Raw genomic sequence first — 288,358 nt, 5'->3', positions numbered from 1 at the left:
GGATATTGTCGGTTCCGCTGGATGTTTTATTTTTTGCTTTTTTAAGCAATACTGTAGTGGTGATGAAACTATGAAAAATCTTTGGCGAATCTTGTTCCATTAAAGGATAGTGAGCTCTCATGTCATTAGAGAAAGAAGTGATTGTGACGTTGTTCTGTCTGTTAGTTTGTATAGAATTTTTTATTTCGTTGGCGTAATTGTCTGCGTTAATCTTGATTTCAGTAAGTAAATTTGTAAATCGTGGTGAATTTATGGTTTCAAATTGTTTACCTATGATGTTGAGTTTGGAGGTTTCTTTTGTGATTATGAATTGATCATCATTTAGTTCAGTTAATTCTTCAGACTGTTTGAGCTCATCAGTAAGTAGTGGACTATTCTTGTTTAATCGTAGATTTGAAATTGTAGGTGCTTCTCTGTGTCTAAAAAACTTGTTGATTGTTGGAAAGAATGTGTTGGAATCCCTGAAGTTGACGCTTTTACCTTTGGCTTCCCAATATGCTGTTGTGGACTTCTGAAATTCTTTGTGAAGTTGATTATTAATCTCAGTTATTTGTTTTTTAATTTTTCTGACATTTTGTGAGTTCCTGTAGTTATAGAATTTTATAGTGTTGCGAAGTAATGTGATTAATTGGTTTTTAATTGAATGCAGTTTTTTGATCCTATTATTAACCCTTCCTTACCCACGCTATGAGCGTGGCGCCGCCTTTTTTAAATTTTATTTTTTTTCTCGTAACTACTTAAATTCGTAGTTTTGAAAAAAATTTAATTCTTTCTTTGATCTATTAAAAATTTTTTAATGCTATTTACATGCATAAAAACCCTTGGAAAATATTTTTACATTCTAAAATTCGAGACCGAGTTTGAGAAAGCGGCGCTCTGCCGCCCATCGTGGGTAAGTCTCCCGATCTATTTCAAACTGCGCTGTTGCCAAGTTTCTTTGCCGCCAGCATTTTAGCCTGTTTTACCACACGTTCAACACAACTGGTATAGAGAAGTGATTTTTCAGGTTAGTTTTAATTTTAATTATATTATTTACAAATTAATTGTTATTAAATAATAATTAATACTATTTATAAAAAATAATTTTGTTTTATAACTTTGTGAGTATTAGAATTTTCATTATTTCAATTCACAATACCTATTTAGTATGTAAGTTGAAAGTGACATCATGAACCATAATAATAAATATTATTGTTAAAATTTTTTTTTACTAAATTAAATTATAAAAGTATTCATTAGATAATTTATATGATGTATGGAGTATTTTCATAACGAACATTATTTATTTTAGAAAAAATGCTAACAAGAAGCCGTGCAAGATAGTCAACTACCAATGAACGCGCTATCCCAGAAGATCCCGGTGATTCTGATGACAGTGTTTATTCTGATGAAGAACCTGAGATTAGATCGTCACAGTTGAATAATTCTAGTGACGATGATCCTAGTGATGAAGACGATGATGACCATGAGTATGTTCAAGATGCAAATAATAATATAACTAGCAGCACAAAGATTCAATCCAAGCAAAATTTTTTTTTGGCTAAAGATAAGGAAACAAAATGGTTTATTGAACCTCTTGTAGGAGGGAAATCTAAAAAAAAGAATGTTCTCACTCAAGCTCCGGGAGTGAAAAGACTCGGTCGCGCAGCAAAAACACCTTTGGTTGCATGGAAACTCTTTTTCACTGACGAAATTTTGGAAAGTATTATGATCAATACAAATCAAAAATTACGAAAACGTCAGGTTAAATATAAACGTCCTAACGAATGTCCTTTGACGAACATGGAAGAAATTCAAGCTCTTCTTGGATTATTATACTTGGCTGGAGGTCTTAAACTGTCACACACTTAAGCCAATGATTTATGGTCAATGGACGGTACTGCCCCTGATTATTTCAAATCAGTAATGAGTAAGAATCGATTTACTCAATTATTAAGCGCACTTCGTTTCGATGATTCCGAGACACGTCAAGAACGAGCACAAACCGATAAGTTAGCTCCGATCAGAGAAGTTGTCGATCATATGAATAATAAATTTTTGACGCTGTATTGTGTGCATGAAAATGTAACGATAGATGAAATGATGTTTGCATTTAAAGGACGTTGTAGTTTTCGGCAGTATTTACCCATGAAACCTCATTCGTACGGAATCAAAACTTTTGCTCTTGTTGATTCATCTAATTACTATACTTCATGCATTGAAATTTACACCGGAAAGCAACCTCCTGGGCCTCACTTTATTGATAACTCTCCGAAAGCTGTAGTGCAACGTATTGCTGCATCAGTTTTAAAAACTGGGAGAAATTTGACAATTGAAAATTGGTTTAGCTCTGTTCCTTTAATTGACGAACTTCAAGAATTATACGCGACGACTGTGGTAGCAACGTTGAAAAAAAATAAAAAAGAAATTCCTTCTGAATTTATAACGACAAAAAATCGTCCGATATTTTCATCATTGATTGGATACAATGATGGAAAAATTTTGACATCTTATGTCCCAAAAAAAAACAAGTGCGTGCTAGTCATTTCATCAATGCATGAAACTTGTGAAATTGATGACAGCACTGGTTCTAAACAAAAACCAGAGATCATCACATATTACAATGATACCAAAGGTGGAGTAGATACGGTGGATCAACTGCGAGGAAACTATACGGTTGCACGCTGTTCAAATCGGTGGCCGCTCACAGTATTCTATTCAATGATGGATCTTGTTGGAATAAATTCCCAAATAATTTATTTTGAAAATAGACAGACTGAATTGTCTCGTAAAAAATTTTTAATTAATATTGCCAAAGAATTAACAAAGCCTCTGATGGTCAAACGTTTAAAAATTCCGACCATTTCAAATTTTTTACGTACTACTATAGGACAAATTCTCAATATCAAAAATAAAAATGTTCCTATTGTTGTCGATAAATCAAGATCTCTATGTGCATACTGCCAAAAAAAAAAAAAACCGCAAGACTACCGTCGTTTGTAGCTATTGCGAAAATTTTATATGTGGAGAGCATACGCGTTCAATGTGTGTTAAATGTTATGAAGAAAATGATTCAATAGAAGATAGAATTTATTCATGCACGGATAGAAGGATTTCTTAGCATTTAGGAAGATTTCTTTGTATTTAAGAAATCATTTCTTAAACATCATTTCTTAGCATTTAAAAAACATTTCTTAGTATTTAAGAAATATTTCTTTGTATTTGAGAAATATTTTTTAAATACTAAGAAATGATGTTTAAGAAATGATTTCTTATATACAAAGAAATATTTTTTAAATACTAAGAAATCCTTCTATCAGTGTGATTGCATTTTCATCAATCACACTTGTTTTGCAAGCTCCAATTGAATTCAAATGTGATAATTTTGCAAAGAGTTGAATGAATCAATAATTTTATTGTTGTTATTTATACTAAATTTATAATTAGAAAAGTAGTTTCATGTGTGATTGTTCAATCGAATTGAGATTGAAATTAATTATAATTTTATTGTTGTTTAAGTAATGACTTAATATGTGATTGAAAAAAATTTGCAATAATTCAATCGAAATTTTCAATTAATTAATAATTTTATATTTGTGAATGACACTAGTTTCTTATGTTAAAAACGTATTTCACGTGTGATAATAATAATAAGAAAATATTATTATATAAACTAGAAATATAATACTATTCATAGAATAATACAATATTTATATATATATGTATATAAATATAAATAATAAATATAATTGAAAATGTTAATTTTTCGATTTTTGATAATAAATAATCTGGTTCAGTAATTATTAAATACTGTATAATAGTCGTGGTTGAACGTTTGGCAACAGCGCGTTCAATTTAACACGGCGGCGCGACGCTAACCACGTGGGTGAATTCGGCTGGCAAAAGAACGTGGGTAACGAAGGGTTAATATATTTCCATTGTCCTGGTTTCTTTTCAGGATCATTTTTAACTTCCCGCTAAGAAAATTGTAAATTTTCGAAAATTCGGGAAGTTATTGGTTTCGGTCCGATTTGCGAAAATCGAATTTTCATCATATGTCGACGTTTTGAGGTCCTAGGAAGCTCTTTTGACTAATTTCACGATGATGTCCGAGTGTATGTATGTATGCATGTACGTACGTACGTATGTAAATACCTGTATCTTTTGAACGGATGAACCGATTTTGAACTTTAAGGTGTCATTCGACGCGGCTTGTCAATATCTTGAAGCTGAAAGAAAATTGAGCTTGATCGGTAGGGCTCGTTCAGAGATATTCCAAAAATAAAATTTTTTCAAAAATCTTTTTTTGGATAACTTTTAATGTGCTCGATGGATTGATTTCAAAATGGACTGGGCTCTAGAGCTTTATAAGCCGCGTCGAATGCCACCTCAACCATCAAAATCGGTTCATTCGTTCAAGAGACACCGTTGTCGAAAGAATTAAAAAAAAAATTTTTTTATTTTTTCTGAAATATCTCAAAAACGACTGGATAAATCGAATTCAAAATTTGATCAGCTTTAGAACTTGATAAAACGCGTCGATTGCCACCTCAACCGTCTCAATCGGTTTATTCGTTTGAGAGATATCGTTGGAAAAAAAAAATGGTAAAAAACTATTTTTTTCAAAACGAACGGCATCCAAAAGTATTTTCGAGCTCGAAGAGCTCGGAAATGTATTCACGACAAAGTTTTCGAGCTCAAGGAGACAGCTCAACCGATAGACAGATTTTTTGGAATGGTTTCATCAATAGCCCGCAATATTGTTTTTTCTAAATCTTCTATGTATTTGTCAATTTCGTCAATTGTCAGGTTTCTATTGAAAGGAATATCTAATGTGTAATTATTTAAGATAGAATTTTGGAATTTCCTCCAGTTTGCCTTTTTATAGTTGTAGGTAGGGTTTGGTGGTCCGTTGAGATTAATTCCGTCGAATATAGTGCTTGTATTAATCTCAAAGGTTAAAGCTGAATGATCACTATCATAAGGTAGAACTTTCAATTTACCTTGTTGTTTATTGAGCATTTCAATTCTAGCATCCGCTAGGCAGTAGTCAAGATAAGAGCCCGCTGATGAGAAGGTTGGTTCAGCTACAGGGTATAAGACAGTTCTATAACATAGAGACTTGTCTTCGTACCATTGAAACATTTGTCTTTCACGACAATTGATGATATTACTTCCCCAATCAGGATGATTGGCATTGAAGTCTCCAACCAAAATATAATAAGTGTTTGGTTTTGTGAGTTTGAAATCTGTAAAAATATGGTTAAGCTCATTAATAAATGTTTGTTTATTACTATTTGGTGCGTAAATGCTGATGAAAGTTAATATTTTATTTGGCTGTGTTGTTAATTTAGCCACAGTATATTCTATTGCTTTATTGCGGTGCGAGTTCGGATATGTGATTGCAGTGTAGGAGATCCGATTGTGAATGACAATTGCTGTACCTCCTCCATTTTTATCATTAGGGCGATCTGTTCTGATTATGTTATAGTTTCTGAAATTAAAAATTTTTTAGAATTTAATTTAGTTTCTGATATCATTGCAATATCGATGTTGTTGTTTTCCAAGAAAATTTCTAAGTTTGCTCTTCTTTTTGTAGCTCTGATTCAATTCACGTTGATGGCGCAAATTTTGATGATATTTTTAGTATTGTTATAGATGTTTGCTATAATTATTCAAAATTGTAGAGGCTTTGAATGTTTTGGGTATTTGAATCAATTCTTTTGAAAACTTCTTCAAACTGTTTGTTAATATGGGACATGATGAAGTTTTTGAAACTGTTTAATATTTCATTAAGACCTTGGAGATTTGGTTGTGAGGTTGGACCATCTTGTGCTCGTTGATCTGGGGTTGTAGTATTTGGGTGATGCTGAAGGTGAGCATCAGTACCTCTTCTAGTAGTGTTAGCATATGAGATGTTAGGATTTACTAACCTACTGATTCTGTTAATTTTATTGGCTTTGTGTTGTCTTCTTATTGATGTAGCTGATTTCTTTTGCCCATTTGCAAATTTCATGTATTGACATCCAGCATATGAAGCAGGGTGTCCATGTTCACCACAGTTGGAGCATTTAGTAAGTTCCGGTTTGCTACCTTTGGCAACTGGGCAGTCTTCGTCCTTCTCGAGATTTTGAGCACATCTTACGCAGCGAGGTTCGTAATTACAGTTGCTGCTTGCGTGTCCAACTTGTTGGCATCGAGCACATTGGAAAATTTTTTTTCTCCTCAGTCTTTCCCATTTGATTGGTTGGTTCAGCAGTCTTTTTTGCCTGGTAAGTTTAGCAGTCTTACTCTCGTTTGAGCATTGAACTAAAAAATGATAAAAACTTTTATCAGTTTTTTTAAACTCTAATTCCCTAGCGGATCCGAATTACGGTAAATACAGTGATTTACCGTAATTTACGGTGCCTAGCAGAATTACCGTAAATTACGGTGATTTACCGTAAATTACGGTAATCTGCGGTAAATTACGGTAATCTACGGCAAATTACGGTAAATTGTCGTAATTTACGGTAATTCTGCCAGGCGCCGTAAATTACGGTAAATTACGGCAATTTACTGTAATTTGCCGTAGATTACCGTAACTTACCGTAGATTACCGTAATTTACGGTAATTCTGCTAGGCACCGTAAATTACGGTAAAATACGGTAAATCACTGTATTTACCGTAATTCGGATCCGCTAGGGAATTACTTTAGTAATTATAATATCAGGTATCTGGAGATCATTAATTGCATCTATCACATTATCAACTTCAAAACCACCACGCATTCCTTTCAATACTAGTGTCTTTGGTTTCTCGTCTCTTGCGGAAACGTCCACTAATGGTTCGTTGGTAAAAGTTTCTCCTACGTGTTTAATCCAGAAGGCTCGTTTGTCAACATTATTGTCGGAAAATGTTTTCAGTAGTGTTTTATTTGTATGCCTTTAGTGTGTCTTGGAGGCGGCTTGATGTTCCGTTTGGTGCTAACAGGTAGCGTTGCCTGCTGAGAGTTATCGATCGATGATCTACGTGAGCCTCTGGGTCTGGTGATGTTGGGCTTATCGGTAGGTCTGCGGATAACTTTATCTTGGATGGGAAATGAGTCGCCATCTATAGTAATATCCTCGGAGTTTGAAATAGAATCAAATCTATTTGAAGTGCTTGTCCCGGCATTTTTATTTGAAGCAGGTTGCCTGCTATATTTTTTTGGGTGTTTAAACTCACCATCAATGGCTTCATTGTTTGTTGTTGATCTCTCTCTAGAGAGAGAGCGAGACCGAGTTAAGTTCGGCGCAGTATTTTTCCAAAGAAAGCTTCGACGCAATAGATTTGTGTTGCATATTTGATCCAGTTCTTTTAAAGATTTTCGAAAATTTTTACCGTAGAGATTTTCGTCGGAAGTATTTTGAAATTTTCTTTTAGTATGCACAATTTTTGGAGAATTGTCGGCCGAATTTGCCTCGGAGTTTATAGGTTTCTCGGCCATGGCCGGGAAGCTAGTTTTATTTTTTACTATCCACTCTGTTTTATTAATTTTGGAATAACTTAATGACAAAAGTTTATTCACTACCACTTAAAAGCTAATTTTGAGTTAAATTAGTGTTACTGGTTTTAGAAAATTATTGTTTTTAATCACATATCAATCACTAACTCACAGGAGCAAAAAGGCAATACGTGCGCTCTCTACGAATGTCAGAGCGGAACTGAGCTCCAAATGCGTTTCGTTTTAAAAGGAGTTTTATTTATAAAGATTTAACAGTTACAAGCATAAATAAGTAATAAATATCCTTAGAACAACTTAAACACTAACATAAAGATAATTTTCGATTTGACATCCGGATGATGCTCTTATCTAAAAACCTTAATTATATTATGTGTAATTATTCCTATCTTTATGAGATCTGTTATTGTTAATAATTATCTTTCCGCTTACAATAATAAAAATTTTCTTGAATGGTAAAAAAAAAAAATAAATTTTAAAAATTCAAATAAAAACCATTTTTACATTCACTTTCCTTTAATGGTCTAGGTGAGGTGGCCGGGATAAGGGATCAGGGAAGGGATATTGGGAAGAGGTCAGGATATTTCATTATATACATATTTACAGATTATGGTGCTCAAGGCACTATCAGTCAGTTTCAATCTAGAATAAGGTGAGGTCCATCGTTTTGTGTCACATTGCGATTGTTCGTTGTTCTTAGCCGTTGCTGTTGCATCTGTTGTTGGATTTGTTTTTATCTGGCTCTCCTTCTTAGTTCATCCATATGCTTGGCCTCGCCTTGAAGCCACCAGTATTTTTCTGTTAATCTATCAAGTGATTCTTGGTCTCTCTCCGGTAATGCCATAGAGTATACCCAATTATTGGCTGGAATATTTTCAGTATCCGTGAAAATTGCCTTTCTCGCGCAATGCCGTTTAATGTGGTATATTATTGGTACGTTGCGATCATCTTGAATATATCACAACTTATCCAGATTTGTGAATAACTCTGGGAGCGAGTAATTGCTTTTGGCCATTCGCATCACTTGTATACTATTTTCAACTTTCAGATTTTTTATAATATCATTGTCTATCTCGTACAGAGTACTGAAGTAATTTCTTGTTAATTTTAGACAAAAAGTATCGAATCTGGGGATGTTTGCCATATCATAAATTATTTTGTTGCTCAGCATCCGAGAGTAGTCGGATTCTGCTGAACAATATCTTCCCAGACAGACTCTTATGCAAGACCTCTCGAATTTTCGGTAATGTTCCATAACTGATGGTCCAACATTCCACCAGATAGGAGCCGCATATGACATAATCGGTCTCACTAGCAGTTGGTAACAGATTAATTTGGCTGCTGATTCGATGTTCCTATTAAAAAAAATCTTGCTATTCGCTCTGAACGCTTTTTTTCTACTTTTTTTAGCTGTGCTGCATGATGCTTATTCATTCGCAAAAGATGATCGAAGTGGACTCCAAGATATTTGACGACTTCTTTATTTGGAATTTCGAACTCTTCCCCTGTGTCTCTGTCTGTTATTGTAATTTAAAAAGTTTTCATGTGTTTAACAGTAAACGACGTGATCTCATTTACCGTTTTCCTGAATAGGATGGTTTCACATTTGTGAGGATTTATTTTGAGGTTCCAGTCTTTGTAATAATGGTAAGTTTGGTTTACTATCTTGGTAAGTTTTTCTCTTGTATGATCGGAATTTTTGAGTCAGCTACGTATACTGTTTCATCATCAGCATACGCACCTGAGTGTGTGTTGTTGCCAGAATTTAGACCAAAGAGGTTTAGAATTTTGCTGCCATATATTATAAATAGTGCTGGGGAAGTCACTGTACCTTGTTGTAGTGCTTCACGAATGAGGAAGATAAGAGATGAGATGTTTGTGCCATCCCAGGTGATGAAAGTCTTACCATGAATCATATCACATATTAATAAGATTAGTGTGGTTGGAAATTTAAGAAGTGCTAGAATATAAATTAGCCCCTTTAGCCAAACGGAATCGAACGCTTTTTCCAGGTCGAGAAGAACAGTGCTGACCAGCTTGCCGTTAAGGAGGTGTTTATTGATGTCTGAAGAGAATTTATTGATTACACGAACTGTTGAATGTTCCGTTCGGAATCCAAACTGGTTGTCTGGGATTATTTTATTTGCATCAGTGTGGTTTATTAGTTGATTTTTTATGAGTTTTTCAAAAATTTTACTGATATTTATGGTGAGGCTGATCGGCCTATAGCTTGCTGGATCTGAAGTGTCCTTTTCTTTCTTTTTTATTGGGATCACCTTGGCTCTTTTCCACCTGGTAGGGTAATAGGAATGATTAAAACAGTTATTGAAAATGACTGTATAATCTTTAATTATGTTATTTGGCAGATGTTTTAAGACAATCATTGGAATATTGTCCAGCCCACTAGAAGTCTTGTTTTTAGCTTTTTTAAGGAGGAGTGTCACTTGGATATATGTGGTTAAAAAATTTTGTTTCTCTTGATTTAGTACTGGGTAATGTGCTGGATTTCTATTGGAGAATTCAGTGTGTGTTATATTGTTGTTCCTGTTATATTGTAGCTTTGCTTTGGTGTCCTCAGCCACAGTGTCTGCCAAAAACTTGGTTATAGTACCTTGATTTCCTCGCAGATTTGAATCACGGTGGAAACACCGTGGAAGTGTAAACACCGTGGATCCACCGTGGTTACACGGTGGGTTGACCACTGTGTATACACGGTGTTCCCACTGTGATTACGCGGTGCATTCACCGTGATTCCACGGTGGTTTTTTGCTATTTCACCACCGTGGTTCCACGATGTATCCACCGCGTAATCACAGTGGGAACACCGTGTATACACAGTGGGCAACCCACCGTGGAATCACGGTGGATTCACCGCGTAATCACAGTGGTAAAATGGAACAAACCCACCGTGTTTCCACCGTGATTCAAAAATGCGAGGGTTAGTATATCTCGGTGAATTGATAGACTCAAAATATTTACCAACTGCTTCCAGTTTTGCTATTGGTTGAGTGATGACATATTTCTCTTCTCTTTCTTCATACTGAGCGTTTAAGAGGATTTCGTCAGTTAATATTGTATTGTTGTCTTTTTATTTTGGGTGTATCAATGTACGGTGGTTCCTTATATCTGAAATATCTATTTATTTGTGGAAAAAATTTTGCAGAGTCTTTGTAATTAATATTTTTGGCTAATACTTTCCAGTATGCTGTTTCTGCTTTCCTAAATTCGGTTACTAATTGTTTATTTATGATCTTGATGAGTGCTTTAATTTGATTTCTGTTAACGAAGTTACTAAATTGCTCAGCTACTAGAGTTGACTTGTATGTGTGAAGTTTTTTGATTTTATGGTTTATGTATTTTTGGCATCCTCTTTTCGTGTCTGTTGTTATTCTAGGTACATTTGCTTTAATAGCATTTATAATATTCTCTTCTAAGTTAAGAATGTTTTCGTCGATTTCTTCAATTGACAAGTTTCTGTCGTATGAAATTTGGTCAGTGTAGTTATCACTAATGTATTGAGTAAATTTTTTCCAATTTGTTTTTTTGTAGCTGTATCTGATAGTTGGTAGAGGAGGTTCGACAAAGCCCATGAATATTTCGTTACAATCTATGGTGAAGGAGATGGCATTATGGTCACTGTCGTAGGGAGAGTAGTTAACTTATTGTTAGTTAGTCCTGTGAGTTCGATACGATTATCTGCTATGCAGTGGTCCAGGAATGATCTAGCACTGGGGAATGTTGGCTTATCTGGTGTATATATCGTTGTTTTGTTTAAGATGCCCAGATCATCTTCCCATGAACTAAGTAGGACACCTCTTTCATTCGAATGCTGGTCACCCCAGACTGTGTTCCTGGCATTAATATCTCCAGCCATGATAAAATAAACATTATTGCTTCGTAACTTGAAATCTGCGTATATTTTATTGAGTTCTGTGATAAATGTTCTATTATTATTGCAAGAAGCGTACAGGCTGAAAATTAGTAGGGTTTTATTGGTGTTGACGCGTATTTTTATTGCTGTGTAATCAATAGTTTTGTTATTTAGTGAGTTTGGATATGGAATTGTTATGTAACTTATCTTTTTACTTATGAGTATTGCTGTCCCTCCGCTATTTTTTGAATTTGGCCGATCCGTTCGTATAAATGCAAAGTTTTGAAACGCCGGTCTGTGTCTATTATTTAGTTTCGTCTCGGAGATCAGAGCTATGTCAATTTGGTGAGAGTTTACGAAATTTTCCAGGTCAAGTCTCTTTTTATTTGTTCCTAATGAATTAACATTTATTGCACATATTTTGATTGATCTATTTATGAATTCCGGTTGGTTCATATCGTTATGTTGTAGTTGTACATTGTTAGCCATTTTATTCATCATATGTTGATAGTAAATATTCTATATTTCTGGAATTTTTTGTAATTTTTCTATTGATTTCTTCAAACTGCTCTTTTAATATATTCATTATACTATTTTTAAATTGATTTAATGTATCTTCGATTGAGTTAAATTTGCTATTATGGTTGTTATGTTTATCACTAAAGTTATATGCCATACCTGATGTGTTTCTTCGCGCCTGCTGTTCATTTTCGCCCTCAATTATGCTTTGGTTTGCCCTATATATAGGTGGGAACTGTTGATTTCTGTTGTTTGTAATATCAGCAAAAGAAATACCTGGGTTTATCATTTTACTGATTCTATTAATTTTGTTTATCTTCATATTTTTCCGTACTTCGGTTGATTGTTTTTTCAAATTTTGTGCCATGGAAAGATAGGGGCATCCGTAATACGATGCTGTATGTCCATTACCTCCACAATTAATACATTTTAGCATTTCCTTGCTGCTATCTTTTAATACTTCACATGTATTGCCCTCTTTGATAGGTCCATGGTCCTTACCGCACTTTACGCATCTAAATTTTAGGTGACAATTGTTACTAGAGTGTCCAACTCTCTGACACCTTCTGCATTGAAAAACCGATTTTTTTCTAATTTTCTCCCATCTTATGGGCTGATGTAGCATGAACTTTATTCTGGTGAGTTCCGCCGGTTTGCTGCCGGGAGCGAGTTGTACTATAAAGTGGTACTTGCTCTGATCTGTTTTGTCGTACAGTAATTTTGTGACTCTTTCGATCTTAATGTTAGTAAGCTGTCTGCCCTCTATATAAGATTTGACATCATTTTCGTGATACTCATCTTTTATTCCTTTTAATACTAGGGAGATTTTTTTCTCGTCTTTAGGGGTGTATGTGTAGTATTGAATCGCGTTTGTCTGAAAAATTTTACAGATCTGATGATAGGTCTCGATGTTTAGTGTCACGACCGTTATGTATTGCTTGCCAGTTTTTCTGACCCAGAATCCATCTTCTGGAATTTTGGAGTCGATAATTAGCTTAATTAAGTTTTTAATAGTCATATCATAAACATGTATAGGTGGGGGTCTATTCTTAGGCTTGATTGTTCTTTGGGTGGATATGTTTTGGGTATCATTTTTATTACTTGTGTCCGCTTTGGAGCTAATAGCTTGGCTTTGACTAGAATTTTCTGGCGTGATGGCGCTTCTGTCATCATCTGTGTGACTCAGGTCCATTAGGGCCTCGTAATTGTTGGATGTGTGGATGCCTGCACTGTCGACTGTATTCTTGTTTTCTGCTACTCTTTTGGATGTTCTCCGTGGCGTTTTGAAACCTTGCCCCTCTACTGAGTCTTCGTGGGAGCCGGTGTCGACATCTTTGATTGATTCTGTAGAACCTGCATGAGATCTTGCTTTCTGCAGATTTGGCGTATATTTCTTTTTATTAGTTTCGAAAAATTTTTCAAAATTCGTCGTGTTAGTGAGTCTGTCCAATTCTCTCGCCTTTTTTTTCCAGTTCATGGGTGATAGATCCTCAGTGGATCTACTGTCAATTCGTCTTTTATTATTCATGATATTAGTTTGTTCTAAGTAATTGATTAATTTTAAGGTTACCTGTAGGCTGGGGTATCCCCCAGTCCCACGCAATTATTTTAACTAATGAAAAAGCACTAATACTGATTTTAATTGTATTAAAATTAAAAAAAGGATTATCACTATCGATATTGAATAATAACTTGTCACTGTTTCGCATATAAAGAACACTTTATCGGGCTATCTATATTTTTCTCAATTTATCTATAAATTGTCTTATTGAGAAGGTTATTTGCATGTTTGCATGTTTAGGTTTCCACTATATAAAAATGGTGTATTACCGTACCATTTAAATATAGTGGAAACCTAAACATGCAAACCTCTCAATAAGACAATTTATAGATAAATTGAGAAAAATATAGATAGCCCGAACTGGGAATCGAACCCAGACCAATTCGGTATCGCGCCGAGTGCTCTACCAGTTGAGCTATCCGGCACTATACTATATTCCGTTCAATTTGATCTATAACTTATTGAGCCACCCCGTCCATCGTACGGTAATACACTATTTAAATATAGTGGAAACCTAAACATGCAAACTTCTCAATAAGACAATTTATAGATAAATTGAGAAAAATATAGATAGCCCGAACTGGGAATCGAACCCAGACCAATTCGGTATCGCGCCGAGTGCTCTACCAGTTGAGCTATCCGGCACTATACTATATTCCGTTCAATTTGATCTATAACTTATTGAGCCACCCCGTCCATCGTACGGTAATACACTATTTAAATATAGTGGAAACCTAAACATGCAAACTTCTCAATAAGACAATTTATAGATAAATTGAGAAAAATATAGATAGCCCGAACTGGGAATCGAGTACTTATTGTACTCTTATGTTCAATTTCTATACGAAAGAGAGAAAATCACGATGCGTTCGCGCTCAAGTCTCGCATAGAACTGAGTTCCAAATGCGTGTGGTGGCCGAGCGGGCTAAAGTACATGACTTAAGCTGCTCTCAATCGAAAGGTCGGCAGTTCGAGTCCCATCATACGTTGAAAAAAATTAAAATTCCTTCTTTACCGAGGGTAACAAAATGGCATTTAATCCTCCAGAGGAATTACAAGTCGTACAAAGAGATAATAGATAATTTTTTTAAACAAGAAAAATCATTTATTGAAAAATCAAGATTAGGATTATTGTTGCTATTATAATATTATTATTAATTTTATTATTATTATCTTTGAATCAATAAATATAGAATCTCAATATTGCCCCTAAATCTCGATGAAAACTAAGCAGATCCAGGATTAAATGATTAAGAAATCACAGTAATATTACCGCAACTCACAGCGATATTATTGTGATTTCACGAAGAATCTATAGTAAGACTGCTGTGAAATCACTATATGATGACGGTATTATTACCGAGAAAGCATGACTGAAACATTGCAGATCCAGGATAAACTGATAGTGAAATCACTGTAAATGCACAGTAATACCACTGTCAACTTACAGCTATACTACTGTAAATTAACTGCAATGCTATTGTGAGTCTACTATGAATCGATGGTGAAATCATCATAAAATTACCATCGAATGGTAATAAAATCACAGTAAGCAAATGGCACAAAATCACAGTGATTTCACTGTCATTTCACCATGGGTTCACTATCTTTCTACTATGATCTCACCGAAATTTCACCGTGATTTCGAAGTAATTCTGAATCCGCGAGGGTAAATATTAGTGAAGAAAATTGTGCTTATATACTTTTTCAAGTGTTCCAATATAATCAAGGTTAACTATCCATATGTATTATTTATTGATATAAATTATTATATTATTATTTAATCTAATTTCTACTAAATATTATTAAATTATTAATTTAAAATATTTATTATTGATTATTTAATATTTAAAAAATAAATATAAACATTATAAAAATATATTCAAATATACGTAAGATATAACCTGTAAAAAACGTAACGTTGTACAATTAAGGAAAAATAAATAAATAAATAAATATTTAAAAAATAAATCAATAAATTTAACACAAAATTTGTGATAAAAATTACAATCGAATATTAAATTAAAATAATAAATATTTGAAATTAGTAATCTAATAATATTTTGTATAAAATACATTGTAATGAGTGTACTTATTACATTAATTATATCGTGGTCTCAATGCAATAAGTATCCCACTCATGTACAAAACTTCAGGTGTTTTGTAAACCTGTCTAACTATGCTCAGTATCTCCAGGTGAGGGTAAACCCCGACTGGACCACGCAGTGAAAAATAAAAATTAAGAGAGAGATAATTCGCTATAACTTATACTTATGAAAGGAAATGTCTTTAAATAATTAATAAGTAATTTATAGAAGAAAATGAGTCTGGCATTTATTTAAGACGGGTCGTCTTACAAAAATTTGTTAATGACGGTGAACAATAAATTAAAAATGGATGATGAACATGACTCGACAATTTCGACTTTGAAAATAATTATACTGACTCTACTATTCTGATACTATAAGTGACTCTATTAACAATGTTTATCAACGATTCTATTAACAATATTTCACAATGACTCTATTAACAAATTTTCAATGACTCTATTAACAATTTGTCACAATGACTCTATTAACAAATTTTCACAATGACTCTATTAACAATTTTACTCAAGAAAAACTCCACTCACTTCAACACTTTCCTCCAACAACGGTCCCAAGACCACCGCCGATCTCTCCAACCAAGACTCCAATCGATTGCGCTGATCCTCGTCTCTCAGAACCCAATCCTCAGTCAACTAGGTACCAAGTCCACTTCCAAGATCCAATCCTCCAAAAATCCACAATAATTTACGATAACCAGGATAAGCTTCCACTCACCAGTGGGTTTATAGGCTCTTGGCAATGGCGTGTGTATGAATAAATTTTACTGGATGTTGAATGTAAAAGTTTTATAAAATATATGTGTATGCGTGCGGGAAATGCGTCCGTCTCCGATGAACGCCAAAAACCAAGAGGACGTCTCTCGAAAATCGCCGAGCCTCGTACCCCTCACTCGCAGGTTGGCCAACGTCTACAAAAACAAAACTGCCCCAAAACTCGACAGCAGTGACCCCAGCGATGAGTGGATTGTTTGTTTATCAGCCGTTGTTGTAGGAGGAGGTCGCTCTCGTTTTGGCGCGAGTCGAATTTGAATTTGAATTTAAAAAACATAAATTTCACCCCGTTACAACATATATAATATATATTGATTATTCTCTAAATTAAATATTTTTTATAAATAATTAAATATTAAATAATAATGAAAATTAAATATTTAGTTAAATTATTAATTTTTAATATTAATTTCTCTACAATAAAATTTACTTATCAACCTAAGATTCTATTATTGTAGATTTTATGACTATTAATGGTACTATTCAATTTCTATTCCAGTTCTTAAAATGGATAAAACAAATGCGGAAATTTGTAAGGACTGTCACAATTGGAAGATGCTATGGCAGTAATATGAACATAATTTAAAAATGACATTCGAACAATATTATAAAATTTATGTTACACTTAATGGAAGAAAATAAATATTTATTTATTTAACTTTTCAAATTTTAACTAATTTTCATTAAATGTGTTGACGATCTTTTCCTAGTTCTTTCATTATTTTATTGTAATTAATTATTTGTATTATACTGTATATTTTCAGATTCTGAATGATTTTTATAACTAAATAAATAACCAGTTATTTTAAAGTTACGTCTATGGTTTCTAATTTTTTTCAAGTGTCAACATTTTTTAGAGCTTTTTTTTTGGACAAAAATACAAATATATTTTTAATTTATACTAAATTCCATTTCTACTTTTATGCTGAATGTGTGATGCAATAATTATTTGAATCTTCTGATTATAAGAATATTATTCCAGGATATGACAACAATCAATAACGACTTTTATTTAAAGTCAACTATGATTTTTAATATTAGAAATATTATTATAAAAATTTCATTGATTGTACTTCAATGGAACAATCATTATTTTTATTTTAAAAATATTTATATTATTAATTAATGACACTAAACACTTAAAGTGTGTATTGATGCCTAAACACTTTAAGTGCCTTATTATCTAAAACACTTTATGTGTGTTAAAATTAAACGTTTAAAGTGTTTACTACACTTTAAACATTAAAAAGTATTTAGTAAGTGACTACAAGTATTTAAACGCTTAAAGTGTTTTAAAACAAAACACTTGGATTTGCAGTGATATCAGCACTAATACAGTATTCACACTCTAAAACCAAGTGTGTAGTCGAAATTAACACACTTGCCAAATAACATTGAAACGCCATAAGCAATCTATAGATATTTAATACACCGTGAAACGTGTTTTAAATGACTACAAAAAACTATAGTTTTGCTTATGGCCTTAAACATAGAACACATTTAATGTGTGTTAAAATAATACACTTGTAACACACTTGGATTTAGAGTGCAGGAGCTTTGGACGAGTTTTTCTTATGAACAAACGAATATTTTCAATAAATTAAAGCGCACTTCGCTAAATAAGACAAGAGTGCGTTAATGTGCAGTAGAGTGTTTCTCAAAAAGATTTTTCGGAGTTTGTTACGTCCAAGCGACATAACATATATCCCAGTCCCTTGTTTTGAGTCAAGACACTTAAGTCCTTTACTCGGGTAACGGGGACCACGTTATTTGGTGCCGAGCATGAATAATAGGGATAATAGGAGGAGTATATGTGCGTTCTTGAAGTTAGCAATAAAAATGTCAGGACTTACAGATGCGGTTTGTTTATTGCCGACAGTTATTCAGAATGTACACAAGTCGATGATAATTACAATAATCGGTGGTGGCTGGACAAGACATTCGGACACCTCCCGGATTTGACTGCTTCTGATTGGCAGCAAGTAGTTGGAGGTGAATTACGTTTTGCAGGTGTTTCTGGTTTACTTCGACAATTTCACTGGTCACTATCACTTGAACTAATTTACCGTCGTGCTCGAATGAAAGATTATTCGGATTCTCAAAAATGTAGTTGCGAGATTCACGACGCGACAAATTCCCCGATGATTTTCGTTAAGTTAAGATCAAATATTGAGATTAATCTTGAATGAATTTATGAGATGCACGCTAGCCAAATTTTATTCGTAAATTTAGAACCGCACTGATTACCGAGAAAAGTGGTAAGAAATTATTAGTAATTTGTTGCAAAAACGGAATAAATCGATTAAGTCGAAATTTTAATGAGTTATTGCAATTTGAAGGTTGGAAAAAATATATTCAAAATTGAAAACGCCAGCCCAACGAACGAACGAGCTAGCTAGCGAGCTGACGAGCTAACGAGCTGGCGAGCTGAGCTTTTCGTAACAACCGATGGGTCTTTTTATACTCTCGAGACTGGATACTGGCGAGGGAGAATTTTTGGACTGTTGGGGCACGGGAGGGTTATTTTTCTGAATTGCGTAGGGGGCATGGGTGGTTCTATTTTTGAGAGAACCAATATGCCTTGACTTAGTTACAGGTGGGTGGTAAATCTAGCACCTTGGTAAGGGAGATAGATGCATAATTCCCTTAAAATTGAGAGAGATACAAATTGTGATAAGGAGGGAAGTAGGTGGGCCCTAGGTATGTACTTACTAGAAATTTGGAAGAGGCGGGATAAGGCATTACGTGATAGGGTAATGAGGAAGTAATATCCTAGGCGGAATAGGGGAACGTATAAGCCAGTTTCATAGAATAAGATAGGTAGCTAGGCCAGGCAAGTAGGGGGCTATTGATAAGCTCCTTGTTGAATTCTTATTTTGTGAACACAAAGACTCTCGACTGCTAGAGCTAGTAACAATGACTACTCTGGACATCATAATTTACAAGAGATTCTTTATTATAATCTCGGTTTTATATTCATATTTACACAGCTGCTTCTGGTTGGTAACGTCTTTCTTTCGGAGAATCGGTACCGAGGTAATATTAAGATTTATTATCTTGCCGTTGAAACGCGGAGTAGCCGTTATCTCTAACTAGAACAAGGCAAGGTGGATAGAAAAGAATAGTATGTACTAGGTTTAAATTTTTATAAAAACCGGATGTGAGTAAGTTTCGGTAAATATGGGGTGGTCGAGTGATGACTCACTGCGGGTAAAAGAACGCAGCTGAGGAATTTGGCCTCGATAATAATTTTTATTTTATATTTAAATTCCGAGAACTACCGACGATCGCCTCGTACATTTATGCCTGTTTAGCCGAATTGAATAATCTTCCATATTGAGCACTTGCGAGATAAGACGAAAAAACCGAGTTTACTGACAATGAAATGTTCGCAAAGAGCACTGTTTTCATTCGTTATGATAGCCATTACAAAATTTCCTGAGCACCTTAGAACGTAACAAGTTAATACGATCACCTCTTAAAATAGTTTCAATTACAACAGAAAAAATTCCCTTAAAGTTTAAGCTCTTAATTCTAACGGGAAGAGTTACCGCAAAATTTTTTTTGTGATTTTTTTAAGAAATATTTTTTTTTATGTTATTTGACTTTGTGTCTTTTTCAAAAATACATAATGCATTCAATTGATATCTGAGATCAGTATATCTATGCCACTAATCATATTATGTCTTAGTTTAACATTTAATAAATATCATCAATAAATTAAATTTCTTTAAATATTTGCTTAAATAAGTTGGTCACCTTTAAGTTTATTATTTTTTAAGCAATAAATAATAAACAAAAAGTTGATAGCTTTGTGTCTCTCGCAGATTTGAATCACAATGGAAACACGGTGGGTTTGTTCCATTTTACCACTGTGATTACGCGGTGTATCCACCGTGATTCCACGGTGGCTTTACCACCGTGTATACACGGTGTTTTCACTGTGATTACGCGGTGAATACAGCGTGGAACCACGGTGGTAAAATAGCACAAAGCCACCGTGGAATCACTGTGGATCCACGGTGTTTCCACCGTGATTCAAATCTGCGAGGGAACAAGGAATCTATCACTGATTTAATTATACATTTTAACTTTAATAAGAGTGAGGATTTCAAAGCCCAAATAGATGATCAATGGTACCAAATTCACACTTTAAAGTGGAAAGAAACCAAGGATACCAAAAAATTTTGGTATGAAGTTTGAGAATTTAAGGATGCTCAAGGCCAAGTAAGATTCAAAAAACTAGCTTGTTTTGCAATATCACTTCTAATATTACCTCACTCAAATGCTGATGTTGAGAAGCTTTTTAGCAATATGAATATAATTAAAAATAAGAAGCGTAATAAGATGGACCTGCCAATGTTGACATCACTTTTAACAGTGCGAGCTGGCTTAGAATTAGCTGGTAAATGCTGTAATAACTATGATATTCCAGACGAAGTAATCAATCAAATCGGTACCAAAGACATTTATCAACCTCAAGATGAAACTCAAAATTTTATCGACAGTTCTTCTGACGAAGAGCATAATTTTAATGATTAACTTATAATATTGTAGAGTAAATATAATTTTATCGTTAGTTATAACATATTATTATTTTATTTTTGTTCTAATAGACTTTATCATTCATATTATTTATATTAGTATGAGAAATTTTATTTTATGCCCGTATCCATTATGATTAAAAAGTATGTTATCATAAAAGCACTTATGAAAAATAGAGAATTGTTTATTACTTTCTTTTATTTGAATTATTTTTATTTCTTATTTCAGCTTCCAGGGAGCGCTAGTAGTTTTCTGGTGGTCTCAGAGTCGACACTAGTGGTCTCTTGAAAAGAAATCCGGTAATACTGTAAGTTATAGATCAAATTGCCCAAATAGACTAGATCAAATAGACTAAATAGACCAAAAAGCAAAAAAAAACGAGCTACAAGTCTCGAGACAACGGAACTGTTCTCTTTTTTTATGACGTTTCACAAGAGACAAAATTAAACATAACATGACTGACGGTATTTATCAGATAGAAGTTTGCTCGTACCCTCGCAGATTTAAATCACGGTGGAAACACCGTGTTGTTGTAATTAAAAATTTTAATATCCAATTAATTACATTATCACTCAAAGTGAATCAACAATAGTTAAACAATTTACTTTTTCATAATGTTTGTAGGAAATAATATCTCGGTAAATAAAAAACATCATCAAGTATGAATTCTAACCTATCACTGTCATAATTGTGTTCGATCTACATATAATTTTATATATTCCAGAGTATGACATCAGACAATGTTGTTATCCCTATCAAAAAAATCCATATGAGAATCCCCCGTAGATTCCTATAAGGGTTCGACGAAATCCACAACATGCCAAATCCACATGGGAAATCTAGTATGGATTCCCATGTGGATTTTTACTTTGCTTTCTCATTGAAATCTGCAATATGTCAAAGTCCATATCGAAACTTTGTATTGATTAGAAATATATCTAATAGACTCATTTCAGAAAACTTTACGTAAAACGTCACGTTATTGATACAAATATCATAAACAGTGTATGTGTTTTCATAAACTTTCTTGGAGTACAATGCCTTTGTACGATTCCTAATTCAGTGTTTTATGAAAATTATTCGTGATTTCTATAAAGATGTAATACTTCTTGAGTCAATTAATAAATCAATAAGTATTAAGTTAATAATTTACTTATTACAAATACTGATATAAAAAGCATTAATTACTCAATTTTTTGTTGAAAGATTTTCTGCTAATAGAATTCCAATCTGTTCATTCAGTCATATACGCGTATTAATAGAATAGACATAAAAATCCAGATAGCCCGGATTCTATAGAAATTACTTAGATAGAACACCAAATTCCTAGATAAATTTTCCACAAACAAATTCATTTATACAAGTACCTTTGCCAATTTCCAACACTAGTATCCAGGTACTCACAATTTCTCAGATCGGGAATCCAGATACCTATGATTTCCTACATTGATCCTTATATAAATCTATACACTCCTATATTAATTCCTATGAATTCCCATGCGATCCCTCAAGGGTTTTTGATAGGGTAGTCAAAAGTACAAGGAACTTTTGTCTTTAAAACCTTTGATACCCAAAGATTGTAATGCTTTTTGTGATAATTTGAAATACATCCGTGAAAAATAAATATATGTTTTTCTATAACAGGTAATATTATCTACAAGCAGTGTTGAAATATAATATTGTATATTTTTTAGATTTTACAATTTTGTTTGAAAGTTTTTATTTGAAATCATTAGAAGTATTCTTGAAACTAGCTAATATTAGTATCACATACTAATATTAGCTATAATTTAAAAAATCATATTTCTCACGACAAATTTGAAAAAAATACAGTATTGTCATAATCAATATATAATAACACTAATAAGTTTAATAATAATATTGTTACTTGGTTAAGAATAATTGAAAAGTTGATTATATATTCCTGAATAAAATGATCCAAAAAGCCCCTTTATGTCTATGCTTTTATATCAATTAAGAATACAGCAAACACGTATGCTACATTTTTCAGCAATTTTTTGGTGCAGCAAACACGTACCTCACAAAATGAGCAAAAAAATAATAATGAAATATATTTAATATTACAGTTGTCTTGAAAATTTATAGGAAGTTTGATAACTTTTTAGATTTGTAAAAAGAATTAATAAAAAAAAAGCTAGAAGTTCATTATAAAACGTTTTTTGTCTCTCCTGAAAAGAAGTAGTTTTTGAGATACGAAGTTGCGTCAGAAAACCCTCGATATATGGGTATTGTATAATAATAATCGTATGAGAACCTATGCAAAAATATCGCACAGATTTTTTAGTTAGGTTCTTATCGTTATTTTGTAATTATAAAAAAATGTAAGATCAACGGTTGTATGATGATATATAAGTATTTCATAGTTATAATTGTATAAGTATCAATACAGGAATATCACAAGAATTTTTCGACTTATTTAAAAGATTATTTGAGACTTTAGGGTTGACAGTTAAATTTATAAGTATTTTATAGGTATAATTGTATAAGGATTTATACAAAAATATTAGGCGCTGTTATCATTAGAATTCTTAAAGTATTTTGTGAGGTTCTATGAGGTTTTAGAGTTGACAGTGATATATGCATGAATAAGTATTTTATCATCCAGTTTGGCTATCCTTTTTTTTTTTATTTCTAATTCTTCTTCAGATAATTCTGACAATAGTGCCACAGGAGGTTTTTTTTTTCCTGATTCCACTGCTTTAGATAACTCCTTCTCAGAATCTAAAGTGAAACATCATTATTAATTATGTAGTACGCTTATTATCTACAATCTGGAACGATATAAAGGTAAATGTTAATAAGTATAAAAAGATTCAATTGCAACCGAAACTGCTGTTCCTGCAGTACAACAAGAATTATAGTTCTATACGGTTCAATAAGTTATTTGACATCGAGCATAAGTTCTATGAGTTTTTATCAGTTCCCATGAGATTCTGTAAGTTATCACAAAGCTTTATGGTTTTTTGTGAGATTTTATTGGATTTATACTTTTGCTCACTGTCAATTATTTTGGCCGTAAAAAAAGTATTGAATTTATAAGTTGTTTTAAACATTTGATTAAATTAATGGAACTGTAAAAAGCATTATAATACTCAACACTCAATTGAAATAGTATTTTTATAATTTTCTATGTATTCAATAAATTTATTTACTTCAAACTTCAAAGAAACAATTTTCCTTTCTCCTAGGTAAAGACTTATATAGAAAGATATTGTCTTTAACCTCTCTGATTTCGGTATAATTTGAGTATAAATCGTGCTTGAAATAGATATTTTTTCAGTATCATTTAAGTATGAAAAGTTCAAAAACATACCCAAAACATTAGACGATTTGAGTATAATCTGGGTATGAATTGGGTATAATTCTTAAAATATACCGAAATATTTATCAATTTCTACTATACCGGAAATGAACCCAAAAGAAATTCAAATTTTCAGTTTAAACAAATTCACTAGTATAGGGATTCAAACTATTTTGTAGACGTTGGACCTTTCAAACAATTTATAAATTTAAAAGTAATGTGGTCGCAAATTGCGAGTGATTTTTTTTAATAATTTTTTTCGATAATCAATTTTTTGATCAAAGAATTGAAGATTATCGGTAAAAAAAACATTATAAAATCGAAAAAATGAACAAAAACCGAGAAACTACCAATTATGGTGATTTTTTGGCAAATCGAGAAATTTAAAGCTTCGGGACATTAAGAAAGAAAAATCGCAGCGCTTTGAAATTTTCACGGTTTTTTCAGGACACTTTGAGGTTGAAAAAAAAAAACGTCGATATCCTTTGTTCATCCGTTATAACCAAAGTTATAGCAAGATTTCCGAATATCCTTAAATATGCGAATTTTGACCTATTTTTTTAATAAACATTATCACTTCAAAAAAAATTTTTCTATCAAAAGCCACTAATTTTGCATTATAGAGAATCTTTTCCAGTTTTCAAAACTCTACTTCCATTCTCTGTACAATCAATACGTCCAGAGTTATTGATTATCAAAGCCAAAATGGACTTTTTTGCTTTGATCAATGATAACTCGGCGCCAAATCGTCGTAGAGACTTTTTTAGACCGCCAAATTAAAGGGCTTAAAATTTCCTAAAAGAATCATGAGGTCGGATTATCCAAAAAAAATTATTGAAGCCCATAGACTTGTTGGAAGACAAGCAAAAATTTTGAAATTTTTTTTTCGTCGGTTTTCTTAAAGTTACTCTGGAACCGTGCATGATAAAAAAATTCGAGGTCCAGATCTGAAAACTAGAAACTTGAGGCTACAATTAGCATTTTTTTTGTTTTTTTCTACGACCATTTTTCACTGAGTTACAGCATGTTGAAAATTACCCAAAAATTTCGAATTTTTTTTCAATCCCTTAATTTTTGTGACCAGTGTAAAATGAATTTATTTTGAATTTAATGCTGTTTGAAATAAATATTTTTATGCTGACTAATTTTTGATACAAAATTATAAAAAATTCATAAATTCATCATTGAAAAACTATAATATGAAACACAGTAATTTTTATTTTCATTTCAACTTATAGCAATCGTTTATCAAAACTTTACTCCCGATTTATAAAATTTCAAGATTTATTCTGATATGCCTGTCAAACATAACGTATTTCATACTTGGTGATTATTAAAAATCAAAGACTTCAAAAATCATTATGCTACCTTATAATTTTTTCTGCGTACCTGTTACTTTCTACCAATTTTTCATTAAAATTATCATAATTTATGATTTTTTAAAAAGATTTAATAGAAATTGACAATAAGACAGTATAGTTTAGTTTATATCAAGCTTCATTCCTCTCCCTGTAAGGGCATTCTCAGAGAGCACCCCCTCTTTTTTAAAAATATACAATGACTTTCAACTGTCATAACCGTATTAAAATTTTATTAACTGATTAAATGAAAATCATTCATTGAAAAAAGGACAACGTCGAAGTAATTCCGCTGAAATATAGAATTTGAAAATAACTACTTACAGCTGTTATCAATTAGGAGTTAAACAAAATTTGATGAATGAATTTTAGTCTACAAAATTTGAAAATTCAAATTATAGAATTGACATGAAGATTTTGTTGAAATTTATTTAACAAATTTTGTTCAACTCCCAATTGATATCAATTGTAAGTAATTTTTTTTGAATTCTATATCTCGGCGAAATACCTTCTGCGTTGTCCTTTTTTCAATAAATCCTTTATTTTTTTTTAATTAATTCATAAATTTTTGATACGTTTATGAGAATTGGAAGTCATTGAAAACTTTTAAAAAGTGGGAGGTACTGTCTGAGAATGGCCTTAAGGGAGGGGGGGAGGGTAGTTTTTAAAAATTTTTTTTCATTTTTTTTCTGAATGAACAATATGTCAAGAATATTGTGTACAAATTTTGAGTCAATCCGAGTAAAACTAACGGAGTTACAGCGTTTCAAACGACCGGCCGTGACACCTGATTTTTAGACCTGCCCCTACATACCCCAGTAGAAATCAGCTGCAATTTTCTTTTCTTTTTCTGAATCCTTTTTTCCGTCTATTGTCTTTTAAAGGATGTAAGCTGATGTCTCGATGTAAGTATAGAAATTCATGTTTTTTTATTGATGGTTTATTTCAAATTTTCACGTATAAAAAACTTTAAATCGATTTTCTCGAAAACGTCATTTTTAAAGTTCGTGGACATGATAACTCAAAATGTACTGAACCGATCCTTTTGAAAATTTGAACATTACTGCTTCTCATAAATCAACAGGTAACCACTGAGAGTTTTTTTTTTTTTTTCATTTTTTTATATTTTTTAATAACAAATTAACCGCGATTTTTTGAGCTAAAATCGCGTTTTTCACTTCCAAGTCCTGTAAAAAATCGAAAACAAAAAATAAATAAATAAACTCTTCGTGGTTACCACACAAAATACATCACCTTTAAAATGCATATCAATTTTTTTTTCTGATGTTCCTGTAAGGAGTTATGATGTTCACCGCAAAACAACTTTTTTTGAAGGCACCTCGAGAGATTCAACGTCACCGGCTTATTTTTCAATATTTTCCAATGAAAATTTTTTCTGATATAGTTTATAAGTTGTACAATAATATGTTATTAAGTTAAATAAAATTATATTACTCATTTTGCCGAGAAAAAATCATAAAAATATACTTTTTTTTCACCTTTAAAACCCTACCCCCCCCCCCCCCCCCTGAAATAGTTAGTTAAAACTAAATAAAATTGGTTATAAATTCATATTTCATAGTTTGAATTGTTATAGATATAGTAAATAAATGTTTACAATTAAAATTAATGAAATTATTTCTAAGTTGGAAGATTCAGACTACTCATGTTTCACAAAACAGGTTATATTACTTCGATTGGAGAAGGTACTTTGAAAGTAGGAGGAAGCGAAAGTGACGTCGCTACCAAGAATGGACAGAAGCAGACAAGCAACCAAAAGTATCTATAGTTTACATAGTTTCACGCATGTCGTAAGCAACAAATACTGAATTTATTTTTCAATCATTCAGCGTGTATGTCATGTTTATAAATTTTGACTTCTTAAATGCTATCTACTTGTTAAAGAAAAACGATTATGAAAAATGGTGAAAAAGTGCAAGTGATGGTCTAAAAAGTGTTTTGTCATATATTTTAAAACAACCACATATAAAAATTGTAACGCACATAAAATATTAATTGAACATCAATTGTCAAAGCCAAATTATTCGCTTACAGTATATTGGTGATTCAGAAAAGTCAGTGTACACAACATAATAGTGAATAGGTTATAAAATCGGATATCTCTCAATTTCTTTCAATGGAAGTATTTCTATAATTCAAATTAAAAACTGCAGTAATAAGCTTAAAAAAATGACTCGAAAGTTGAGCAAATTTATTATTCTTTTTGATAATACAAATCTTTTATATTTTCCTGGTCATTTTTTATCTGGAAGAGTACTCATTGAACTGGATGACGAAACATGGTAAGTTTGTTCATTTTAACGGTACTCTTAAATAAATGATAACTAACTGTTCATTGAAAGTACAAGGATGAATTAGAATTATACATAATCATTGTCACCTTCAAAGATCTAATACCATGAGACCTAATCCAACATTATAGTTTAATTTTGTTGACGAATGTTGTTTCAGTAATTAGAAATGGATACTGAAAAATTTTAGGAGTGGTGCGAACGGTATTTATATGATATTTACCTGTACAATCGAGAGTCTAATCTACTAGCTTTGTATGTTGAAGTGATATATATATTAGAGTAGTCCAAAAAAAAAAGTTTTTTTTCCTATCATCTCAAAAGTTTCTCTAAGGTATAAAAAAAATTCTCGCCAAAGGCAAGCTTGATATTCCAATTCTACGACGCGCGCAATAATTTTCTGTTTTTCCATATAAATATCATATGGAAAAATGTTTTTTTTTCGTTTTCGTCAGTTAAAACTACGAAAAAAATTTCTATGAATCTGAAATAATTTTTAGCTTTCTGGAAGCAATTTTTTGGTGACTGCAAGATTTATTCATAAAGGCCCTAAGGATATAAGTATGGTGAATCGGCCCCGGAAAGATATTTGAATGATACTTAGAGGATATGTAGGTACTAATAAAATACTAAGATCCTGAAAGTTTTAGATGTCTAACTAAATCCGTTTCCAAGAAAATAAATATTATGTAAAAAATAGAAAAATTTTTTTTTCTCAGGATTGGCTTGACCGATTGGTCTAAAAATTTAGTATGTTTTGGGAGCTCATAATAGCTTTCAAAAAAAATAATTAACAGTTTTATAGCTTCATAAGATCCTTGAAAAGAAAATTGTTTTTTTCTAAATTGTTTTTTCTAACTATGATACAATTTTGGCACAATTATGAGACTATTTTTTTTCAAACATTCCATATGTACTCCCCTATAGCACATAATTATTTCAGATTTTTAACAAAGGTACGCCCTCGTTAAAAAAAATAAAAACCATTTTTCAGCTCAATTAGTGCATCTATTCAAAAAGTTTAGGCTATATTTTTTTAATTTAATGCATATTCAGATGGTTTGTAGCTATCAGAAATAAGATTTTGTATTTAAAACAATGACAAAAATTTTTTCATCAATGTAAAAAATTTAAATAGTTAAAAATAATTTATTATATATTAATTTTAATAAATATTTTTTAAAAAAAATTTTTGTTTCACAGCTTGATGATCAGAGCATTTTTTAATTATTTTTTCGTTGGCACTATGAATTTTTCCAAAAACGATTCAATTTGTTTGAAAAGATTCTCAAAATCGTCGCTAGGTGGCGTCTTGCAAAAAGACAAATGATAAACAATAGATAATTGCCGAGTTCGTGGTTTTTTTTTATACATCTCCAATCGACATTTTCCACTGTGTTTAGGTTTCCACTATATTTTTCCCGGCCCCGTAGACCTAAAAAACAAAACCAATAAATTAAAAAAAATTTTGTCTCGAACTTTTTCTTATGATTCCGCAAAAACCGTGGCTTAAAAAAACATTTTGCTGGAAGATCTTCAAACTAGAGATTTCAAGCTTCAATTTGCTTTTTTTATTTTTTCAATACGAATATTTTTTACGAAAATACAGCCTTCCAGAGTCACTAAAAAATTTATAAAATTTTTTTGTTCCTTTAATTTTTTGGATAAGTGTATATTAGACGGCCAAAAAAATCGACTATTTTTTTAACTTCCCGCCAAGAAAATCGACGATTTTCGAAAAATTGGGAAGTTATTGTTTTCACCCCGATTCGCGAAAATAGAAATTTCATCAGAAGTCGACGTTTTGAGGTCCTAGGAAGCTATTCTGACTATTTTCAGAATGACGTCCGAGTGTATGTATGTGTGTGTGTGTGTGTGTGTGTGTGTGTGTGTGTGTGTGTGTGTGTGTGTGTGTGTGTGTGTGTGTGTGTGTGTGTGTGTGTATGTGTGTATGCATGTGTGTGACCGGTCTATAACTTGTTAACTAATGAACCGATTTAGATGGTTGAGGCGGCAATCGAAAGAGCTTGTTGACCATCAACTTTTCTGAAAATTTCAGATCATTTGATCAAGTAGACTCGATAATATTGGCGAATTACGAAAAAAAAAATTTTTTTTTTCTTAGTTTTTTATTGATTTCTTAGAAACGACTTATACGATCAACTCCAAAATTTTATCAGCTCTAGAACTCAATAAAATACGCCGATTGCCACCTCAACTATCAAAATCTATCAAATATCGTGGGAGAAAGAAATGCTAAAATCGGTTTTTTTCGAAAACAATGGCACACAAAAGTATTTTCGAGCTCGAAGAGCTCGAAAATTTATTCACAACAATGTTTCCAAGCTCGAGGAGCTCGAAAACAGCGGGAAGTTTTGGGGCTGGCCCGCAGGGTCAACCGATAGACAGATTTTTTTTTTCGATACTACATTTTTTGCTAAATTCACTCCTTCGAAAATTATTCAAGGTTGAAGTAGAGTCGAAACGAGTTCAATAACCTGATTAACTTTCAAAGGAGTGAATTTAGCAAAAATTGTTAAGAGACCTTTTTTGTAAAGCATTAAATTTCCTTCAAGAACATGTATCTTGAGTAAAAAAAATTTTACTATTTCTAGTAGTTACAAAAATCCAAAATAGAAAGAAAGAATTTAAAAAACAAATCAATGTTTAAGGCACGGTTACAAGGAAACGGCTCATTTTACGTCAATTTACTAAGAGAGAGTTTTAGTAGGGAATTCAACTTCTTTCAAGAATATACATTGCTTAAATTTTTTAGATAGATGATTTACGAGTTTTGGGTAAAAAATGAAATTTCTGTCAAAAAACTAATGGTCGTCACGATACACCTCTTAATATCAATATTAAGGGCTCAAACTTATACAATGATTTTTTTTAGTCATCAGGAATATTATTTCACGGTATCGAAAAAAAAATCTGTCTATCGGTTGACCCTGCGGGCCAGCCCTGAAACTTCCCGCTTTTTTCGAGCTCCTTGATCTCTAAAACATTTGTTGTGAATAAATTTTCGAGCTCGAAGATACCTTTGTTTCTCTTTTCTGTGAGCTTTTCAAGCTCAACAGGGTTACGTTTTAAGTTAAAGTTTAAAAATTTAAAATCTAAAATAATAAATGAATGAGCATCTTTTATATTTGTGCACAACTATGTTCAATAATTAGCTCAAACATAAGTATTTACGTGATACGTTGTATCTATATCGTGTAAGTATATCCTGATACGAGCGAACATCACGATTCTAAGGCAATCACTTCCGATGACTTATATAAAGAAGACATATTAGTTTTGAGTAATTTTGTTGAGTAATTATTATGTTATTCAATGAAAAAAGCAGATATTGATTGAACATTTATTATTCCGTTGACGATATCTCTCGAACGGATTATCTGATTGGGACGTTTTTGGCAGCAATCGAATGATTTGATCGAGTTCTGGAGCTGATTAGATTTTTTAATTGATCTATTCGATAGTTTCCGAAATATTCACGAAAAACGAAAAAAACGATTTTTTTTCATTCTTTCGTCGACGATATCTCTCAAACGGATTATCCGATTAAAACGGCTGAGGTGGCAATTGGCGCGTTTTATTGAGGTCTAGAGCTGATAAAATGTTAGGAATGATTGGTTTAGTCGTTTCGACGATATTTGCAAAAAACCAAACCGTTTTCTACTGTTTCTTTTGTCGACGATATCTTTTGAACGTATTATCTGATTGAGACGTTTTTGGTGGCAATCGAAAGCTTTTATCGAGTTCTAGAGCTGATTAGATTTTGGAATTGATCAATCCAACAGTTTTCACAATATCAAAAAAAAAACGAAAAAAAAAATTTTTTTTTTTTCGTATTTCTTAAATATCTCAGAGTTTATTTGACTAAATGGTCTAAAATTTTTTTGAAAATCTGAGTTCAGAAGATATCTTTTGAATGCCGCAAGAACCATCTAAATCGGTTTATTCATCAAAAAGATATGAGAGGTTTACATCCACACACACACACACACACACACACAGAGACATCGCTCTGAAAATGTCAGAATAGCATCCTAGCACCTTTAAATGTCGACATATGATAAAAACCCGGTTTTTGAAAATCGCGGTGAAACCAATAACTTCCTGAATTTTTTGAAAATCGTCGATTTTCTCAGCGGGAAGTTAAAAAAAAAAAAAAGTCCATTTTTTGGCCTAGTCTAATGTATATATCGTCTATAGATGCAAAAATATTTTGAGCATTCCCTCATAAAAGTAAAAAACGGTTTTTTAACGGTTTAAATACTCTCACTATTTACTAACAGTTTTTTAACCGTGTACAAACGGTTTATTCACAGTAGTAATGTGTGAAAAATAAACGGTTTTCGGATCAAAGCAGTACCGAAATCGAAAGATTTACACTGTAAAAAATTCGGAGTGAATTGGGAGTGAAATAAAATCCGAATTCACTCCGGATTCACTCCGCCACTCGGAGTTCCGGAGTTTTAAAAAAAATCACTCCGCATGGGAGTTTTTTTTTAGCGAAGTGATCTCGGAGTGACGCGGATTTTATTTCACTCCCAATTCACCCCAGTCCGGAGTTTTTATTCTTAAATAAATTAATGTTAATTTATATGAAATTGCTAAACAATGTGTGTGTGTGTGTGTGTGTGTGTGTGTGTGTGTGTGTGTGTGTGTGTGTGTGTGTGTGTGTGCCCGCGTGTGTGTGTGTGCGAACGTGTGTACAAATGTGTGCGTGTGTGCAAATGTGTTCGTGTGTACAAATGTGTGCGTGTGTGCAAATGTGTGCGTGCGTGTGTGTGCGAGTGCGCGTGTGTGCCTAAATATGTATGTGTGTATGTGTGTGCATATCAGCTGATCAATAACGTAATACGCGAATTTTTACTTCGATTTTATTATGTGGAGTTATGTTTTATTAATAATATTTTCAAAACTCCGTTCCGGAGTGAATTTCACTCCGGAGGGATTAAATTATTAAGAAATTATCTACTCCGCGAAAACTCCCCTGCGGAGTGAATTTCACTCCGAGGGGAGTGGATAATTAAAAATTCATTCACCCCCCATTCACTCCGGATTTAATCCGCATTCACTCCGCGAATTTTTTACAGTGCAATAATGATTATTCCTTTGAAATTGAACTTTTTTTTAAACTGTTTTAAAATCGTTATTAAACAATTATAATACTTCATCCAATCCGTTCTTAAACGGTAAAAAACCAATGAAGAAACAGTTAATGAATAATTACTCAATTGAAAAAATTTCTGTTAATAACTAGAGTATAAGTAATACCTTACGGTAAATTACCAGTTAAAAAACAGTTGAGATAAATAGAAGGTCGATTGTTTTCCGATTGAATATATTAGATTTTTTTCTATATCACGATAATCAGAAATTTTTTAGCCTAGTGGAGATACAAAAATGTCGTTTAATTTTTTTTTACATCGCAGAATGGTGAAAAATATGGTAGAAGTATTATTAAAATTTCTGTCTTATTATTTAGATACTTTCCTAATTTCTCATAAATAGTAAGATTAATGATTTCAACCAATATCCTGTATTAGTAAAATAGGTGCTTTATAATATGGAATAGAAATAAATTGATTATCTGGATTCCTTCTCTAAAGAAAAAGATAATACTTTGGGATTGGAGGAAAGAAAACTTGTGATAATCATCAAAGTTTACAAAGTATTCTTGAACGGATCACTTTTGATTCGTGAATATTTACACATTCAGGGTAGTAAGCTATAACGGACCTTTTTTTTTTTAGTTTGGAAAGACTCGGCCGTTTTAAAACACACTTCATATTGTTATTAACTTGTTTTACAATCGTTTATAGATAGCTTTTGTATAGTATTTTTACAGTTAAATAATAGTTTATAAGCAGCTTTCCATGCGTTAAAAAACTATTTCCACATGTAAATTAGACCAAGTAAAGATTCGGTATTAACTGTTTATTAACTCTATTTTATACGATTTAATTTACAGTTTTTATCTAGTTGTTTAACAGTTGATTCTTAGTTAACTTTAATACCGTTATATGACGGTTCTAAAAGCGCACATGACAACTCTTTATCAACTTTCTTTATGAAAATAAAACAACAATATTCTCTTAGAAATTCTAAAAAATTTATCATTTTTTTTTAAATACTCTATATCGTTGTTGGGATATTTTCAATAACAAAAAAAAAGAGAAAATGAGACAACAGTTATGAAAGAGTTCAAATATCTCTATTTTCCCAAGGATTTTCCGATTGTACAATTATCAATATTAGCAAGTTTTAAAACATCCCGGGAAAAAAAGTTCTTATATGCCCCGGAAAAAATGATTTTACCTAATCATATATGAAGTTATATATAATCATGCATGATTATATATGGGGTCATATATAATTATATATAATTATATATGACCCCATACATAATTAGATCTGATCATACCTGGCTGTTATAAGCCCATATATAAGTCTATATATAATCAGATCTGATTATATATAATAAGTCTATATATAATTAGATCTGATCAGATCTGATTATATATAAGTCTATGTATAATTAGATATGATCATACCTGGCTGTTATGACCCCATATATAATCATACATAAGTCTATATATGATCAGATCTATTTATATATAAGTCTATATATAGTTAGATCTGATCATACCTGGCTGTTATCCCGGGAAAAAATGATTTTGCCTAATCATATATGATTATATATGTTCATATATATGATCATACCTGGCTGTTATGACCCCATATATAATCAGACATAAGTCTATATATGTCCAAAAAAAACATTTAATAAATGAAAATTAAATTATTAATTTAACAAATCATATACTGCAAAGATATCTTGAATTTTCATATGTATAATTCAATTTATTTCAGAAACAACAGATTTTACAGCCTTGGCTTACAGGACCTTTTTTGTAGCGAATTTCATTTCCTACAAATTTGTCATTTACTTTTTACGGTAACTACAATATTTTCTACGAAAAACTCAAAAAATACGCAAAAATCGCTAAAAATCGACTTTTACATTTTTTAACTCTGACCCCGTTCCTGTCACATAAATTTTACTGTAGGAACTTTTGAAGTATAAAGGTTCCCCTACAAGTTCTGCCTATGGACAGTAAAATAACGTGAAATGCAGCAGAGCTATAGATAATTAAAAAAAAAAACCTCCACTTTACATGCTAAATGAATGGGAAAATTTCAAATTCAATTAGCGAGTTGTTAAAATTAAAATTAAGGGCTCAAATTTTGTGGAAAATTTTTTTTTTATGTCTAGAACAATATTCCGTCAATGGACCAAAAAAAAAAAAATAGTCGTTTCAAATGAGCCACCCTAGTCTATATATAATTAGATATAATCATACCTGGCTGTTATAACTCCATATATAACCATATATGAGTCTATATATGATCAGATCTGATCATCTATAAGTCTATATATAATTAGATATAATCATACCTAGCTGTTATAATCCCATATATGATCATATATAAGTCTATACATGATTAGATCTGATCAGACATGATTGATACAAACCCATATATAATTAGATATAGGCCTATATATAATTAGATCTGATCAGACGTGACTGATATAAACCTATATGTAGTTATATATGTCTATGATTAAATCTGATCAGATTTCATTGATATGAAACCTATAAATATTTAAATATATATATATATATATATATATATATACATATATTAAATAATATGACAATTTTTTAATATCAATGTTATTAAATTTTTATTCTGTTAACTATCAATCAAATTTAAATCCCCAATACTTAAAAAATGTTCAAAGGATTCGGCAGTAATTTAAAAGTATAAAGTATCAATTTGAATATTTGAGTTAAGTAATGCCATAAACGTTTCTTAATTGTAAGTGTATAACAGACTAGCGGATCAGACTACAAACCATCGATAACCAAAGTTAAGCAGCATCGGCGTTGGAAATTAATTGGATGGGTGACCTCGTAGTAAAATAATTGTCGATGGTTAATAATTTTTTTTTTTTTTTTTATTTAATTTTAACCGACATTGATATTGATGAAGACAATAAATCCTAATTAAACTACTTAATTAATAATTTACAGATATTCTAAATGAGATTCTAAAAATGACTATATTCGTTCATGCATGATTATATATAATCATATATGATCATGTATAAACAGATCAAGTTATGTATGATCAGACCTGGCCAATTTTTGGATCTGATCATATATAGACAATTATGCATGATCATATATGATTAGGCAAAATCATTTTTTCCCGGGTGATCACATATAAATCATATAAAGTTTTATAACGAAGTTGGTCCGATAAAAACTTACATGACTTTACAAAATCTTATATAATCATATAGATTCCTATAATAACGTATAAAGTCTTATACAGTAGAACCTCGATAAGTTAAAATTCAAGGGAAACGTTAAAACATTTGAGTTATCGATTTTTTTATTTATCAAGAGTTTAAGTTAGAGAGGTTATTAAAATAAAATTTTTAACTTAACGAGGTTTATCGATTTTGGTAACTTGAGTAAAAGAAGATACATTTAATTCAATAGAAGTGACATTTATTGATTTATTTCTTTAAGTAAATTCAATTTTTTAAGAAAAACTCAGTAATTTTTTTTCGTTTCATGCATTTTTTATTTTCTACATCAATTATTCATTCAATGTTATGTAAAGAAGAGAAAATCTCGTCGTTAATGTCTTCACAACGCTCAATGAATGCTCGTAAATCATTGACAGCTTTCCTGGCGCCACTGATTGAGATTGGTGGATCTGGTGTTAGATCATTTGGATCTGCATTTTCATCATCTTCAACTTCGGCAGTGTTTAAAAATGCGTCAATTATTTCTTGGTCCGTCAATGTCCCCGCTGTAGCAACTTCATCATCACACGTAACGTAATCGTCAAAACTTATTTGAAACGCAGTTATGTATTTATTCCCAACGAGATCATCTTCTTGATTTTTAACGGTTTCCTCCAATGATGACCTGGGAAAAAATCATCAGATCTGATCAGGCTTGGTCAAACATGATTATGCTTGCTCAAGCATGATCATGCCTGAATATTCGCCAGCCATGAGCGTGCGTGATTATGCTTGGCCGGGTATGATTATGCTTTCTCATGCATGATCACGCATACTCACGGCTGGCGAATATTCAGGCATGATCATGCTTGAGCAAGCATAATCATGTTTAACCAAGCATGATCAGTCCTGATCAAGCACAATCTCTAGAATTATTGAAAAAAAAAAATTAAAATAATGATAATTCAATTTTAAATTAATTTATTTTGTTAGAATTGATGGACAGTTAATGTTTACTGGCTGAAAAGCACGATTGAAATTTTACCCGTGACGGGTCTCGAACCCACGACCGTCGTATTATGAAGCACAACCGCTGTCCACTAGACTAACCTGTCTCGTTCAGGTTACGACGATTCTTAACATCTTTTAAAAACTCAGGATTTTTTTTTCTTATTGGCTATCGTCCCGACTGGACTACGTGCCAGAAAAAGTCGGGTTTGTAAAAAATAAAATATTATTTTAATTCAATGTCGATTTGGTTGTTAGATTTTTTTGTAATAACGAATTAAACGAATTCTAGTTATAAATTACAAGCAAATTTAACAATTACCCGGGAAAAAATGTTTTTATAAAATTTTATAAAATAATATAAAATTTTACACAATTTTATAAAATTTTGTAAGATTTTATAAGATTTTACAGCAAAATTTCATAAAAATTCATACAATTTTATAAAATTTTATAATATTTTATACAATTTTATAAAATCTTATAAAATTTTATGAAATCTTCTAAAATTTTATCAAGTAAGATCTGAGTAAGGAACGTAATAAATAAATGTAATTTTATAAAATTGTATGACATTTTATAAAATTGTATAAAATATAACAAAATTTTATAAAGTTTTACACAATTGTATAAAATTATATAAAATTTTATACAATTTTATAAGACTGTACAGCGAAATTTCATAGAATTTTATATAATTTTATCAAATTTCATAGAATTTTATAAAATTTTATAAAATTTTATATGGTAAGATCTTAAAAGGGAAGTCATAATTAGATAAAATTTTATATAATTGTACGAAATTTTATAAGATTTTATGAAATTGTATAAACTTTTATACAATTTCATAAAATTATATAAATTTTTATACAATCTTATAAAATTTTATAAAGTAAGATCTTAGTGAGGGAAGTAATAATTGAATGAAATTTGGTATAATTGTATGAAATTTTATAAAGTTTTATCCGATTTCATAAAATTATATAAAATTTTATACAATCTTATACAATTTTATATAATTTTATGAAGTAAGTCCTTAGAAGAGAAGTAATATGTAGATGAAATTTTATAAAATTTTATAAAGTTGTATACGATTTCATAAAATTATATGCGATCTTATAAAATCTTATACAAATTTATACAATTTTATAAAATTTTATAATATTTCATAAAACTTTAGAGAACTTGATGCCACTATTGCATCTAGTGTAGGGTAGCATTTTGTAAAATTTGATAAAATTTCACACAATTTTATAAAGTTTATTACAAATTATTATAAAAATTGTTAGAAATTCGACGTAAATAGATAAAATTTTCAATGGCCATAAAAAAAAATTTCATTTTTGTGGGCAAAATATGGTGATAAACAAATATGAAAATTATATTATAAAAAATATAATTGACTACCTAAATATATGCAGGGTACCCCCAGAAAAATGTAGAAAAAAAAAATTCCGAATATTGAATAAGTTTGATTTTATTAAAATTTTTTGTAAGTTATTTCCATTAAGAAAAATTATATTTCACACAATTATTGGATGCAAAGGAAGATAAAAAAGTTTTTAATAGTTTTTATCATAATACAAAAGTCTTTAACATTTTTCGACCGGCACTTGATTCTTGAAAAAGTTTAACGAAAAAAATTCAAAATAATGCTCAATTATATTTACAAAAGTAATTTTGGGATGGTTATAATAGATTTAAAAAAAAAAATTTTTTTTATAATATTTTAGAAGTACCTCGTTTTGCCTACCCCCGCCACCCCTTTCTCTTACATATTTATATATATTTTACATAATGTGATAATTTTGAATTTAATGTTTTTAAACTTTTATTTTGTCAACTAGCAATTCAAATTAAATCGTCATTACTCAAGAAAAAGTTCAAAGGTTTCGTCATTAATTCACAAATAAAAATCATGAAAAATCAATAAATTTAATTAATTTTAAAATTTTATGTCCATTAAACAGTCGATAGTTGAATTATTCAAATCTTTTTTTTATATATAATTATAAATTAATACTATGAAATATGGCTGATAAGAATTCATGAGTAATCATAAATACAGCCACGAATGTTTCTAAGCTACAAGTGACCAATAGACGAGCGGAGCAGACTACGATTCTTCAATGACAAAAGTTAAGCAGCATCGAGGTTGGCCATTAATTGGATGGATGACCCGTCCCGGAAAAAAAAAAATCATTTTATAAAACTTTATAAAATTTTATAAAATTTTACAAAATTTTATAAAACTTTATACTGAAAATGGCCTGGTAAAATTTTATGGAATTTTACAAAGTTTTATAAAATTTTATAAATTTTTATAAGACTTCATAAAATTTTATAAAACTTTATAAAATTTGATAAAATTTTACCAGGCCATTTTCAGTATAAAATTTTATAAAATGTTAGTACTAAAATTTTGTAAAATTTTATAAAATTGTACAAAATTTTATAAAAACATTTTTTCCCGGGTTAAATAATCTTAAATATGAATTGAAAAAATAACAAATGCAATTGTATTGATTATCATTTTCAATTTCGCAAGAATCTATTAATTCAAGTCTTCAATTAATTAGAAGAAAAATTTTTTACTTAAATCTATTTTAATTATTTGTTGGACAAAAAAGATTAATTTTATTTATTAATTAGATCAAAATTTTAACTACTAACGTCAAGACAAAAATAAATGTTATGCTCCTAGTTGTCTATGTCTTTATATGACCCTGTATCTTGCTACAGACACTGGTCCAAAGATTTATATTTCAAGTCTTGCGCAAGACTTGTTAGAAAACTTTGTGTAATGTTATACTCCAAGAATTGTACAAGAATCTTGAACATATCTTGCCCAAGATCTATTGATCAAGTTAACTTCGGCAAATCTTGCACCAGAAGCTATCTGCAGATGCTTGGGCATATCTTGCGCCAGATCTGCTCAAGGCGTGTCATATTACACTGTCTATCTCACTCCTGTCTCTCTCACTTTATCCCCTCTATTGGCACACGTTACCAAAGCTCAGCGGTACTCAATTGAAATTATAATTTGACGAAAAAACTTTTTTAATACGTAGTTTATTTTTTAAATAATAAGTGCCGTAAGTAATCTCAAGATCGATTTGCATATTTATAAGCTCATAATCAAATTATCCATAACATCGATAATATTGGTCTTTTAAATATATAGTCGAGTGCATTGAATAAAAAAATTATTTTAATTACTAGTTAGGGGTATAACACTTTCACGAAATTACTGAACGTTAGTGTTTAATTCTTCAACTAACGTTAAAATAGAAATAATGTTTGTCTGCGTGTCAAAAAAAAAAAAAACTGACTGAATGTTGTAAGTATAAAAGTTTTATTTGAACTAATTTTCATTAACGATATAGTATGATTTATTAAATTTAAAAATAATAAATCTTTAATTAATGAACCTAAATTTCTATTTTTTAAACAGTAATTGAGATTTAAAGATAGTTTTCTTTTTTAAATTAATTGAAAATTTAAATATTTTTGTTTATTTTACACTCAATAATAAATTTTATTAACTAATCGAAAAGTACGCCTTGCAAAAAAGTATTTTATTAACAAATTTATAATTCAATCAATGCAAAAATATTGAATCTCTTCGTTTAAAAACTATATTTAGTTTTCAATATATATATAATTTCAATTGAGTACTGCTGAGCTTTGGTAACGTGTACCAATAGAGGGGATAAAGTGAGAGAGACAGGAGTGAGATAGACAGTGTAATATGACACGCCTTGAGCAGATCTGGCGCAAGATCTGCCCAAGCATCTGCAGATAGCTTCTGGTGCAAGATTTGCCGAAGTTAACTTGATCAATAGATCTTGGGCAAGATATGTTCAAGATTCTTGTACAATTCTTGGAGTATAACATTACACAAAGTTTTCTAACAAGTCTTGCGCAAGACTTGAAATATAAATCTTTGGACCAGTGTCTGTAGCAAGATACAGGGTCATATAAAGACATAGACAACTAGGAGATCTGAGACCAGGCTTGCGCCAGACTTTTACAAGACTGTTATATGGGTAAAGCACCCTAATATATATATATATTAGACTGTGCCAAATGAAATCGATATTTTTTTTTGGTCCCATACGAAAAGTAGGTTGTCTCACTAAAAAAAAAAATCCTGAAAAAATTTCAGCTCGATATGTCTATTTTTCAGTTAGAGCTCGCGTAAATAAGAATTTTCTAATAAAATTGTTTTTTAACCCAACTTAATATTTTACAACTCATTAAATATAACTGATTAAAAAATGGCCAATGTGCCATTTTGTAGGGAATTTAATTCTCTACAAAAGGAACTTTTGATCGAATGAAAAACATCAGCCAATTTTCTTCTGCAGCCATTTGATCCTAATTTTTAACTTCCCGCTAAGAAAATTGTAAATTTTCAAAAATTCGGGAAGTTATTGGTTTTGGTCCGATTTACGAAAATCGAATTTCCATCAGATGTCGACGTTTCGAGGTCTTAGGAAGCTATCTTGACTAATTTCACGATGATGTCCGAGTGTACGTATGTGTGTACGTACGTACGTATGTATGTATGTAAATATTCATAACTCTTGAACGGATGAACCGATTTTGATCGTTGAGGTGTCATTCAACGCGCCTTGTTAATGTCTTGAAGCCGTAAAAATTCGAACTTAATCGGTAGAGTGCGTTCAGAGATATTTCAAAAATAAAATTTTTTCGAAAATGTTTTATTTGGATAACTTTTAATTTGCTCGATGGATTGATTTCAAAATTAAATCAGCTCTAAAACTTTATAAGCCGCGTCGAATGCCACCTCAACCATCAAAATCGGTTCATTCGTTCAAGAGAAACCGTTGACGAAAGAATTCAAAAAAAAATTTTTCCTTGGTTTTTTTGAAATTTCTCAAAAACGACTCGATAAATCGAATCCAAAATTTGATCAGCTTCAGAACTTGATAAAACGCGTCGATTGCCACCTCAACCATCAAAATCGGTTAATTCGTTCGCGAGATATCGTGGGAGAAGAAAATGCTAAAAAATGGTTTTTTACAAAACAATGGCATAAAAAAAGTATTTCTGAGCTCGAAGAGCTCGAAAATGTATTCACAATAATGTTTTCGAGCTCAACGAGCTCGAAAACTGCGGGAAGTTTTGGGGCTGGCCCGCAGGGTCAACTGACAGACCGATTTTTTTTCAAAATTTACATTTATATTTACTATTAAACGCTTAGAAAACTATGTTGCTATGTATAAAACTTATTGAATTCAATTTCTTTAGGAACCTTTATGATCTCAAGGAATAGTTTTCATACTTAAAGTAATAAAACTAACATTAAACTATTGATATTAACGATATTTCTAACAAGACTTTTTCTTCGTTTTGACATTTTTTGCATTCAATCTTTCTAGTAATTTTTTTCTGCATTAGAATATCGTTCGTAATTGTGATTTTGAGATTCTCATACTGCTGATCAAAAATTATTACTTTATTGATAAAAATATACATTGTTTATCACAATAAAATACTTATAAAAATTTAAATAAAGGAAAAAGTGATGTTCTAATTGTGCAGAAAAGTTTTTATCGATTCTGTTACTAGTTATTAAGAGATAATGATTTGTCAAGAGAACCTATTGCAAACAATCTGAAAGTTGCCTACAACGGGCAGCAACAACTTGTAGTAGACATTATTTAATTTATCAATTAATTGATTAATTAACTAATTAATTAATTAGTTTGGAGCAAGTACAATTTATATTCGCAATAGGGTCTCCTGACATATCATAAACTCTTAAAAACTCGTAACAGAATTGAAAGAAAATTTTCTGCACATTAGAACATCAATTTTTTCTTTAATTGAATTTTTATGGGTATTTTATTATTATAAACAATGTATATTTTTATCAATAAAGTAATAATTTTTGATAAGCAGTATGAGAATTTTAAAATTACAATTATGGACGATATTCTAATGCAGATAAAAATTATTAGAAAGATTAAATGCGAAAAATGTCAAAACGAAGAAAAAGTCTTGTTAGAAATATCGATAATATCAATAGTTTAATGTTAGTTTTATTACTTTAAGTATAAAAACTATTCCTTGGGATCATAAAGGTTCCTAGAGAAATTGAATTCAATAAGTTTCATACATAGCAACATAGTTTTCTAAGCGTTTAATAGTAAATATAAATGTAAATTTTGAAAAAAAATTAGGATCAAATGGCTGCAGAAAAAAATTGGCTGATGTTTTTCATTCGATCAAAAGTTTCTTTTGTAGAGAATTGAATTCCCTACAAAATGTAGGCACCTTGGCCATTTTTTAATCAGTTATATTTAATGAGTTGTAAAATATTAAGTTGCGTTAAAAAACAATTTTATTAGAAAATTCTTATTTACGCGAGCGCTAACTGAAAAATAGAAATATCGAGCGGAAATTTTTTCAGGATTTTTTTTTTTTAGTGAGACAACCTAATTTTCGTATGGAACCGAAGAAAAAAAAATATCGATTTCATTTGGCACAGTCTAATATATATATATATATGGGGCATTCCACGCCAAATCGACCACTTTTGACCCCGACCCCTTTCGATTTGGCTGAAAATTTTTTTTCCTTTTATACCCGATTAAAATCATTTTTCAGAAAATTTTCAAATTTTTTTACCCAACCCAAAAAAAGTTATGAGTTTTTCAAAAATAAGGCTTTTATTTTATCAAATAGCTATAACTTCTTCAAGAATTGACTAATCGGGACGTTTTTTTTTTCAAAATTTTTGTCATTGAATGTACTTTAAAAAAAAAAATACAAAAAAATTTTATGATGATAAACTCTATGAAATTTTCAGTTTTTTTGAAAAAAACCGTGATTTTCTTGAAGTACGTCATGTTTTATTTTTTTTTTTATTTTCTCAAAAAAAACTTCATTTAATGCTGCAATTTTTCCCGCCAATCCTAGAGTGGGCCGACTATTCCTTCTATTTTTTTTTATCAATTGAAAAAAAAATTTTTGCCCAGTTGGGCTTATTTTGGAGGATTACCACTATCAATGAATTTTTTCGTCTCAATTCTTCAAAGCCGGATGTCATCTATAAATCCTCAAAAATTTCCAGACTGATGTTTAGCAAAATAAGCCCAACTGGGCAAAAATTTTTTTTTCAATTGATAAAAAAAAATAGAAGAAATAGTCGGCCCACTCTAGGATTGGCGGGAAAAATTGCAGCATTAAATAAAGTTTTTTTTGAGAAAATAAAAAAAAAAATAAAACATGACGTACTTCAAGAAAATCACGGTTTTTTTCAAAAAAACTGAAAATTTCATAGAGTTTATCATCATAAAATTTTTTTGTATTTTTTTATTTAAAGTACATTCAATGACAAAAATTTTGAAAAAAAAAACGTCCCGATTAGTCAATTCTTGAAGAAGTTATAGCTATTTGATAAAATAAAAGCCTTATTTTTGAAAAACTCATAACTTTTTTTGGGTTGGGTAAAAAAATTTGAAAATTTTCTGGGAAATGATTTTAATCGGGTATAAAAGGAAAAAAAATTTTCAGCCAAATCGAAAGGGGTCGGGGTCAAAAGTGGTCGATTTGGCGTGGAATGCCCCATATATATCTAATGAATTCTATTGTAATTTATGTTCAAAACCAAATTCATCATTAGGTGCATTATTTACGCAGGTCGTATTAATTTCATTTTTTGGGTTAAATAATGCCATGAACTTTCCTTAATTATAAGTGTATAGCAGACTAGAGGACCAGACTACCATCAGGCGATTACCAGAGTTAATCAGCATTGACGTGGGTCATTAATTGGACGGGTGACCCCTTAGTATAATAATAGTTAACCGCTAGTATTTTTGTTTTTTTTTTTCAATTTAAATTTAACCGACCTTTATATTAATGAAGACAATATATCCTAATTAAATTACTTAATTAATAATTTACAGATATTTTCAATGACATTTTAAAAATGACTATATTCGTTCATTCATGATTATATCTAATCATATATGATTATATGTGATCAGATCTGGCCAATTTTCAGATCTGATTATATATGGACTCATATATTATTATATATAATTATACAAAATCATTTTTTATCGGGTAGTCGCAATTGAAAAATTTACAATTGATACAGTGCTTTTATTGGATTCTTTAGCCTTTAATTTAACAGTATTAATTAATTTTCTTGCAGTTATGCATGTTTTGTCAGGGGTATGTGTATGTGTTGGTATATTTTTTGGATCAACGATTGTAGCAAAGTGATAATATGAAATTATAACCTCAAAATATATAATAGTATACATACATATAAAATTGTTAATACAGGTAAAGATTGTGTAAATATTGTAAATATGTGCATAAAAAATAAATAATTGTAAACAAATATATATTACCAGTTATATCATCGGTTGTTTTTTTAATTGTACATGTGCAATGTGATTTGTTGTAATAATTGATAAACCTCCACGTAATACTAGATTTATAGGCATTATGTTTTGAGTATATGAAACCATTGTCTACTAATAATTTTTTCCCTTTTTGGCTGTTAATAAATTGATGAGGCATTTTGAAAAGAATTGAATATTTGATAAATAAACTCCAATAGATTGAGATAATTGTTGCATTAATTGAAAAAGCTAACCGCACGCGGTTAGTGAAAAGTAATTATTGATGTATTGAACCAGGTGGGGCAACGATCGGGCTCAGTGTGGCAGTAAATAAATTCAAATTTAAACATTAATGAGTATATGCTTCCCAGACAGCATTCAAGTCAGAATGACTGCTTTACGACGTATTTTTGAAGGAGTCTTCAAGAAGTCTTATAATGACTTCTTAAAGGTGTCATTTTTAAGAACTCTTAATTAAAAGTTTTTGAAGACTCCATAAATAAGACGTCAGTTTTGTGACGTCTTAATGTATTCTTATTTTAACTTTTTTGAAGTCAAAATGAAGTCAAAATTAGGAACTCCTTAGGACGTCATGGTAAGTTCACTCTGAAGTCATATTTGCGGAGTCAGAAAAAAGAACTCTTTTTAAAGCGTCTTACTGAGTTCGCTAGGTGACGCATTCGACATCTTGAGAACTTCTTAAAGACTTCTTTAACATGTTTTTAAGACGTCCAAATCATAAATAGGAACTCATTCAGAACTCATCAAGACGTCATTTTGCTATCTGGGTTACCTTACATCAATACGTACACATTATATTGTATAAAGTAGTTTTAAATTTAGATTTTTCTAGTCATGATATTAATTAGATATCATTTTCTAAGAAATTAATCTATGGTGAAGATAACTTCAGTTATCGTTGTAGTTATTGTTTTTTAGGTTATTTTATTGTAAGTTATTATTTCTCAGGTTGTTATGTCGTTGGTTATTCCAATCAGATATTTTGTCACCATGATAACATTACATGGAACCATTTTAAGATCATTTAAGCAAAATGTTTTTAGTGTTACAACTATTGCGCAATCATGAAAAATACCGCGAGCCAATAATTTTCAAAACTTTTTTTTTTCTTTTCAAAGAGTCCATGGGTCAAGGAAAAATTTCTTCGACTAAGTAATGGTGTTTACAGTACAACCATATCCCTCCGAGTTACAGCATGTTGAAAATCACTTAAAAATTTGGAATTCTCCAAATTTCCCTTAATTATTGTGACTAGTGTATTTACTGAACAATGAGATGTAACGTTGCGCAGGGGCTTTAATTGGTCACTTTCTACTTGTCTGAAATCATTTTATTTTATTTTTTGTTCCTTAATATACTATAAGACATACTTCTAAACTCTTACCTAAAGCTCGAGTGGTTCAGAATATAGAAAATATTTTTGTCAGTGTTTCAGGACTGCATTTTCATGTGATTGGTGAAGGTGTCGTTCGAGTGAGAAGTCAACGAGCTGAGCGGGTATACGATAAAGAAAACTACATTGATTTTCGTATGAGGCTTTTAGGTGACCCAGGTAAAATTTAAACTTGTTTTATACATTAAGGGTATCCCATCGTGTAATAATCATCAACACGTTATTGGTCAAGACATTAAGGGTATTTTTATAGCTAAACTTGTGCCCGGAACAGTGTGATATTGGCAGGGAGTCTAGTATATGGTGGGGACAACTGAATCGATCGCAGCACTCGCTGTGGGTACAATTTTGTTGAATCATGCTCTCGTTGAAAATAAACACGTGAAAATTAAGTTTAAAAATAGTTCATAATAGTTATTGTGTCGTTAATGTTTGCCTTTGCTCATCGTTTGAGGTTAAAACAATATTTTATAATTTATTGATTCAAATTCGGTTTGGATAATGATTTTCATCATTACCTAAAAATTATTTTTTAACCCTTCGCTACTCGCGTTATACGGCGATTCCCCGCACAACATACTCAACCTAATAAAGTTGGCGTGAATACGAGTGAGTCACTAGAGAAAGCGCGTGTAACGAAAGGTTAAAAAAACATTAGAAATTAGTACTTTCTTAGTTACGATTCACAAGCAAATTATCATAAATTAAAATAAAATTATTTACTTCAATTTTGTTAAAAAACTCAATTTACTATTCTACTATTTTGTTAAACTTTTATCATTGTAGTTGTCATGTATTATTTGTTTTGATTTTATCGGTTAACCTTTTTTTATTCTAAAATAATAGTACTTATTAAAATTTTTTATACTTAATTTCTTTATCGAAATATATTTAATTTAATTTTCTCTATCAAAAATACAATTGCACTTTTTTATTTATATCATAATAAACTTTTATATTTTGATTTTAAAACGAATTTTTATTTTTTACATTGATTTTATACATCTTTTATAAGGGTGCCACAACTTGTGCCTAACGGAGGTTACACAAAACGCACACTTGCATCAAAAGTAATAGTGTGTAGCGAGACGTATGAATAAACAAACGACAGATAAAAGTAACGTTCGAATAAGCGTAGGAATGAATAACGTGATGGATATATAATGTCTGTTGTGATTAAAAGAATCTCTGAATAAAAATCCCTTCAATAAACCGAAGGTTTAGTTAAAGTGAGATTTGTAATAGCATAAGAACGGAAAACGAAACATTTGTATAAACGCAGGAACGGATAATGAGCCGTTTGAATAGACGCGAATAACGGATAGCGAGAGGTTAGTATAAACGTAGGAACGAATAACGTGAGATGTATACAACGTGCGGAACAGTTAATGTGAGGTTTGTAGAAACGGAGGAATGGATAATGAAACGTTTGAATAAACGCGGGTAACGGATAACGATAGGTTAGTATAAACAGAGGAACGAATAACGTGAGATGTATACAATGTGCGGAACGGTTAACGTGAGGTTTGTTAAAAGTGACGTGTGTTTAAAAATTTATTTGACAATACCGACCGTTAAATTGACTGGATTCAGTTGATGTAGTAGATTCCCATGATAATTAAAAATTATGGAACTAGTTCTTAAAGGTTTAAAAATCTAACCAATCGTAATAAGGGCATGTATTATTTATTGGGTTAAATTTATAAATTTATTTATAATTCAAATGATGGTGATTTAATTTTTTAAATATTCAAATTTTATTGTAGTTTTATTGATACCCAGTGAACACTTCAACGTAACAGGGATGTCACATTTATAGAATGAAAACTTCCGGTTACGTAAAATCGTAAGTCACATGTACATCACATCTTCATAACATGTATATTACAATTTCACACTCATTTAGGTAACATTGTTACGTAACACAATGAACGTAAATGTGATGTTAATGTGACGTACATGTTACATTGGTGATATAACGGTGATGGTATTTGAATATCATATTTACATAACGTAGAAGTCATGAAAAAATACAAATTTTACGTTAAGGTTATATAACAGTGACCTCTAAGTGACGTCATTTTCTATTAAATTATACAAAGCACTTTTATGCGCTAGAAATTATGAATGCTATATTAAAAAAAAATTCATAAAGAAAAAACATAAGAAATATCAATATGTGATTTATTGGCTGAAAAACATACATACTTTTTTTATATGAAAGTACATTTTTTTAAATAAATATTTAAAAATCTCCAAGTGCTTACTTTTATTTATTTTTCTCGATACTGAAATATTATTTGTATTTTTTGAGTGTCGTCCCATACGGGTCGATACCAGACAAAAATGTATCCGTTGGACTGGTTACCTCGAATGTGCATTCGATTGGGGGATAAAAGGTGGATCATATGTATCCTTGGAGGAACAATTTGCGCGCCCATAAATTTCTTAGCGGTGGTTTCTTGAACTACCAAATATTTATTGTGCAGCAACTACATGTTCGCACGTTAGACACTTTATTAATTTTTCCGCCTGCTTGTAAATAATTATTTTATAAATATTTTTATTAATTATTGTTATTTATTTGTATTTAATTTAATAAAAAAGAATAAAATAACATTAAAAATTATAAAAACCAAATAAAATGTCTAATAATCAAAGAAATATATTACAACAATAAAAATAATTATTTCAATTATTTACAAGCAAATGAAAATACAGATGGAAATTTATATAAATACAAAAAAAAGTTTACTTCACCGATTCGACATGAACCTCAGCACGTTTCAATGACAAATATTATTTTTTACATAAATTAAATGTAAAATTATTAATTATAGCAAGTACATAATTTTTACGCATAAGCCTTCTTATTGCAATGCCGTCAAATACGTACATCATTTTAAAGTAAAATTTTTTACATAAATGTGATGAAATTTTTCGATGTAAAATAAATATAACTATTTTTTATGCTAGAGTGCTGTAACACTATGAACATATCCGAAACATTACATTGTGATGTAAATGTGACCATAAAATAGAATCACCAAGATTATGTCACTTATAAGTCGATTTTGTTACGTGATTTTGAGGTAATATGTAGAATGTAAAGCTAACGTTAGTATGTGATATAAATGTAACGTCACATTTAGGTCACCAATGTGATATCACTCGGTCAGTAACATGCATGTAATCTTAATGTCACATTTACGTCACAAATTTGACGTCCCTCGCAGATTTGAATCACGGTGGAAACACCGTGAAAGTGTAAACACCGTGGATCCACTGTGGTTACACGGTGGGTTTGTTCCATTTCACAACCGGGTATACACAGTGTATCCACTGTGATTACGCGGTGTATCCACCGTGATTTCACGGTGACTTGACCACTGTGTATACACGGTGTTTCCACTGTAATTACGCGGTGTACCCACCGTGATTCCACGGTGGCTTTGTGCGATTTCACCACCGTGGTTCCACGGTGTATCCACCGCGTAATCACAATGAAAACACCGTGTATACACGGTGGCATAGCCACCGTGGCATCACGGTGGATACACCGCGTAATCACAGTGGTACAATGGAACAAACCCACCGTGTTTCCACCGTGATTCAGTTCTGCGAGGGGTACCATTTACATTCCAATTTATATCATCAGAATGTAAAGTTTACGTTGAATTTGTGACGTTACATGTTCTCTAGATGTGATATCACTGTTATGTTGGTGCGTTCACTGGGTATGGCTTAAAGTTAAAAAAATCATATTTAATATTAATTAAATAACAAAGTATTGACCGTAGAAATTATTATGAAAAATGAGACTAAACATAGAAACTAATTAATGTAATAGTAAAAATGCAAACAAAAAAAAATGTAATGAATCTTTTTTTTCTATGCACACTTTTTTGGCTTTGAGAAGCTTCTTAAAACCAAAAGGGAGTATGAAAATCTGCCAATTTGGAATAAGTACTGCGATATAAATAATATAGCTATATATATTCAGTGTTATTCAGTCATATTTAGGGACAGAATTATTAAAAGATTAATGTATTCGAAGAAAACAAATACGATCGTCTTTTTTCTCACGTAATTTAGATGTTATTCGAATGATACAAATGAATCTATTTATTTCAATACTGGGCAATGAAAAAAAGTTTAGACTATGAAAAGGCACAAATTCAAGTCAAGACCTATCTAATGGTACCAATTTCAATAACATTAACTAATTTTGTCACATAGATATGGCGGAAACAAAATTTTCCTTATTCTCTTAATAATATAGATACCTTCACCAAAGTTCCTTTAAATAATAAGAATTATACGCTGGGTCGTCTCTCTATACGTTAGAGAGAAATAGAGAGAAAAACGGTACTACCACTCTCAACTCACACTCACTTCGGTATTACCAATACCTAACTCTCAAATTATCCACTTCGCAAAAGATACAAATGAAAACCACCTCTCAACAATAAATGATTATTTATAGTAATAAAATAACCCGTTTATAAATTTAATGAATGGTAATTTTAATAGATTTAGATAAATTAAACCAAATACTCTTAAGTAATACAAATGATGATAAAAATTCAAATAATAATTTAACTCAAATATTTTTCATAAATGTTTTAAATACGAAAATAATAATTTCAATAATTATTATTTGTACTTAACTAATCTAATTCGGGAATTTTTTATCCGAATTATGACGTCAGTACTTGAGGAATCGTTCCTTCCAAGTATAATAAATCCAAAAATATTTGCCGCGTCTCAACTATACCACCAGCTGATTTAATATATATATATATTAGAGTGAATCATTTCCGCAAAAATTTTTAACTTCCCACTAAGAAAATCGACGATTTTCGGAAAATTGAGAAGTAATTGTTTTCACCCCTATTTTCGAAAGTCGAGTTTTCATAAGATGTCGACGTTTTGAGGTCCTAGGAAGCTATTCTGACTATTTTCAGAATGACGTCCGAGTGTATGTATGTGTGTGTGTGTGTGTGTGTGTGTGTGTGTGTGTGTGTGTGTGTGTGTGTGTGTGTGTGTGTGTGTGTGTGTGTGTGTGTGTACACTCTTTGTATCTTTTTAACTAATGAATCGATTTGGATGGTTGAGAAAGCAATCGAAAGAGCTTGTTGGCCCTCAACTTTCCTGAAAATTTCAGATCATTTGATCAAGTCGACTCGAAAATATTGGCGAATTACGAAAAAAAAGAAATTTTTTTTTTTAATTTTTTAGTGATTTCGAAGAAACGACTTGAACGATCGACTTCAAAATCTAATTAGCTCTAGAACTTTATAAGCCGCGTCGAATGCCACCTCAACCATCTCAATCGGTTAATTTGTTCGAGAGATATTGTTGGCAAAAGAAATGATAAAAAAACGGTTTTTTTCGATTATCTTTGAAGTGACTCATCCGATCAATTTCAAAATCTAATCAGCTCTAGAACTCAATAAAACGCGCCGATTGCCACCTCAAACGTCAAAATCAGTTGATTGGTTCAAAAGATATCGGCGCTGAAAAGTTAAAAAAATAACATTTTATGTTATTTTTTCCGGACAAATCAAAATATAATGTGCTAATATGTGTCTGAAATCATACCAACTCTTATTCAATATAGTCTTTTCAATCATCAGATAATGTCATGTAACTTGTTCCTTAGTTTTAAACATATTGTCAGCAAAAAATTGAAAAAACTCAGTCTTTAATGTTTTTCTCGGATATTCCATATATTGTTGCTCTGGCCTAAGTCAAAACTCATTCAAATCTTGATTTTGATCACTGACATTGATTTCTCTCCAATACATGTACTTCAGAAAACATAATTGAAAATAAAAATTTAAAAGCCGCTTTCTCATTAATGATTTTTGATTATTAACTTTTAAACTCTAGCATAAAACGTTACTTGTTAGATCTTGAAAGCTCGTAAAAAAATGATTGCATGTAATAGCATTTTCGAGCTCGAAGAGCTTGAAAATACATTCACAGTGATGTTTTCAAGCTCCTTGAGCTCGAAAACAGCGGAAAGTTTTGGGGCTGGCCCGCCGGGGCCAACCGACGCCCAGATTTTTTTTTTTAGTTCTCAAGTAAAATCTCAATCTACATCGAACAAAAAAAATTCTCACAAAATATGAGCTCTTAAATACAATGCTAAGTACTTGCCATTTGATTTCAAAGATTTTCCATTTAAAATACACGTAAATTAAATTACTTTTTTTTTAACTTTCCAATACTCAGCTGCGTTTCATGATATCAAGGCGGTTTTGGTCGCAAATTGTAGGGCATTTGGTGTTCTTCAAAAGTGCCCATAGTTACTTAGCTGTAATTCCAGCTGTTTCATTTGTGTACGTTGCGGAACTCATTTTTCCTATGAAATTAACCTTTATTGGCTTGCAGAACATAAGCCAATGAAAGTACATCAAAAATGTTAATAAAATCTTATAGGAAATTTTATTTCCTTTAAAAAAAGTTATGATTCAAGTCGCTGAAGTCCATAGTTTCCGAGTTATAATCATTTTAATAATTTGAAAAATAAAATGTCAATTACACTGATCCAAAAAATTAAAGGAACAAGAAAATTTTATAAATTTTTTAGTGATTTTTAGAAGGCTGTATTTCGTGAAAAATGATCGTATCGAAAAAATTAAAAAAGCAAATTGAAGCTTGAAATCTCTACTTCAAAGATCTTCCAGCAAAATATTTTTTTGAGCCACGGTTTTTGCGGAATCATAAGAAAAAGGTCGAGAGAAAATTTTTCTAAATTTTTTGGTTTTGATTTTTAGGTCTACGGGGCCGGGAAAATTTTTTTCAAAAACATTGAATTCATGGCTCGTTTAGGAAATTTATTCAGCTACAATTTGCTTTTTTTGTTACTCTGTACGACAATTTGCTGCTGAGATATCAGCCTTCAAATGAAAAAGGATCCTTTTGTCTTTGATTATTGATATCTCAGCAAGTAATGGTCATACAGTAAATTAAAGGGCAGTTTAATAAACTTGAATAAATTCCCTACAAGCTCCATTTTCGATTTTTTCAAAAAAAAATTTTTTTTCATCCTTGATATCCGATTGAAAAACCCACAAAAAATGGCCATTTTCTGGTTTTTTAGTCAACTTATCGCTACTCTGCAAATATTGATAAAAAAAATTATGTTGCCAGGTAATTTTACAGCTTAATGTATCCCCAAAAACCCTGGAAATTTTCAGATTGATCCATTGAACCGTTTGTCCAGACCGATTGCTCAAAGTTTTACAAAACAATTAAAGGAACAAGTTTTGTTCCTTAATGTGTGTAATCATTGCCAAAATGAAAAAATTAATTTTTTTTGGATTTTCTTTCATTTTTGCGTTAGTTATCCAGTACATGTAAGATAAAGAGGACAAAAAAAAATTTTTACCGAAAAACGAAAAAAAAAATAACCCCCCGAATAAAACGTAAAAAAAAAATGAAAAAAAATTCTTATTTGGTCTCGTTTTTTGGAAAATTTTTTTTTTTTTTCCTCTTTACTAATCTAAAACAAATTTCCAGATCTTTTTACTTTTCCAGCAAAACTATCAGACTCATCAAACAATGTCATGGGATCTTTTTTATAGACAATTTCATTCCCTACAAATTATTTTTAATGAAGTTTTTTGAAATTCCGCATTGTTTTCTAGTTATTTTCATTTTAATGCCAAGCTCGTAAAAATAATAGTTATCTCATTGATTCTGAGAACTTAACAGAGAACTGCGACCGGATGGTCGTTGAAGACAATTCGTTGCCACTGTAGTGACGTTGCTGCGTTGTTAAGAAGATCTCGAAGTTCAGGATTGTTCTTCTCAGCGCTTACCAGCTCGTGCGCAGTATTGGCCGTCGAAATAGCTTCAACGCCCGACAGCGTGTCTGCAACAATATTCTCGTGTTTAGAAATGTGTCTAAAATCACTCGTGAATTGGGAAATAAAGTCTAGGCGACGAAATTGCCACGGTGATGCTCATTCAGTACGTTGCTGAAAAGTAAAGAGCAATGGTTTATGGTCGGTGTAAATTGCAACTTGTTTACCTTCAAAAATATGACGGAAGTATCTGAAAGCTTCATAGATGGTGTGAAGTTCACGATCGTACGTCGATAATTTTTGAATGGATGGCTGTAGTTTTTTGCTGAAGAAAGCAAGTGGTTGCTATTCTTCGTCAACTAGTTGTTGCAGAACTGCACCAATAGCAATGTTTGATTGCACATGCAATCTGAATGGAAAAATGAATATACGTTGAGCTCTTAGTAGAATTGAGATTTCGAGCTGCTCTTCTGGAAGGATTTTTTTTTATACCTAAGACTAACTTTTGAGACCATAAGATAAAAAATTTTTTTTGTGAAACACCCTAATATATATCTATGATATAACGCAGTTTTGGGGACACGATTGCGTCTACAATTCTCATCAGATTTTAATGAAATTTTCTACACTTATTCTACGGGTGATTATCACGATTAAGTTCGAAGATAGGCAAAATCGGTCGATTAGTTCAAAAGTTATGGCTGTTTTAAATTTTAACGATTTTTTGGAAAAATCAGTATTTATTAACTGCTAAAGTTGAATAACTTCGAATTCGAAACTCTCAGACGATTTCTGTAGAAAGTAACTTAAGGTTTGTTTAATAAGTTTAAATTTTTAACCTTAAACGGTATATTCTGACTCCTTTTTTCAATAATTTGATAGCCCTGAATGTTTGGACAGAATCGAAAAAATTGAAAAATATGGTTTTTATTCCTGATAACTTCTGCATTTCTTAGTATAATCCAATTCTATCAGTTATATTTTACTGTGATCTTTTAATTATTAAGGTTCGTATAACTCTAAAACTAAATATTTTAGATAACACCGACCGACATCATTTTCCTTGTTCAAGTTCTGATTATTTTTTTCCACTAATTTGGTAGTGCTGATCACGAAATTATACCTCATTTTATCGTATCACATCAGGTTTTTAAAAAAGTTAAGACATTGGCTATTTTAAATTTTTTGATTAAAATAAATTAAATTTCAGATTTTGGCGCTCTTTTCTCGAATCGTACGACCTCTCGTGAGGAAATATATTAGTCGCAACAACGACACACCCATTTGAAACAGGTTATATACAAATAAACCTCTACAGTTACTTTGTTTCTAAACTTTTTACTGAAATTAGTGTGTTTATTTAAAAAAATTTCTTACGTTTTACTTTTAGTGTTCAATAAATTTTACATATGATTTGTTGTTGAAAAACTTTTAAAACAACAGAATGTCTTCAAGAAAGTGTCATAATAATGCGGATACATTTTGTTATATTTATGGAAACTTTATGACTTTAAAACAAAAACAGAAAATCACTGAATTTGTTGAAAATTCGTATAATGCTTATTTTGGCTTCAAAATACAACTAAAACCGTGGACTCCGCAAGTAGTTTGTACTATTTGTGTTGAACAATTACGACAGTGGACATACCGCAAAAGACAATCTTTACCTTTCGGTAGATCTATGATATGGAGAGAGCAGACAAATCATATTGATGATTGTTATTTTTGCTGTACAAATGTGAAAGGTTTCAATGCTGAAAATAAAAATAAACTAGTCTACGCAAATGTATCTTCAGTTACACGGCCGATTCCACATGGTCCAGACATGCCAGTGCCTCTTCCAAGCTCAATATCTGATCTTAGTTCAACATTATCAGAACAAAATTTACAGCGTCAAGAGTCGACGGAAGTTTATGAACCAATTTTAAATCAACCACAGAAATTTACTCAAGGTGAATTGAATGATTTAGTTAGAGATCTAAATCTTTCTAAAGAATCTGCTCAACTTCTTGGATCTAGACTTCATGCAAAACATCTGTTAGCTCCAAATACATATTTGGCATGGTATAGAAAACGCGAAGAATAATTTGTACCTTTTTTTAGTCAAGAAGAATCATTAGTTTATTGTAAGAATATCCCCGATCTCATTGAAAAGTTAGGAGCAAAATATAATTCTGGAGATTGGAGACTTTTTATAGATTCTTCGAAGCGGAGTCTAAAAGGTGTTCTTTTACACAACACTAATCAGTATGCTTCTGTTCCAGTCGCACATTCTGTTCATTTGAAAGAGACTTATCAAAATTTAGAAATATTGTTAGATAAAATTGGATATGAAAAACACGGTTGGCAGCTTTGTGGAGATCTAAAAATTATAACCATGATATTAGGCCAGCAGTCAGGATATACAAAATTTCCATGCTTCTTGTGCGAGTGGGACAGTAGAGCACGAGACAAGCACTACGTACAAAAACAATGGAATCCTCGTAAAAATCTCAAAGTAGGAACAAAAAACGTTATACGAAAAAATGTAATTAGTCCTGAAAAAATTTTACTACCTCCGCTTCATATCAAACTCGGTATGATGAAACAGTTCGTTAAAGTATTGGATAAAAACAATGCTAGTTTTGAATACCTGTGTAAAAAATTTCCAAGATTATCTGATGCAAAAATTAAAGAAGGAGTGTTCGATGGACCGCAAATCAGATCTTTGATGGCTGATGAAAAATTTGATGCCACAATGAATAACACTGAATCAGATGCTTGGCTGGCGTTTAAAGATGTTGTTAACAATTTTCTAGGAAATAATAAACATCCCGACTATAAAAATAAGGTTGCAAACTTATTGGATAAGTATAAAAAATTGGGGTGTAATATGAGCATAAAACTCCACTTTCTAGATTCACATGTGGACTTTTTTCCTGATAATCTTGGTGATTACAGTGAAGAGCAGGGAGAAAGGTTTCATCAGGACATAAAAACTATGGAGACAAGGTACCAAGGTCGATGTAATGTGAATATGATGGCTGATTACTGCTGGTCACTGACACGTGATATTACTGAAGATACTCACAAAAAAACTACACCCAGACGTAATTTTGTCGCGAAACGTAAAAGATGTCACTCTAAATAGTCCTGTAGCATTGTTTAGACTCAATGTTTTCTTTGTAAATGTTCAAATATATGTTTTTGTAATATGATTATTAATTTTTTCTTTAAATTTTGAAAAAAATGCTTTTTCCTTCTTTTAAAAAAATCTGATGTGATAGGGCAAATATGTAGGTGTTTTTGTGTTTAAAATAGTATAAATTGGTGATATTTGTGGCTCAAATACAAACAACTTTCAAAAAATTTTCATTTGTCGGCCGGTGTGATTTTTGATTCTTAACTTATAAAGTCTAGCATAAAACGTTACTTGTTGGATCTTGAAAAGCTCATAAAAAAATGAGTGCATGTAATAGCATTTTCGAGCTCGAAGAGCTCGAAAATATATTCACAGTGATGTTTTCAAGCTCCTTGAGCTCGAAAACAGCGAGAAGTTTTGGGGCTGGCCCGCAGGGCAAACTGATGCCCAGATTTTTTATCAAAATTTATAAATTTAAGTAGTATAAATACAATTACCAAAATACGTATACAGAAAAAAAAGGTTTTTCGACGCAAGAAAAGTTTTATATTATTAAATGGAGAATCCTGTCTGAAAATTAGCTAAATAGAACACCTTCAGGGGGTTATCCACGAATTATGAAAATGTTGAAAGTTATTGACCTACTAATTTCATTGTTCTCTATTTTTTTCTTTGGTTCATGAGAGAAATGGTTAAATTTTCTATATCAATCCCTTGCTGGAAATTTTGACTTAAAATGCAGATTTTCCAACGAATTTACACAATTTTGAATTGACTTAAAATATGTAGCTACTACTTTTATCTAATTTTAGTACTTTATTTGAACTCAATTATTACTATTCGACCAATAAATGACTTTTTGAATAACCGAAAATACACTGGACAGTCTTAAACAGTAAAATCGAGGAAAATTCGGATGATCAATAACATCTTCAAGTTGAATTTTGAAAGAAATGTTTGCAAACCACATGTTTTTTATGTATCGGGTTTCTTTTTTTATTCATTATGATCTAAACTGATCATGTAAAAAATCGAGAAGCCTTGATATTTATATATTTAGAGGTCTCTCGAAGACGACCAAAACTCAGTACACGGAAGCATTAAAGATTTCGGAGTGACGGTTAAATATTCATATTGCAAGCTGAACCTTTATCATGGCCATGATTCTATAGATAGAAACTATTACTGCTTCGAAGAATACGAGTTAATTCAGAAAAAAAATATTCCAATTTTAATTATCTTTGAAACTGTTAAAATTCTTGAGTGACCCCTTAAAAATTTTCAATAGAGCTAATTCTTGGAACCAACAAACTTTAATAGGAGACTCAAAAACAATACAATCATTCAAACCGTCGATAACTAGAACATTGGAATAACCAGGTTAACGCTAAATTTTAATATGATGTATACATAGTACAATTGTTATGATCTATTTTGCTCGATTCAATGATACTGTAATTATTCTTTTGATACAGGAGAAAGTGCATCATTTCTATCTCCTGGCATACATAGTTTTCCCTTTAAACTAGGTTTGCCACTTGGACTACCGTCAACTTTTCTTGGAAAACATGGATGGGTTCAATACTACTGCAAAGCTGCTCTACGTGAACCTGGTGGCTTAACCCATAAGAACCAACAAGTTTTTATCGTAATGAATCCTATAGATCTAAATCTTGAACCACCAATACTAGCAGTAAGTATATATCATTGTATATTTTAATTTGGACTTGCACTACTGTACAGAAAATATAATATGGCAATAAACGGAAACTCCTCCTCGTGTTAAATTCGTTTACATTGATTTATAAGAGTGGAGAAAAATATGGGAATACTCAAAAGGGTGGGAAAATATTCCTCGTAAAAATAGTAAGCATTTAAAAGTAACTGGTCATCAGTTGAATTTGTAACATTAATCAATCGTTTGATCGGAAAATAACGCAAATATCACTATAACTTTACACTTTCCCTCCGAAAGACTATATAGACATAAATTTTTCTCGTTGTTTACTAAGTTGTGCCAAAAAATTAAATAATGAATGAAGACGGTAATAATACTAGTCCAATCTCCATAATTTTGGGTCATCTTTTCGGTAAACATCAACAGTTTAGAGGTCTCTCTTCATCTTACAGGATACTTTTTCGTTACAAATATTGGATTTATGCACTTGATAAAAAATGTCTGCTAATGGAATGTATTCGTCGTTCCAGTCTCTTGACGAGCAGTTGCGATAAACTAATTCTTAAGAGATCGAATCTAAGGTTCCAATTCTTATTCATTTACTTCTTCTGCAATTGTCATTTACTTTCTTAGTATTACCGTAGTCCCATTCGGTGCTCATAATCTTTCATTTAGCAATTATACTTACAGACCCTAGTAACACGTGTTTGAGCAAGATTCTGGAGTAAGTATCTTGAGCAAGACCTCTAGCTGCTAGTGTCTTTTTCGCAAGGTCGTGTATCAAGAAACCTATGTCAAGATTCGTGTATTTCTCGCTCATGGTATCGTACGCAAGAATATTAAAGATATCTTGAACACGGTGCAATGAAAAAGTGTCTGACACATTCCTTGCACCAGTAACTTACAGTAGGTACTTACGCATAGCTTGCTCAAGATCTACTCAAGGCTCAAGGCTCAAGATTGACCTTGAGCCTTGAGTAGATCTTGAGCAAGCCATCTGCAACTGTTTTTAACTATAGTCTTCCTTCAGAATTAAGTTATATATATATATAATCTGGCACGAATTTTTTGTGTAAGGCTTACACTCGGCATGCAATTTAAATCTAGTAACAAGTATCTGCAGCAAGTCACATACGTAGAAAAAGATACTAACACCTATCGATCTTGAGAGCAGACTTGCTCATTAATTGAAAAAAAAAACGTTTTATGGAGAATAGATCAATGATTTTAATGTTATAGTCCCCTGAGTAGACACCATCTTTGCTTTGGCTCAAAAAATCAACATATTCAAAAACTCGAGAAAATAGTTTATCGCTCAGAGACGAGACTGGTAAATAAAAGCAAAGTCCACAACTTGAAAGCGACATAAATGGGAGGGATCTCTTTTAGGGTAATAAGGTGAGGCCACGTCTGTATATTTCATCTTGAAGTGGCCTGTCAACCGGTATCGGGAACTGATGCCATAGGTGGACTTTCGCAAGCCCTCTTCATCCAGAGTCTCTTTGTTTCCTGAGATGGAGAAATTTTTAGATACTACATATCGAAGAGATGACTTCAGCATTCTCACTTTAGGTTAACGTTCACCCTTAGTCACTTAACTAAATTTATTGACTAAAGGCCTTGTCTGGAGGGCCAGGTAGAGGCATCGCAACGCTTATATACCTGTAAAGGTGAGGTCATGACCCCAGTAAAGGCGATGAGCATCGGCCCTGTTACACCAATTTTTCCGATATTATAGTCATATTCCGCACGTTCCTTACTGATTACGATAGTTGTTATTATATATCGATAAAATTATAATAATCTTAATTATGAATAAAACAATATTTATTTGATGAGTTGCATTTAAAATAACAAAGCTTTCATTTGCCACTGCGTTTTAAAGTGTAATAGTAATTTAATAAGACTTCATCTTTTTGGTTCTTATTGATAGAAGCATGATTTATAAGCTACTAGTTGATAAAGCTTTACGGCGTAATAGTTGGCCATTTTTTTTACAAAAATCATGTTGAATACATTTTGTATACTATAGGCATCATTTTAAAGTGACTCATATGTATTATTTTGTGTTTGTGTCTGTTGTACCTAGCAACCAGCTCGATTAGAAGTAGAACAACGTGTTGGAGTTTCTTGTGTATCAAGTGGACCAATATTCTGCAGAGTAAGCCTTGACCGTGGTGGTTACGTACCTGGAGAAACTATTGGAATTTCAGCAACTGTTAGCAATCGAAGCAAGGTATGTGTACCTTCTTAAAAATTATGATGAGGGAGTAATGCAACTATGTTAAAATTCTAATTATTAAAAAATCCCTACTCGATATTATTTATTTATTAAAAGATTATAATCGATTTAGATACAATGATTACATTTATCACGAGTTCGTAACAAAAGCCATGGATATAATAATTATTTCACACGAGCTTAATTTGGTCAATTTTTTAATGAGTAAGTTATTTGTGAAAGAAGGAGAGCTATTTTACAAATTTTAATAACGATTAATAACTTGTTATTATACGCAGAAATTTTTTTATCAAAATTTATTCAAAAACTGTATTGTACTGTGAGGACATCTATTATACACCTTAATTCTTACTATGTACATTGTAAAATCTAGTATTCGTAGAGTACATTTGTAAAGTATAGTACTCGATAGTATAAATATGAAATGCCATTCATACTAACAACATAGTACAAAGTTCGTTTTTGGCTAAATGTTCTCACATAACAGTACCAAACTTTTAAAGTTATATTTGACTGAATAATTTTCTGCATGCATTAATAACATAGATCCAAACGACTTTGAATATTGGAACTTATTAAACAAATAAAATGAAAACTTTTTCACCAGCTGGAAAATATTAAAATTTTAAGCGCTATAGTTAACGTATTGTTTAAGAAAAATCATTTTAAAGATTGTATATCTTTTTCGAAGTATTTTAAATTATTTTTACGGTAAAAATTACTCTACAGCGTAAGAGTTTAACATGGAAATACGAAGAATTTGGAACTTTATTTTGTTTTTGGTCTACTATTAGCCCTGAGAAGACTTTTACTTTAATTGAAGTAAAAACTAAGTCACGTCATGTTATGACTCATGTCGGTTGTGTGATACGGAAGAAGGTATACGGAAAAAAAAACTTTAAAAAGTAGTGTTTGAAATTTTAACCTGGAACCTGAGTGTGAATATGGAGAATTTCAACATTCCGAATAATAACCTTTATAATAAGTGTCGTCAATTTTTTAAGTATCCGTTATGATTTTTAAAGTTCAAATAGTAATTTTTCTTGCATAGACAATAAATTTCCATACTTATCCTGTAATGATTCACGTTTTAATTATAACTGAAAAAATTACTATTTAGAATGATAGTATTTACTGACCACTTTATCATTATATTACTTGTCGTTCTCAATATATATAGTTTATTTTTTTCCATGTAGTAAAACTTGTGATAAATAAATTATTACTAATTTTATAGATGTCTGGATGGATGGAATTTTGTAATTGATTTCAAAGTAATTTCCCGGTAAGCTAGACTTGAAATCAGTAACCCGCAAAAAACCAATTATCTATGGTCATACATAGATCATATATGGTCATATAGATCATTCATGGGACATATATGACGATACATGGGAATATATAGTTTTCGATTGTTATTGTATATGAGCATATATAACTATATATATGTAGCGTTGCTACTAGGTGATGCGATCGATAAAATTCGGCAGTTTACGTCGAACATCGATTTTTCATATATCCCTTTCTACCTCATTCGTAGAAACAATAAGTGATAGACCGCTGGACAGCATAGACGCATCCAAGCATTTATCTTTACTGTATACTTACAATTACTGTGTTACTTTCGTAATTTGAATGAAACATTTGTTTAATATAATTAGCTGGTTTTAATAATTTATATTATTACCTCAACCACTAAATTGGTGACCCCGATGTGATTATCCTATCACGCATCTGATGTCTTCCGCATCCACATTTGGCGCGTACCGCTGTCTTTACAGGTCGAAGTGCGTCACTCCCAAAACCGGAGACATGTACGCCCACTTGTGTGAAATCTCAGACTCAGACAATTCTCGCTCCTGGTTCGTTCTTTCCTTCGCGGGTTGAGGCTAGCATTTTCTCCTAGAAGAGAAGTTGTCGGAACGGTCATGGATGCGAACATCAAAGATCTCAACGTTGTTTCCAAGAAGGGGAGCCCTGTGGTGGTTCGACTTCACTCCGCGAGATGGCATATACAACTCGCGCCTCTTGCAGTATCCCATCCCTATGCCTGTTTCAATATATAACATTTTCAGCATGTAACTTCCAACACGGCGTCTTAGGTGGGGTATACGATAGACACACCTAACTGAGGAGTCTCAGCTATCGTATACTTAGACGAAACGCCTCTCTCCCCACAAATACCTTTTTCTATCTCTCCTCTTCTCATTATCTCTCACAACGTTTCACTCTTTGGTAGTTGGTGACTTAGGCAGTGATTATTGAAATCTAATCCTAAAGTATCGTCGCTAAATTGGTGACCCCGACGTGATCTCTTTTATAAAGAAGCGCCGAACACGAGTATTACACAGTTTATAAAATTTCGTGAGTTCTCGCATAATTTTTGCCGCGAATATTTTGTCGCGCTACCGATTAATCGGCGAGACCGTGATTTTTCTTTCACAGTTATTTTTGTGTGAATTTGTTTTTTAATTAGTGCAGTGAATTTTCTTATTATAGTGCAGTTTGTCATCTTTTATCACCACTGGTGCATTGATGGGCATCTTATGGACGTTATGCCACTTCAGTGTTGATTCGAGAAACCTTTAGTGCGAATCGAATAGTGATAAAAGTTTTTGCGCGCTGAAAATAAAATTACCTATTTCGTGCAGTGTCGCGTTAAATTTTCCGGTAGCTACCTCATCGGAAGTAGTATCAAGGGTTAAGCCGGAGAGTCAGTTGAACATTCCTGAGTGACGAGTCATCGCTGGATACGTAGTAAAATTAAAATAAAGTAATTTTAAGTGCAGGTGATATTATTCTTTGAAATATTATTTTTATATTTTATATTTCAAAATGTACGCATCCACCGCAGAGGAACTCGCTGCTTTGCGTAAGCAACTTGCACTGTTAACTGCCGAGTATAGCGAAATGCTTGCTGAGGAGCAACTTCCAAATACACAATCCAGATCATACCAACACCATAGTCCTCGGAAAGTTAAAAAATGCGACTATTACTGGTATCATTTCACATTTGGCGAAAATGCGCGCGCATGCGCGCCCGGGTGTAAATGGCAGGGAAACGCCAACGAGAATCACTAGCGGCGGAGAGTGATTCTCAATCGATTTCACGCCGATTATTTATTAAAGATCGAGTCACTGGAACCAAGTTTCTCGTGGACACTGGCTCTGATTTATCAGTTTTTCCTCGCAGCTTGATGAAATCGCAAACAACTCCCATAGGTTATCAGCTCTATGCCGCAAACGGCACGATTATCGAAACCTATGGTCTATCATTGCAAACGCTGAATCTCGGACTGCGTCGAGATTTCACGTGGAATTTTATTGTTGCTGATGTCACCAAACCGATATTTGGGGCTGATTTTTTGAGTCATTTTGACTTGCTAGTCGACCTTAAACGCAAATGCTTACGCGACGGCATTACAGGTTTGACATCATCCGGTTATTTCCACGCAACAACAGCATTGAACAAAATCAAGGCTGTGGATGGTGATTCCGTTTATATGAAACTGCTACGTGAGTTCGCCGATATCACACGACCTGATCCGTCCGACAAGAATTGCTCAAGAGGAGTTTCGTAAAATGATTGAACAAGGCATTCGTCGGCCATCGCGGAGTGCTTGGTCTTCGCCATTACACATGGTCCAGAAAAAGGACAATGGATGGAGACCATGTGACGATTATCGTCCATTAAACGACCGTACTCTTATCGATAAATATGCGCTTCGATATATGGATGATTTTGCCGCGTATTTACATGGGAAACGAATCTTTTCTGTCGTTGATTTTACCAAAGCTTTCCTCCAACTTCGAGTAGCTCCAGAAGATGTCGAGAAAACAGCTATTATCACTCCGTTTGGCTTATTCGAGATTTCGTACATGACTTTTAGACTCAAAAATGCAGCACAGACGTTCCAGAGATTTATCGACGAAATCACCCGTGATCTGGATTTCGTATTTCCATATATCGACGATATACTAATCGCATCCAAAGACGAAGAGGAGCATTTAAAACACCTCAAGATATTATTTCAACGTCTTCGTGATAACGGACTAGTGATAAACGTTCCGAAGTGCCAGCTAGGCAAAACCGAAGTTAAATTCCTCGGTTATTTAATAAACAAACACGGCATTAAACCATTGCCGGAAAAAGTTGAGGCTATCGTGAATCTCCAGCCTCCTAAAATCGTTCAAGCACTTCGTGGATTCCTCAGCACAATTAATTTCTACAGAAAGTTTATCAAGAACGCTGTAGAAATTTTAGCGCTGTTAAATAAAGTACTGGAAGGACCGAAAATCAAAGGATCGCATCCTGTCAACTGGGCAGCTGATATGCAAAACGCTTTTAATGCCGCTAAACGATCTCTCGCTGATGCAACACTCCTCGTGCACCCAAGAACCGACGTGGATTGGGCAGTTTTTACCGATGCATCAGAAATCGGGATCGGTGCCGTCCTCCAGCAACGCGTAAATAACGACTGGCAGCCGCTGGCTTTTTTTAGCTGGATATTACAGCCGTCGATCCAAAAATTGTCGACTTATGATCGAGAACTACACGCGATCTACGAAGCCGTGAGACATTTTCGGCATATTTTCTAGGGTTGACACGTAACGATCTACACAGATCACAAACCGCTCCAACACGCACTTAAACAGCGTATGGAGAGAGCTTCACCATGGCAATTCTGCCGTTTGGATTTCATCGGTCAATTCACGACTGACATGAGACATATGTCGGGCAACGACAATATTGTCGCTGACACATTGTCACGAGTCGAAGCAGTGTCTACTGCTATCAAATTGGAAGAACTTGCCGATGCACAGAAGCAGGATCTCGAGCTTCGACAACTGCTGCGACTGACAACCGCGTTGCAGCTTCGACGAATCAATTTCGACGACGGTTTAGCATTGTACTGTGATATTGCGTCAGGTACGGTGCGACCATACGTTCTAGGACCGCTGAGAAAGAAAGTGTTCGATTCACTACACACGCTCACTCACCCTGGAATCAAAGGATCATTGAAAATGATCTCTAAACGATACGTCTGGCCGTCGATTAATAAAGATTGCCGAGAATGGGCGAAATCTTGCATCGATTGCCAGAAGAATAAAATTCAGAGACACGTGTCATCGCCGATCGCCAGTTTTGAACCTCCAACTGAACGATTTGAGCACATTCATATCAACCTAGTGTCTTTAAAAACATCAAGAGGCTTCAACCAGTGTTTAACGATCATTGACCGATTCACGAGGTTTCCTGAGGCTGTCCCGTTATCCAACGGAACTGCAGAGACGATAGCACACGCACTATCGCTGCACTGGATTTCACGCCACGGAGTACCGAAACGCATAACTTCGAACCAAGGTCCGCAATTCGAATCGTCATTATTCCAGTCGTTATTAAAAATGTACGGAATAAAACTTCTACACACTACGCCGTATCATCCGCAAGCCAACGGTCTCGTCGAACGTTTACACCGTCAGTTAAAGTCAGCACTTTTGTGTCATCAAGAGTCATGGTATGACGCATTACCAGCCGTTTCGCTCGGCTTACGCGCTGCCTGGAAAGACGACATACAGCCGACAACGGCTGAATTAGTATACGGTGAGCCTATCCGATTGCCCGGTGAGTTACTTACACCCAATAACAAAACTACGCCTCATGACATTGTCAATACTCTAAAACGTCATTTTAATTCAGTGGCACCGGCCGACATGTCGCGTCATGGCAAGCATTCTGTTTTCTGTTTCAGGAACCTTAGTACTTGCAGCCACGAACTGCTATGGCATGACCAGGTTGGACTACCTTTCTCATCGCCGTACGAGGGTCCATATCGTGTAATAACTCGACACGATAAATACTTCATCATCGATTTTCGCTAACGACAAATCGCCATTTCTGTGGACAGATTGAAGTCGGTTTACGAGGCGAATCCAATCGACACGGCGACGATAACAACAAATTCCCAGCGACACAACAACACAGCAACCGAGACCCAAAAACGCCGAGTCCGGTTTAATATTTAAAAATTTACGCGATTTAATTTTTTTTTACAAAGTGATGATTAACCACTTTATTATATTCATTTATTTAATTATTTATTTATTCATATCATTTGTAAATATTCTATTACTTTAATTATCGTGTATTAAATTAAAAAAAAAAAAAAAAAACAAAGGGAGTTCTGTAGCGTTGCTACTAGGTGATGCGATCAATAAAATTCGGCAGTTTACGTCGAGCATCGATTTTTCATGTATCCGTCTCTACCTCATTCGTAGAGACAATAAGTAATAGACCGCTGGACTGCACACACGCATCCAAGCATTTTTCTTTACTGTATACTTACAATTACTGTGTTACTTTCGTTATTTGAATAAAACATTTGCTTAATATAATTGGCCGTTTTTAATACTTTATATTATTACCTCAACCACTTAATAAAGGTATATATAATAATATATGGTCATACATAAAAGTGAACATGAAAATTTTATGTATTTCGAATTCTATGTATGACCATATGTAACTTTTTTCGGACATATATAACAATTCATGGGAGTATATAGTTTTCGATTGTTATTCTATATGAATATATATAAATATATGGGGCATTCCACGCCAAATCGACCACTTTTGAACCCGACCTCTTTAGATATGGCTGAAAATTTTTTTCTTTTTCTATTCCATCAAAAACGTTTCTCATAATTTTTTCAAATTTTTTCACCCAACCGAAAAAAAGTTATAAATTTTTGAAAAAAATGGCTTTTTTTATTTTAAATAGCTATAACTTTTCCAAAATTCGACTGATTGGGACAATTTTCAGAAAAAATCAAAAATTTTTCGATGTTTACCATTTTTGATTTTTAATTTTTTTTTTTTTATATAAAACTTTGACATTTTCTGCAGATCCTCAAATTTTTTCAGAGTGATGTTTTTTCAATTTATATTTTTTTTTTCCAATTGAAAAAAAAAATTTTTATAACTAGCCTTATTTCTCATAACACCATGCTTAAAATTTTTGAGAGTGCTCAGAAAACTTTCAAATTTGGAAAAAAAAATTAAAACAATAAAGAGTATAGCCGGATTAATATGGGAATTCTGCCCCCATGGATTTTTTGACTCAAAGTTAGGGGGTCGATTTGGTGTCGAATGAAAATAATTCACCTCAATTTTTAGCTCTTTTACTCAAACGGTATTCGAGAATTTCAAAAAAACCTGTTTTTTCGAAATTATTTTTATTTTTACAGTAAAATTCGGAATTAATAAATGATGGTTTTTTTCCTAATTCTTACGAGTCCAAAACATAGAAAAATCATATGATCGTGATTCTCAAACGGAAAGCCGATTTTTAACGGAGAAAGGAAAATTACAATCTTTTTTTTTTTAGCCTTTTTGAAATATGTCACTTACCAAAAGTTGTTAGAAAATGTCTTTCATACTCCTTTATACTCAGGAATTTTTTTGAATTTTTTGAAGTGGTGGATCAATAAAAAAAAAATTAAAAACTCATTTTTTTCTTAAAATCTTGCGTTTTAACAAACTTAAATTTTTTTTTTAGTTCAAATAAATACGTAAAAAATTTTTTTTATTATAATTTATTTTTCTCTGTATCAAAGTTTAAAATATTTCCCAATAGTATAAAAAAATATACAAGTATTAGGGTGTCGCAAAAAAAACAAATATATTTTTTTTCAACGTCTTATGGGCTCAAAAGTGACTTTATATTATAAGAAAAATCCTTACCGAATTTCAGCCAGATATCTTTAAAATTGAGATATCACAAAGGGTAGTCCCCTTTCCCATTTAAAATACGCGTGAAAATTTTTCATTTTAGTTTTTTGTTATTAAGACTATTGGGAGATATTTTAAACTTTGATACAGAAAAAAATAAATTATAATAAAAAAAATTTTTTACGTATTTATTTGAACTAAAAAAAAAAATTTAAGTTCGTTAAAACGCAAGATTTTAAGAAAAAAATGAGTTTTTAATTTTTTTTTAATTGGTCCACCACTTCAAAAAATTCAAAAAAATTCCTGAGTATAGAGGAGTATGAAAGACATTTTCTAACAACTTTTGGTGAGTGACATATTTCAAAAAGGCTAAAAAAAAAAAATTATAATTTTCTTTTCTCCGTTAAAAATCGGCTTTCCGTTTGAGAATCACGATCATATGATTTTTCTATGTTTTGGACTCGTAAGAATTAGGAAAAAAACCATCATTGATTAATACCGAATTTTACTATAAAAATAAAAATAATTTCGAAAAAACAGGTTTTTTTGAAATTCTCGAATACCGTTTGAGTAAAAGAGCTAAAAATTGAGGTGAATTATTTTCATTCGACACCAAATCGACCCCCTAAGTTTGAGTCAAAAAATCCATGGGGGCGAAATTCCCATATTAATCCGGCTGTGCCCTTTAAATGGTAATCCCCGAAATAATTTGAATTTTGTTCGAAAAATCAAGTTTAAAAATAGAAGAACTTTCTGAATAATTTCTTTGTATTTTTTTCTGAAAACTGCATTTAAAAACGAAAAAAATGAAAAAAAAGGTTTCGTTTGGTCCATTTTCGGACAGATGCCGGCAATTAAAAAAAAAAAATCTTTTAACCATAAAACAATGAATGTAGAAGGAACTATTTAAATTTATTGTTTTTATTTTTTTTTCCAAATTTGAAAGCTGTCTGAGCACTCTCAAAAATTTTAAGCATGGTTTTATGGGAAATAAGGTTGGTTATAAAAATTTTTTTTTTTCAATTGAAAAAAACATCACTTTGACAAAATTTGAGGATCTGCAGAAAATTTCAAAGTTTTGTATAAAAAAAAAAAATCAAAAATGGCAAACATCGAAAAATTTTTGATTTTTCCTAAAAATCTACAAAAAAACAATGAAGATAGGTTGCAATAATTTTTTTGTATTTTTTTTCGTAAAGTACATTTAAAAACAAAAATTTTGAAAAAAACAACGTTCCAATTAGTAGAATTTTGGAAAAGTTATAGCTATTTAAAATAAAAAAAGGTATTTTTTTCAAAAATTTATAACTTTTTTTCGGTTGGTTGAAAAAATTTGAAAAAAATATGAGAAACGTTTTTGATGGGGTAGAAAAAGAGGAAAAATTTTCAGCCATATCTAAAGGGGTCGGGTTCAAAAGTGGTCGATTTGGCGTGGAATGCCCCACATATAAGTTATAGCGGTTCAAATAAATCGACTATTTTTGTTTTTAAACCCGCAGTGAAATATCTTCCTAGTCATGAAAAAAGGAGCCTGTGAAAACGGGAGCACTTAATATCAATTTTGAAAGGTCGCTCATCGTAAATTTCTATTTTACGTTTAAATCACATGGAAAAAAAAATTTTTTAACTTTGGAATCTTACAACTCATTTTGGAATTAACATGTCGGGGTGAAAGATACATTCTTTTGAAGAAAATTGAACGCTCTAAATAAATTGTTTCTTATGTTTTTTTTCTAAGTCTACTCCTTTAAAAGTTATTCGAGTTTAAAGTTCAACATGTAATTAATTTAACCTTTTTTTCTTAATTTTTCTTCAATATTTCATAATTGTGATTGAAAAAAAAATTTATCTTAAAATATTAAATCATTAAGTTTAACGTCGTTGTCAAAGTAGATCTTTATTGTTCTGCTATGAGGAATAAATGACTTTTCAATTTAAAAAATCTGAAATTAATTCCCTCCTTGAAGTTTAAAAAAATTTGAATTGTATGTACATAACTTTTCGTAATATTATTATTTCAATAAATAAAAAAAGGTTGTTCCTAAATAAGTGTCGTCTTTTCATCAAAATGTCATTGTTGGGTTATTAATATTTAATTGTTGTTAGTAGCATTTCATTGTTCATAGTTTTGATAGCCGAAGTGAAAATCGTAAATTTTATAAATTGAAAATAATTGTGCTAAACTTAAAACTATTATCTATACCATTGAAAAATTCTAAAATAATTTTTTTCGAAGATGAGTTTTATTATTATACCCCAATTTAAGAAAAAAAGGTTAAATTGATTATATGTTGAACTTTAAACTCGAATAACTTTTAAAGGAGTAGACTTGGAGAAAAAACATGAGAGACAATTTATTTAGAGCGTTCAATTTTCTTCAAAAATATGTGTCTCTCACCCTGACATGTTAATTCCAAAATGAGTTGTAAAATTCCAAAAAAGAAAATTTTTTTTTCGATGTTATTTAAACGTAAAATAGAAATTTACGATGAGCGACCTTTCAAATTCCTAATAGTTCCTATTTATGGTTTGGACGTTTTATCAACATCTTAAAGTAGCCTTTAAGAAGTTCTCAAGATGTCGAATGAGCCACCTAGTGAACTCATTAAGACGTCTTTAAAAAGAGTTCTCAAAGAGTTTTTTTTTCTGACTTCACAAATAAGACTTCAGTTTGAATTTACCATGACGTCTTTAAGGAGCTCCTAATTATGACTTCATAAAGAAGTTGAAAAAAGAATACATTTAGACGTCCCAAAACGGACGTCTTCTTTATGGAGTCTTCAAGAACTCTTAATTAAGAGTTCTTAAAAATGATACCTTTAAGAAGTCATTATAAGACTTCTTGAGGACGCCTTCAAAAGGACGTCCTAAAGCAGTCATTCCGACTTGAATGCTGTCAGGACACTTATTATACATACCAAATGAATATACTCTATAACATCACTGAACATAATTTATAACAGGGCTATTGCTGCTACTCTGGTCGTCCTTATCAAGGGCGCCACAGGAAGTGATAACAGCCTCCCAGAGCCGGATCTTAGATCATCAGGGTCAGTGTAATTTAGTTTAATTGTGAGAGAAGGAAGAGGAAGGATAATTTATAAATAAATTATTATAAAAACACTTTAACACTTAAACCTTTTTTATTTATTTAACCTTGTAAACCTTGTTCCTTTTAAATCTTTTTATCTCATAAACCTTATAAACTTTTATAAGCCTTATAACTTTTATAAACCTAATGACTTTTATAAACCTTATGACTTTTAAAAACCTCATAACTTTTATAAACCTTATAACTTTTTATTATATAAACCGAATAAACCATATTTACCTTGTAACCTATTTATTATACCTTTTTGACCTTTTATTTGTTAAACCTGCATTCTTTTACTTAAACCTAAATTATTTATTAACCCGCATTTTATTTTATTTATAACTAATTCATTCAACGAAATTGACCAATTACCTTTGGTATCTTTACACACACATGACCTTTATCAACTACTATTATTTGGCCAACTACCTTTGGCATTACTTTATTTTAAAACCTTAATTAAAAATTTAAACAATAATTCTTCCCGCCAATAATTAATTTATTACACACACACATTCACTCGGTCCCCTGGACTTATTTTACACACTCACACTGATTTTAAAATGAATGGCGTCCTGCCATCGACTATTTTCCCGCCACAAATTTCACAATTTAATTAATTCATTAAAATATTTTATTTAAAAAAAAACTTTATTTAATTAATTAATTATTTATTTTCATTCATTTTTCTCAATTAATCCTGAATTTTTTTACGAATTTTATTGTTCACTCCGTTCACTCAACTTCAACGCCTCCGTCACCTTTTCTCAACTCTACTCAGTAACTTTTATCCTCAAGTTCACCCAAGTACTTTTTTCACAATAATCAATTTTTTATTTTAATATTTAATTCTCAGTTTTGATTTTAATTATTTAGATCCCTTAATTAATTTAATCTATTTAATTATTTTAATTATCTTTAATTGTAAAATGAGCAAATAAACTTAGAGGGTTTAGGCATGAAGGAATTTAAACAATTAAAAATTACACACAATCAATAGGTAAATAATTTAGGTCTTTATTTATACCTTATACACTTAAACTGTGAGAACTTAATGTTAGAGAGCGAATGCAACTAGATTTATACGCGATAGAGAATGGAAACGATATTAAATTCATGTATATAAAATCCGACACGTGGTCGGTAGCGGATCAGAACGCGTTAATTAATTTATGAGCAATTGAACGCGAGCAACAAATGTTATATGTACTCAATAATTAGTAGCCTTGAGCTAATTATTGAGGATTTTTTAGGGTAAGTTAAGCGGAATTATCACACAAGGATAATTTATATTGAGCGAAGCAGTTAGATGGATATCTGTATTTGTACTGATGAATCCACGATGTAGATTAAGATCATAAAAGCGTTGAAGAGCCGACGTTACCGCTCGGTGGTGACGTGGCAGCAAAGCTGCATAAAACGAATTTTCCCATTGGCTTAAAAGCGCGCCAGCAGGAAGTAGTTAACAGCCAATTTCTCTGATTGGCTGCCGAGCACGCTGATATAAGACGAATTCTCTGATTGGTTGGCTTGTAGCGGGTTCTCATACCGTCTTGACATGGTTATGAGCAATAAATTGCATGTGTTGGGCCCAGATAGCGAGTGACTCGGCACTATTCTGACCTTGAAGTCATTAGCGAGTTCGGCTGCTCCCGGACGTAGCGAAACTACACGAAGCTTTTCAAAATGATTAAGCTCGTGACTAATTATTGATTTATTTTAATTAATTAACTACCGGTGGCCTTGACTGTGTAACTTTTATCAATTCTTAACCAGACAATTTATTATTTTATTTTGAATTATTTATTTAATTAATCAATTAATTTTACCGACTAGATTTGATGACTAGAATAGATAATTTCCGGTGCGAGGGTTACACGACCCACCTGGAATTTTCTATAGTATTTCCGGCAACCTGCCTGGAGTTGATCAATTAATTAATTTTATATAATTTAATTCTGGTTAATTATTAATTTTTAATTACCGAATTTATCTATTTAATTACAAACGACTATTTTAGACGCGACGATACCGGACGTACGACTAAGTACTTAATAAATTTTTCCGGCTTCCTGCCTGGAATAAAATTTATATAAATACCTTTACAACAGTTAAATTCTCCTCCAACTTGTCCTCGTCTCGGTGATTGTCCAGTATTTTTTCCGTCTGGTCCAGATGATCTTCAAATTTATTTAGCATGCTTACTGCATGAGCTTACGGACTACGTGCTGATGATCAACGATGATATTGCGCGTATACATGCCTGGTCTGTGGTTAACCGCCTGCGGCTCAACATAAGTAAGACTAAGGCTATCATCTTGGGTTCAGCCCCGTATGTCAATATGCTAGATCAGTCCAGCATCGTGTTTGGTTGTGAAGGAGTCGAAATTTCTCTGGTCTCCTCGGTCAGAAACCTAGGTGTGTACATCGACTACAAATTGACGTTTAAAGAGCATGTCAAGCATGTGTCTGGTAAAATCCACTCTGCACTCTACCAACTATATAGCTTGAGAAGCTATACTGATGTCACTGCCCGCAAGTCTCTAGTAAATGCACTGATACTTCCCCATACCGACTACTGCACTGAAGTGTTACATGGTATTGGTGCTGTTCCTGACATCAAGCTTCAAAGACTTGCTAATAAAGGTGTTCGGTATATTCTGGGGCTGCCTTGGGATTCCCCCATCTCCCAGGCCAGAACGGAATTGGGATGGCTTTCAGTTGGTAAAGCCAGGGCTCGAGCAATTATCATCCTGGCCCGGAAGGCCATTCTGCAGGGTTCACCTTCCTATCTGGCTGAGCTACTTGCCATATATACTGCTCCCAGGCTACTGCGTAATCAATCAACCGCTATCACCTTGGTTATACCTAATTATCGCATGAAGTCTTACAAGAATGCTTTCGCTGTTGCAGCTCCATATTACTGAAATAGCCTTCCTGATTCGCTAAAACTCATAAATGATACGCAGGCGTTCAAAAGTGCTTAAAAGTGCTTAAAAGTCATTGGCCGCTTATCTGTGATAAATCTTGGGCAACTGGTTACACTTTATAATTTATTATTTTGCTAATTTCAATCATTTAATTATCTGTTCTTTTTTATTTTTATCACCTTATATTTGTATTCTTTTTAGCTTATATTTGTATTTTTTTTTTTTTTAGTTTTATTATCTCTTTTTTCACAGCTTATACGTACATGTAATGCTATTATAATAATCATAATTATGCGACTTCGGTTGCAATGCTCTGTACAATGTAAAATATTTTGCTCAACGCAAATATAAGGGCCCTGAAAACAAACCCCGGTGCCAATGAAATTGTCATAACGGGTTTCCCAGATATTGATTGCTTCTCTGATCATCGCAGATGGGTTCACGCTGTCTTTGCAGCTCTGGGGTTGCAAATAACTAATGATAATATTCTGGACACCAGAATACTTGACAAAAATAATGCTGCAGCCAGTGATACTGTTCCTACGCCTGCTTCAAGCAGTGGTAATGCTCGTTAAACTCGAAGACGTCTCACCATAGCAGTGAAGCTTGCCTCTCCAGCTACTATGATCGAGATAATAAATGCTAAGAAGAAATTTGGCGCTCTTAAGTGGTCTATGATTAAACCTAACTTGGCTTCACTCTTCAATGAGGGTATGGCCAATCTTAAAGATGACTTTAATATCTACGTCAATGAGATACTTTCGAGTAAAACCTTTAGGTTGCTTGGAGAAGCTAAAAAGTTGCTGAAATCGCTTGGGTATAAATATATTTGAACCAAACATGATTCCGTGATGGTCAAAAAGGAGGATGGTGCGCTAATCCAAATCATCTCTAGTCAAGCTGATCTGCCACGCTTCAAACAACAACCCAACACTGCAGAATAGGTGGTGGCGACATCTTTAAGACCGCTGCAAGATAATATCCCACGAAGTCAATTGCGATAATGGTACAACTACTCTTAGGGCTTGCTGCCTTAATGCAAATTCTTTGAGAGCGCATATGGATGTTATATTGCAATTTTTAGACTCAAACCCACTACAACATCTCATCGTCATTACTGAAACTTGGCTGGCTGAAACAATACCTGATACAATTGTTAAAATACCAAACTACAACGTTGTTCGTAATGATCGGAATACACATGGAGGCGGAGTCGCTATATACTTTCATGATTCTTTAAGGGGTCTACCCTCTTTAGACGGGCAAAGATAAGGCTATTTTCACGAATTTTTTTGACCGGTATACGTCATAAATATGGACATAAAAAGTGTTAGGCCTAAAAAATACACTATTTGATTACACAAGAAAATTTTTTTTATATTTATTTTAATCAGTTTTTATACATAAAAATGAGGGAGAAGACTGGTCCAAAAAAAAAGATGAGTGTGCGCTGTTGATGAAATATCTGGAATGGATGATCTGAAAAAAAAAAAAAAAATAGTTTTAGATTCAGTAAGTAAATGGCTATAGCGCATATCATACGATTTTTTTTTTTTCAAAAATGACAAAATGGCAGCCATTTTTCGAAAAAGTACGAAAAATCACGTTTTTTCCGTCGTTCTTTGCCAAAAATAAATAGTTAAACTCAAAATTTCAAAAATCGTATAATATGCGCCATAGCTATAGTTATCAAGAACATGTGGTTAAATTTTGGTAAGGTTCGGTTGAATAGTTTCGGAGATTTTATCAACAAGCCGTCCAAAAACGTCATTCCGAGAAAAACGCGTTTAAAGTTTTCTGTAACGAAAAATCGTGAAAAAATCTTACTTACGTCTAATCAGCGATGCCTGCACCATACATTATGCCTTCATCTTCTTTATAGTGCACATTTTCATCCAAATGAAAATTTTCAGTATGGATAGTATATTATAATATTATACATTTGTCAGTATACCTGAAAAAGGTTGCAGCTGCTAATGAATACAAAGGCAGGTAGGCCGTACCGCTCCGAAAACGTCGTCCAAAAGTACAGTTAGACTGCTCGGATCTTTATAAATTTTCAGTATGATACTTTTAAATATGTATACTTTCAAAAAATACAAAAAAAAAAATTCGATTTTTTCAAAATTCTAAAGAGGGTAGACCCCTTAAACTTATCTGTCATCCATAAACCCCCGATCATTTGGACAGGTCAACCTGGTGTTCCAGAGTACATCATATGTAAACTACACTAATGGAAAAAATTAAAGGATCAAAAAAAAATTCTAAATTTTTAGGCGATTTTCAACAGGCTCTAACTTTGAGAGAAATGGTCGTACAAGAAAAGAAAAAAAAGAAAATTGTAGCTCCAAGTATCTACTTTTTGGATTAGAACTTCAAATTTTTTTAGCGTCAGCAGTTTTTGAGTAATCTTAGAAAAACCAACGACAAAAAAATTTTCAAATTTAAAAAATTTTTTTTTTTTGGTCTCCGGGCGTGGAAAAAATTATTTTTGCTTAACCACTATGAGGATCGGATACCTTCATTATTCAGCTTTAATTTCTTTTTTTATGGACCTTGATACGTCCACTTCTCGCCGAGATATCGGTCTTCAAATGGAAAAGGATCCTTTTGTCTTTGATTATCGATATCTCAGAAACCAATGATCGCACAGAAAGTTAATGGTGGGTTTTAAAAACTTGAATAAATTCCCTTCAATGATTAGCCATTGCTTTTTCGAAAAAAAAATTTTTTCCTATCGTCACATGAATTTAAAAATGCAACAAAAAAAGAGCTTTTTGTGGTTTTTTGGAAAATCAAGCGTTGAAACGAAAATATTGTGGAAATCGATAATGTTGACTGTGCATTTTACAGTTCAATATGTCCACAAAAACCCTGCAGAAAGCCAGATTAATCCAACCAGCCGTTTTTTTGTTTCACGCTATCGAATTTTTAAAAAAATTAAAGGATCACGTTTTTTGCTCTGAAAAGCTCATAATCTTTAACAAGATGAAAACAAACATTTTTTCGGAGCTTTTTCCACAATTTTATTGCAGACAGTGCTTAAATTTCCAAAAAATAAAAAACTTTTTTTTCGAAACAAAATTTTCAAAAAGAAAAATTTTCAAAAAAATTTTTTTTTGGAATAACTTTAGGAAATTTACAAAACCAACACCCAATAATTTTTAGCACGTTTACGTTGCTGCATTTCGTGATTTTAGTGTACTTGTAAGGAGAGCAGCTTCAGTTCTGGTTGCGGCCGTCTATCGCCCACCTCATGCCCCGTTCACAGCAAATTCTGATCTGGCTTCTACACTTGCTGCAGCAATGGATGGATTTAGCCACAAAATCATTCTAGGAGACTTCAATGCTGATCAGCTCCAACTGAGTTTTGATGCTCAATACGTCAAATCATTCATCAGTAGCAGCTCACTCAAATTGGTTGATCATGGGGTTACTCATGTTACGAAGCAATCTGAAACGTGGCTCGACTTGTGCATTGTTGACAGTCAAAATCATATCACAAACTGGGGCAAATCGGACAGGCCTCTTGGAGCGGGACATTACCTGATATACATTGAAATGCAGCTGGCTGGACAAATCACAACAAGCAAGAAAATTGTCACTCGACATCTAAACGGCTTATCGTCGCCGGCAGCTTTATCTGTACTTTTTTGTCAGGACTTTATGCAGATACTTTTGTCTGAGCATACAGTTAGCCAGTCAGCGGACTCATTTACCTGCAGATTTATTTCCCACGTTGACAATTTTTCTCCTTGTCGCCAAGTCATCATTGATTGTTCAAAAATGACACCATGGATAACGCCTGAGCTACATGCGTCTGTACTCAAGGTTCGGAAAATATAAAAACTTTTTCAACGAAACAGATCCTATAGAGATCTGTTGCTTTATCGGTATGAGCGGAATCTGCACAGAGAGAAGCTTCTTGATGCCAGGATTTGCTACTATAAAAACAAGCTGAATGGTTTATCTGCAGGTGCTATGTGGAAAGAACTTAGTAAGCTTAAACTTCTCAAAGATAACAGCCCCAAACCACTAGCTGTTGATCCTGCTGAGTTTTGAAGGCTTTTGTTAACGTCTCCAGGCGTGTGGTTTCGGACGAATCTCAACCTGCTGTCAAGATTGGTGAGCAACCAGAGTTTGTCCTAGGCGAAGTTACTTCTGTCACAGTAAAACGGGCCATTATGTCCATCAAATCTGATGCGGTTAGTGCAGATAGTGTTTCGAAGAAGATGGTCGTGGAATCTCTACCTGCAATACTTGAACCCATTACTGAATTGTTAAACAAGTCTTTAAGGGACTCTACTTTCCCTGACAACTGGAAAAAAGCTATTATCGTTCCTATAAATAAAGTCCAAACACCTTCTAAATTCACTGACTATCGGCCTATCGCTCTTTTACCATTTCTTGGCAAAGTACTTGAAAGGATAGTCTTCCATCAAGTTACAGAGTACCTAATCGACTATGAACTACTCGACCCGCTTCAGTGTGGCTTCAGGAAGGGACGCAGCACTCATACTGCTTTATTAAGGCTTATCAACGATGTTCGCTTTAACATGGACAAACGCATGGTCACCTTCTTGGTGCTGTTTGATTTCTCAAAAGCTTTCGACACAGTCGATCCACTGCTACTCATTAGTAAGCTTACCATGATCGGTTTTTCTGCGCCAGCTGCTACGTGGGTTACCTCATACCTTACCGGGCGTTTTCAGGCAGTCAAGGACACTGATGGGAATCTAACAGACTGGAAGTACACCGACATAGGCGTCCCTCAAGGCTCTATACTAGGGCCATTACTCTTCTCACTATTTATAAATGATATCGGAATGTGCATTCGGTTCTGTAAGCGCTTGCTGTATGCAGATGATTTGCAAATATATCTTGCCTGTTACCCATATGAGCTCGAGAGCTGCGTGCAGAAGCTGAATTCTAACATTGCTAGCATTAAAAACTGGGCAGTCAAAAATCGGTTACAACTTCACCTAGGAAAGACAAAGGCTATCTTGATGGGCACAAGGTCCTTTATCAACGCTATTGATACCTCACAAATCGGCTTGGGCTGTGATAGAATTGATATTCCTATTGTTTCCAGCGTCCGAAACCTTGGTGTCATTATTGAATCCAAGTTGACCTTCGAGGATCATGTCAAGCTTGTAACCAGTAAAGTGAACTCATCCCTGTATAAGCTATACAATTTGCGTCACATTACTGATGTGAATATGCGCAAAACATTAGTAAATGCACTTATACAGCCGCACATCAACTACTGTTCAGCAGTAATATATGGTCTGGGCTCTGTACTTGACGGTAAGCTACAACATCTTGCAAATGAAGGTATTCGCTTCGTGCTGGGCCTACCCTGGGATGCCCACATAACGCAGGCCAGAAAAGACCTAAACTGGCTTACTGTCCGCAAAGCTAGAGCACGAAGTATGATGAACATCACCTGGACGGTAATTTATGAGCATACTCCTTCGTATTGTCACGATATTTAAATATCGCGGCAGCTTCGCATTAGGTCGGGTGGGGCAACAGATGGCAGCACACGCTGCTCACACGTCTCAAATATTATTATTATTATTTTATGTACTATTTTGTTTTAATTATTGTATCTTTACTATCTGCTTGATTCCTTAGGTGTAAATTGCGTCTGAATCAGGAAAATTTACTGATTTTTATAAACATATAAATGGATTTTATTGGCGCTGGGATAAATAATTGCGCATTTTATTTATATGCTTATGATTATTTTGGTTGGTTGACGCATGCGCCTAAACGCAACAATTGGAATCGGTAAATTTATTTATTATAAATAAATTTACTAGTTTTATGAATAAATCAATGCGAGATTTATCTGTAAATCATATCAATAATTGGCTCTGAAATGTGCGGGTGGCCATTTAATGTCGGGAATGGGCCAAATTACACGAAAACAAGTCATGCATTATGTTGGTGCGTTGTAAAAATTAGCGGCAGGTATATTTCTCCATTGGTTAGAGTGAGATAGATCGCAAAATGGCGTCGGCCGAAGTGCCAGCGTGAAAAACACGTGCTGCCGTGGTCAGACGTGGATAATCTTTTGTACGAGCAGGGTGTGTGCCTGTTGCCTGTGTTATGCATTTGAGACGCCATTTGGCAATTGTTAAATAAATATAAAGTAGTTGTTGGTCATTTGGGCAGTAAAATCGTTTTTGTTGTTTTCAATAAGTATTGGAAAATTGATAATTGCAACCAATGGAGCCTGTACGAGTTCTATATATTGATGATGACTGTAAGTACCTTTGTGCTTTATACATTGGCGTATAATTTGTTCCCGCGTTGGTGGCCATTTGTATATCTCACGAGTGTGAGTGAGAGAGGGCGCAGTATTTAACAGTAACGTTTATACATATAACTGATTGCGTACTTGTTTGTCCCAGCAGTAAATTTTGCAAAACTTAAATATCCCATAATTATTATTTTTTATTATTGAATAATTAAATGGTGACCGTTCATATGGTTTAGCGGTAAATATCTAAGAATCTTTACATTTATTATTCACCATCATTTTGAGTGTTATTGGTAATGTTTATTTTGTTTGCGGTAGATATTTACGAATTATTTAACTATTATCTGTGAGCACTTGTGATTTATGGCGATAATAGTATTTGTGATCAATTATTATTTGCGATAAATATCTACATTTGTGTAATTATTATTTGCGTTAAATATTTTACAATTATTCAAACCTTCTCAGTGATCATTTATTATTTTACGTTAAATATTTTACACTTATTTAAATATTTTCATTGACCATTTATTATTTTGCGTTAAATATTCAATATTATTATCAGTGATCAATTATTATTTGCGGTAAATATTTACATTTGTGTAATTATTATTTGTGATTATTTCTTATTATTTTGCGTTGATTATTTATAACTATTTAATTATTATTTGTGAACACTGGTGATTTATTGCGGAAATACTATTTGTGAGTATTCATTATTTTTGCTGTAAATATTTACTATTATTATCAGCGATCATTTATTATTTGCGGTAAATATTTACAATTGTTTAAAGTATTAAATGATTTAGGCGTATTATCTAATTATAAATTGTGGTTAAATTATATTAAGCGTGCACAACATTATTATTTATAATTATTTATATTTATTTGCTATCACGTGCGAGTGATATCAAGTCGTACAATTATTAGAACTATTATTTTGCGTTACTTGACCATTGGTGAAGCGTTTATTTTGAAGTAAATTATTATTACTTGCATTATTGTTTTGTTAATACTCGATGGGAATAATATTATAATTTAAAATATATTGGGTTGATAAATGGCTACCAACCCGGGATTTATTTAATTTATATTGTTTATTTACTGTATGCTTTCTCTTTTTTGCTATCCTTTTCCTACATCTGAAACTGCTCTCTGATTTTTTTATTTCATTTTTCATTTTCATTTTTAATTCATTATTGAGTAAATCTTGTTCGTGGGGGGTACACGAACTGGCGCTCAATCCGGTTTTCTGACCCAACCTGAGCAGAGCTGTGTGTCCAGTGGGGATTGTGGACAGCTCCAAAGGATATTTATTTTTGTTTATTATTTTATTTTCAGTTTTTTTACCATCGGTGAGCCATAACGGCTATTTTGAACACACCACACTTCGCCGTGGGTTGTGGAAAATAGTAGGGAACGTTATAGTATCTTGCTGAACTTATATCTGTATACACAGCTGCTCGTACACTGCGTAATCAAAGTGCTGCAATTACCTCGACGGTTCCAAATCACCGGATAAGCTCATATAATGCAGCATTTGCGGTAACAGCACCGTACTTCTGGAACAGCCTGCTGGATGATATTAAACTTGTACGTGATTCTGCTACCTTCAAGACAAAACTGATCACTTGGCTTTTGAATTCAGACGATGACTATTCGGTGACTTGAGTTACCGATTAGCCAGTGTGTTATTTATCACACAGGCAAATCTTATTATCTTATCAATATTTGAAACTGCAGTATATTTATCTATTAATCTACATGTATTAACTCACTTATCTCTATTATCTCTAGTATTGTAGTAAAATTCTTTAACATGCTATAATGTAAAAAAATGGTCTTCTTATTATTAATACTGCAAAGCTATTGCTTTGCTTCTAATGTAAATTTTTTGTTTAACCATATGAACAATAAACAACCAATCTAATCTAATCTAATCTCTCTCTGTGGTTGGAGCTGTGGAAGCTTGGCTTGCTCAAGGACACTAGTCCTAAGCCCCTCGCCGTTGATCTCACTGTACTTAATATGACTTTCGCGGCCATATCCCAGTCATCTACAGTGCATCACTTTACAGAACCAGCAACCAAATCAGGCTTGCAACCTGAGCTACAATTTAAAAAGACTAATGCAGATGAAGTTCGTAAAATCTTAACCTCTGTAAGCACTGATGCAGTTGGAGCCGATGGAATATCTAGGAAGATGTTGTTGGCTATCTTACCTACGGTCCTGGGTCACATAAAGTGTATCTTCAATGCGTCTTTAAGTGGCAATACCTTTCCTGATGCTTAGAAAAGGGCTATAATAGTGTCAATCAACAAGGTCTCGACACCCTCAACACCTAATGACTATTGGCCGATTGTTTTGCTACCTATTTTGGGTAAGGTATTGGAAAGGGTTGTCTTTAATCAGATATCGCTGTACCTTGATGAATATAATCTACTTGATCCACTTCAATGCGGCTTCCGCACTGGACATAGCACTCAAACAGCCTTGCTAAAACTGCTTAATGACGTGGGATACAATATGGATAAGCGTATGGTTACAATTCTGGTTCTCTTCGATTTTTCCAAGGCCTTTGACACAGTTGTTCCTAGACTGCTAATACGCAAGCTCATAACAATTGGATTTTCTTCGTCTGCTGCTTGCTAGATTATGTCCTATGTCTCTGGTAGAGAGCAAGCTGTAAAGCCCGATGGTGGTGAACTTACTGACTGGTTTCGTACTAATATTGGTGTTCCGCAGGGTTCTATTGACACCTTTGCTTTCAAACTTGGCTGTGACGGTATCAATGTTGGGTTCGTTTCATCGGTGCGTAACCTGGGAGTCATCCTCAATTCCAAACTGTGACTGCCAAGATTAACTCTGCGCTTTATGATTTCTATGGCTTGCGTACTTCCACTGATAGGAATACTCGCAAGAACCTGGTAAATGCCTTAGTTCTGCCACACGTCAACTACTGTTCAGCTGTCCTGCATGGCATTGGGTCGGTCTTGGACACCGAACTCCAGAGATTGGTTAACAAGGGTGTTAGATTTATTCTGGGACTTCTGTGGGACTCTCCTATCACTCAAGCTAGAGTTGATCTCGGCTGGCTATCAGTTGGACAAGCAAGATCTCGTTCCTCAATCATTGGGGTTAGGAATGCTTATCTATACCGTCGCCCACCATATCTGACTGATTTGCTACTTGCTCATGTTCCTGCTAGACCACTATGTAGCCAAATTTCAGCATCTACTCTTGTTGTACCCAATCATCGAACTGATGCCTACAGAGCTGCCTTTTCCATTGCTGGTCCTTATCTGTGGATCGATCTTCTTGACTCTCTGAAACTTACTCAGAGCACATCGGCATTCAAGACTGCTCTACATAACTGGCTTTTACAGCAAGAAGCCGGTGGATAGATTGTGATAAACTCGTTAAATCTCAATTTGAAAATTGAAATCGCTAAGTGATGTCTTAACAAATTCTTTGTTAACTTGTATTATATACACACACTGTATTAACTGCTTTATATTTTTGATTGTTTCTTATTTGTTGCTAAATTTTTGTACTATTTTGTTCAACCCAATGAACAATAAACTGTTATCTAATCTAATCTAATCTTTCTTTCTTTCTCATATACCCTCGTTCTCTCCTTCACCTGTTATTCAGACCCAATAAGTAATTTTGAAAAGAAACACCAGCTACCCTCCTGGTATCTGTTAACAAGTTTAGAAAATTATCGCGTGGTTCCACACAATAGAAACCGAGTCCAAGATGATTAATTCCTTGATATAATTTAACTGCGTCTGATAATGGCATCTTATGGTGGCGTCTACTTTGCGTTTGAATTTTAGTCACTAACTTGGACGTCTTGACGGTCCGGTCGTTCCGGTGATAAATCCGTTTTCGTTCCGTTTCCCCTTTATAATGACTTACGGAATAAATTCTAATCGGGGACTGACTGACGAGCCTCCAATTTTCACTCCCCGGTCGAGTAGTCGCATCCTAATCGGAATAACCCTGGGTGGTATTGCAACTGTATCGACAGTATAAATAATAGATTTTATTTAAATTAAAATTTTACGCGGTAAATCCAATTTACCCCTTTACAAGTTAATGCATGAAATCTTATACTTAGAAATGTACTATCTGATTTAGTTAAAAAAATGTTTAATTTGAATCATGTGTGAATTTTACATTTCAACCTTATTTGCAAGAATAATTTTTGTAAAATATCATATGATGTTATGGGAAAGGAGATTAAAATGCATTTATTGAATAAATAAATACGAACATAGTTCAAGATATTTAGCCCAGCCTTTCAAAACTTTCAGGTTACAATGAAATCCACCAAAGCATCATTGACAGAAACAATTCAATATTTATGCAGAGGTAAAATTCTAGCCAGTGAAACAAGAGAACTTGCTAGCGTATCTCGAGGAAAAATTCGACCAGGTGAAGGTGAAGAATGGTTGAATGAACAAATGTACGTGCCGCCTTTACCACCAACGAATCTTCGAGGATGTCATTTGATTAATATACTCTATCATGTTTATGTAAGTATTGATAGAATATTGGGCATTCGAGTAAGAGTAGCTAGTCTACAGGAGTGTGATGTATTGAGTGAGTTTGAAGCGAGTGTGCTAGTAATAAATACTTGATTCGGTGCGTTATAATCCCTAGAAAATATATCCTTGAGACAAAATGTCCTTGGACAAAATATCCGTGGAGTTATAAATTTCATTCGTCAGATTTATTCTACGAAAAATCTCTCAAGCAATGAAATATCGATAATCATTGACTGAAATTCAAAAAAAAAATTTGGAAATTCTGAAAGTACACGCCTCGAACGCTCATGCTATATTTTGAGAAGTTGAATATTTAAAAAATTCGACTCACCTATATTTGTTAAATTATCATTTCAACTTCCCGCTATGAAAATCGACGATTTTCTAAAAATTCGGGAAGTTGTTGTTTTCACCTCGATTCACGAAAATTGAATTTTCATTAGATATCGACGTTTTGAGGTCCTAGAAAGCTATTCTGACTTTTTTCAGAATGATGTCCGAGTGTCTGTATGCGTGTATGTGTGTATGTGTGTGTATGTCTGTATTGGTGTGTGTAAACTTTATATAAATTTCTAATGAAGTCACTGATTCAGATGGTTCTTGCGGCATCAAAAGAGCTGAATAACCCTTAACTTTTCTGAAAATTTCAGATTATTCAATCAAATAGACTCTGAGAAAGTTAAAAAATACGAAAAAAAAAAACAAATTTTTTTGAAATTTCTCAGAAATGACCTAATGAATCGATTTCAAAATTTAATCAGCTCTAGATTTTAATAATACGCACCGATTGCCGCCACAGACATCTCAATCGGTTGATTTGTTAGAGAGTAATCGTTGGAGACAGAAATGGTAAAAAACGGTTTTTTCGAAACATCTTAAAAATGACTGAGCCGATCGATTTCAAATTATAATCAGTTCTAGAACTCAATAAAATGCATCAATCACGACTTCAAATGTATCAAACCGATCAACTACATAGGTATCATTTTGTTACAGTTTGTTATAAGTCCAAAAGGTCTGGATAAAGAGATAAAGCTTCAAATACCAATCATATTAGCAACTTATCCACTTCGACAAGAGGGGGGCTTGGTCTCAAGTGCTTCATCCAAGAGAGGAGCTCATTATCCTTCTACATTACCAATTTTCAGGCCTTGGCTTGATGATAAGGCTCTTGAAGTCGAAGAATAATTTATTAATATACTGGCCTATTGAATATTAACATACTAATATTTTTCAACTGGCATTAGTCTCATGAAACTCAAGTAAAACTTTTAGTCCAGTCGATGCGCACGAAAAAATGGTCAAAGATCATTTTTTCGGTGGGTAAAGATCGATTTTGAAAAATTTTTTTTTCAAAATACTAGAAAAAATATAAGGAAAAAAGTTACCATAAATTTGGAGGGTGATCTTTTTTTTTTTATAAAAAAATTAGATGTAAAATGAAATATCTCTAAAAGTATTGAGAAGTTATCGAGACAAACTGGTATCATTGTTTTTGGGATTTAATAACGAACAAAATGAATTTTGAACGAAGTCTCTACGACGAATAGTTGCTGAGATAAAAATTATTAAAGCGCGAAAAACGAAAAAGCGCGTCATTTCGTTCGCGCGCGGATAAACAAAAGAGTGTAACTCGGCAGCAAATCGATATTTTAACAATTTTTTTTTATTATTCTCTTAGTAAATCATATATCAACCATAAAAAAATTTGGTAACTTCCAAAAAAATTTTTTCGAATTTTAAATTTAAAAAAAGTAAAAATCACTTTTTGTTAAATAAAAAATAGAAAAAATGAAAAATAAATAAAATGACCTAATGGATAATTTTGTTTAAACCATTACCCAAATAATTACGGGTAATGACAGTTAAAAAAAATTTTTTTTTCATAAAAAAACCGGTTTTGAAAATTTTTTAAATTTATCAACAATTAAAAAAAAAAAAAAAGTTTTTTTTTGATACGACAGAAATTCATCTCGCGAAATTCTGAATCGAGTGGTATATACGAATTTTTGTCGATTTTTCGAAATTTTTCCTTTATAATTTTCAATACAAGGACTTATAAAAATTTCTTGCTACGGGACTTTAAAAAAATAGGACTTCGGATATCTTCGGGAATTGCTAGAGAGAGAAAGTAGTCGTTATCCGTTAGAAAACGACACTACGTCTTATGCCTACTTTCTCTCTCTAGCAATTCCCGAAGATATCCGAAGTCCTATTTTTTTAAAGTCCCGTAGCAAGAAATTTTTCTAAGTCCTTGTATTGAAAATTATAAAGGAAAAATTTCGAAAAATCGACAAAAATTCGTATATACCATTCGATTCAGAATTTCGCGAGATGAATTTCTGTCGTATCAAAAAAAAACTTTTTTTTTTTTTTTAATTGTTGATAAATTTAAAAAATTTTCAAAACCGGTTTTTTTATGAAAAAAAAATTTTTTTTAACTGTCATTACCCGTAATTATTTGGGTAATGGTTTAAACAAAATTATCCATTAGGTCATTTTATTTATTTTTCATTTTTTCTATTTTTTATTTAACAAAAAGTGATTTTTACTTTTTTTAAATTTAAAATTCGAAAAAATTTTTTTGGAAGTTACCAAATTTTTTTATGGTTGATATATGATTTACTAAGAGAATAATAAAAAAAAATTGTTAAAATATCGATTTGCTGCCGAGTTACACTCTTTTGTTTATCCGCGCGCGAACGAAATGACGCGCTTTTTCGTTTTTCGCGCTTTAATAATTTTTATCTCAGCAACTATTCGTCGTAGAGACTTCGTTCAAAATTCATTTTGTTCGTTATTAAATCCCAAAAACAATGATACCAGTTTGTCTCGATAACTTCTCAATACTTTTAGAGATATTTCATTTTACATCTAATTTTTTTATAAAAAAAAAAAGATCACCCTCCAAATTTATGGTAACTTTTTTCCTTATATTTTTTCTAGTATTTTGAAAAAAAAATTTTTCAAAATCGATCTTTACCCACCGAAAAAATGATCTTTGACCATTTTTTCGTGCGCATCGACTGGACTATTTGTGTTTATTCATACCATTAGCTATTATCAAATGTAATAAAACATCATCAGTTTTCGAAACAAAAATTTTTCAGAAAATATATTACAATTTGATGCATCAAAATCAGATTAACATTGGGATAGCATGTAATATTATCATCAAGGCAAAATAACCAACACACTAAGTATCCCAAAAAATGAACGCTTATACTTTTTTTTTTTAGTTAGAACTTTGTTAGTACGTTGTTATTAACATATAGTTATGTCAATTTCTTTTTTTGTTTTTTATTCTGTAGTTTATTCCATTACGTTATTGTCGTTATGATAATATTACAAAGCACTACCTTTGGATTGGAAGTAATTTGGAACTTTTCAAATATTAATTGTGTAGCCATTTAAAGAAATTATTAGAGATTGATATGATGAGAATAAAAAATTTCGTTTTTTTGTTTTTGTAAATTTCACTACCGATTAAAAATAAGTCAAAAACAACATTTCAATGATTTATGTATTTCAATAAATTAACGCCAACAAACACTACATCAAATTTTTTTAGCAACAAAAAAATTCTAGCTATTTACAATTATATTGTTAATCTAAAAATTTGTCTTCAACTTGTGATAGATCGAATTTTATCGACTAGTTGTACCGGCTCTTAGTGTGTGCTGTAATTCACACAGATTACCTGGGAAAAAATTATCAGACTTGATCATACATGATCATGCGTTAATCTCATGCATGATGATGCCTGAATATTGGCCAGCCATGATCGGGCCTGAGCAAGCACAATTTCTAAAATTAATTTAAAAAAATGAAAATAATGATAATTCGATTTTAAATTGACTCATTTTGTTAGTATTATTGTATAATTAATGTTTACTGACTGAAAAGTACTTTTGAAAATTGACCCGTGACGGGTCTCAAACCCACGACCGTCATGTTATGAAGCACGTCCAGTGACCACTAGGCTGACCCATTTTATTCAGTTTACGACGATTCTTGACATCTTTTGAATACATAGGGTTGTAAAAAAAAAAAATATTATTTGAATCCAATCTTGACTTGGTTATTAAATTTTTTTTGAAACAATGGGGAGTTTAAAACCTGTTAGCTCATATGCTCTATCCCGAGGTCAACCGATTTAAAGTTTGATTTGTTAACCTCTGTGCCGAATCAACTATTTAAGATTGGAAGTTATTTGTGTTTATTTGAATACCAATGAACCAATAAATAATTAATTCTGTAATTGGTATTGTATTCAATTATATAGAACTTCAAATAATTATATATAATAATATTTAACTATGTATACATTTTTTTTCCGGGCATAAATTAATAACGTATATTATTTGGTGCGAATTACCGTAATCCGGTAGTGTACGGTAAATGATAGACTTTGCGGTAACGCTACTTCAATTTTAGATAGTTTCCGAAAGATTCTAATTCAAAATATAATACGGAATTCCCGGGTAAAAGAAATTGTATATGAGTATATAGAATTGTATATAGTTTAATATAATTAAAAAGGCCATTCGGCAGCCGAAATAGAAGTAGATTTCTTAATGATTGCTTATTTCAACCTCTCAAATGAAAATACCGACAAATCCTGATAAAGTACGATAAGAAATACAGTATAGAGAATAAAATTAGGGAAAAATATGTAAAATAGCTGTATTATTATTACCATCGTATTATTGTCATCTTTGATATTATTCGTGTTATTGATATATCATATGATTTATATACTCTCAATAAAACAAAATTGAATACAACCACTTGAATGAAAATCATTTTATTTTAAAAGTGTTACACAGCAATAATATAAATTCGAACAGTTTCATGAATCAACTGAAAAGTAGAAGTACTAATGCAATAGCTAAATTTTAAAAATTTCAATGAATAAATCGTTAAATCAATGAGTTGTATAGTGAAAATTAAAGGCGATCGAGCAAGTTTTCAGATGGAACAACCAAGAATAAGACATCTCTTTTCATATAAAAGTTACATCTAGTTAAATCGGTACAATAATTTTTTTTTTGAAAAATTAAAAAAATTCCATATTTTACATATATATATTGAGACAATGTGAATTGTCTTCGTCGTCCTCAGCCTTGCGGTTCCCGTTTTTATCTGTCTTGATGCCGTCTGATATTGTACGTCATAGTGCCGTGGTCACATGGCGAGTCTTTACGTCGACGCATGTCCGTGAGGGTGAAGTGGGGACAAAGTTCACCGGCAGGTCCGAGACCCGAAATTATTGGTGAGACACTTCGATCCTGGATCAACTTGCGTTTAGACGTTCTCTATATTAATTATCCCGTATCAATTCAGGCAATTTACTTGCAATATTCGCATATTCTATATACATTCTGTAAACCTTATATTCATATCTGGCAATTAATTTGCAATGTATATTTTTTATTGTTTATTAGTTAGTGATTATAAATCAAATTAAGTCTATTGAAAATACTATACGTTACTGGCGATATACTCGCGATGGTGATATTAAAATTACGTAATAAAGTTAATGTGTAAGCGAAGTTATTCCACGTGGATATCCAACGGTCGAAACAGGGCCAATTTCATTGTATTCTGCGGAAACCTTACTGTAAGTAGTTAAATTTTGTTACGATTGGCAATAAACTTGCATAATTCTCATAGTAAATCCTTTACATTATACCTCGTCTTTCGTCCTATCTATATCCTAAAATACTGGTCAGAGTATTAAATAAACCACAAGTATTGTTAGTTAAGTCATACATAATAATTAGAAATCTATAAGAAAAATCTATAATTTATAATAAGCCGTGAGGTAAGTTGATAAGTTTTTATACATACGTTCCCTCGCAGATTTGAATCACGGTGGAAACACGGTGGGTTTGTTCCATTTTACCACTGTGATTACGCGGTGTATCCACCGTGATTCCACGGTGGCTTGACCACTGTGTATACACGGTGTTTCCACTGTGATTACGCGGTGGATACACCGTGGAACCACGGTGGTGAAATAGCACAAAGCCACCGTGGAATCATGGTGGATACACCGCGTAATCACGGTGGAAACACCGTGTATACACAGTGGTCAAGCCACTGTGGAATCACGGTGGGTACACCGCGTAATCACAGTGGATACACTGTGTATACCCGGTGGTGAAATGGAACAAACCCACTGTGTAACCACGGTGGATCCACGGTGTTTACACTTATACGGTGTTTTCACCGTGATTCAAATTTGCGAGGGTTGCCGATTTTGGACAAGTGCGGGTTCTTTGCAAGGATCCTAGCCCATTGCTCTGTCCCAGTAGTTAAAAATTTCGTAGAGGCCAGCCTAAACCAGGGTTCAACCCGCGAATCCTGGTGGCTGCTGGTAAGAATCGCAAAGAGAAAAGGCGATTTGTCTCAATATATATATATATTAGGGTGCTTCATTTCGGAGCCAGATTTTTTTTATAAATGCATGTGGAAAAAACCATATTTCAACACAAAAAAAAAAAATTTTCGCGCATGAAAAAAATTCTATGTCGATTACAGACCTAGCTCATTGAAAAATTAGATTTTCCCATTTAAATAACATAGGAAATTTTTTTTTTTAGCTTCAAGTATTTTTAACCTCGTTAACAAATCAATAGATCAAATGGACTAAAACAAATTTTTGTAGGAAATTGAACGCTCTACAAAAAGGTCTATTATCATTTTTCGATAAATCCATCTGTTTCAAAGTTATTAGAGCTCGAAGTAAAGTTGGAGATCGATTTACTTGTCCAGTGAAACTATCAGACTTATCACAAAATATTATGGAATCTTTTTTGTTGCCAATTTCATTCTCTACAAATTAATATCAGTAAAGTTTTTTCAAATTCCGCATTGTTTTCTAGTTATTTTCATTTTAATTTCAAGCTCTTAAAAAAGTGGTTCTGATCGATTTCGACTCGACATTGAAATGAAAATAACTAGAAAACAATGCGGAATTTAAAAAAACTTTGCTGATAATAATTTGTAGAGAATGAAATTATCAACAAAAAATACCTCACAAAATTTTGTGATAAGTCTGATAGTTTCACCGGAAAAGTAAAAAGGTCTCCAACTTTACTTCGAGCTCTAATAACTTTTGAATAGATGGATTTATCGAAAAATGATGAGACCTTTTTTGTAGAGCGTTCAATTTCCTACAAAAATATGTATTAGTCCATTTGATCTATTGATTTGTTAACGAGGTTAAAAATACTTGAAGCTAAAAAGAAATTTTTTTCCATATTATTTAAATGGGAAAATCGAATTTTTCAATGAGCTAGGTCTGTAATCGACATAGAATTTTTTTTCTTGCGCGAAATTTTTTTTTTGTGTTGAACTATGGTTTTTTCCACATGCACTTGAAAAAAAAAAATTTGGCTCCGAAATGAAGCATCCTAATATATAAATATGTTGTGACGTTTTTTTTCGTATGGGGGTCAAATCAAAGTGAACATCACAAACAGCAACGAGTGTTATTGTATTTACGAGCATGGTAACTCAAGACTTATAATTGAGCTTACAGTAATTTATGATTTTGATACAGATTTTTGATTCAAGTTATAGTTTAAGAATTTAATATGGAGTAACGTCTGGTTACAGATATGGGTTTTTGTAAGAAAAATTATAGTAAAGAATTAGAATCAGAATTATGGAAATTGAATATGGAATATGGGTCGCGATTAAAGTTTAGGAAATGATAAAGTTTGGGTTTTGGATTTGGTATTTTGAGTATGTGGACGAGTCAGTGTTACCGTGGAGCGGGACTTTAATTAGTCACCCTGTATCTATCCCTCTGAGACTTCTTGGTTGATTGCAGAGGTCTAGCTGAAATGCTAGCGCTCAAGTGTATAAGAAATTTGACGGATGCAGAATGGGATCAGTTTTGGAGTTTTGGTTTGGCAGGCCTCAACAGTAATTTTGTGACCGTTGCTGTTGTGGGAGCCATTTGGTCATTTTTAATTATTAGTCTGACAGGCTTCAGAGGACAAGTCATGACCACTTGTACCACTGAGGAAGTCATGGGTCACTTAGTTTTAAGTTTTATGATCCCAGCTGAAGTCTGTTCCAGGAGAGCAACTGCCAAGGATATCCATACTCAGAATGAGTTTAGTGAGTACGTTTGGTGGCGACTTGAGCCTACAGTTACCGATAAAGTAAAGATTGAGTTTGATTTATGAATTAAGGGTATAGAGGTCAGTATTTGATAACGATAAGATTTAGTCTGGGGATTTGAATTTTGAGGATGGAGAGAAAAAAAAAAGAAGTCGAAGGGAGACCTTCGAAAAGTACGGACGTGAGCATTTGACTCTAGTCGCTTGAAGCGAGTAGACGTGTGCAGTAATGATGCTATAGTTCAAGGCATTGCGGAAAGTTACAGATTAAGATTATTGCAACAGAAGTATTATTTAAACAGTGTAAAACGTTACTTGATATTTATTCATCAGTAATCAGGTATGAAATAATTATTATAATTAATTAATCGAGTTTGAGCCGAAGTCTTGAGGTATTATGCTACTATTTTGATTAAAGAAAATGTTTAACATCTGAGAGAATTATGAGAATATTGTTACATTTTAGAGTCATGCTCACGATTTATTGTTACTATTGTTTTTATTAATAATTATAAGAAATGTGTTCAGTTATTAAACAAATTATTGACTAATTAACATCAAAGTGAGACCCGTGTATGTTAGTTTTACGATTTTGTTAAAGGAAAACGTTCTAGAGTATCGAATTTATAATTATATTTAGGGTATTTGGATACAGCCTGGTTTAGGTATGTATTCACTATAGATACACTCTGGTTCCACTCTATTCTACAAAGTTTTATTTTGATGCAAGATCAATCATTAATAACTCGAGAACTTGAATAAATTGCAGTAACGTTATATGAATTTCGTACAATTTACGGTGTTTTAGAAGAAAGATATAATGCAATCGGGTTGAGAAAAAATGATATTCTTAGAACTTAATGTAAGTTTACTCGAATTTCAAAAAAATAGATAGAATATCATCATTTTTTGCATCAAATTAAAGTATTGTAGAAACAAAAGCAAAAGTAGGGGAGATAAAGTATCTAGTATGTTGACTCAATTACATATATTTTTTAATCAAGTGCGTAAAAGTTATCGCAAATACAAATGATATATTCACAAGTACGCCATGTACTTGAGTAGATGATTCCCTTCAAATACGTGTGGCCTTTCAATCAAAGTCGTGGCGTATTTGGCTCAACTCATACCTAGTTGACTCAAAGGTTTCTTTTTTATCAGTGCCCATTTAAATAAATTTTATCATATTGAAAAGTGTATTCAGACAGATTGTCAATAACTCCATAGAAGTAAACCTCTTTGCTCATTTACATCAGCAATTCTCAATAATCAAGAATCATAACCGAGCATCAAGCCACTTGACAACAATTTATTTTGAACCGAATCTTTATCAACTAAAATTTGATCTCCAGCTCAGCCGAATCTTGTATCCTGGCAATCATTACATTGAATAAACCAACTGTAAGTTCAATTATTTGTTCATTTATCAAGTGATAAGACACATCCATTCACCTCGTACATCATATTTCCGTATATTGACATACTCGACACTAAATAGCGAAGTCCTCGCTACCTGAGTAGATGGCTTAAGTGTCTTGACTCGCAATTAAGAGACTGAATAACTTATGTTCGTCAGTCTGGACGTAGCATTGAAGATTTTAACCCCCCCCCCCCCCCCTGAAAAAAAAGTTAAAGTTCAGCTCTTACCACGAACTGTTTTTTTTTCAGAATTTTGTAGTTTTCTTAAAAAATTATATCTATGTTCCTATTCACGGTAAATTGCTAGGCAAAATAAGGTCGACTAATAAGCGAAGACCATTCTTCTCAATTATTAATATCAATAACTGTTTAGAAGCGGTGATTTCACTTTAATGTGCCATAACGATGTCCTAAATTCACGGTGAACTGTCAGTAAAACGATTATCTATTAGTCTTTGCAATACGGTTTTCTGACACCAAAGATTAATCCAATTGTGTAAAGAACATCAGTGATTACTCGTCAGATTTACTTTTTTTGTCTGCAGAAGCTTAATATATTGACTGTTAAGTCACAAAATATTTCCGAGGAACGTAAAGAAGAAATTTTGCACAGATTTATTTATTATTCACCATCGAAATTCAGAACATTGATAAATTTATAATCGGTAATATCCGAAAAAATCATAATTAATCGACCGTATTTCAACTGTGACTTTAAAATCTCAAGGGTAATTGTTAGTGAGTATAACGTCTATTTAGATCATGAATTAAATCTCCGATAAACTGTAGACTCTACGTAACGTAAGAAAGAACAACATTCTAATGTAGATAATTTAATATTAGTACATTAGTACACATAAAAACAAATGTGAAATCAACACTTATGAATTTTATATACTTAAAACGGTTATGAATAATTTTTGATTTCTTCCATGATTTTTTCTGTAATTATTGATGGGGTACTTCCAATAATAATAACAGTTTTATGACGACTTCGGCAACCCTGGAAAGAAACAAAAAATTTTAATTTAACTTTGAATAGTGGAAAAAGTTTTTATTTCATGTCGTTTTAGAAAATAATAAAAAAAAAAAATAGTCAAAATGTTAAATTTAAGGTAAAACTGAGGCTTATCAAACCATTTTTAAAATAGACTCAGTCAAAATTTTCCATACGTTTTAGATCTTTGACCATACGTTTGTTCGGCCGTAATTTTATTGGAAAGTACTAAAATCTCGATTAAAAACAGCAACTTTTCAAATTTTGAGATGTTCAATTGGATTTATCTCGAAAACTACTCGCTCTACGGTAATGGCTAACATAACTTTTTTGTCGAAAATCCAATCCCCCATGAAAAAATCCTGTACGGAAGGAATAAACAACAAGGTGTTCGATCAAGAGTCAACTATTCGCGCTCCTCGCTCTCCTCCAGTCACTCGCAACCAGACGGCAGCACCAAGCAGCTGATCAAACCACCCGCGAACTCAATCGCCAATCGAAAATTTACCTCCTGAACTATTAGTTCACCGCATTGAATAAAGAGCTGCGACATAAAACGCAATGATTCGCTACCTAAATCGATATGACGACCTCTATCGAGCTACTCAGGATACATCGCTAAGAAATTTCTAACGGATTTTTTGATTGGTTCAATATCACGCGAATATTTATAACGAATTTTGTTATTCGTCAAATATCACGCCACTGTCATTGGAATCTTTTAAAAGAATGTAGATATAAATCGTATAATTATAATAAATGCCAAAAGCGAGGTCATTTAGCTGTCATGTGTAAAGCCAGATTATGAGAAGACTCAAATAAATATTATAACAGTAATAACGTAAATTTTAGAAAGACAAAATTTATAAATAGTTCTGAAAACAAGACGAGTCATAATTTTATTAGTGAAGGGAATTATAAAAAATTTGACGATGAAATAAATCAATTATTTTCTTTCAATGAGGATAACATTGTTTATAGAAAAGAAAAAAAGATTACTATTATTGATGACGATTTTAGTGTGGAATTTGATAATCTGTTTAATAGAGATGTAAAAGTACAGACTAAAAATATTATTAACGATGAACGTATGATAAAAATAAATATTATTGATGAGCCAATTTATAATATAAGACCTTTGACGGTCAAATTAGTTGTTGAAGATGATTTAATGGAGTTTGAAGTTGATACAGGTTTCTCTATATCAACAATTTTGACAGAAAGTTATAAGCACCCTCGCAGATTAGAATCACGGTGGAAACATGGTGGGTTTGTTCCATTTTACCACTGTGATTACGCGGTGTATCTACCGTGATTCCACCGTGGCTTGACCACTGTGTATACACGGTGTTTCCACTGTGATTACGCGGTGGATACACCGTGGAACCACGGTGGTGAAATAGCATAAAGCCACCGTGGAATCACGGTGGATACACCGCGTAATCACAGTGGAAACACGGTGGATACACCGCGTAATCACAGTGGAAACACGGTGGATACACCGCGTAATCACAGTGGAAACACGGTGATACCCAGTGGTGAAATGGAACAAACCCACCGCGTAACCACGGTGGATCCACGGTGTTTACACTTCCACGGTGTTTCCACCGTGATTCAAATTTGCAAGGGCAGCAAAGTAAATTAAGGAATGTAACAATGCAACAGACAAAACGAAGATCAAATCATATCAAGGTACGGTTATGACACCTGTGGGAGTATTAGAGGTGGAGGTAGCCTACCAAGGGAAACGTAAGAAGATGAAATTATTTGTTTTCGGGGGAAATAGTGAACCCATAGTGGGGCGTGAATGGACACAGGAATTCGGATTGATTAAGGTAAATAACAATTATGAGATTAATGGAATATATTATATTAAGGATCGGAAGACAACTATCATCGAATTGTTGAAGGAATTTAAAGATGCATTTTCGGGAAATTTTGGCAAAAATATTAAAATTAAGGTAAAATTGAAGTTAAAGGCAGAAGTTAAACCTATTTTTCAGAGAGTTAGGCCGGTAGCTTAAGCTTTGAGGGATAAGATTGATGTTGAAATTAATAGACTGGTGAGTGATGGAATCTTGAAACCTGTTAAACACAGTGAACGAGGTACACCAATCGTGGTGGTTTTTAAGAAAAGTGGGTGACCACGAATATGGGGAGACTATAAGGTAACATTGAATCCACATTTGGAAAAAAATCTGTAGAAAAGATTAAGATACCTATTGAAATAAACAATAATGATAATCGTCAAATATTAAGATGTTCTAAAAGAATTGTTAAGCCACGGTTAATGATGAATTTATAATTTAATTAAAGTATTTTTGATAAATAAAAAAGGGAGGATTGTAATGTATGTATGATGATAATGGATGGCGCTGTGATCAGATAGTATGTAAGTATATATTGCGATGAACCTGTAAATAGTTTGGAAAATAAAATTAATTGAAAAATATATATATATTAGGCTGTATCAAAAAAATTGACTATTTTTTTTTCTTCATTGTAAGGAAAATATTCTTGGAAACGACAAAAAAAAAAAACTGTGAAAGTTTGAGCTCTTAATATTAACATTAGACTGGAAGTAGGGTTTTGAAAACTGCTAAACATTCTCTATGAGTCACAATTAGTGGCTTGTAACCAGGAAATTTAAGTTACACTTTCTCTATTGTATTATTTAAATTTGCCTCGTTAGCCATAGTACGACTGCACACTCGGCTTCAGAATTCACAGTAGTTCGTATCCAGTTCTTGTCAACTACTTAAGTCAAGATCCTGAGATAGGCTTCAAGAGCGCAAGCCCAAACTATAGAGGGCGTTTCACCAGTGCCTAAGAATCAGGAACAATCGGCCTCTTCCTCTTTCATCGACCAGACACCATCCTGGGAGGACTTTCCGTTTCATCAGGCCTGGTAGGCCTTAATTTCTGTCACCACCTGGAGACGTCATATTTGGGTTGCTGTGCAACTTACGAAATATCACGAAAACATCGGCCGTATCATTGTTACCTTGGATACGTGAGCTGGACGAGTCTTGGTCGGCGTGAGAGCCCTCATTTACCTAGCTTACGGTAAATATTGTATCAAGTGCATTGGATGTTCATGTCGTTATGGAGGAATGGGTCAAGTCGAACAGGAAGGATGGACACCTCACCTTGAATTTGGGATCACAAGTGTGCAGTAAGATTATATAAGTGTGTTGTACGTGAGGCAAACCATTAATTAAAATATTGTCATTGTAATCAATTTTCCAGGTAAATTTATACTAGTGAGATGTGTGAGAGTAAGTCAGCCACGAGGGCATGAGTTCGAGTACGCCATTTTGGGCACATGTTATATTGAGTAAAGTAGAGTCCGCTTGATATTGTCGGGATTGACTTTTTAATGTTATAGAGTGACGCAGATTCTATTTAATGCTTGAATTTAATAAAATCAATGGTTGATTCACTGCTCATATTATAACCACTGAGTTAATCAAATTTCTTATCCTTTAATTAATTATTCCTGATGACCAGGAAACGGGTAGATACCCGACCCTGACAGTTTCATTGTATATAAGTTAACCTAGTCAGTCGACTCAGTACGAAGAGGCTGGGCTGACTGTTAATAATAAAAAAATCTCTTGGCGGCGCCTAACATGTAATCCTTGCCAGTCGCCATTGTGATCGTGACTTGGAGGTGTGGGTTACCTTAGCACATCAAAAAGTCCACGGTTATAGGCTTATGATGAAAAATTTTTCTTCTTTATCATCTTGACAATTAATTTTCTCAACATCGAAAGTATTGCAAAGATGATAAAGAAGAAAATTAAAAAAAAAAATTTCGAAAAAATCAATTCCTTTAAAAAAAAATCGGTCTATAAGTTGACCCTGCGGGCCAGCCCCAAAAATTCCCGCTGTTTTCAAGCTTGTTGAGCTCGAAAACATTATTGTGAATACATTTTCGAGCTCTTCGAGCTCGCAAATACTTTTGTATGCCATTGTTTTGTAAAAAACCATTTTTTTGAATTCTTTCGTCAACGGTTTCTCTTGAACGAATGAACCGATTTTGATGGTTGAGGTGGCATTCGACGTGGATTATAGAGTTTTAGAGCTGATTAGATTTTGGAATCAATCCATCGAGCAAATTGAAAGTTATCCGAATAAAACATTTTCGAAAAAATTTTCTATTTGAAATATCTCTGAACGTACCCTACCGATTAAGTTCAAATTTTTACAGCTTCAAGACATTAACAAGCCGCGTCGAATGACACCTCAAAGATCAAAATCGGTTCATCCGTTCAAGAGTTATGAATATTTACATAAATACATACGTACGTACACACATACATACACTCGGATATCATCGTGAAATTAGTCAGGATAGCTTCCTAGAACCTCAAAACGTCCAAATCTGATAGAAATTCGGTTTTTGCAAATCGGACCGAAACCAATAACTTCCCAAATTTTTGACAATTTTCAATTTTCTTAGCGGGAAGTTAAAAAAAAAAATCTGAAAAACGAATGTTTTAACTTCCCGCTAAGAGAATTTAAAATTTTCATAAATTCGGGAAGTTATTAGTTTCGGTCCGATTTGCAAAAACCGAATTTCTATGAGATTTTGACGTTTTGAGGTTCTAGGAAGCTATCCTGACTAATTTCACGATGATGTCCGAATGTATGTATGTGTGTATGTTAGGGTGGGCCGAAAATCCGCTTTTTTCGAATTTTCATTATTAATACCAAAAATGTTTTTCTTTGTACAAAAAAAAAATTTTTCGTGAAAAAAAAAAATTTAGGTCGATATCTTAGGCTCGCCAAATCCCGCTAAAGTTAGAAATTGTTTAAAATTTTTTTTCCAACTTATTTTGATCGAAAATTTAATTCTCTACAAAAAAAGTCTTATAATAAAATTACGTAAAGTTGATAGTTACTGAGATAATTGCAATTTTGTTCTAAAAAATATAATTTATCAAGATATTATAAATTTTTCAGGGTAAAATATGAATTTTATCGTCTAATTTTCATGGAAAATCAAAGGCCCTAGGGGTATAAGCATGGTGAATTTGCCCCCGAAAGGTATCGGCTTGATACTGCGGGGATTTTTAGGTACTAATAAGATATTAAGATCCTGAGAGTTTCAGCTTTTGAAACCAATCGGTCTTCGAGAAAAAGCCAAATATGTAAAAATCAGATAAAATGAATATTCTCAGAGACTATTTTATCGATTGACTTATACTCGGGATATGTTTTGGGGGTCGATAGTAGCTCCTTGGAAAAAAATTGGGAGCTTGATCGGTCGACAACAACCTCGAAAAAAATGACTTTTTAGTTTTAATTTCGACTTTTCACGATGTTACGGTTCTGGTACAATGATGAAATAATTTTTTTTGGATTCCTCATCTAATTTCCTGTAGACTTAAGTGCTTTTAAAATTTTTAAAAAAGGTACGCCATATAGAAAAAAAAATAAAAACCACTTTTTAAGCAAATATTTACTTTATTTACATGTTTAAAGTGTGAATCATTATTTTTCTAGTTTGTATATGTTCTTGAATGTTATTTGCAAAAATAATCTCTGCATCAGCAGTTAAATTTTGTCATATCATATAATATCAACTAAAATATTATAAACATTATACACATATAAAACAAGAAATAGATTTTAGTTTGTAAATTATAAATACATAACAACAAATGAAAGATATACTTGAGGAAAAAAATGTATAATCATATTTTATCAGTCTTCATCACTATCCTCTTCAATCACAGGTGAAATACTGTTTCTATCAAATAATTTGCTAAGTATTTCAGCAGGCCTTAAAATGTTTGTTAAATATCTCCCGCGTGATAAATAGTAAACAACAGCAGCAACATGAGAGCAACATCCAATTGTTCTCAGACCATTTGCACACTCACAACTATGCCTCAATATGCTTTTTTGACCAATAGCATTTTTTTTATACTCAATAAAACATCTATAAACCTTTCTATTAATGTGTCTGGATTGAACTTGAATTTTGAGTATATTTGACTGTTCTTTCACATATTGAATAGTGAGATTACCTGTTTCATCAAGCATTTCTGCTGAATAGGAAACAGCTTGTTTCAATTGATAGGAACCAGTGAAAAAAATACGCAGATCATTTTCTGTCATTTCTGGAAAGTCTTCCAGAGTTTCAGATGAAATTGTTTGAAACGGCAATTTTTTTCGCTGCCAGCCATTTTTTTGAACGTCTGTAGAATAAACTCTGATCAAACTTAGAGATTCATCATAGAATCGTTTGTTTATTAAATGATTTCGACAGCATCGATTTCCATCTGGTATGAAGACTCGTCACTTAATGAATGACTGCATTCGGGCTTTTTGAGGAATAATAATCAAGTCACTAGTATTACCGCAAAGACAACAGTATCGATGAGTTAAAATAGTTCTTTTCATACGAATCTCAACGTACTCTGTACAATCGGTAGGAGTAATGTTGACTCTAAAAGAAGGATCATCTGAACTTGACTGAGACAATGTCATGTGTGACAGACTAGACTCCGTTCGTTCTAACATTCCACTAACGATAGATTCAGATCCATCTTCAGCATCAAAAACCACCGGTTCAACTTTTCTTTTTTTATACATCTCTACACGACATTTACCACAAACAATATCACCAGTAAAAAAATCACCATCAAATACTGCAGAAAACTCATCAATTTCTTGTTCTGTTAATAAAGTTTTAGGAGTTCCCGGAACTTTCTTTACTATTTTTGAGCAAATGCAACACTTATCATTGATTATTTTATTTGGAGTCATTTTATTAGCTTAATAAATAAAATGTGAACAGACAATCTCTCAGATTCAGATCATAAACAACACTTTTGTCAGCTGTTGTATATACGACCAAATACGCCAGTGGGCGCGTCGGTCGTGCGGATCTTTTTGCACATAAGACGACTGAGTCGATAACATACCATATTCAATGACTAAAAGCGACAATTTGAAAATAATTTTAATATTACTGCAAAAAAAACTACATAATTAATTAAAAAGTGGTTTTTATTGTTTTTCTATATGGCGTACCTTTTTTAAAAATTTTAAAAGCACTTAAGTCTACAGGAAATTAGATGAGGAATCCAAAAAAAATTATTTCATCATTGTACCAGAACCGTAACATCGTGAAAAGTCGAAATTAAAACTAAAAAGTCATTTTTTTCGAGGTTGTTGTCGACCGATCAAGCTCCTAATTTTTTTCCGAGGAGCTACTATCGACCCCCAAAACATATCCCGAATATAAGTCAATCGATAAAATAGTCTCTGAGAATATTCATTTTATCTGATTTTTACATATTTGGCTTTTTCTTGAAGACCGATTGGTTTCAAAAGCTGAAACTCTCAGGATCTTAATATCTTATTAGTACCTAAAAATCCCCGCAGTATCAAGCCGATACCTTTCGGGGGCAAATTCACCATGCTTATACCCCTAGGGCCGTTCTTACAAAATTGGCCTTCTGGTAAAAACTTGAAATTTATAGTTATTCAGAAACTGGCAGTTTTATGTTTAGATATTCACATTTATCGTTATTTAGTGGCTTTCACCAAGAATCGCTACACTGTAAAAAATCCAGAGTGAATCCGGAGTGAATTGGGAGCGAAATAAAATCCGAATTCACTCCGGATTCACTCCACCGCTCGAAGTTTCGGAGTTTTGAAAAAAATCACTCCGCATGCGGAGTGAATTGGGAGTTTTTTTTAACGGAGTGATCTCGGAGTGACGCGGATTTTATTTCACTCCCAATTCACTCCGGTCCGGAGTTTTAATACTTAAATAAATTTATATTAATTTATATGAAACTGCTAAACAATGTGTCGTGTGTGTGTGCGAGTGTGTGTTTGCGTGCATGTGTGTGTTTGGGTGTGTGCAGGTGTTTGTGTGCGTGTGTGCAGGTGTTTGTGTGCGTGTGTGCAAATGTGTGCATGTGTGAAAATTTGTGCGTGTGTGCAAATGTGTGCGTGTGTGCAAATGTGTACGTGTGTACAAATTTGTGCGTGTGTGCAAATGTGTGCGTGTGTACAAATGTGTACGTGTGTTTGAATGTGTGCGTGTGTGCAAATGTGTGCGTGCGTATGTGTGCGAGTGCGCGTATGTGCCTACAAATGTATGTGTGTATGTGTGTGCATATCAGCTGATCAATAATGTAATACGCGAATTTTTACTTCGATTTTATTATGTGGAGTTATATTTTATTAATAACATTTTCAAAACTCCGCTCTGGAGTGAATTTCACTCCGGAGAAATTAAATTAATAAAAAATTATCTACTCCGCGAAAACTCCCCTGCGGAGTGAATTTCACTCCGAGGGGAGTGAATAATTAAAAATTCATTCACTCCGCATTTACTCCGGATTTAATCCGCATTCACTCCGCGAATTTTTTACAGTGTAGTATCTTTGTGACTATCAACTTTGAATAAATTTTTATTAGGTCTGTTTTATAGAAAATTGAATTTCCTATGTAATTTTTTATGATAAAATTTATTTTTACCCTGAGAAAGTGATAATATCTTTAAAAATTATATTTTTTAGAGCAAAATTGCAATTATCTCAGTAACGATCAACTTTACGTAATTTTATTATAGGACCTTTTTTGTAAAAAATTAAATTTCCGATCAGAATAAGTCGAAAAAAAAATTTTAAATAACTTCTAACTTTAGCAGGATTTGGCGAACCTAAGATATCGACCTCAAATTTTTTTTGTTTTCCGAAAAATTTTTTTTTTTTACAAAGAAAAATATTTTTGGTATTAATAATGAAAATTAAAAAAAAGCGGATTTTTGGCCCACCCTAGTGTACGTACGTACGTACGTATGTATGTATGTAAATATTCATAACTCTTGAACGGATGAACCGATTTTGATCTTTGAGGTGTCATTCGACGCGGCTTATTAATATCTTGTAGCCGTAAAAATTTGAACTTAATCGGTAGAGTGCGTTCAGAGATATTTCAAAAATAAAATTTTTTCAAAAATGTTTTATTTGGATAACTTTTAATTTGCTTAATGGATTGATTCCAAAATCTAATCAGCTCTAAAACTTTATAAGCCGCGTCGAATGCCACCTTAACTATCAAAATCAGTTCATCCGTTCAAGAGAAAACGTTGACGAAAGAAATCGAAAAAAAATTTTTTTTTTGGTTTTTTTGAAATTTCTCAAAAACGACTTGATAAATCAATTTCAAAATTTGATTAGCTTTAGAACTTGATAAAACACGTCGATTGCCGCCTCAACCGTCTTAATCGGTCAATTCGTTCACGAGATATCGTTGATTAAAAAAATAGTGAAAACCGTTTTTTTTCGGATATCTACAAAAAAATTGAATCATTCGATTTCAAAATCTAATTAGCTCTAGAACTTAATGAAACGCGTCTATTGCTGCCTCAACCATCAAAATCGGTTAATTCGTTCGCGAGATATCGTGGGAGAAAAAAATGCTGAAAAATGTTTTTTTTTTTAAACAATGGCATACAAAAGTATTATCGAGCTCGAAGAGCTCGAAAATGTACTCACAAAAACAGCGGGAAGTTTTGGGGCTGGCCCGCAGGGTCAACCGACGCCCAGATTTTTTTTTTAGTTTTTTATTGATTTCTCAGAAACAAGTTGAACGCTCAACTTTAAAATCTAATCAGCTCTAGTACTTGATAAAACGGGTCGATCGGCACCTTAACCATCTTAATCGGTTAATTTGTTCGAGAGATATCGTTGGAGAAAGAAATGGTAAAAAATGGGTTTTTCCAGATATCTTCAAAACAGCAGAACGGATCGATTCCAAAATTATATCAGCTCTAGAATTCAAGCAAACGCGCCGATTGCCACCTCAAACGTCAAAATCGGTTCATTAGTTCAAATGATATCGGCGCTGAAAAGTTAAAAAAATAACATAAAACGTTATTTTTTCCGGATAAATCAAAATAGTATGTACTAAATGTGTCTGAAATCATACCAACTATTCCTCGTTATAGTCTCTTTCGATCATCATAGAATTTCATCTAACTTGTTCTTTAGTTTAAATCATATTATCAGCAAAACATTGAGAAAACCAGTTTTTAATATGTTTCTCGGATATTTCATATATCATTGCTCTAACCTAAGTCAAAACTCACTCAAATCTTGATTTCGATCACTAACATTGATTTCTGCCTCGATACATTTATTTCATTGAACATAATCGAGGATAAAAATTTGAAAACCGCTTCATCATTAATAATTGTCGATTCTTAACTTGTCAAACTTTAGCAAAATACGTAACTTGGTAGAGCTTGAAAAGCTCATAAAAAATAATCCCAGGTAATCGCATTTTCGAGCTCGAAGAGCTCGAAAATATATTCACAGTAATGTTTTCAAGCTCTTTGAGCTCGAAAACAGCGGGAAGTTATGGGGCTGACCCGCAGGGTCAACCGACGCCCAGATTTTTTTCAATTTTTTACAGTAATTAATGTTCTTGATCGAAGAAATAAGGTTTGTCGCTTAAACAAATCTTATGAAATGGAAAAAATGATGGAAAACCGAAGAATCGCTTATTATGCGATTTTTGTCGAAATCGATAATTTCAAAGCTTCGGAACACTAAGAAAGAAAAATCACAGCGATTTGAAATTTTCAGGATTTTTTTGGGACACTTTGAAAGAAAAAAACCAACGGTATCCTTCGTTTTTCCTTATATCCAAAGTTATACCAATATTTCCTAATATCCCTAAATATGCGAATTTTTACCTGTTTTTTAATCAACATCATGACTTCAAAAAAAAATTTTCATCAAAAGCCACTGATTGTATCTCATAAAGAATGTTTAGCAGTTTTCAAAACCCTACTTCCAGTGTCTGTACGACCAACATGTCCCGAGTTATTGATTGTCAAAGTTAAAATGGACTTTTTTTTTTATTAATGATAACTCGGCGCTAAATCGTCGTAGAGACTATTTGAGAGCGGCAAATTAAAGGACATAAAATTTCCTAAAAGAGTCTTGAGGTCGGATTATCAAAAGAAATTATTGAAGCCCATAAACTATTTTTGAAACGAGCAAAAATTTAACAAATTTTTTCGTTTCGGTTTTCTTAAGATTACTTCAAAACCATGCATGATAAAATTTTGAAGTTCAGATCTGGAAACTAGAAACTTGAGGCTTCAATTTGCTTTTTTCATTTGTACTTGACGACTATTTTTCACCGATTTACAGCATGTTGAAAATCACTCAAAAATTTGGGATTTTTTTATGTCCCTTAATTTTTGTGACCAATGTATATTTTTCCCTGCGGGGCTGTCGAGCCTATCTGCGGATCAGCGTTTTTCTTTAACACTTACCTTGGATTACTCGACCCAAAAGTTGTTCAGAATTGTAAAAATATCTACAGAATGTACTTTTTATGATATAGCTATATAAAGCATGTAAGTGATAACAGCTATAATACAAACCTTGTCAAGGGTAATAGAAGATTTTTTCACATCGAGAACAGATGATAAATATTTCACTAGTTCAATATTTGCTTGTCCATCAACAGGAGGAGACGATATCGCAACGCTAATAGCCTCTTCATTAAAATCTGTAAACCATTACCCATATCATTTTTTATATTTTATTCATATACTTCTTCATGTTTATTCACATACTTATTCATATTCTATATACATAAGAGATTTATTACACATGTTTCAATTATATGCATAATTGCCATTTCACAGCATTCAATAAATAAATTTAAATTTATACAAGATCATGTTGAAATTGTTCACTTTCAAGAACTTGAGCAACTCAACAAGGACAACTTTTTTTGTACAGATTCAAATTTTCTACAAAATTGATATTTGCATTTTTACTGCGAGTTTCGCGATTGAGTCAATATCAATTAAAAAACCAAATTATCACTAGAAAACTTAATTTCAGAATCAATACAGAAAAAACAGTTAGACTCACAGTCAAATTACTATGGAAACTTTGAAAGAGCATAAAATCGCCTACGTAATGCCAGAAACGGTGACCTAATAACTTGAGATGCGGCTGATTATTAGAGAATTAAAAAAAATAGTAAGATTCTTAATGCGTTTGAAATGAAAGAAACTACAATATCAAAGTATAAGTACTTAGAAGTCATTAAAGACTTAAGATTTTAGGGAATCCTTTCTTAATACATACATCAATATTTTGCTGTGGAAGTGAAAGAAAAATGTTCATTCAAAATGAATCACCCAAATATATATATATTGTAACGGGTTTTTCACCACCGGGGATCTACCGGAGTGAAGTCCGAATACACTTACGATTATTGGCAACCTTGTTCAAAATTTATAGTTGGGCGCCAGGTGATTTTAATATCACCAAATAAACAATTATCAAAAACGTCGACTCAGGGTGGCGGATCGGGGAAGGGTCAGGCACTTTAGATTACGATAAATAATTGATCAGAATTAAACAAAATTAATTAATCGTATATTGAACACAGAATAATAAATTGATCGGTCTCACAAAAATAATCGGTTACAAACAAAATAATAATTTGCCGTTGTCGGCTTGACTCGATATAAACAAAATTATAAAAAAAAGTCGTAGTTGATCGAAAAACACGATTAGTTCATTGCTCGGAGAAAACACAGTCGGTTGACGAAATTAAAATAAAATCATTTTATTTTTCACACAAAATACTTGACGAATGACGTCTAAGTATTGTAAACGTAAGACTCGACTCGGTACGAATGAGACACGGATATTCCGTAATTCTCAGAATTGCTCGATGAAATAAAATAAAATATAAAATAATATTTTATTTCGGTAACACGTTAAATTGCACGATCATATATTTTTTACGCGTAATTAATTATTTAATTAATTATTATTACGTACGCACTGCACATTTTTTATTAATTATTGCACTCGTACACTTTGGTCAGATTCGCGACGATGCTTCGGCTTGTTCACTTGTTCACGAACTCGGTTATTGTCGGTCGTACTTAATTGTCACGAATTATTGTTCGTTGATCAAACTCGGATTGATCTTACATACCGTAATTCAAATCGTTCATTCATCGGAATCGAAATTGGTCGTTTGGTCGGGTCGAATTGTTCAAATACAAAAAAAAACGTGGCCGTTCAGTACGGCGTCTATCCCGGATCTCCCGTGACAATCAATGCGTCGAGTCGATTGCTTGGTCAAAGTCGAAATTTTGATTCTAGATGTCACTAGAATTCGCTCACTGGATCACTATTTATTTTATTTAAATAATTTCAAACCTCGGGTCGATGTCGAATTTTTTTCTCATGTTACAATATATGTATATATATATATATATATATATACATATATATATATATATATATATATATATATATACATTAGAGTAATTTTTGTTTCTTTATTGTTTCTTAGCCTATATGAAAATTTCGTTTGGCATGCCTTAACAGTAATTTTGTGACCGTTGCTGTTGTGGAAGCCGTTTAGTTATTTTTAATTGTTTAGACTGACAGGCCTCAGAGGACAAGCTACCGACCACTTGTACCGCTGAGGAAGTCATCGCCCAGTGAACACATGACCTTCATATGGCGTCATAGACAGGTCATATAGAGTCATAAAATTTTTACATAGATATGACATAAAAATGACTTTATTGATGACTTTGAGATGATGTCATATAGTGTGACATAATTATGACATAGAACTGACCTAAAATTTGACTTTTATATGACATCATAATGGTGACTTGAATATTACGTAAATATTATGTCCTATCCCTATTATACTGTGACGTCATATTAAAGTCATAAATTTATGTATTATTGACGTAAGAAATAAATCATACAATTAAATAAATTACAAGTCATATTCTGACGTAAAAGTGATACCATAAATACCGTCAAATGCTTACATAAGAAACGGCTCATATTTTTACGTATAATTGATGTACGATGAACGTCATACTTAAGCATTAGCTTCAGGTCTTCCTCTTACATACAACTGAGGTAATATTCATGTCATGACTGCAAAAAAATAAACGGTATTCTTATGTTAATGAACGATATTTTATATTATGTATCAATTTAATAATCGATAGTGTAATTTCATGTAAAATTTATTAATTTTTATTTTTATTTTATAGTGTCCAAATTTTAGTTACCACAAATTATCTTTAAATGCAAACATTAAATATACTTTTAACGTTGAAAGGATTAGGATTATTATATAAATAAAATGTATAAATTAATTTCAAAATCAATTGTTATATTGTAATAAAGGTACAGTAACGAAATAATCACTATTAGCATATGAAAAATATAAACATTTCGACTTTACAACGTCCGTTGTAACAGTTATCAATTCTGGATTAAAACGCTTTTTTACTCAATAAATATTTAAATCTTTAGAGTCACAGGGTTTTACAAATAGCGAATGAACTTTAGAAAAATGTTCGTCTTGTATTGTTATTTGATCATTGGTAACATTTATATGATTAATCATTAATATATAATTATTTGATAATAAACAACAAATTTAATTTTTTTTAAATTCAAGGTAAAACCATTAAACTGTAAAGAATTAATTTTACCATTATCTAATTTTTTAATCAGTGAATATGATGGAACGAAATGATTTTTTACTGGCAAAGCATCTTCTTCATGAACAAGATTAACTATATATAGTATATATAGTGTATAGTATATATACTTGTTCTAAAGTTCATCACAATTTTTAGAATAAATTTGTGTCACCTTGACGTCAACTAAATGACAAGTACGTCAGTTGGAAGTCATATTTTTGTCAGAATTTGGTAGCAACTTTACTCCTCTATGGCATCAGAGTGATGTCAATGTAACGTCAGTTAAGTCATGATGATCTCCATCGGAGGTCATATTTACATAAAAATCTTACGTCAGGAAGTGGGAAATTATGAGTCATATATGACTCACATCTTACGTAAATCACGACGTAGGTGACATCATTCTGACGTCAGTTTAACATAATTGTGTTCACTGGGAGGTCACTTAGTTTATAAGTTTTATGATCCCAGCTGAAGTCTGTTCGAGAAAGTAACTACCAAGGATATCCATACTCAGGTTATCCATATCAGAATCAGGTTAGTGAGTACGTTTAGTAAGGACTTGAGCCTTCAGTTACCGATACAGTTGAGCTCGAGTTTAATTTATGAATTGGAGAACAGAGGTCAGTTATTGATAACAATAAGATTAAATATATGGTTTCGAATTTGAAATAAAAAAGTTGAAGGGAGTCCTTCGAAGAGTATGGACGTGAGCATTCAGCTCTAGTTGCTCGAAGCGAGTAGACGTGTTCAAGAATGGCGCTACAGTTCACAGCATTGCAGAAACTTACAGGTTAAGATTATTGTTACAGAAGTATGATTTAAAACAGTGTAAAGCGTTACTTGATATGTTTTTCATCAATAATAAGATATGAACTAATTATTGTAATTATTAATAATTATTTGAGTTCGAGTTGAAGTTTTGAGGTATTTAGCTACTGTTTTAATTAAAAAAAAGAATTAAGATCTGAGAGAATTATGAGGAAATTAATGTTTAAGTTCTCGTCCATGATCAAAATATTTCAAATAACTTAATCTTGGGAATTTTGGACAATAAGTGAAGATGTTATATTATAAAATCTGCAACGTTGCACTGATTCATTTCGGCTTCATCAGGCGAACTAACAATCAAAAAAATTTTTTTGTTAATATAAATATTTGACATATGAAACAAATATAACTAAAAATAACAATAGTTACTCTTATGGTTAACATCCTTGTCTAGTTCTTACAAAGTCAATGGATGTAATAGAGTAAAACAGCATATTGATAATTTCAATTATTTTTTCAAATTACAATGTTAACAACTTGCTTAGATTTCTCTCAAATACCATTCAAATTAATAAACAAATAAGATAAAATGAAATTCAACAATGTTTGTTTGTCAAGTGTGTTTACAAATGACTTTCAGGTTAGATCATTGTAATTATCATGGTGAGGATAATTAAAATGATATTTACTACTTTATCTACAATCTTTGGCGGAAATACTTAAATGAAGTCCTGCATTTGAGAGACATCACTATACATTTAAACTACAATTATTTGTAACTAAGTAATAAAATGACTCGAATAAATTAACGTTACAATTACCCTGGTAGAAATGATTCCGGGTACCTGACCAGGCTTCATATAATTTGTCCGATTTGAAATAATGGCCCGAAAAATCGCCCCGATTATTAGGCCGACTAGAATGTAGGAATGATCAGGAAAGAATTCAGAAACCTGATTGGGTTTTTTGTAAATGCCCTATTTGTAATTTTAACTAAATTAAAAAAAAAAAAAACGATTTTTTTTTTTTTTTTCGTTCAATCGTTTTCGCGATGCAGCGACTATCAGGTTTGCAGATAATTTAATTTCTAATCGAATGGGGGAATTTTAATTCGGAGAAAAAACACTAAACTTAGGAATGATCGCACACACATTAATGGGATTCGAACCCGTGACCCTACGCACGAAAGACCGACGCTTTAACGACTTGGCTACGCAACCGACGGTGATAACTGAGTTCAGCTGTACTACGTAATCTGTAGGTAATTTGAGGAAAATTTTATTTGTTCTGTTAGTATAGTTTTTTACTTTATTTATTTTTTTTTATAATATAAGTAGATACCATATTTATGATATGTAAAAATTCTATATATTAGACCTATATATTAGAGTTATATAATATTTTGCCCGATTAGTTACCCGATCGGGTGAAACGTTATAGGGGTACAAACAATTAGCCACTTCGGGCACCTAAACGGGCTAGTATGATCGGGCCCATAACATTTTGCCCGATTAGTTGCCCGATCGGGTATAAAGTTATCAGGATACAGATATTTAGCCACTTCGGGTACCCAAGCGGGCTAGTGTAATCGGGCCCATAACATTTTGCCCGATTAGTTGTCCGATCGGGTTAATGGTTTTAGAGATATATATTTTTGAACTTAACAGGCTCCCGACAGGGTATAAGAAATGAGGCTAACAAAATTCTCCCTGACTAGTTACCTAACTGGGTTTTCGATAGTTCGGGCAACGAAATCGTCCCTTGTCTGTAACCTTCTCGGGTACATGTAATCGGACCTTACTTTTACTCCCCGATCGGGTGCTGGTCGACAGTCGGGCGGTTGTCGGGCACTTTCTACCAGGGTATACGAATATAAAACAGTAATTAAATAAGACTCCATTTATCTAAAATTAAATAATCAAACGCGGTTTCTCAAGTTCCAAATGATATCATTATATAAAACACTGAGTCCGTGAGTGTCAGATCTAAAGTTTACGTTATTTGATGTTTGGATATGCACCACATCGCTCACATTCCTTTTGAAAAAGTTGTTTTCGTAATCCAATATTTCAGCTTTATCGAATTGGAAAACATGGCCAGTCTCTAAATGATGTGCCGCTAATGCTGTTCTATTGGTCTTTATGATGTTCTCCGGTTTACAGTCAGTCCTATGTTGCCTAATTCTCATGTTCAGCTTTTGTTTTGTTTTTCGCACATAAACTTTATTACAAGAACAGGGTATCTTGTACGTCAGGCAAGACTTGTCATCATTGCTTACCTTGTTTTCCAGCTGACTGTACAAAAGTTTTACCTTTAATGAGTTGTGATAAACCAATTTGCAATTGGTTGATCTGAACAAGAGCCCAATCTTTGGTGACAAAGTACTAATATATGGAAACCTACAAAATGCCCACTGCATAGTCCCAGCATTGCTTCTGAGATTATTCTTAATTCTTTCCTTTGTTGTTACTTCACATTTTCTGATGACTGAAACCGGGTATCCGTTCAATAACAATAATTTTTTGACCTTATTCACACTTACTTCTACTTTGGTTTGATGACTGACACGTATAGCTCTATTTAAAAAACCTTGAGCTACTCCAAGTTTTTGACACAAAGGATGATTCGACTTAAAGTTTAACATCCTTCCAGAACTATACGGTTTGTTGTACCAGCTAGTGACTAGCTCACCATCAGCTGATCTATGGATTAACACATCTAAATACGGGAGACAGCCATTGTTTTCGATCTCAACTGTGAATTGAATGTTCTTGTCAATAGAGTTAAACTTCTAAAGCGTTGAATTCACCTGTTTATTTGGTAGTGCTGTGAAAAGGTCATCAACATAAGCTTTAAACGTTGGAACTTCAAAGTCGAGCAGATCTAAAGCCTTCGATATTGCATAATCGACTGCAATAATTGCTAACACGGAACTAGCTGGACTTCTCATGGCACAACTTTCTTTCTGGAATAAAACTTGCTATCAAACACAAAATACCCCGAATCAAAATAAAATTCTATCAATTCAATCAGAAGATCTTTATTTAGGTTGACGTGCTCGCTGATTTCTTCCCAGCGTTCTTCAATGATTTTGCTGACCAGGTCCTTATGAACATTAGAAAAGAGCGAAACTACATCAAATGATACCAAAACATAGTGTTCTTCTAAGTTCACAGACTTGATGTTATCTACAAACTGAAACGAATCTTTTACATTATATTTTAAGCTCATCATATAGGATGAGAGAACTTTATGTAAGTACTTGGCTAGTTCATAACCAGGTGATCCAATACTGCTCACTACTGGTCTCAACTTGCAATCAGTCTTATGTGTCCCCTCGCAGATTTGAATCACGGTGGAAACACGGTGGGTTTGTTCCATTCTACCACTGTGATTACGTGGTGTATCCACCGTGATTCCACGGTGGCTTGACCACTGTGTATACACGGTGTTTCCACTGTGATTACGCGGTGGATACACTGTGGAACCACGGTGGTGAAGTAGCACAAAGCCACTGTGGAATCACGGTGGATGCACCGCGTAATCACAGTGGAAACACCGTGTATACACAGTGGTCAAGCCACCGTGGAATCACGGTGGATACACCGCGTAATCACAGTGGATACATTGTGTATACCCGGTGGTGAAATGGAACAAACCCACCGTGTAACCACGGTGGATCCACGGTGTTTACACTTCCACGGTATTTCCACCGTGATTCAAATCTGCGAGGGTCTTGCGAAGTCCATAAATCCTTGGTGGTATGGCACTATATGTACGCAATCTTTTGCCTACCACGGTAACGATCTTATCAGCTTCAACTAATTTCTTAATTAATCTGTTCCCTATGTTCTGAAACTTAGACTTAGGATCCACTTCCACTTTTTGATATGTGTTAGTGTCGTTAACCATAGCGTTCATCTCCTTGATGTATTCCTCTTTCCACATTATCACCGTCGAATTGCCGTTATCTGATCTCATCACTACAAGGTCTTCATGCCCTGATTAAAAACTCCGATTGAATCCGATTGAATCCGATTGAAACTCAATCAGAATGCTATCAGTTTCAATCGGAAACAAATTTTCAATCAGAAATGTTCGGGAGCGTTCGGGGTCTCCGATTGACTTTCAATCGGATTCAATCAGGAAGAATTTTTTTATTTTTTTTTATTTTCTGATTGAATTATTATTATAAAAAGTCCTGTTTTTGTCCATGAAACTAATTGAACACAGACCAATAATTGTAATAAAAAGGTCTGTTTTTAGTCTACACCCGATTTAAAACAGACTAAATATCATCCGAAAATAGTCTGATATTGGCCTGGATAATGACTAGTACGGACAAAAACGGATTAAATTCCTATATTAAATAATTTCGATTTATAAACTTGAATTAAAGAAATAATGTTTGAATTATTCATTTATTTTAAAACAGACCTAATTTTTTGACCTAGGAAAAAACTTATTTTTCAGAATTTTCTAGCTTACAAGCCAATCAACGGATTTTCATGCACGACAGATATTTTTGTAGGAAATTGAACGCTCTACAAAAAAAGTCTCATCATTTTTTGATAAATCTGACTGTTCAAAAGTAATTTGAGCTTTAAGTTAAATTTATAGTGAATTTTGAGATCTTTTTACTTTTCCGGCGAAACTATCAGTCTTATCAGAAAATTTCATAGTAACGTTTTTGTAGGTAATTTCATTTCTTAAAAATTATTAAAAATAAAATTTTTCGAAATTCCGTATTTTTTTCTAGTTATTTTTATTTCAATGTCAAGCTATTAAACAAATAGTTTTCCGATTGATTTTTTATAAATTCTAAAATACATTTTTTGTATTTTAACTTATATGTTTTAAATCAATTTTTTTCCTGGGGGTGTTTAACGCAAGGATTTCCATATGCTCCAACTAGTAAAAAAAAAGTTGCTTGAACCAAGAGAAAAATTTCTCAGGAGAAAAGATAATATACAAAGGACAGGAAATTCACCGGTGCTAGGCAATAGCAATGGGAGTAGTTCGGTGCTCGCCACTAGATAGTGCCTACCACTTTTTGTGTCCCTGGTAAGAAACTTAGTTCAGACGTATTATACATTGGTCACAGAAATTAAGGGATAGAGAAAAAAATCGGAAATTTTTAGGTGATTTTCAACATGCTGTAACTCGGTGAAAAATGGTCGTATAAGAAAATTAAAAAAAGCAAATTGTAGCCTCAAGTTTCTAGTTTTCAGATCTGGACATCAAAATTTTTTATCATGTACGGTTCCGGAGTAATCATAAGAAAACCAACGAAAAAAAAATTTTCCAAATTTTTGCTAGTCTTTCCATACCTCTATGGGCATCAATAAATTTTTTTGAATAATCCGACTGTATGACTTTTCTAGGAAATTTTATGCCCTTTAATTTGGTGGCCTGAAAAAGTCTCTACGACGATTTGGCGCCGAGTTATCAATGATCAAAGCAAAAAAGTCCATTTTGGCTTTGATAATCAATAACTCTGGATGTATTGGTCGTACAGAGAATGGAAGTAGAGTTTTGAAAACTGGAAAACATTCTCTATAAGGCGGAATTAGTGGCATTTAATAGAAAAATTTTTTTTAAAGCGATATTGTTTGGTGAAAAACAGGTCAAAATTCACAAATTTAAGGATATTCGGAAATCTTGCTATAACTTTGGATATAACGGATGAACAAAGGATATCTTCGTCTTTTTTTCAACCTCAAAGTGTCCTGAAAAAACCCTTAAAATTTCAAATCGCTGCGATTTTTCATTCTTAATGCCCCGAAGCTTTAAATTTATCGATTTTGTCAAAAATCACCATAATTGGTAGTTTCTCGGTTTTGTTCATTTTTTCGATTTGAAAATGTTTTTTTTACCGATAAGCTGCATTTCTTCGATCAAAAAGATCGATTATCGAAAAAAATTGAAAAAAAACAAATTTTGAAAAAAAAAATTTTGAAAAAAAAAAAATTTTTTTCAAAATTTGTTTTTTTCAATTTTTTTAGATAATCGATCTTTTTGATCGAAGAAATGAAGGTTATCGTTAAAAAAAACATTTTAAAATTGAAAAAATGAACAAAAACCGAGAAACTACCAATTATGGTGATTTTTGACAAAATCGATAAATTTAAAGCTTCGGGGCATTAAGAATGAAAAATCGCAGCGATTTGAAATTTTAAGGGTTTTTTCAGGACACTTTGAGGTTGAAAAAAAGACGAAGATATCCTTTGTTCATCCGTTATATCCAAAGTTATAGCAAGATTTCCGAATATCCTTAAATTTGTGAATTTTGACCTGTTTTTCACCAAACAATATCGCTTTAAAAAAAATTTTTCTATTAAATGCCACTAATTCCGCCTTATAGAGAATGTTTTCCAGTTTTCAAAACTCTACTTCCATTCTCTGTACGACCAATACATCCAGAGTTATTGATTATCAAAGCCAAAATGGACTTTTTTGCTTTGATCATTGATAACTCGGCGCCAAATCGTCGTAGAGACTTTTTCAGGCCACCAAATTAAAGGGCATAAAATTTCCTAGAAAAGTCATACAGTCGGATTATTCAAAAAAATTTATTGATGCCCATAGAGGTATGGAAAGACTAGCAAAAATTTGGAAAATTTTTTTTTCGTTGGTTTTCTTATGATTACTCCGGAACCGTACATGATAAAAAATTTTGATGTCCAGATCTGAAAACTAGAAACTTGAGGCTACAATTTGCTTTTTTTAATTTTCTTATACGACCATTTTTCACCGAGTTACAGCATGTTTAAAATCACCTAAAAATTTCGGATTTTTTTTTTATCCCTCAATTTCTGTGACCAGTGTATTCCGAAATTGGTAGCATTTATGACACGAGCACTCCTCTGTTCTACGACAGAGTGACGAGTGCCATTTTTGGTGGTAATATAGTATATCTTATATTACTTCATGACACGCAATCTAATTGTTAAAATAGATTTAATGGAGATTTTGAAATATTCTATTTTACTATTTTGAACCGTTTCGAATGATTTTTATTCACTTATCACAAGTTCCATTTTTCGAATTGATTTGAATTGTTTTTGTTGACCAGGGATAATATATAAAATTATATAAAAAATTTTTTTCCCGGGAATAGGTAATTTTTGATTAACTTTCAATCGGAATCATTCGGAAGTTTCCGATTAAATCCGATTGAAATTGATTAAAAGTCAATCGGAGGCATTCGGAAGTTTCCGATTAAATCCGATTGAAACTGATTGAATGTCAATCAGAAATTTCCGATTAAATCTGATAGGACGTTTTCAATCGGATTAAATCGGAGTTTTTAATCAGGGTGGTTCGTGAAAAACTCTTTACTCGCTTTACACTGAGAAAAAAAAATACTATTTTCCAAACAAGAATTTCTTGGTTCAATAAATCCGTTCAAAATATTTCTTTTATTATTGTTAATTATCAATTTCTTGAGAAAAGAGCATCAAATTTATTTTTGTTATTATATGCATTTGATATTATATTGTGGGTAAACAAAAGAATAGCTTTACTTGAATTAAAAAAAAAATTATTTCCTTCAATTTTACGAATTCTTGAGACAAAATTATATATTCTTGAAAATTATCAAGAATATATGTTCTTGTATCAAGTAAATGTTCTTGATAAAAGTATTTTTTTTCTCAGTGTAACGTCCTTAATAATATCCAAAGTCTGTTTAGCAACACACTTGCCTTTTTTATGATTCTTTATGAAATTAGTTATTACATTTACCCCTTTAGCTCTAATGTTGTTTTTTCAATCTGTAAGTACATTATTAGAGAGGTCATCCGCTTTCACTTCACTAATGCATTCTTCCTGACTGTAAACCGGAGAACATCATAAAGACCAATAGAACAGCATTAGCGGCACATCATTTAGAGACTGGCCATGTTTTCCAATTCGATAAAGCTGAAATATTGGATTACGAAAACAACTTTTTCAAAAGGAATGTGAGCGATGTGGTGCATATCCAAACATCAAATAACGTAAACTTTAGATCTGACACTCACGGACTCAGTGTTTTATATAATGATATCATTTGGAACTTGAGAAACCGCGTTTGATTATTTAATTTTAGATAAATGGAGTCTTATTTAATTACTGTTTTATATTCGTATACCCTGGTAGAAAGTGCCCGACAACCGCCCGACTGTCGACCAGCACCCGATCGGGGAGTAAAAGTAAGGTCCGATTACATGTACCCGAGAAGGTTACAGACAAGGGACGATTTCGTTGCCCGAACTATCGAAAACCCAGTTAGGTAACTAGTCAGGGAGAATTTTGTTAGCCTCATTTCTTATACCCTGTCGGGAGCCTGTTAAGTTCAGAAATATATATCTCTAAAACCATTAACCCGATCGGACAACTAATCGGGCAAAATGTTATGGGCCCGATTACACTAGCCCGCTTGGGTACCCGAAGTGGCTAAATATCTGTATCCTGATAACTTTATACCCGATCGGGCAACTAATCGGGCAAAATGTTATGGGCCCGATCATACTAGCCCGTTTAGGTGCCCGAAGTGGCTAATTGTTTGTACCCCTATAACGTTTCACCCGATCGGGTAACTAATCGGGCAAAATATTATATAACTCTAATATATAGGTCTAATATATAGAATTTTTACATATCATAAATATGGTATCTACTTATATTATAAAAAAAAGTAAATAAAGTAAAAAACTATACTAACAGAACAAATAAAATTTTCCTCAAATTACCTACAGATTACGTAGTACAGCTGAACTCAGTTATCACCGTCGGTTGCGTAGCCAAGTCGTTAAAGCGTCGGTCTTTCGTGCGTAGGGTCCCGGGTTCGAATCCCATTAATGTGTGTGCGATCATTCCTAAGTTTAGTGTTTTTTCTCCGAATTAAAATTCCCCCATTCGATTAGAAATTAAATTATCTGCAAACCTGATAGTCGCTGCATCGCGAAAACGATTGAACGAAAAAAAAAAAAAAATCGTTTTTTTTTTTTTTAATTTAGTTAAAATTACAAATAGGGCATTTACAAAAAACCCAATCAGGTTCCTGAATTCTTTCCTGATCATTCCTACATTCTAGTCGGCCTAATAATCGGGGCGATTTTTCGGGCCATTATTTCAAATCGGACAAATTATATGAAGCCTGGTCAGGTACCCGGAATCATTTCTACCAGGGTAATTGTAACGTTAATTTATTCGAGTCATTTTATTACTTAGTTACAAATAATTGTAGTTTAAATGTATAGTGATGTCTCTCAAATGCAGGACTTCATTTAAGTATTTCCGCCAAAGATTGTAGATAAAGTAGTAAATATCATTTTAATTATCCTCACCATGATAATTACAATGATCTAACCTGAAAGTCATTTGTAAACACACTTGACAAACAAACATTGTTGAATTTCATTTTATCTTATTTGTTTATTAATTTGAATGGTATTTGAGAGAAATCTAAGCAAGTTGTTAACATTGTAATTTGAAAAAATAATTGAAATTATCAATATGCTGTTTTACTCTATTACATCCATTGACTTTGTAAGAACTAGACAAGGATGTTAACCATAAGAGTAACTATTGTTATTTTTAGTTATATTTGTTTCATATGTCAAATATTTATATTAACAAAAAAATTTTTTTGATTGTTAGTTCGCCTGATGAAGCCGAAATGAATCAGTGAAACGTTGCAGATTTTATAATATAACATCTTCACTTATTGTCCAAAATTCCCAAGATTAAGTTATTTGAAATATGAGGAAATCGTTACAGTTTAGAATCACGTCCACGATTTATTGTTAATATTATTTTTATAAAATAATTATAAGAAATATGTTCAGTTATTAAACTTATTATTGTATAATTAACAGCAATATTAGACACATGTACGTTGGTTTTACGAGTTTGTTATCGAAAATGTCTAGAGTATCAAATTCATAATTATTGGTCTAGCTTACAAAATATTATTTGATGATCGCTTAGCTCGAGTTAATTAATTAATTTGTTTATAATGTATCGAGACACATCATTGAGATGTCAATTTACTTTCTGTTAAGATTAATTTTGTTGTTATCAGATTCAGTATTTTGTTGTAGAGTAAAACAATTCGTGTGATGCTACAGTATTTTATATATTGTTAAATAAAGAACTTTCGGATTATTTAATAAAATTGCAAATCTGCTGATAATTTACATGAATTTGGGATGGTTTGACTCGGACCGCGCCTTCTCACCATAAACCTACACACTGAGCGACACTGGTTTGAAATTCTTTGAATATAATAAATAGTTACCCGATGAGCAAGTTCTAGTGACATCTAGAATCAAAAATTTCGACTTCAACCGAGGAATCGATCCAATGCATGGATTGTAACGAGAGATCCGGCTGAGACGTCGAACTGAACAGCCGCGTTTCATTATTTTGAACAATTCGACTCCGACCAAACGAACAATTTTGATTCCGACTTTTGAATAATTCGATTTACGCCTTTGATGAACAATCCAAGTTTGAACAACGACCAATCAATCGCAAGTAATAATTTCGACCGACAATAGCCGCCTTCGTTAATAAGTGAACAAGTAGAAGACTCGGCGCGAAAACTGAACAAAGTGTACGACCGAGTTTCGATAAATAAGTGGAGTGCGTTTGTGCAATATTAATTAAATAATAAATTACGCGTAATAATTGTATGACAGTGCAATTCATCGCGGAACCGAAAAAAAATTTTGATTCTATTTTATTTTATTTACTCGAAATTTTCTGAGAATTTAATGCCGTAAGATAGACGGTGGAGTCAGAAACCTTTTTAAAACACCTTACTGATTATACATAGTATATAGATTCTGTTTCGTCGAAAACGGAAGTCCTAAAATAATTTTCATCATAATAATGTACAGAATCTAAATAATTAAACAAGTCCCCATCTAGCGGTGCTTAAATTCACTTCGTCGCCAACTCTGGTCGCACCACGAACGCGCGCGCTCAACAGAGCGTCGGTTTTGCTGTGCATCTTCGTTGCACTCACGCCGTCAGCGTATCTCTGTCACTCGAGTGTCTAACTTTTCCGTTCCGTCGAAACCACGACCCAGCGTCACCGCGTTTTTTCATCAGTTGACCACGAGCCTTACTGTTGAACGCACACATTGTGAGCAGTCCGCATATAGTTATCGATCCAACAATTAAATATTCAATAATTGCTTAAATTAATTGATTATCTGATATAATTTCAATCCATCGGTGAAGGATAAGTATTTTTCGATATTATCCATTTATTATTTGAATTTATTTCATCAATTTTAAACCTTCTTTTGCAAACAATAAGATCGCTGGTTTATTGCGTCGCAATACGAACAAGTCGGAACTTGTTGCACGTGGGTCTCACCCCTTAAAATCTCGGATATTTAGTCGCGTTTGCATTAATTATTCAATTGAATTGTGTTTGAGATTTAATATTAATATTCATATTAATATTAAATAATAATAACGTCAATAATATTGAATATTTAATAATGATTCATTTATATTGATTCCACTCAAGTTACGGGTTTATTCGTTTCGTCTTGAACATTAGTTTATTTGTGCAGTGATTAAATATTAATAATTATTATTTATATTTAATAATCATAAATTAAATAATACTAAGAGTTTAAGACTTGTCCGTGTTTCATTAATATCAACGTGTCTTGCCGTGATCGCATCCATCAAATCTAACTTCACTCATACAATAGCCTCGTCGCTAACATCATCTATCAATACAAATTGATTAGATTCATATTTAACTGCAGTCAAACAATAGCCTCTGTCACAAGCAACAATCTAGCAACAACAATCGATCAGATTGAATTAAATCTTATTCAAATCAACGACTAGTCGCGTCATTTTGTCTCTAGACAATTTATTGAAATTTCAACATCTCTTGAGTGCATTTTGTGATCTCATTACTTTGAATAATTCAAGTCATATAACCGATCCGATCAATCGGTGACATCGCCTCAGTGCATATCATAAATAGACACTTACCAACGCAAGTGTTAAGAATCGAAAACTTTACAATCTAATTACGACGATCCAGCATCGCGTAAGCTTCAACTATATAAAATTTCTCGTACATACCATCACAGCACACATCCACACACACACACATATCTCTACATCTCATTCTTGTGTCAATTGTTCAACGAGTTACTGTCATTATCTAATCTCAATCTTCTTAACCTTTTTCATTGTAACTTCTTCAGAGGGTTTTATGCCGTAGTGCTTTCCCTAATTTGTTTGGGTCAAAATATACTCTTCATTTTTGATATACCCAAACCACGACTTTCATTGAATAATACCTATTTCTCCCATCCATCCTCATAACCACTAAATTTAAATTAGATCATTAACTTAATTTAATTTACAGGTAAATTTAGATTTTAAATACAAAATAAAATATCAAAAATAAAGGGAACATTTTCCTGCAAACAGATTCACTGTATAAACATGTACACGTAATTAATTCCGGAAATTATTTTTACGTTGAGTTTTTCAATTCACTATTGTTTCAAGCTTCATAACTTTTTTTCTGTTAGTTGTACGAAGAAAACACTGATGGGTTTTTTTGTAGAAAATTTAAATTCCTAAAATACCATGTACTTTGATTTATAAAAAAAAATTTGTTAAATACTTTTTATATATAAAAAACAAAAAAAAAATTTTTAACTTCCCGCTAAGAAAATTGAAAATTTTCAAAAATTCGGGAAGTTATTGGTTTCGGTCCGATTTACGAAAATCGAATTTTCATCAGATGTCGACGTTTTGAGGTCCTAGGAAGTTATCCTGACTAATTTCGAGATGATGTCCGAGTGTATGTATGTATGTACGTACGTACGTACGTATGTAAATACCTGTATCTTTTGAACGAATAAACCAATTTTGAACTTTAAGGTGTCATTCGACGTGGCTTGTCAATATCTTGAAGCTGTAAGAAAATTGAGCCTGATCGGCAGGGCTCGTTCAGAGATATTCCAAAAATAAAATTTTTTTAAAAATGTTTTTTTTGGATAACTTTTAATGTGCTCGATGGATTGATTCTAAAATAGACTGGGCTCTAGAGCTTTATAAGCCGCGTTGAATTCCACCTCAACCATCAAAATCGGTTCATTCGTTCAAGAGAAACCGTTGTCGAAAGAATTAAAAAAAAAAATTTTTTTATTTTTTCTGAAATATCTCAAAAACGACTTGATAAATGGAATTCAAAATTTGATCAACTTTAGAACTTGATAAAACGCGTCGATTGCCACCTCAACCGTCTCAATCGGTTTATTCGTTTGAGAGATATCGTTGGAGAAGAAATGATGAAAAACGTTTTTTTTCGAAAACATTAGCACACAAACGTATTTTCGAGCTCGAAGAGCTCGAAAATGTATTCACAATAATGTTTTCGAGGTTTTTGAGCTCGAAAACAGCGGGAAGTTTTGGGGCTGGCCCGCAGGGTCAACTGACAGACCGATTTTTTTACATGTAATTCAAATGAGAAAATTAATATTCGTTGAACCCTTAGCAGGATTGAGCTTTCGAGCTGCTCTTTTGGGAGGATTTTTTGAATACCCAAGACTAACTTTTAAGACCATAAGACTTAAAAAAAAAAAATGTTTATTTTGAAACACCCTAATATATACATATATACTATATATATTGAGACAATGTGAATTGTCTTCGTCGTCCTCAGCCTTGCGGTTCCCATTTTTCTCCATCTCGTTGCCGTCTGAAACTACACAAGTCATAGTGCCGTGGTCACATGGCTAATTTTCACGTCTACGCATGTCCGTAAGGGTGAAGTGGGGACAGAGTCCCGAGACTAGTCTTACGCCCAAAATTATCGGTCAATCACTTCGATCCTGGATCAATTAGCGTATAGACGTCTTTTTTCCGGCAATTTACTTGCAAAACTAATTATAAATCGGGTGATTAAATTGCGATATTCTGTACATTACTGGCAATTCTCTTGCGATTATATTTTATTGTTTAGTTATTAATTATTATAAATAAAGTCTAAGCTAATTAATTATTACTGTACGTTACCGGCGATATACTCGCGTTATAAATAATTATAAAGGCAATACTCAATTCAGTGTATTGAAATTAAGCTGCGCCACGTGGATAATTGCCAGAGATTCAGTGTTCATACCAGGACTATAGTAATATTGTATTTTGCGGAAACGTCGATTGTCACTGAACATTATTATAATTGGCAATAAATCTATATTTTTCTAATTATCATCCTATTTTTATCCTATTATACTGGTAAGATTATTAAATAAATAAAAATAAATATTAATTAAGTTATCAATGATAATTGAATCATCAATACAGAAAATAGTCTATAAATTATAAGCTGTGAGGTGAGTTGATAAGTTTTAACATACGTTGCCGAGTTTGAATAAGTGCAGGTCTTTGCTTTGCAAGAACCTCAACCTACTGCTCTGTCCAGGTAAAATAAAATTTTGGTAGAGACCAGCCTAAGCCAGGGTTCAACCCGCGAATTCGGGTGACTGCTGGTTAAAATCGCGAAGACAAAAAGCGATTCGTCTCAATATACGGATGCCACAACCTGTGCCTAACGGAGGTTATACGAAACGCACACTTGCATCAAAAGCAAATGTGTGTAGCGACATGTATAAATTGTAACGGTGTAAAAGTGCAACATTTAGTGTTAACATCGTAATGCTGTGTGAAGTTGAATTCTCGGCAGGAAAGCCAGAATTAATAAATTAATTAACATCGAGTATAAAGTCATCAGAAGTCATAACAACCTCGCATCTTCAATAGAATGAATTCTCTGCAGGAAAGCCAGAATTTATTGTACAGAAATAAAGTAATAGGTAATCACGTGTTGGGTCAAATAAATTTTCGGCAGGAAAGCCAGAATTTATTATAAATAAATAAATTATTAATTGCGAAAAAGTAATTCTCGACTGCAGAACCAGAATTAACTGTTAAATTAAATGTTAAATTAATTTGTAAAAAAATCAATTCCCGGAAAGGAATCCAGAATTAGTTATTAATTTAATTTAGTATAATAAGGATTTAGCAATTAATTGTAAAATATAAGAAAAACTTTATTAGAATAAATCGTCAAGGAAAAGCTAGGTGAAATTGAATTTGAATAATAAGTGTGTGAGTCAACTGCGAAGAACAGGGCATGAGTTCAAAGTCCAAGTTGGAGTCTAAAGTACAATCATCGGCTTCATGTAAGTTTTCACAGTACAATAAATCCAAAAAGGAAAATTTACGTGAAATTAAAACGTTTCAGATAGAGTTACAATAGAATTCATTAGTGGAAAATTTATAATAATGAGTAAATCTAGTGAACTGGCTTGAAATAAAATAACGTGAGTATGTGTGTGTGTGTGTGTGTGTGTGTGTGTGTGTGTGTGTGTGTGTGTGTGTGTGTGTGTGTGTGTGTGTGTGTGTGTGTGTGTGTGTGTGTGTGTGTGTGCGTGTGTGTGTGTGTGTGTGAGATGAAAACAATTTCCGGTGGAAATGTTTTAAAATAATTGATCCAGGGGATCTGGCAAGTTGCCGTTTTTATTTTAAAAATCAGTTAATGATCCAGGGGATCAGGCCGGTGGCCAATTAATTGTAAAAGTCCAGGGGACTCAATAGTTTTAAAATAAAAGTCCAAAGGGATTCGTTAGTTTGTAAGAATAAAAAGTCCGGTGGACAAATTTTTTTATAAATTAATTATAAGTAAAATAAAAGCCCGGTGGGCATAATTGTTAAGTAATAAATAAAATTTAGTTATTATATTAAATAAAGTTTTGTGTTTAATAAATTTAATCCCTCATCTTTCCTCACTCTTATAAAATTCAACGACCCTGATTTTCAAAAATAACATCTCCGGTTCTGGAAGGCTGAGTATTATCTTCCAGTGGCGCCCTTATTAAGATCAATTAAGAAAGGGACCAAACTTGGCAAGGTTGAGAAATACCCTGTCATAAAATAAACGAACGACAGATAAAAGTTACGTTCGGAGAAACGAAGGAATGAAGAACGTAATGGATGTATAACGTCCGTTCTGATGAACGTAATCTCTGAATAAAGTTCCCTTCGATAAGCCGAACGTTTGGTTAAAGTGAGATTTGTAGAAACGGAAGAACGGAAAACGAGACATTTGTAGAAACGGAGGAACGGAGAATGAGACGTTTGAATAAACGCGGGTAACGGATAACGAGACGTTTGTAGAAACGGAGGAACGAAGAACGGGACATGTGGACAGCGTGTGAAACGGTTAACTTACGTCACTATTAACAAACCTCATGTTAACCGTTTCGCACGCTGTCCTCGTGTCACATTCTTCGTTCCACCGTTTCTACAAACGTCTCGTTCTCCGTTACCCGCGTTCATTCAAACGTTTCATTCTCCGTTCCTCCATTTCTGCAAATGTCTCGTTTTCCGTGCTTCCGATTCTACAAATCTCACTTTAACCAAACGTTCGGTTTATCGAAGGGAACTTTTTTCAGAGATTACGTTCATCAGAACGGACATTATACATCCATCACGTTCTTCATTTCTACGTTTCTCCGAACATAACTTTTATATGTTGTTCGTTTATTCATACGTGCCGTTAGGCACAGGTTGTGGCACCCATATATACTACAATATAAATCTGTGGACTCTGGCTGTACATTTGATTAATTTGTCGAATTTCGTGTTCAATATTCGTCCGAAGACTCCCTGATCACAATCATGCTATTTTTACAATTTTTGTCTTACTGTCTGTGAATGTTCTTTTACAACTCAAGAACAGCTTGACTGATTATAATAAACATCATAGATATCGAAGAGCATGTGATTGCGCAAACGATAACCTACATTGCATGCCTATAAATCGTATGGTAACCGTGGAAAGAATTAACTTTATTAGTCAATAATTTTATTTACCCGGGAAAGAATGTTTTTATAAAATTTTACACTGAAAATGGCCGGGTAAAATTTTATGAAGTTTTATAAAAATTTATAAAGTTTTGTAGAATTTTATAAAATTATACGAAATCGGATAAAATTTCACTGTTAAGTCTTAAAAAAATGTGTAAAATTTTATAAAACCGGGAAATAATGTTTTTATAAAATTTCATACAATTTTATTAAATTTTACAAACCCACCCTAACAGATCTGATTTACTGTAAATGTACAGTATTTTTACCGGAAACCTACCGTAGAATACAGTAAATTACCGTAAAAATTCGGGCGGATTTACCGTGATTTACGGTAATTCACGGTAAATGAGTAAATCACGGTGGGTTCACCGTAAACTACGGCATTTTTACCGCAAATTAAGGTATTTTTGCTGTAAATTTAAATGGGAAACTTACATCGCTGTGCGCCCGTGTAAAAAAAATTTGTTCCAAAAAGATTCCAAAAAAGTTCTGCATGTGGAACTTTTAAACATGAGACAGATTAGAACTTCGAATGGAACTTTTTTGGAATGTTAGTAATTTTGATGGAAAATAAAAAGTTTTTATGAGTGAATTTAGAGTCAAAAAAGAACGTTCTTAGATATTTTTGGAATTTTAAATGGACATTCCAAAAAAGTTCCATAATCTCCACTTTGGTTTTTTTCGAAAACTAAAAAAGACGTTCTAAAAACAGTCAAAAATGGTTCAAAAATCGTTACTTTACAACCTAATATAGAACTAAAGTAGATGTTCCAAAAACATTCCAAAAAAGTTCCAGAATCACCACTTTTGACTTTTTATGGACTAAAAAAGGTGTTCCAAAAACTTTCCAAAATCACTTCTTTTACATCTTTTGTAGACCAAAGACGTTCCAGAAACATACCAAAATAGTTCAAAAATCATTACTTTTTAATTTTTTATAGACCTAAAAAAAACGCCCATAAAAAATTCCAAAAAAGTTCCCAGAACGTCCTTTTTTTATTCTAAATTTGATCATAAAAACTTTCTTTTTACCATCAAAATTACTAACGTCCCAAAAAAGTTCCATTCGAAGTTCTAATCTGTCTCATGTTTAGAAGTTCCATGTGCGGAACTTTTTTGGAATCTTTTTGGAACGAATTTTTTTTACACGGGCGGCACGGGTTAAGATTGAGATAGAGACCTGAAACTTTGAGGATATTTTCTTTTATTTATTTCGAACCACATAAGCTTCTGGGAGCATAAAAATTCAAAAATGTCCAAAATAAGGACCACCCTAATGTATATGACCAGATGAACAAATCTTAGATATAATGTCCAATTTGGTATATCAGGGCAATACCACTTATATAAATTAACAAAGTAAATTTTAATTCAATTAAACTATAAAAGGAACAAAGCAAAAGTTCTCGTAAGACTGATCAGTTTCAATTCTCACATCCAAGTGTCCGTCTCGGGTCAGTTCTCTGGGCCACCAACCTGCATTGACCCCACCTAATTATGCGCAGGGACTAATTTGCGGTCCCATGCTGCGCGAAATCATCCCCTAAATTCTAACGCAGAGACTAGACTGCTGCACTTGACATTCAGAGTCAAAGAGAGAGAGAGAGAGAAACAAATGAAGCGAGAGAGCCACACTCTCATGTCGTACGCTGCTGCCCGGTTACAACTAAATTGTTTAAAATTTTATAAAATTTTTTAAGACTTTGTAACGAGGTAAATTTAATAAATTACAATAATTTAAAATTTAGATTTGAATAAATTTCTCGCGGATGGTCAATGGCCCAATAACCATAAACCCCGTGATCTAATTTATCGACTTGTCACCGGGAGCGCCTATTTCGGAGGCTCGTCCTCCAGAACCAATTAGAATTAATCAAGTGGGGAGACACCCGATAATTGCCGAAAGGTCGCGAACTTAATCTACATTAGTATGTGCACGAGGCAAAAACGACACACAGTTGGACGGACCGGCGTTGCGATTAGACGCAAATCCAAACCATAAATTCAGGTAATTATATACACTCTAGAGAGGTACTTGTAGAACCTTCTAAAAGCAATAATTTAACTAATTTAATAAATCGTGTATCCGGCCGGTAGCCGATACACTACAATTACAACTACTTACTTGTATTGAACTATCCACAGATACCTATATATAATTTGAGCAGAATAAATTTGAGGAGAGGAGAAAATTTATTGGGAAAAGAACGTGTCAACGGAAATCGGCAGAAGCGCTGGAGAGACAAAGGACGCCACGATCAATAGGATAAAGGAAAATTATACAGAGCTAAATAAATCGTCGGCAGGAGGCCACAATTTATTGAACTATAAATTAATTAATAATTAAGAGATTCGTGGGCAGTCGCCATTTTCGGTTGATTAAAATAAATTACGAATTCTCGGCAGGAAGGCCGGAATTCAAAATTTAATTTACACGTGGTCCGTCGGATAAATTCTCGGCAAGAAAGCCAGAATTTATTAACAATTAAAATTAAATTAAAAAGTCAAATTTCTCGGCAGGAGGGCCAGAAATTTTTCAATAATAAAATCTAGTTAATAAGAAAATATAAATAGTAAATTAATAATTTTATTTAATAAGAATATTATACAATTATAAAATCCAAAAAGACTGAAAGAAAGTAAAAGTGCTGTGAATTAGTGATAAAGGGATAAATTAAAATAAGTAATAAAATTTATCAGTAATTTGATGTCAGTCATAATTGTAAAATAAAATTGTTGATGCAAGTTAGCGAAAGATAGCGTCTGTCGCGGGCAGCAGTTTTTCGGTGTCAGTAAATTCTCACTCAACAACTTGATATTCGAAAAACTGAAAGCATAAAATTATGAAAGAAATAAAATTACAGTCGGGAGAATTTTGAGTATAACATAATAAAATTACAGTCGTGGAAATTTTGAGTATAAAAATTTTGAAAGAAATAAAATTACTGTTGTGGAAATTTTAATGATAAAAATTTAAAATAAATAAAATCATAGTTGTGAAAAATCCAAGTAAAAGTTTTGGAATAAGTAAAATTGTATTTGGGAAAGAAATTACAATTTTATAACGTGTGTGTGTGAATAAGAATCAGTCCTGTGGACAATTAAAATTATAACGTGTGTGTGTGTGTGAGCGAAAAGAAAATTTTAAGTATTCCAGGGGAATATATTTTAAATCGGTTAATTAAATAAAAGATCCAGGGGATCAGGCCGGTGGCCATTTTAGATAAAATCCAGGGGACTAAATTTGCGTTTTTATAAAAGATCCAGGGGATCTGGCCGGTGGCCAATATGATAAAAGTCCAGGGGACTCGCGAAATAATTAGGAAAAGTCCGGTGGACAGAATTTGGGTTAGTAATAAGTGTTAAGAATAAAAGTCCGGTGGACGAATATTGTATAAGTAATTATAAGGAATATAAAAGCCAGGTGGGCCAATTTGTTAATTACTGAATAAAAGTAAAATTATAGTGAGATAAAATTGTGTTTCAAATAAATTTAATCCCTCAATCTCCTCACTCTTATAACTTTCGACGACCCTGATTTATAATATTAACATCTCCGGTTCTGGAAGGCCGAGTCTTATCTTCCAGTGGCGCCCTTATTAAGATCAATTAATAAAGGGGCCAAACTTGGCAAGGTTGAGAAATACCCTGTTATACTTTACAGTGAAATTTTATAAAATTTCAAATAATTTTATAAAATTTTATAGAACTCCATAAATTTTTATAAAACTTTATAAAGTTTCATAAAATTTTAACAGGCCATTTTCAATATAAAATTTTATAAAAACATTTTTTCCCGGGTATTTACTTCAATGCATATTTGTAAGTCAGCTGTTTTTACATGAAGAGTGGGGTCAAAGATAAACTACTCTCATTTGTTTTCATAATAAAAATACAGATTTGAACTTTGTTACGCAGATTCCAAATAATATTATGTAACGGGGTAAATTGAATTTACCGCGTTTAAATAAATTCAAAATAAAATCTATTGTTCACACCGTCGATATAGTTGCAATACCACCCAGGGTTATTCGCGTAGGTTGCGACTAGTCGACCGGGGAGTGAAAATTGGAGGCTCGTCTGTCAGTCCCCAATTAGCGTTAAGTAGGAGTGACCGATAACCGAAGACACCCGAAGTCATACGGGGTGTAAGATTTTATAAACGGAAGCCGGAACGGAAAGCGGCACTTGTCACGAGAGCGACCGGACCGTCAAGACGTAGAAAAGTAAACTTGTAAGACAGAATAGACGCCATCAACAGACGCCAATAGATTCATCAGGTAATTATTTAATTGCGACTTGGGTTAACGACTGTGGAACCAAGCGATAATCATTTCCAAATTTTATATAAAATACCAGGTAGATAGCCGGTATTTCCCTGGCAAAATTACTGATTGTATTTGAAAAGCAGGTGGAGGAGAGAACGCGGGTTGGTGTGAGAGAAAGAGAGAGAGAGGACAAGTACCGGACAGGACCAGACAATAAAACACAAAAGAGACGGACAAAAAGGAAAATAACCGAAACCCAGGACGTGACCAGGACAAATAAAACGACGAGGACAAACCTGTGAAAATTGAATTATTGTAAAGGTATTTATATAAATTTATTCCAGGCCGGAAGCCGGAAAAATTTATTAAGTATTCAGTCGTATATCTGGTATCGTCGCGTCGAAATTAATTTGGGAAATTAACATTTATAAATTTGGCTAGAATTAAATTGAATAAATTAATTAAATTAATTGACTCCAGGTAGGTTGCCGGAGCTATTACGTAGTAAAATATTTCCAGGCAGTCGCCGGAAGTGTTCTAGAAATTTCCAGGTAGATCGTGTAACTCACGCACCGGAAATTATCGAGTCTAGTCAATGATCAAGTCCGCAGAACTAATAAATTAATTAATGAAATAATTATAATTGAATAAAATTAAAATAAAGAAAATTAATGTCTCGGGAAAAGAATAGATTCCGTAGTCAAGGTCACCGGTAGTGACAAGTCAAATTATTAATTAAGGAAATTAATTTAAATAAAATAATTAATCAATTAAATAAATCAACTAAGTAAGGAAAATAAATAAAGGAGATAAATGGAAAAGGGAAATTTAAGAATTATATCGTTATAAAAATAATCGAGTACTAGAAAGAAAGAAACGTTGATAAAGTTTGGGAAAAGTTATGGAATCAGAGGAAAATTAAAACAAGTAAAGGAATAAACAATAAATAATTAATTAATTGAATTAATCTCTTTAACCAAAATATTGAATTAATTAATTTATTTATTAAAAAGTTGTGGAGGAATAATTAGTCAATGGCAGGACGCCATTCATTTAAAATCAGTGTGAGTGTAAAATAGTCCAGGGGACTGAGTGAGTGTGTGTGTGTAAAATAGATCAGGATGATCAAGATTTTAGGAATTAGAAAATAAGGTCTCGCGAAGGTTAAGCGATTTTAAATTTAGTGCCAAAGGTAGTTGGCTAATAAGGTCTAAAAGTGTGTGTGTGTGATATGCCAAAGGTAACGGCTATATTTTAATTTTGCGGGTTATTAAAATTGGTTAAATGAATTATTGCGGGTCAAAAAAAAGGTTTATATAAAAGGTTTAAAATAAAGGTTTATATAAAAAGGTTTATGATAAAATAAGGTTTATAAAAAGTTATAAGGTTTATGTAAGGTATATAGTTATAAGGTTTATAAGGTTTAAAAAGGTTTATAAGTTACAAGGTCATAAGATAAAAGAGTTAAAAGGTTTAAATGAATAAAAGGAATAAAAGTGGAAAATTGAAATCATATTAATTTATTTATAAATTATCCTTCCTCATCCTTCTCTTACAATTAAACAAAATTACACCGACCCTGACGATCCAAGATCCGGCTCTGGGAGGCCGCTATTACTTCCAGTGGCGCCCTTAGTAAGGACGACCAGAGTAGCAGCTTAGCCCTGTTATAATTACGAATCTTCTACATCAGTATTTTTTTCTTTTTTGAAAACCACAACAAGTCTTTTACGATGATTTTGCGCGGAGTTATCGCCGACCAAAGCAAAGAACTTATATAGTTATCCAGAGTTAAATATCATTATATAAACTATTTTTTACTCAGGCAACTCCTATCGCGCGTATATAAATTTAAACACCCACCTTTTTTTGCTTTTTAATTTTTAACCATTCATTTGTACATACCTGTTATTTGACTTCGCTTAGCCCCGGGTTTTGCTTGAATTCTTAAAATCACGTTGCCATCTTTATCGACAGATACTGGTCCCACTTGAAGCTGTATCAAAAGTAAATTTAGATTAAGTAAAATACATACCCCGATTAGATTGAATGATTTAAATCAACTTTGTAACTATTTTATCAGATTAAATCATGAGTTTATGGTTAAAAAAAAAAACATTTAACGATTCGATTTCTTAAAGTAAGAATAACTGTCAATCTTTTGAATGTGATCAATATTTCTGGCAGTTTTAAATCATGGTAGGCCCATGATAGAAACACCGTAAACGTGTAAACATCGTGTAATCTCGGTGAATCTTCGGTGGTTACAGAGTAATTTTACCACAGTCAATACACCGAATTTTGACGGTGGTAACACAGTGGTTGCACGGTGTTACCCATCGTGTTCATGCAGTGTATCTGTGTTGATATCACGGCGTATTCATCGTGGCTACATGATGGATTCACGTTAGTAACACGGTGTACTCATCGTGGTTACACAGCGCGTCAACAGTAATCACACAGTGCATTCAGGGCAAAACATATAACTGGTTCCAATATAAATAATCAGATTGCAAAAAATAAAAATACTGACACCTAAATTAAGAACCAATCGTTGAAAAACACTGAGACCAGGTAAATTGCCCAGTCGTTCTTATCAGCTCTGCAACTACTCATCAAAATTCTCGTTAACGTCAAATAATTTTTAATTATAGAAAACTCTTAAAGTTCTATTATACAGGCCAATAGAATCGTCACTGTCGACCCAGTGTGACAATCGACTCGAGGTTGAAAGAGTAGGGATAACGTAACTGATCCCTATGACTCCTCAGGTATTGATCGTCACTTCGATCCGAAACTCTAATCAGTGGACATGCACAATTAAATAAAATTTTGAATTTTACTTGCGTTTATAAAATATAACATCTAACTATCTACTGATACACTCGCACATTTTATTACTCATAATCAAGGATAATAATTTAAGTTCCTTGTTTAATAAAATTTGTATTCAATTTTTTCTTTCTGCCGAAAATAAAAAATTAAGAGTATTGATTAATAAGCATGTGCAACGTGCTCAAGCTATTTGTATTGGAACCATTGCCACCAAAGAGCGACTCAATTATTGTTAAACACACTACTGCGTATAATTGTATGTAATCTAAAATTATTATACTCAGCAACATAGTGTTAATTTATCTATTTTTGAAGTGAAACTTCTTAAGGCACGGTAGGCAAAAATTTTTGTAGCCTCTTATTTTGTAACGTGAATCTTTCAACTCGTATACGTGAAACTTAGATATATATTTGTGTGTATGTGTACCATGGGAAGCGATCGATTAATTTGGGCAATCTACGTCGAACATCGATTTTTCTGGTTTCCGTCTTTACAGAATCAGAAGACACAGAAGTGTCTCGCGCCAAGTACACGTTCAAACACATGTATATGTGTGAAGTGTCATGACGCGAGCCTACTGTGCATCTATACCGTAGACTCAGTGGTATTTAGCCTCTCATTTTAAAAACTTCTTTAAAAAAAAATTTTTTTAGAAAAATCCCTTTTTTAGTCGAAAGATAATTGATTGCTCGTCTTAAAATTATGAAATTTAACCCATTTTAGTTATGAGAATCGATTTAAATAATTAAATTTAGCTAGCACACACACACACACACACACACACACACACACACACACACATACATACACTCGGACATCATTCTGAAAATAGTCAGAATAGCTTCCTAGGACCTCAAAACTTTAACATCTGGTGAAAACTCGACTTTCGAAAATCGGGGTGAAAACAATTACTTCCCAATTTTTCGAAAATCGTCGATTTTCTTAGCGGGAAGTTAAAAAAGTCGGTAATGTTCATTCTTACCATTTCAGAAGGTAAGCAAATTTATACTTTTTTTTTTTTGTTTTATCGTTGACAAGTTTGCAGTTTGTAAAGAATGTCATTATATGATTTTTATTAACTTACTATTTATCTATAGTCTAATCGATTGATAGAATAAATAAACGACAAATTTAAATAGAAAAGAATAAATTTTAAGCTATTATCTAGCGTTAATAAATCAAATTTGAATAAAATAGAAAATATTATAAATAACTTTTCTAATCAAAGGTTATAAAATTATTGAATATAGTATTATAATAAAGTTTAATTTTTTATGCTATTTTAAAAAAAAGAAAACGGAGATAAGTTTTCACTATATAGATATTTATACATATAAATATTAAAATTAAATTCCGTAATTTTCTTGAAGATCATATCAATGAAGATACAAATTTTGATTATTCAGATTTCTTCAATTGAATAAATGCCGAGTCGGGATCGTCAATATCGTGATAAAAAAAAAGAAAAATACGAAAAGAGGTTCGTGGAAATCCTTCTTTAGATCCTGTTGCCCTTCAAAATGATTTCTATCCTGAACTTCATTCACTTGGTAAACTGGATCAAATTTGCGAACATTTTCATGCTCGATTCTTTCCTTCTGAACGACCAATTAGTGGGAGATATATTAAATGCTGCAGAAACGGTAAAATTAATTTATCTTTACCAAAAAATTCAGGTTTGATTCACTCATTATTAACAACGAATCATATCGAATCGAGAGGTTTTATTACAAATATTCGTTCTTATAACGCCGCGTTAGCTATGGTAAGTGCAAAAGCTAAAACTGATAAGCAGTTAGGCACAAACCCACCGTGTAACCACCCTGGATCTACCGTGATTCCACCGTGTTTCTGCTCCCAGGGTGTTTCCAAGCTGTTTCCAGGGTGATTCAAAACCGCCAGGGTATAAAAAGAATTTCAGTTTTGAGCCCATTTCTTGATCCTTTGTCGTATCCTCTGTTATTTCTAGAAGGTGGGCTAGGTTGGCATCCGGGTTTACCTTTCACTATGCTTCAATATGCTCAGTATCGTATATCACTTAGATCAAATGATGATCTTATTCATCTCAGTCAAAAATTATATTTACAGTGGATAGTAGATATGTACATTCGTATTGAAGGAACTCGACTTGAATGGATCCGTCACAACCAAAGAACACTCTGCGTCGAAACTTATAAAGGTCTGTCTGACTATGTAAAAAATAAGGCCGAAAATCATAATGCCAGAGTAGGAAAATTTTATGTACTTCCATCTACATTCATTAACAGCCCTAGGAATACGGAAAGCAAATACCAATACGCTATATCAATAATTGGTAAATACGGAAAACCTGATCTTTTCATAACGTTTACTGCGATCCAGATTGGAAAGAAGTTACTGATAATTTACGACCTGGAGAATCAGCTTGGATGTGTCCTGAATTGATTGTTCGTGTGTTTCATCAGAAATTTAAAGAGCTTATAAATGATATAACCAACAAAAAAATATTTGGTACCGTTGTTGTTATCGTCTATACTATCGAGTTTCAAAAACGTGGGCTTCCTCATGCCCATATTTTGATTTCACTAGAGGATGATAGCAAAATTAAAGACCTAGATCAAGTCAATAAAGTTGTCAGTGCAGAAGTACCTGATAAGAATGTCGATAAAGATCTATTAGATTATGTAGAGAAAATTTTCCAAAAGATTTCTGTGAAAGAACATGTGAAAATCTTAACGGTTTTCCTGTTTGCCGTCAGCGTAATGATAAAAGGACTGCTGAAGTTCAAAGTCGCATAATTGATAACAGATGGGTAGTATCACACAACCATTACCTACTTCTTAAGTATAAAGCTCACATAAATGTTGAAGTTTGTACAACAGTTAAATATGTTAAATATATTTACAAGTATATTTATAAAAAAAATTCGCCTGTATAACAGCAAATATTAGTTCATCTAATCAATTTGATTATGACAAAATAAAAGCTTATTTAGATGCACGTTGGGTAGGATCTTGCGAGGCTTGTTGGAGAATTCTTTCTAGATAATTTCATATTCTTATGAAATGCATTATCAGAATCACACTGTATTTAGATTAGATTGTCATTTACCAAGCGAACAAAAAATATATTTTCAGGAAGGTAGTGAGCAGCAAGCAATAGATTTTCCAAAAACAACAAAATTATTAGAATGATTCAATTTAAATCAAGAAGATGATAAAGCTCATCAATGGTTGTACAGAGAACTACCAGAGCATTATAAATGGGAGGATAATAAGTGGAAACCACGAGCAAGGAGTGCCAAAGTTGTTAGTCGCCTGTACACAGTTAGTCCAAAGCAAATAGAATGTTATTTTCTGCGTCTTTTACTACTTTAGTTAAAAGGTACGAAATCATTGGAAGATCTACAAACTGTGATCGATACGAATTCTGTTGAAAGAGTATTATGCGAGAGCTTTCAACAAGCAGCGATCAATCGTGGAATAGCAGCAAATGATGGACATTGGCAAGAAACTATTGAAGAAGCAATCGACTCATGCATGCCATATCAAATCCGCCATCTTTTTGCAATTATCTGTGGAATTAATGTACCTTCTAATTGTCTTGAACTTTGGACACTGGTTGGTCATGCAATGAGTGAAGATTTTCTGAGAAATTATAAAGAAGACCAAGCTTATAATCTTTCTCTTCTTGAAATTGAAGAAGTATTATTGACTAATAATACTTCTTGCAGAGATCTTAGATTACCAACACCTACTAGAGTAATTATTCATAAATCAACTCAGGTTATTGATGATCAGAAACAGCTTTTCGAAAATTTGCTCAAGAGTGCTACGAATGATCAACGTCAATTCATTAGTGCCGTGATATCCGCTATACAAAATCCTCAAATGTCGAATATCTTCTTCTTAGATGCGCCTGCTGGTTGTGATAAAACGTATGTCGAAGGATGTCTTATAGCTTATGTAAAACATCTCGGAAGTCATTGTATACCTGTCGCAATAACAGGTATAGCAACAAGTTCATTAGAGAGTGGTCGTACAATACACAGTCAATTTAAGCTCCCGATTAACTTAACGCATGAAACGGTTTCAGGCGTTACTCGCAGTTCTGCTTTAGGACAGCCCTCGCAGATTTGAATCACGGTGGAAACACCGTGGAAGTGTGAACACCGTGGATCCACCGTGGTTACACGGTGGGTTTGTTCCATTTCACCACCGGGTATACACAGTGTATCCACTGTGATTACGTCGTGTATCCACCGTGATTCCACGGTGGCTTGACCACTATATAAAAAATGCTGAGCTATTCTTATTATTGATGAAATAAGTTCAGCACTTTCAGAGATATTAGCAATACTTAATCGTTTTTATCGAGATATTTCTGATGTCGATAATAGGGATAAAATTTTTGGTGGTCATGTCGTTCTTATGTGTGGAGATTTTAAACAATGTCTTTCCGTCATTCCTCATGGACTTCGTGCTACAACAGTGGAACACTGGTAAACTTCAATCCAATATGGAAATCAGTCAAAAAGTTCGAGCTACAACAAAATATGAGAGTTAATGAAGGTGGAGAAGAATTTGCAAATTATATTCTTGAACTTGGTAATGGTACACTTATGCAAGCACCGGATATGGGAACAGAGTATATCATTAGCAGACGTTTGTGTGGTATAGCAACGCCAATCAAATTTATATATGAGGGACAGGATCTTTTGAGTGATAGTATTATCGACTCCGCAATTCGGTGTCCACAAACGAGTATTGCTACAGGATGAATTTATAAGTACTTTCAACGATTAATTCAGTTGAACGTGTTTACTATAGCATAAATAAAAGTAATTCGAATAATTTGTCCGATGAATTAAAATTTTCAACTGAGTTTTTAAATAGTATAGAAGTTTCAGGACTTCCAAGGCTTAAATTAATATTAAAAGTTAGTGCTATCGTCATTTTAATGAGAAATATAAATACTGCGAAAGGACTTATTAAAGGAACTCGCCTTTTAGAATAATTTCTTTATTTGTTGTTGTTATTTTAATATATATGAATGATATTTCATTCATATATCCTTAGATTGGTGTTTTATTTTATTTTATAATGAATTCACTGGCATACCAATCCCATTCAAATATTTTATTTGTAATATTTCGCTAGCCCCTCGGTGCTAGCATCTTCAAACTCATGTGATGATGTTTCCATATTTATCCTTTAGTTTCCTTCATTCCATGTTTAATGCCTTGTTTAATGCCTTTAATATATATTAAAATAACAACTACGAATAATTATACAAGGCATTAAACATGGAATGGAGGAAACTAAAGGATAAATATGGAAACATCATCACATGAGTCTGAAGATGCTAGCACCGAAGGGCTAGCGAAATATTACAAATAAAATATTTGAATGGGATTGGTATGCCAGTGAATTCATTATAAAATAAAATAATTTCTTTGTTCAATAACATGATTGAATGTTTAAGTCTCAGAGGTACGAGTCGTGAACTGAATGTTTTGATTCCACGGATTAAACTTTCAGTATCCCAGTCAGTTTTACCATTCGAATTCGAACTTTCACAGTATCCAGTAGCATTAGCTTTTGCATTAACCGTTAATAAAGCACAGGGACAATCTCTCAATAAGGTAGCAATTTTCTAATTAAAAATACTCATTGAAAGGTATTGAAAATTATTTCAATTCTTTTCAGTCTGAATACTTTCTAATTCTTATAATGGAATTCAAAAGTATTGAATAAGAATTCAATCTTTCATCATTTCAATACCTTCCAATTCCAAAGTGGAATTCGAAAGTATTGAATAAGAATTCAATCTTTCATCATTTCAATACCTTCCAATTCCAAAGTGGAATTCGAAAGTATTGAATGGGATTAAATTTCTTATCATTTGAATTTTTTTCAATTTTGATGTGGAATGCAAAAGTATTGAATGGGACTCAATAGTTTATGATTTGAATACTTTTTAACTTCCCGCTAAGAAAATTGTAAATTTTCAAAAAATCGGGAAGTTATTGGTTTCGGTCCGATTTACGAAAATCGAATTTTCACCAGATGTCGACGTTTTGAGGTCCTAGGAAGCTATTCTGACGAATTTCACGATGATGTCCGAGTGTATGTATGTATGTATGTATGTATGTATGTATATCCGTACGTACGTATGAAAATACCTGTATCTTTTGAACGGATGAACCGATTTTGAACTTTAAGGTGTTATTCGACGCGGATTTTCAATATCTTGAAGCCATAAGAAAATTGAGCTTGATCGGTAGGGCTCGTTCAGAGATATTCCAAAAATAAAATTTTTTCAAAAATGTTTTTTTTTGGATAACTTTTAATGTGCTCGATGGATTGATTCCAAAATAGACTGGGCTCTAGAGCTTTATAAGCCGCGTCGAATGCCACCTCAACCATCAAAATCGGTTCATTCGTTCAAGAGAAACTGTTGTCGAAAGAATTAAAAGAAAATTTATTTTTTATTTTTTTTGAAATATCTCAAAAACGACTCGATAAATCGAATTCAAAATTCGATCAGCTTTAGGACTTGATAAAACGCGTCGATTGCCACCTCAACCGCCTCAATCGGTTTATTCGTTTGAGAGATATCGTTGGAGAAAAAATGGTGAAAAACGTTTTTTTTCGAAAACAACAGCACACAAACGTATTTTCGAGCTCGAAGAGCTCGAAAATGTATTCACAATAATGTTTTCAAGGTTCTTGAGCTCGAAAACAGCGGGAAGTTTTGGGGCTGGCCCGCAGGGTTAACTGACAGACCGATTTTTAATTCTAGAGTGGAATTCAAATATATTGATCAGGATTAATTCTTGTATGTCTTGAATACTCTTCAATTCTCAAATACAATTTAAAAGTATTCAATATAATTAAAAATTTTATTATTTATAATTTATTTCCATTTTTGAGAAAAAAAAAACCCGGGAAAAATAATGAGGCCGCGTGATACGTTGTATATGAGCGTGCCAGACCAAATCTGTTGACCGAGACTATAAAAAAAAGTGCACGGCCGAAGATTTGAACAGTACACCTCGCGCTTTCTAAAATAATATTTTACCAGTCGACCCAATGATGTTTTTTGAAAATGAACAATATTTCAGTTTCTATATGTAATTTAAATCTCTTGCGCCTTATATATCTGATGATGAAAAAAATTGTATAACTACGTTATCGAATATTCAACTTCAATGTTCCCTCGTTGATTATTAACTATTAATTAGCGTGGTTCGCGTTGAGATAACCACCCTCATTCATCGTTATCAACTCGTTTTCTCCTATGGAAATTTATGATTTCCAAAAAAATGAAAAATGATTGGTTTCACTCCAGTTTTTGAAAATTGAGTTCTCATCAATTTTTCTCGTTTTAAGTCATGGGAAACTATCCTGATGATTTTAACTAACTTACTAACTGATTTTTTTCAATCCTACACATAACCCGAAATGGGAACTATTTTGTTATTGAAAAAGATTCAGAAAGATTCTAAAATGTGAATTCATTTTAATTTATTTCAATTCAAGTCATAATTGGAAATATGGAACTATTTTGGTATTGAGAAGGATTCAGAAAGATTCAAAAATGTCAATTAATTTGAATTCTTTTCAATCCTAGACGTGATATAAAATATGGAACTATTTTTAGTATTGAGAAGGATTCAGAAAAATTGAAGATTCTCAATTTTTTTCAATCCTTCACGTGACCTAAAATGTGAAACTATTTTGCTATTGAAAAAAATTCGTTAATGTGAATTCATTTTAATATATTTCAATTCAAGTCATAATTGGAAATATGGAACTATTTTGGTATTGAGGGAAATTTAGAAAGATTAAAAACTGTCAATTCATTCGAATTTTTTTCAATCCCACACATGACCCTAAAATTCAAAACTTTCTTGTTATCGACGGGGATTCAGAAAGATTAAAAATATCAATTTATTCGAATCTTTTTCAATTCTTTGGAAGTTCAGAAATTCTTATATTATTTGTAGATTTAATATAATTGAAAAGTATTAATTTTTCATGTCCAGATGAAAACCTTATGAAATAGGATTTATTCAAAAGTATTTAATTCTTATCTATTTCAATACTTTTAAATGAGTATTTTTAATTAGTGAACTTATGTAGAAAAACCTGTTTTTCGCATGGTCAATTGTATATACGAAATTAATGTGGAAATCTTTAATAATATTGTTGGTGATAAGCATAAATCATCTACAACTCTTGATTGTGTTAATTTTAAAGGTAGTATAATAGCTGATCATAAAATTATTGCTAATAGATTAAATCTCTACTTTATTAATAGTGTAGATCAAATTATAAATGATATAAATTTTAATCAACAAGTTTCTGATTCGGTTGATAGTATTATTGTAACTACCCAGTAAACACATTGACGTAAATTTGACGTCAGAGTGACGTTACGCTATGTCATCATTTACGTAAGATATAAGTCACGAATGAGTCAGGTGTGACTCATTATTTCCCACTTTTTTACGTAAGATTATGATGTAAAACTAATGACGTATGCATGATGTAAATGTGATGTCTGTGTGACCTTCTATGACGTCAATATGACATATGGGTGATGTCAAAATTATCAATTCGGAAAAAATATTTTGAAAAAGAAAAAAATAAAATGAAATACCGAATTTTTGATTTGATTATTACTGCGCGAATGCATTGTGAATTCTGAAACAAGATTAGATAACGTTAAATGATGAAAAAATCCTGGGCGTCTGCTGGGTTCGAACACGGCTCCTCTTGGCTGGTAGTCCTGAACGTTGCTCACTGGTCCACATCACGAGAGTTCAGATCTCGAGCTTAATTGATGTATTTAGAGTGAAATGCCGGAAAAGACAGAGTTAATAAGTTTTCGTGATGGATTTTTACAAAATTTAAAAAACTCCATGAACTTATATGAAATTTTATAGAAGCAATATTTGTCGACCTCGATGATAATTGTATAAAATTTCATTAAGTTTCATCAAATTTTTAAATTTTTTGTTGTGATGTGAAATTTAAAAAATCTTATATAAAATTTTGCGAAACATTAAATAATTTCACAAAATCGTATGAAATTCAATCGATTGAAAAATTGTGATACTAAACTTTAAAATCATAATAGCAAAAGAGTTCAAACTGTCGTTACATTTTCTTTGTCATCCTAAATGATATTTTCGATATATCATTTAAACAAATAAAGTTAATTTTTTTATGCTCACGCTAATGTTTTAATCTAAAACGTCTGAATGATCTATTATCGAGTTGATCGATTACTTTGACCCCAAAAATGTTCGACGTTTAGTTGTTATTTTTACACATTTACACATATTTGAAAATTCATTCTATGATTGTTTTATTTCAATAAATAGATGATAAAAATCTATGACTCGGACATTACATCAGCATTGCGTAAAATACTGACTTGTCACTGATGTAAAGATATGATTTAAGAGTGACATCCACATTACGTATAACCATGACTTTGCTACTGACATAAATGTATGATTTTAAAATTACGTCATTATGATATACGGATAATGACTTTATTACTACATAACAATGTGATGTAGATTCTATGTCAAACGTACGTAATACATAAGTCATAACTGTGACATCGTACAAGAGTCATGCTTACATCAATATGATGTCACAAGCTTTACATCATATTAAAGTCATATAGAACGTCAGATTGACATCAAATTCACATCAGAAGTCGTGACATTGCTATGACCTACGTATGACGTCAAAATAAGGTCATGTGTTCACTGGGTACCCTGTTCAAAAAATCTCATAGAATCCAATAGATTCCCATAGAGATTTTATAAGAATGAATGAGTTCTATGAGAAGTGTTATACCCGAGTAGAAATGCCAGTTAGGCTTGCCAAAAGACCAATTTAGACTGAATAAGACTTTCAGAAATACGGCAAGCCTGATTCGGACCTTTTTCTGGCCTCATAATAAAAACCAAAATACGGCAAGCCAAATTCGGACATTATGGTATTTGCATGAGGAAAACCAAAGCTCGAAATGCCAAAAACATTCCAAACTTGGTTGCTATTGGGGGAAGGTGTGGCATGGCATTAGTGAGGAATACTTTTGGAATTCCTGACTGATATTTAATGGTGATGACCAAATGCTTGCCGAAGTCCGGAATTCCAAATCAAGTAGTTAGTAGGAAAGTGAATGGCTGAGTTAACTTCGGCGTATCTTCAGAAATTGATACTGCTGCCTTATGGTGGTTACCGAAGGCTTGCCGAAGTCTGGTATGCCAAATCAGGGTCCGACTAGAATTCCAGTGCGACATGCCAAAGTACCAATTCGGGATGCATGAGGCTTTCCGAAATACAGCAAGCCTAATTTGAACCGTATCCCGTCCTTATGAGGAAAATCGAAACTCGATGTACCAAAACTTTTCCAAACTTGTTTGTAATTAGGAGTTTTCGGCAGGGCGTAAAAGTTCAGTGAATCTTTGAAATTTCTGCCAAATTAGAAATAAATCGGTCACGTAGTTTTTAAATGGCAGTGATCATGGACTTTGAAAAAGTATAGTTTTGAGAATAACGCCATTGAAATTTTAGAAGAAAAAAGTGGAAATTTTTTTTTCTTTTTTTTTTCAATTTAAGGGAGGAGGGGGCGAGAATTCCCCCTGGGGCAAGAAGGCCTCCCTGAAAACTTGATCAAAAAAAAATTTTTATTTTTAACTTAGGGGAGAGTGAGGCAAGGGTTGCTCTGATTGAATTTTTGGAAATATATTCTGAAATATTTAACTATAAGAAAAGAAAAATGAAGAGAAAAATTTAAAAAATCAATTTGTCAAAGGTGCGAGACCCTGACCACCTCTTAAATAAATTCAAATTTTTCCGAAATTTAAGTTTAAACAGGCTCTTTCGAATGCCGCAAGAACCGTCTAGATCGCTTAATTTAATAAAAATTTGAAAAATCCAAAAGTGCACGACTCATAATGCTCATTTATTATAAAATAATAATAAAAAATGGCAAGAAACACGAATAAATTTAAAATATATACAATTTTCATTCATTAAAATTTGTTGTTGTTTTTTTTTTTTTATTATATTAGTATTTTTTTTATAATTATAAAAGAACTTACTCAAAATATCTCGATTAATAACAAAAAAAATATATGTGAATTAAAAAAAAAATTTTTTTAAATTGAATTGAAAAATTTCAGGCTTACCAATTAGCAACAATAAAAATAAAAAAAACAGCTGTACTAAGACGGTAATGCGCAAGCGCCCCTGGTGGAATAAATGTACGTATAGATATATCACCATCCATGTTAATTTGACATGTATACTATAACGCAAAAATTATACGCTAATCTTTGCGCTACAACTTCGTTCTCTGTCCTTAGCCTCCAGTCTCGATACTAATAGGGCGCCAGGTAATTTTTATCACTGGAATCACCAAACCAGTAAGTTACGAAAATTTTAATAATTTTTGATCTGTGGAATTATTTCATAAACCACGCATAAATGAGGTGGATAATTTTTGATCTGTGGAATTATCACCAAAACCACGCATAAAATAAAATTCAAAACTTAAACTAAAATGCTCAAACTTAATAGCAAAACAAGACAGAGACTGGAGCACTAAAAACAGAGTTACGGTATGCCGTGGTGTCGCTCAGTGTGTAGGTTTATGGAGAGAGGGAGTGGTCCGGGTTAAATCATCCCAAACTCGTGTAAATTATTAAATGATTTGCAATTTTTATTTAACAATAAAATAAATCAAATACTAGAACATAATACAAATAATCTTACTCTCTATAACAAAATACTGAATCCGAAAAATACAACGATCCAGTAAATCCGAACAGCAACTTGGCATCTAAATGATGCGCGTCAAAACCTTATAACTAAATTAATTAAAAATAATTAAATAACTGGAGCCAACCGATACTCGAATAGTATTCGGTGAACGGGAACCATAATCTTAAATTTGTTACTCTAGCATACTTGCTGTAGCAAAAATCGTACGACTAACGTACCCGGATCTCATTTTTGACGTTCATTAGGCAATAATTAACTTACTGACTAACATATTCCCTATAATTATTTTATAAAAATAATATTAACATTAGATCGCGAACCTGACTCAAAACTGTAACTACTTTCTCATACTTTTCACAAATCTTATATCTTTTCTTTAACTAAAACCGTAGCATAATACCTCAAGATTCTAACTCAAACTCGATTAATTATTTATAATAATTATCTCATACCTGATTACTGATGAATAAAATATCAAGTAACGTCTCACACTGTTTAAAGAAATACTTCTGTAACGATTACTCCAACCTGTAGCTTTCTGAAGCCTCACTCCTGAACACGTCTGCTCGCTTCGAGCGACCAGAGTCGAATCCCCTACTGTACTCCCCAAACTAAAAACATCATCGTCATTTATACCGGCTCTCTATACTTTACTCTATAACTTCAACTCGATATTGAGTATGGATATCCCAATGTGTGCGCTCTCCTGGACTTGGCTTCGGTGAGATCGCAGACTAAAATTCTTAAATTTAAGTGACCAACGGTTACCCTCAGCAGCACACTGGTCAAAGCTGTCCACTGAGGCCTACCAACAAAACCCAAAACTCCAAAAATGACCAGAAATAGCGGCTTCCACAGCGATACTGGTCACTAAACCATCGCTGAGTCCTGCCAATCATAATAACAATAACCTGATCTCATATTCCTAATCCATAGTCCTTATTTTGTAGCGCTAGCATTTCAGCTAGACCTCTGCACTCCACATGAAAGTCTCATAGGGTCAGGCAAGCATCCTGACATCAGATACAACCGGGTGGCAATTACTTGAGCCCCATTCCACGGTTGCTCCGACTTTTCCACACACTCAATAAACCAAAAACTGAAAATTCCAAAACTCAAACTTTATCCCCCAACCAACTCTAATCTCCATCCATATCCCATAATAAATTTCCCATATAAATTTTCTGTAGCCAAACGTTACTCCATATTTTATTCTTAACTAGAACTCGATCACCAAAAAAAAACTGTAGAAAAATTGTAATTTACTGTAGCTAAACTCTAAATCTCGAGTTACCATGCTCGGTTATGCCCCAAAATCAGTTGGTGCTTGTGACGTCAACTCAATCCAAGCCTCGTCCAAAAAAATAACGTCACAATACATATTTATATATATATATATATATATATATAATTATACAGCCTGTTTTTTATTTTATTAATTGTAATTAAACGGCACTGAGTTACCTAGCCATTCGCAATAGGAGACCTACAAATCTTTCAAAGAATTTAAAAAAAAAAAATTTGATTTAATCACTGGATTTTTTCGCAAGTTACAATGTATGCGGGTTTCCGACTTGACGGACAGGAAATTTTTTTAAACTATTTTCATGTTTTTTCCGTTTCTATTGAACTAAATAAATTTTTGAAAAGTATGGAATTAATCTCCATTAAATTATCTTCAAAATAGTATGCAAAATATCTTAATTCCGTGAACTAACAAAGGTATAATAATTGAAATAGTTGCCGAAGTGAGGTGAAAAAAATTTTTCGATCGTAAAGCACACTCTGATGCTTCGCATCATGAGTCATGCAAAAGATATGAGAGATTTACACCCCCCCCCCTCACACACGCACACACACATCTCCTTGAAAATGTCAGATTAGCATCTTAGGACCTTCAAAGCCGACATTTGATGAAAACTCGATTTTTAAAAATCAGAGTGAAAACAATAACTTATATATATCCCGACTAGAAATTTCAGTTAGGCTTGACGAAAGACAAATTTGGACCGAACAAAGCTTTCCGGAATACGGCAAGCCTGATTCGGACCTTATTCCGGTCTCATAATAAAAACCAAAATACGGCAAGCAAAATTTGGACCTTATGGTATTTGCAAGAGGAAAACCAAAGCTCGAAATGCCAAAAACATTCCAAACTTGGTTGTTATTGAGGGAAGGTGTGGCATGGCGTTAGTTAGGAATACTTTCGAAATTACTGACTGATATTTAATAGTGATGACCAAATGCTTGCCGAAGTCCGGAATTCCAAATCAGGTAGTTAGTAGGAAAGTGAATGGCTAAGTTAACTTCGGCGTATCTTCAGAAATTACCCTAGCGGTTTCAGCGGCACGATAAAATTACCGTTTATTAACGTTAAATCGTCGTAAGTTCTGCCGTCGAACATTCGACTGCATGGAGTGATTTGACGATCGTTTCCGAGTGCGGTTGTGAAAAATCTTCACCATACATTTTTTCAGCACTTACGGCAATGACACTATTTAATCTTTTATTATATATCGCTAAATAACGATAGTATGAGCGTCGATCACCAATGTCATAATAGTTGATTTACCGACTGTGGATACCGAAAGTACAAACATATGTGAATAATTGCACTGCATTTTGACCGACATTTTACGCTCAATTTACGGTAGATTAATTCTCCAATCACACGCATTTAGATGTAAAATTTGCAAATTCATGGGACTGTCCGGGAAAAAAAATATAGTATAATTTTATATAGTGATTTATATGTATACAATAACTGCCATGAAAAAAAAAAGTATTAACCCCGCCGAGTTATGGACTCGACCACAAGGCCATCTGATTCGAAGTCTGACGTGTTAACTACTGTGCTGAATCACACACTTGAGTGGAGAAGTTAATTGTATATATTTATTTGGATACAAATGAACTTTAGATAATTAAAAATTTTATTGTTTAAGTGTTCTTTACATTTTTTCACGACACAAATAATTTCAGTATACTTGGAGTCTATCACTGGCTATCAGAGACATTTAAAAAATGAAAAATCTGACCGACAACTAATCGATAGTTCACTAACAAAAAGTTTCTCACTTACCGACACTATACGCTCGATTGACAAGTGTTTGACTCACTCAATACTGTAAATGAACCGCCAAGATTTCGGTTTTTGACAATCCCTATACTTATCAATGACCATAGAAGGACCGTCCATTACCTGTTAATTTACGGTCACTAGTCAGCTGAAATATAATGCACATACAATACATCAACTATAAAGTTACTGTCGAGAATTTTCACAACGGCACTTCCCAGTGAACACATGACCTTATTTTGACGTCATACGTAGGTCATAGAAATGTCACGGCATCTGATGTAAATTTGATGTCAATCTGACGTTCTGCATGACTTTAATATGATGTAAAGCTTGTGACATCATATTGATGTACACATGACTCTTGTATGACGTCAGAGTTATGACTTATGTATTACGTACGTTTGACATAAAATCTACATCACATTATTACGTAGTAATAAAGTCATTATCGTATATCACAATGATGTAATTTTAAAATCATACATTTATGTCAGTAGCAAAGTCACGGTTATACGTAATATGGATGTCACTCTTAAATCATATCTTTACATCAATGACAAGTCATTATTTTACGCAATGCTGATGTAATTTCCGAGTTATAGTTTTTTATCATCTATTTATTAAAACAAAACAATCATAGAATAAATTTTCAAAAATTTGTAAATGTGTAAAAATAACAACTAAACGTCGTAGATTTTTGGGTCCAAAGTAATCGATAAACTCGATAATAGATTATTCAGACGTTTTAGATTGAAACATTAGCATCATAAAAAAATTAATTTTATTTTTTTAAATGATATATCGAAATCATCATTTAGGATGACAAAGAAAATGTAACGACAGTTTGAACTCTTTTGATATTAAGATTATAAAGTTTAGTATCGCAATTTTTCAATCGATTAAATTTCATTCGATTTTGTGCAATTGTTTAATATTTCGAAAAATTTTATATAAGATTTTTTAAATTTCACATCACAACAAAAAATTAAAAAATTTGATAAAACTTAATGAAATTTTAAACAATTATCATCGAGGCCGAAAAATATTGTTTCTATAAATTTTCATATAAGTTCATAAAGTTTTTTTAAATTTTGTAAAAATCTTTTACGAAAACTTATGAACATTGTCTTTTCCGGCATTTCACTCTAAATACATCAATTAAGCACGAGATTTGAACTCCCGTGATGTGGACCAGTGAGCAACGTTCAAGACTACCAGCCAAGAGGAACCGTGTTCGAACCCAGCAGACGCCCAGGATTTTTATATTATTTAACGTTATCTAATCTTGTTTCTGAATTCACAATACATTCGCGCGGTAATAATCAGATCAAAAATTCGGTACTTCATTTTTTTTTTTTTTTTTCAAAAATATTTTTTCTGAATTGATAATTTTGACATCACCCATATGTCATATTGACGTCATAGAATGTCACACAGACATCACATTGACGTCATGTATACGTCATTAGTTTTACATCATAATCTTACGTAAAAAAGTGGGAAATAATGAGTCACACCTGACTCATTCGTGACTTATATCTTACGTAAATGATGACTTAGCGTAAAGTCACTCTGACGTCAAATTTACGTAAATGTGTTTACTGGGAATTGTTTTTCACCATCAAATAACGCTTCTTTAACAGTCGATATACGGTCATTTGTCGGTACCGTAAATTTACGGTCATTCGACCGTCGTTTTACGATGATTTTACAGTGATCACGAATCCGCCAGGGTTGGTACTGCTGCCTTATGATGGTTACCAGAGGCTTACCGAAGTCTGGTATGTCAAATCAGCGTCCGACTAGAATTTCAGTGCGGTATGCCAAAATACTAATTCGGGACGAATGAGGCTTTCCGAAATACAGTAAACCTAATTTGAACTGTGTCCCGTCCTTATGAAGAAAACTGAAACTCGATATACCAAAACTTTTCCAAACTTGTTTGTCATTAGGAGTTTTTGACAGGGCGTAAAAGTTCAGTGAATCATTGAAATTTCTGACTAAAATCGGATTGGGATGAACGAAGGCTTGCTAAAATTAGGTATGCCAAATTTGGCTATTATTAGGAAAGTCTTCGTCATTGCCTAAGTTAGGTATATCTTTGGAATTCCTGGCTGGTACCAATTAATATTTTAATACCAAAACTTAACTTAGGAGCCACAATCGGTAGAGTAGCGTAGTAGTTTAAGCGTCGGTCTTTCGTGCGTAGGGTCCCGGGTTCGAACCCCACAACATCGGTCATTAAGAAGTTTCGCGTTTTTCCTTGAATTAAAAATTTCTAATTCGATTGGAAAATAAGTAATATTAAATTAGAATATTTGATGATACACTGCTTTGCAAAAATAATTTTAAACGATAAAAAAAAATTTTTTTTCTTTTTTTTTTTCAATTTAGTTGAACAAAATTATATCATTACAGTCATACATGACCATATGTTGCTAATTTCTATGTATAATCATTTTTCACAGATACGCGGTTTTTCGGGGCGACTTCGGTTTCTAAATTCGTGCCAAATTCGGCTTTCCTACACGGAAAGAAAATTCTACCAAAATTTACGACGTTAACATCGTAATCTCGGACTAGACTTTTATTAATGTCAATTTTTAAATGTTTTATTTCAAAATTTATTATGTGGGTTATATTTTTTACTATTTAACATCGTAATTTTAACAAAGACTTTTAGGATTAAAAATTACTGCCAAAATTACAATTTAACATCGTGAAAAAAAAAAACAAATAAAAATTACACTTTAAAAACTATATTTATTCGTACATTTAATATTTCTATTTACTTTTTAACAAAATAAATATTACAGTGCTGCCTCTGTTATAATACGATGGAAGCTATAAAAAGTACGATGTTGAATCGTACTTTTTAAATAGGGTCCTCCGCAAGAGGCGCTCTCGTGACTTATGACTGTTTATTCAAATCGTTTATATGGATCTTGAAAACAACGTATAGTGTAGGCCCTTCAGTGGCCGAGTGGTCCAAGGCGTCGGACACTTCGCACTCGAAAGGACTCGGGTTCGAATCCAACTGCCAAACGATTATTATTTTAATCTTTTATTTAAAATTTCTCTTCAAATTTTACGATGTTACATCGTAATTTATATTAAAGAGCTTAAGACTTCGTATTATTTGTCTGAAGTATTATTTCTTAAATGAAATTTCCAACTCTACATCGTAAAAATTACGATGTAAAAAGTCTAGTCCACCAATACAATAATTAATAGGACAAATTACGATGTTAGCATTACAAATTTAACTAGAATTTTTTTTCCGTGTAATTATGCAGGGTGCGTTATTTTAGTAATGCGAGCCTTACGCGGTTGCCTCATTCGACGCGAACTCGGAATTCGGCATGCCTAATCCAGAGCCAATAAAAAACGAACTGAAATTTCTAGTCGGGTAGTTAAGTATAGAGCCTTATAAATACGGCTATAAGAATCTATCGAATTTTTTAAGCAGGGTAAGCAGTGGACCAATTTTGAAATATCCCGGGAAAAAATGTTCAGGCCTGATCAGACATGAGCAGGCATGAGTCTTCAGGCCTGATCAGACATGAAAAATGACCATGCCTGACCAGGCCTGATCAGGCGTGTTCAGGTCAGATCAGGTCTGTTCATGCCTGTTCATGCCCATTCTGGTAAAACAATTATATATAAAAAATGGTCCTATATAATTATATATAATTATGCATAACTATATACAATTATATATAATTATTTCTATAAAAATGAAAAAAAAATATAAAATATGGGAGTGTCTAGGATTCGAACCGTGGACCTTGCGCTTGAAAGTTCACCTCTTTCCCTGTTGACCTAAGAGATTGAGTTGAAAAATAGGTCTCGTACGAACTTCAAGTACTGAAAGTCTTAAGACTCATGCCTGTTCATGTCTGATCAGGTCTGATCCTTTTTTTCCCGGGTTATACGTGATAGATTCTTGGTCAAAAAAATTTTATATCTATGAACAGACATGAACAGACAAAACCAGGCATTAACAGGCCTGATCAGGCCTGAGCTTATTCAACGCTTCAGACATGAACAGACATGATCAGGCCTGAACAGGCATGATCAGACCTGACTGTATTTAACGCTTCAGACATGAACAGACATGACCAGGCATGGACACGTATGATCAGGCCTGACTGTATTTAACACTTCAGACATGAACAGACATGACCATGCATGAACAGACATGGACAGACATGGATAGGTATGATCAGGCCTGAACGCATATAACGCTTCAGACATGGTCAGGCATGAACAGACATGAACAGCCATGAACAGGCCTGAGTGTATTTAACGCCTCAGACATGAACAGGCATGGACAGGTATGATCAGACCTGATCACCCGGGAAAAAATGATTTTGCTTAATTATATGTAATTATATATGATTATATATAATTATATATGGTTATATATAGACCTATATATAAGTATATATAGCCTTATATATAATTAGACCTAATTATACCGGGAAAAAAATGATTTTGCCTAATTATATATGACTATATATAGAATATATATGGTTAGATATAGACCTATATATAAGTATATATAGCCTTATATATAATTAGACCTAATTATACCGGGAAAAAAATGATTTTGCCTAATTATATATGATTATATATAGAATATATATGGTTAGATGTAGACCTATATATAAGTATATATAGCCTTATATATAATTAGACCTAATTATACCGGGAAAAAAATGATTTTGCCTAATTATATATGATTATATATAGAATATATATGGTTAGATATAGACCTATATATAAGTATATATAGCCTTATATATAATTAGATCTAATTATATCCCGGGATAAAATGATTTTGCCTAATTATATATGATTGTATATGGAATATATATAATAGTATATATAATAGTATATACCCATATATAGTTATACATGGGTCTATATATAATTAGATCTGATTAGACCTGACCTATATAGACCCATATATAGTAATTTTTATTATATTTTAGATTTTTAGATCTATATATAATCAAATATAAATTATTTATATATATATATATATATTAGGGTGGTCCTTATTTTGGACATTTTCGAATTTTTATGCTCCCAGAGGCTTATGTGGTTCGAAATAAATAAAAAAAAATATCCTCAAAGTTTCAGGTCTCTATCTCAATTTTAACCCGTGCCGCACAGCGATGTAAGTTTCTCATTTAAATAACACGGGGTTTTTGGCATTGAACGATTAAGTTTTTATTCCGGCTAAAGTAACTGTTCGGAAAATTTGAAACTCTGTAGACTTTATCCTCATATAAGCAGCTACTCCTCAGAATTTTCACAGATTTTCAGCTACTATAATTTTGGGGGTACAGCATGATGAAAAAAAGAAAAAAATTATTTTTTTTATTTTCAGCTAAAAGTTTTTTCAAATAACATATCAAATCAGTCTACATCCTTATCAGAAGTTCTTACTTTTTTTCATTCTCGCACCTAAGTGGGTGAACGGTATATCTTTGTTGCACTAATACAGTAATCAGGAGCATTTTTTTTCAATTACAACAGAAAAAATTCCCTTAAAGTTTAAGCTCTTAATTCTAACGGGAAGAGTTACCGCAAAATTTTTTTTGTGATTTTTTCAAGAAATATTTTGTTTATGTTATTTGACAATGTGTCTTTTTCAAAAATACATAATGCATTCAATTGATATCTGAGATCGGTATATCAATTCCACTAATCATATTATGTCTCAGTTTAACAGTTGATAAATATTATCAATAAATTAAATTTCTTTCAATATTTGCTTAAATAAGTTGGTCACCTTTAAGTTTATTATTTGTTTTAAGCAATAAATAATAAACAAAAGGTTGATAGTTTTGTGCATTATAATATCGAAATAATTATTTTCTTTACTATAATAAATTTACGATTTTCTAACTATAATAAATTATTAATAAAATAGATCTCTTTTATAAATAAATATAATGAATTTAAAAAATCACGGAAACGAAATTTGCGGCACGTGGTCCTGTTGGAATTAAGAGCTCAAACTTTATGACAATTTTTTTTCTGTCGTAATTGAAACCGTTTGTGAGGTAATCGTAATAAATTTAAAAAATCCTTTTAAGGAACGCTTTACTGCAAACTAATGCAAAGTTCCTGATTACTGTATTAGTGCAACAAAGATATACCGTTCACCCACTTAGGTGCGAGAATGAAAAAAAGTAAGAACTTCTGATAAGGATGCAGACTGATTTGATATGTTATTTGAAAAAACTATTAGCTAAAAATAAAAAAAATAATTTTTTTCTTTTTTTTCATCATGCTGTACCCCCAAAATTATAGTAGCTGAAAATCTGTAAAAATTCTGAGGAGTAGCTGCTTATATGAGGATAAAGTCTACAGAGTTTCAAATTTTTCGAACAATTACTTTAGCCGGAATAAAAATTTAATCGTCCAATGCCAAAAACCCCGTGTTATTTAAATGGGAAACTTACATCGCTGTGCGGCACGGGTTAAAATTGAGATAGAGACCTGAAACTTTGAGGATATTTTTTTTTATTTATTTCGAACCACATAAGCCTCTGGGAGCATAAAAATTCGAAAATGTCCAAAATAAGGACCACCCTAATATATATATATATATATATATATATATATATATATAAGTGTTCAGTCACGAGCTTAATCATTTTGAAAAGCTTCGTGTACTTTCGCTACGTACGGGAGCAGCCGAACTCGCTACTGACTTGAATGTCAGAATAGTGCCGGGTCACTCGCTATCTGGGCCCGACACCTGCAATTTCTTGCTCATGACCGTGTCAAAATGGCATGAGAACCCGCTACCAGCCGGCCAATCAGAGAAATTGGCGGCTAACTATTTCCTGTTGGCGCGCTTTTAAGCCAATGGGGAAATTCGTTACTGCAGCCATGCTGCCACGTCACCACCGAGCAGCCAAGAAGGAAGAAGACGACGCCCTGATTAAACAAAATGATTAAAAATGATTTCACACGTTAAATGTCCATAAGAGACAGGATTAGAAATGATTTGAAGGATTAAAAAGTATTTAAAATGATTAAAAAACAAATCATTTTAAATCATTTTTAATCATTTTGTTTAATCAGGGCGTCTCTATATCCAATCTACATCGATCAGTACAAACTCAGCTATCCATCCAACCGCTTCGCTCAAAATAGTATATCTCTAGTGTGATATAAGTCTGAACCGCTTCGCTAAATCTCTGTTTAAATATTCTCAATAATTAGCTAGTATATCAAGGCTACTAATTATTGAGTATATATTGAATCGTTGCTCGCGTCTTATTAATTATAAATTAATTATCGCGTCATTAACCGCTACCGACCACGTGTCGAATTTATACGCGTATTCGTTTACAGTCGCATTCGCTATCGCGTATCTTGTAGTTGCATTCGCTATTTTTCTCATAGTTTTAGTGTACATATTGTTTAATAAAGATCTATTCTTTTATCTGTAATTTGTGTTAATTGTTAGTTATTGAATTAACCACACCTACACCAGAATCCCACAGAGCATTCGCTCATCTTACACTTATAGTTAATCTACGGTTAGGGTGGCTATCAGGTAAGCTACTGCCGTATTCTGAAGGTAACTTAAAGGAAAGTGTTGGAGAGCAAGCAGTTACCTTTAAGTTGACAGTAAATTGTCTGTGAACTTGAATTCAATTTGACTACAAGTGTTACTGTCATACAATGACGTTAAGTTGATTGAAAGTTTCACTTCAAATTGGCGGCAAGATTTTCGGTCAAATTACATTCAGATGACGGCAGTAGATTTGCATCAACTTGCACGCAAGTCTATTATCCAGCCAAAGCTTGCCAGAAACTTGTCGTTAAGTTAGCCGTAGATGTTTCACTGTAGAACTTGCTGATCAATTATCTTCAAAGTGTGGCTATCAGGGTCGATGTTGAAAGATTTAAACAATCGATGTAACGATGTTGATGTATTTCTTCAACATCGCCCATCTCTAGTTGGCTACATTTTAGTTTGGATCTCTCTTAGGGACCCTATATTACAAAAGAGGTTGGCACCATCAATTTAAAACAAAATTTACCCAAGTGGCCAGCTCAGCTTTTTGTTGGCTTTTAGTTATCTATTCCAAGTCAACTTTTTGCTATTTCTAAATGTTATCAAAATGGTAACAAAAAGTACTTTTGAAAAAGATAACTTTTAAAAGTTGTCTTAAAGTTAACATAAAAATGTTAACAAAATATAATATGAAAATGTTAGCAAAATGTTACCATAAAATGTAGTTATAAATGGTGACTTTTTAGAGATAAATAAAAGTTACCAATTTAATGTTGATAATTTATCATCGCTAAAATGTTACATATATGTTGACTTTTTAGTATTATTCAAAAGATAGCATTTTATTGTTAACATTTTACTAACAATTTTGGGTTAACATTTTGCTAATATTATAGTATTTCATTTTGTTATCAATTTGTTGACATTTAGATGTTTTCAACCACAAAAAAGGCGGTAAACGCTGTACAAGCCGCCATTTCGGATATATATATATATATAAACGCTCGAGTGTGATGTGAACAACATAACCTAATATTATTTTGTCTTTTAATTACTGTGAAATAATTTATAATATAATTTATAGCTATTGATTAACAATACTCAACGGTTCATAAAAGGTAAAATTTTATATATAAGTATGGAAAATTTTCGACAGCGGATACGAAAACCGCTTGATTTGCTTGGACCACGACAACTAAAACGACGTACGCAACAAATACTTGCACTGGAATATTTGTTATCTAACTTAAATAATAATAATAATAATAACACTAACATTAATATTTACAACAATAACAATAACGACAACGACCATGACGACGATAACAGTAGCCGCGATTCAGACGTTCCAGATGATCCTAGCCGTTTTTCAGGAGCTGTCGATCAAGCTAATGATGAGCCTTTGCCATTGATTGATGGGCTTAACTTTTTTGATCAACCAGTAACCCGATCAGAGTATTAGTTACTTAATTTCCATGTAAACAATCAAGTTGCTAGTGGTGATAATGATTCGATTCTTACTGAGTTCATAAAAGAGTGGCATGTTAAACATAAAATCACACGTGAAGCGACTGACGAACTTTTACGCAAACTTCAATCATAGTCTCAAGAACAATGTTTCTATGCAAAATGAATTTGTAAGTACTAATTAGCTGTTGATATTTCATAATTTTTGAATAACTATCATAAAAATATTACAGAAAGACATGATACGGAAAGCTGGTGGTCGCAATGTACAAAAAGCCACTCGTTTTGCATTGGAATCATTCATTTCTGATGAGTTGGCAAAACAAGTGACATGGTCCGGATTACACAGTGAGATTAAAATATCAGCATGTTTCTTCGTAGAAATTATTAGTGGTAATAGAGCGATAAATAATATTGTAAGATTAACTATCCTGCTTAAAAAATCCGATAGATTCTCATAGCTGTAAGTATAAGGCCCTATACTTAACTATAGCACTTCTCATAGAACAAATTTATTCTTATAAAATCTCTCTAGGAATTCATGAGAATCTATTGGATTCTATGAGATTTTTTAAGCAGGGTATCTACTCTTCAAGTTCTAGCAATAACTTGCTTTTTGAAGCCTTTGATTGATCTTTCTACTGTCAAAGTAAAATAATTTACAACCAAACAAGCTATAAATAAATGCTGTATTTAAATTATTATGTTCATTAATTTTTCTTCGTTTTTTTTCTTTTTTAGAAATTTTATTAAGCACTTTGAACGTTACGAAACCTGATGTTGAACATCAAATGAAAGCCTGGTTTCAACGCGGTAGTGACCGAGCCAATAAGAATACCGATCCTACAAATGGTTCTGTCAAAAAGCAAAAAGTTGCCAAATAATTTGTAGTTACGATCTTTATATTTACAAGTTGTTTTCAAAAAACTTTTTTTTAATAGTATAAAGAGTTTTCTGTTCTCTAAGCCTAAATTAATGATCTCAAAACATAAAAGTAAGCTTATCAGATAAAAATAAAACTATAAGTTAGTGTCACCAGTGCGCTAGTCACAACAACTAGTCTTGATATTAAGCTCACAATTATTATTACTATTATTGTTATTAATATAAAACCTATGAATGTTGTAAAGAAATTGTTAATAAATTTAAGCATTCCAATTATAAAAAATTGTATATTTGTCACAATAAACTGCGAGTGATTACAATTTACAAATAAATATAAACACAATTCTAAAAATATTCTATCATGAAATGAAATATTTATTTTTTCTTGTTTAATATATGTATATAAACAAGAAAAAATAAATATTTCATTTCATGATAGAATATTTTTAGAATTTATGTTTGTTTATTTGTAAATTTTCAAATTTCCCGCGGTTTATACTACCCCTAACCTCTAATGATCCTTAAAATTGTTAACATTAAATCAACTAAAATAAGACTGATTTGTTAAATTAAAGTCAACTTTTTTCCATCAACTTGTTACCAATAAAAAGTTAACAATTTGTTATGTTTTTGGTAACCAAAAACACATTGTGATTTGTTAACAAAAAGTTGAAAAATGTCAATATTAAGTTATGAAAATGTCAATAAATAGTTAACAATTTGTTACCAAAAAGTTATCTTTTTGAGACAGAAAAAAGTTAACATTTTGCTGGACATTAGTAGTGATATTTGTTGATAAAAATTTGCCTTTTTACATCTCAATATAAATGTTAACATTTTTTTTGTTAACTTTTTCGATACGAAAAAGTTAACATTTGGCCACTTGGGATTGCACCATAATGTCCAATATAGGAGATGGCGTTAGTTATTGGTTTAAATATCTGCTATTATTCATTTATTCAATAGTTTTAAAATTCATGAATAAAAACAAAAAATATTTTTTTTGAAAATTATGTAAAACTATAAAGAACATTAAAATATCACAACTTACTTATTACTTATTACTGGAAATAGTTACTTTTTTTTTTAAATCCTTAATTAATCAAATAAAAATTTGCGATATCTAGAAAAAGTTAACAAAATTCTTTGAACAATTTATCATTTTTATGATAATCTGAAATTCCATCTGGGTATAAATTAATACCAAAATACTGAAAAATCATTGGCTCTGTCATTATTAAATGTTAAAATAATTGAAATTAAACACTAAAATCTAACTAGTTTAAGGCTGGGCCGCACCTAATGAAATCCTGAATTTAAGAATTCTAATTATTTATTAAATAATTATCATAACAGCAATTTTCTTAGCTTCCGACTAAAAGCCGAAGACGAACTTCCTCGGAAAATTCTCATCATCCGAGTCCCATAAATATTCAGAAAGTAATTAGAATTCTTAAATTCAGGATTTCGTTATATGCGGCCCAGCCTTAACTATTTTTGCCGGCCTCTCAAATTTATTGTGATAGATTATTACAAAATTCTTTGAAAAATCCATCAGGAAGACAAATACAAAAGTAAGATTTATTTCTATGCAATCTACCCTAATAGCCACTTCAGGTTGAAATTGCCTGAAATTTACTGCCCGAGTTTGCAGACAATTTGGCAGCAAAAGTTGTAAAGAAAAATTTGCGGTTAATTTTTGCTCAATTTAGAAATAACTTCCCTAATAGCCACACTTTACATATGATAGCTTAGCAAGTTCTGCAGTGAAACATTTTCGGCTAAGTTAACGAAAAGTTTCTAGTAAAAAAAAACCCGAGGGTTTTTACTAGAAAAAGAAAATCGGTAATATTCATTCTTACCATTTCAGAAGGTAAGCAAATTTATACATAAACCCTGATAGCCAAGTTGGCCACAACTTGTCGACAATCTACTGCCGCAACATGCCGCCAAGTTGGCCGCAAAAGTTTGCATTTCCATAAGTTGACGGCAACTTTCTGAGAAACTTGTCAACAACTTTCAGCTCGTGTAACTGTTGCCGACATCTTGTCTACACGTTGCTCAGAAACTTGGTGACATGGTGACAAGTTGCGGCAGTAGACTGTCGCCAAGTTTCTGAGCAACTTGTAGCCAACTTGTAGTCAACAGTTTCACAAGCTGAAAGTTGCCGACAACTTGTCGTCAAGTTGGTCAAAACTCAGGTACACCAACTTTCTGATCAGAAACTCTGACTATCAGGGAACATGTCTACAATGTGAGGGTAAAAAAATACTTTACAATTTTTCAAGTCAAATTAACAATAAATTGATGTGAAACTTTGCCTATAAATTGACAAAAAATTTTTTCTAGTCAACTCTTGAAGTGAATTTGCATTCTAATTCGGGTAGTAAGTTAACGTCAAATTGTTTAGCAAGTTGTATATACCGTAATAGCACAGTTTGCTTTAGCAAAAGTTTACTTACAAAAGTTTCCTTGAATTTTTCGTCAAATTTCCGTCAACTTCGGACTTTCCCGTTTTTTACGACAATTTGTATGCAACTTGCTATTCAATTTGACGTAAATTTACTATCCGAATTAGAATGAAAACTTACTTCAAAAGTTGACTAGAAAAAATCTGTCGTCAATTTTCAGGCAAAATGTATGTCCATTTATTGATAATTTGACTCGAAAAATTGTGAAGTATTTTTTTACCCTCAAATTGTAGACATTTTTATGTATAAATTTTCTTACCTTCTGAACTGGTAGGAAAAAACATTACCGACTTTTTTTTAGTAAAAAGTTACCTCTAAATTGAAGAAAAATTGACCGCAAATTTTTCTTTTCAACTTTTGTTGTGAAATTGTCAGCAAATTTGGACAGCAAATTTCAGATAATTTTAATATTAAATTACTGTCAATTTCAAGCTACAGTGACTGTTAGGGTAAGTTGTCGTCAAAAACGGAATTCCGAAGTTAACGAAAATTTGACGAAAAATTCAAAGAAACTTTTGTAAGTAAACTTTTGCTAAAGCAAACTGTGCTATCAGGGCAAATGAGGAGAGGTGTCGTGATTTTATCCTAATGAATGAGAGTATTGGAAACTGAAAAACTGGGTCACGCAGTCTGGTGGTAAAAAATCAAACTAATTATAGCTTACACAGTCAAGTAAATGCACAGTCAATGCATGCTGCTAACATCATCAATAAATTTTATACAAAAAATTATTAAGTAACGCAAATTGAAATAGAGGTTGGAATTTTTAGAGAACGTAAAAAGTCAAAAGGAAATTTTATTAGGAAATTTTTTTGATAATTTGGAAAAATTTAGTAAATTAAATGCGTGGAAGAAGTTATTAAAAATAACGAAAATTACTCCTGAAGGGTCGGCAGTACTAAATGAATTTTCAAATTTTACTTTTCTAATTACGCCCTGGTTAAAAATACTGATTGAAAAGAATTGAGAAGCGATCACTCCATTCAAACTGTATATTTATATATACAAATAAAAGAATTGAAATTATTGAAAAGAATTCGAATTTCATCATTTTTAATTCTTTTCAATCAATATTTTTAAACAGGGCGTTTTGAATAATTGCGTCACTCAAAACTTCTGTAATAACAATTGATTAATAAATTAAAAGAAAAGTAAAATTTAAAAATTCGTTTAGTACGGCTCAGCCTTATATGAAAGTTTGCTCTTTGCATTTTAAAAAAACCGATTATATATTACCAGATATTTTTATAAAGTTTAACCTAAAACTGAAAAGATTATTTTTGTTTTTTCAAGTAAAAAAATATGAATTATGCTTAATAATGTTTTCATTATTCTGTAATTTTTTAGATTTCCGTATTAATTTCATGGGGTTTTCTTTCACATAAGACATTTGTACACAAAGCGCGGTAACTACGATCACCTATTTATCACTTTTTTCGCGGTTTATCCCATATTTAATTAAATAAATGATAAGTAAATTCGGTCGGGATCATGTATATTCTTTTATTTTGGATTTTTACCCTCTCAAAATGATACGTCTATGAAATTTAATAACATTTTATTTAATTACCCTAATGTCACATGGGTTACGCATTTAAAAGTGTAAGCTACTGTCCGACATGTTTTTTAAGCCACGCCTCCGTGACAGTTTTCAATACTAGATACCAGCGACATCAGATAGATTGTGATTTGTGATGGATAGAGGTACCTTTTTATGGAAACAGACTAATGTTCGAGGTGTATAGGGTCCGGTACGTCAACAGTCTAAGGGGATCTGTATAACAACCGAAAGCATCCGAAGGGAGTTCTCCCAATGTATCAACTATACATCCGAAACGATTTCGACTGGTCTTATAAATATAAATATTTTTAAAATAAATATACAGCATTTATGACGAGAAGCACGTGGAGTAATGTCACTTCTTCTGAATTTGCACTTGGATTAAACTTGAATAAACGAAAATTAAGTAAATAAAAACTCAGTTAACCAAAATCTGGTAAGTATGATATTTTAATAATCTGGATTATGTACTTACGTCTGCTTTTTTTTCTTGTAAATGTTGCGAAGGTTTTTTTGAAAATTTTTTCGACATTACACTTACAGTAAATTTGGTCTGCCGAATATCGATCTTTTTAACTAATATATTTCCAATAAGTGAGAACATTTAATTTATTTCTAAATTTCCTTTCGTGTCGTTGTTTTTTTATTTTCTATACAAGGAAGCTAAACTGTTAACCTGAAAACCTCAAGTGTCAAAACTAATAATAATACTGTGTCTACCAACTTTGTAATTTTTACCAAAGTATATGCCGCCCAAATTTAAAGTTATATTTCAAATGCTATTTTCAGATCAAAATGCCAAAAAAATTTGTGGGTGAAAACAGTAAAGCGGTTGTAGCTAGAGCAAGGAAAGCCGCTGTCAAAGAAGCTGAAAATTTAAAAAAAGTTCAAGAAGCTGAAGACAAAGCTTGGGAAGATGATGATAAGCAACTGTTGAAAAAAAAACAGAAACAGGTAACAGTTTTTAATTTTAAAATTTAAAAATATGGTTGTGAGTGTCCGTTATTTTCGAAATTGATTTTTATTTTCTGAATGAATACCATCCTCTAACTCATGTACATCAAAATTAAACTACCAGCAAAGAACTGAACTTTTCGGCATCAATTAACCTCTTCTAAACTATTATGCTTTTTCCATTCAAATAACGTTGAATTTTCTGATTTTTCTTTCCTAGATAATTGCGGCAATTAATGTCATTAATTCTGTATTTACAATATAATATCCCTTGAACCGTAGGTGATGGTATTACTATTATAGAATATTAAACAATTGGTTTAAGGTAAATTTTTTCGCTTCAATTCTTCATTTTACAACATTTTTGTATAAATTTATAATTTTCGTTTATTCTCAACTTCTTTCTGCTTAAGAATCCGATAATTATTAGTTGATGCTTCTAAAAAAGAATTGCGAGCAAAAACAACAAATTTTCAAAATTTTCTTGACATTATTCGGTTTTTAATTTTTTGAAGTTTCTTTTTATTTTCGCTTTTCAAATAAGTTTATTCCTTGCTTACTGTTCTACTAAAGTCATTTTTGAAATCAAGATTTTTAATTTAGTAAATTATCAATTTTTACATTTTTTTGTGTAAATCAAATTTATACTATTTCAAAATGAACTTTCGGTTTACTGAATTTTGCTTGCAGATGCAATTATTTTTTGAAAAATCGAGAAAAAATCGATATTTTTGAACTATTTATATTCATATATTTTATCATTTCAAAGCTCAAAAAAAGAAATCCAACTCGTGTGGTATTGATCCTTACTTTTTAAACAATTAATTATCTATTATTTATGTTCCTGGAATAGAGAATAAGAAATATATATCATAGGTTGGTTCGAAAAAAATAAAAAATTTTTGTTTTTGCTTTTACCCCCTGAAACGTTAGTGGTTGCCGAGAAAAACATCTTCCAAAAAGACGGGCTCTCTAGCTCAACTCTAAGAGGTCTCTATTTTAATTTCAATTTCCCATCTAATTATCATGTAAATTTTTTTTTTTTTTTTTTTTTTTCTCATTAAAAATTTAATCATTCGTAAATTACTGAATGTTTCTTAAATTTATGCATAGGTCTTTAAGGCTGGGCCGTACCTAGCGAAATCCTGGATTTAAGAATTCTAATTATTTATTAAATAATTATCATAACAGCAATTTTATTAGCTTCCGACTAATAGCAGAAGACGAACTTCCTCGGAAGATTTTCATCATCCGAGTCCGATAAATATTCAAAAAGTAATTAGAATTCTTAAATTCAGGATTTCGTTAGGTGTGGCCTACCCTTAAAGTTGATTCTTCAAGCTTTCTAAAACCCTATGACAAGTCATAATTATCATGATTGAAACGCCAATTGAAGCTATCTGAAAAGTATCGAATTTTTTATTTCAAAACGAAATTATTAATTCAAAATTTTTTTTTTTCGTGAAATTTAATCATATTAATCTACATATCTTTAGATGCGTATCAATAGATATTGAATATAGAATGAAAATAAGACAAACATTTATGTCATCAAGATGACGATTTCGTCACAATTATTATAAAATAAATTTTTCGTCACTATAAAAATTATATACCCTGATCTCTGATAGCCACCTTAACCGTAAGTTAACTTCGAGATACTGTCGTATTATAATCTACTATATTCTAAAGCCAACTTGAAGGAAAGTGTTGGAGAGCAAACATTTATCTTTAAGTTGACAGTAAATAGTCTGTAACTTGAATTCAATTTGACTACAAGTGTTATTGTCAGACAATGACGTTGAGTTGATTGAGAGTTTCACTTCAAATAGACAGCAAGTTTTTCTATCAAATTACATTCAGATGATGGCAGTTACCTGAAATGTTGGAAAATCCAAAAGTGCACACCTCAATCGCTCACTTTATTTTTAATCATTACTTTTATTATATAATATTAATGTATTTTTTTTTTATTATGAACTTTTATTCAACTTACAAATTATCAATTTGATTTTCTATTTCTTATTTTCAGTTTAATATTTTTTTTAAATATTCCGCCTTTTGTCTTAGATGTCATTTTTTTTCAAACATATTAATACGCTAGTGCTGCCACCAGTAGTTGATAGAGAGAAATAATGAAAAAAATAATAACAACAGTAAAAATAGCAGCTAAATTTTTCACGAATAATCACTTTTACATTGTTAATTAATTACAACTAAACTAAAAGGATTCATATAGTAATTTTCATAAGGGTTCTTGTGATAAAAAATACAAAGACAATAAAAAAAAAGTTAGGCCGGTTAATGGTGTCTATCGAGAGTTATCGTGCTTACGAAGATTCATACGTAACAATTGACAGCACTAGTTTCTAGGATTAAAATAATTAATTTGAAATCAATGAATCAACAAATCGACTCAACGTTGGGTTTAAATTATTCCTCAATAAATTATTTGCATGCGAGTACACAATTTAATAATTTTTTGTGCTATGAAAAGGGTGTAGAAATGTTTTTGTATGAGAAAAATTGTCAACGAGGAAGAACCGTCAGTAAAGCACCCCTAGCGCTTTCGCGCTTGAGGTGTGCAATAGCCAAGTTGGCGAGAAACTAGCGTCAAACTGACAGTTGCAACTAGACGCCAAGTTGGCCGAAAAAGTTGTTATTTCCAAAGTTAATAGAGACTTTCTGAGAAAGTTGATGGTAAAAGTTGAAAATCCAATAAGTTAACAGTCTCTTCCTGAGAAAGTTGGTGGCCGAAAGTTGGCAATTCATAAGTTGACGGATAGTGGCCTTCAATTTTCTCAGAAACCTGCCTTCAAATTGCGGCTCTTCACTGACACCAACTTTCTCTGAAAGTTGGCGGTAACCTGTAGCCAAAAGCTGCAAAAGCTAGAGTTGTCAACAACTTGTCGTCAAGTTGATCGCAAACTAATGAATACCAACTTCTTGACGAGCAACTTGTGCTATCAGGGTAGAGTGCTTCTATTACGGTACCCTGATAGCCACACTTTAAAGATAATTGATCAGCAAATTCTGCAGTGAAACATCTACGGCTAACTTAACGACAAGTTTCTGGCAAGCTTTGGCTGGATAATAGACTTGCGTGCAAGTTGATGCAAATCTACTGTCGTCATCTGAATGTAATTTGACCGAAAATCTTGCCGCCAATTTGAAGTGAAACTTTCAATCAACTTAACGTCATTGTATGACAGTAACACTTGTAGTCAAATTGAATTCAAGTTCACAGACAATTTACTGTCAACTTAAAGGTAACTACTTGCCCTCCAACCCTTTTCTTTTAATTGTCTTCAGAATAAGGCAGTAGCTTGAAATTAGCTTGTACTTAAGGTGGCTATCAGGGTAGTTACCCATCAAGATTTACGTTACCGACGGTTGAATTTCTGTTCACGTTAGTAATGTGAATTGTCCACCCTGAAAGCCAAGTTGGCCGCAACTTGTCGACAACCTACTGCCACAACCTGTCGCCAAGTTGGTTGTAAAAGTTGACATTCCCATAAGTTGACAGCAACTTTCTGAGAAACTTGTCGAAAACTTTTAACTCGTGTAACTGTTACCGACAACTTGACTACAAGTTGCTCAGAATCTTGGTGACAGCCCTGATAGCACGAGTTGCTCGTCAAAAAGTTAGTATTCATTAGTTTGCGACTACCCTAATAGCACAGTTTGCTTGAGCAAAAGTTTGCTGTACAAATGTTTCGTTAAATTTTTTGTCAAATTTCCGTCAACTTCGGATTTTTCCTTTTTTTACTACAATTTGTATGTAACTTGCTATTGAATTTGACGTAAATTTACTGCCCGAATTATAATGCAAATTCACTTCAAAAGTTGACAAGAAACAAGTTGTCGTTACTTTTCAGGCAAATTTGATGTCAATTTATCGTTAATTTGATTTGAAAATTTGTTGAGTATATTTTTACCCTCAAATTGTAGACAATTTCATGTATAAATTTGCTTACCTTCTGAAATGGTAAGAATGAACATTACTGACTGTTTTTTTTTTTTGTAAAAGTTTACCTTTAAATTGAAGAAAAATCAACCGCAAATTTTTATTTTCAACTTTTGCTGTGAAATTGTCTGCAAACTCGGGCAGCAGATTTCAGGTAATTTCAACATCAAATTACCGTCAATTTCAATGCAAAGTGGCTATTAGGGTAACTTGAAGACAAGTTGTCGACAACTCTAGCTTTTGCAACTTTTGGCTACAGGTTACTGCCAACTTTCTGGGAAAGTTGGCGCCCTTGAAGAGCCGCAATTCGAAGGCAGGTTTCTTAGAAAATTGAAGGCAACTTTCCGTCAACTCATGAATTGCCAACTTTCGGCCACCAACTTTCTCAGAAAGAGACCGTCAACTTATTGGATTTTCATCTTTTGCTACCAACTTTCTCAGAAGTGTCTATCAACTTTGGAAATAACAACTTTTTCGGCCAACTTGGCGTCTAGTTGCAGCTGTCAGTTTGACGCCAGTTTCTCACCAACTTGGCTATCAGGGAGATTGTGGCAGTAGATTGTCGCCAAGTTTCGTCGCAACTCAGGTACGTCAACTTTCTGATCCGAAACTCTGGCTATCAGGGCACACTCTGCTCCACAAGTTCTGCAGTGAAATATTTTCGGCTAACTTAACGACAAGTTTCTGGCAAGACTTGCCTGAATAATTTTTGCGTGCAAGTTGATGCAAATCAACTGCCGTCATCTGAATGTAATTTGACAGAAAAACTTGCCGTCAATTTGAAGTGAAATTTTTAATCAACTTAACGTCATTGTTTGACAGTGACACTTGTAGTCAAATTGAATTCAAGTTTACAGACAATTTACTGTCAACTTAAAGGTAACTGCTTGCTCGCCAACACTTTTCTTTAAGTTGACTTCAGGATACGGCTGTAGCTTAAAGTTAACTTGCGGTTTAGACGGCTATCAGGGAGTATAAAGGTTTTCAATGAAAAATTGTTGTATATGTAATCAACTTTCAATTCACTTGAGTATCATTTACAAGAATGCTCAAGGCATGCACTTTTAGATTTTCCAAACTTTTTGTAATATTTTGCTGAATCATGTAACCATCTTAAACAATTTTAGTAGAAATTTCTAACTTAAATTTCATAATATTCAAGATAAATGAAAAAAAATGTCTTTTTTCATATTTCTTAAATATTTCAGAATCCATTCGATTAAGGAATGAATCAGGGTCTGAAGCGTGAAAAAAAAAAAAAAACACTTTAATTGGAATTTTTTTCAACTACTTAATTAGAGTAAATTAATTTAAACCTTTTGTCATTGTTAAGTGTCATTTCAAGTACCTTCCCTGAAATTTTCACGCGTAAATATCCGCAAACAAGCCGTCGACAAAGCTTTCCTAAGAACGTCTTTGAAAAAAGACAATTTGCGGTAATCACTGTATCTCAGCTAAAAATTATCTGAAGTCGAGTACCCTTAAAATTTAGTTAAAGTATCATCAAATCCTCCCCCCAACTATCTCTGATAATTTTTGTTTCCATTTTTACATTTTAGGTGGTCGAAACCCTTCCGATGTAAAAAAAAAAAAATCTCACTTATCGTTGGGAGGAGGTATTATATATGTAGAAAGTATGTACCAAGTTAGAAATAAATCGGTCACGTAGTTTTTAAATGGCAGTGATCATGGACTTTGAAAAAGTATAGTTTTGAGAATAACGCCATTGAAGTTTTAGAAGAAAAAAGTGGAAATTTTTTTTTCTTTTTTTTTCAATTTAAGGGAGGAGGGGGCGAGAATTCCCCCTGGGGCAAGAAGGCCTCCTTGAAAACTTGATCAAAAAAAATTTTTTTTTTAACTTAGGGGAGAGTGAGGCAAGGGTTGCTCTGATTGACTTGAATTTTTGGAAATATATTCTGAAATATTTAACTATAAGAAAATAAAAATTAAAAAAATCAATTTGTCAAAGGTGCGAGACCCTGACCCCCTCTTAAATAAATTCAAATTTTTCCGAAATTTAAGTTTAAACAGGCTCTTTCGAATACCGCAAGAACCGTCTAGATCGCTTAATTTAATAAAAATTTGAAAAATCCAAAAGTGCACGACTCATAATGCTCATTTATTATGAAATAATAATAAAAAATGGCGAGAAACACGAATAAATTTAAAATATATACAATTTTCATTCATTAAAATTTGTTGTTGTTTTTGTTTTTTTTTTATTATATTAGTATTTTTTTAATAATTATAAAAGAACTTACTCAAAATATTTCGATTAATAACAAAAAAAATATATGTGAATTAAAAAAAAAATTTTTTTAAATTGAATTGAAAAAATTCAGGCTTACCAATTAGCAATAATAAAAATAAAAAAAACAGCTGTACTAAGACGGTAATGCGCAAGCGCCCCTGGTGGAATAAATGTACGTATAGATATATCACCATCCATGTTAATTTTCACATGTATACATATATATATATATATGGGGCATTCCACGCCAAATCAACCACTTTTGAATTCGACCCCTTTAATTTGGCTGAAAATTTTTTCTCTTTTTCTACCCTATCAAAAACGTTTCTCATAATTTTTTCAAATTTTTTCACCCAACCGAAAAAAAGTTATAAATTTTTGAAAAAAAAAGGCTTTTTTTGGTTTAAATAGCTATAACTTTTTCAAAATTCGAATGATTGGAACGTTTTTTTTTTTCAAAATTTTTGTTTTTAAATGTACTTTTTGAAAAAAAATACAAAAAAAATATTGCAACCTATTTTCATTGTTTTTTTGTAGATTTTTAGAAAAAATCAAAAATTTTTCGATGTTTACCATTTTTGATTAAAAATTTTTTTTTTTTATATGAAACTTTGACATTTTCTGCAGATCCTCAAATTTTTTCAGAGTGATGTTTTTTCGATTTATATTTTTTTTTTCCAATTGAAAAAAAAAATTATTTACAACTAGCCTTATTTCTCATAACACCATGCTTAAAATTTTTGAGAGTGCTCAAAAAATTTTCAAATTTGGAAAAAAAAATAAAAACAATAAATTTAAATGGTAATGTTCGAAATAATTTGAATTTTGTTCGAAAAATCAAGTTTAAAAATAGAAGGACCTTCTGAATAATTTTTGTGTATTTTTTTCTGAAAACTACATTTAGAAACGAAGAAAATGAAAAAAAAAAGTTTTCGTTTTGGCCATTTTTTGACAGATGCTGGCAATTAAAAAAAAAATTCTTTTAACCATAAAACAATGAGTGTAGAAGGAATTTTTTTGAATTGCCAGCATTTGTCCAAAAATGGCCCAAACGAAAACTTTTTTTTTTCATTTTCTTCATTTTTAAATGTAGTTTTCAGAAAAAAATACACAAAAATTATTCAGAAGGTCCTTCTATTTTTAAACTTGATTTTTCGAACAAAATTCAAATTATTTCGAACATTACCATTTAAATTTATTGTTTTTATTTTTTTTTCCAAATTTGAAAATTTTTTGAGCACTCTCAAAAATTTTAAGCATGGTGTTATGAGAAATAAGGCTAGTTGTAAATAATTTTTTTTTTCAATTGGAAAAAAAAAATATAAATCGAAAAAACATCACTCTGAAAAAATTTGAGGATCTGCAGAAAATGTCAAAGTTTCATATAAAAAAAAAAAATTTTAAATCAAAAATGGTAAACATCGAAAAATTTTTGATTTTTTCTAAAAATCTACAAAAAAACAATGAAAATAGGTTGCAATAATTTTTTTTTTTTTTTTTTTTCAAAAAGTACATTTAAAAACAAAAATTTTGAAAAAAAAAACGTTCCAATTAGTCGAATTTTGAAAAAGTTATAGCTATTTAAAATAAAAAAAAGCCATTTTTTTCAAAAATTTATAACTTTTTTTCGGTTGGGTGAAAAAATTTGAAAAAATTATGGGAAACGTTTTTGATAGGGTAGAAAAAGAGAAAAAATTTTCAGCCAAATTTAAGGGGTCGAATTCAAAAGTGGTTGATTTGGCGTGGAATGCCCCAAATATAGCCTTTTTTTATTTTATTATTTGTAATTAAACGGCACTGAGTTACCTAGCCATTCGCAATAGGAGACCTATAAATCTTTCAAAGAATTTAAAAAAAAAAAATTTGATTCAATCACTGGATTTTTTCGCAAGTTACAATGTATGCGAGTTTCCGACTTGACGGACAGGAAATTTTTTTAAACTATTTTCATGTTTTTTCCGTTTCTATTGAACTAAATAAATTTTTGAAAAGTATGGAATTAATCTCCATTAAATTATCTTCAAAATAGTATGCAAAATATCTTAATTCCGTGAACTAACAAAAGTATAATAAATGAAATAGTTGCCGAAGTGAGGTGAAAAAAATTTTTCGATCGTAAAGCACACTCTGATGCTTCGCATCATGAGTCGTGCAAAAGATATGAGTGATTTACACCCCCCCCCCTCACACACGCACACACACATCTCCTTGAAAATGTCAGATTAGCATCTTTGGACCTTCAAAGCCGACATTTGATGAAAACTCGATTTTTGAAAATCAGAGTGAAAACAATAACTTATATATATCCCGACTAGAAATTTCAGTTAGGCTTGACGAAAGACAAATTTGGACCGAACAAATCTTTCCGGAATACGACAAGCCTGATTCGGACCTTATTCCGGCCTCATAATAAAAACCAAAATACGGCAAGCAAAATTTAGACCTTTCAGTGAATCTTTGAAATTTCTGACTAAAATCGGATTGGGATGAACGAAGGCGTGCTAAAATTAGGTATGCCAAATTTGGCTATTATTAGGAAAGTCTTCGTCATTGCCTAAGTTAGGTATATCTTTGGAATTCCTGGCTGGTACCAAATAATATTTTAATACCAAAACTAAACTTAGGAGCCACAATCGGTAGAGTAGCGTAGTAGTTTGAGCGTCGATCTTTCGTGCGTACGGTCCCGGGTTCGAACCCCACAACATCGGTCATTAAGAAGTTTCGCGTTTTTCCTTGAATTAAAAATTTCTAATTTGATTGGAAAATAAGTAATATTAAATTGGAATGTTTGATGATACACTGCTTTGCAAAAATAATTTTAAACGATAAAAAAAAAATTTTTTTTCTTTTTTTTTTTCAATTTAGTTATACAAAATTATATCATCACAGTCATACATGACCATATGTTGCTAATTTCTATGTATAATCATTTTTCACAGATACACGGTTTTTCGGGGCGACTTCGGTTTCTGAATTCGTGCCGAATTCAGCTTTCCTAATTATGCAGGGTTTCGGACGTGCGTTATTTTAGTGATGCGAGCCTTATGTGGTTCCTTCATTTGGCGCGAACTCGGAATGCGGTATGCCTAATCTGGAGCTAATAAACTACGAACCGAAATTTCTAGTCGGGTATATTACCGAGTTTTTAGCGGGATGTTAGTAAAAATTTTCCTTTTAACTTCCCGTTAAGAAAATCGATTATTTCCAAAAATTTGAGAAGCTATTGTTTTGACCCCGATTTCTAAAAATGTCGTCGTTTTGAGGTCCTATAAAAGCTATTCTGACCGTTTTCAGGATGATGTCTGAGTGTGTGTGTATGTATGTGTGTCTTGAAGAGCTCGAAAACAGTGGGAAGTTTTGGGGCTGATCTGCAGGGCCAACCGGTGCCCAGATTTTTTTTTTAGAGAGATTCGGAAATTTCTCAGGGACGACTTGGTGAATCAATTCCAAAATCTAATTAGCTGTAGAACTTAATAACACGCGTTGATTGCCGCAAAAACCATTCCAATCGGTTCATTCGTTTGAAAAATATCGTCCTAGAAAGTATCGGTGAAAAATTTTTTTTTAACTTCCCTCTAAGAAAATTGAAAATTTTCAAAAATTCGGGAAGTTATTGATTTCGGTCCGATTTGCAAAAACCGAATTTCTATCAGATTTTGTCGTTTTGAGGTTCTATCTAGGAAGCTATCCTGACTAATTTCACGATGATGTCCGAGTGTATGTGTGTGTTTACGTACGGACGTATGTTTGTAAATATTCATAACTCTTGAACCGATTTCGATCTTTGAGGTGTCATTTGACGCGGCTTGTTAATATCTTGAAGCTGTAAAAATTTGAGCTTAATCGGTAGGGTGCGTTCGGAGATATTTCAAAAATAAAATTTTTTCAAAAATGTTTTATTTGGATAACTTTTATTTTGCTCGATGGATTGATTCCAAAATCTAATCAGGTCTAAAACTTTATAAGCCGCGTCGAATGCTACTTCTACCATCGAAATCGGTTCATTCGTTCAAGAGAAACCGTTGACGAAAGAATTCAAAAAAAAATTTTTTTTGGTTTTTTTGAAATTTCTCAAAAACGACTCAATAAATCAATTTAAAAATTTAATCAGCTTTAGAACTTGATAAAACACGTCGATTGCCGCCTCAACCATCAAAATCGGTTAATTCGTTCTAGAGATATCATGGGAGAAAGAAATGCTAAAAAATGGTTTTTTTTTAAGACAATGGCATACAAAAGTATTATCGAGCTCGAAAATGTATTTACAATAATGTTTTCGAGCTCAACGAGTTCGAAAACAGCGGGAAGTTTTGGGGCTGGCCCGCAGGGTTAACCTATAGACCGATTTTTTTTTTAATAGTTCTGGATTGATACGTTCGATCATTGTTAAAATTGAAAAGATATTGTTAGAGGTAGAAACGTTAACAAACGATTGTTTTCGAATATCTTTTAGAATGATAAAATGCGTTGATAGCCGTATTCAACTTCGAAAGCAGTTGATTCGTTCGAAAGATGTTGATGCCGAAAAATTAAAAAAATAACAATTTTCCCTAGACACAGTGTACTAAACGTTTCAAAAATTATACCAGATCCTTGCCTTCACGGTCTCTTAATTACTGCATAATTTATAACAATCGGTTCGTTAGTTTAGATTCTGTCGTCAACAAAACATTAAAGAAAGTACTGTTCTCGAAACTTTTCGGATATTTCAAATTTCGAGGTTATGATCTAATTTAACACTTCTTTCACTTTTTATCAGAATTATTTACATTTAGTTCTGCCCAAATCTATAAGTTTTTTCTAAAATAATCGCACACGAAAATTGAAAGATTCATGTTATTAACTACTTAAGATTTTTTTAATTTTTGTAGTTCAATGCAATTCATAACTTTTTTTGAGCTTAAAGAGCTCGAAAATTTATTCACAATAATGTTTTCGAGCTCTAGGAGTTTGGAAACAGCGGGAAGTTTTGGGGCTAACTCGCCGGGTCAACTGTTGTTCAGTTTTTATTTAACGCTTTGATTCAGAAAATATTTCAAAAAAAATTGGAGAGGCAAGTGTAAATAGTATATAATTTGGCGTGGAATCCCCTATTTACACACACTCGAACATAATTTTATAAATAGTCAAAATAGTACATTTCCATTTCGAAGTGTTGATATTTATTGAGAACTTGATTTTCGGCGATCAGTTTGGAATCAATAGCTTTCCTTCGGATATTTTTGTTTTTGAGCAAAAAGTTGACAAAAAATTACATAATACTTATTTTGCATATATTTACAAAATTTAGGAAGAGATGGAAAAGAAGCGACTGCAACAACTTGAAAAAAAAGCTGAGGCCAAAGCTCTTCTAGAAAAAGAGTTAGCTGCTATAAAAATTGGAGGCAAACAACTTAATTCAAAAATAACTAGAGCAGAAATCATGTCAGAAACCGAAAAGCGAAATCAAGTTGCGCTAAAGAAAAAGGAAGTAGAAAAACCAATTGAAGAAAACCTTAATAGGATCGTTTTAGAAGGAGAATCAGCTCATGGAATAGACGAAGCTCTTTCATTATTAAGGTTATTAATTTTTTTTCTAATTTTTTTTTTTTTTTTTTTTTTTTTATAATTTAAAAGTTCACCGACTTATTCATATTTTTTTGCAGTATGAAAGATCCAGAAATCGATCGTCATCCAGAAAGACGAATGAAAGCGGCTTATGCTAGTTTTGAAGAACAGATGATGCCAATAATTAAAGAACAAAATCCGACGTTAAGACTTAGTCAACTAAAACAAATATTGAAAAAAGAATGGATGAAATCACCAGAAAATCCACTTAATCAAAGGTTTTCAAACAACTAACTAATTTATTTTTATGTATTGAAAAAATGTAAATGTAGATAAAGATTATTTTGAATTCTCATAAATTATTCGTTACAGTAAGATAAATAAAATAACATTATAATTTAGCTTTGGTAGATCTTACAAATCGCATAATCAGGTAACTTTGATGAATTTCATGAAAGACTTATTAACAAAGCAATACAGAGAGATTGAACGACAATTAGTTAACTCTACCAATCTTATAAAATTTTGATTTGTTTGCATAAATACAAATAATTCAGCTTGATGATTTTCTACGATAATAACTCGGTCTTTTCCCTATTATCATCGTTTGGTTTTACAGTGAAATTAATTTTCGATTTATTTTGAAAAAATACTTTTTAAATTGATAGTCATTTCTCAAATATAAACTATCAATTGAAGCAGTTAGAGATGTGTAGTGAATGCCACTTATTGAAATTAAACGTAATTTATTTCCCGCAGTCACTCTTTTCTCTTTTTACTCCACAAATTTATAAAGCAATTTATCATGTGGTTAATTTCTTCAGGAGTATCTATCATAGGTATATGTCCAGCCATGGGAATAGCTTCAAGATAAGCTTTCAGTATTGTCTAAAATGTAATATTTTTATTAAGAATTAAGCATTTTTTAAAGTTTTTTTTATTCATTAATATTGTAAATTAGAACTTACTCTTTCCATCTGACATTCTTGTACAAGTGACACATTGTTGTCTTTAAGTCCATGTATAAGTAGAGTTGGAATACATATTCTTCTGTGAAAAAGATAATCACCTTCTGGCCATGACATACCGTTCAAGATATATTTCATATGAGGAGGCCATTGTTTTTTTTGTTCAGAGCCACAATAAGGATGCTGTCGACCTCTTGCTGCATATAATATATTTCGGCGTAAACCACACATTAAAAGTGGAGATAAAATTATTCTTAAACAGCAATGACCTGCGCCTTCTTTCGTTGGTGACACTAATGGAATTGGTCCACCACCTGATATAAGAACTAGCTGGTGAATTTGATGTGTGTATTTACTTGCCAAAGCTGTTGCAAAACTACACCTGGAATCAATCATATATATAATTGTAAACTATTTACTCCTTGCATCTTTTATTCAGTTTAATTTTGGAGTGAGTACTTATCAGAAAGGTTGGATCAATTTTTTTGAAAATTTGATTGTAAATTGTTTATGGGAATAAGATAATATGAAATTTTCATGAAACTCAAGCTTAATGTTACATTACTATTAGAAAACATGTTTCGCGCAAGCGCGCGTAAGTCCTTTTCCATAAATTTATTTTAATGTCCGTTGTTATCTAAATTGCGTCTATTTCTATGCTGTTTCTGGCCAATTAAGTTTCTGGAAAAGAGGTTTTACTTACATTTCATCTATTTTTTAGTATAGAATCATTAAAGTCCACCAATTCCTGGCGGATCTAATATTACAGTAGGTTTACGGCAGTATACTACGGTAGTTGTACCGTAACTTACGGTAGTTATATCGGAACTTAAGGTAGCTCTACCGTAATCTTACTGTATCACTACCGTAATTTTACGGTAGAATTGTCATACGTTGCGGTAAAACCACAGTAAGTTACGGTGGTGTTACGGGGAAATTTCCGTAGTCCCGGGAAACAAATTTTTTATATAATAATATAAAATTATATATAAATGTCTAGATAAAATTATATCTATAATATAAAAAATATATTTCAAATATACATATTTAGATATGAATAAAACAATTATAAAAATATGAAAAATTTATTTTCAATTTAATCAACAACACAAAAAAAAAATTATATAAATAAAATATAATTTTTTTTCCTGTTGTTGATTAAATTAAAAATATATTTTTTAGATTTTCATAATTAAATTTATCTATTACATTTGAAATATTTTTTTAATATTTTAATACATATATTATTTAATATATTCTAAGATATATTTTGCTATTCTAAGAATATTCTAAGAAATATACATTCATGCATAAAATTAAAGAAACAGAATAAAGTTTTAAATTTTTTTAGTGATTTGTACAAGGTTGTAACTTAGTGAAAAAAATCGTATCGAAATTTTGAAAGAGCATCTAAAAGCTTTAAGTCTCTAGTTTCAATTAGTTTAGCTGAAAAAAAATTTTCACGGCCCGTAGACTCGTTAAAAGAAAAAAAATCTGAAGATTTTTGTCTCGTGAAATAAGTTTACTATTTGTCGATTAAAATTGTTTCAAAACAATTTAAAAAATTAATTCGGATTGAATCTGAATGAATTGGTTTGAAATTATAATAATAAATATCATTGCATCTAAGTTATATAATTTAGATTTGGTCGCAACAATAGAACACGCCCTGGCTAAAAATACTGATTGAAAAGAATTAAGAATGATGAAATTCGAATTGTTTTTAATAATTTCAATTCTTTTGTTCGTATATATAGATATAAAGTTTGCATGAAGTGGCCGCTTCTGAATTCTTTTCGATCAGTATTTTTAACCAGGGTGCTTTGGAAAGTATTAAAAAATTTCAAGTATAAAAGTTAACTATTATAATCGATGGAGTAGAATTTATAATAACTATGGTAAAGTCTAACTACGGTAGCATTACGGTAGGGTTACGGTAGAACAGTAGGTTACGGTATATTAGCCTAGTACTATAATTTACGGTAACTTACCTTAATTCTACCGTAATATTGGATACGCCAGGGATTGAATTACATAATGTTTTATTTAACAAACGACAACGTAACAACGCAGTAAAAACAATTATGTGATCAAATACAGAAAAATATGTACAAAAGTAAGAATGTGTTAGCTCATGCAGACTGATAGACGCTCATTAATCATATTGATATTTCTTGTATGAATATAAATACGAAAGAAAATCCAGAGAAAAGCTGACAATGATCGATTCAACTACGGAGACTGTCGAATTAATTATCGATCGAGGAATGTGGCAAATGCCACATACATGCTATATATACATTGTTACGTTCTCGTAATATTTATTAATTAAATAAATATAATTTATTTGATTATTATTTTGCATTTATGGGGCGTTTCATACCAAATCGGCTACTTTTTTAAGTCACCCCCTCCAGAGTTATTGAAAAGTTTATGTTTTTGAGACTGATAAAAAACACTTTCATGAATTTTGTCAAATTTTTCCGACCACTTGTTTCTGAGATACCTTTTTTTTTCAAAATTCGAGGTTTTTTTAATTCGTTGCTTATAATTTCGCAAAAAAGACATCAATCGGGTCGTTTTTTTGTCAAAATCTTCATTTTGAAACATTCTTTCAAGAAAAAAATACGTTTTTATTTTTAATCAATCTCTTTACTGTTGAATTTAAGTTTCGAGCAAAAAAAAAATGTTTTTTCAGAATATATGTCCCCCTCGATTTTTTTGAAAAAATTCTTAAAATAACGAATGAATTGACAAAGTTTTGAGACCAATCCGATGGTGGACAAACGTTTCGTTCTATTATTTTTCTTAATTCGAAAATTTTTTTTTTCTTTTTATAATTTTTTGACTTAATTTGACCAATAAATATTCTTAGATCGGTCTATTTAGCTGCTACAAATTTGTAGGTAGATTTTTTAAAAATCTAACTATTGTATTTGTCCTCATGGTCGATTTTTCAAGGAATTTTGTCATAAACTATCATAATAATTGGTTGAGTTGGATTCAGAAATACCACTCGTTAAAAAATTTATATATGTATGTGTATATATATTATAATGTATTCACAACAATGTTTTCGAGCTCAAAGAGCTCGAAAATAGCGGAAAGTTTTAGGGCTGGGCCAATGGGTCAACCGATAGACCGATTTTTTTTTTGTGATTTTTCCAAGAAATATTTTTTTGCACGACTCATGATGCGAAGCATCAGAGAGTGCTTTACGATCGACAAATGTTTTTCGCCTCACTTCGGCAACCATCTCAATTATTATACCCTTGTTAGTTCACGGAATCAAGATATTTTGCATACTATTTTGAAGATAATTTAATGGACATTAGTTTCATACTTTTAAAAAATTTATTTAGTTCAATAAAAACGGAAAAAACATCAAAATAGTTTTAAAAAATTTCCTGTCCGTCAAGTCTGAAACCCGTATACATGATAACTTGCGAAAAAATCCAGTAATTGAATCAAAATTTTTTTTTTTTAATTCTTTGATAGATTTGTAGGTCCCCTATTGCGAATGGCTAGGTAACTCAGTGTCTTTTAATTACAATTAATAAAATAGAAGAAAAGGCTGTATAACTATATCTATATTGGCAAGGTGCGCGACGAAAACGACATCTGTCGACCGCATTAAATCATCCTCAAAAAGCACAGAGAGAATACGGAAAGTTTTTATGAACAAATAATTAAAATTTTTAAAGATTGCGAAATATATGTGTGATACCACATTTGAAAGGTGGAAAAATATAGAGTAGATTGTACTGAAAAAAATAAGTATAAAAAATTTTGATAAATACAAAATAAATAATATTTTGAACGACATAAGGTTAGCTTGTAATAATAATAATAACAACAATAATAGTCATAATAACAAATGAGTTAAAATAATTATAATTATAATTTTTTCAAAGTTAAAAATATTAATTTGCATTAAGTAAAGAAATTGAAGTGATTTAAATTATTCGTAATTTTAAATTTTAAAACTCAACAATTAAAAATACTTTGGGTTAAAAATTTGTAATTTAAAAAATTCCCCGTAATAATTTTTAGCCAAAGATGAATATCATGGATGGAAATGTATAAAACTTTCAATTACTATTTCTGTCAGTATTTTTGCAATTAACAACACAACAACTACTTGTCCTTATTTTTTAACATTGCTTTCATTTAACTATTCACAAGACAAGTGCGATTTAACGCGTATTTCGTCCACTGCAGGCGCTACAATCGATTCGATTGTCCCCACCCTATACTCCACACCCTGCCAATACATATATCTATGTAAAATTAACATGAATGGTGATATATCGATACATTATATGTACATTTATCCCACCAGGGGCGCTTACGAATTACCGTCCTAGTACAGCTGTTTTTTTTTTTTGCTAATTGGTAAGCTTGAATTTTTTCATTTCAATTTTTTTTCATTTTTTTTGTTTTTGTTATTAATCGAGATATTTTGAGTAGGTTCTTTCATAATTATAAAAAAAATCTGTCTATCGGTTGACCCTGCGGGCCAGCCCCAAAACTTCCCGCTATTTTCGAGCTCAAGGAGCTCCTTGAGCTCGGAAACATTGTTGTGAATACATTTTCGAGCCCTTCGAGGTCGAAAATACTTTTGTATCCCATTGTTTTCGAAAAAAAACGTTTTTAGCATTTCTTTCTCGCATGATAAATCACGAATGAATTGATCGATTTCGATGGTTGAGGCGGCAATCGACGTGTTTTATTGAGTTCTAGAGCTGATCATATTTTGAAATTGTTTGGTTGAGTCGTTTCAAAGATATTCGCAAAAAACCGTTTTTTGGCATTTCTTTCTTCCGCGATATCTCTCGAGCGAATTATCCGATTTTGATGGTTGAGGCGACAATCGACGTGTTTTATTGAGTTCTAGAGCTGATTAGATTTTGAAGTCGATGGTTTGAGTCGTTTCTGAGAAATCAATAAAAAACTAAAAAAAAAAAATTTTTTTTTTCCGTAATTCGCTAATATTTTCGAGTCTACTCGATCAAATGATCTGAAATTTTTAGAAAAGTTGATGGCCAACAAGCTCTTTCGATTGCCGCCTTAACCATCCAAATCGGTTCATTAGTTAAAAAGTTATAGACCGGTCACACACATACACACACACACACACACACACACACACACACACACACACACACACACACACACACACACACACACACACATACACACACACACAGGGATCGGCGTTATCGATATTTTCGGTAATTTAATTACCACTAATTACTCTATGTTTGAAAATTTGATAATTTTCAAGTCAATATTACTCATTATTAAGATACTCAATAATTAGGCGCTAAGAAATTTGTAATTATCAAAAATTTGAAAATTTATATTCGATTACTATCCAATATTTTGATAACTTATGATACAGATGAAATAATTTCTGAATATCCTAGCAATTTATATTTTGCTCCTGCATATTATTGATTTTTCATTTAGTTAGGAAATTATTCATTTCAATTATCAATTATTTGTATAATTACATAATTAATTGATTTAATTACTGATTGTTCAAAAAATTAGTTAATTATTTTTTTCAATTATTGATTATTCGAATAATTAGTTAATTATTTTTTTCAATTATTAATTATTCGAATAATTAGAAAAATTATTTTTATAATTATCGAAGACCCTAGTATTTATTCGTAAAATTACATTGTAAAAATTCTTATTCAATGATTCTCAATCAATTTGATTATCCTGAAATGACATAGGGGAGAGAGGGGCAAAATGGGGTACCCCAAAAATTTCGTAAAAATGTATTTTTTTTTTAAAATCGTTTTAAAAATGTTTACAGACAAATTTCAATATCGTTCGACAGTCCTCGAAGCGAAAAAATATTTTTGTTTCAGATAATGCGACTGCATTCATAGTATGTTACGCATCTAGGGAGGAAAGTGGGATATTTCAACCCGCGCGGTATTGTCACCCGAGCTGAAGGCGAGACAATACCGCTCGGGTGATAATACTGCGCGGGTTGAGATGTCCTATTTTCCTCACTAGGTGCGTATACAATTTGTTATCATACTAGGACCGAAAGTTTGACAATAATTAAGATAAAATTGAAAAAAGCATGGCTATGACGAATAAACAGACTATTAAACTTCATTTGTTTTGTATTCACAATGAAATCTGCAGTAAAAAAATAAATAATTTGAAGAAAAAATTTAAATTAAAAAAAAAATGATAAATACTCAAACAAAATGCATACTTTTTTTTATTTAAAGAGTCTTGTAAATAACATGTGAAATTTAAATTAAAAAAAAAACGATTGATAAGTTTTTATTTTGACTGAAATTCTTTTTTTTTAAAGATAAATTACTATAAGTATGACAATTAAGGGAAAATACGACTGAGATGGCTGAAAAAAAGATGATTTCCGGAAGCTGATTTTTTTAACAGGGAAAATGATGGAATTTGGGGGTCGTTTTTTTTTATTTTATTGTAGGGGAGACCGAAGTGAATTGTGACAGAGATTTTTTGGAACCTATTAACTGATAGCGAGCTCGCAATAGCGCATATTTGTTAGTTCAAGTCTCGAGCTAGCAAACGCGTACTATTACAAATTCGCTAACAATTAATAGGTTCCAAAAAATCGGCGATGTCACAACTCACGTCGGTCTCCCCTATCCATGTGTGATAAAATATAAATATTGATACCTTATCTCCTATAAATTTTCTAATATATTAAAAGAATATTCATTACATTTTTTGCTTGAGATAATACTTCAGATGAGATCGAAGATCAGAGAAATCGGTCGAATAGTTTAGAAACAGTGGCCATTTTAAATTTTCAAAATCGAAAAATGAAGTAAGTTTGGTGGTTTAAGGACTGAATAACTTTTAAATGAGAGGTGATAGTAAAATTTTGGAAGATTCATGTTAGAGCTCATGAAATTTTCTTTAATTTGACTGATAAGTCATTGGAATTTTCAATATAATTACTGAAATTGTTAGCTTAGTCACTTCCTTTCAACCGATAAGTTTTCCTTTTACGAAAAATTAATACATACTTAGGATGAAGTTGAGCAAATTCATACAATATAGTTACCTAGAATAATTGAAAGAAAAAATGAAATCTACCGTCCATTTCAGCGGAGACTGATTGGTATTTTTTTTTTGTTTCAACCTGATTTAAAAAACCTTAAAAATCGAAACTTTTAAAATCCTGTTCGTACAACGATAACTACATCCATACAGATTAAAAGAAGCAATTAAAATTTGTAATTTCAGATGATCTGTTTTTAAGTAATCGATGCAATCATGGAGGAAAAAATTTTCCACGAGATAGTTTATAACTTTTTCATATATAAATATTTTTCAATAAAAATTGACGGTAATAACCTTCAATAATAATAGTACCCGGGAAAAAATAAATTAGATCTTCGTAGATCTAAATTTTGGCGCTAACTAAAGTACGCTACATATCTATATATTTATTATTAAGCACGATGTAAGTAGATCTACAAAGATCCAAAAATTTTTCTTGGTTATAGGAGTTCGTAATATACGTAGATCAACGTTCATCTAAGTAGATCTAAGGAGATCTACGTATACCTCCACGCGCCATTTTTTTCATCAACGTAGATCTACGCGTATCTATGGAGATCTAATTTATTTTTTCCCGGGTAGTAATGAACACTTAATAAAGTAAAAAAAAAAAACCCGATCCCCAAATTCCTTCATTTTCCCTTTCAAAAATATTCGAAAAGAGGTTGACCCTGCAGGCCACCCTGACAACTTCCCGCTCTGCGAGCTTAACACGTTGAAATCGAAGATTTTTGAGCTCTTCGAGCTCAATAATTTTTTTGTGAACTTTCGCAACAACAATATCTTACAAACAAATTGACCAATTCTAATTTTCGAAAAGTCATTAGACGTAATCTTTTGAGTACTAAAAATGTTGTAAAGAACCAAAATCGAAAAGTCTTAAAATTTCAAAGTTATGATAAAAAAACTTTTTTTTTAAATATTTAAAAACCCATAACTTTTGAACGCGTTGTTCGATTTCGACGTTCAAGACGGCAATCAACGCGGGTTTTTGAGCACTTAAAATGTTGTAAGAAAAACAAAGTCGATAAGTCTCAAAATTTCAAAGTTATCTTGAAAAAACGTTTTTTTTTGAAATTTTTGAAATGCCATAACTTTAAAACGCGTGGTTGGATTTCAATGTTTAAGACGGCAATCGATGCAGTTTTTTGAAGCCTAAAAATGTTCTGATGAGAGCAAAATCGATTAGACGTAAAGTCTCTAAGTTATTCTATGAAACGCTTGTTTTTTAATTTTTTCGATTTTTTGGTTTTCGATATCTCACGAACGAATCAACCGATTTTGATTTGCAAAACGGCATTCGACGTCGTTTTTTGAGCTTAAGAGCTGATTAGGTTTCCTTATTGAGAGGTTTGCATGTTTAGGTTTCCACTATATTTAAATGGTGTATTACCGTACGAAGGACGGTGTGGCTCAATAAGTTATAGATCAAATTGAACGGAATATAGTATAGGGCCGGATAGCTCAACTGGTAGAGCACTCGGCGCGATACCGAATTGGTCTGGGTTCGATTCCCAATTCGGGCTATCTATATTTTTCTCAATTTATCTATAAATTGTCTTATTGAGAGGTTTGCATGTTTAGGTTTCCACTATATTTAAATGGTTTCCACTAAATTTAAACAACGAAGTTGAGGCCTGAATAGTTTATCTTCATTAAAAAATTTTAAATAGAACCCTTGAATTGGAGTAATTCCATTATTAATTAGTAATTAGTAATTTTAATATATATATTACTAATTAGTTTAATAATTGATAATTTAAATATATAAATTTCTAATTATTCAAATAATTGATAATTTAAACATATAAATTACTAATTATTCGAATAATTGATAATTGACACAGTTAAATTAATAATTATTCTAATAATTAGTAATTACAATAATTTAATTACTAATTATGGCAATAATTAGGATTTAGAAAAATACAATTACTAATTTTCTAACAATGAATAATTCATAGAATCCCAGTATTAAATATCCAAATAATTCTCAATATTGACGCTGAAATTACTGATTACTAAAGTATCAAAAAAAATAATGAACAATATTATTAATTTTTTAAATAACGAGTAATTAAAAATCTAAAATTTTTATTTTGCCGATCACTGCACACACACACACACACACACACACACACACACACACACACACACACACACACACATATATATACATACATACAGACACTCGGACATCATTCGAAAAATAGTCAGAATAGCTTTCTAGGACCTCAACACGTCGACATCTGTTGAAATTTCGATTTTCGTAAATCGGGGTGAAAACAATAACTTCCTAATTTTTCGAAAATCGTCGATTTTCTTAGCGGGAAGTTAAAAATACTAATGTAATTGAAAAAAAAAAAAAAAAACAACAAATTTTAATGAAAAAAAATTGTATATAATTTAAATTTATTCGTGCTTCCCGCCATTTTTATATTATTATTTTATTATTTCATAATAAATGAGTATTATGAGTCGTACACTTTTGGATTTTCCAAATTTTTATTTACAATTTTCTAACTATAATAAATTATTAATAAAATAGATCTCTTCTATAAATTAATATTATAAACTTAAAAAATCACAAAAACAAAATCTGCAGCACGTGGTCCCGTTGGAATTAAGAGCTCATACTTTAAGGGAATTTTTTCTGTCGTAATTGAAACCGTTTGTGAGGTGATCGTAATAAATTCAAAAGATCTTTTTCAGAACACTTTACTGCACACTAATGCAAAGTTCCTGATTACTGTATTAGTGCAACAAAGAAATACCGTTTACCCACTTAGGTGCGAGAATGAAAAAAAGTAAGAACTTCTGATAAGGATGCAGAGTGATTTGATATGTTATTTGAAAAAATTTTCGATAAAAATAAAAAAAATAATTTTTTCCTTTTTTTTTATCTTACTGTGTCTCCCAAATTATATAGTAGCTACAAATCTGTAAAAATTTTGAAGAGCAGCTCTTATTATAAGGATAAAGTCTACTGAGTTTCAAATTTCTTGAACAATTACTTCGACCGTGATAAAAAATTAATTGTTCGATGTCAAAAACCTCGTGTTATTCAAATGGGAAACTTACATCGCTGTGCGGCACGGGTTAAAATTGAAATAGAGATCTGAAACTTGGAGGATATTTTTTTTTTATTTATTTCGAACCACATAAGCCTCTGGGAGCATAAAAATTCGAAAATTTCCAAAATAAGGACCACCCTAATATACATACATTTCAGTCGTCTACGTTTGTCAGATAGTCAGAACATTAATCAAATCAATATAATAATACTCTTATAAAAAGAATGATATTTTAGTTATTTCGGAACCCAGTTGCTCCTTTACCTGATAAGCCGGACAAGGAGGATTGGTCGAGTTCCCTTATACAGGAGAATAAGGTCATACCCAGGTAGGAATCGCGAAGGCTGATTATAGGCCGAGCCTTAGCACTATTGTCACTTGCCAAGCTTCAGCAGCTGAACATTGGCCCAAGCCTCGGCTGAGGCTTGGTCCAATGATTTTATTAAATTAAACGGAGCGTCGGGTAGTGATCAATGGTATATGTTTTGATTTATGTTAAATCGAGCCTTGGCCGCTGACCGTTGGCCCAAGGTTCGGCTGAAGCTTGGCCCAATAGTCTCACATTGTTAATCTGAGCCTTGGGGAAGGACCATTGTTTTTCGATTAAAATTCTATAATTCCTCAGCAAAGAGAGAAAATACCTAGGGTCTTAACAGTTTTTTCTCGGAAATTTATTACTCTACAAAAATGGTCTCTTAGATTTTTTTGATAAGCCTAACCGTTCAAGAGATGTTTGCGCTTCGAATATAAGTAATTTTTTATATCATCACAGCGAAATTTTGAGTTGGTTTGTGAAAGTTTTTTTTTCAACTTAGAGCTTAAATATCTCTTAAACGGTTGAGTTTATCAAAAAAAACTTGGCGACCTTTTTTGTAGAGCGGTAAATTTCCGACAAGAATTGTTAAGAGCCTAGGTATTTATTTCTTTGCTGAAGAGTTATAGAATTTTAATCGAAAAACATTATTTTTCAAATAAATCAACTTTGAGCTTTGATATCACTTAAATGGTTGGATTTACGAAAAATATGTAAGAAGCCTTTTTTGAAGCGCGGTTCCTATAATTTATAGGAACCATTCCCATAAATTATAGGAACCATTCCCATAATATTATGGGAATGGTTCCTATAATAGTATGGGAACTATTCCCATAATATTATGGGAATGATTCCCATAATGAAAGTGGAATGGTTCGTATACCATTATGGGAATCATTCCCATAATATTATGGGAATAGTTCCCATACTATTATGGGAATAGTTCCCATACTATTATAGGAACCATTCCTATAATATTATGGGAATGGTTCCCATATTATCATGAAAAAATTAATTTAAAGAAGTGTGGTAATCACTTCTACAATACACAGAAATATTATTAAACATAAAAACAAAAATTCAAACATTGAAAAAAAAAATCGTATTTGACAAAAAAACATTAAAATTTTTAACAAGAATTTTTTGTCAGCACAAAACATTCAAGAAAATCCAAATTTTGGGAAATTTCTACACTATTGTGCAAAAAAAAAATTTTGTGATATTATAGGGATGGTTCCCATACCATTATGGGAATGGTTCCCATAATATTATGGGAACCATTTCCATATCATTATGGGAACCATTCCCACAATGGTATGGAAACTATTCTCATACTATTATGGGGATGGTTCCCATAATATATGGGAACCATCCCTATAGTAGTATAAGTACTATTCCCATACCATTATGGGAACCATTCCCATAATGCATAGCAAAACTTCCCATAATTTTCTTTCCGTGTACATATTATTTACATGGAATCTTAGATATTTGAATTCTCCATACCATAAATTGTTACATAGGAAAACTAGAATTGCGGAAATTGTCAGTATCTAAATTTCTGTGCTAAAAGTACATTTGAAAAGTCTGAATGATAAAAAAACCCATTCAGCTTTATAGCTAATATATAATATAACTAATGTTTTCTAAAAAATCTACTTAAAAATGAATACTTTCTAAAATTAACTAGAACGAACTTGACAATATAACAATATATCCTAAAAAATGCTGTTAAAATTGTTGTATGATTAAAATTAATAAAATGTAATATTACCCGTAGTTGTGAGCTACTAAAATGCATTTTTGTCCAGGTTTGAAAACATAGTGATGAAGAATTTCTTCCAAGTCGTTCAATAATTTCTCGAAATGATAATCACGCATTTTATCTGGAGTGGAACTCATACCATGACCTAACATATCGGGAGCAATGCAAGGATAACCCATATTCGAAAAAAATTGAAGTTGATTTTTGAAAATTTCTGCAGATGATCCGAATCCATGGAGAAATACAATTATGGGTTTTCGAATTCTTTGAATGATATCTGACGCTGTCATCGACTCCTTGTGACTCTCAGCAGCTTCTTTCGAGCCCCTATGTATTGTCTTATAATTTTCCATTTCTATAATTTTCAGTTTTAATTTTTTTTTACTTCCATCATTTAATACTTTACTTTTTTTTTTATTGTCACTATTTTTACTAGTATTCCCTAATTTAGCAGTAACTTTTTCATATAAAAGGGCTATTGAACTTACTTTTTCGATTGGATTTTCTCTTAATGGCACTTCAAAATAATTATTGTCTACAACTGATCTCATTTGATCGATTTTATTTTCGGCAACTAATGAAGTTAAATCAGAATATAATTTTTCATCGATTTCAACAATTGAATTAATTTTACATTCTACGATTTCTTTACCTACAGAGATGTCATTCTTATTTTCATTTTGACTTGCTACCACTTGTTGGCCATGTTTTATGGTATCTGTATTTTTTTTATCTTCTTTAGTAAGGCTCGTAGTATTTTTATCATCTAGATTTGACAACATCTGCGCTTGACTAAATTTATCTTCTATTATATGCATTATCGATTTTTCAAGACTAAAATCTGATTCAATAGATAATTCCATTGTTTCAACACTATTAACGCCAGAATCCGTACAATCTATTATATCAAGATCTTTATCGTTGAATGGTTTTCTCAAATCAAAATCGAATTTATGGGGATCATTTGCCGATGAAATAAATGCTTGATTTACATAACTATTAAGCTCAGATTTATCAATATTTGTAACACAATATCCACTGTTGTATTTATCAATAGGAAATTCAAATCTTATATCCAAAGGACTAATTATTGACTTATCATTAGTTCTTGTATCACCCGATATTGTACGAATATATTTATTCTCATTATTAAGATATTTTTTACTAGAAACCGTTTGATCAGCACTACTCATGCCTTTCATTGTATGCTCAAGAACATCTTTCAGTATTATATCAATGTATTCTTCTAAATCTTTAACAATTTCACATCTGACTGTAGGAATATCATTTTGATGGCTCTCCAAATAACTTTTTTTTGTAATTTTACCGATTTCTTTTTTACTTGTCGGCTCTGATGACATCGGTTTTTCAAGACAATTTACATTTACAATGTCTTTGTTTTCTGATTCATTAACACTTGGTCCTCTTATCTCGTGTTCTTGAAAATTAGCCTTAATGTGATTTATTTCAGTAGAAAATATATTTTTTTTAGTGTTATTGAGACCAAAAGATCGGCGAAATGAACATCTGCAGTTATTAGATGAATGAGGTTTTTCTATCCATTTTGAAATGAAGTTTTCATTAATAGATTCAAATTTATCCGCAGATAAATCATAAAATTCGCTACTTTTTTGAACTGGCCTCAATATTCGAAGTACACGTCGAGGTCCTACAATAAAAAAATCACAGTCAGGTAATTTTACTTTTTCAGGTTCGATACGGTTACGATTTTTTAGATAGTTATATAGTTTGGAATACCAAGATAATTCTGTAATTTCTACAGTCATTTTCGTTACTAATTCAAAATTTAGAATTTACACTTATCACATATGTTAGCCTTCTTTTCACAGTGTAAAAAAAATCTTTTAATTTATGGAAACAACACTATTATATTTTACGGTAATTTATTATTCACCGAATTCCTAAAAAAACAATGAACAACCCTGTTTTCATGCATTTATTTTAGTAGTGGATTATCTCACTAGTTTATAATAGTAGTAGCATGTGTTTCTCATCTTCGAAATACATTTCTGGAATGAACTCGTCAAAAACATTATATAAAAACATATTGAAAAAACAATTGTTGAATCACTTTAGGTATTTTTATCTTACGATATTCAAATATCAATTAAATAGTTTTATTCACTTGTGAGACTTCAATTTACAAAATAATTGATATTTTAATTTTTATTAACATTAAAAAAAATTTATAGTCAATCTATCCAAATTGCTTTATTTAGCTCAATATTTATATTTTTCAGTCATTGCACTTGGTACTGTCACTATCCTCAACTTACTGTAAACTGCTTTCACCGACATGTGATAATTAAGTTAATCCATTTAATTATAAATTAGACGATTATACTGAAAAATATGTACAATTTCCTTTTTCATTTTTATCTACACATTAAACTTGCACATAAAACATCATTAAAACGAAAAATTTAAACTGATAGCCTCTTAAAAACAACATACACATTCAACGCTTTGTCTACTTCATTAAACGTAAAGAATTTGAAAAATAACTGGATTTTTTTATAAGCCAAATTGAGTTGCAAACCTGCCACTGCTGCGACCAAATTAATAGTTCAAACATGTTCGAATATGTGTAACGGCACAAGTTAGAAATCAACTAAAATATGATCGATACTGCGCATGGATCACGGCAGCCATTATGGTTAGAAAATACCAACACATATGATCAGTTGAATGAATTACTTGTTACTGACTGTGAGGCCCGTTATTTTTCAAGTTCACTCGAGTCCTACTCTATTCTCCACGTGACAAACAGATACAGGGCCTGTCAAGGTTATTTTTACACATATTTCTTTGATCTACTCAGTGGCTCAAATTTAACCTTTCGAATTGAATTTAAAATTGTTTATATAATTTGCTGACCAGCTTGAATTTGAACTGAACCATTGTTGATCCGTTTGCATTTTTATAAATGGTATTGAAACGAATTCCAGTGTTATTAAAGTATGATAAATCAACACATTTTTTCATATCTCTTATAAAGCAAAAGGACCGTTTTAAGTATACATCACAACTAAAATTAATTCAATATCTCGGGAAAAAAGATTGGATCTGTTTAGATTAAATTTGGTTCAATTTCCCAGCTCTGCATTTTGGGTAGACAAAATCTCTCCACAACAAAATCTCCTGGGTCGAAGTATCTTTCCGATAAAATATTTTTATGATTAGATATCATTGCATTTTCTACGAAAAATGTTTATTCTTAATCATTTTCTTACTTATACTAGCTTTTCAACCATAACTATTCTACAATAAGTAATACAGTGAAACCCCCAGGAAAAATGAATTAAATATGGCCATATATGACCATATATGATTTCTCTATATAAGGCCATATATAACTTGATGTGGCCATGCATTTATGGAAATTGGAAATATATACTAAAGAAAAAAAGTATTTTTCCAGCCGGAATCCCAAGTATTTCCGATTCAATTTTCCTTCAGTACCCTATCCAAAAATTCCCATAGAATCCACTCAACTGCGACAAAAACCGCATAGAAAATAATACGGTCTATAGGATTCTATGCGGTTTTTGTCGCAGTTGAGTGGATTCTATGGGAATTTTTGAATAGGGTAAGTAAACATATTCTTACTGTAAAAAACCTGGTAAAATTCGCATAGCAATACCGAGTTTTGTTATGGGGCTTAAACTTTATGCTATCCCGAGAAAAAATGATCAGACATGAAAAATGACCGGGTATGATCAGACCTGACGAGGTCTGTTCATGTCTGATCAGGTCTGAAGGCTCATGCCTTTTCATGTCTGATCAAATCTAAAGTCACCCAGCCATTTATTCGTCAGTTATAAGCCTAAGAGACTCGTGCCTGTACATGTCTGATTAGTTCTTATTATTCTTTCCGAGTCTGAAACAAAATGCATTTCTTATTTTTACCTCATTGAGAGTTGTAAATATACATTACATTAGAATATCTAAATATTCTATAATATATATGGGGTATTCCACGCCAAATCGACCATTCTTGAACCCGACCCTTTTAGATTTGGCTGAAAATTTTTTCTCTTTTTCTACCCCGTCAAAAACGTTTCTCATAATTTTTTCAAATTTTTTCACCCAAACAAAGAAAAGTTATAAATTAAAAAAAAAGGCTTTTTTTGGTTTAAATAGCTATAACTTTTTCAAAATTCGACTGATTGGGACGTTTTTTTTTTCAAAATTTTTGTTTTTAAATGTACTTTGTGAAAAAAATTATAAAAAAAAATCATTGCAGCCTATGTTCATTGTTTTTTTTGTAGATTTTTTGAAAAAATAAAAAATTTTTCGATGTTTACCAGTTTTGATTTTTTTTTTTTATATAAAACTTTGATATTTTCTGCAAATCCTCAAATTTTTTCAGAGTGACGTTTTTTCGATTTATATTTTTTTTTCCAGTTGAAAAAAAAATTTTTCGTCAAATAGCCTTATTTCTTATAACACCATGCTCAAAATTTTCAAGATTGCTCAGAGAACTTTTAAATTTGGAAAAGAAAAATAAAAACAATGAATTTAAATGGTTATCATCGATATAATTTGAATTTTGTTCGCAAAATCAAATTCAAAAATAGAAGGACCTTCTGAATAGTTTTTTTGTATTTTTTTCTGAAAACTACATTCAAAAACGAAGAAAGAGTATTACCATACGATGGACGGTGTGGCTCAATAAGTTATAGATCAAATTGAACGGAATATAGTAAAGTGCCGGATAGCTCAACTGGTAGAACACAACTGTAAAAACGAAGAAAGATACCAAGCTCTTAAAATCGATCAGAACACTATTTTTATAGGAGCTCGGCATTAAAAAGGAAATAACCAGAAAACAATGCAGAATTTGAAAAAAATTTACCAACGATAATTTGTAGGAAATGAAATTGTCTACAAAAAAGTTCTAATGACATTTTATGATAAGTCCGATAGTTTCACCGAAAAAGTAAAAAGATCTCGAAATTTATTCTAACTTGACTTCGAGCTCCAATAACTTTTGAACAGATGGATTTATCGAAAAATGATAGGAGACTTTTTTTGTAGAGCGTTTAATTCCCGACAAAAATACATGATGGGATTATTCATACAATGAGCCATTGCCGAAGTAAAAAATTCCAAACTAAAAAAAATTTTTTTTTTCCATGTTATTTAAATAGGAAATCAAAAATCACGAAGCGCCACCTCTTAATATTAATATTAAGAGCTCAAACTTTTCCAGAACTTTTTTTTTATCATCCTTAACGATATTTTCACGGTAACTAAAGAAAAAAAAATTAGTTCTTTTTTTTGGCGCACCCTAATATATATATATATATATATATATAATAAAACGCGCTGTTCTCCAACGATAGCGTCCACAATTCTACACCGATCTTAATGAAATTTAGTATACTTATTCTATGGACGATTACCTTGGATGAGTTCGAAGATGAATCAATTCGGCCAATAAGTTTAGAAGTTATGGTTAATTGAAATTTTGTAAAATTTTCAAAAAAAATTTGTTTGCCGCTTTAACTGGATGTAACTTCTAAACGGAAAGAGATAGCTTATTTTCGTTTGTGCCATCTGAAAGCTCGCTCGATTGCCTTCAATTTTCACTATACAGCTCATTGATTTAACCATTTTTTCTAATAGATAAATGGTTTTGAAAATTTACAAAATACTGCACAGAAAAAAAAAAATCTTCTCTCAAGAAAATTTTTCTTCAACCAAGAAATTTTTCAGCGAGTGGAATGAAAACCGAAAATTTCTTGAACGAAGTGAAATAATTTCTTGAATTTTAAATCTTCAATTCAGAAAAAAAATTCTTAAGCCAATACATATTTCATACTTGGTCCAATAATAGAATTACTTGTTTTAAAAACTTGCAGTTTTTAGTTTAATAATAATTTTTCTTAATCTGAGTATGTTACTTACTTAAACCAAGAAATATAAATATTTAGTTCGAGAAAGTTATACACTTAATTAAAGAACTATGATGTTTTGAAACAATAAACGGTACGAACTCGAACTAAAAATAAAGGGAGTTGATTCAAGAAATTTAAACTCTTGGTTTGAGCATAGTGTACTTTCTCTGACCAATCACACGAAAAATCTCAAACCAAGATTACTAGAGTCTCAAGCCAAGAAAGTTTTCTCTTGGATTCTCACTCATAGATGCTCCCTCCTTCGCACCCGAAGGAATGAATACTCCCCACTCTCTCTCTTTCTCACACTAGCACAGCAAATGGATTTTGAGTTCACCTTTTTATTTTAAATAAATTAAAAATTAAATAACCAAATTATATTATTATAATAAATTAATTGATTAATGTAATTATATAATATTAAATAATTTCTCAATTTTTTTTGTAATTAAATTTTTTTTTTTTTTTTTAACTTTTTTATATTTATGTCGAAATTCATTTATGAACGATTCATACAATCCGTTCAGTATTTTGGTAAAATGTCAAAACTAACATTTTTCTAAATTATTGGCGATAACATTTGTAATATTAATTCTGGGTTTAGGATTTAAAAATGTGACTGACCATAAGCCAGTGTGGTTCAGTATATGTGGGCAAAGTAAACGTAGCCTAGCAAAGGCTGGGATGGCTTAGTTGGTAAAGCTCTCACGTGACGCCAAATCGATCTGGGTTCGATTCCTCGTTTAAGCGATAATTGTTTTTTCTCAATTTGTTTAAATATTAACTAATTGCGAAACTTGCCCATCCCTTATAAATGCTTCTGATACAGTATTTATTTGCTTCACAGCATTGTTTCTAATATTTAAACAAAAAAAAAATTGTTCATTAAAAAAATGAAACAAAAAAAATAAATTTTTTTAGCTCGATAGATTTATTTGCTTAATTAAAGAAATTAATTTCTTGGCTGAAAATTTTTTTTTTGTTTGCGACAAATAAAAAAATTCTTGGCCCAAGAAAGTTTGTTCTTGGTTTAAAACATTATTTTTCATGGTTCAAAAACTTTTTCGTTTCAGCTCAAGATATTTTTTCTTGACTTAAAAACGTAAAAATTTTCAGGCAAAAAAAAAATTTGTTGAATTGAAAAAAAAATCTTCTCGAACCAAAAAAAAATTTTTTGGGACCAAGAAATTTTTTTCTTGGTTTAAAGAATTTATGTTTTAGACTAAGAAAATTATGTCTTCCGCGAAGGAAATAATTTCTTGATCCAAATAATTTTTTTACTTCAATAAAGTAAGAAATTTTGCTTGGTTCAAGAAAAAAATTTCGAAGACATTTTATTTCTTGTTTCAAGATTTCCTTTTTTTCTGTGTGTAAAAACTAATTTTATGCAGGCTGTCACTTTGATTATAGCTACAATTTCAAACCGATCGCCTTGAAACTTGGTATATTTATTTGTTGGGTGACTACTTTGATCGAGATTGAAAATGAACTCAATCGGTCGACTAGTTGAGAAGTTATAGCATTTCAAAATTTTCAAAATGTCCAAAACTCATATTTTTACTTATTCTTTCTTCAATATCTTTCGAATGTGATAACTTATCGACTTTCTTTAAAATTCATCTGAAAGCTCTTCGAATAAGCTTTAATTTTCATGCCTATATATGTGCCTAGACCAGTGAAATTACTTATCTTACCATTCATTAAATAAAATTTTGCTATTGCATTAGTTCTCCTACTTTTTAGTAAATTCATGGTGCTTCTCGAATTTATATTATTGCAGTGTGACACTTATAAAATCCAAACATCTTAATTCAGTAGGTATTATCCAATTTTGTTTTATCGACAGTGTATAAATAATATGACCCTGATAGCCAGGGTTTTTCGTCCAAAAGTTGATATTCATTAGTTTGCGACCAACTTGACGACAAGCTGTCGATAACTTTAGCATTTGCAACTTTTGGCTACAAGTTACCGCCAACTTTTTGAGAAAGTTCACGCCAGTATGGAGCCGCAATTGGAATGCAGGTTTCTGAGAAAATGGAAGGCAACTTACCGTCAACTTATTGAATTTCCAACTTTTGCCACCAACTTTCTCAGAAAGTGTGTATCAACTTTGGAAGTATCAACTTTTGCGGCCAACTTAGTGTCTAGTTGCGGCCGTAAGTTTCACGCCAGTTTCTCGCCAATTTGGCTATCAGGGGATATATCAATAACAACATTAACATTAGTTATGATGATAATATTTTCTATATCTACTGGACGTTTGATATTCTAATAGGCTTTTTATTTCAAATATTAGTACTAATTTAAAGTACGACACTTCGGTATGTATTATATTATTATAAATTAATACTATGAAATATAGCGGATAAGAATTCATGTGTAATCATCAATGCGGCCACGAATTTCCTTATAACTACAAGTGGCCAATGGACGAGCGGAACAGACTACAATCCATCGATCACAAAAGTTGAGCAGCATCGAGGAGGGAAATGATTCGGATGAGTGACCCATCCCGGAAACAAAAATGATTTTAAACTGAAAATGGCCTGCTAAAATTTTATAAATTTTTACAAAACTTTATAAAATTTTATAACATTTTACCAGGCCATTTTCAGTATAAAATTTTATAAAATTATTTTTTCCCGGGTATCACAATCAAATTTTGACCTTAGATTATTTTGTAAGTGGATTTCATTGAAAGCAAACCATTGCCTTTGTCCTTATCGTAGAATTTTCAAGGAATAAAACCTTAGTCTTTCATAATTCTTCGAATAGGATCCGAAATACCATTGATCCGATAGTTTTAATATATGCATAGTTATCCTTAAATAACTTCAAATCAAAACATATAGTGCATTATCATCCAAAATTCTTCTGATGATCATTTAGTTAGCTTCAATTTTTGGCATTGAACTTAAAGTTCTTTGATTTTTTTTTGTTTTATTATCTTGAGAATTTTTAAAAATGTTAAAAAAATTTTTATTTCGTTATTAACTTTTATTTGAAAGGTGAAAATAATCAAATAATGAGAAATCTACTTCCATTTCGGCTGCAGAATGGCCTTTTTTTATAGCAATTTTTTTTTATTAATTTTTTTAATTTTAATTATAAATGTTTTCACATAGACACTAATATTCTTTACAAATTTTTAAATAGTGACCATATTTTTTTAGTGATTTATAAATATTGAGATTTTTTTATGGGGACTTTTTTTATTCACTAATTTTACAATACATATTTATAATTTTACATTTTATTAATAGACATATATTTTTAAATGTTGAATTTTTTTTTACAATTTTTTATATTTACATTTTTAGAAAACTAGTTAGACATACTTTAATTTTGAGACAAATCTTTTTTCCCGATTCTATACTACCGCGCAAGAATTAATGGCTGATATTGTATATATATATATATATATATATATATATATATATATATATATATATATATATATATATATATATATATATATATATATATATATATGTATCAAGCTCTCAAAAAAAGTCGTCGTCGGTTTCATCTCCTGCTTTCCGAAAGTTAAGTCTAATTCCACGCAGTTGCTAAAAATTAAGTCCATTAAGGCTTCATAGATGTCGCTATGTAGCTTTCGTGATTAACTCATAAAAATTCCAAGTTACAAGCCGAAAATTCCCAATACTTCTTCACAGCGTCTTACTCTCTAGATTCTAGTAAGACTTTATTTATTGAGTACATTACTGTTGTAATACTGTTGTTTACAAATTTCACCTTACGCTTGGAAAGACAAAAATAGGAGGTATTTAACACAAAGATTCTTTTCTAGTTAACTGGACTATCTTTGATTTGTGTGATGATGGAAATACATCAATATGCTTGTAACCGAATAAAATTTTTCAGCTCCTAGTTTGCATAGCTTTATGGATTTTCATATCGAATCGTTTACTTTTTATGGGTTATTAGTGTTGTATATAATAAATTGATCGATTCATGCAAGTAAGTTATTTTATTAAAATACAATAAATTAATCACTGTAAATTTAAAGTTTTTGTTCCTACGTGACTGATATTTTTGTTTCATCGCCAAATTAACCTAAAGTTTTCTAAAGCTAGCTTTCAAAAATTTCAATAAGGTTAAGTAAAATAATATAGTCGCTTTAAATGACATGGTAAAAGTTTCTTAAATACTTTTTTTGATCAATATTTAATAAAAAAGTTATTCTTACAATGAATTCATTTACTACTATCAGTTTAATTGTAATAGGATAATTATGCACAGTAAGTTTATATCTTAATTCTCCATAGACTATTCATCTCAAAATGCTGTTTATATTGTTAATAACTTGAAGATTGCTTCAAGTTCTTTTTCGTAGATTTCTTATAAAAATCTGGCTCTCGTATTTGTCCTCATGGTGGAATTTTCAAAGAATTTTGTCATAACCTAAAATAATTCGTCGAGTAGGTTCCAAAAATACTCTTAGATAAAAAATGTATAAATGGACATAACTCGGCTTGCGGACACGACAGCGTTTACAATTCCGAACGGATTTGAACGAAACTTAACATACATTTTTCGTGGGTAAAAATCTAATTAGAGTTCGAAGATGAGCCAAATCGGTCAGTTAGTTCAAAAGTTGTGGGTGTTTAAAGTTTATCAAAAAAAAAAATATTGGAAATAAGGCTATGGAAATGATTTATTCACTCAGTTTTCTCAATAATTACTTATACTTTATTTAATCGCAATCGGAAAGAAATCTTACTCATAAGACGTATACTTTCAGACTAACTAACTTCAACCAAGATCTTAGTGACTAACACCATTTATTTGGCCGCATAGGTCAACTTACATATACCTAAAGAATAAACAATATCACCCATGCATTCATCAATCTTAGTATTTATTTTATGTGTTTTTCTTTTAAACATACTCTTAAGCTTAGGATCAAATTTTATTATAAGTTTATATAAATAGTTAAAATATAAATATAAGAAATGTAAAATAATATAAATAAAAGATTAGTTTTTGTTTAAATAAATTCAGTTAAGTAAACCAACAAAAAAAAAAAAAAAAAAGTTTTTTGTCAATTTCCAAATAACTTTTGAATGAAAAGCGATAGCTCATTTCTGTTGAGTGTATCTGAAAGCTCATGAAATTAGCTTCAATTTTCATTATTTAACTGACCATTTCGATAATTGTTTTAAATAGATTAATGACTAAAAATTTCTAAAAAAATTAAAACAAAATTTTTTACAGCTTCAACTTTCAATATTTTTTTAATGATACGTTGCAGGATAATTTCGTTCATTGCATCTTGTAGCTAATAAAAAAAGCTTCAATCACACTACTATGTCTTGATCTAAATGAAACTTGGCACACATATCGTTCAAATTAATACTTAGATTTCAATAATTTATTTAAACTATTATGATTCAGATTTTATATCATGAATTTTTAATTACGAGAAATCTATGTACTTCCATTTCAGCTGCCGAATGGTTTTTTTTTTTTTTTTTTTTTTTTTTTTTTTAATGAAGAAGTAACAGTAAAAAAGTATTGTTTTAAAATTTATTTTCCGTAAAAATTACGAGGGATTTTTATGAAGTTTACTCGATGTTGTGATTGAAGATTGGCATCGTTTAAGATACAAAATTAACTACTTTTTATTGCAACGACATTACTGCATTCCTCGATTACACGAGATTTACTGCACATAAAAAAAGGAATTCTTGGGTCAAGAAGAAAATAGTTTCCAAAAATAAATTCTTAAATTAAAATATCCTATTTTCTTGTTTGAAAAAATTTTCTCTTGGTAAAAAATTTTTGTTTTTTTAATTAAAATATATAAAGCTCTCCAATAAAGAAATTCAATCTAGATTTAAAAATATAAATTTTTGCTTTGAATGTTTTTAGTTTCTCCGAATAAGAAAATAACTTAGTTGGCTCAAGAAAATTTAGCTCTTGGTTTCAGAAGATACCAGCTCATTCTTAAAACATCGCTCTCTCGAATGTAGTCAATATCGATTCATTTCGATACATCGAGTTTTTAAAAAGAGTCACATTTAACTTACTCCAAGTAAAAATTAATTTATTTGAAGATTTGATAACATTTAGTTCAAAATAAATGTAGACTTCATCTTAGAACGATTAATTTTAGATTTAAAAAATACAAAACTCATTTTAAAACTAAATTATGCATCAATGTAAATAAAAAATACTTTTATTTTAAAATATAACAAATAAGTTCAATTTTAAATTAATTGTTTTTATTAAAAATTCAATTCTCAGAATATGTAAAATTAATTATCAAAACAAATTTTGATTCTTTATTACAATAAGAAATTTTTTTTGTTTATGAAAATAAATTAAAGGTTATGTTATTTATCCTGGCTTCATTGACACCATGAACTGCATGATACCACACTAAAAAGGAAACAATTTTATATGAATTTAGGATAAGAAATGAAAACAAACTTGATTATTTAATATATGATTAAAAACAGCATAAATAAAAATTAACTTACTTTTTCGCGATTGAAACGGCACCCTTTAACTTAACTTAAATCAGGAAATAACACCAGATATAATGACTAATAACTACAATAACTTACATTGTTACTGAACACTTCAATTCAAAACGATATATGTATATTAATAAGTTAATTGTACAATTAATATAAACTAATACTATTAGAATATTGGTGTGTAATATATAATTGCACATATACGGCACCAGCGCTAAACAGACTCGTTTCATTTTTTTGGGATCTTCGGGCGTCTACGTGTATACACAAAGTAGTGTCCGAAGTGGAGAACCTGAATAGACCCGAGTGCTCCTGTTATCCGAATGCTGCTATGGAATAAAACCAAGAGGTTGATTTTCTTGATTTGAATTTTTTTTATTTTTGTTTCAAGCAATAGCCACTAGTTGGTTTAAGAAATCTGACTCCTTACGTAGAGAAGTTGAATACATAAATGGAGAAATTCAAAATATTAATTCAAAAAACAATTTACTTTCTTTAGTAATTTTTATTTTTGAACTAAAATGATATATTTTTAACTTAAAAATTTAACCCATTTGGGTCGAAAACATAACTTTTTGAGTCAAAATAATCAAAATTAAGAGAAAATTTTCTTCAATCAAGATTTATTCCGTTTTCCTAAATATTCTCTTGGCTCAAGATAATTCTCTTTAAAGCAAGATAACCTTTCGTTCAGCGTGAACGTCAAAATTATGTCAATTTCAAATTTAAGATAAGTTGATGATGATTTATTTATTCGTTTATTCATGATGCTGATTTATTTTATTCACTTAAATATTTTATGAACTGCGTCCTTCATTTTAACAATATTAACAAATTAATTATTTTAAGCAAATGTACAAATAAGTATTGAAGCTACATAATTTGTAAATATGATTCAAACCAGTGGTAGAAAGTCTCGATTATTGAATACTAATATTTAAATCAGTGTGCTAGTTCCCTAGTATACGGAGAAAATTTTATGGTAAAAGTTACCATCAAGTTATAGTACAATTTTTAAACTGAATTATATGATTGATAATATCATTTAAATTATTAAATAAACAATCTGAATAGTAATGTCTACCATCTGTATGGTAAAGTTTACAATTATTGGTGATAACCAGAAATTATAACTGTTATTATCTAAAATAATTACTACTATTATAAAAAATCGTAATTCTTAATAACCTGATGGTAATGGTTACTATCAGCCAAAATAATGATGACCATCTAAGCTAATAAAAAATTAAAATATAAACGTTATAGTCAGACGCTTGTCTATGTGTAATTTGATTAACTGGGGCAGTGATTAATTTCACACACACACACACACACACACACACACACACACACACGCGCACATTTATACATATATCTACGCATGTGCACATGCACGCACACATGTACATAAATACGGGGTCGCACACTTACCTGCACACTTACCCCCACACACGCACATCCATGCGCACACTTACCCCCACACACGCACATCCATGCGCACACTCAGCCCCACACAGGCGCATCCATGCGCACACTTGCCCACACACATGCACGCCCACATGTACACACACGTGCACACAAATACTCTCGCACGTACACATGCACACACACGCATGAGCGCACTCATGCACACACTGACGCGAGCACACACACATTCCAAGTTAAGAATTTTTACAACTTTTGTTGAGAATTTAGGTATGGTAATCGTGAATGAAACAAATCAATTTATTAAACAAATGAATATTATATCTTTTATTAAAATACGCGCTCTAGGGTATGTCTTCACTCGTAAGAGATTTAGCTTAGACTAACTTATTCTTTTAATATTATTTAACACTGAGGTCCAACAACCTCTCCTCTTTTTGTATAACAAAGATCTCTAAGTTCAAAATATATATATATGAGTGCAAAAGAAGAAAAACATATTGCCTTGTATTTACTTGGAATCTCTCGTCGACCCAAGTACCTAAGGTCATAAAATTTGATCCATGCTAGCTTTCTTTTCTGTAAGTAAACACATACATATTTTGAACTCAACTTAAATATATATACTACGATTTAAATGCAACACTGTTCGAAATAATATTTCGAACAGAATATTTAGAGAAGAGAAATATTAAATAAAATATATATAAGAATAAAGATTGATTTTTGTACAGAGAATCCAACAACTTTGAATGGTACACAGAAAAAACAGTTAACTTGGTTCGAGAAAAAAATTGTCTTCCGAATTTTCTTTCTTGATTCAATAAAAGTAAAACACTTGATTCAAAAACTTCTTTTTGGTTCAAGACAGTAATTTCTCTTGCTCCAAAAAAATTTATTTTTAAAGCGAAATTGAAAATTTCTTGGTTTAAGAAAAAAAATTCTTGGCTAAAGAAAATAAGTCATTTCTTGCCAAAAAATCAACGTTTTGAACGAAAAAATTATTTCCTTGGGCCAAAAAACTTTTTCTTGCCCCAAGAAAAAAAATTTCTTACTCCAAAAGTTTGCTTCTTCAATAATGACTTAAATTTTTCTCAGTCAAAAATATATTCTCTCTCCGATGGGTCGACGTGTTAATTCTTTTTTTTTTTTTTAATCTGAAACGTAATTTTTTGTTTTTTTTTTTCGAGCAAAATAATTCAAGACTTGAACTTCAAGTAAACTTTGATATTAAATATTAAAGTCATGAATCATGATGTAGTATAAGATATACTATAGTACAATTCAAAAGGGTACTTGTAGTTATGTCAAATGACAGAAGTGTTTCCGAACAAAATCGTAATGAAATTTGGAATATAACACTTCTGAAATAAATGTCTTACCAGGGACACTACAGGTCGTAGGCGCGATCTCGTGGCGAGCACCGAACTACTCCCGCTGCTGCTGTCTAGCACCGGTGACTTTCCCCTTCTCCATATCGATCTTTTCTCCCAAGAAATTTTTTCTCTAGGCTTAAGCAAGTTTTGTAATTTTAGTCGGAGAAAACAAAAATACTTGCGTGAAAAGAATAGTACTTGTTCCGAGAAATTTTATATACAAAAAAATCATGTATCTTGCACCAAAAAAATATCTTCTACTTTAAGAAATATAAACTTTTGAGACAAGTGAAAATTTTTTGATTTAAGCGTAAAAATATGTTGACGTGAGAAAAAAAATTTTGATTCAAGATAAAAATTTGAAGATAATTGTTTACTTGGGGCAAGTAAATTTTTATTTTCCGAATAGATCAAAAAAAATTTCTTTAATCAAGAATATTTTCCTTGATTCAAGTTAACTGTTTTTTCTGTGTAAGTGTTACCATCTTCGATTGTAACCATTACCATCTTACCCCCATGGAAAAAATTTATATGTTGAATATATTAAAAATATATTTCTACATATAAATCATATATAAACGTAATATAACAAAAATATATGTCAAATATACTGAAAAATAAGCGAATATATGTTACACACCGAAAAAAAAATCTTGACTCAAGAAAATTTTTCTTCAACCGAGAAATTTTTCAGCGAGTGGAATGAATGCCGGAAATTTCTTAAACGAAGTGAAATAATTTCTTGAATTTTAAATCTTCAATTAAGAAAAAAAATTCCCAAGCCAATACGTATTTCATACTTGGTCCAATAATAAAATTACTTGTTTTAAAAACTTGCAGTTTTTAGTTTAATAATAATTTTTCTTAACCTAAGTATGTTACTTACTTAAACCAAGAAATAAAAATATTTAGTCCGAGAAAGTTATACACTTAATTAAAGAACTATGATGTTTTGAAACAATAAACGGTACGAACTCGAACTAAAAATAAAGGGAGTTGATTTAAGAAATTTAAACTCTTAGTTTGAGTATAGTGTACTTTCTCTGACCAATCACACGAAAAATCTCAAACCAAGATTACTAGAGTCTCAAGCCAAGAAAGTTTTCTCTTGGATTCTCACTCATAGATGCTCCCTTCTTCGCATCCTAAGGAATGAATACTCCCCACTCTCTCTCTTTCTCACACTAGCGTAGCAAATGGTTTTTGAGTCCACCTTTTTATTTTAAATAAATCAAAAATTAAATAACTAAATTATAATATTATAATAAATTAATTAAATAATATTGAATAATTTCTCAATTTTTTTTCGTAATTAAATTTGTTTTTTTGTTTTTAAAACTTTTTTATTTTTATGTCGAAATTTATTTATGAACGATTCATACGATCCGTTCAGTATTTTGGTAAAATGTCAGAACTAACATTTTTCTAAATTATTGGTGATAACATTTGTAATATTAATTCTGTGTTTAGGATCTAAAAATGTGACTGATCATAAGCCAGTATGGCTCAGTATATGTGGGCAAAGTAAACGTATTCCGACAAAGGCTGGGATGGCTTAATTGGTAAAGCTCTCACGTGGCGCCGAATCGATCTGGGTTCGATTCCTGGGTTAAGCGATAATTGTTTTTTCTCAATTTGTGTTGAATGTTTAACTTATTGTGAAACTGGCCTATCCCTTATAAATGCTTCTGATGCAGTATTTATTTGCTTTACAGCATTGTTTGTAATATTTAAACTCAAAAGAAAAATTGTCCAATAAAAAACTGAAAAAAAAATAAAATTTTTTAGCTCGGTAAATTTATTTGCTTAATTAAAAAAATAAATTTCTTGGTTGAAAAATTTTTTTTTGTTTGCGACAAAAAAAAACATTTCTTGGCCCAAGAAAGTTTTTTCTTAGTTTAAAAATTTTTTTTCTCAGTACAAAAACTTTCTTTTTTTAGCTCAAGACACTGTTTCTTGACTCGATAAGGTAACAGTGTTTAGACGAGAAAAAAATTTCTCGAGTTAAAAATAAACTTTCTTGGCCCGAGAAAAATAATGCTTTAAACCAAGAACTAACTTTCTTGGCCCAAGAAAGTTTGTTCTTGGTTTAAAACATTATTTTTCATGGTTCAGAAACTTTTTCGTTTCATCTCAAGATATTTTTTCTTGACTTAAAAACGTAACAATTTTTAGCCAAAAAAAAAATTTGTTGAATTGAAAAAAAAATCTTCTCGAACCAAAAAAAAAGTTTTTGGGACCAAGAAAGTTTTTTCTTGGTTTAAAGAATTTATGTTTCAGACGAAGAAAATTATGTCTTCCGCGACGGAAATAATTTCTTGATCCAAATAATTTTTTTACTTCAATAAAGTAAGAAATTTTGCTAGGTTCAAGAAAAAAATTTTGAAGACATTTTATTTCTTGTTTCAAGATTTTCTTTTTTTTCTGTGTACATATAAAAAAAATATAAATGGAATATATAACTTTTGGCCGATTTTCGTATATATAAAATATATGTTCAATATAATGAAGTTATATGTATAATATATTTTGTATGGATAATCACAAAGGCAGTAAAAGCTTAAAGAAATATATACAAAATATATTGGCTTTATATTTAAAATATAATTGATAGAATATATTGTGAATATATGTAAAATATATTTAGTTTATAAGGAAAATATAATAATTAAATATAACCAAAATATATGTGACGTATATTTGAATTCTATTAAAAATATAAGTAGGTACCCTGTTAAGAAAATCTCATAGGATCCAATAGGTTCTCATAAATTCCCATAGAGATTTTATAAGAATGAATGAGTTCTATGAGCAGTGCTGTAGTTAAGTATAGGGTCTTATACATACAGCTATAAGAATCTATCGGATTTTATAAGCAGGGTACTTCTAAAAAAAATTATATGCAGATTATAGTAGGTGTATATATAAAATATAAAGAATGATATATAAACTAAATATATTGAAAATATATACAAAATATAAGCTGAACATATGATTGAAATGTATAAAGAATGTATTTCGAGAAAAATGATTCCAAAATGACTAGGGGGACCTATGATGGAGTTTTCTTTGGAAAATTTGGGCCTGAAAAGTTAGGGGAGGTAACCTGCAGGGGTGCCTAGAAAAACCGATCCAAATTCGTCACGGGTTTTTGTAGGAGTCTTTCTAGAAGAAATTTGTGCCTGAAAAAAATAGGGATGGTAACCAACAAAAGTGCTTGGACAAAAAAGTCGAAAATTTTCAAAGGAGCCAGGTAATCAGTCATATTTTTTCCAGGCCTAAATTTTGTCTAGAAAGACTCCCACAAAGGCCCCTATGACACTTTTGGAACTTTTTTTGAAGGCACCCTCGCAAGTTACTATTCCTATATTTTTGAGGCCCAAATTTTTGTTACGAAGACTTTAATTACGGTCTTCACGGTCATTTTGGAGTTTTCCTCTCAGAAACCTCCGCTGCTGACCTCGATTATTTCTTTCAGGTTAAAGGCCCTAGGGGTATAAGCATGGTGAATTTGCCCCCGAAAGGTATCGGCTTGATACTGCGGGGATTTTTAGGTACTAATAAGATATTAAGATCCTGAGAGTTTCAGCTTTTGAAACCAATCGGTCTTCGAGAAAAAGCCAAATATGTAAAAATCAAATAAAATGAATATTCTCAGAGACTATTTTATCGATTGACTTATACTCGGGATATGTTTTGGGGGTCGATAGTAGCTCCTCGGAAAAAAATTGGGAGCTTGATCGGTCGACAACAACCTCGAAAAAAATGACTTTTTAGTTTTAATTTCGACTTTTCACGATGTTACGGTTCTGGTACAATTATGAAATAATTTTTTTTGGATTCCTCATCCAATTTCCTATAGACTTAAGTGCTTTTAAAATTTTTAAAAAAGGTACACCATATAGAAAAAAAAATAAAAACCACTTTTTAAGCAAATATTTACTTTATTTACATGTTTAAAGTGTGAATCATTATTTTTCCAGTTTGTATATGTTCTTGAATGTTATTTGCAAAAATAATCTCTGCATCAGCAGTTAAATTTTGTCATATCATATAATATCAACTAAAATATTATAAACATTATACACATATAAAACAGGAAATAGATTTTAGTTTGTAAATTATAAATACATAACAACAAATGAAAGATATACTTGAGGAAAAAAATGTATAATCATATTTTATCAGTCTTCATCACTATCCTCTTCAATCACAGGTGAAATACTGTCTCTATCAACTAATTTGCTAAGTATTTCAGCAGGCCTTAAAATCTTTGTTAAATATCTCCCGTGTGATAAATAGTAAACAACAGCAACAACATGAGAACAACATCCAATTGTTCTCAGACCATTTGCACACTCACAACTATGCCTCAATATGCTTTTTGGACCAATAGCATTTTTTTTATACTCAATAAAACATCTATAAACCTTTCTATTAATGTGTCTGGATTGAACTTGAATTTTGAGTATATTTGACTGTTCTTTCACATATTGAATAGTGAGATTACCTGTTTCATCAAGCATTTCTGCTAAATAGGAAACAGCCTGTTTCAATATGTATAGTAAGCGTCTTACTTCCGACTCAGAGTTTTTGGATGAAGTCATCGAAACAATAAAATCGCAAAATAATGTAGTAAATACGTTAGCTGAAGACGTTCAAAAAAATGGCTGGCAGCGAAAAAAATTGCCGTTTCAAACAATTTCATTTGAAACTTTTGAAGACTTTCCAGAAATGACAGAAAATGATCTGCGTATTTTTTTCTCTGGTTCCTATCAATTGAAACATGCTGTTTCCTATTTAGCAGAAATGCTTGATGAAACAGGTAATCTCACTATTCAATATGTGAAAGAACAGTCAAATATACTCAAAATTCAAGTTCAATCCAGACACATTAATAGAAAGGTTTATAGATGTTTTATTGAGTATAAAAAAAATGCTATTGGTCCAAAAAGCATATTGAGGCATAGTTGTGAGTGTGCAAATGGTCTGAGAACAATTGGATGTTGTTCTCATGTTGTTGCTGTTGTTTACTATTTATCACACGGGAGATATTTAACAAAGATTTTAAGGCCTGCTGAAATACTTAGCAAATTAGTTGATAGAGACAGTATTTCACCTGTGATTGAAGAGGATAGTGATGAAGACTGATAAAATATGATTATACATTTTTTTCCTCAAGTATATCTTTCATTTGTTGTTATGTATTTATAATTTACAAACTAAAATCTATTTCCTGTTTTATATGTGTATAATGTTTATAATATTTTAGTTGATATTATATGATATGACAAAATTTAACTGCTGATGCAGAGATTATTTTTGCAAATAACATTCAAGAACATATACAAACTAGAAAAATAATGATTCACACTTTAAACATGTAAATAAAGTAAATATTTGCTTAAAAAGTGGTTTTTATTTTTTTTTCTATATGGTGTACCTTTTTTAAAAATTTTAAAAGCACTTAAGTCTATAGGAAATTGGATGAGGAATCCAAAAAAAATTATTTCATAATTGTACCAGAACCGTAACATCGTGAAAAGTCGAAATTAAAACTAAAAAGTCATTTTTTTCGAGGTTGTTGTCGACCGATCAAGCTCCCAATTTTTGAAATTTTTACGAAAATCGGCGAAAAGTTATATATTCCATATATATTCTATTTATATTTTTTAACTTCCCGCTAAGAAAATTGTAAATTTTCAAAAATTCGGGAAGTTATTGGTTTCGGTCCGATTTACGAAAATCGAATTTCCATCAGATGTCGACGTTTTGAGGTCCTAGGAAGCTATTCTGACTAATTTCAAGATGATGTCCGAGTGTATGTATGTAAATACCTGTATCTTTTGAACGGATAAACCGATTTTGAACTTTAAGGTGTCATTCGACGCGGATTGTCAATATGTGTTAATATGTCAAAGCCGAGAGAAAATTGAGCTTGATCGGTAGGGCTCGTTCAGAGATATTCCAAAAATAAAGTTTTTTTAAAAATGTTTTTTTTGGATAACTTTTAATGTGCTCGATGGATTAATTCCAAAATAGACTGGGCTCTAGAGTTTTATAAGCCGCGTCGAATGCCACCTCAACCATCAAAATCGGTTCATTCGTTCAAGAGAAACCGTTGTCGAAAGAATTGAAAAAAAAATTTTTTTTTATTTTTCCTGAAATATTTCAAAAACGACTCGATAAATCGAATCCAAAATATGATCAGCTTTAGAACTTGACAAAACGCGTCGATTGCCGCCTCAACCATCAAAATCGGTTAATTCGTTCGCGAGATATCGTGGGGGAAAGGAATGCTAAAAAATGGTTTTTTACAAAACAATGGCATACAAAAGTATTTGCGAGCTCGAAAACAGCGGGAAGTTTTGGGGCTGACCCGCAGGGTCAACTGACAGACCGATTTTTTTATATGTAGCATATATTCGCTTATATTTTCAGTATATTTGACATACATTTTTGTTATATTACGTTTATATATGATTTATATGTAGAAATATATTTTTAATATATTCAACATATAAATTTTTTCCATGGGGGTAGTCCCATATTTTTGAATGAATTTAACCTAGTATAAATATTAAATGTTGTGAAGCAGGAAATTATATGTGTATATTCAGAATATCACGATACGGCAGTAGAGGGAATAAGAAATAAACATCCTCGATTAATGGTTTATGAACAACTTAAGAAAAAATAAATAGTTTACCCATGGTAGTAATCGAACCCAGACCGATTCGGCATCACGCGAGAGCTTTACCAGTTATGCTATCCGATCATTCCTTGAACATTCGTTTACTTTACCTATATCCAGTAAGCACACTGTACAATGTAGAGTCTACACTACCGCCACTTGAGTATAGTACAGTTAGCTTTCCCAAGAGAATTTTTGCGTTGGGCCGTGAACGCAGGTGCTGTTGGTTCAAACGTCTACGCTTACTCGCCGCAACACAACAAAATACTTGAACCAAGATATTTCTTACCATTGAGTCGAGTACTTTTAATTCTTCACTCGAGTCACAAATTATCTCGATTCAAAATAATTTATTCTTAAACAAAGAATATTTTACTTTTCGGATAATTGATTATATATTGGGGCAAATTATTTATTTTTCTCACTTTAAGAAAATATTTCTTACTTCAAGAAGCATATATTATATCGGTTGAATAAAAAAAAAATCTTATGCCAAGATGACTAAATTTAAGAAAATTTTGTTCTTGAACCAAGAAAATTTTCGTTTTTATTCAAAATTGTAAAAAAAATTCTTGCGGCAAGAAAAAATTTCTTGCGCCAAGATATCCTTTTTTTCTGTGTATAAAAGTTTATACAATTTTACAAAATCTTATAAAATTTCGTACAATTATATAAAATTTTATCTAATTATTACTTCCCTTTTAAGATCTTACCAACAAGAAACTACCAAACTTATCACAAAATGCCATGGGATCTTTTTGTAGACGGTTTATTCTCTACAAATAAACCTTGAAAATTTTTTTTTTAACTCTGCATAGCTTTATAGATTTCCATTTTAATGTCAAGCTCTTGAAAAAAATAGCGTTTTGCTCGACTTCAATGGATTTTTAAGTAAATAAATAAATAAATTCTAATAGAGAAATTAAAAAAAATGCGGGTACTAATTTTTCAATTATTTACATTCATATTTTTTAATTTTTATCGTACTTACATTTTATTTAAATTCCAAAATTTTAAAATTGTTAATTGTCAGCTACATTCACACTCATCGAAATTTACTATAAATTTGAATTCAAGCTTCCATAACTTTTGAACAGATGGATTTATAAAAAATTTATAAGAGACCTTTTTTTGTAGAGCATAAAATTCTCTACAAAAATGTCTTCTAGGCTTATTTTGATAATATGTCATTAACGAGGTATAAAATTCAAAATGTAAAATTTTGATTGATTGAGCATATTGACCACTTAATTTAGAATATTAAAAAAATGAAATCACGCATACGTAGCTCTTGGAAAGAGAAAAAGATGGCATGTTTAGTTTTATCTTTAAAATAATTTTTCTCACTCATATGCTTAGTTAAAAAAATCAAAAAATTTGTTTTTATCATTTTCTCAAAATATGACAGCAATTTTCGAAAATAAAAAAATTGCACCTCTAGATAATAAAAAAACGAAGAGTTGTGATTTTTTTTTATTCGTTTCAACGATTTGTTCAAAAATTATGACGTGCTAAAGTTTTTTTTCGATTTTCAAAAAAAAAAAACGAAGGCGCCATTAGATAATAGTGCCATCAAGAAAGTAATACAATGTAAAGTAATTCCGATCATTTGAAATGTCAGGTTAGTTCGCTAAAAATTTTGTTTTTGAATAAATCCAAAACATTGGGCTAAAAAACAAAAAAAAATGCTAACATACCTAGTTTATTTTAATAGAATCCTATCCCATTCATTTAATTGTTTATAATTCAAATTGTTTAAAAGATATCCGCTGTCAAATATTTTATTTTTCTCTTGTCTGCTAACTTCAGGCTCATGTAAAATTTACAGTTTGGAAATGTAAATCGAACACAACAAAATGTAAAATAATTATTACCTTTTGCTCACAGAAAGTTCTTTTCTTTAAAAATCATTTATTCCTCGTTAATACTGTAAAAATTACAGTTTAGCCGTTGCGTAAAAATTAAAGTATCAAATAAGAAAATTTGTTGAGTGGTTCGAGAAGATTTACAGTGCGGGCATTCAATTATGAACCTTAATGTAGAAAATGGAACTATTACATCTCACACTGTAATTTTAAAAATTTCTATATCAAGTATCATCAATGCCTTAGCAATCACGAACTTTTACTATATTTAAAATGTAAAAATAGTAAAACTCCATTTTAAAATATCGTTAATAAGTTTCATAAAATTAAAAATTTACTTTTTTAACTTTTGCAGTTCGACAACCATTCATTAAAGGTTGAAAATTGAAAATTTGTGTTTCAATTCCATGAAATCACTTGCATTTGAATTTGTAAGTTTTACATTTTAGATATTGAAATTTTAGACCATATCACGGCCATTAGCTGAATGTACGAAAATACTAATCCTATTCAATTGTCAGTAAATATTGCACGACTCATGATGCGAAGCATCAGAGAGTGCTTTACGATCGAAAAATTTTTTTTGCCTCACTTCGGCAACTATTTCAATTATTATACCCTTGTTAGTTCACGGAATCAAGATATTTTTCATACTATTTTGAAGATAATTTGATGGAAATTAGTTCCATAATTTTCAAAAAGTTATTTAGTTCAATAAAAACGGAAAAAACATCAAAATAGTTTAAAAAAATTTCCTGTCCGTCAAGTCTGAAATCCGTATACTACACTGTTAAAAATATTGTTTGAATTTTCAAAACATTGTATATAACGCAATAAACACATACATTTGTGTTTGAAATTTCATTACTAATTTTATATAGAATTTAAAATACATGTTTTTCAATTTTCAAATTAACACTTTGGATTTTCAAATACTTCTTTTTGAATTTTCAAATACAAGTTTTTTAATATTCAAATGCTTTTTTTTGAATTTTCAAATACTCTTTTTTTTAATTTTTAAATAAATATATTTGAAAATCTGAAGCGTCTATTTGAAAATTCAAAAGCGTGTATTTTAAATTCTATACGATCATTGCAATGAAATTTCAAACACAATTGTATGTGTTTATTGCGTTATATACAATGTTTTGAAAATTCAAACAATTATTTTAACAGTGTATATCACATTCAATAATGTATCATTTTATCATTTATCACACTGTCAATGATGTTCAGTTCAGTCACAAGTTTTATTTACTTTATATTATTGAGGAAATAAAAACTTAACAATAATAAAGTCTGATGTACACCGCTCACATTACTCACACAGATATTATATATTTCACTACACAATCCTTGATTACTGAACGCGCAGCACGTCACGCGCAGAAATTTCATAAACAAGCATTTGAATTTTCAAATTAGTATTATGAAATTTCAAATGGAATTATTAAAATTCAATATGTCTTAGAATTTTCAATACTTGGTTTGAAAATTTAAAAAACAAGTATAAATTTCAAGTACGTTTATTAAATTTAAAGCTTTTTTTATTGAAAATACAATTCAAATATCCAGTTATGAAAATTCAATTCCTTTTGTATTGTAATTTTCAAATTATTTTTAACAGTGTAGGGTGATTCATTTCCGCCAAAGTTTTTTTTTTTAAGTCCTCAAGCAAAATCTCAATCTACATCGAAAAAAAACATTCTCACCAAATATCCCTGTGGAAAAGGTCTTCTAAGATCTCATAAAAAAAAATTGGCTATAAGAAAACGATCAGTATTTGTCCGCGAAAAATCTCAAAAATTCTTATACAATTATTTTCTCATAGATGGTGCATCAAAAAAAATTATTTCTTAAAATTCTCATATAAATGATCAGAATCTATAAGAAACAGAAGCTGTAATTTTGTGATTATAAGTATTTATAAGTTTTCGAAAAATGTAAAGTTTACAATTACGTAGATTTTGGAAATGAATGATTGTATGAGACGATATCTGAAGTAATCATATAAGATTTTATACTGATTAATCAATGTGAGTATAGTAATTTTCCATATAGTAACGAAAAAATTTATGAGATTGATTAAGTTATAGTTTCTTTAGTAATGATTAAGGTTTATATGCTAAATTATTGAATTTTTTAGCATGAATTCAAAAAGTTTTTATTATGTATACTCAAGAATATTTGTATGTGTATTTACGCGGAAAATCTTTAGCAATCTCTTCACGGAAAATCTATGAAATTGAGTCAGTTCATTTATTCATAAAAAATTACTCAAGTATACATTAATATTAAATATTAAAGTCATGATGTATTATAGGATATACTATACTATATAGTACAATCCAAAAGGGTACTTGTCGCTCTGTCACATGACAAAGAAGCACTCGAACAAAATCGTATTGAAATTTGGAATATAACACTTCTGAAATAAATGTCTTACCAGGGACACTACAAATCGTAGGCGCGATCTCGTGGCAAGCACCGAACTACTCCCGCTGCTGCTGCCTAGCACCGGGGACTTTCCCCTTCTCCATATCGATCTTTTCTCCCAAGAAATTTTTTCTCTTGGCTTAAGCAACTTTTGTTATTTTAGTCGGAGAAAACAAAAATACTTGCGTGAAAAGAATAGTACTTGTTCCGAGAAATTTTATATATAAAAAAATAATGTATCTTGCACCAAAAAAATATCTCCTACTTTAAGAAATATAAACTTTTGAGAAAAGTGAAAATTTTTTGATTTAAGCGTAAAAATATGTTGACGTGAGAAAAAAAATTTTGATTCAAGATAAAAATTTGAAGATAATTGTTTACTTGGTGCAAGTAAATTTTTATTTTCCGAATCGATCAAAAATATTATTATTTATGGTGTAAATTCTTATAAAAAAAAATAAAGTTAAGCAATTATTTTTGAATGAATCTGATAAAATTAATATTTTATGTGAATGGAAATTATTTATAAAATCTCATAAGTACTCCATAATATTTTATAAGTAATAGCCTTCTAACTAAAACTTATAAAAACTCATAAATCACATAGCTTTTAAATTAAAATTAAATCCTTTAAGATTTTACAAGTTAATTCGATTATAGATTTTCTTACTAATTCTCATAAAATTTTTATGAGAAAAAGGTCTGCATTTGTCCATGTGATTCCTGATTCAGTCTCATAAAATTTCGAGGAAATACTTGTTTAATATTTTCTCATAAAATATGACAAATATTTTATGATATTCAATAAGATCCCAGTAAACACATTGACGTAAATTTGACGTCAGAGTGACGTTACGCTAAGTCATCATTTACGTAAGATATAAGTCACGAATGAGTCAGGTGTGACTCATTATTTCCCACTTTTTTACGTAAGATTATGATGTAAAACTAATGACGTATACATGACGTAAATGTGATGTCTGTGTGACATTTTATGACGTCAATATGACATATAGGTGATGTCTAAATAATCAATTCGGAAAATATATTTTTGAAAACAAAAAAAAAAAAAAAATGAAATACCGAATTTTTGATTTGATTATTACCGCGCGAACGCATTGTGAATTCTGAAACAAGATTAAATATCGTTAAATGATGAAAAAATCCTGGGCATCTGCTGGGTTCGAACACGGCTCCTCTTGGCTGGTAGTCCTGAACGTTGCTCACTGGTCCACATCACGAGAGTTCAAATCTCGTGCTTAATTGATGTATTTAGAGTGAAATGCCGGAAAAGACAGTGTTCATAAGTTTTCGTGATGGATTTTTACAAAATTTAAAAATACTCCATGAACTTATATGAAATTTTATAGAAACAATATTTGTGGGCCTCGATGATGATTGTATAAAATTTCATTAAGTTTCATCAAATTTTTTAAGTTTTTGTTGTGATGTGAAATTTAAAAAATCTTATATAAAATTTTGCGAAACATTAAATAATTCCACAAAATCGTATGAAATTTAATCGATTGAAAAATTGTGATACTTAAACTTTAGAATCATAATATCAAAAGAGTTCAAACTGTCGTTACATTTTCTTTGTCATCCTAAATGATATTTTCGATTTATATCATTTAAAAAAATAAAGTTAATTTTTTTATGCTCACGCTAATGTTTTAATCTAAAACGTCTGAATAATCTATTATCGAGTTTATCGATTACTTTGACCCCGAAATTGTTCGACGTTTAGTTGTTATTTTTACACATTTACACATATTTGAAAATTCATTCTATGATTGTTTTATTTCAATAAATAGATGATAAAAAACTATGACTCGGAAATTACATCAGCATTGCGTAAAATACTGACCTGTCACTGATGTAAAGATATGATTTAAGAGTGACATCCATATTACGTATAACCGTGACTTTGCTACTGACAAGATTGTATGATTTTAAAATTACGTCATTATGATATACGATAATGACTTTATTACTACGTAACAATGTGATGTAGGTTTTATGTCAAATGTACGTAATACATAAGTCATAACTATGACGTCATACAAGAGTCATGCTTACATCAATATGATGTCACAAGCTTTACATCATATTAAAATCATGTAGAACGTCAGATTGACATCAAATTTACATCAGATGCCGTGACATTGCTATGACCTACATATGACGTCAAAATAAGGTCATGTGTTCACTGGGATATTATCTCCTAGGATAACTTTTATTAAAACTTATAAATTCTAAAAATTTCGTATAAAAAAATAATCATATTGTATACATCGTTCATTTGCATTGCTTGATTATATGGAATAGGATCTTGATTTATTTTAGCAAGTAGGGCATAGTACATTTCGTCTTCAAGATTTTCTATTTTCTTATCATGATCATCATTCAGTCTAACAGCAAATAATAGTTTACCCTCAATATCATCGTTGTTCGATATTTCAGGAATCTTCAGAGCACTAGATTCATTAATTTTGACACAATCACTCGTTTCTTTCATATCATTATTTATTAAATTTTTCCGCGGCCGTCCCCGTCGTCTTTTTGATTCTCCCTCCTTTTGATAGTTCCTCACAGCTGTTGATCAGTAAATTTGATGAACCAGCTATCTTTATTTATTTTCACATCTTCAACTGGCCAATCTTTTATACTGTCTCGTTCATACTTGTCTCCGTAAACCAGCTTCTCGTTAAATTTTACATCTCGACTTTCATAAAATTTACCTTCTTTAGGTTTCAAAAATCGATATCCAGTAGGTGTATAACCAACTAGAATCACACGTCGTCCTTCAAATCGAAATTTAGGCCCCGTCTTTCGTTGTACGTTAATATATGCTAAACACCCAAATCGTCTAAGTTGATTTATATCATAATGATGATGCGATGCAAACTTGCTCATGGGTGTCATCATGTCGTTTGATTTATGTGGAGTCCTATTATAAGCATATACAGCCGCATTTAAAGCTAAATTCCACATATTAATCGGAAATTTCGCATCGTACATATATGATCTTACTTTCTTTTGAATGGTTTGATTGAATATTTCTGCGATACTATTGTGTTCCGGAGTGTCAGGACTAGAGAATTGCTGTTCAGCTTCTAATTTGTTTAAGACTTCTGTTGTATAACCCCCAGTAAATTCAGTTCCTTGATCAGATCGTAAATAATAAACTTTTGCATCTCGTCCTAGCGAGTTTCGTGCACTTCGTACAAATGCTTCAAAACAGTAACCAGTGTCGCTTTCTGCCGTTTTTAATTTTATAGTCTTTTCAGATACTGTTTTACTATTTTCTAGCCTCGTTCACTAAATTATTAATAGAATTCTTATTGTTTGACATTAAACTTTCTTGCATCGTTACACTTCGTGTTTTATACCTCGTCTCGTTTACAATTTCGTTATTATCTTTTGTCAAATATGCTACAATTCGTTTATTAGATATTTTCGTATTCTTTTTCCTTTCATTTAATTTATTGTTATTAATTTCCAGTTCAATAATCCAATAAGGTTTATTGTACACGCCCGTTATAAACGACGCGTTACAGACTGGATCAAAAATATCTATATTTTTGTTATTTAAGTAAATACTCAACCCCATTTCAGCAAATTTTTTTAACGACAGTAAGTTATCAGAGAGAGCCTTCGCACAAATTACATTATCTACTTTAATGATCTGACCGTTATTGAGAGTTATTTCAATTTAGCCCTCTCCCTCCGTTTTTAAGTCTGCTGAGGAGTTTTTGTTAGCGCATTTAATAACTCCACAGTTTCTTTCATTAAACGTTTCAAAAATTATTTTTGAATTCGTTATGTGTTCCGTCGCGCCGGAATCCGCCAAAAATTTAGCAACTAATTTACTTTGATCAAGTACACTTTCCCATTCGTTCAGTTTTTCGTTCGTATCATTATTTAAATCGCATGCATAACTGTCGTTTGATATAAACATTAAATCAGTCAAAAGTACTTTTCTTTTTGTTGTCTTCGTGTCACCTGCTTTTGTATTTTTGAATTGTCTAGGCTGGCTTGAACCTTTATTAAAGTTCTTAAATTGACCTCGACCTCGTTTATTATTGAATTTTGACCTCTTTGATTCAATATTCCCTGTGTTGTCATTGTTCCTCCGCTTCAAAAACTGTCGATTATCGTTGCGAGTGCCCTTTTTTGTAGAGCGTTAAATTCCCTATAAGAATATGTATGCCTCATTATTTTAGAATTAGCTGTCCCCGAGTTATAAAATTCTAAAAAACGAAAGGAATTTTTCCCATGTTATTTCCATAAGAACCTTTGGTTGGAATGTGGACTATCTTAGAGTTAATATTACGAGCTCAAATTTTCAGGGAATTTTTTTTATCAATTTAGAACCATTTGAGCCCCTAGGAACAAAGAAATTCAATAACATCCCTACTAAGGGCCACCATAATGTATATATATATATATATATATATATATATATATATATACATATACATATATTTAGTGACGACACTTTAGGATTAGATTGAAACAATCACTGCCTAAGTTGCCAAGAGTGAAACGTTGTGAGAGATAATGAGACGAGGAGAAATGGAAGAAGGAATTAGTGAGGTGAGAGGCGTTTTGTCTAAGTATACGATAGCTGAGACACATCAGTTAAGTATGTCTATCGTATACCCCACCTAAGACGCTGTGTTGGAAGTTACATGTTGGAAATGTTATGTATTGGAACAGGCATAGGGATGAGGGACTGCGAGAGACGTGAGTTGTACAATGCCATCTCGCGGAGTGAAGTCGAACCACCACAAATATATATCTATACATCTATAAATTTTTTAACGAATGATATTTTTGAAAAATCTACCTAAAATGGCACCTAAATTTTTTGTGAAAAATCAGTTTTACGCTTTTTATTAATTACCATCAAACTAAAAGGATTTAGATAGTGGTTTCCAAAGGGGTTCTTGTGATAGAAAAAACAAAGATAATAAAAAAAAAAATTTAGGACGATTAATTATGTTTTTTGGGAATTATCATGTTTATTAAGTTTCATACACGACGATTGACTACTCGTTTCTCTGGGATTAAAATAATTTATATCTAATTAATGGAATAAATAATCGACTTGGTATTGAGTCAAAATGATTATTTAATAAATTTTCTTTGTATAAGTATACAATTTAACCCTTCTTTAGATAATCAAAAGAGTGTAGAGATGATTCAATGTGAGTGAATGTCAAAAATAATAGATCGATCACAAAGCATTCTCAGCGCTTTGCGCTTGAGGTGCGCAATAAAAGGAAAAGTTTGTCCACTCTATGTTGGGCGGCAGTTTCTCCGAAACTGTTTAGCTAGCATAGAAAAAACGGAAAAAATCGAAATTGTCGGATTTCGAGAAAAATGCGATTTTTATCAAAAAAGTGAAAAATTTCATGGATTTCGATATTGAAAAATTTTTTCGTACTTCCTTCGGAAAGCGCCTTTTAAAAACGAGAAATTAAAAAAAAAAGTCCCGTTCAGTGAATTTTCGAAATAATTATGGCGATTTAAAAAATGCCATTTTTTTTGGATATTCATAATTTTTTTTGGGTCGGGTAAAAAAATTCGAAAATTCCCTGAAAGCTATTCTTAATAAAATAGAAAAGGAAAAAAAAATTTTCAGCCCAAACAAAAGGAGTAAGATCCAAGAGTGGTCGATTTGACATGGAATACCCCATATACATAAATGTATTTATTTATTTATCTAAATTTATCAATATTTATTTAATAATATCTAATGGTCAAAATAATTAATTTTATTTGATAAATTTAAAGTGTCGGAGTATTCTATCATTTGAAATCAAGCCCTCCAAGAGAAAGCAGTGCCACTCTGATATTATAGGCTGTGTCAGTAAATGTCTCAATTTTATTGAAAAATATCTTCATTAAATAAACAACCCAGTAAACACATGGACATAAATTTGAGGTCAGAGTGATGTTACGCTATGTCATCATTTAGGTAAAATTTGAGTCATGAATGAGTGCGAAAGTCAGGTTTGACTCATTATTTCGCACTTTTTTACGTAAGATTATGATGTAAAACTAATGATGTAAACGTGACGTGAATGTGATGTCTATGTGAGTTCTATGACGTCAATACTACGTATGGGTGATGTCAAAATTATCAATCCAGAAACAATATTTAAAAAAAAAAAAAATCTGGGCGTCGGTTGGCCCTGCGGGCCAGCCCCAAAACTTCCCGCTGTTTTCGAGCTCAAGGAGCTTGAAAACATCACTGTGAATATATTTTCGAGCTCTTCGAGCTCGAAAATGCTATTACATGGAATCATTTTTTTATGATCTTTTCAAGCTCTAACAAGTTACGTTTTATGCTAGAATTTGGAAAGTTAAGAATCGATAATCATTAATGAAGAAGCGGCTTTTAAATTTTTATTATCGATTATGTTCTCTGAAATAAATATATTGAGGCAGAAATCAATGTCAGTGATCAAAATCAAGATTTGAATGAGTTTTGACTTAGGTCAGAGCAATAATATATGGAATATCCGAGAAAAACATTGACTGGGTTTTTTCAATTTTTTGCTGACAATATGCTTACAACTAAGGAACAAGTTATATGACATTATCTGATGATCGAAAGAGACTATAAAGAGAAAGAGTTGGTATGATTTCAGACACATTTTAGCACATTATATTTTGATTTATCTGGAAAAAATAACAAAAAATGTTATTTTTCTAACTTTTCAGCGCCGATATATTTTGAACTAATCAACCGATTTTGACGTTTGAGGTAGCAATCGGCGCATTTTTTTGAATTCTAGAGCTGATTAAATTTTGAAATTGATCGGATGAGTCACTTCAAAGATAATAAAAAAAAACCATTTCAGTCGTTTCTGAGAAATCACTAAAAAACTAAAAAAAAAAATTTTTTTTTTTCATTAATTCGCCAATATTTTCGAGTCTACTCGATCAAATGATCTAAAGTTTTTAGGAAAGTTGAGGGCCAACAAGCTCTTTCGATTGCCACCTCAACTATACAAATCGATTCATTAGTTAAAAAGTTACAAAGAGTTTACACACACATACACACACACACATACATACATACATACATACACTCGGACATCATTCTGAAAATAGTCAGAATAGCTTCCTAGGACCTCAAAACGTCGACATCTGATGAAAACTCGACTTTCGAAAATCGCGTTGAAAACAATAACTTCCTAATTTTTCGAAAATCATCGATTTTCTTACGGGAAGTTGAAAAAATTCGATTTTTTGATTCGATTATTGTCGCGCAGAGGCGTTACAAATTTAGAAACAAGAATTAATGGAAGAATAAATATATAATCCAATATATGTAAAAAACATAATAGATTTTTCAATACAGATATTTTTGCCGCTATATATTTATCACATATTCACCATATATTTTTTTATATACTTTTAACAATATATAGCTTTTCCATGCGGGAAGGCAAAATCGATGATTGAATATTGGTGCGTGTCTTCTTCTGACACGTGCTCTTTATCATCACCTTTTAATTTTTTTGCTGAGGTGCTCGTGAAGGAACTATTATCAGTTTCCGGATCTTTAGGATTAAAGGACTGTCTCCTTTTTCTCGGTCTATCTTTTCTACGAGATCCAAGGGTTAACTGTTTTTTTGAAATTTTATACATTGTTTATGAACTTCACAAATGACACTAGATAACCACAAATAATACCACGTTTTTAATAAATTATATGATAGAAACTTGGGATAACCTCAAATGAATCTCGTCCTTCAAGAAGTAATCACCAAATAAAATATTTCAAACTAGTTTTCCTTAGGAAGTGAAAGTAATATACAACAATGACAGACAAACAAAGACGAGCAGCTGCTCACTATACCTGAGGCCTGAGGCTCGCTGACCCTTCTATACCTGACTTGGAGCACACATCTTCCAAAGGCTGTATCTCCGAAACTATTATTCGGATCGACTTTAAAATTTAGGATAATATTCTTGAGATGTTGTAGAAATTAATAAGCCAAAAAAAAAAATCGATTTTTTGAACCCACGAAACCCATGTAACCCCTTAATCACTACCCGTCAATCACAATGTTTTTACCATGAATTGTAGATGTAAGCATTCGTTGGCGATCTGCATTTTCACCTACGATTCGTGATAGCAAGGTTGCGTCTGACGACCTACGACGGATATAATTTCCCCAATGCGTTAAAAACTGTTATTTACCACTTTTATTATTATAAATTTATTACGTTTTTATGTATTTCTAGGTCGAATACAAATCCGGACCAAAAATTTGTTCAAATGAAAAAAGCAAATAGTGTAGAATTACTTTCATCGTCTAGATGCGATCGTCGGTGGAGTTTTCGTCAAGAGAGTTTTCACGGAAATTCAGAGAGAAAAGAACAGGTTAAATTTTACTTTCATAATATTGAAAAAAATCATTTATTATTACGTCGAGTTTCAAGGTAAATGTTAAACGTTTAAGGTCTCGAGAGATCTTGGTGTGAGCTGTGTAGGAATAGCGCCTCTTATAAAACAGTCTTTGTTTGTTTAAGTTAATTACGATTGTATTACGTCTTAGCCTGCTCGTAGGATGACTCTACAATTTTTAAAATATTAAATAATAAGAGATCGATCTGAGACCTATTAAATCGATATATTTAAATAATTGTATTATTAATAACAGTATTTTCTATAAACGTATATAAGTAAGTATGCATCTAGAAATAATCGAATAAGATAAGATATTATTAATGCATTAAGATACTTACTCACCGCCGACGATTTCTCTGAAAGAATGGCGACGAATAAATATAGATAAGAACAATTTTACGACAAGTAACGAATTTCAAAAGAATAGAAAAGTGAAACTAGTTTTTCCAGAAAAAGTGAATACTTCGAGAAGTATCGTCCGACTGCTGACGCAATAGCATCTACGTTGAACGATGATAACAAACTCCCACTATTTGGTAATAAGGCCCTTTTTCCATATCCCACTTTTCTCTAGGGCGTTGACTCGCAGAGAAATATAAAAAGCCGAAATCCGATACATCATTCTCTTACTATTACTCTTAACCAGAAATTATGAGAGTGCGGTTTAGCATACGCAAGTAAACTTCCGCAGTTTAATTTAATTATACTATTCTTTTGACTCGGAGTTATTTGTCAATAATTTTTATTCAAACTCAAGTGTATTTTCCGATAAAATTTTTTGAGTATTCTATTTTATATAAATAAATTAAGTGTGTTTATTCTTTAATCAACGATGAAGTTGTGACCGAGCAGAAATTAAAGAAATTATTAGTAAATAATTGATTATTGTAAACGATTAACAGTTGCACAGTGACTGAGTATTGCCATTCACAAAATGATATAGAATAACCAGTTTAGATAAAGTTAGTAAATAAGAGACATTTAACATTACGAGTAAGAAGAAGTGGAATGCTGTGTTACGTCCTGGTTGATGTTTTGGCGCTGGCGTAGTTGAGCGGTCGATTTAAATTGGACGTAATGAGAACTTAAATATAATTATAAATAATAATTAAGTATGGGTTGAACAGCCACCGTTCGGTGGTTGTAATAAACTGGTTGTTTGAATATATATATTTCTTACTATATATTAATCTGATTTATTCAATAATAAAAGAACAGTTTTGAGTGATTTGAAAATATACAGTTGAATTAATTTATAAAATTGTTAATGTACTCTTAACAATAACTTCAAAAGGGCGAGAACAAAGTTGAGTTTTTAAAATTGAGCCTGACTGCTCTCGATGATTCTATAATTCAGACGAACTTCTCTTGATCGAGAAAAACTAGAGTGAGTTTCTTATCAATACGAGGCGCTAGGGCATCAGGCCCGCGCATCGTTCGATATAGAGGGGTGGATCGAGATAATGAATATTCTCGAATGATCCATGCTCCGTTCTCACGCTTTCTCCGTTTTTGTTACTAACAAATGAGTCACTTATCTATGAACAAAAGTTATCTTAGAATAAAATAGGTATTTGTGCAGCTGCACGTCTCGAGAATTTACTCGAGGGGTCAGCGTTTATTTGTACATAACAAATATTAAGAGAAAAATAACTTTATCAATATATTTTAAATATTCTAAATAATATTATATTATTTTATATTATTATATTATGTTATATTATTATATTATATTATTATTCTATATTATTACATTATATTATTATTCTATATTATAGAGTAGCTTATTAATTATGCAACTTGCTAAATTATCAATATATACATCTTAACCAATTAGTTAGGTCTCAGATCGGTCTCTTAATAATTAGTAATTAAAAATAGTCAGAGACATCTGACGAGCAGGCTGGGACGTAACAGCTGGATAGACGTCACAGAATGTCCCACCCAATCAGAAAACGCCATTTTTAAAATAAGGGAAGGCCCTTTCTCGGTCAATTTGGTTTAAAAAAAGCCAATTGATACCGAGAAAGGCAGTCAGCAGACGCACCCCAACAGGTGACAACCTCTAGGGAACAGTTGTAATAACGTGTCGGGTCGCTCGTTATCACAAAAACTAGTTGCGTGGCGGGTCCCCAGCATATCTAGTCACCAGAGACTGCTATTACTCTAGGTAAGCGTGGCGGGTTACCCGCATCCTGGATCTTGAATATACGTCATTAATCAGTCGTTAAATGTAGCTCAGTTAGTTGGCTTAGGATCCAAGTTGGAGCAGACTGAAGTTGGGCGTGACGCCCGACTCAAGTCTAGCCATACACTTCCCACTTAGTATGAAATTAGCATAGGGTAATTATTAAGCACGATAATAGTCCAGGGGACTTGCATGCATTAGGTTAGGAGACGAGTACCTACAAGGTATGTACGTCGTCCAGATGTTGAGAGTCCAGGGAACTTACACCAGTTAATATGAGAATTGTGTGGGAGAGTAGGTAGTTTATGTTTGGTAGGTTTAAATTAATTAATAAAGACTAAATATTTATGAACGGTAATAAACAAACTAATCTCTTGATTCACCTTTTCCTCATTCTGATTCTAATGAGTAAGTTTCAATACTTGAAGCCCGAGTTAAACACTCCCAGCAGCGCCCTTAATTAGGTCGCTAAGTGACAGGTTTGTCTCCTGACGGAGAGGTTCCCCTTCATAAAATTATTTCAAGCTTTCGAGAACTATCAATGTATTTGAAGATCTACAGTCACGTCCAATTCAAATAATTTGCGCTGGCAGACCAAAAGCCGACATGACTCCAGGACATAACAACTATATATAATTAAAATTGATAGCAGCGACAGAATCGAACAGCGTTGGAGTGGCCTGGTGATTTTCAACTGAACATTTGAAAATCTGGAAAATTTTTTTTCCGTAAGTCTGAAATTTTTTTTACGAAACTGAGTAACTCTTACAAAAATTAAAATTAAATACACGCCTTTCTCAAACAAAAAGTTTGTTGAATTTGAAGAATATCTAATCCAGGTGTAACGTATTCAAATTAAAAGATACGACTGCTATGAACTCAGAATGAAGTAAATACCTCTCACATTTCCCATTCTTTATATGTATTCATTCGATATCTATGCCAATGTAGGTGTCGCCACCTTAACGTGTTACTCAGGAACTTTGTTCCTTCAAACGCCTCTTCTTTCAAAGTCATGAAACTATCGCTCACATTTGCTTACATAAGAAATCCCAAAATGATTCATAAATTCACGATGTTTCACTTCACACAACCTTTTGGTGAACATGTCGGCAGGCATCTTGTCTGTGGACAAATATTATAATTTAACAACGCTTTGATTACAAAAATCGCGTATAAAATGATGTCTAATCATGAATGTCTAACATCATTTTCCGTGAGCTTTATCACACCCTGGTTATCATTAAATAATGTGGCACACTCACATGACCAACCAATGGTCTCCAGCACCACATGTAAATACATCACTTCTTTTGTGCCTTCCGAAATTTACATACATTCATCTTCGGTACTTGACCACGCAAGAGTTCTTTGCTTACACACTTCCCAACTTACTGGATATCCCGCCAGTATAAAATCATACCCTGAATACGGATTACCTGACCGTTGATCCGAGGACAATTGATCCGCGACAATTAATCCGCGACAATTGATCCTTGCGACGATTGATCCGTCGATAAAATGCGTGTAACATGAAAAAAGGGGGTAATTTTTCATGTTACACGCATTTTATCGACCGATCAGTCGTCGCAAGGATCAATTGTCGCGGATTAATTCTCCTCGGATCATCGGTCGTGTCACCCTGAATACGATCTACGATCAACGATGCACGATCTCCAGTCTGCATCCACAACGCCAATCAATCAAAGACCAGTTCTCTCATCTAGTAAGCCACACTCAAGCGTTCCTTTTAAATATCGCAACACACGTTTTAGCGCTTTCCAGTGCTCTACATCATAAATATTATTTATTTGACTAAAATAATTGATCTTATAACCTATATCAGGTTTCGTGATAACTAAACGTCGAGTTTTTATTAATTTATTGATTTTTCAATTTTTTACAGCACTTAAAAGTTAAAATACTTATTCTTCCATCGAAAAAATTCAAGATTTTGCTGTTTTAAAATACGTCATAACTAAAAAAATCGGTCTATCGGTTGACCCTGCGGGCCAGCCCCAAAACTTGTCGCTGTTTTCGAGCTCTTTGAGCTCGAAAAAATTGTTGTGAGTGCGTTTTCTAGCTCTTCGAGCTCGAAAATACTTTTGTATGCCGTTGTTTTGAAAAAAAAAAAAAGCGTTTTTTACCATTATTTCTCCAACAATATCTCTCAAACGGATTGACCGATTAAGACGGTTCAGGTGGGAATCGACGCGTTTTACTATGTTCTAGAGCTGATCAGATTTTGAAATTGATTTATCTTGTCGTTTATGAGAAATTTCAAAAAAACTAAAAAAAAATTTTTTTCTTAATTCTTTCGTTGAAGGTTTCGCTAGAACTAATGAACCGATTTTGATGGTTGGGGTGGCATTCAACGCGGCTTATGAAGTTTTAGAGCTGATTAGATTTTGGAATCAATTCACCGAGCACATTAAAAGTTATCAAAAAAAACATTTTTGAAAAAATTGTATTTCTGGAATATCTCCGAACGCACCCTACCGATCAATTTTTTACAGCTTTTAGATATTAACGAGCCGCGTCGAATGACACCTTGACAATCAAAATCGGTTCATCCGTTCAAAAGTTACAGATATTTACATACGTACGTACGTACATACACACATACATACACTCGGATATCATCTTGAATTTAGTCAGAATAGCTTCCTAGAACCTCAAAACGTCAAGATCTAATAGAAATTTGATTTTTGAAAATCGGACCAAAACCTATAGCTTCCCGAATTTTGGAAAATTTTCAATTTTCTTAGCGGGAAGTTGAAAAAAAACCTCGACGTCATTATCTCGTCATTTATGTATAGAGAGAGTGTGTGTAGAATTTTAAAACAATCGGTGCAGCAGATTTTGAGCTACAGTAGGCACCAACTCTGAGAAAGCTACCCAATGAACACACCAGCGTAACAGTGATATCACATCTAGAGAACATATAACGTAACAAATTCAACGAAATTTTACATCCTGATGATATAAATTGGAATGTAAATGGTATGTCAAATTTGTAACGTAAATGTGACATTAAGATTACATGCATGTTACTGACTGAGTAATATCACATTGGTGACCTAAATGTGACGTTATATTTATATCACATACTAACGTTAGCTTTACATTCTAGATATTACCTCAGAATTACGTAACAAAATCGACTTATAAGTGACATAATCTTGGTGATTCTATTTTATCGTCACATTTTCATCATAACGTAATATTTCGGATATGTTCATATTGTTGCAGCACTCTTATATAAAAAATAGTTATATTTATTTTACATCGAATCATTTCATCACATTTATGTAAAAAATTTTACTTTAAAATGATGTGCGTATGTCGACGGCATTGCGATAGAAAGGGTTATGCACAAAAATTATGTATTGCACACCTCAAACGCAAAAGCGCCGGTGTGCTCTATGATCGCTCTAAATTTTTGTTATAATTAAAATTTTTATATTCAATTTATGTAAAAAATAATATTTGACATTGAAACCCGCTGAGGTTTATGTCGGATCGGTGGAGTAAACTTTTTTTTTTTTATATAAATTTACATCTGTATTTTCATTTGCTTATAAATAATTGAAATAATTATTTTTATTGTTATTAATATATTTTTTTTTTGATTAGACATTTTATTTGGTTTTTCTAATTTTTATTATTATTATTCTTTTTTATCAAATTAAATAGAAATAAATAACAATAAAAATAATTATAAAATTATTTACAAGCAGGCGAAAAAATCAATAAAGTGTCTGACGTGAGAACATGCAGTCGCTGCACAATAAATGTTGGGTAGTTCAGGAATCCACCGCTAAGATTTTCATGGGCACGCAAATTATTCCTCCAAGGATACATATGATCCACCTTTTATCCCCCAATCGAATGCACATTCGAGGTAACAAGCCCAACGGATAAATTTTTGTCTGGTATCGATTCTTGTGGGACGATACTCAAAAAAAAAAAATTAATATTTCAGTATCGAGAAAAATAAACAAAAGTAAGAACTTGGAGATTTAAAAATATTTATTAAAAAAAAAAAAATGTACTTTCGTATAAAAAAAAGTATGTATGTTTTTCAGTCGATAAATCACACATTAATATCTCTTACCTTTTTTTTTTTATGAATTTTTTTTTTTAATCTAGCAATTATAATTTCTAGCGCATAAAAGTGCTTTGTACAATTTAATAGAAAATGATGTCACTGTAATGTAACCTCAACGTAAAATTTGTATTTTTTCATGACTTTTATATTATGTAAATATGATATTCGAATAACATCACCGCTATATCACCACTGTTACATACATGTCACATTAACATCACATTTACGTTCATTATGTTACGTAACAATGTTACGTAAATGAGTGTGAAATTGTGCGTCACATGTAACTTACATGTTACTTACGTTTTACGTAACCCCATTATAGAACCAAAAATATTGGGTTATATTCAATAATATCATATTTACAAATGTGGCGATAAAATAGAATCACCAAGATTATGCCACTTATTAGTCGATTTTGTTACGTAATTCCGAGGTAATATCTAGGATGTAAAGATAACGTTAGTATGTGATTGAAATATAACGTCACATTTAGGTCACCAATGTGATATCACTCGGTCAGTAACATGCATGTAATCTTAATGTCACATTTACGTCATAAATTTGACGTACCATTTACATTACAATTGATATCCCCTGGTTAAAAAAGAGAATTAAAGGGGATTAAGAATTAATTGAATCCTTCTTAATTCTCCGCAGAGAATTAAATGGGATTAAAAAGAATTCATATTTAGTAATTTCCAATACTTTTTAATTTTCTTCAGAGAATTAAATAGAATTCGAAAGAATTCATATTTAGCTATTTTCAATACTTTTTAATCCTCTTTAGAGAATTCAATAGAATTAAAAAAAATTAATATTTAGCAATTTTCAATACTTTTTAATCGACTTAAGAGAACTTAATACGATTAAAAAGAATTCATATTTAGCAATTTCCAATACTTTTTAATTCTCTTCAGAGAATTAAATAGAATTGGAAAGAATTCAAATTTAGCTATTTTCAATACTTTTTAATCCTCTTCAGAGAATTCAATAGAATTAAAAAGAATTCAAATTTAGGTATTTTCAGTACTTTTTAATCCTCTTCAGAGAGTTAAATAGAATTAAAAAGAATTCAAATTTAGGTATTTTCAGTACTTTTTAATCCTCTTCAGAGAGTTAAATAGAATTAAAAAGAATTCATATTTAGCAATTTTCAATACTTTTAATCCTCTTCAGAGAATTCAATAGAATCCCTGGCGGATCTGATTCCACTGAATCCCCTGAAATCCCACCGTGTAAATGTGAAAAAATTCCACACAACATACACTTAAATTACACTGTACTCCTCCGGGTTACACGATTTTTACCTGCTATTCCCACCGGAGATTTGATGAAAGAAAGAGTACACCAATACTACACTGACTTTACACGACGACTGTTTTAGTGAAAATTTAAATTTTACGCTTAAATTACATCGTATTACACGATTCTTACTCGCTATTCCCACCGGAGCTTCAATAGAAAAAAGAGTACACTATAACTACACTTATTTTACACCACGAATGATTCAGTGGAAATGTAAATTGTACGCTTAAATTTCATCCTATACAACGTATTAAATAAATTGTAAATTTTTGTTCATATAGTAGAAACTCTATACTTTTTACAAAAATAATTTTTTTTTGTAAGTCCAAGTTTAATTTCTGAGAATTATTATTCATGGAAGCATTGGTAATAAATACTAATGCCACGATGTAAAATAGGATATACTATGATACCAACAAAAAAGGTACTCATCACTCTGTCAAATGACAGAGGAGTACTCGTGCCAAAATTGCTTCCAGCATTGGAATATAAAACTTATGAAATGAGTCTCTTACTAGAGACACAACAACCCGTGGGCGCGATCTCGTGGCGAGCATAGAACTACTTCCGCTGCTGCTTATAGCACCGGTGACCTCCCTCTCCTACAAATATACATATATATCTTTACTCCCGAGTTATTTTTCTCTTAGTTTAAGCATTTTTTTTTTTTGGTTGGAGCATATAAAAATTTTTGCGCTTAAAAAAATGTACTTATTTCAAGAAAATTTATTGTCTTCAAATCAAAAAATGTAATATTGTTTCAAAAAACTAATACATCTTTCTTTAAGAAAATATCCCTCATGTTAAGAAAAAAAAACTCTTAAAACAAGTATAAACTTTTTTTGTTCAAGCATAAAAATATGTTGACTTGAGGAAAAAAAAATTTTGATTTAAGATAATTATTTACTACGTGCAAGAAAATTTCAATTTTCTGAATCGTTAAACAAAATCTCTTGTATCAAGATTAATTTTCTTGGTTCAAGTGAACTGTATTACTTTGCGAAAAATAAGTTGTAGGAAGTGAAATGATTTACATAAAAGACTCTATCACATTTTAAGATAAGTCTGATAGTTTCGCCGAAAAAGTCAAATAATACTAAAATTTACTATGAATCCAACATTGACCTCAAATAATTTTCAAAAAATTAACTTTATCGAAAAATTATAAGAGACTTTTATTATAGAACGTTCAATTTTCAACACAAGTATTCATTGATTTTTCCGATACACTAATTCCCTGATGAGTGATAAAATTCTAAACTGTGAAAAAATATTTTTCCTATGTTATTTAAATCAGAAATCGAAAAATGCGATGGACTACCTCTAAAGCTTGAATTTAAGAGCCGATCTTCTGCCAGAATTTGTATTTTAACATATTTCATAAATTTCTGGTGGTACCCAGAAAAAAAAATCTGTCTATGGGTTGAGCCTGCGGGCCAGCCCCAAAACTTCCCGCTATTTTCGAACTCAAGGAGCTCGAAAACATTGTTGTGGATACATTTTCGAGCTCTTCGAAGTCGAAAATACTTTTGTGTGCCATTGTTTTCGAAAAAAAACCGATGATGTTTGATGCGGCAATCGGCGTATATTATCAAGTTCTAGAGCTGCTAAAATTTTGAAATTGTTTGGTTCAGTTGTTTCGAAGATATTCGCGAAAAACCGTTTTTTACCATTTCTTTCTCCCGCGATAACTCTCGAACAAATACTCCGATTGAGATGGCTAAGGCGGCAATCGACGCGTTTTATTAAGTTCTAGAGCTGATTAGATTTTGAAGTTGATCGTAGGAGTCGTTTCTGAGAAATCAATAAAAAACTAAAAAAAAAAAAAATTTTTTTTTCGTAATTCGCCAATATTTTCGAGTCTACTTGATCAAATGATCTGAAACTTTCAGAAAAGTTGATGGCCAATAAGCTCTTTCGATTGCCGCCTTAACCATCCGAATCGGTTCATTAGTTAAAAAGTTATAGACCGGTCACACACACACACACACACATACATACATACATACATACATACAGACACTCGGACTTCATTCTGAAAATAGTCAGAATAGCTTCCTAGGACCTCAAAACGTCGACATCTGATGAAATTTCGATTTTCGCAAATCGGGGTGAAAACAATAACTTCCCGAATTTTTCGAAAATTGTCGATTTTCTTAGCGGGAAGTTAAAAAATGTTGTTTTCCGGCACACCCTAATTATTATATTATAAAATAATTACAACTTTTAGTATTGATTACAAATACATTTTACAATTATCTGATACTCTTGCACCAAGTAAATAATTATCTTGATAATTTTATCTTATGTCAAAACGTTTTTTTTTTTTCAAATCAACATATTTTTATGCTTAAATTGAAATAATTTCAATTGCTTAAAGTGTTTTTATTTCTTAGTATGAGAGATATTTTTTTGAAAAAAGTTTTTCGTTAAAAGTAAAAATGAATTGTATTTTTTAATCAAACAATTGAAAGCAAAATATACACTTATCCAGAAAATTAAAGGAACAAGAAAATTTTATAAATTTTTCAGTGATTTTTGGAAGGCTGTATTTTCGTGAAAAATGATCGTATCGAAAATATTAAAAAAGCAAATTGAAGCTTGAAATCTCTAGTTTAAGGATCTTCCAGCAAAATGATTTTTTGAGCTACGGTTTTTGCGGAATCATAAGAAATAGCTCGAGACAAAATTTTTTTAAATTTTTTGGTTTTGGTTTTTGGGTCTACGGGGTCGGGAAAATTGTTTGGCTCGTTTAGGAATTTTATTTATCTACAATTTGCGTCTTTTTTGTTTATTTGTACGACAATTTGCTGCTGAGATATCAGCCTTATAATAAGAAAGGATCTTTTTTCCTTGATAATCGATATCTCAGCAACTAATGGTCGCACAGTGATTTTGAGGGCAGCTTTAGAACTCGAATTAATGCCCCACAAGCCTCATTTCCGATTTAAAAAAAAAAAAATTTTTTTCATCCTTAATATTAATTTGAAAAACTTACAAAAATGGTCTTTTTATGGTTTTTTAGTAAATCAACCGCTGTTTTAAGAATATTGATGGAAAGGGAAATGTTGCCAGGTGATTTTACAGCTTAATGTATCCCCAAAAGCCCTGGAAATTTTCAAATCAATCCATTGAACTGTTTGTCCGGGCCGATTGTTCTAAGTTTTACAAAACAATTTAAGGAACAATCTTTGTTCCTTAATTTGTGTAATCATTACCAAAATGGAAAAATTAATTTTCTTTCATTTTTGCGTTAGTTATTCAGTAAATGTAAGGAAAAGAAAAAAAAATAAATCTCCAAATACGAGATAAAACAAAAATTTTTTTACGTTCTACTCGGAGTTTTTGTTTCCTTTTTTATTATAAGGCTGATATCTCAGCAGCAAATTCTCGTACAAAGAAACAAAAAAGGCAAATTGTAGCTGAATAAATTTCCTAAACGAGCCAGTAATTAATTTTTCGGAAAAAAATTTTCTCGACCCCGTAGACCCAAAAACCAAAACCAAAAAATTTAGAAAAATTTTGTCTCGAGCTATTTCTTATGATTCCGCAAAAACTGTAGCTCAAAAAATTATTTTGCTGGAAGATCTTCAAACTAGAGATTTCAAGCTTCAATTTGCTTTTTTAATTTTTTCGATACGATCATTTTTCACGAAAATATAGCCTTCCAAAAATCACTAAAAAATGTATAAAATTTTCTTGTTACTTTAATTTTTTGGATAAGTGTAGAATTATATATAATTATTTAAAATTATATGTAATTTTTTTCACTCGGGCGCTTAAATTACATCGTATTACACGATTTTTACATGCTATTCCCACCGGAGCTTCGATAAAAGAAAGAGTACACCAAAACTACACTTATTTTACACGGCGGCGGTTTTAGTGGGAATTTCAATGTTACGCTTAAATTACACCATGTTAAACGGGTTTTTTTAGTGCACGAACTCCTTTAACGTGAAAATAACTAATTTACATACTAATTACACCAAAATTTAAAAATTTTAAAAATACGCTAGAAAATGCAGACAAAACGTCGTAAAAACTCCGAGGAAACACAGTAGAAACCTCTTGTCATCATGGCAGACAAAACACCGCTTTTTAACGAAAAACACCGTCGAAACTCCGTTGATACGTCGATTTTTTAGCGAGTTTGTACGGTGGCGCTTGAACCACTAGAATATACAGTGGAAACTCAATGGTAATAGAATGTAAAATGAGTGTCAGTAGATTAGTGTGAAACAAGGGTAAACTAAGAGTGAAATTTTCACAAACCCACCGTGTGATACACGTGAAATTCCGGTGTATTTTCAGTGTAATTTGGATTACACTAAGTTAACACTGAAACCCACGGTGGAAACGGATCCGCCAGGGATTAAAAAAAATTCATATTTAGCTATTCTCAATACTTTTTAATCCTCTTCAGAGAATTAAATAGAATTAAAAAGAATTCATATTTAGCAATTTTCAATACTTCTTAATTCTCTTCAGAGAATTCGAATAGAATGAAGAAGTATTCCCAAGAACAATATAGAGAGCCCGAACTGGGATGAACATCCCGAACTGTCCACGGGGAAGACCACTGGTTATACCAAATGTAATATATTATCTATGCCAGATATATATATAGGACGTAGTGCAGGGTATACTGCGCCACTACCAGTAGGTACTTCCCACTCTGCTACGTAAAGTTCACTTAGTAGCAGTGGAGTACTGACTGACGATAACGTCCGCTGCATTTGCTTTTAACACTTCTACTATAAGTGTCCATATCCAAGAAGCCCGCACGCTCTAGCGGTGAGCGCGGAACTATCTTTCGCTCACTTACTCTCTCCCGCCAGATTGTCGGTCGGCGAGCGTCTCACGTTCACTCTCACATTTTTTTCCCGTTGCCTTTTTCTCTTTTAATTACTTATTTTTTTCCAAAAATTTCTTCATAAAAAAATGAAATTTCACGTATAAAATTATTATTTCTTTTCTTTCCCAAAATAAAATTTTAATAAATAAATAATTACTAATCATTATTATTTTGTTTTTTTAAAGTTTAAAAAAAAAATAATTTTTTTTTGTTATGGTTACAATTCTCTCGAATTCTCAGCGAGAACAGGAATCGCAACATGACTTCGAAATTTAAAAAAATAAGTTGGAATTAAACTTTTTCGAATCCTGTTTTATTCTCTCGGATTCTCGAGGAGAACAGAAATTGCAACATTATTTTAGAATTAAAAAGAATTGGTTAGAATTAAACTTTTTAAATCCTTTTTTATTCTCTTGAATTCTCCGCGGAAAAAGAAATTGAATATTATTTTAAAATTGAAACGAATTAGTTAGAATTAAATTTTTCCGAATCCTCTTTTATTCTCCTGAATCCTCCGCGAGAACAGAGATTTAATCTTATTTTAGAATTAAAAAGAATTATTTAGAATTAAACTTTTTCGAATCCTCTTTTATTCTCTTGAATCCTCCGCGAGAACAGAAATTCAAAATTATTTTAGAATTAAAAAGGATTAGTTGGGATTAAACTTTTTCGAATTCTCTTTTATTCTCTTGAATCCTCTGCGAGAACAGAAATTGAATATTATTTTAGAATTAAAAAGAATTAGTTAGAATTAAACTTTTTTGAATCTTTTTTTATTCTCTTGAATCCTCTGCGAGTACAAAAATTTAAAGTTATTTTAGAATAAAAAAGGATAAGTTTGGATTAAACTTTTTCGAATTCTCTTTTATTCTCTTGAATCCTCTGCGAGAACAGAAATTGAATATTATTTTAAAATTAAAAAGGATTCGTTAGAATTAAACTTTTTCGAATCCTCTTTTATTCTCTTGAATCCTCCACGTGAACAGAAATTGAATATTATTTTAGAACTCAAAAGGATAAGTTAGAATTAAATTTTTGAATCCTTTTTTATTCTCTTAAATCCTTCGTGAGAACAGAAATTGAATATTATTTTAGAATTAAAAAGATTTACTTAGAATTAAACTTTTTCGAATCTTTTTTATTCTCTTGAATTCTCAATAAGAACAGAAATTGCAATATTATTTTAGAATTAAAAAGGATAAGTTAGGATTAAAAATATTTAATCCTTTTTCATTCTTTTTAATCCTAAAATGATAATAATTTTTTCGCTAGTTGAAGGAGAATTAAAAAGGATTCGTTTTATGTTCGATCTTAATTCTCCGGAGAATTAAGAGTATTGGAGAGTATTAAGTAGTATTAAATATGTTTGCTTTTTTAATCCTTTTTTATTCACTTTTTTAACCAGGGTCATCAGAATGTAAAATTTACGTTGAATTTGTTATGTTACATGTTCTCTAGATGTGATATCACTGTTACGTTGGTATGTTCACTGGGAACCTAATACATTTGGTTCTATAAATGTGACGTCTCCGTTATATTGCCGTGTTCACTGTGTATAAGTGTAAGAAAAACGCGTTTAAAAAATTCAAAAATTTTTACACCACAAGAAAATTTTTTTAACTTTCCGCTAAGAAAATTGTAAATTTCCGAAAATTCGGGTAGTTATTGTTTTCACCCCGATTTTCGAAAATCGAGTTTTCATCAGATGTCGACGTTTTGAGGTCCTAGGAAGCTATTCTGACTGTTTTCAGAATGATGTCCGAGTGTATGTATGTATGTATGTATGTATGTATGTATGTATGTATGTATGTATGTATGTATGTATGTATGTATGTATGTATGTATGTATGTATGTATGTATGTATGTATGTATGTATGTATGTATGTATGTATGTATGTATGTATGTATGTATGTATGTATGTATGTATGTATGTATGTATGTATGTATGTATGTATGTATGTATGTATGTATGTATGTATGTATGTATGTATGTATGTATGTATGTATGTATGTATGTATGTATGTATGTATGTATGTATGTATGTATGTATGTATGTATGTATGTATGTATGTATGTATGTATGTATGTATGTATGTATGTATGTATGTATGTATGTATGTATGTATGTATGTATGTATGTATGTATGTATGTATGTATGTATGTATGTATGTATGTATGTATGTATGTATGTATGTATGTATGTATGTATGTATGTATGTATGTATGTATGTATGTATGTATGTATGTATGTATGTATGTATGTATGTATGTATGTATGTATGTATGTATGTATGTATGTATGTATGTATGTATGTATGTATGTATGTATGTATGTATGTATGTATGTATGTATGTATGTATGTATGTATGTATGTATGTATGTATGTATGTATGTATGTATGTATGTATGTATGTATGTATGTATGTATGTATGTATGTATGTATGTATGTATGTATGTATGTATGTATGTATGTATGTATGTATGTATGTATGTATGTATGTATGTATGTATGTATGTATGTATGTATGTATGTATGTATGTATGTATGTATGTATGTATGTATGTATGTATGTATGTATGTATGTATGTATGTATGTATGTATGTATGTATGTATGTATGTATGTATGTATGTATGTATGTATGTATGTATGTATGTATGTATGTATGTATGTATGTATGTATGTATGTATGTATGTATGTATGTATGTATGTATGTATGTATGTATGTATGTATGTATGTATGTATGTATGTATGTATGTATGTATGTATGTATGTATGTATGTATGTATGTATGTATGTATGTATGTATGTATGTATGTATGTATGTATGTATGTATGTATGTATGTATGTATGTATGTATGTATGTATGTATGTATGTATGTATGTATGTATGTATGTATGTATGTATGTATGTATGTATGTATGTATGTATGTATGTATGTATGTATGTATGTATGTATGTATGTATGTATGTATGTATGTATGTATGTATGTATGTATGTATGTATGTATGTATGTATGTATGTATGTATGTATGTATGTATGTATGTATGTATGTATGTATGTATGTATGTATGTATGTATGTATGTATGTATGTATGTATGTATGTATGTATGTATGTATGTATGTATGTATGTATGTATGTATGTATGTATGTATGTATGTATGTATGTATGTATGTATGTATGTATGTATGTATGTATGTATGTATGTATGTATGTATGTATGTATGTATGTATGTATGTATGTATGTATGTATGTATGTATGTATGTATGTATGTATGTATGTATGTATGTATGTATGTATGTATGTATGTATGTATGTATGTATGTATGTATGTATGTATGTATGTATGTATGTATGTATGTATGTATGTATGTATGTATGTATGTATGTATGTATGTATGTATGTATGTATGTATGTATGTATGTATGTATGTATGTATGTATGTATGTATGTATGTATGTATGTATGTATGTATGTATGTATGTATGTATGTATGTATGTATGTATGTATGTATGTATGTATGTATGTATGTATGTATGTATGTATGTATGTATGTATGTATGTATGTATGTATGTATGTATGTATGTATGTATGTATGTATGTATGTATGTATGTATGTATGTATGTATGTATGTATGTATGTATGTATGTATGTATGTATGTATGTATGTATGTATGTATGTATGTATGTATGTATGTATGTATGTATGTATGTATGTATGTATGTATGTATGTATGTATGTATGTATGTATGTATGTATGTATGTATGTATGTATGTATGTATGTATGTATGTATGTATGTATGTATGTATGTATGTATGTATGTATGTATGTATGTATGTATGTATGTATGTATGTATGTATGTATGTATGTATGTATGTATGTATGTATGTATGTATGTATGTATGTATGTATGTATGTATGTATGTATGTATGTATGTATGTATGTATGTATGTATGTATGTATGTATGTATGTATGTATGTATGTATGTATGTATGTATGTATGTATGTATGTATGTATGTATGTATGTATGTATGTATGTATGTATGTATGTATGTATGTATGTATGTATGTATGTATGTATGTATGTATGTATGTATGTATGTATGTATGTATGTATGTATGTATGTATGTATGTATGTATGTATGTATGTATGTATGTATGTATGTATGTATGTATGTATGTATGTATGTATGTATGTATGTATGTATGTATGTATGTATGTATGTATGTATGTATGTATGTATGTATGTATGTATGTATGTATGTATGTATGTATGTATGTATGTATGTATGTATGTATGTATGTATGTATGTATGTATGTATGTATGTATGTATGTATGTATGTATGTATGTATGTATGTATGTATGTATGTATGTATGTATGTATGTATGTATGTATGTATGTATGTATGTATGTATGTATGTATGTATGTATGTATGTATGTATGTATGTATGTATGTATGTATGTATGTATGTATGTATGTATGTATGTATGTATGTATGTATGTATGTATGTATGTATGTATGTATGTATGTATGTATGTATGTATGTATGTATGTATGTATGTATGTATGTATGTATGTATGTATGTATGTATGTATGTATGTATGTATGTATGTATGTATGTATGTATGTATGTATGTATGTATGTATGTATGTATGTATGTATGTATGTATGTATGTATGTATGTATGTATGTATGTATGTATGTATGTATGTATGTATGTATGTATGTATGTATGTATGTATGTATGTATGTATGTATGTATGTATGTATGTATGTATGTATGTATGTATGTATGTATGTATGTATGTATGTATGTATGTATGTATGTATGTATGTATGTATGTATGTATGTATGTATGTATGTATGTATGTATGTATGTATGTATGTATGTATGTATGTATGTATGTATGTATGTATGTATGTATGTATGTATGTATGTATGTATGTATGTATGTATGTATGTATGTATGTATGTATGTATGTATGTATGTATGTATGTATGTATGTATGTATGTATGTATGTATGTATGTATGTATGTATGTATGTATGTATGTATGTATGTATGTATGTATGTATGTATGTATGTATGTATGTATGTATGTATGTATGTATGTATGTATGTATGTATGTATGTATGTATGTATGTATGTATGTATGTATGTATGTATGTATGTATGTATGTATGTATGTATGTATGTATGTATGTATGTATGTATGTATGTATGTATGTATGTATGTATGTATGTATGTATGTATGTATGTATGTATGTATGTATGTATGTATGTATGTATGTATGTATGTATGTATGTATGTATGTATGTATGTATGTATGTATGTATGTATGTATGTATGTATGTATGTATGTATGTATGTATGTATGTATGTATGTATGTATGTATGTATGTATGTATGTATGTATGTATGTATGTATGTATGTATGTATGTATGTATGTATGTATGTATGTATGTATGTATGTATGTATGTATGTATGTATGTATGTATGTATGTATGTATGTATGTATGTATGTATGTATGTATGTATGTATGTATGTATGTATGTATGTATGTATGTATGTATGTATGTATGTATGTATGTATGTATGTATGTATGTATGTATGTATGTATGTATGTATGTATGTATGTATGTATGTATGTATGTATGTATGTATGTATGTATGTATGTATGTATGTATGTATGTATGTATGTATGTATGTATGTATGTATGTATGTATGTATGTATGTATGTATGTATGTATGTATGTATGTATGTATGTATGTATGTATGTATGTATGTATGTATGTATGTATGTATGTATGTATGTATGTATGTATGTATGTATGTATGTATGTATGTATGTATGTATGTATGTATGTATGTATGTATGTATGTATGTATGTATGTATGTATGTATGTATGTATGTATGTATGTATGTATGTATGTATGTATGTATGTATGTATGTATGTATGTATGTATGTATGTATGTATGTATGTATGTATGTATGTATGTATGTATGTATGTATGTATGTATGTATGTATGTATGTATGTATGTATGTATGTATGTATGTATGTATGTATGTATGTATGTATGTATGTATGTATGTATGTATGTATGTATGTATGTATGTATGTATGTATGTATGTATGTATGTATGTATGTATGTATGTATGTATGTATGTATGTATGTATGTATGTATGTATGTATGTATGTATGTATGTATGTATGTATGTATGTATGTATGTATGTATGTATGTATGTATGTATGTATGTATGTATGTATGTATGTATGTATGTATGTATGTATGTATGTATGTATGTATGTATGTATGTATGTATGTATGTATGTATGTATGTATGTATGTATGTATGTATGTATGTATGTATGTATGTATGTATGTATGTATGTATGTATGTATGTATGTATGTATGTATGTATGTATGTATGTATGTATGTATGTATGTATGTATGTATGTATGTATGTATGTATGTATGTATGTATGTATGTATGTATGTATGTATGTATGTATGTATGTATGTATGTATGTATGTATGTATGTATGTATGTATGTATGTATGTATGTATGTATGTATGTATGTATGTATGTATGTATGTATGTATGTATGTATGTATGTATGTATGTATGTATGTATGTGTGTGTGTGTGTGTGTGTGTGTGTGTGTGTGTGTGTGTGTGTGTGTGTGTGTGTGTGTGTGTGTGTGTGTGTGTGTGTGTGTGTGTGTGTGTGTGTGTGTGTGTGTGTGTGTGTGTGTGTGTGTGTGTGTGTGTGTGTGTGTGTGTGTGTGTGTGTGTGTGTGTGTGTGTGTGTGTGTGTGTGTGTGTGTGTGTGTGTGTGTGTGTGTGTGTGTGTACTTTGCTTGTGTGTAGTGTTTGTGTAAGTCGTGTAGTGTGTAGCAATTCGAAGTAGCTGAAATAATGATAGATTGATTTTAGTTTTTTGTGATTCTTCAGACTCGAAATTTGCGAATTACGAAAAAAAATTTTTTTTAGGTTTTTTGAGTGATTTGCATCAGATATCGACTTGAACGTCGACTTCGATAATCTCAATCGTTAATGTTCGAGAGATATCGCGGAAGAAAGAAATGTCAAATACAGTTATTTGTGAATATCTTTGAAACGAACTGGATCGAATACAGTTAATTGTCGAATACTCTGGAATTCAATAAAACGCGTCGATCGCCACCTCGACCATCAAAATCGGTTAATTCGTCTACGAGATATCGTGGGAGAAAGAAATGCTAAACAACGGTTATTTGCGAATATCTTTGAAACGACTCAACCAAACAATTTCAAGATTTCATCAGCTCTGAAATTCAATAAAATGCGTCGATTGCCGCCTAAACCATCAAAATCGGTTTATTCGTTCGCGAGATATCGTGGGAGAAATAAATGCTAAAGAACGGCTTTTTCGAAAACAATGGCATACGAAAGTATATTCGAGATTGAAGAGCTCGAAAATGTGTTTACAATAATGTTTTCGAGCTCCTCGAGCTCGAAAACAGCGGGAGGTTTTGGGGCTGGCCCGCAGGGTCAACCGATAGACCGATTTTTTTTTTATTTTACTTACACTGAATCATCGATGCCAGCTCCATAAAGCAAAAGGTTTTTGGCTAGGATATCTTTTTGTTCTTGTCCATATCGAATGGTCTACTTCTGTCTATCTTCTTTGCTTTCTTTGGCAGCCTCTTGCTCCGCTCGGCTTAGTCGAATGCTGTCTACTGTCCACCCCCATTAATGCGAACGTCCCGGTTTTCATTTCTATCTCTTGCATAAATGTCAGCGAAGCGAAATAGCCGTCATTAAATATACAAGCTGCAACATTTACTGTGATATCAAAAATATTTGAGGAACTATTTACAATTTTTGCAGTTATGTTCCAAATAAGTTGTTGATTGAAACTCTCATTGATGTTTTGAGCGAAGACTCCAACACACCGCAGTAATTTCTACAGAACACTTCACACACTTTTCTAAAGTTTTAATGGTCGAAAAAAGAAGCACAAAATCCATGATTCTATATTTTTTTTCAAAATCCTTTGCCACGTCTCGAGAAGTTTTTATTTTTATTTTGTTTTTTTTTTTTTTTTTGACTGACGCACTGCTTGCTTATACATCGTCCTTCTTGCGCTTGTGGAGGTACTCTTTTTTTCGGTCTATACCATCTTGATTGGATCTTCTCCAAATTTTCTCTGCTAATTATTTTCAGCATTCTACAAATAATAAATGCAAAATTACAGCTGAAACTCAAAGAAAAATTCACTGCACGAGTTCGAATGCTCGGCGAAACGTAAAACTTTAAACTCAACTTTCTTTTTAACACAGAATTTTAAGGCACTGATATGAGTTTTCGCATACGTAAACCCTTCCACTAATACAGATAATAAGAGATTTGCGAAAAAGAATAGAGCAGCTGCTTCATTTTTAATGAAGTATTTTAAGCTTAATAAAAGTAACAATGAGTTTGAATATGTATGGACTATATCTAGATTTCGTAAAGCAAGTAATCGATATTTTATAAAGATTAATTAAGTAGCAAGCGATCGCTAATATTATAAAAAAAATCACTGATGCAAGTACACGAAGAAAAAAAAACAATAACCATTGCTGCGCAGAACAGTAATCCAGTCAATGAGCGCGTTTGGACGAAAGATTAAGTATAGTAAAAGCATATTTGCATATATATTTATATTCATTCAACTGACTGGATTACTGGTCTGCGCAACAATGGTTACTGTTTTTTTTCTCCGTTTAAATGCTAATTTTTTAGTATCTGTAATAATGGTGGAAAATTGTAGCAAAAATCTAAACCCATGCTAGCACGATATTTTTCAAGAATGAAGTATCGCTCGGTTGCCGAAAGGTCCCGTACGGGGTCTCTTCCCCCACTTTCTGAGACCCGAATTTTCCCGAGTTAATTGTCGTGGACGAAATTTCCTGAACCATTCATAGGCTGACATGGGACTAAAGTTTGCACTGTCTCATTCTATAATCGATATTCAAAAAATACTGTTCCCATAAAATATGTAAATCATTCCCATGAAATGCTGTAATCGTGACTGTGAATTACTCTCCGTATACTGATTCAGTAACCAAGCTTTATATCGAATTGTCGTTAAATTATATTAAAAAATATAAAACAGTAAATCTGCTGTAACAAACTCTAATTGTGAAGCAGTTGAAAAACTGTCGAGCTCATGAGTAAATTGTATTTATTATATCACTGGGAATAAAAATTATTTAACCAGTTTCTATTACTTCTAGCTCTGAATTCTACTTTGCATTAAAAGTTGATTATGCTTTATTTTGGTTATAAATGCTGAATTTATTTTTTTTTCTCTTTCAGAACAACTATACGCTAAGATCAAAAAACATATCGGCAATAGAATCTGTACTAAATCTATTTAAGCCTAATGAAGAAAAATTCAAAAGTAAAAGCAAATATCATTGTAAAACAACAAAAGAAAATAATTTAGACAACGATTTATTCCATCGCACAAATAGAACATTTAGTGATGGTTTTCTTGAAAATATTATTAAGTTTCGGAACAATACTATACGATCTAAATCATCGCTTTCTAAAGAAAGTAATTTTAAGAACCTGTTTCGTCATTCGGAAGACCAACATCATACTTCACAACTTGTTTCAAAAAATCAAGATGTTCAGAAATCAAAGAAAGGAACCGCTCCTGCCAATCTTGAATTGGTCAAAATGGAAACTGATTCTAACTCAGAATCAATCCACCAAAAAGATATTAGTTCAGATTATAATACAAAAGACACGTCAAGCAGGTACAAAAACATCATATTTTATTTTATTTAGTTTTCATGTAAATTTTTGCTATAAAACTTAATTCCCATTGCCCCAATGTCGAAACTTTTAAATAACTACACCACAATTTGTCTCAATCCACCGAATAGATTGGACACGTATCATTAGGTCTACTGTATTATATATATTGTAGCATCATGTAACATGATGAAAAATTCGACATCGACCCGTGGTTTTAAATTATTTGAATATAATAAATAGTTACCTGGTGAGAAAATTATAGTGACATCTATCATCAAAATTTCGATTTCGACCGGGCAGGGAGATCCGGGAGACTTCGAACGGAACGGCCATGTTTTTTGATCAATTTGATTCGCCACTAAAATGAGCATTTTGATTTACGGAAAGAACATTCAAATCGCGAGTAATAATTATTACGTGAACAATAATCGGATTATTTCTGTAAGCAAATATCCGAGTTTTGTGGACAAGTTAACATGCCGAAGCATCGGCGTGACCTGACCATGTGCACGACCGATTTTTGATAATGAACGAGTGACTTGTATTTCCGAGTTATAATTAAAATTAATTAATTACGTGTAATAATTGTATAATAGTGCAATTGAAGCGCATTACCGGCATAATATATTATTTTATATTTTATTTTATTTTACCCTAGTAGAAATAATCGAGTTTTCACTCGATATAAACCAGTAACTGGCCAGTGATATCGAGTAAAAACTCGAAATCGCGCCACCTACAACTAAGTCATAAACATTGGTCACACCGACACTGTACCTTTACTAGTGTGTGTGTCTGTTTATTTTTTTCTGTTAACCTGTACGCGTCGTTGTTTTAAAAAATATTAAAAAACAGTGTGCATTAATTAAAATTTGTGTATATTAACGTGGAAATATTTTACAAAATGGATACGGTAAAAAAAGTTGACACAATAAATGAATTGCAACTGTGGGGGATAAAATCAAATATTGCAGATTGTTATTTAGACGAGTTGTTAAAAATTTTGCAAGCTGGAGTTCTTCCTGAGTTACCAATAACGGCAAAAACATTTTTAAATAAATGTAGTGTATCTTTTGAAATTGAAAAAATGCCAGATGCTGATGAAGTTACAATGGGTGAATTTGTTTACTTCGGTATTGAAGATCATCTCACAGCAATTATCGATCCAAGTGTTCATAAACAAAACTTAATATTTTTACAGTTTAATATGGATGGAATGAATTTATTTAAACCGAGTACAGTGGGTTTTCGGCCTATTCTGTGCAAAGTTGTTTTTACTCCAGATATTTTTTTAATTTTCTTCAATCAAAAATAATTACTTTATTGTCAGATTTATTGTTGTTATTCTATTAATCTAATGATGTTATTTATTTCATAATATAAATAAATATAAATGAAACGTTTATGTCATATCGTTTATTTAACATTATTTTTATTTTATTTGTCAATTTTTTATAACTCTTGATAACCTCAATATTCAAAATTGATAGTTTCACTGAAGCCGCCATGTTTTGCTCGATCTCTAGTAAAAGTGGCCAGTTACTTGACAGAAACTCAATATTACACTGGCCAGTTACTGGTTTAAGTCTAGTTAAACTGGCTAGTTACTGGCTAAAAACTCGATATCATTTCTACTAGGGTAGTCTGGACTTTCTGAGAATTGCGGATTATTTCTTCCTTATTCGTTGCGGCCGTCGAGTTTTGTCGTGTAACATACTTTGACGTCACTAGTCAAGTCTTTCGTTAAACGTACGTTGTATGTGTGACCGGAAAATAAAATATAAGTTTATTTTATTTCGTCAACCGACTGTTTTTGTTTCAAGTAATAAACTGACTTTGTAATTCGACCGAGAACGATTATTTTGCGACGAAGTGTTTTTTTTTTGTTTATGTCGAGTCAAGCCGACACCGGCGATTCATAGTTTGTTGTAACCGATAATTTCATTTGTAGTACCGATCAAGTTATGTTGTTTATATCCAATATATGACAGTTTAATTTTTTTAAATTTATTGTAAGGAATAAAATTGTGAACGTGCAACTTGTCGTTGCACGACATATGTTCAACATAAAACGTAACTTATTTGAGCTTGAAAAGCTCATACAAAATCAATGCTGTCAAGAGTATCTTCGAGCTCGAAAATGTAATCACAATTATGTTTTCGAACTCCTTGAGCTCGAAAACCGCGGGAAGTTTTGGGACTGGCTCGCAGGGCCAGCCGTTGCCCAGATTTTTTAAATTCCCGCTAAGAAAATTGAAAATTAAAAACAAAATCTGTTTTTCGGTCGACCCTCGAAGAGCTCGAAAATGTTTTCTCAACAATGCTTTCGAGCTCCTTGAGCAGAAAGTTTTAGGGCTGGCCTACAGGGTTAACCGATACACAAAGTTTTTTTTCATAATAAAAGAGAACGTGATAAATTATGATTAAAAAAAAAACAACGGTTTCTTAATATTGATAATAAGTAACAAAAAAAATTGTTAATTAGCAAATTTGCTTTTTAGCGATATAAATAGTATATTGTACAACTAGTGCAGTAAGTTACAACACCGCACGAATTGAACATACTTTTTTTTATTATTAATGCGATACGAGTACAATTTTAGTGCTGACTGCCCTAGCGGATCCGAATTACGGTAATCTACGGCAAATTACGGTAAATTGCCGTAATTTACGGTAATTCTGCTAGGCGCCGTAAATTACGGCAATTTAGCGTAATTTGCCGTAGATTATCGTAATTTGCCGTAGATTATCGTAATTTACCGTAGACTGCCGTAATTTACGGTAAATTACCGTAATTTACGATAATTCTGCTAGGCACCGTAAATTACGGTAAATCACTGTATTTACCGTAATTCGGATCCGCTAGGGTGTTTTGTTCCCTAAGTAGCTTTTTGCTGATTCAACTGTTGCCGCGACATTTTTGTGGGTTATACGATATTCTGCATACGACTAAAAGTAAATTTGCGTGCGACAAGTTTACTTGTCGCAGGAAGATAATCGTATAACGCACAAAAATTTCGTGGAAACAGTTAAATGGGCAAACAGCTATTTCCCGTCCGGAATGAATGTCAGAAAGTCATCTTATTGATATCATAAAGTTACACGGAGAAAAAAATATTGTTCTCAGAAGTATACTGTATAGTTACAGTAACAATACGCTATAGTTATCTACTAGATTGTTACTGCAACGATCTACTGTATCGTTCTGACAACAATACGGTGGATAGCTCTGAGATCTATACGGTATCGTTCTGAGCCCTATCTGACGTCACACACATTGAAAATTATATGAGATATTTAAAAACCTATATCATTCATAAATAAATGATAAGCAAATAACTTTGATTAAATAAAATAATTTATAAAACTAATTTATTAGTTAGTTATAGTCTAAATAAATTTTAAATATATCTTTTAATTTTTTGAATTTATTTATTAGTAATTTAATTTTAAATTGAAGAATAATTCAGATCTCATTTGTTTATTAATTATTTTCTTCTATTTACGTATCACATTTAGATTATAAAACATCGACTATATATAATATTTAGATTTTTGGTTATGAATGTATATTTGATTACAAAAAGCATAAAAAAACACTTATCAATAAATATATCAACATAGTTATGGAGATTCTACTCTATTAATTTATTAATTACCCGTGGGTCCATATTTCAACATTACAATTATTTTTTACACTATTTTTTTATTAAACGTCTGCTAGCAACAATTATACAATATTCAAAAGTTGGCGCGAAAATGGATGTTTAGTTAGGTTAGACGGTGCCGTGTGAGGTGACGACTACGGAAATTCGTATAGGGCTCACAGCTATCTAATAGATAGTTACCGGAACGATACGGTATTGTTACCATAAGCATACGTATTGTTGTGGTAACGATCTACGAGTTACTATACTTTAGATCGTTCGAGGAGCAATATTTTTTTTTCCGTGTATCTTAAGAAATTACACGGAAAGAAAATTCTACCAAAATTCACGATGTTAACATCGTAATCTCGGACTAGACTTTTATTAATGTCAATTTTTAAATTTTTTATTTCAAAATTTATTGTGTGGGTTATATTTTTTACTATTTAACATCGTAATTTTAACAAAGACTTTTAGGATTAAAAATTACTGCAAAAATTACAATTTAACATCGTAAAAAAAAATAAATAAAAATTACACTTTAAAAACTATATTTATTCGTACATTTAATATTTCTATTTACTTTTTAACAAAATAAATATTACAGTGCTGCCTCTGTTATAATACGATGGAAGCTATAAAAAGTACGATGTTACATCGTACTTTTTAAATAGTAACTGTGTCCTCCGCAAGTCGTTTATATGGATCTTAAAAACGACATATAGTGTAGGCCATTCAGTGGCCGAGTGGTCCAAGGCGTCGGACACTTTGCACTCGAAAGGACTCGGGTTCGAATCCAACTGCCGAACGATTATTATTTTAATCTTTTATTTAAAATTTCTCTTCAAATTTTACGATGTTACATCGTAATTTATATTAAAGAGCTTAAGACTTCGTATTATTTGTCTGAAGAATTATTTCTTAAATGAAATTTCCAACCCTACATCGTAAAAATTACGATGTGAAAAGTCTAGTCCACCAATACAATAATTAATAGGACAAATTACGATGTTAGCATTGTAAATTTAACTAGAATTTTTTTTCCGTGTATGTTATCTTTCTGATATCAAAAAGATATCAATCTGACATTCACGCCGGTCGGGTTGGCGAAAAAAAGAGCGTGCGCTATAATAGCACATATTGCATGAATGATAAAAAATTTTTTTAAGAAAAAATTTTTTTTTAAATCATGATTCTTATTGAGCATCTAATTCCCAAAAAAAAATTTCAAAAACCTTATCAACAATGCATTCGTTTACAACAATCATTTAAACAATGCAAGTAAAAATTTAAAAAAATTATTGTTTTGTAGCTTTCAGCAATAAAAAAAAAAAAAAACTACTTAATGAAAAAAATAAATTTTCTTGTTTGCTTCATTCACGTTTTTCACTTTTCAATGTCTCAGATTGTTAATAAAAAATTGAAAAATCAAAATTTTTTAATTTTTCGAACGGTGATCTTTTCTAAACCCTTTCAAGAATAGCTCCAAGAAGTGAAAAAAATCCTGGGTTTTTGTTTAGAAATAATCAGGGTTTTTATGTAAACTTTCAACAAATAATAATTAACTAATTAACAAAAGCATTGAATTTAATTGAATTTAGTTGTTTAACTGGGCACTCAGCTTGTGTTAGCCATTGTACCCGGGCCCATTGAGGACAATTTTATAGGTATCAGAGAGGATCGCGGTCCTGGTGATCATTGTTATTAGGCCTTGCTTTATTGCCAGTCCACTTAACAACGAACTTGCTAAGCCCACTGTTCTTCCGACAACTATTTATAATTTGACTACTGTAGATACTATTGTTTGTGAGTTTATAGGTGGAGGAGACATAGTTTTTATTTCGGTGATTCCCCGCCCCGAGTCCAAGAAAACATGTCGCGGAACACAGCCGCTGGAAGCAGCCCCCATTAGTTCAGAGAGAACCGGGACCTGGCGTTAGCTAAGCCCACCGTCGTTCTCCCGTCGCTATGAGTCCTAGCCTTCAGCTACCGCGGCCATCTTACGTCGTGTCCTTAACAAAAGCATAGTTAATTAAAAAATTGGGCTAAAAATTGTTTTTCGGTGGATTATTATTTATTCATGTCTTTAGAATGTACCAAATTTTTTGTATTCCTTAATATTTAGATATAATCGGTTAAAATGATTTTTTTTTATCATGCTATTGATTCGGTCGATGCGCGTGCACGCGCAGCTACCCGTTTTTAGTCCCATTTTCACCGTTAAAGTAAAATTATAAATATTGCCAGCACAGTCCGGGGAGGAATTACTTTTTTTTAGGAAATTTCCTGCTCTTTAAGGATGTTTTTTTTCAAATTTCGGATATCTCAAATAGTTTTCGAAATATTTGAGAAAACCAAACCTATTCTTTTTTTCTTTTGTTAAATTGTTTATAACTTTTAAATTTTTGCGAGCCCCAATTTTCCATTTTAACATTTTTTCGAGATGCCATTTCGAATCGAATGAGAACAAAACCATAATTATCGGTGAGGTTTGGCAGGTTTCGTCAAAAAAGCACTTGTTCATCGACATTTTGTCAATTTTTTTTTTTCTTTGATTTCTAATGTAAAAGACTTAGGAGAAAAATTTTTTGGGAGAAGATATATGTGGATGAGGAGAAAGTCACCGTTGCTAGGCAGCAGCGGAAGTAGTTCAGTGCTCGCCACTAGATCGCACCCAACCTCTTGTGCTGTCCCTGGTTAGGTATAAATTCCAGATTTTCGTGACCGCTCGGGCGATCACCCAAGTTAAGCGGCATCGAACATGATCACTACTTAGTTGGGTGACCGCTTAGCCACGCGTTGAGCTCAATCGGAGGTATCTGACCGTTAGGCGCGAGATGAGGATATAATGATCAGTAAAATGGGAATTTTATCGATCACTATTAGAGCCTCACCCAAACCGAACGGTACTGGCAATAGTTTTCTCTGTGGTTTCCCTTGCCCCTATACTCCCACAGCCAAGGTGGGGGGTAGGGTATCACCGTGATGGTACAGTACAGTATAAGCACAAGTCGGGCCACAGCCGCATAATGAAAAGCAGAAAAAAGTAAAGCAGTTGCGATATAAAGGCAAAAAGTATAAAAGGCCGTAATTGCGGCTATACACTAGTAAACAATTAAAATTAAAAAAAAAATCATTAATAGAGAAGCGGTTTTTAAATTTTAATTCCCGTTTTAGTTTAATAAAATGAATGTATTAAAGCAGAAATGAATGTCAGTGATCAAAATCAAAATTTAAATAAGTTCTCACTCAGGTCAGAGCAATGATATATGAAATATCCGAGAAAAATATTAAATACTGTGTTTTTTCAATTTTTTTGTAGATAATATGATTTAAACTCCGGAACAATTAATTAATGTAACGGGGCTTATTAGGCCCACCTCCGTTTGACGGAAGACCGATACCTCGCCCTTTTGGGCATACTCGCGCTGCGTGATCCCTATTTATATAATCAACTCCACCATATATTATAAAAGCAAAATATAAACATAAGCCCACATTAGCTGACCCATTAGGCATGCATTGCATGTGGGTGCCTCACCGACAACCACCACGAGACCGACCTCATTTGGACCCAGACACTCCTCCCATCTCAGGAAATAGAGAGACTCTGGTCGAAGTGGGGCTTGGAATGGATCCCCCATGGTACCAGACTTCAGCTCTGGTCAGCTGCTTGCAGAGATTAGTGGTGGGACGCAAGTTCTCCCCATACCCTATGTAAAGAGCTACTCCACTTGTACCTTTTGGGTTCCCAACAAGCAATTATCCGCTTGTTCGTCCCCTGCTAGATTTTCTACTTTCCCCAAGCGAGTAGCACACTAATTATTTAAGCCAAATCAAAGTTAGATCAGCTTGGGGGGGGGGGGAACTACGGAACAAGTGAGATGACATTATATCACGATCAAAAGAGACCATAAAGAAGAAGAGTTGGTGTGATTTCAGACACATTTTAGTAAGGTACCCGCGGGTAATAAGGCCTGTCGGGTAATAAGGCCTAAGTGACAGAAATGATATTTAAAATAACCGCCTCCACTAAAGGCTACTCTAGTAGAAGAGTCTTGCATAGAGATGCTACGACAAGGTTATAGAGTCCCGATACTACGTTCCCTGTCTTCTATATTTCATCATCCGTCATATGATGTCGTAGCGCAGAAGAAATCATAAAAAACAATCTAGTCTTCTGACTATTAAAATTGATACTGATAGTTTTAAGTACTGTTGAGCAAAGCAATCGGTCTTCAGTCTTTACAGAAGTATTGTTGCTAAATTTAAGTAATGATTCATCTCTAATACCAATTTGATTAAGTATAATTAAACTATTCCAGTTTGATTAACCCGTAGGCTTTATTATCCTACCGTAGTAAAATAAGGCCTACTCGTGTGGTTTTTGTAAAAGTTTAATTTTTTTTTTCGTTTGTGGTATAAATTACCATTACTTCAGTATATTTTATGGCTAATGTATTAAAATAAAGATTAATGATACATTTCGATAATTAAATGCAATATTTTCGATTCTATTCAAAATCTCCCTTAGCTAGGCCTTATTACCCGCCTGTACCTTACATTATATTACGATTTATCCGGAAAAAATGATATAAAATGTTATTTTTTTAACTTTTCAACGCCGATATCTTTTGAACTACTTAACCGATTTCGATGTTTGAGGTGGCAATCGGCGAGTTTCATTGAATTCTAGAGCTGATTGAAATCGAAATCGATCGGTTCAGCCGTTTCCTAAATATTTGGAAAAACTCGTTTTCCTTAATTTCTTTCTCCAACGATATCTCTTGAACAAATTAACCGATTGAGGTAGTTGAGGCAACAATCGACGCGTTTTGTTAAGTTCTAGAGCTGATTAGATTTTGAAATCGATCGATCAAGCCGTTTCTGAAAAACTTCGGAAAAATTAAAAAAATTTTTTTTTTTTTTCGTATTTCTTCTATATCTCAGAGTATATTTAATCTATTGTTCTGAAATTTTCAGGAAAGTTGATGGCTAACAAGCTCTTTCGATTGCCGCAAGAACCATATATATCGGTTGATTAGTTAAAAAGTTATATAGCGCATTCACAGACTTACACACACACACACACATACATACAGACACTCGGACATCATTCTGAAAATAGTCAGAATAACTTCCTAGGACCTCAAAACGTCGACACTTGATGAAAACTCGATTTTCGAGAATCGAGGTGAATACCATAACTTCCGGAACTTTTTAGCGGGAAGTTACAAAAATTAATATTTTCAAATTTTAGAATACATTCTAAATCTAATTCATCTTCAAGTTGTGATTCAAAATGGATTTTGGTCGAAATCTACTCTCCATCGCTCTAAATTGATAAAAAAAACCAAGGGAAGAGCTCAAAGTTCTTCCCAAGACCTTGATGGACCGAAATTCCAACGTCTATTTTACCGCGTTTCAAATATTAAAACCGGTTAATTAGTTCGATTGATATCGGCGATAACATATTTAAAAAGTAAGAATTTACTTCATTTTTCTCGGATAACGTATATTGTAATTCCTCATATGTTTCGCAACTCATACCAGCCCTTTGACTTTATAGTGTTTGATGATCGCTACATAATTTATTGCAATCGATTCGACGTTCAATGTGATAACCGACGCGTTTCATTGAGTTCTAAGAGTTCAAAGATAATTGAAAAAAATTATTTTTCACGATTTCTTTCTCCCACGATATCGCTCGAAGAATTAACCGATTTTGAGATGGGTGTAGTGGCAATCGACAAGTTTTATTGAGTTCTAGAGTTGATCAGTTCTTAAAATCAATTGATTTAGTCGTTTCTGACAAATTTCGAAAAAGCTAAAAAAAAAATTTTTTTTCCGTATTTCTTCTATATTTTAGAGTCTAATTGGTCGATCGAACTAAACTTTCAAAAAAGCTGACGGCCAACAAGCTATTTCGATTGTCACAAGAACCATTTCGATCAGTTCATACGCACATGAGCCCACACACTCAGATATCATTCTGAAAGTGGTTAGAATAGCTTCTTAGGACCTCAAAACGTCGACATCTGATGAAAATTCGATTGTCGAAAATCGGGGTGTGAACAATAACTTCCCGAATTTTTGAAAATTTTCAATTTCTCTTGCCGGATTTTAGAAAAATTATCCTATGCATCAATCTAGCAACTACATTTTTTTTAAACGCGCTCGAAATGCAAGCATCCCATGACACGTTTTTCTTCATAGCTATTATTATCATGATTTATGATTCTATGCATGCTTCGAACCTATCTAGTAATAATTTCAGCCGATTTTGAAAAAAGTAACTTTGGAAATGTTTTTTTGTAAATTTGAAGTCAAAACTTTCCCCTTTCGTAATGATTTTTTTTATTATATGAAATAAACAAAAGATTGTGAAATTGCTTACAAAATATCATTTTACTACTTTTCAGAATTCAAAGATCAGAAATGCTTGTTAGATCTGAATTGGAAGAAATGTTGCATGACTTACAACTTGGTGGGAATGTTTGTATTAACGACTTTACTGGCATTCAAAATAGTTCAAATTATGCTACGAGTAAACAATATGTGCATAAAAATACATCTGGAAGTCTTGAAAATTCGGTTAATAATCCAGATTCAACTATTCATACTTCTGCGATGTCTGATGATGATACTGATAGTTGTGATGACGAAAAATTTGAAGCTTTCATAAATAGTCGAATCACGGTACGCGTTAACGAGGAAATACAATCAATTAATCATGATGCACTCCCAGTACTTGATAAAATTTCTACAAGAAAATCATTAGTGCCTGAACAAATAAATAATAAACTTTTTCAAAAAAATCCATATTTTGAGTTGTCTGAAGCATCGAAAAATCAAGTATTATTAGTTAATGACTGTGTACCTTTTAAACAGTGCGTAGAATTACAAACCTTAACTCAGAAAATTAAAAAATCAATAAGACCGAGAAAAAAGAAGTTGCCTAACAGTAGCATATCACATCTTTTGGATAACGCTGTATCGCCCAGTACGGACAGCCCACCTATACTAAAATTAAAACATAATACATTCAGTGATTTTTCTTCTTACAATAGACCCAAAAGATCTCATTCAAAAACTGAATGTGACTTACATAATTCAATAAATAAAAAAGCAAAAACAAGCGTGTATACAATTCCAACTCATAAAAATTTAAGTTTTACTCCTATGAACTCAGTAGATAACATAGTGAAATTGAATGAAGACAATCGCAAAATTACTGGCATGAAAAAGTTCCAAGTAACAAAAAAAAATACCTCAAATTTATGCCCGTTATCTAATCCAGTTGGTAGTTTACCCTCACAGATATTAAGAATTATTCTTGAAAAAGGAGCAATGAAGAAATTAGGCTTTACTATTGTTGGTGGATCAGATAGTATTAAAGGAAATATGGGCATTTTTGTCAAAGATATAACCCAGAATGGACAAGCTGCAAAAGAAGGAACGTTGAAAATTGGTGATGAAATTTTAGCAGTTAATGGTAAACTCATACAAGGTTTAACACACGCAGAAGCGTTGCAGGAATTTAGATCTGCGAAACCAGGAAAAATAATTTTGTACATTAGCCACAAGGATTAAGCAAATAAAACTTTATTCTTATAACGGTTGATAAGCTTATACGAAATAAATTAGTTTCATAACCGATTTTTTCTATAGATAGCTGATACTTACGTCTTACATATTGAATACATTATATTTTTCATGCTAATAAAGACTACTTCAAAGTAGATTTCATAAAAATATAGTGTTACATTCTAGCTTTAATTATGTTTAATAAAAAAATTAAGAAATTTTCTTTTTTTAAAGTATTGTTACGTCCAAGATGACGAAAACACGTTTTTCAGTCCCTTAATTTTGAGTCAAAGCACTTAAGCCATTTACTCGGGTAGCGGGGACCTCGCTATTTAGTGTCGAGTATGTCAATATACGAAAATAGGATGTACGAGGTGAATGGATGTGTCTTATCACTAGATAAATGAACAATTTATTAAACTTACAGTTGGTTTATTCAATATAATAATATGTCAGGATACAAGATTTTGGCTGAGCTGGAGACCAGATCGTTGATTAGAATTCGACTCGTATGAAATTGTTGTTGATTGAAATTCGATTTAAGATGAGATGTTGTCAGGTGGCTTGATGGTTGCACGGTGAAAAATTTACAGTCTAATTTACTATGGGCGCATATTACCCGTGAACTATAATGATACTATGTAGAAATTTACAATGAAAATACTCTAAAGTCGTATTGTACTAGTGAGTATTTGTAATGGCCCATAGTAAATTTAGCAATTTCATCTATTAATAAATAAAAAATTAAATTTTGCTATAAATGAAAATTAAAAATTATTAGTATTCTTAGGGACTTTTACTAAAGAACCATCGTAAAATTAATAGCTTATTACATTTCAATATAAGAGTTTAGTTTCTTTTGCAATGTCCCATAGTAAATTGAAATACATTCTGGTCATAGTAATTCATGCGTCTTAAGAAATACGGAAGATTCCTACAGCGATCCTATATTTTTTTTTATGTACCTAACCTGAAATTACTATAGAAGCTCACAAATTTTCAAATAGACCCATAGTAAACTGATGCGCGTAACTTCGACGAGCGCTTTTCTTTGTTTCATGCTCACAAGTTATGAACTAAATAAAGTAAATGAAGTGAAATAAAGTTTTGAGAACATATATAAAAAAGTGGCTCAACAATTTAGTTCTACGCAAATATTCGAAGAGTTGTTCAAATATCACATAAAAGGTTAGTAACAATATTTATTTAAATAAAATTATACTTTATTTATAGGAGGCTAGACTAGGAAATCCACATGGCTAATATTCAAACGTTAATTACACTTGAAAGTGAAATTAAAATTTCCATTGTTATTTTGAAAACTAACCATGCAACAATTGTTTCGATTGGAAAAAAAACTTTAATTGAAAATTAATCTGTGTCTCAAAATAGAAATTAAAAAAAAAGTAAATTTTATTTTTTTGGTTAAGTTATGAAATTACTCGTCCGGTCTCCTTATGACTTTAATAAATATGGATACAAACTTTGCTTCATGTTGTTGATTTTTTTGTGTTGCAGTTTTTTATTTTAAAATATCACAGACATTTTTGCTTTTAACATAATTTTTATTAGTAAATTCAAACGTACATCTGAAGTTTTTACAAAAAATATAGAAACAGTATGCAGAATCAATAAAATATGGATTTTTCGGTATTTATACGAAACTAAATTTAAATTATAATTGTGGTATTTAAATAAAATTGTACGCGTCTATATAAAATATTGAAATATCTTTTTCAGTGGAATAACAATATGTCTATGGATCTAATTGGCTTTGACAATGTTTGTGTTTAAATTTTAGTTGTACTTTTTACTTTTATCTTTCTAAATTATAGAAAATATTCAAATGTATATTAATATTATATTAACAATTTTTTATAACTAGCAAGATAATATTCTGACACCGTCGTTAAACGAAGCCACTTGTGTATCAACAAATTACATTTTATCTCAACAACAAGCAGATTATTATCATCTACAGCCATCGTCTTACATACCATCCACATCTCAAGAAACACCATCTCCTCAGACATCTGTATCTAACCCGCCATCAGCTTCAAATCCTCAAACTTCTACATCTCAAGAAACACCATCTCCTCTAGCATCTGTATCTAACCTGCCATCAGCTTTAAATCTTCAATTTTTTGAAGTCATTCATATAGTTTTAAACGCTGACAACAGTGTTACTTTAGTTGTGACAGAAATATTTGACTTTGACTTTTGTGGTCACTTTGAAGCATTTGTTGTAGGTGACAATAATACTCATAAATTGAAATGCATAAGCTTTGATGAGTTAGCATCCAAAAATATTATAATTACTCATAAAATTAAGTCAATTAATGGTAAAATATACATACCAAAGACTTGGATATAGTTCATAATTAAATTGATAATTTATTGTACTATTAATTTTATGATATCCTTCGTTTACATTAATATTTTTAATGATAACCAATGTATTCTTCAAGTTTTAATGTTTGTAAGAGAAATAAATATATACTTACTAATTACGTAACACATGATTTCTATAAAACTTAATTCTTTACTATATTATTTGTTATCTTTCATAAATAATATAACTATAAATAAAAATTGAAAAGTTAAGTATATAATGCCTAAAGAATCGAAAATATTTTTTATGATAGATAAAAAAATAAATATATTGTGAAGAAATTTTATTTTTACTGCACTGCCGTACATAGATAAAAAGCAGAAAGCGTTTGTCCAAAAAGGCAATTACACATGCTATTTTATATAATCAATTGCCTTTTTTTAAAAGCGCTTATTATCCTTTACCTAAAAACGACAGGGTAGTGTAAATCTGTACCTTAAAAAAAAAAAAAATTTATAATCCTAACAGTCTAAAATCCTCTGAAACATAATATATATTACTATACTCTTCAATAAATTTTAACGATAATTAGCAAATAAATTTATAACTGTGTATTCTAAAAATTACAACCACTTGCTAAATTATTTTAATATCATACATTTTATTTTTTCCATTAGCATTCTATTTAATTTTATTATTGCATATTATAATTTTTAAATCGGCGCTGTAGTTCATTTTACTATGGTACATTATATTTTTAGAATTGGCGTTGTAGTTCATTTTACTATGACACATTATAATTTTTAAATTGAGACTCTCGTTCATTTTACTATGGTACATTATATTTTTTGAATTGGCGCTGTAGTGCATTTCACTATGGTACATAGCTAACTTTACTCCTAATTTTATTTACTATGGGCTGTTGTAGAATTCAGTAGTGAGTAACTATAGTTCACTCGTAATATGTCCCATAGTAAAACGCAATGTGCGCAAAAAGTAAAAAGTAGCGTAAAATTCTCACCGTGTGGTTACGGTTCTTGAAGGTTGATACTTGTTGATGTGAATGAGCAAAGGGGGTACTTATACTGGGTAATTGACAATCTGTCTGAATATACTTTTAATATGATGAAATTTTATTTAAATGTGAATAATAAAAATTAAGCAGCAATAATATTCAATAGAAATAATTTAATTATTTAAATTATTTATAATATTGAATAAACGAATTAAAAATCGAAATTATTTTTAATTAAAATGATTCTATTTAAATTGTATAAATTCTGAATTTAATATTATAACGACTCGAGCAAGAAATAAAAATTCTATATTTAAAAGATTAAGGTTTCGCGTAATCAAGAGCTTGATAATTAATGGGCGCAGAGGACTGATTCGCGGCAGCTTTTATAGGCGCATTCCTAGGCGAGGGGTAACACGCGCGACCTTGATTTGAGATTTGTTACCAAAAACTAATGTTATTTGGAAGATTTGACGAATTGCGGGGCGTGGTGTGGGATAAAGGCGTACGTGACCATTTCGGGTAGAAGCTTCTAGAACAATGTCCCCACCAAGAAGAATACACCCGTTCCCCATGTTATTAGATAGGGACTATTTTAAATTATTAATTACGGATTATTAATTAGATTTGAAGCATAGCTGTTTATTGATTATTAATCTCCTTATTATTATCTTTCGATTGATTATAATTATTTCTTTTTATCACTATTGGTGTAGATGTTATTCATATTTTTAATTATTATGGATTAGTTATGAATAATTTTTATATTATTCTTGGTTTAATTAATTAAGGTGGAAATTCGGGTCACGATGACATTTTTAGTTTATAATTATTTCAATTATTTATCGATTTATTCAAAGTGGTAATTCATAATAATTTCATATGTGTTAGTGAGAAGCGGAGGGATACATTACGTAGAGGGGCGTGAGGTGACCTTCACAGAGCTAATGTAAAGTCGTCTTACGATATTTTTAATTATTATGAGATAATTATGGAAAAGATTTATATCATTCTTGGTTTAATTGATGAAGGTGGAAATTCGGATCACTATGACATTTTTAATTTATAATTATTTCAATTATTTATCGAGTTATTCAAAGTGGGAACTAATGATAATTTCATATGTGTTAGTGAGAAGCGGAGGGATACATTACGTAGAGGGGCGTGAGGCTAGTCTTCATAGAACGTATAAAGGAGCTTCATGACATTTGTAATTATTATGGGATAATTATGAGAAAAATTTATATTATTCTTGGTTCAATGAATTAAGGTAAAAATGCGGACTATTATAGCGTTTTTAGGTTGTAATTATTTCAATTATTTATCGAGTTATTCCAAGTGGAAATTTGGGATAATATCATATGTGTTAATGAGAAGCGGAGGGATACATCTTACGGAGGGGCGGTAGGAGATGGGTCAAGCAGCACGTATCCCCAAATAAGGAGAATTTATAATGATGGCACGCGTCAAGAGAAGAGACCGTGAAAGCGCAAGCGTCAAATACAACACTTAGTTGAGTTATTAGAGACAAAACTATATTCCTACATATGTGTTAGTGAAAGATAATGGGAACGAAATAGTAGATTCCCTGACTGATCTATACTGTTTAGCCAGTCGGTATATAAGCTTTTATCCTAATCTCGCGTTTTTTGTCGTTACCCGCTGGGCTATTATAATTCTCTCATGTTGTTATGAATAGGTGGCTATGAGGTTTATTATCTGTAGAACGTTAAAATTATTATTTATATTTCCTGTCGCGGTATGTTATAGTGGTTTCATGATATGTAGTTTATGAATGGTTATCCTATTTATTTTCTCGTCAGTACGTTAGAATATTGCTTCTCCAATTTTTAATTTGCTTTTTTTCTTATTTTATCTGGGGTCTCGTTTTTTTGTTTCACATCAACAGTCTCAACAATCATCTGACCTTGAATATATAATATACTCTTTTATTATTATTTTTTTGTTATTTATTAAATCTTTAGTTGTTTCTGGAATTTGACATGTTACGCCGTAACAGTATTGAATTATTTATTCGTCACGGTGGATAAATAAACAGTTCGACACTTCTTAAGATCATCATTATATAAATAAATAGCTACTTTGTTAGTGAGGATATTTTTTTCAACGCCAACAATGTAACGGAAATCTCTTGCGATAGGAGAGTCAAAATAAATAAATATCTAAAAAATTAAGCTGTCACGTGACAAGCTCGTTATCCCATGTTGAATAAATGTGAAATTGTGTTTTTTTTTTTGTTTTTTGTTAGAAAGTCTACGGAAAAATCTATTTTTCAGTTTTGATAAATAAGTTTCTATGGAAAATTGAACTCCCCACAAAAAAGGTTTGAATCATCAAGTTCGTAATTTTAACAGAAAAAAAGTACAGCCTTCGAAAGTTTGTAATAGAATTCGATTTATTCCAGAAGCTTCACTTTTTTTCACGTCTTCTCCAGTAATTTAATAGAAAAAAATTCTTTTTATCCTGACTGGTGAGTTCATGTAAGAAATTTAATTTTCTACAAAAATGAATTGATTCCTGTTGTACGTAAGTGAACAAAACAAAATTTACACGGCTATCCCAATAAACACATTGACGTAAATTTGACGTTACCCTGACTAGAAACTGTCCCAATAAATACAATGGGAAATTGCTATGGCATGTCCAGTAGTTCTACCCCAGTCGGAATCCGGTCGGAAACTTGTTGGGATATCCCAATGCAAAAATTAGTTATCTGACATCAGTTTGTTCTGAGTGGGACCTGATTGGGAACTTGTTGAGGTATCCCAATGCAAAAATGATTATTATTTTAATAACTTCTATGATTCACACACAATCCGAAATGCTCAAAATTTGCTATTAAAAGTGTTTTTTTTTTTCAAACAAGTTAATAATACAACGAATTTGTTTTTTACGTTTGTCAAAATTACAATGTACATTATGAAGTCTGTTTGATGTATTTGAAAAATTTCGACATTATTGGTAATTTGTACAATAATTCCATACTCTCTTCATTTTACTATTATTGTAATTTTTCTATAAATTTTGAATGTAAAAAATACGGTGAAATTCTCTGCGTGTAGGGACATGCTTAACTCGGACGTACCATTGGAAAACTGTATTCGACGCTAGCAAATGGAAAATTTATGTTAAAAATTTGTTATTACGGTAATTGTATGGTATGTCTACCGTAAAAATTTCTTTAAAGTAAAATACCGTAATTTGCTAAAGTTTCACGTAACTTCTTGTAACAGGGTAAAATAGATCCCAATAACTATTTAATTATTTATAAAATTGGATTTGTCCACGGTCGATAACGGGCCCTAATTATAATTCGGTTTATTAAATTGAGTGATTCGACATGTCACCGGCTGTCGCTAATCAGTGAGACCCGAACATCCGCCCCTCTCTTTTGCTAATTAATTCAGTAGGGATGAGTTTTCCGGGGGTGAATCGAAGAGTTATAAGGGAGTACCGTGCCAAAAATCGGGAGAGTTCGTTGGACACCCAAAGAGAGACCATCGGACGACCGAAGGCGATGGACCCCTAAGTGAGAGTTAGTGAACGACTAGAGTGATTGGACGCATCATCTACACCATTTTATACGAGGCAAGACGAAGACCTTAACAATCTGGAGCGAGAACAAACCAGACAATCGAGAACCAGAAGAGCCGATTTACCTGTAAGGAAATTTGGACGATAGTTGGAGGAATAGCCGGACATCAGCTACAAGTCTCATCTGGTTGCTGCGGTAAAATTCATCAAGGTAAAATTATAATTGATTAAGGCCGGAATTTATATTCCAATGGCAGAATTAATTATAATTAATTCAATTAATATCTTTCCGTTGGTTCTCGCGTATATAAATTGGAAGTTGTAGGCCGTTGGCCATTACAACCACGCGCCTCGTCTTCTCAAAAATTGTTGCGCCGCTCTTATTCGCTATATTGTGCCTATAACTCTGAATTATTTTATCCGAGGCCTTTGGCTGGAATAAAATAATTTTCCCGCGTAAATAACTAATTAAATAAATTATTCGATAATGTCAGTAAATTAATTGAGGCCGGAATTTATTCCAGTGGCTGAATTAATTCATAAATAAACTTTAATTTACTCCAATTCGTCAGTAAGATTCAAGACCGAGTAACGCCAACTCAATGGCCGAATTTCTAGTCAATTCATAACGTAATTCTAGTCGTGATTTAATTATAAATTAATTTTAAGTTAATTAATTGAAATATCTAAATAAAATGAAGTCATAAAAACAACGCTAGAATTGTGATAAATTGTTATTGAGTAAAATAGAAAGAAACGGATTATTTTAGTGTGAAGTAAATGTGCACTGTAAAAATAGATTCCTGACGTCAAACTAGATTCGTTTGGCTCAAGTACTCCGTGCGTTTGGATACAGCCAAGCGCGTCAAGCGATTGAGTCTACCGCCCTCTACGTTTGACAGTATATTTTGCTCCAACTGAGAGTTTCTTGAGGCAAGGTCCCTAATCGTTTGAACTAACTCTATAGTATTCGATATAACTCAATAGTTTTTTTCATTTAAAGAAAAATAGGAATTAGTTCAAGTCATGAATGCTGTTGATACAATAATGATTTTCGTTTTACATAAAATAATCAAAAATTTCACTCAAAGTAATTTGTAAGGTCATTGAAGGTATGAAGAATTTTCAGTTAAGTCATAATTTTATTAAAGCAAATGAATTTTAGTGTTAAAGGTAATATTTTTTTAGGTCCGTAGAAACTCTCCTTGCAATTGATTCAATAAAAAATCGAATTATTTCAAATTGCTGTATTGCATTGATCCAAAAAAAAAAGTAATCTGAACCAAGTGAATATTGCCTTTAATTATTTCATCAATAATTAATTTAAAAAAAATTTTTTTTTTGCATTTTTTTTATTTTTGATTTTACTTTTATTGTTATTATTATTTATTTATTTTTTTTTTTTTTTATCAAGTATTGGGACAATTACATTATATAATTATTATTATTATTATTATTATTACATTATTTATATTAACACTTTACAAATAATTCTGACACACTCAGTTTTTAGTGAAAAATTAAATAATCGTAGAATTGGTATCCGGAGGATTCGAACCCAGTACCCTACGCATGAGAGTCAGACGCTTTACCGCTACGCTACGGAACCTGTAGGAAATTTTTAGTTTAGTTGTGCTTCTAGTACTTTGTTTTCATATTGAATGGATATATACAGTCAATTGCTTATACATTGATCTAAACGAGATAAATATGTGACTCTTTTTATAAATAAATTTTTCTATTTAATAGATAATATAAAGACTTTCAGTCAAATATAATTCAATATTTTGTAACGAATACATTTATATTCTTGTCGAATATTTTTCAGTTTTCATGTGAGTGCGTCAAATTACTCCAACAACCTCGTCGGATTCTCTCCCCAAGAAACTTGTCGGTTGACACGACACGTTCGATATTATAGGAAACTACTTTTGTTTCATTGAAACAAGTGAAGTTGTCAAATTAAACGTTTCAAGAGTTTCAGTTAAATTTCTAAAAATTGAAGAGTTTGCGTTAACAAGTTTTTATTTTTAAATCAAGTACATCCAAAATTTAATTAAAATATATTTTACTATTCAATCAAATTTTACTTTAATTACGGTCAAACTTAAAAACTTTTAACATAAACGCTTAAGCAATTTCTCATAATCGAGTAGAGATTTTCATTCAATAAAAATGATTTTCTTGAGACAAACTAGTTTTCGTTGGTTCAAACGAATTTGGTTTCACTGAAGATGAAATTTGTCAAACTCTTAGGGAGTTTGATGTCAGTACCTTATTTTTTACAGTGTGGGAAAATTATAAGGAAAAATTAATTAATTAATACTTAATTTAAACAACAAATTAATTAATTAATGTACGTAAAATCAGTGAGTTATTTAGGAATTAAGGGAGTGATATATTGTAATCGGAATGAGTTAATGTGGAAATTTTATATGAGAAATTTAGTTGAATTAGAGTCATGAAATTTTGGGTGAAAAGATTGTGATGATATTGAAAATACAAAAGAAAAATGTTGGAAAATCCAAAAGTGGACACATCAATCGCTCAATTTATTTTTAATCATTACTTTTATTATTATATAATATTAATATATTTTTTTTAATTATGAACTTTTATTCAACTTACAAATTATCAATTTGATTTTTTTATTTTTATTTCTTATTTTCAGTTTAATATTTTTTTACTAACATTTTTTTCTAAATATCCCGCCTTGTTTTGTCTTAAATGTCGCTTTTTTTTCAAACATATTGATACGCTAGTGCTGCCACCAGTAGTTGATAGAGAGAAACAATAAAAAAAATAATAACAACAGTAAAAATAGCAGCTAAATTTTTCACGAAGAATCAGTTTTCACGTTTTTTATTAATTACACCAAAACAAAAAGGATTCAGATAGTAATTTTTGAAAGGGTTCTTGTGATCAGAAATACACAGATAATAAAGAAAAAACTAAGTCGATAAGTCTTGTTTTTCGAAAGTTATCGTGTTTAGACGAGTCCGAACACCACAATTGACGCACTGAGGGCTTCGGACTAAATCATTTTTTTTAAATTAATCACATCATTAATCAAATAAGGATTGCATTGAAAAATGTTCCTTAATAAATTTCCTTCAAAATGGTATATATCATTAACAACTTTGGTGTATTATAAAGAAAGTAGAGAGGATTTAAAGTCCGTGAAAGGGCCGAGAGTGAGAAAGTGACAGTAAAGCACACCTAACGCTTTCGCGATTGAGGTGTGCAATAGAGTTTTAAATAGAGTCAAGGTAATGTTAATTTAAAGAAATTGTGTTTGTGATGTAAGCAAAATATAAGTTAGGTTTAGGATATGTCCGGTGGACACTAGAAATAAGAAAAGCGGGTTAACGTCCTGTGGACGGTTTTTTAAAATTAGTAATTAAGGAAAATAAGGTTTAACGTCCGGTGGACGGTTTTTTAATGAGAGTGTGTGTGTGTGTGGTACGTCCAGGGGACGATATTTAGTTTTGTCATAAGGAAAACGTCCAGGGGACGAGATTTAGTTTGTCATAAGCATTTAGTTTGTCATAAGGTTATTAATTGTTATTAAGGGAAAATAAATAATAAGCAAGGTGCTTGATTAATAAGAAATTGAAATTAAAGTTTAAATAAATTTATTTCAGCCTGTTCACTATTCCTCTCCTCTCTCACAAAATATAAAATTTACGAACGACCCTGAGCATATAAAATAAATACAATTAACATCCGGTTCTGGAAGGCCGAGTCCATCTTCCAGTGGCGCCCTAATATTCGACCATAATACTTAGGTGCGACCAGACTTGGCAAGCTAATCACTCTGTCATATTCTCGGTTTTTCACTGCATCTCACGATAAATTACCATAACCCTAGCGGATCCGTTTACACCGAAAACACTGAAGTCACACCGTGTAAATGTGAAAAAATTACATCATATTTACACTGGTGTAACACGGTGTGTTACAGTGAGAATTTAGTGTAAGTCCAGTGGCAATATAAAATAACTGATTTACACGATGATTACACCGAGTTCCCCCTCTAAAATTAAGCAGCCTGGGTTACACCGTATCTACACTGAAATTTTACCGTAAATTTAAAAATGCATGTGTACACCCTATCTACACTGGAATCTCGCGGTAAATGTTTTTAGAAAACTGGTATTACACCATACTTACACTGAAATAACCCTTAATATTCCGAAATCAGGATGCAGCACTTTAGTTTTCTCAAATATATTGACTTTTGTATGAATTGAAATATTTTTTTGCTGATTCGATTAACAATAGATCTATTTTGAAGTAACAATTAAGTAATGTATTGCTTTTATAAAGTAAGGAAATTTTTAAGTAAACCTGCTTACCTTCACGATTTTGTACTTAATTTAGTTATAACAATAAGAAAGTCTTAAGACTACCTATAATCTGTTCCATTTTAATTTTTATAAAAAAATAAAAAGTTAATAAAATTATGCTTTAAACAACTAATTTTATATTCAGTACGAAAATAATTCAAATTTGATACAATTCCATGAAGAATTTAAAACGTTCTGTCAAATAATGGTAACTTGTAATTTTCAGAAATATTTACAAAATTTTTTATTTTAATTAAAATTTAATGTATAACAGTAAAGTAATTTTTTCTAATGATAATATTTAATAGCTTATAAAATAGTAGACAGATAAAAATTCATACAAATTCATATAATTCATACGAATTGTATTATTAGATATACATTTTTTTATGATTATCGAAATTTAAATAAAACCTAAAAAGTACATTTTCAGTCTTATTACCGTGTTAATTAATGTATTTATTTTAGAAAAGTAAAATTTTTAATGCTTCTTGAACTTACTCATATTTTAGAAAATATCCTTTTAAATAAATATTTTTGTATCTATTTTTACCTTTAATTATCTAACAATTTTATAATAATTAAACCATAACTAGTCATTTTATTATCAATCAGTTTCCCAACAATTTGGGAGTTCAAAAACAAAGATTCCAATGTCTGTACAGATTTGAGTAGCTGGCCTAATTAATTTTAAGTTGTTTACAAAATTTATATCATTGCTTATTTCCACTTCTTTTATATAATGAGTACCATACGCATTTTTGCGTATTATTTGAATATTATTCTTATTTTCCTAAAACTTTACATCCTTTATGAACTAAATAGAACGAATAATACAACGTGTACTTTATTTTGCAGTCCACGACATTAAATATGCTGTGAACATTATGTATTGCTTTTCCTCAAATGTTTCTAAAATACTTAGAAGAGATATTAAACAATTATGTAACATTTAAAAAATCAAAAAAAAATATTGACTCCAAATGTGAGTATTATACAAGTACGTTGTGAGTATATAAAATGTATTCAACCATTATGAATTAAATACATGCACGAAACATAAATATTTTATCCGCGACAGGGTTCTAGACCTCAAAAAATATCTTGTATTAAATCGTTAATCGTGGTAACACTCCGATTGTCGTAAGTTACTTTGGAAAAAAAAAAAAAAAAATAGGGAAACGGTTGACCCTGAAGGTCATCCCTGCAACTTCCCGCTAATTCTGTTGATACCTAAGCGCTGAAAATTGCACCTACGAAGTTTTTGAGCTCTTCGATGGTAATTCAATTTTCGAAAAACGGGGTAAAAACAATAACTTCCCCATTCTTGAAAATTTTCAATTTTCTTAGCGAGAAGTTAAAAAAATAGTAAAAAATTTTTAGCTCAATTACCTCTCTCAATTCAAAGACAATGATTGAAATGATTGAAGTGAAACGAAAATATTGTTTCTCTCATTGATTAATTACGTTTTTAAGAAAAAAAACGTCGAGATATATTTTTTTTCAGGCTTAATAAAGTTATTAAATTTGAAGATATATCATTGCTTATTGCATAAATTTTGAAAATATACAACGTTTAATATAGTTTTATAAAATTCTGCTGGATTATGTGAGATTCATAAAATTTAATTTTTGACTGAAAAGTGTGTCATTAGATTTCCGAACATATGAAGTTAAACAAATTTTTTACTATAATAATAGCAACGATAACTTAAAATTTGTGCTTAGCTTGTGTTAATGTTTATTCCGTAGAAATTCAGTGTTCATACGGTGTTAATCAAGTGTTAAAACTCAGTGTAATACAAGTGTAAACTACAGTTAAATTTTTCACAAATCCACCGTGCAAATTGATCGTTTTTTAGGTGAAAACTGAGTGTAAACGCAATTATACCCACTTTACACTGTTACACACCGTGTAAACGGATCCGCTAGGGAAAATATAGTAGTAATACGGAAAACTACGTTAATTTGGTATATGTTGCCTATTTCACTGTAAATTAACCGATAGCACGGTATTTTACAGTATTTTGGGACCACCGGGGTGAATAATTAAAAATTTTTTTAATTTATCATATCATTTTTAGAAATCTGAATCGTAATTGAAAAGTAGATGTAGCAGCATTTAAAGTTCGTTTTAAGGCAAATAATCTTCAATAATTATGAAAAAATCGGAGCAATGGTTGGCTCTTATGACCATTTTGCTTTCTCGTTCACTGATGTAAAAATAAGTTTAGGGTAACAAACACTCAATTTCGAGTAGCTTTTGAAAAAAAAGGAGTAAAAAATAGAACTAAAAGTACTAGTTTTTATTTTTTTTGTTTTAGCCCCAGTCTACTCAAAATTGTAGAGTATATTCTTTAACAAAAAGCTCTCTGGTTTCTGTTGTTTCATAAAATAATTTAGGTTTATTTACTTGCAAGGATATTAATTTCCTCCCCATTGTTTTCCGATAAGTTTTAGAGTATAATAAGTTATTAATGAAAAGGTGACTGAAAACTAGCGCAGACAAGCTTATCTCTCATAGAACTTTTGATATCATTGCATGGTACATTCGATAATGATATGAAAATTATTTTTGAGATTTAAAATATTCCCAAAGTTCTCAAAAATTTAAAATTGTTGAAAAGCACCATCAAGAAAGAAATAATATGTTATGCAATTGCAAAACTGTCTGTGATTGAATTATGAATTATAGGATAGCTACTTATGAAACTCTAATTGTATAACAGTTAATTCATCCTGATGGAGGTATGTATCGCCGATTCACTGGCATTTGCGGAACTGGTTGCGGTCTCGGGATTGGAATATTCATTGTTGATGGAATATGAGGTTGATATGTCGGGCGTGGTTGAGGCCGTGGTGGTGGTCTTGATGGAGGCATTGATACCGGGGTTCTTGATGTATACGGAGGAAGGTAAGTAGGCGCTGGTGTCGAAATTATCGGTGGTCGCGTCATCGGCGGTGGTGGTGGTGGCGGCGGTGGCGGTGGTGGTGGTGGCGGCGGTGGTGGTGGTGGTGGCGGTGGTGGTGGTGGTGGCGGTGGCGGTGGTGGTGGCGGTGGTGGTGGTGGTGGTGGCGGTGGTGGTGGCGGTGGTGGTGGCGGTGGCGGTGGTGGTGGCGGTGGTGGTGGTGGTGGCGGTGGTGGTGGCGGTGGTGGCGGTGGTGGTGGTGGTGGTGGTGGTGGTGGTGGTGGTGGTGGTGGTGGTGGTGGTGGTGGTGGCGGCGGTGGTGGTGGTGGTGGTGGTGGTGGTGGTGGTGGTGGCGGTGGTGGTGGCGTCACTGAAAATATAAAAATAAGTTAGTATTTATTTGGTTAAAGATGTGTGTTTAGCCTTAAGACGTAACGCCACCTACCTGTTTCTTCGCAAATAAAATTAAAGAACGTTTTCGTTAGCACTTTTACCAGGACTTGCTTTTTTTAAGACGAATTAAAAAGAAAACGGGAGTAGAATTTAATAAAAGTTTTTGAAAAAATAGCATATTTCGATTTGTTTGAATTTAAAACTCTGTTAATATATATTCATTTTTGTAGATATATATCTTTGTTAATTATAAGCCAGCGAGTGTTAAATTGCGTGACATCTTAAACTAACACATTACCGATCCTACCATCGGTGTAAACTAATTACCATTAATCACAGGCGGTAAGTATGTGGAAGGTGGAGGTTGAATTCTTGGAGTCGTTGATGGCGTATCATATTTTGGTAACATAAATGGGACTTGTGGGCGTTCATAATTGTATCCGGCTTGACGTATAGCACGATGTTGTAGTGAAATAGCAAAACTGAATAATGTAAATATCCCCAACTGCAAATAAAAAATTATTAAAATACAACCGTGAATCAAGTGAGAAATTCTCTTCAATGTCCTACCCATTTTAGCAGCTGCATAATCTTTTTTGAATAGTTTGAGAATTACATGCTGTTTCTCTTTATACAAAAGTTTAAACTTCTGAAATTTATAAATTATATTACAGCGCAAACCACAGGATTAATAACTTGCATTATAGTCGGTAAATAAAGACTTCTTCAATCCCCGCTATTAAGTAAGATGAATGTTGTATTATATTAATTACTATCCCGGAAAAATACTAAATGCAGAAAAACATCATTTCCAATTATAGGTAATGTGACAATACATTAGTTCTTGCTTTTGTTTTTTGTAGCTCATGGCTTTTAAAGTACTATGAGCCAACTTAAATATTAATTATGTCAATAAAAAAATTTTCTTGATATCGAATAACTGAATACCAATTACTTTTATTTGTACGAACTGAATGAATTTATCTCCAAACATTGAAAATTGTAGTCATGCAGAAGAATGGTTACCAAATCAAGATAGTGCTTAAGCATTTTTGCAAGATATTACATTAAAACTCATTAACTCGCTAAGTACAATTTTATGACGGCTTTCACTGATTGCAACATAAAATATTGTGGAGATGACAGGATACTCTTTTTTATGACATTAAAATAGAGATTTTGTGGCTTACATAACTAAACTGATAAACTGCAACCTGAATACTTCACCAAAGACTAACAATCATTTAGAGTTATCTAATTTGGTTCTGAAATCTTATTAATGTAATTATGTAGAAGTATATAATGTTATGATTATTGAATGTTTGTATATAAGGAAGAATTATTCTTGGTTTCTATCCAGTTTTGGCACACTTTGAGTGTTATCTATGGAAAATTTTGGAAACGATCTATATCACAAAAGGCGAGGTGACCTTCAATGAATTTATGATCTCACACTGTCAAAAATTTTTGGTATGAAAAAGGCCCGTAAGGACTTTACACCCTCGCCATGGTATGTGCGTGTGTGTGAGTGGGCGAGCGTGCGTGCGTGTTTGTAGGTATGAATGTAAACCTCTTATATCTTTTTGATAAATTTATCGATCTAAATAGTTTTTGCGGTGTTCGAAAAATTCCATTTAAACTTAAGTTTCGTGCAAATTTGAGATCATCTAATCAAATAGATTCTGAGAGATTTGATAAATACGAATAAATAATAATTTTTTTTAACTTCCCACTAAGAAAATCGATGATTTTCAAAAATTTCGGGAAGTTACTGTTTTCACCCCGATTTTCGAAAATCGAGTTTTCATCAGATGTCGATGGTTTGAGGTCCTAGGAGGCTATCCTAACTATTTTCAGAATGATGTCCGAGTATCTGTATGTATGTATACGTGTGTGTGTATTAGGGTGATCCAAAAAATAAAAAATTATTTTTTTCTCGGAAACAGGTTCAAAAGTTTCATTTAGATAAAAAAAGACGTCTGTGAAAATTAGAGCTATTAATATTAACATTAAGAGGTTCTTCATCGCACTTTTCTATTTTCCATAAGAATAAGATGGAAAAAATTTTTTTGACGACTTCTGATTTTTATAAGTAGCTAACGATGCGTCATAGGAGTGATTGGCAGGCATATTTTTGTCGGTAATTGAATGCTCTACAAAAAAAGTTTCTTATCATTTTTTGATAATTCGATTTGTTCAAAAGTTATTTAAGGTTGAAGTCGAATTCATATTAAATCTTGAGATCTTTTTACTTTTCCGGCGAAACTATCAGACCTATTACAAAATATCATAGGACTTTTTTTGTAGACAATTTTATTCCCTAGAAGTTATTTTCAATAAAGTTTTTTCGAATTTCGCATTGTTTTCTAGTTATTTTCATTTTAATGTCAAGCTCATAAAAAAAATAGTCTTCTGGTCGATTTTAAGAGCTTGACATTAAAATGAAAATAACTAGGAAACAATGCGGAATTCGAAAAAACTTTGTTGTTAATAACTTCTAGGGAATAAAATTGTCTACAAAAAAGGTCTGATAATATTTTGTAATAGGTCTGATATTTTCGCCGGAAAAGTAAAACGATTTCAAAATTTAATATGAATTCGACTTCAACCTTAAATAACTTTTGAACAAATAGATTTATCAAAAAATGATAAAAAACTTTTTTTGTAGAGCATTCAATTACCTACAAACAATGCCTGTCTATTATTCCTATGACGCATCGTTAGCTACTTATAAGAATCAGAAGACGTAAAAAAAATTTTTTCCATGTTATCCTTATGGAAAATAGAAAAGTGAGATAAGGAACCTCTTAATGTTAATATTAAGAGATCTAATTTTCACAGGCGTCTTTTTTTATCTAAATGAAACTTTTGAACCTGTTTCCGAGAAAAAAATAAAAATTTGTTATATTTTGGATCACCTTAGTGTGTATGTGTGTGTGTAACCGGTCTATAACTTTTTAACTAATGAACCGATTTGAATGGTTCTTGCGGCAATCGAAAGAGCTTGTAGGCCGTCAACTTTCCTGAAAATTTCAGATCATTTGATCAAGTAGACTCGAAAATATTTGCGAATTACAAAAAAAAATTTTTTTTTTTTAATTTTCATCAACTTCTCAGAAACGACTTGAACGATCGACTTCAAAATCTATTCAGCCCTAGAACTTAATAAAACGCGTCGATTGCCGCCTCAACCAGCTCAATCGGTTAATTTGTTCAAGAGATATCGTTGGAGAAAGAAATGGTGAATTAATTAATGTAACGGGACTGTTAAGTCCACCTCCACCGACCGGACGCCGTTTCCTCACCCTTTTGGGCATACACGCGTTGCGGAATCCCCATGTCCTACCCAGACGACACTCCTAGTCGAAAAGACGACTAAAAGTGAACATTAACCAGAGGTATAATCAAAAATCCTCATTGCGTGTGGTATCTAACCACAGCCACCACGAGCCCCAACTCACTCGGGCCCTCCACTCCTTCCATCTCAGAAAATAAAGAGACTCTGGGCGAAATGGGGCTTGGAATGAGGCCCCCCATGGTACCAGACTCCCAGCTCTGGTCAACCTGCTTGCGTAGGATTAGTGATGGGTTGCATCATTTTATTAAGAAATATATTATCAACTTTTTAATTTATTCTTAATCAAATAACAAACTTATTATTAAAATTATTTATATTATTTGTTGATTACAACAATGCAGTCTTTTTTTATATTTTTTTTTTGTGAAATACATATCACATAGTATTAATAATACTTCTAATCACTTTCAATAAAACTTTAAATAAAATTATGTAACTAATCAAACATAAAACATTGTATTTTAGAATTGCTTATAGATAATGTTAACTCTTATAGAAAAACATATTTAATTATTTATCACGGGTACATTTCAAATTATCATAGAAAGTATGACAATCTTTTGGAATCAATGGTTTTAAAGACTGCAGATCCTTGTACTTTTGACTAGTTAACGGAATTTCTTCCGAATATAGTTTCTTAACTTGGGTGTTAGTAGGATAATTTTTGTTTAATCGCTGAGGAAGCCTTTCCCATTCATTATCAAAAGATAATTTAAACATTAACCCGTCTTTGCTGTATTTCAATCCTCTGAGTTGTAAGGCAGTGAGAGATCCTGCTTTATTTCCAGGCCGAATTGATTTAAAAAATTTTAAATCAGAATAATTTTTAAAAAAACTAAAATCAAGATACTTAACTTTGTACGGTTTCTTTTGTCGTGATTCTTCAATAATTTTTACAAAGTTACACGGTGCATACAATTCTTGGTCCTTTTTACGTCTTTCTATAGCAGAATGAACGGAATCACATTCCATTTGGGTGTGATCTTTCACTAAATTTTTTTGGTAAATTTCGACATTTTTTTTTGAGGCGAATTGAAATAAAGCTTTTGCTGTGGTTATATTACGGATCTGGGCACTGCAGCCACCACTGTAAAATACAATCGGCGTAGTAAGCTTTACTTCATTATCTAACAAGTCAATTAGACAAGATGCAAAGACGTTTCCATCGATTCCTCCTTCACCGTCATGCCATACTCTCTAAACATGAATTAGTGAAAATTTCATTAATTACGTTAGTGAAGCAGTATTCACTTCATAATCAGTGTATTTCAACAATAAATCAGTGAATCTTCACTAATAAATTTAGATCTCTAATTTTCACTAGCAAATTAATGATTTTCACTAATGATCTAGCGACATTTTCATTACTTCCACAAGTGAAGCTGTTATGCACTTTTTAATTTGTGAATTTCACTATTTCACTAGTCAAATTCCACTATTAATATTGATTCACCCCTGATTAAAAGAATCAATTCAAATCGATTCAAAACATTTAAAAAAAAAAAAAATTTTAATCGTTTTAAATACTTTTGAATCGACTTAATCGACATCATTTTTTAAGTGCGAATGAAAATGAATCGTTTTGAAACCATAAGAATAACTTTTAGAGAAAAAAGAATCATATAGAGGAGAGGAAAGTCACCGGTGCTAGGCAGCAGCAGCGGGAGTAGTTCGGTCCTTGCCACGAGATCGCGCCTACCACTTGTAGTGTCCCTGGTAAGAAACTTATTTTAGAAGTGTTATATTGCGAATTGGAAGCAATTCTGACACAAGTACTTCTCTGTCATTTGACAGAGTAATAAGTGCCGTTTTTGGTAGTACTATAGTATATCTTATATTACTTTATGACAGATAGTAATTATTGTTTGTCAGATTCAATACGATTCGGTCTTTCGAATTATATAGTTTTTTTTATTATATTTTTATCACTAACATTTTCATGCCATCGTACTAATTTAACGAGTTAGTTTTACTAATCCAAATAGTACTTTACACTACTTAAATCAGTGCAATAGTCATACTTTATGTTCAGTGAATTTAACTTAGTGAATTAGTGGTTTGATTTCTCTACTTTGATACTTGACATTCACTTATCAAATCAGTGAATTCTAATATTCACATATTCATTTAGTGAATAGTCACTAATTCTGCGTGGTACGATTGTAGCATTGACAAAAAGTGAATATTCACTTGGAATTAGTGAAAAATCACTAATTCATGTTTAGAGAGTACGTAATATAATACAAATAATACATCCCCATTCGCTATTCATACACGGTAAATTGATGACATTTCAATTTTTGCTTAAAGTAAAGAGCACCTGCAGGTTAATACGGTATCATCTGCACAGCCTGAACATCTACTGTAAATTTTTTTTTTTTCATCTCGAGTACGATTTTTTTCTTTTATATGATTATTATACTCGTCTATAGATATATTTTTATTTTTGAAAGCAAAACAAACATCACAAAAGTCTTTTCGAGGTTGAAAAATGTCTATATTCATCAATTGCATTTTTTTAACTAGAAGTCCGTAGCTAGCTATTTCATTATTTGGAATCTGACGTTCTCCTATACATTTTAAGAAATCACGGCAAACATCTTGATCAGATTTATATAAATTATCTAAATATAATTTGGAAGTATCTTTTCGACACTAGTGTGACTCCATTTTGGGTAATTCATTCAAAAAGTTTTCTACATCTTAATGTTTTTCTTTAATTAATTTTGAGTTTTTTCAATAAGCTTTTGTCACTACTATTTCTAACCCAGTATAAGACTATGCCAGAGTCTTTAGCTTGCCAAGTCTGGTCGCACCTAGTATTAGAGTCGAATAATAGGGCGCCACTGGAAAATGGACTCGGCCTTCTAGAACCGGAGATGTTGAATTTATTTTTGATAAATCAGAGTCGTTTGTAAAATTTAGATTTTGTGAGAGAGGAGAAGAATGTTGAAAATGGCTGAAATAAAGTCTTGGCACAATACTGGGCTACCGAGGCTTGGCCTCCCAAGGTTGGTCCGAGATCCAACCAACGTTCAAGTGACGAGCCTCGGTTCGCCAGTCTTGGGGCAAGGTTCAGCCACTACTGAAGTGACAAGCCTTGGTTTGCCAGCCTTGGGTCTAGATTCAGCCAACACTCAAGTGACAAGCCTTGGTTTGCCAGTCGTGGGCCAAGATTCAATCAATACTCAAGTGACGAGCCTTGGTTTGCCAGCCTTGGGTCAAGATTCAGCCAATACTGACGTGACAAGCCTTGGTTTGCCAGCCTTGGGTAAAGATTCAGCCAATACTCAAGTGACAAGCCTTAATTTGCCAGTCTTGGGACAAGGTTCAGCCATTATTCAAGTTTCAAGCCTTGGTTTACCAGTCTAAATAACAAATGGTACCTAAAAACCTCGGGCTTCTGTGAATGGCGTAACAGCCTAGTGGATAAGACGCTTGCCTAGCAGCCATGAAGGACCAGGTTGGAGACCCAGCAAATGCAAAAAAAAATTAGTTTCATCGATCCACCTGATTTCTCTGTGTACAAATTTAGTTCCATATGCTACCACCACGCACATGTCTACTAATATTTTTTTTTTTTTTAATTTATTTTTAATAAGCATAGGTGCTTATTTAGCAACAGTCTTGGCACAACATTGTCACTCATGCTTGGCTCGGTGTTATCATTTCGATGCTTAGACAGACTTGGGCCAAGCTTGGATTTCAACCCTGGTGAAAATTTTTCGGACTTTTGTCCGAAAAAGTTTTTAGAACTCTGAAAAAGTCTTTAGAACTCTAGAACTGAGTTTTTCAGACAGAAGTCCGAAAAATCTTCACCAGGGAAGCTTTTCCCAGAGTTAATAAGTCTTGCGCCAAGCCTCGGCCAAGCTTGGGCCTATTGTTTCTTCCTATAAGGGTCATACACACACACACACGTTAAAAAAACCGTCCCCTGGACGTTAAACCTTTAACCTTAATATACCTTTAATAAAAAACCGTCCACCGGACGTTAAACCTTATTTCCACAATTTTACTTTTAAAAAACCGTCCACAGGGCGTTAACCCGCATTTTCTTAATTCTAGTGCCCCCTGGGCATATCTTAAACCTAACTTAAATTTTTGTCCACCGGACCTACATCACAGACACAGTTTCTTTTATTTAACATTAAATTGACTCTATTTAAGACTACTTTCTTTTGTACTTTTAATATCATCACAATCTTTTCACCCAAAATTTTATGACTCTAATTCAACTAAATTTCCAATATAGAATTTCCACATCAACTTATTCTGATTACAATTTTATCACTCAATTAATGTCACTAAATCTCCATTTATTAATTAATTACTTTGTTGTTTAAATTAAGTATTAATTAATTAATTTTATTATAATTTTCACTAATAAATTTACCACTAATTAATTTGCCACTGATTCTTTTACACAATTCTTAAACATTTATTTACTTACCCAGACAGCATTAAAGTCAGAATGACTGCTTTACGACGTATTTTTGAAGGAGTCTTCAAGAAGTCTTATAATGACTTCTTAAAGGTGTCATTTTTAAGAACTCTAAATTAAGAGTTCTTGAAGACTTCATAAATAAGACGTCAGTTTTGTGACGTCTAAATGTATTCTTTTTTTAACTTTTTTGAAGTCAAAATGAAGTCAAAATTAGGAACTCCTTAAGACGTCATGGTAAGTTCATTCTGAAGTCTTATTTGCGGAGTCAGAAAAAAGAACTCTTTGAGAACTCTTTGAGAACTTTTAAAGATGTCTTACTGAGTTCGCTAGGTGGCGCATTCGACATCTTAAAGACTTCTTTAACGTGTTTTTAAGACGTCCAAATCATAAATAGGAACTCATTCAGAACTCATCAAGACGTCATTTTGCTATCTGGGTAACAACAAAATAATCCGTTTCCTTTATTTTTACTCAACGATAATTTAACACAATTCCAGCGTTCTTTTTATGACTTCATTTTATTTAGAAATTTAATACTTAAATTATAATTAACTCATAATTAATTTTATGACTAGAATCGAGTTTGTGAATTGACTAGAAATTCGGCCGGAGAGTTGGCGTCACTCAGGTCCTGAATTTTACTGACGTTAATTGAGTAAATTAATTAATTAATTCGGCAGCTGGAATAAGTTCCGGCCTGAATTAATTTATTGACACTATGAGAAACTAATTTGAATTTGCAAGACTATTTACGCGGAAAATTATTTCATTCCGGCCGAAAGGACCTTGAATAAAAAAATTCAGAGTTACGGACAAATTATGGCGGCAAAACGAGACGCGATAGAACTTTCGAGAACACGAGACTCGACGCGTAGATGAAACGGCTGACGGGCCTGAGACTACCAGTTTATTTACGCGAAACCAACGGAAAGATATTAAGTAATTAATTATAATTAATTCGGCCAATTAATGAAATCAATCGAGGGTCTTAATTAATTATAATTTACCTCCAGATATAATTTCAGCAGCAACAAGATGATAAATAGCTGTTGTTCGGCTTTTTTCAATACTGTTGTTCTGCCTTTCTCACTGCTGTTGTTCGGCTTTTACTTGGTAATCTGCTCTTTTTCTCGAATGGTTCTGCTCGTGTTCCTCGTCTCTCCCAATTGTCACCCACAATGATTTTTGTTAAAATTTATAGTAACCTTGTATTAAAATGCATCTGATCACTCTAGTCCCGACTAACTCTGATTTTCACTTAAGCGTCCATTGCCTTCGGTCGTCCGACTGACTCTCGATTTTCGGTTCCACACGCCCTTATATCTTCTTCGATTCGGGTCTCCTTGATTCACCCCCGGTAAACTCATCCCTACTAATTTTATTAGCCAAAGAGAGGGACGGATGTTCGGGTCTCACTGATTAGCGACACCCGATGACACGTCGAATCACTTAATTTCATAAACCGAGTTATAATTAGGACCCGTTATCGACCGTGGACAAATCCTAATTTAGATCTTAATAAATAGTCATGGGAATCTATTTTACCCTGTTACAAGACTTGAGATTCACTCAAACCTAAAGTACTCAGGAACATTTTTTTACAAACTGATAATCTATTATTATTAATGACCAGATAATGTTGAAACATAAAATTTCGTCGGGATTCAACGGAATCATCTTTTCGCGGAATTATTTGTTTAGTAACAAGAGAAATTACGTAAGACTGTTATTGGTCCCAATTTTAATCGTTCCAGAATGAATTAAAAATTTTTTTTCCTCATTTTTTCTGAAATTGCATTGCACTTTTTTACTTGACTAGCTGCACACTTCTTTGAAGTACAACCTGGTTTAATTTTTCGTTCATTTCTGAGAGTTAATGAACGGTTCTCTTTTTTTTTTTCGACTTATACTAAAATAAGCCTTGCCTTCTTCGCGAGCTTTTTTTACTCTATTCCGTTCCCAATCATTTTTTTCACTCTGATTCTTACGAGATCTTTTTTTCGAAACGATTCCTGAATGTTCATTTAAAGTAACTTTTGATGGACGAGATGGACTCAAATCTCTTGGTTCACTCTCGGTTTGGTTCAGCAGTAAAGAATCTGAAAAATTTAGCAATCCACGAGATGAAGCTGATTTATCTGAATCTTGCACGAATAGTCCCGTAGTTTTGTTACGTCCTGGTTGATGTTTTGGCGCTGGCGTAGTTAAGCGGTTGATTTAAATTGGACGCAACGAGAACTTACATATAATTATAAATAATAATTAAGTATGGGTTGAACAGCCACCATTCGGTGGTTGAAATAAACTGGTTGTTTGAATATACCCCCAAGACCCCTGTAAATTTTTAAATTGATCTATCGAACCGTTTTTTGGGAATCATCGATCAAAGTTTGATTTACTAAAAAACCAAAAAAAGTCATTTTTTTGTACTTACTTCTAATGGATGTTAAAAATAAAAAAAATTTTTTTTTTCAAAAAATGATGACAGGGTCTTGTAGGGAATTTATTCAAGTTTTTAACGCCGCCCTTCAACTTTCTGTGCAATCATTGGTATCTGAAATATCGAAGATCAAAGCCAAAAAGATCATTTTTTGATTGAAGGCTGATATCTCTGCGACAAATCGTCCTACGAGGTTAAAAAAAGCCAAATTGAAGCCGAATAAATTTGCTAAACGATCTATGCATTCGTTTAGTTAAAAAAATTTTTTCGCGGTCCGTGGGCTCTTCGGAAAAAAAAAAAATTTAGAAATTTTTTGTCTCGCAGTATTTCTCATGCTTTCGTAATAACCGGAGCTTTTAAAAAATTTTGAAAAAATCGCACTAAAACTAGAGATTTCAAGCTATAAAATGCTTCTTTTTAAATCTTGATACGATTATTTTTCACCAAGTTACAGCCTTCCAAAAATCACTAAAAAATTTATAAAATTTTTCTGCTCCTTTAATTTTTTGCATTAGTGTATTATCAGTTTGTATTATCGTAATGAAATACTGTCACCAATATCAGCGTAGTATAACAAAATAGAAATTTTGTTCATTAGAATTTTAAATTGTTAGTTTTCATTAATTTTTTTTCATTTAAAATTTGATGATACAGTCGGACCTCACTATAAGACTATCATTCTGTCTTTTTTATAAACCAGGTATCGCGACAGTTTGAGAGAGGAACTAATATATAGTCTTATAACGAGGTCCTACTGTATAATTATCCAACAGTTACCGGTAAGTTATCGTCGCGAACGATAAAAAAGAGCATTTTCTACAATCTGTAACATTTACCCTGATAGCCACTTTAACCACAAGGTAACTTCAAGCTACTGCCGTATTCTGAAACCAATTTAAAGGAAAGTGTTGGCGAGCAAGCAGTTACCTTTAAGTTGACAGTAAATTGTCTGCAACTTAAATTCAATTTGACTACAATTGTTACTGTCCGACAATAACGTTAAGTTGATTGAAAGTTTCACTCAAATTGACGGCAAGTTTTTCTGTCAAATTACATTCAGATGACGGCAGTGTAAATTTGCATCAACTTGCACGCAAGTATTATCCAGCCAAGGCTTGCCAGAAACTTGTCATTAAGTTAGCCGTAAATGTTTCACTGCAAAACTTGCTTAGCAATTATATTTAGAATGTGGCTATCAGGGTACGTCGCTGACTACAAGTTGCCCCTGACAGCCAAGCTGGCGACAACCTCCCAAATAGCCGGTTGAGCTTAACCAACAGTCAAAGTGAAGTAGATATTTCACGTCTACGTGACCCTGATAGCCAGAGTTTCTGATCAGAAAGTTGATGTACCTGAGTTGCGACCAATTTGACAATAAGATGTCGACAACTTTCAGCTTATGTAACTTTTGACTACAAGTTGGCTACGATTGCTCAAAAACTTGGCGACAATCTACTGCCGCAACCTGTCACCAAGTTTCTGCTTTTTTTTTTTTTGAGACTATTTTTTATTTTTGCTTCCGTCCCGAAATTTTGTTGAAAATACCCCCAAAAAATTCCCTAAGAGTTTGAGCCCTTAATATTAATATTAAGTACTCGACCAAAGCATGTAAAGATTTTCCATTTAAAATACACGTTAACTTGGGTTTTTATTTTTTAAACTTCTATAACACCACGGAATTTTATGATATCATCTCGTCCAAAGCCGGGATTTTCTCAGAATTAAATGCTCTACAAAAATGCCCATTGTCGCGAAGTCGTAACTCATATAGGTGGGGTAGTACGGACCGCTAAACTGAGTTTTTTCATAGAATTCTTGTTTTTTCTCTCATTATCTCATAAACAACAAGACCTACAAAAAAAATGCAAAAGACAACATTATAGAAAATTTAATTTCCTACAAAAAAGGTCCTCAGCACCGAATCACTCAGATTGATATTTTTTGAGATATTCATTATTGAAGTTTACGTAGCATTGAATTCCCATAAAATTAGAGTGTAACACTCAATAATTCGAGATACGTCATTTCCTCCCAGATGAAAATTTATGAGCTGATTTTTAGTACTCTGCTGTAATTAATAAAAAAAATCAGCTGGCTGTATCCCGATGGAAACCTCGTCAGCTGATGCATTTAATTACGCGTTAGATGCTCCCACCTACCGCTTGCGTTATAACTTTCAAAGTACCAGCTGACGGGTTTTCCACCGGGATACAGCCAGCTGACGGATATATTTCTTCATAGTTATGTATAAGCTACCATCAGGTAAATTTTTAGATGAGAGGAAATGACTAAAAGTAAAAATTTTTTTTTCGCGTTTGAGCGATCAGCTGACGTATAATCCACCGTGCTACAGTCAGCTGATTGTTATCTTTCTTCAAGATATTGGATTAGCTAACAATTTAACGTGTTTTCAGGTGGGAGGAAATGACTAAATATTTTTTTTTTTTTTTACGTGTGTGGGAGGCTATTACCGCCCAACCCACCCACGGAACCCAAGCTGACGTTCACGTAGCTTTATAACACAACACTCTCATGCATTCCTCTAATTTTCGCTTGAGAGGAAATTGGTCATGTAAATCTGTCGCTGGCTCCCGGACTATGAGCAACGTGTAGACAAGTTGTCGACAAGTTTCTCGGAAAGTTGCCGTCAACTTATGGAAATGCAAAATTTTGCGGCCAACTTGGTGGCATGTTGCGCTAGTAGGTTGTCGACAAGTTGCGGCCAACTTGGCTATCAGGGGAGATAATAATTAACGTAGAAAATTGGTTTGGCTGAGAACTCTCTAAGATGATCACTGTTTTAACTCAAATTGATATGAAACAATTGACATCTTGATGACGTTTAGTACACATGAAAAATTTCATTTAAAATTTGTGCTCTCTCCCACACATAACATTATGTATAATCTTGATGTAAAATAGCAACTTTAATTTTACGTCATATTTACATGTTTTTTTTTCTTATATGAGAGCAAAAAAGTTGAAACAAAATTTTTTTATATCTACACGGAGAAAATTTTATGGTAAAAGTTACCATCTAGTAATAGTACAATTTTTAAACTGAATTATATGATTGATAACACCGGCACACAAAAAAAAATAAGTTCTCTGTACTTTTGACGGGACCGAGTTATTCCCATGTATTTTGACCCGCTGAATCCGAATCCGAGGTCCGTTTAACCCGTACACCCTCAGATTTTTTGAAAACTTTAAAAAACCTCAAAAATACACAAAAATCGACCGTTTTTTAAATTTATAAATTTTTTTAACCCTAATTAAGCATGATTTTTATGTATTTCGGTCCTCCACATACTAACCTGAAGTTTATTTAAAACATTAGCCATTCAAAGTCTGAGTAAATTCCAAAAAACCCCAAAAAATTGCAAAAAAGCAAAAAAATTCTTAGTATTGTGATGAAAAAAATTTTATAGGGCTAAATAAATAATTATTTTCATGTATGTTTATCTGTCACATATAATTCTCGAACATCCATGGCTCAGACATGTCTAAAATTTTAAATAAATGGCAAAAATTCCCAAAAAATCGAAAAAACTAAAATTTGGTATAACAACCCAGTAAACACATTGACGTAAATTTGACGTCAGAGTGACGTTACGCTATGTCATCATTTACGTAAGATATAAGTCACGAATGAGTCAGGTGTGACTCATTATTTCCCACTTTTTTACGTAAGATTATGATGTAAAACTAGTGACGTATGCATGATGTAAATGTGATGTCTGTGTGACCTTCTATGACGTCAATATGACATATGGGTGATGTCAAAATTATCAATTCGGAAAAAATATTTTGAAAAATAAAAAAATAAAATGAAATACTGAATTTTTGATTTGATTATTACCGCGCGAACGCATTGTGAATTCTGAAACAAGATTAGATAACGTTAAATGAAAAAATCCTGGGCGTCTGCTGGGTTCGAACACGGCTCCTCTTGGCTGGTAGTCCTGAACGTTGCTCACTGGTCCACATCACGAGAGTTCAAATCTCGTGCTTAATTGATGTATTTAGAGTGAAATACCGGAAAAGACAGAGTTAATAAGTTTTCGTGATGGATTTTTACAAAATTTAAAAAACTCCATGAACTTATATGAAATTTTATGCAATATTTGTCGACCTCGATGATAATTGTATAAAATTTCATTAAGTTTCATCAAATTTTTTAATTTTTGGTTGTGATGTGAAATTTAAAAAATCCTATATAAAATTTTGTGAAACATTAAATAATTTCACAAAATCGTATGAAATTCAATCGATTGAAAAATTGTGATACTAAACTTTAAAATCATAATAG

At 31.7% G+C, this 288,358-nt stretch overlaps 5 protein-coding genes and 1 long non-coding RNA gene across 13 annotated transcripts; 3 read left to right on the top strand and 3 right to left on the bottom strand.

Annotated features, from left to right (window-relative positions):
* Nucleotides 1–22,682: 22,682 nt before the first annotated feature.
* On the bottom strand, nucleotides 22,683–27,133 carry LOC130664989 (uncharacterized). The gene is made up of 3 exons (XR_008989497.1): nucleotides 26,772–27,133; nucleotides 26,332–26,704; nucleotides 22,683–23,579 (listed from the first exon to the last, which is right to left on the bottom strand). It is a non-coding gene; the product is annotated as an uncharacterized LOC130664989 (long non-coding RNA).
* Nucleotides 27,134–27,266: 133 nt separating this feature from the next.
* Nucleotides 27,267–91,220, top strand: LOC130664988 (arrestin domain-containing protein 3). Of its 5 annotated transcripts, none has more exons than XM_057465218.1 (6): nucleotides 27,267–27,820; nucleotides 47,022–47,138; nucleotides 59,447–59,610; nucleotides 61,685–61,831; nucleotides 86,181–86,402; nucleotides 87,411–91,220. In XM_057465218.1, the coding sequence occupies exons 1-6, from the start codon at nucleotides 27,808–27,810 to the stop codon at nucleotides 87,600–87,602; spliced, it is 855 nt and encodes a 284-aa protein (XP_057321201.1). In that variant the 5' UTR covers nucleotides 27,267–27,807; the 3' UTR covers nucleotides 87,603–91,220. The 5 variants fall into 5 exon arrangements, with proteins under 5 accessions (XP_057321201.1, XP_057321199.1, XP_057321198.1 ...); XM_057465216.1 differs by having other exon boundaries at nucleotides 59,393–59,610; nucleotides 87,411–91,219; XM_057465215.1 differs by having other exon boundaries at nucleotides 47,014–47,138; nucleotides 87,411–91,219.
* A 5,025-nt stretch (nucleotides 91,221–96,245) lies between these two features.
* LOC130664428 (UPF0235 protein C15orf40 homolog) lies at nucleotides 96,246–165,816 on the bottom strand. The gene is made up of 4 exons (XM_057464290.1): nucleotides 165,585–165,816; nucleotides 135,369–135,459; nucleotides 108,400–108,527; nucleotides 96,246–96,974 (listed from the first exon to the last, which is right to left on the bottom strand). Exons 1-4 carry the CDS (start codon nucleotides 165,711–165,713, stop codon nucleotides 96,879–96,881), a joined length of 444 nt encoding a protein of 147 aa, XP_057320273.1. The 5' UTR covers nucleotides 165,714–165,816; the 3' UTR covers nucleotides 96,246–96,878.
* On the top strand, nucleotides 159,443–161,360 carry LOC130664429 (uncharacterized). 2 transcript variants are annotated; one of them, XM_057464291.1, is made up of 4 exons: nucleotides 159,443–159,843; nucleotides 160,099–160,362; nucleotides 160,426–160,585; nucleotides 160,934–161,360. In XM_057464291.1, the coding sequence occupies exons 2-4, from the start codon at nucleotides 160,267–160,269 to the stop codon at nucleotides 161,074–161,076; spliced, it is 399 nt and encodes a 132-aa protein (XP_057320274.1). In that variant the 5' UTR covers nucleotides 159,443–159,843; nucleotides 160,099–160,266; the 3' UTR covers nucleotides 161,077–161,360. The 2 variants fall into 2 exon arrangements, with proteins under 2 accessions (XP_057320274.1, XP_057320275.1); XM_057464292.1 differs by having other exon boundaries at nucleotides 160,088–160,362.
* On the top strand, nucleotides 165,272–259,380 carry LOC130664425 (uncharacterized). Its single transcript, XM_057464286.1, has 7 exons — nucleotides 165,272–165,545; nucleotides 165,899–166,063; nucleotides 177,572–177,840; nucleotides 177,927–178,106; nucleotides 225,529–225,667; nucleotides 247,571–248,016; nucleotides 258,087–259,380. The coding sequence occupies exons 2-7, from the start codon at nucleotides 165,905–165,907 to the stop codon at nucleotides 259,255–259,257; spliced, it is 2,364 nt and encodes a 787-aa protein (XP_057320269.1). The 5' UTR covers nucleotides 165,272–165,545; nucleotides 165,899–165,904; the 3' UTR covers nucleotides 259,258–259,380.
* On the bottom strand, nucleotides 178,111–193,871 carry LOC130664426 (uncharacterized). Of its 3 annotated transcripts, XM_057464288.1 has the most exons (4): nucleotides 193,329–193,849; nucleotides 191,041–192,700; nucleotides 178,797–179,178; nucleotides 178,111–178,716 (listed from the first exon to the last, which is right to left on the bottom strand). In XM_057464288.1, exons 1-4 carry the CDS (start codon nucleotides 193,348–193,350, stop codon nucleotides 178,588–178,590), a joined length of 2,193 nt encoding a protein of 730 aa, XP_057320271.1. In that variant the 5' UTR covers nucleotides 193,351–193,849; the 3' UTR covers nucleotides 178,111–178,587. The 3 variants fall into 3 exon arrangements, with proteins under 3 accessions (XP_057320271.1, XP_057320270.1, XP_057320272.1); XM_057464287.1 differs by having other exon boundaries at nucleotides 191,041–193,850; XM_057464289.1 differs by lacking the exons at nucleotides 178,111–178,716; nucleotides 178,797–179,178 and adding an exon at nucleotides 179,188–179,477 and having other exon boundaries at nucleotides 191,041–193,871.
* Nucleotides 259,381–288,358: the final 28,978 nt, after the last annotated feature.

This window comes from Microplitis mediator, chromosome 3 (assembly GCF_029852145.1).
Source record: "Microplitis mediator isolate UGA2020A chromosome 3, iyMicMedi2.1, whole genome shotgun sequence".
In the NCBI taxonomy this organism is placed as follows: Eukaryota; Metazoa; Arthropoda; class Insecta; order Hymenoptera; family Braconidae; genus Microplitis; species Microplitis mediator.
Note: the sequence above shows the minus strand (reverse complement) of the source record. Positions and strands in the feature narration are given on the sequence as shown.

Bases quoted from the DNA above. Each gene is read 5' to 3' on its own strand.
- LOC130664426 (XM_057464287.1), bottom strand. From the start codon at position 192,818: ATGACTGTAGAAATTACAGAATTATCTTGGTATTCCAAACTATATAAC. The intron at 179,179-191,040 runs GTAATATTACAT...GATTGATTCCAG, and splicing joins TTAGTAGCTCACAACTACGG to GTGTAGTTTTGCAACAGCTT. The intron at 178,717-178,796 runs GTAAGTTCTAAT...ATTACATTTTAG, and splicing joins AAGAATGTCAGATGGAAAGA to ACAATACTGAAAGCTTATCT.
- LOC130664429 (XM_057464291.1), top strand. From the start codon at position 160,267: ATGTTAAACATAAAATCACACGTGAAGCGACTGACGAACTTTTACGCA. The intron at 160,363-160,425 runs GTAAGTACTAAT...AAAATATTACAG, and splicing joins TTTCTATGCAAAATGAATTT to AAAGACATGATACGGAAAGC. The intron at 160,586-160,933 runs GTAATAGAGCGA...TTTCTTTTTTAG, and splicing joins CTTCGTAGAAATTATTAGTG to AAATTTTATTAAGCACTTTG.
- LOC130664988 (XM_057465214.1), top strand. From the start codon at position 27,708: ATGACTCGAAAGTTGAGCAAATTTATTATTCTTTTTGATAATACAAAT. The intron at 59,611-61,684 runs GTAAGTATATAT...TGTTGTACCTAG, and splicing joins TTGAACCACCAATACTAGCA to CAACCAGCTCGATTAGAAGT. The intron at 61,832-86,180 runs GTATGTGTACCT...CAAAACTTTCAG, and splicing joins CTGTTAGCAATCGAAGCAAG to GTTACAATGAAATCCACCAA.
- LOC130664425 (XM_057464286.1), top strand. From the start codon at position 165,905: ATGCCAAAAAAATTTGTGGGTGAAAACAGTAAAGCGGTTGTAGCTAGA. The intron at 178,107-225,528 runs GTTTTCAAACAA...ATGTATTTCTAG, and splicing joins GAAAATCCACTTAATCAAAG to GTCGAATACAAATCCGGACC. The intron at 248,017-258,086 runs GTACAAAAACAT...ACTACTTTTCAG, and splicing joins ACAAAAGACACGTCAAGCAG to AATTCAAAGATCAGAAATGC.
- LOC130664428 (XM_057464290.1), bottom strand. From the start codon at position 165,713: ATGTTCTCACTTATTGGAAATATATTAGTTAAAAAGATCGATATTCGG. The intron at 135,460-165,584 runs GTAAGTACATAA...CTTTTGATACAG, and splicing joins TACAAGAAAAAAAAGCAGAC to CTTCAAGTGGGACCAGTATC. The intron at 96,975-108,399 runs GTTTGTATTATA...GTTTCTTTCCAG, and splicing joins CTTCTATTACCCTTGACAAG to GGTTGCCGAAGTCGTCATAA.